The sequence below is a fragment of the Gopherus evgoodei genome, chromosome 9 (assembly GCF_007399415.2).
Source record: "Gopherus evgoodei ecotype Sinaloan lineage chromosome 9, rGopEvg1_v1.p, whole genome shotgun sequence".
NCBI classification, from domain to species: Eukaryota; Metazoa; Chordata; order Testudines; family Testudinidae; genus Gopherus; species Gopherus evgoodei.
In genome coordinates this window covers 87,136,607-87,424,964 of record NC_044330.1, presented here as the reverse complement: position 1 = coordinate 87,424,964, position 288,358 = coordinate 87,136,607, and the positions used below count along the sequence as shown (strand labels likewise).

The following is a 288,358-nucleotide window of genomic DNA, read 5'->3' as shown; positions in this document are numbered from 1 at the left end:
GTCTGTAAGGTAAAGCAAGCCCTTTCATCCACTCTCATTTATTCACTTTTGAAATGCTAATCTTTTTAAAGGAGCTATAGTATTGACTCTGTGCTAGAGGCATGATACTGCAGATCTTTTTTACTCCAGTGGGCCTACTTACCTGAGTAAGGACTGCAGGGCCGGAGGGAGCATTTCTATTATAATCCCTGTTTCTGACCCATTTCCAAATATATAGTTTTGGCCTGCATTTTCTAATGCTTACTGTGAGACCAGAAGAAAATTAATATGGAAAGTTACAAAAAAAATTCAATGCTTTAAAAACACATATGATCTTTAAGATTCTCACTGAAATCATATTCTTAACATGATCCAGTTACTCCATCTCACATTTTATCACAAATGGAGTAACTTCCCTGCATTGAGCAGTTTTTTATGGCCCAAAGAGGTTGCTTCCCGTATGCCCCAATACTAAAAATTAGGAATGGCAATGTAATAAATCAGCATATGATCAAAGACATCATTCAAAAACAGAATCAATATTTAATGGATAGTAAAAGAACCCATCAAAATGATCAGGATTCTTCGTCTCACTGCATACTTCCCAGCTTTTCTTATGAACTAGAAACTGGGCAAAAAAAGTGCAAGCTCTTCTCAGCATAAACCTCAGCACCCACATACCTGTGGAAGTGGATTGCACAGTTTTCCTCATCCATTCATAAGAGCTGTGCCTTTGACTGTTGGGAGAGATTTGCTCTGTGTTAATTGTACCTACAGGAGGTAAAACCCCAGATCCAGCAGGATTCAGGGAATTGTAATCAGCAGAGCTGTAGGAGATCTGCCCAGGAGATGAACCATTGATTTGTGCAGCAGTAACTGTACTGGAGGGTCCTGGGCCATAAGTATTCCAATCCTCCCTTTGCGTGCCATAGTGAGATCCCCAAGCTCCCGACGACTGTCCTTGGTTGTCCATACTTGGCACATGATGATATCCCATGTAATCTGAATAGGATGGAGTGGAGACAAAGTTTTGCACTGGCAGGTTGTTGTTGTTGTTGCTGCACCTTACGGATCCTGGATACATGCTGGTTTCTTTATCCAAAAGATAACTCACATACATGATGCTCATAGCCTGGCTTTGTCTTGCCAGGGCATCCTGCTCCTCACAGTGTTTGTTTGATCTCTTCCTGCCTTCCTCTTTCTTTCTCTCTCTTTTCTAGCCCCAACTGGCTCTATAAATGACTCATGCTAGCCCTGATGTCTCTTTACTACACATGATTAACAATGGTGTTACCAGGTGCTGGTAGTAACAGTTTACTAAGGTTCTGCCTGATGTCACAGATAACTGCCTGCCCCAAAATTACATTTGCATTCAAATGAAGGGCTGACCATCCAGGCAGCCCCACCTTGCTGCTAGTTCTGGTGCTTCCTTTCTCACAGATCTTTTATGTATCCATCCTGGTCCCATCCCCTTTAATACACTCTGACCTGCCTTACTCTTGGAGCCATGTTGCACACAAAATTAACCTAATACTTTCTTAGAAAGCTAAAGAAATAAGCTGGTTGAAACTGAGTGGTTTCTAAAGGAGTTTTTATGTGAATACACCGAAAAATACAGGAAAATCTGAGTAAGGAAATGCTCACCACTGTTGTTGTTGTTTGTTTCATGTCTGCAGTATAAACCGCACACAGAGCACCGGGGAAGACAGGTCCATACTGTAAGGAGCTCACTAACAGAATTAGAGTTGAGGCTCTAACGCAATGTCTACACCAGCGAGCTTACAGCGGCACAGCTGTACCGATGCAGTTGCACTGGTGTAAGATCTCTCGTGTAACCACCCCGAGTGAGGTGGCCACCGACATAGCGCTGTGCACACTGCCACTTATGCCAATGAAACTTATATCACTCAGGGGTCTGGGTGTTTTTTCACACCCCATAAGTGGTAGTGCTGACATAAGTGGTAGTGTAGAGATGGCCTAAGTTACACTTGTCTAAAACCAGATATCTGTCAGTTCAGTAGTTCCTTCTCTGGTGAAGCGCCAGAATGTTCAGTGCCAAAAATTCTCTTTTATATTGAAATCTAAGGGCTATACTATACAACTATACTCAGTTGGCTCACACAAGCTGTCTCATTGACTTCAATCCTTACTCAGGTTAGTGAGTACTCACAAACAGCAGTTCTATTCGTTCTAACCCATATCACATTGTTAAGGACATACACAAGAAGACATAGTGTTTACTCACATGACTAGTCCCCTTGATGTCAGTGAGTCTATTCCTAGGTATAAGTGCTTAGCTGTTGTGAATAAGGATTGTGTAATCACACCCAGAAAAAGCAGCAAAGAATCCTGTGGCACTTTATAGACTAACAGATGTATTGGAGCACAAGCTTTTGTGAGTGAATACCCACTTTGTCGGATGCATGTGACAAAGTGGGGTATTCACCCATGAAAGCTCATGCTCCAAAATGTCTGTTAGTCTATAAGGTGCCACAGGATTCTTTGCTGCTTTTACAGATCCAGACTAACACGGCTACCCCTCTGATACTTCACACCCAGAAGTTTAACAGAAAGACACTCCGTTAAGATTCAGAGGAGTCCCAAATTTACCATCACCTCCACATAAGTTGCGATTGCTTATCTGTAATTTCCCTAAATAAACCCTGTTTTAGTGCTCTTTGGGCCATATTCTGATACTATTACTCACAATGAGTAGCACCTTACCCCACAAGCATCAATAAGTGTAGCAGAATCTGGCCCTTTGTCTTTGAGGAAAAAAAACTGTATGAACAGCTCCACTTTCATGAGCAACCATACAATAACAAACCTATATGGTATTAATAGAGCAAAACAATGCAATTAAAAAAATTCCCACTTTTAAGCTTCTAAGGAACTGTTTATAGTCAACAGTGAGGGGAGAGGGGATAGATTTTTATAAATGAGGGAAACACCTCGGCACTGTCCCTTATGAAAATGCATTGTATTTTAGTTTTTGGGAAAGCAGTGTCCCCTTTAATGATGTGATACTTAATTGCACCGTTATTAATGAGCTGATATGTTAAAGGGATATGTCTGTTAAACAGGTGCGAAGTATAATGACTTCTTCCTTTGTTCAGAGGTGTATTTTTTCTTTAAGGGTCTTTTGCACTTTGACACTGTTTAAACTTACAGGTCCCTCCTTCTGGTTCCCAGAAGGAAAGAATCTCATCACACACCTGACAACACCTCTGCAGTTTCCTCTTACGAGAGATCAATAGCCTCAGGCCCTGGCCACATTAGGTGCTGGATGTGTGTTTGTGGGAATCTTTTTAGAAAATGTTAGTAGTGCTGGGTGAGTGGTGCAAACTATTTCCTATGAATATTTGTTAAAAATGTTAAATTCATTCACTTCGGCAGCCATGTGCCCCTTTTCAGTTTGCTTCCAGTTAGTATGCACATCACTGTTTGTTGAAAAGGAATTTATAAAATCTTGGGGTCAAATGTTTGCAGAAATTAAATTTTGCATTTGTTCACATGCATATTTATTTATTGTATTATCATCACACCTAGGAGCCCCAGTGATACACCAGATCCCATTGTGCTAGGTGCTGTACAGTCACAGAACAAAATGGCTCTTAAACTCATCCAATTAGCCCAGGTACCCATGTGACTTATTTGGCCAATCAAATTTAACCAATAGGTATCAAATAGTTGCACATAACTGTACTTGGTCAATCCACAGAGTTAAAGGAAAACAGAGAGAAATGAATAATGAATACATTTGAGGAAATGGACCTGGATAATCCACAAATACAAAAAGATGTCAAACTTGTTAAATAAATGATGGCTTATGGGTCAGTCATTCATCTGTACATGGCAGAGCCCTGAACATGTTGTTATATGACACTTGATCCATCCATGTGGGTGGCAGGCACGTCAGCGGGTCTCCGCGCACTGGTATAAAATCCATCTGTATGGATTAGGGCCATAGGGTTCCTTGTATAGATGGGTTCAAACTGTATTGTGGAACCATGTTACAGTCCTGGGGCATACTTCCCCGGTGTTGTAGACTGGCACAGCTCCATAAAGTCAGTGGAGCTATGCCAATTTATACCATAAGAGAAATCGGCTCCTGTTGGGAGAGAATATGTTTATAATATAATTTGGTTTTATCTTTAACAGCAAGATCAAGCCATATTAATTTATCTCTCTAATTACCTTTCTGGTGTTTGTAGGGTGCCAATCATTATAGTAGCAACATATTTTAAGCCCAAAATGTGATTAGGACCCTATTCTGTTAACTTCCTTCATGGATTTCTCTTGTGTGTTTGACTCCCCCTTCCAGCACCTTGGAAACAATTTTAGGACCTAGTCAATGAGAGTTGTTGGCACTTAATAGCTGTTCGGATAGGGCCCTTAGTGAAATGGCTCAACAGAAAGATTGCTTGCTCTTTGCCGGAACGTCATTTAAGTTTCCTTTCCTCTAAACCCCCCACCCCCACCTATTTTTGTATTCCTCCCCTTAAAAACACACACACAACATAACCCCCTCAAATGCAGGGGTAACAATAAATCAGCCAGAGGAAGGAGCAACAGCTGGAGTGGAGCTCATTTACTGTAGCATCAGTCCCAGCCCTCCAGTTGCTTTCATTATGTGTATTCAGCATTATAGCCCTGTAACCCTTAGGAATATAATAAAGTAATGGCCCAAAAACGCTGCAGGGCAGATTGGCCTCAGCAGCATACTTTGGGTTGTTGATCTCCTCTTCCCCAGTGTTCTGGAATATTTGGTTTCCTAGACTATAGCAATGTTAGAATTCTCTACACTACTGTCGTAATGTTGTAAGAGAGAGTTGTTTTGGATCATACTGGTGATAGGATGGCTGGCTTATTTGTTGCCCCATTTGTTATAATCTTTCTATATTTTTATGAGTAAGGAAATATACAATTCCTTAGCCAATGCCAATCTTTTAAAGCAAAAGAGTTAAGGAAAAATGAGGTTTCCCATCAGTCTGTTGCGGTCACTCTTAAATGTGGAGTTCCTACATGGTGTAGTATAAAGATCATTGACTTGTATATAATGTGTTTTTTTTAATCAATCACTTTATCTGTTATGATAATAACTCCCTGTTTTATAAATTGGGAATAATGAGGCTTTCCACTTTCTGTTCTGGTTTTGCAACATGACTCCCAGAATCAGGAGCAAAGAGCAGCCTGTGTCTAGACAAATACATTCCTATCGTTTATTCCTGCATTTTTCTGTGTCTTTGTTGTGTCACACGCCTATATTTTTATTTTTTGTTGGATTTTAGTTTATGTAGAGATATGTAGACATATCTGTGTATTTTTATCTTACCAAAAATTGCTCACACGTAGTGTACCCTTCTTGAAATCTGTCATGCTGAGAAAAATAGTTTTGGTTTAAGCAAAGAATTTTTAAAACTAAAAATACTTAACATCAAAGGGAAATCAGAAAGACAAAAGATAATGCAGGAAATAGTCAGCCTGAAGGAGTTCCCTGCCACTACATAGTTCTGTATGAAACAATATGTGAATCTATTTAATTATGTTGTAGTAATTCAATACATCTAAACATTGATAACAACAAGAATCACAATTCACTTCAGAGAGAGAATCAACAGATAATGTTTTTTTAGCCCATTTGAGTTAGCCAAAGTTTCTGAGGCCTAAGACTTGATGCTATTTAGAGAGAGCGGCACCTAACTGGGATCTGGAAATTGAACAGTTGAAAGTTTGGGGAATTTTGGATCCAGGGTTTTAGTTCAGGCCACTTGCAAATTTCAGATCCATGTGTGGTTTCTGAAGTCCTCCCCTCCAAATTTGAGACCATTTGGATGTGGGGCTTTGCTTCAAGTTTTCTTTGTTCCAGTGATTTTTATATTGTTTTGGGATGCTGAATGGCATTGATTCAGATATATTTGACTCTTGAGGCTTCTCCTGATGAGCATCTGTTCTGACACCATCTGGGAGTCCCTCTGTTGTGCTCTGTGTTGGTGGGTGATCATGCTTTCATTGCATCTGTTCCTAGGGCACTAGCTTCCTGCCCCGTACACATACCACTCAATCCAAAATAGACCGGTTAATCAAGCAGTAAGTCACCACGTTACTGTATGCAGTAACGAAGATTGCTTCAGTATCTCATTTTGAAAACAGAACACCTTTCCCCTATAGTTTCCAACCTGAAAACCACCAACCTTGATTAAACAAACAAAAAAAGGGATGAAAATCCCAACCTGATGCATTGTGCAATTTCTGTTATCTGTCCAGTTGTGGAGGGATCTTTAAGGGAAGCAGATATAGTGCAGCCTCTTTCCAACCAGATGATGATTTATCCACAATTCCTATCAGAGCTGGGTTTGGCTTCTGAGGAGCCTGCAGTGTAAGATATAAATGAGGTTTTTGCATTGAACCATGCTACTTCCACAGCTGATGGATCAGGAACTCAGGCTTAAACCTTTTAGGGACATATTTTATCCTTCATCATTGTGAAAAACTCCCATAGATGATACTAGGATTTCTGCACCAAGAATCAGGCAGTGATGTTTCACATATGTCTAGTAAAGTTGACTTGGGCCTTGTAAAATCTAGTAAAACATTGGTTGGTTTTTCCACTGAAGAAAAAGCATGTCTGTTGTTAAGTATAGTGACCCTTCCAGCTATTCATAGCCATATCTCATCACTGGTAGAACCTGCTGTTCTGCCTTAAAGCAGACATGGTTAGATTTAATGGGAATATATCATTAAAATCCCCCTTTTGCGTGGGCAGTATTTGTTCTGATACTTTGTATGGGGGAAGATACTGATCTGGGGTATTCGGGGGAAATGTGAGAGCAGAGGGGAACTGAGATGTGTGTTACTTGCTGGGGGATGGGTGTCTGGGAATCTTTCTTGGTATACTAGATGCGTTATTGGTATATTTTTCATTACCAGACCAAATAGATGCTCCTTACAAGAAACCTTCCAGGGGTTTGATCATTTGAGGTATGTGAGTGAGAGTTGCTGAGTGGAGAAAGTTCCTTCCTGAATGGAAGCTGAAGAAACTCAACCCTTTGTAAGATCAGGCCCTTCCTCCACTCCACTCCCCGTGAATATGTTTTGAGGGAAAATGTAACCCAAGTATTCCCTTGGTTTGTTGTCTTTGATTGGCTCTGCTAGCAAAGGGGCACACTCTGATCTAAATAATTTCATGCGCTTCAGTGACCCAGACAGGCAGCCTTTTGTATGTGTACTGTAGTGAGTAGTGGTTTCACTTTTTCCCTGCTCAGAGCCTCAAGTGACACAGTGGGAAAAAAACACGAGCCCTCTCTACAACACAGCTTTCACTATGCTGCCACCACATTGTAGCCGCTCTGGTTGTGAATTATGGGTCCTAATTTTACTATAGTAGACAAGGCTGTGTGTGTGAACAGCACAAGGGAAGAGAATTTGAATGTCTGATCTGAATGTCTTTGACATTTTAGTATTTGCAAAGCTTCCAGAATTATATTGTGTGATTGGATCAAATGCTCATCTTTCACTCAGAATGCATGTATCCTCCCCCTGAGTTATAATATTTGGGTGACTGGGTCTGACACCCAAAACCTTTGTGTTTGGCAGTGAAAGTTGTTGACTAATTTTGATCACCAGATAGATTAGCCAATAATAGGACTGGATTGTTATGATCCACAAAAGCATGGGAAAAAAATAAATCTCAAAATTAACCAGTTATTGCATTTAGTGAACAACGTTTGACCTTTTTTTGTGAGTTGTTAAGGCATTCTTAAGCATTATAGCATAAAAGGACGTATTTCCTCTTCCATCTGTGGATGTAATCCCCAAGTGTATCAAGGACAGTCTGTATTTCTCTGAGAAAACTGAAGCCTCATAGCTCTAGTAAAGTGGGTAACAGCCTTGGGTTTTGGAGTCATGCCAAGAAGAAGCCAAAGTGCAGGTGGAAATAACAGATAGTCATAGAAACTAGAAAGAAAGGAATATTAAGCATAGAGATGAATCCCAAACAACCCACAAATCCATACTCTTCCCAATATGGAAAGTCTTAACTCTGTATTTTGGCATTTGATCACCTCTCTCATTGTCATTCCTTCCCCTTCTCTGACCAAAGCAATGGCTTCTCTACAAAACATTCTCAACTGCTTAGTTCTAATAGTTTTAACAGTCTGGGGTTAGGAAGAAACTTTCCCCGGAAACATTTATTGAAAAAAATTTCCACTATTCAGGTTTTACATTTTCCTTGCAGCATCTGCTACTGACCTCTATCAGAGACAGGATACCAGACAAGATCATTGCATTGATCTGATCCAGGTCTGGCAGTTCCTCTGTTCCTAAATGATCGGGCTTCCACTGCTTTCTTTAGCTATTCCATAGTGTAATAGATCTGAAGAAGTGACTTTCTGAACCTCTGAAGTTGATCTCTTCCAAATCTCTAACCACACAAATGCCCCTGGAGAATGCAGACCCACACATGTTCTCCTGGGGATCCACTTGGTTAGCTAGAAACTGGCAGCATTCTGGGGTTTAAGGTGTAAATATTTATTTGTGTAACTTTTCCCTCTTTCTGGTAATATTTATGTTTAGATATTCCCCTGTCTCCTTGCCCTGTGTAAAAGAAGAAAGAGCTTTGATGCAGCTCCAATACAATAAGGCTAACATCAGATGGTGAGCTCGCTTCTGTTTCATTTTGGAAACATTGGGGCCAAATTTAACAGCAGCATAAATAAATGCAATTGGGATGTCTCTGTGAATTTGGCCTTTATGTTCCATAAAACATTTTATAGTAGTCCTGGAAAAGCAGCAGTGACTGTCATTTTATTTTTAAGACGAATAAGACGGAGAAAAATAGTTACAGGGTGTGCTGACAGGGGAAAATACAACCATGGCATCTCCTTTTATTTTCTTATGAGCTGTTCACTTTCCCTAGGAGCAGCAGCAAGATGGATTTTGAAGACAAATGTTGCACTGGAAAACAAGGTCAGGGTTTCTTTTAACTGCAAGACATTGGTCCTTTGACTTGTGTGAAGCAATGGGGACAGCTAGTGGTCAACTGGCTGAATCACAGGGAAATACTTCCCATGAAAGTCTCAGTGGACGCATCCCTTATTCTACATTTCAAAATTCTTGGTATGATCACTGCATTCTATTCTGTTCTAATCTGTTCCGTTCTGTTCAATAGGTTCTTATAATGAAATGCTCAGTATTGTAGTGTCTGAGTACCTCGAAGTAGAACATTAAGTAATGTGATTAACATCTGTCACTTGTTTGTTCTCTCATCCTCTCCCAATGGGGAGAACTATATGCAGTAATGTGTTGTTTTTTTTTTGATTGTGGTGATTTTTGCCATGCTACTTCAGCTAAGTGGAACACGTATGTGCTGAAAATCTGAAGTAGTGCATTCAGAGAACATGTAAAGCTTTTTCCAGTTTGTCTCTCTCCGTGCTTTTCTCTTCCACTAGGTATCATCAGGTGTGAAATGTACCGAGACAGATTCTCTGATCCATAATGTCAAGCTGTTTGAGCTCCAGACATCTGCCCTGTGTGATGCAGTAAGTACTGACTCTCTCTTATCCTGCACCTTATGCAGTCATTTACAACAGTAAAAAATGGATATAAAATGCTATCAGATGAGAATGCTAGTACAGCCACTGTGCTGCGCTGGAAATGGCTACACAAGGTGCAGAGTACTGGTGTGTGAGACCCACAATCCTGTTGCACCAGTGCTGTATTCTGTTAACAAGAAGTTTTGGGTTTTAAGCATTTTTCTTCTGTTAATAGATATTCATACAGTTCAAAAAGGCTCTACTGTTGCTGTGTAAATGATTGACACTTCAGGAGTCCATTGCCTCTCTCTGTTTTGTAAAGAGAGAGCTGAAATCTCTGAATGGATAGTCAGTGTGGTTTACTGGTTGTAAGACAAGAATGAGCATCAGGATTTCTGGGTTCTATTTCCCACCTTTGCCACTGACTTGTTTTGTGATATTGGGGCTGTCATTTAATTGTTGTTCTTCAAAGTATTCATCTGTAAAATGGCAGTAATACTTATCACTTCAGATGGGTGTTGGTCTAGTTTGATAAATGTTTATAAAGTGTTCTGATGAAAGCTGGCATATAAATTTTATTGTAAGCAATTCTCTTTTTCGATGCATGAGACAATGGGTAATAATTATATAACAAATGTTTACTGATGTAGCAGGTAGGATGCAAATGGGAAGAAATAACCACGTAACAATCCTCATAATGTTGCCATCTCTTTCCTTAACTGTTATTTTCAGGACATGCTGTGCTTTGAATTTTTAACACCTCACACTGGGCTGGATCTTCTCAGGCTGTGTGAGTCATGCCACTTACTTATGTGATTTGATTGAAAGTGATAGAACTCATGCATTTGAACATGATAAACCACTACCCAGTGTGACATGAAAACATTGGCTCTGCCTGATAAACTTTCCAGAACAAAGTACAGAAGGATTCGTGACCAGTGTCTGAGGCCTTGTCAGTTTGTGTCTCTGAAGTCATGCCAGCCCTCCCCCAATCAATCTGATGCCCAGAGGAAGGGGTGGAAAAATCCAGCCCACTGGCAAGAGTTCCATGCAGGTGACTTTGTATCTAAAATGACAACAAGCCTGAGGCATGAAGGAAGGCTTTTCCTCCCTGTGAAGAATCTACATTCACTGGGATGGGCTAATGGATGAATTCTGTGACCAGTGGAGCTAGGAAAAATGTGACCTAACATTGTGTTGGACTGACATATTTACATACCTGTGTATATGTGTGTAGCACTACTGTTGAGTAGAGGGAATGTCTCAGGTCTCCACCCATATTTATCCAATTGGGATAAAAGCCACATTATTTTTCACATATGGGAAAGTGACACCTTGACTTTTAAATCCCATCTGCTGGGTGAAGTACTTCATGCCCAAAGTAATGGGTTGGCGTTCTCCAGGAACAGGGGCATCCTTAGACCATGAATTATGTCATCTGAGGCACATGTACCGGTTTGCAGTTAGGTATTGGCCTTGAGGTCCAAATGTGGATCGCTAGAACCTAGTTCCCAATTGCAGTGGTCTGGCACATGGAGGGCAATCAGATAGTAAATTTTTTTTTTAAGGGAATAATGTTCCAGAACATGGTAGACTGCAGTTAGGTGACCCACTATGATAAACTACAGATACATTCCCTATCACGGCCACTACAGAGTTATAAGGTGGGTGAGGTAATGTCTATTATTAGACCAACTTCTGTTAGAGAGAGAGAGACAAGATTTTGAGCTTACACAGAGCTCTTCTTCAGGTCTGGGAAACTTCAGAGTATCATAGCTAAATACAAGGTGGAACAGATTGTTTAATGTAAGTAGTTAACACATACTTCAAGGGACCATTCAAGGTGAAATGGTCCATTAACATCTGTCCAGTAATAGGGAGGAAAGGAAAGGGGAGAGGGAAGCAGTGGAAAGGGGTGTTGTTAGTGGGTTATAGATTGTTGTAATAAGCCATAAAACCAGTGTTTCAATTCATTCTATGATTTTTAATGTTTAGCAAAGTGCTGAATTTAAGCTCCCAGGCTCGTCTTTTGAAAGTGCTGTGCAGGTTTCCTTTGAGGATGAGGGCAGATAGGTCAGATATAGAGTGATGGTTTTGTGAAAAGTGTTCACCCAGAAGTGATATGGTGTTTTGTCTTTTATCATTTTCCTGTGTGAGTTCATTGGAGAAGATAATGATTGTCTGTCTGGTTTACATACTTGCTAGTTGGGCATGCAATGCATTGGGTGAGATACATCACACATTGTGACAGGTTTCAGAGTGGTAGCCATGTTAGTCTGTATCAGCAAAAACAACAAAGAGTCCTTGTGGCATCTTAGAGACTAACAAATTTATTTGGGCATTAACTTTCATGGGCTAGAACCCACTTCATCAGATGCATGGAGTGAAAAATACAGAAAACAGTATAAATATTACCGCACATGAAAAGATGAGAGTTGCCTTACCAAGTAGGGGGTCAGTGCTAACGAGGCTAATTCAATTAAGGTGGAAGTGGTCTATTCTCAACAGTTGACAAGAAGGGCTGAATATCACATTGTGATATACATGTGTAGGACCCTTGGATCTTGAAAAGGTGTGTTGGGGTGGGGAGTGTTGATCATTGTAGTGTGGAGATATGTCTGCAGGTTTTGCACCTGTTATTCTGTCAGAGTCTGATGCCAGTTTGAATTAGTGTGTCCTGGTCTGTAGGGAGCTTGCTTCTGATGATTAATTTTGTGAGGTTGTGGGATTGTTTGAAGGCCAGAAGAGAGGATTCAGGAAAGATTTCTTTCAGGATGGGTTCCCCATTGAGTATGGGTTGTAGTAGTTTGATTATACCTCATATGAGTTCTAGTATGGGTTGGTAGGTGACAACTGGGGTGTATGGTTGGAGGGTTTTTTTATTTCTGTACTGAAGCAGGTTCTCTCAGGATATTTGAGTGGCCTGTTCCATGATGAGATCTATTTCTCTGATGAAGTGGCCTTGTTTGGTGAAAATGGTTTTGAGTCTGTTAAGGTGTGTATCCCAGCCACTTCACCTTGAATGGTCCCTTGAGATATGTGTTAACTGCTTATGCTAAACAATCTGTTCCACCTTGTATTTGCCTGTGACATTGAGGTCCAGTCTACAATACAGACCTATATCGGTATAACTATGTCACTCAGATGTGTGGAAGATCCACCCCCTCAAATGACCTAATCCCCCATGTAGACAGTGCTATGTCCACAGGAGAGCTTCTCCCACCAGCATACCTATCACATCTCAGAGATGTGGATTAACTAAACCAATGGGAGAGCTCTCTCCTGGTGGCATAGAGCGTCTTCATTAAAGCACTACAGCGATACAGCTGCACAGATGCAGCTGTGCTGATACAGTATTTTGAGTGTAGACTTGCCCTGGGTAAGTTTCCCAGACCTTAAGAAGAGCTCTGTGTAAACTTGAAAGCTTGGCTCTTCCACTAGCAGAAGTTGGTTCACTAAAATATTATCTTACTCCTTGTATCTCTAATATCCAGGGACCAATGGCAACAGCAGCACTGCATACTACAGAGTTATTCATTTAACTAAAGAACAGTCATAGAAATAACTTCTCCTTAACATAATGTTCTCCACTAGATGGCACTTTTAATACATAGCAGAGGCAAACACTGCACTTCCTATTAGGCCCCTAAATCACCTGCTATTAGAATTAAGTAGATTACAGCTGGTAAGTGACCAAAATAAAGAAGGTTCAATTTGCTGTGGCTCTGAAGCATCTTTCACAGCTGCTGGTATCTTTTACATGAATCACAGATTAAATACCCAACCCAATGTTGCAGAAAGCTGAACTAACCCAAACATTAAAAACAGGGGGGAAATCATCTTGCTATTGGAAAAATAAAATAAAAAAAAGGTTCCTTCCTTCTCCACAAATCAAAGTTTGTAATGTTGTTTAAACAGCAAATTCTCTGCTGTGTGTCCAAGCAGCAACCAAACCAGGGCACTGATATTCTTTACTGATGGAGGGTACATAAGCTGGCATGATATTTCACTGGCACACCCCATGTCTCCGCTTTCCCCCCCCCCAGCTCATTTCCCATGCTGTCTCGGCTCTACCTGCCCACTGAGAAGAGGAGGAAGGTAGAGCAGGTATAAATAAAATGTTGCCCTCTGCCAAAAACTGACAACAACAGAGTAGAGTGAAGAGGGAAATAAGGGAGAAAGGGAAGAAACAATATAAAGAGAAATGGGAGATTGAAAGGAGGAAAGTAAAAAGGAAACCCAATAATAATAGCCTATTTAGAAAGTAGTGTTTTGAACTTACCAGGTGTGTGTCATTCCAGTTTCAAAGCACTTTACAAACAAAATACTCCCATGAAATAGACATATATGATACCTGCACCAGTAGGAAATTTTACGAGAAAAATCAGTGAGGACAATGAATGATTCCTGCTTTGTCTACACTAGCCAGCCAAGCCGTGTTTGAAACCAGCTTGGTTGGAACAATGCTTAACCAGAGGACAAATAGTGTTTTCAAACGTGGGTAAAAGCAGAGTAGTGATAGTACCTAATAAGGCTATGTCTCCACCATAGCACAGGTGCTGATCAATCTGGGAGACAGATAAAGCATTACTCTTTCACCTCAGACCAGGAGTCAAGTTTCATTGAAGTGGATTTAGTGGTAATTTTAAATCACTTTCTTGTTCCAATAAATACACCACCTCACTTCTCTCACTTAGCACTTTACTGGTGATGTTCAGCCTCTTAAATTCTTTCTTTGCACAGGGACCTTAATAAGGTCAGGAAGGATGCTCTGGTGGCTAAGGCACTAAATAGCAACGTAGGAGAGCAGGGTTCAATTCCCAGTTCAACCCACAGACTTCCTGTATAATCTTGGGCTAGTCAGTTAATCTACCCTTTGCATCAGTTCCCCATCTGTCTCATAGGGATAGTACTCCCCTGCTTCACAGTGGTGGTGGGAGGATAAAATCCATTGTGAATTGCACAGAGATTACTGTAATGAGGTCCATCTAAGTACTCAGACGGATAACTCCACACACACTACTGTACAACAATCAAAGAAGAATTAGCTGAATTATATCTCTTTCAACAAGCTCTAGTTACAGGGGAAAATTTATTGTCATCTGTTTAAATTTCCAGGCCTTTTTCAGCGAAGAGTAGAGCCGTGCAAATCCGCAGATATCTGCGGACCATTTTTGTTTATTGTGGACTGGATGCAGATACAAATTTTGTATTCACATAGGGCTCTAGTCAAGAGACTTCTAACTGAGCAGCCTGTGTTAGGAGCCAAAACTGTTCAGTGAACCCACAAAAGCCTTTAAGCCATTTATTTTGACAATGTCTTTGCTGAAGGAAGCCATTCAGAGTTAGCAGGCTAGTAATTAACATGGTTAAAAATTCACTATGAATGGAATAGGATTATTAAAAATAAATCCAATACTTTTGCTTCACTCATTCTGATCTGTTCAATGGCTTTCTGCAAATCCCAATGTAAGCTGGAAGCATATGTGAGTTCAGTGTTGGAGTGAAACCTCCAGTGTCACCCTGAAAGAAGAAACTCTGAAGTGTCTTGTGTAGGTGGTTTGTAAATGTACAGCTGTTGCTTAAATTGCACAGCATCTGCAAAGTGAAGCAAAAGCCTGGTTTAAAAATAGAAATGTGTGGGCGGTGAAACAAAAATCTGCCTCTTGTGGAAGGTACCATACTTCTCTCTGTCACACGACTGCCTCTTTTTGTTGCAGCCTAAGTTTTCTAATTTTCTGGTAGCTGGGAGTCAGATGTTCAGTAACCTAGATCTAATCCTCAGAACATCAGGTGTCACACAAGCAAAAAAATACAGAGGCAAAACATATTGTTTTTTTGGAAAGACATGTCCCAGAGAGCTCTCTGCTTTGCTTCAGAGGAGCAGAGAGAAGGGGCTGCATCTTTTTTTTTTTTTGCATAAGTACAATTAGCACGTCACTGCCACATGATATTCTTCAGACCAAAGAGCTTAGAAGGATTCAGAAAAAGATTTGATAATTGTATGAATAATAATATTCACTGTTGTTAAACACAAGTGTAAGGGATCTAAATCCTCATGCTTCAGTCTTTAAGTTGCCTGGGATTAGGCAGAAATTTTCTCTCTGTCTTGTGTGATTTTATTGTACACGTCTCATTCCTCTGGAATATTCAGTTCTGTGTTCTCACTGACTAAGTAGCCCATTATTCTGATTGTGCAAGGGAATTCTTGTGTCCACAGTTACAGGCTATAAAATAATACCTCAGACTTTTATAGTACCTGACATTCCAGGATATCAAAGTACTTTACAAATGATTTTAATTTTAATTTAATCTTTATACTTCCATCACCTAAATGAGAATTTTGCTCAAACCTAATTGGTTACACCAGAATTGACATGGCTGATGAATTGAGCATGTGGTATTTTGGGAACAGATGATCACCTGCATAAACACCTCTATAAATAGCATTTATAAATAACTTGGTATAATAATATACAGCAAGAGTATTTTGGGAATAAAAAAATCATGGCTATTAAAGTGTTTTTGCACATTTTCTGTGCTTAACATCCCAAATCCACTTTTCCTGAATCTGTCTAGTTCCTTATATGGCCACCCTTGCTGTAATATATGAGCACTTCACAGACACTAATTAATTTATCATCACAACACCCATGTAAGGTATGAAACCATTATCCACTTTTTATGGAGGAGCAGTTGGGGCACAGAGAGATTAAGTGGCAGAGCAGGGAACTCAACCAAATCTCCAAAGCCTGGGTCCAATGCTGTCACCACAAGTCTCTCCTCCTCATTCATCTCCTCTCCCTCCCCCTTTCCTCCCATTGTACTTTCTTGTTATGTCACCAGTGGGTTACACACCTGCGAGGCAGAGAAGCTCGGGTGGGAGAAAATTCAGTAGCAGTTTCACATTGCAAGTAAAAAGAAAATGTCAGAATTGCTCTACTGTATTCCATTTTCATTTTGCTGCAAACCCTTTTGAGCCAGACACCACCATCCTGATGTACGCTTTTAAATTCCAGAATAGGGACTAGAGAATTCTACTTTGATTGGAAGTTTTTACTCCTGACATTGCATGAATGGAGATATGGAGACAGCGCACAGTCAACTTGTGGAACTCCTTACCTGGGGAGGTTGTGAAGGCTGGGACTATAATAATGTTTAAAAGGGAACTGGATAAATTCATGCTGGCTAAGTCCATAAATGGCCTTTAGCCAGGAAGGGTAAAGAATGGTGTCCCTAGCCTCTGTTCATCAGAGGATGGAGATGGATGGCAGGAGAGAGATCACTTGATCATTGCCTGTTGGCTTCACTCCCTCTGGGACACCTGGCATTGGCCACTGTCGGTAGACAGATACTGGGCTAGATGGACCTTTGGTCTGACCCGGTATGGCCGTTCTTATGTTCTTATGTTATGTTCTTATCCACTAAAGATGTAGGAATGAAATTCATGGGCGAGTCTAAATGGCGTGGCCTACACCTTCTGTTCCCCCTCAGTATGTAAAGTATGTCAACTTAGACTCCAGTTTGACTCAGTGGGCTGAATTTAAAGGTGATGTGGTTTCTGGTAGTCTGAGAAGTTCTACCTGAAGGCATGTCTATGCTACAGAGACTATATTGGCCTAGCTATGTCAGCATAGCTATGCTGGCATAACCGTATAGCGCAGGCACAGCCTACACCTACGGAAGGGGTTTTTCGGTCAGTATGGGAACACCACACCACCTCCCCAAATGATGGCAGTTATGTCGACGGAAGCCTTGTTCCATCAATGTAACTAATCCTAGGCTGTGGGTTAAGTAGGCATCTCTGTGTCGGTCAGGGGTGTGGTTTTTTCACATCCCTGACCAACATACCTATATTGACAAGTGTAGCTCAAGTCTTAGTGCAAGAGAGTCTAAACTAATATAGTTTACATGGAGAGGATGCTAGATGAAGGAGTAAATTCCATCAGTTTACATTCTCTTTAATTAATTTCCAAATGTCGCCCATAGTTCAGAATCTGAACGTAGGTTTAAGAAGGTGCTGTTTATAAATCATAGCAGTTAGACGGCACAAAGTGGCTTTTCAGTAAGTTCTTTCTCTCTTGGTGTGTGTGTCTGCTCTGATGCTTCCTTGCCACAGAAGGACTTCAAATTAAATGTTATAACCCCAAATCAGGCTCAGTCCCCTGCCAAGTAGCACAGAGATACATTTCAGCTCTGTAATCAGCACAATATGGCTCTTGCCAATGTGGCAGGATATCAAAGGCATTGTGTAATTAAACAGCACTTGATGTTGCTATGGCAGGCATTTCTCAATAGCCATCAGTTTCATGCAGGAAATCTCATGAATATTGCCAAGTAAACAGAATTATTGTACCAGTGCTGTTAGTTCCACACAGCCTCCAGGGTTGAAAGGGCCGTTTGCAGCACGTGGCTGTCGCAGTTCATGAGATGCCCTCAGTGACACCACTTAGCAGTGAGTCATAAATCTTAGAGAGAAAGTACAGTGCAGAGGGGGATTAAAAACTTCCATTCCGAGTTTGAGAGTGAGGAGTCATCACAACTCAAAATGGGTATAGTGTTAAAAGCTGGTTATCTGTAAACCAGCACAGCCCAAAAGAAGCTTGGAGGTCACAATGGAGACCTCTGGTGTCCTACTGCTAACTTTCCAGATATGCTCTTGACTGTTTAAGGGTTTTAGCCTTTGGTGGGAATTATAGAAACTAGAATATGTATGCAGTTAATTGCCCAGAGGGTGTTAAAACAACCATGTAATTCTTCTGCTATGATGCTTACATAGCATAAGAATGCTGGTGCTTTGTAGGTGGGCAGCTGCATGTCTGTGTGGAAGGATATGTGTGTGTGTCTGCAGTCTCCAAAGAGTTAACTATGTGAGTGACAATGCTAATACATTGCAGTCATATAGCACCTTAAATCCAAGCATCTCAAAGTACTTTGCGAACCTATGGAGAAGATCGTATGCATATATTTTCCGTCTCCAAAGAGTAAATACACAATAAACATTAATACTTTTACACCTCCATGTTGTCTTAGATCCAAAAATGTCCAAAGTGCTTTTCAGTCATGAGTAAAGTAAACCTCACAACACCCTTGTGACATAGAGCTTAGTGTCATTTTGCAGATGGGTCCACTGAGTTGGCCGAGGGCACAGAGTGAATCTGTTACAGAGCCAGGAATTGAACCCGTGAGTGCTGACTCCCTGCTTCTGCTAACCACTAGCCAATGATCCTTGCTATATGATTTATTATATGCTTTACACTAGATCAACAGATGTTTAGCAACTATTCAAGCTTTTCCCATTCCCAGCTGAGTGATGCCCTAGCTATTTCTCTGCAGGGCTTCTCAGGACCCAGCTGTGAACATCAGCTAATGGCCTTGTTATTTGGAATTTCTGGGAAATCTAGCACATTGCACTCCAGAATAGTTTAATTTTGAGGTGACATATCCTAATGTCATTCCTTCGCTAGTAATAGCAGTCCGAATCCGTACAGCAAACCAGCCTGGACTGGAGAGCTTCTTTGATGCCTGTTTGTGATTTAAACAGGCTGGATGGATTGACACTGTATGAAGGGTCATGTCTATAGAGTTTCATTCCTAATACATTACAAATGACTGGATTTTTTGACCTCTGTTGTTTCTCAGACTAGACTGTTTCAGTTAATGAGGAATTGCCGTCTAATGTCTCCTCTTATCCTCTCTTTTTAGGTAGTCTGTGCTTTCAGCTATCATGAGAAATTTCCTGAGCTAGTGTGGGGTCAGAAGAATGCTAACATCTCTCTCTCTCTCTCTCTCTCTCTCTGGAGGAGAGAGCTAGGTCCGATCCCACACGAGCCCCATCCATAATGATCTATCACTGACCATTATTAAAAATGGATTATGAATATCTTACATCAGTACAGTGCTGCAATTCAGATGCCCAAGTAAACAGGCCTGCTTTGATTTAGAACATATTCCCTTTGGGTGAGTAAATGAGCTCTTTTGTGACCCCCAAGGGCTCTTTCTTGTAGTCCAGTTTCCCATCATCTGACATACCGGGCTCTTTCTTGAACGCTGGGGACATGGGCCTTAGCAGATTCCCAACATTGCAGCCAGCTACTGTTCTCAGCAACTGGGCTGAATCCATAAAATGTAGTTCTTGGAGATTAATAATCACTTACTTTATTTATTAAATAAAAAGATTGGAAGCCCCCATACCATATAGGTCTCTAATATGTGCAGCCATGTGTTCCTGCCATCATACTCTGTTTCTCTTTCTCCCACTTGTCACACTCTCTTTTATTTTACGCGTGAACAACTCCCAGGAGGCCTGATTCTGAATGGGGCCTCAGGAAGCTACTGTAATACAAATGATACATAACGATTCCAATCTGAAAAATGAATCTCTACCAGATCTGCTCCTCAGGATCATACCTACTCATTTTAGTCACTCCAAAATAAAATAAAATAAAAATTACGGTTTGATGTTTTTTGCCAATTTAGCTGTGGGAGAGGGAGCCAGAATCTGTTCCTTCTTGGATATTACCATCCAAATTGTTTTTTAAATTCGTCAGTCACATCTGTGCAAATGTTCACAAAGCAGTGGGGCTTCTGAAGTGACAATGAGGACCTAATCTGAAGATGATGGGATTGCATAGGTGCAACTAAGGTCCTTATTTTTCCTGCAGAATCTCTATTGCTGGTGAAATTGGAGTGAACAGAAAAGGACTCAGCTTTACTCTATGGGCCTGAGCTGAATTTGCAGGACTCTTGGTCAGAAAAAAAACATTTTTTGGGGCGGAAACTGAGCACAATTAATACAGGAAAAATTCAGAGACAAAGTTAGCACCCCACAAAGCCATTTTTAACAAATCACTTTTGAGAGAACTGTACTTTTAACCTCTCTGTCCTGTTCTCAAGGTCAATTATAGCCCTTCATTCAGAAGCTGTTAGGTTTCAACTGTTATGGAGATTACTTTTGCTATTAACATCAAATGACATCTGACAAATCTACTAAAAAAAAATCCATTGATTCAATACTCAAAGTATACCACCAGCAAATAACTCAAACCAGCACACCCGCCCAACTTTTTTGAATATTAACATGTGATAGACATACCTGATTTATTAAATAAACCTCTACCTCGATATAACGTGACCCGATATATATGTGCATTCAGAGAGTACACACTATTTAATAAAATCACCAGAAACAGCATGTTATGGGTAGTGTAAAGAGGCACACACTGTAAGTTAGTACCACCCTGTTAAATAACCTGACTATCCTATCACTGAAATGTTCCTCTTAAAAAAAGCTCTCTGTTGAAATGGTTATTTGTGATAATGTGTGATAATGATTTGTAAACCTGTTAAAACTTCCAAAATAAATAAATAGTTTTTAAAAAGTTAATGTTTCTGATGATGAGAAAAAAGCCTATCCAAGAGGATCACCATTAGGGACAAGAACATTTTCAAAATTTATTTAAGTGGTCCTAAATTATATCAGCTGTTTGGATCTGGGACTGAGTTTTTGTTCTGTGTTTGTGCAGCACCTAGCATAATGAGGTCCCTGTCCATGACGGGGGCTCCTGGGTGCTACTGCAATAAAAATAATAATAGTAGTCCAGATCAGAAAAGAGGCTCTCATATATAATATTTATAACCTTCCCTTTAAAAGAATAGCCATAATCATCTATGTAATATTCATTCTTCAGGAACTTCATTGATCTTAACTGTCAAATGTTTTTCTCCTGCCACATTTCCTTCTTTGTTTAAAACAGTTTCTTTATTTCATTTAGGGCACAGGAAATAGTATTTGAGGCCCCAGTCTCTGTGTGTGTGTCTTTTTATAAAAGCCTTAAAACAGGATATCCCTTTTATCAAAATAAACATAACATTTTGTTTTTGGAAAACAGGAAGGGCAGGTCATGGACTGGATGGTAATAAAGATTGTTACTGAGATTTCCGAACCTGGATCTCAAATGTTAGCAAAAGCCGTAATAACAAAACCTTGTCTTTTGAAGGTTTGCAAGAAAAGGAAGCCCTAGCAGGAAGTGTTAAAAGGAACCTGTTTTCTTTCCTTTGTCTAAGGATTTATCTTATCATCCACTAACATTGGCACTTCAAATGCAGACTAAGTTCTAAGCATCAGGACAATTCTTTTTATAAACCACACTTTTAGATATTAACTCTGCTGACCGATGCACAAATACAAACAAAACAAAGTTTTCATTACGCAGTGACCAACCCGTGCATCCGTTCCTCCTTTGAAAGATAAATAAATCTTATGAAAAAAACCCAACCCAAACCAAAACTACTATAGTCTTGGTGCAAAAGTTTAATGAGCCATCTATAGCTTATAATATCAACTCTTGGTAGGTCTGTCAAGTTGCAGGCATATGCTAAAGTGTGGTTCTTCTCTGACAATTGACTAAAAATAGCAGCCTCTTCCTCAAGAAAGCTATCTGCTCATGTTAGTGACGTACGCCAGCAGTTGCTACTTTTTTTGTCCCTATTAGCTTTGCACTGTTATTGAAGAGGGATATAGATTCCATTCTGCCTCCAGTATCACCAATGCAATTATGACTGGATTCCGTACTACTTCATGAATCATCAGTGGAATTTGGAGCTGGCATTTGATACATCAAGTCTCTTGTCAGGAGGGGGCTTTTGCATGTAAAATATTTTTGAGACCACTTTCCAGACCCTTCCCCCTAGCTCCTCCTCCTCCTCCAAAAAAAAAAGGAGTCTTGTTCTGGATACTTTTTCCCTTTTAATTTCCTGTCCCATCCATAACTCCATCCATGTCTGCTGAGTTTTGAGTGTGGAGAGCACAGGGAGAGGCCACTGAGGATTCTCTGAAAAAGTGATGTTAGGAAGTATGATAAGGAAGTAGCAAGTGGATCCACCACTAAACAGATCTCTGGGCCTAAACCATCCCTTTACAGGCCTCTGATACTACTACAGCCACGAGCCAATGTAACAACAGTAGGGCACATACTCAATCATGTGCAAGACACCAGGTTAGGGCAGAAGATACTTTCCTCCCTAGCTCTGCTTAGATCCTCCGACACAAATTTACTTACTCAGATCTTACACAAGAATGGAGGGTGTGGAGCATTTGACCCTAAAGTTGGGGTATGGAGTAGGAAGATGCCTAAAGTATGTACATGTCATAGTGCCTGGAAACTAACGGCGGAGAAATTAAACACAGTAGTAAGTGCCACCCCTCTCTCTCTCTCTCTCTCTCTGTGCACATGCGTTGGCTGTTCCAACACACAAACCCCAATAACATCAGTGGACTTTGTAAGGCAGATTAAGAGTAGTACCACACATGTCCCTAGAAGAGATGAGATGGCCTGGTAAGGTTTCCATGCATGCAGATTATGCAGGAGTCCTTAGCAGAGAATTGGATTTGAGGGGAAAGGGGATCTTCCTTTGGGAAATATCAACTGTGACTCCAGCAGGCCATGTGCTAGCTCATGCCAAAGACCCCATGTCTCAGTGGAACTCTGACAAATACATAGATGGAATCAGTCTGGCTCATCTGTGCATTAGTATTGTTAAAATAGGTATTAGAATTATAAGAATGTGCTCAGTGTTTAGACTTTATTGCCATTACATGCATTAATCTCAATTATAACATCTATATCCCTTATTGTAAGGTAATGTATGAGCACTTGTACTGTGAGTCTCTATGACTGTGCAAATCACCAGATAGGAGAGAGACATTAACTAGTGTGAAATGGTGATCTCCAACCGAAAGTGTTATGTCTTGTCCAACAGGAAAAGTGGTGTGACATTAAAGAAGTCAGTAGACGGTTGTTCTGCCTTCCCCGTCACAAAGATGAGTTATGTAAATGATTCCTGTTCTCAGCTGAATTTGCAGCTCAGAGCAAAAGTGAAAAGGGGGGGGGGGGTAAAAACCCCTAACAAAAAGGGGTATCTCTATGCTGTTTGGACTCTGGGGGCAAGGTTTACTAGGGATAAGCAAGAGTTCTCCGGTAGCCTGGGTTAGCCCTAAAGGACATATAGATCTTGCTTATTATAGACGCTTCTATTACTTTTTGAAACTTAAGATTGTAACTCATTTGTGTATATGTTTACCTGCTTTAACCTTGTAAATAACTCTCTATTTAATAAATCTTTATGTAGTTTATTATAGGATTAGCTACAAATGCTTTTGGTTTGAAATCTCAAGTACAATTGACCTGGGGTAAGTGAGTCGGCTATTGGAACTGGGAGTAACCTGAATATTGCTGTAATTCTTGGGGTAAGGGACCAGCTATCACAAAGGTGTGCTAACCTGAGTGGTGAGATAGAGCGGAGTGCCTGAAGGAACTCTCTGTGACTCCATGTTAAAGCACCTAAGGAGTCTACACTTGATAATTGGTTGGTGAAATCTAAGCTCAGAACTCACAACCAATTTGGGGTTTATGCCTTAGATCATAGATTATTAGGGTTGGAAGGGACCTCAGTAGATGATCTAGTCCAACCCTCTGCTCAAAGCAGGACCAATCCCCAAATGGACCCCTCAAGGATTGAACTCACAACCCTGGGTGTAGCAGGCCAATGCTCAAACCACTGAGCTATCCCTTCCCTTGCTTCCTAACAGTCTGCCCTGAGGTAGGCACTCGTGTTCTCAAGTCACATCAGGCAGCTTTACATCAGCATCAGCTGGATGACTGCTTGGTGAGGAGACTCTAAAGAGAAAGGAGTGGGGAGCATTCGTACAAACATGGCATTCCTTATGATTCAATCCCTTTGTCGCTCTTAGGTTGCGGTAGCTCCCAAACTGGGTTTTAGGCAAAACTCACCACTTCTGTTTGTTGGGTATAACACAAAGTTCCATCATAGTGAGATATAACTTGGGTCAAGTAACTGATTGGAAGGATGCAGCAAAGATTCCTTGGAAGGCCTAGGTAGTCCTGGGGAATACAAGTGGAAAAGTTCACCTTCTTGTGGTTCTGGATCAGTGCAATGAATATACTGAGCCTAATATAAACAACCAACCGCTAACTAATTTGGAAACATATTGCTTGAAAGAGATGCAATGAGATTTCAGGGCATGCCAGAGTGCCTTTCTGGGACTGCTGAAAGCATTTGGATTTGCCTGACGAATAAGTGACACAAAAAGCGAAAAGTTCCAGCTGGCACCCACTGCCGCCTTTTCAACAGACAATCCTGTCACTGAGCGAGGCAACAGGGAATCCCAGCTATTCACGCTCACACAACTCAATCCAAATTCAGCAAAGTGGCTTTCTCATTGCCAGCTGGCATGCCCCAAGGTGATAGCAGGTCTCCGAGCACTGACAGCACCTGTTGAAAGACTTATTACTGTGATTTATTTTCCATTGCATTGCCCGTGGAAATGAGAAGAATTGGCTTTGTCTGTTGATGTGGGTCCATGAAAAACAATTATACTCCTGAGCAGCAGAATAAAGGAATCTCCTCCAGGGACTAAGTGGATTGTGCATGGCACAGAATTCCTGGAATTTGGACAGGTCATCATGCAGTACTCGTGGTGCTGAGAGAAAGGAACCTGTGTGCAAAGACCTGAAAGTCAGGAAACAAAGAGATGTTCCTCTGTTTATGACTGCTTCCATTGAAGTCCCCATATGTGATGTGCAAAAGCAAAGAGACCTCAGGCTGGCCTAGGGTCACAGGAATTGCTGTGTCACTAGAGATCAATAGTTCTTTGAGACTGGCATCCTGTCTCCAACTCTGGACAATATTAGATGCTTCAGAGGAAAATGTAAAGACTCCATATGCACTAATTTGTGTTGCCTTTATACCAGCTTGAGAGTTTGTTCCATAATGCTCCAAACACCAGCATATCATCTGCAATGGCTACAACTTCATGTATCCTGGCATATGTTTATGCTGTTCCATGTTGGGTATTAAATGTAGTAAGCACTGACATTTCTACCTATATTTATTTTCCAGTATTCAGATCCTTGTATACACTGGATGTTAGCCCATTTACTTGTTACTGTATCAGGGATGTACCTGGTAATATTCTTGCTTGATTCTCTTGTTCATGTCTCATAGATCTAGCCACAGTCACAACTCTCCTGTGCCATAGTTTCACCACTAGTATCATGGAGTTTGTCTGCTCTGTAGGAATATATACCTTAGTAATTATCATTAACTTTTCCATTCTCAAAATATTTTTCATCATTTGGTCTCACAGAGCAACTGGCACTGGCCGTGGAATGTGTACGATGATATCCACAGTTGTACTCACTTTGTTCTTGTACTCCTCAGGAAACTGCTCCAATCCATGAAATGTAGCTTCGTATTCTCTCATTAGGTCATCTGGTTTAGCAAATGTTAGTGTAATATTTCCTACTGTCATTACCAGTGTGATCATGTGAAGATCCTACCAAACTTTGAGACCAACTGCTGGTGGTGCCTCTGTGTTTATAATGTAGAATTTTAGACATGTTGCATCCTCATGGTCAGACATTACAGTGTGTCTGTTTCTACATCCAGTGGCTCACTTCTATAACAAAACCTGGGTAGTGGTTGTAAGGGCTTATGTGAGCTTTAACTCTTTATACAATTTAGTGGATATTACATTGACTAGTATGCCATTGACTCGTATGTTTTAGAATGTGCTTACGTCCTGGGACAAGTGTAGTAAACAAATTTGAATAAATAAATATCTTGCAGCAGAGAGTTCTGTGGATTAATTGTAAATTACAGAAAAACAACTGATGGCTTGGTGGCATCATGCAATGGAAAAGCTGTATCCCTTTTGTGTTTCCCCCATGTACACCAACTCCAGCTGAGCTAAGGAAAGGACCAATGGTACTTGACTTCTAGTCAAGATGAGGTTCAAACACTGAAGAAGGTTCCTGGTCTGGGTTTTTGAACAAATTCAGCTCTTATACCTAGGTTCTGTAATACAAATAGAAATAGTATCATGAAATTAATAATAATCAATACAAAGGAGAGTATTTTTTTAAATGCAAACCTCCTCCTGCATGCAAAGTTTGCAACCCAAACTCAACAGCATTGTATAAGTGTATGGAAACAGACTAGGAACAAAAATGAAACTAGACCATTAAAGTGCTCTAGAAAGTAAACAACAGCTGGCTAACAGTAATCAGATTTTTTTTAAATATTTATTTTTCAGTATCTGAAATTGTACAGTCTGTGCAAAGAATATTTTTAAACCATTTTTTAACTTGACAAGTTTCCTTAAAAAAATTAAATATAAATAAGTATGAGCTGCTTTAGGCTGCATGTTCCTTTTTTTTTTTTTTTTTTTAGGGCATACAGATGGTGTTTGGGATGTGAGAAGGAGAAAATAAAACCTCATCATGTGACTAAGCTATTTTTAACTGTAACACTTTTACCTTGTCTGTTTTTGTTTAGTAAACACATGTGATTATCAGCAAGGAAGAAGGATTCTCAGTATTCTCTGATGTCTCTGTGGTGAGAGGATTTTAATGGTGGGAATGGGATAGGGTAGAATTTATTTCTTTGTACATTCAATGTATCATGGAAGATATGGGTATTATTTTTACTCTCCTCTGGTGATCGTGTGCATAGCATGAGTAACCTGACTTTCTGGACATAAGAGGGTGATCTTGTAGATCACCTGTAACATACAGAAAGATTGGCTTCTAGCTGGAGACTAGCTTGGCATAGCTCCCCTATAGATGTTAGTACATAGCAACATACACTATATAAGTAGGACCATAGAGTAGGATTTCTGCTAAGTTCACTCTAATGTCTGGATACATCTTGGCAGGCAGCAAGAGTCTGAGATAGTCCTTTGGTGGCTTTGTAGGTCATAGAAAGGTTGGTATTTAGGATCAGAGGGATGAAACCAGGGTCCCTGTTGTTGGTTTTGTTTTCCCAAAGGGTTGGAATGGAATCATTTTCATTTTGTGTAGGAGGTAGGGACAAGAAATGGTGTCCAGATCTCCTGATCATTAGGGTGAGATTGGAAGTATTTTCTAGTTGAGATACAGTGGATTGATCAGTAGTGTGGTTAAGTAGTTAAAGCACAAGATTGGGAGCCAGGAGACCTCTCTTCTAGTCCTGACTCTGGCACTGGCTGATTCTGCAACCTTACACAAGACACTTTACCTCTCTGTGCCTTAATTTTTCCATCTATAAAATGGGGATAATGATCTTATATTCCTCCAAAAAGTTCTTTGAACTCTTTGGATGACAAGGGTTATGTGAGTGTGAACAGTCAGCATTATTGATGTATGTAATAAGGAGTAATACAAACTAGAGGAGGAATGGAGACTATTACTGGGACATGCATTTATTTCCAGGCACCTTGCTGATGAAGACAGAGGAGTTGCAAAAGAAATCCAGGTTCCTGAAGGTACTGGACAATAAGCACATTCCTTATAAGCTTCCAAAACAGGATTGCAAACATCTGTGTGGTCATGAGCTAGGTACAAACAAATTTCCCTGTCTCAGGCACAACGACTAATACATAGACCAATGTGTCTAAAAGGGCAAAGACAGACTCTGTTTTGCAAACACATTTCAGCTTTAACGTTTCCAAGGCAGCAGTTTTATAGGTTGTGATTTAAACCTCAGGGCTGCCCTTTTAAAAAAAAACAAACTCCCCCAAGCTCACCCTGTTGGGAGCTTCAGCCTGAGCTGCTCACTCTCCCTGTCAGTTTTGAGTCACCTCCACATCCACCCACTCCTATCTCCACAACAGGGTGGCAGCTGGTTGTTGCTGGAATTAGCAAGTCACTGGCAGTACCATCCTTGTTCTCATTAGCTTTGCAGTTGTCCTTTAACAAAGGAGGAGCAGGAGGATGGGCTTGCAATGTGTCATGGGACTTCCTTTAGGCTCCCTTTCTACTGTGTGACACATATAAGGAATAGTTCCCTTTGCCATGCTCATTGGGCACTGTGCTTCACCCAAAGCAACAATGCTGTAAGGTTTCAGCTATGAGGCAGTTCAATTAATGGCAGGGACAATGCAATTGTTCAGAGCAGAAAAGAAAATACAGGGGTTTGTACAGGAGTGCTGGAACAATTTGTATAATAGGGGTGCTGAGAGCCATTGAACAAAACTGTAAACCCTGTTTATGATGGAAACAACTTCAAGACAGGAGGTGTGGCAGCATCCCCAGCATCTATGTGCTTCTTTAGTCCTACTGGAGTATGCAGCCTCCTCTATAGGATGCAATAGTAGCAGTTGGACAGGGCAGATAAAGACAATCAATAGCTGGAGTCATACTGCAACATAGGGCTTCCTTGCAGTCTCACCCTGTGCCCACTTGGGGGGCAGTGGCATTAGAATCTCCCCTTCTGAACAGGGATTCCCTCTGCTCCCCAGAGAGGCAGGTGACCCCCCAATAGTTACCCTAGCAGCCAGGTATATCTGCTTGGGTAAGTGGGTGGAGTTTTTTCTCCTGCTGCCCCACACACAATCCTCTGCTGGGGAGGCACTCCCCAGAGCAGTAGGTCATGGAATTACCATCCCAGTGAGATGCTGGGAGCAGTTCTCCTCTGTCAGAGCTATTGTTTCAGGCTGTCTGCTGACGTGGGCAGACGTCAGTCTATCGTCATGCTTTGTTCATGTTTTCAAGGTTATTTTTGAAACCACAAGGGGTTAGAAACTTTTCTTTATTAATGAAAAGGGAGATTCTGATGTGCTTATCTGACTTGAAGAGGTTGGCATTAGGCACGCGCCTCTGTCTTAATCCAGCAAGATTTTATAGTAATTTACTATGTTAAACAATTTGCATTCTCCCTTGTGAGCTAAGTATTAATCCCATTTTACAGCTAAAGGAAACTGGGGCCCAGAGAGGTTTTGTGCATGTAACCACATAACGATACAGTTTCAGAACCAAGATTAGAACTCAGGAGTGGAACTAAGTGCAATATTTTTGGACAGTTTGTTTGCCAGAAAACACAATTCTGGTTGACTAGCAAACATTCACAGATTTGCATCGACTTCAGCAAATATTTTTGACCAAACTGAAAAATCAAATATTTAAAAAATGCCTAAACAAAACATTGTTCAACTCTGATTTGTTGAACACTTTTGTTTTTGGTTTGACCAAAAATGAAACTTTTTTGATTTTTTGGAATTGCCAGCAAATCAAAAATCCGTTATTTCCCAGGAATTCCTGGCTCCCAGCCCTTTGCCGAGATTACAAGATCCCAAATCCCCATTATGCAGCTAGGTTGCAATAGTGTTCATGCTTGTTCATCTTTCTTTGAAAAGACCCATTTAACACTGCAGTGAGATTGTGATAGTCTCTCCCTCATTTTTCCTGTTTGCACAGTGTTTGTCTTAACTGTAGAAGAATGTTTTTGTATCCAGGATGTGGACATATTTCTGAATAGCTGTTATAATTATTCTGAACACGTATTTGCTTTTTTTCAATTGCATATCATTAAGGAATAATCCATGTACCATGTGGCCTGAGCTTAGAAGAATAAGACAGTTAAAATCTCTATTATGACAGTCTTTATTCTGTTATAATAACTTGTTAGTTTGAGACACATCCAAAAATATGAAAGTGTTTGCCAGTCGTCTGAATCTGTGCAGAAATTTGTGTCCTACCTCAGCAGAGGGGGCTGGACTTGATTTGTTAAGGTCCCTTCCAGCCCTACATTCCCATGATTCTAAAGTGAAATGTCTTATTCTGTGGCCTGGTCTACACTACGCGTTTAAACCGAATTTAGCAGCCTTAAACCGATTTAACCCTGCACCCGTCCACACAACGAGGCCCTTTATATCGATATAAAGGGCTCTTTAAACTGGTTTCTGTACTCCTCCCTGACAAGAGGAGTAGCGCTGAAATTGGTATTGCCTTGTCGGATTAGGGTTAGTGTGGCCGCAAATCGACGGTATTGGCCTCCGGGCGGTATCCCACAGTGCACCATTGTAACCGCTCTGGAAAGCAATCTGAACTCAGATGCACTGGCCAGGTAGACAGGAAAAGCCCCACGAACTTTTGAATTTCATTTCCTGTTTGGCCAGTGTGGAGAGTTCACCAGCACAGGTGACCACGCAGAGCTCATCAGCACAGGTAACAATGCAGTCTCCTGAGAATCTAAAAAGAGCTCCAGCATGGACCGCATGGATCTGATCGCTATATGGGGAGAGGATTCCGTGCTAGCAGAACTCCGTTCCAAAAGATGAAATGAAAAAACATTTGAAAAAATTTCCAAGGCCATGATGGAGAGAGGCCACACCAGGGACTCAGTACAGTGCCGTGTGAAAGTTAAGGAGCTCAGACAAGCCTACCAGAAAACCAAAGAAGCAAATGGAAAGTCCGGGACAGGGCCAAAAACATGCCGCTTCTACGCTGAGCTGCATGGAATTCTAGGGGAGTCCGCCACCACTACCCCACCCCTGTCCGTGGATTCTGAGGTGAGGGTGGTAATCACAGCCATGGCTGAGGATTATGCGGATGGGGAAGATGAGGAGGAAGAGGAGGACGAGCTTGTAGAGAGCACACAGCACTCCATTCTCCTCAACAGCCAGGAGCTTTTTCTCACCCTGATGGAATTACCCTCCCAGCCCTCCCAAGCAACTGTCCCAGACAATGAAGCCATGGAAGGGACCTCTGGTGAGTGTACCTTGTAAATATAAGACATGATTTAAAAGCAAGCGTTTTTTAATGATTAATTTGCCCTGAGGACTTGGGATGCATTCGCGGCCAGTACAGTTACTGTAAAAGTCTGTTAACATCTCTGGGGATGGAGCGGAAATCCTCCAGGGACATCTCCATGAAGCTCTCCTGGAGGTACTCCAAAAGCCTTTGCAGAAGATTTCTGGGCAGTGCTGCTTTATTCCATCCTCCATGGTAGGACACTTGACCACGCCATGCATGTAGCAAGTAATCTGGTATCATTGCATGACAAAGCCTAGCTGCGTATGGTCACGGTGATTGCTGGCATTCAAGCAACATCCGTTCTTTATCTCGCTGTGTTATCCTCAGGAGCGTGATATCGTTCATGGTAACCTTGTTGAAATTCAGGAATTTAAGTAAGGGGACAGAGATGGCCATTCCTACTGGGCTGTTTGCCTGTGGCTTAAAAGATAGCCAAGCGGGGGTAAGGGGGAGCGGCGCGATTGGCGCTGAGCTTTTCCTCGTTTGGCTAGCAGGGATCTTCCCTGCTACCAGCTACGCGGTTGGGGAGGGGGGAGAAAGGGGGGGAGTTTAGCAGTGATCTTCCATGATACCAGCCACGAGGTGGTTTCTGCTGCTGCATGTTAACAGGAAAGAAGCAGCACTCAATGGACTTTGCTTGCTATTTGGGAAAGGAGGGTGCTGAATAGATGAAGGCTGCAGAAGACGAAAGACAATGGCTTACCATGGCCACATGCAAGCTGAATTCTGCTGCCTGGACCTGCGTCTGTGATCTGTAACACCAAAGCCACAGGCACTCAATATTAAGATGCAAAATGCTACCTTGTAGTGAAAACACATGTGCTATGTAAGGTGAATAATGTTGTTCACTGTGAAAGACTATGACCATTGTTCTCTAAAATGTATCTATGTGTGTATTAATGTTTCAGTTTAAATTCAGATTTCCAAACAGTCACTAAATTGGTATGTAACTAGCTCACAAAACTGGGGGCGGGGGAGTGTTGGGGAAATTCGGGGGTGTGTAGGGAAATCATTAACACTGAAGTCTCTGCAGGATGGAGAGTGTCTACTATATGTAACAGCTTTCAATATCTTTAATCAAGCCTCTTGTGTGCAAGTTGTTTTGTGTGTCTTCTCCTCCCTGGTTTTACCAGACATGACTTACCTTCACTTAGAGTGCTCTACACTTGTACATACCCTGCCTCTATATCGATTAAACCTCCCCCAGGAGGTATTTATTATTCATATTATAGCTGTGCCTGCGGTCAGGGCCCAGTGTGCTAGGTGCTGTGCACACACACACACACACACATTGCTCTACAGAGTTTACAGTCTAAGCAGACAAGGCAGGAAAAGGGAGGGAGAGAAGAAAGAGTCAGTGGCCGAGCTGGGAATAGGTTATCATCACTGATGTATGTAATTATTAATATTCTCATCCCCTTTTTAGAGTCTGTGCTAGGCCTCTTGGAAACAAAGCACAAAACTCTCAGCTTAGCTGGAGAGACGCCTAGGGTGGCTTTAGACCGTCTCTGTGCTCTCCTGCTTCTGGGCTGCTCTGGGGGTCATAGTGACCCTTGGCATGACTTTGACAGCCTCGGAGGTGGATGGGAGGGTGAAGTCTAAAACAGGCCTTTGCATGATGAGATGAATGTTAATGTAAGTGGGGAGCAGTGTGTATTTTGTTTTATTCCCACCTGGCAGCTGATCTGGAAGCTTTGTTGCAGTTGCAGTCACCCTCTCCATAGGGGGATGGATGTAGACATCTCTGGTGCAGATCATGCAAAACCTTCAGGTCAGAGGGCCCATAGGAGAGGAAAACTCAGAAAGGCTCCCCTCATGGTGTTTTCTCTAAATTCTTATAGCAGGGGTGGGTCTTGCCTCATACCTAACTCCCTCGTAGAAGCAACAGGTCCAGCCCCCAGGCTCTATAGATCCCCCAAGTTCAGCATTGATTTCAAGAGATCTGGCAAAGGACCCAGGCATCGAAGTGGTTGCCAGGCAAGAAGACAGGCTGTGAAAAATGAGCCTGGGGCTTGGTACCTTTTGAGTGGCATTACTGTGGGTGCTAAGGGAATGATGGCAAGTCCCTTACACCATCCCTCCCCATTCATCCATATGCCTACATGTGGACCTACTCCATCATGCAGAGCTCTCCACTGGCTGGGGGAGGGTGAAACAGGGAAATGTAGGCACCTGCCACACACACCTGACCCCAGCTCCATCCTATGTAGGAAAGGATGTATCCATGCAGAGGGCGGGGCATATCTTTGTCTGCAGACCTAGGGGAAATGGTCTGCTTCACAGTGACAGAAGGAAAAGACTGGGTAGGGATATGGTCAGGAAAGGGAGGAGGATCTTGCCACTCTCCCACTATCGTTGCTACTTTGGAGAAGGGTTTAGACTGTCACATGCCTGCTGGGTCCCCTCTCTGCACAGAATACCCCATACGTGTGACGCCTGGGGTCTTTTGTTGAAAGCATGGAACAAATGTTTACAAAAGCCTCATGGAAATGCTTGTAAAAATAAAGTCATGGTAGCACTCTGATTGTGTAATGGGTGTTTGGATGTCAGGGACTGTCACTTGGAGCTCTGCTGGTTAGAGATCAACTGTGTAATAGTAACATAACAGCACTCAGGAAAAAAAGCCAGTGCTAAGGGTGCTGTGTCTGGAGGGGCTGGAATTTATATATTTATATTTTTATGCAGTTTGACAAGCCCCAGCTCTTCTTTCGGAATTCCCCCAGTGAGGAGCCTTCCTTCCCTCTTCTATGGCATCCAAGCCCTGGAGCTGATCTCCCACAGCTGTTTGCCATGTTCACAAGAAATTTCATCACAACCACAAGAAATAGTTTTTAAAGGCGCAAGAGGGGAATTCATGGCTGTGCTGTGGGAGATAACATATCTGGGTGGGAAAGCAGCTGTAAGGCTCCTGCAAGGAATGCTCCTGGGGTGGGGTCACCTGCTGGGCACAGCCAGCTCTGTGTCTTCCTTCTGCAGGAGGTGGCAAACTTGAGTTCTCACACCCCACTTATTCCCGAGTAGTGCACTGGTCAGTGCAGTCAGGGAACAAATTAAAGTAGCTCTCAGGATTGTTCTAACCTGCATTAGAGAATGAAGCAGCCCCAGGCTAGGGAAAGAGGTAACAGCCACCTTCCTTAGGTGCCTGCATTGCTGGCAGCACCACTACAGGGATGATTTTGCTCAGGTCATGAGTTGTTTGTTCTCTAGTTCTGTGGATTTTTCCTCCAACTCCATTGCACCAGAGGTGGTGCAGCTCCAATGCTAGACCTAATGCAGACAGGCTGTCAGCATTTTAACCCCTGTATCATAGATTAACTATGAGCATGGCTAGACAATATGGTGGCTAAAAGGCCAGTTTACAGATTGTTTTGGCTCTCCTGATTTTGCTACCCCAGTGGAGCTGCACCAACACTAATGCAATGACATGAAATTTGAAGAAAACTGCTAGCATAGACAGTCTGGTGTGGGTAGGTGTGTTATGCAGAGATGCGTCTTCTTTCCCTTCTTAAGATTAACTCCAGCTTCCCCCTCCAGGTCTCATTTTGACCCCTCTTCTCTCTAATGTCACTAATATTAAATAGATCCACCTCATCTTTCACATGACACATTGTAGCCATGAGTAGATATTTTTGGGGGAAAATTAGGTACAGATAGCACAAGACAATTTAGAGATATGAATTGTTCAAATGTTTTTATATATGTGCATGCATGCATGTACGAAAAGCAAGATGTACATATATGGAAATACACACACATGCACACACTCATATACAGATGCACGCATACAGTATGACCTTCTAAATCCCTTTCCTCCATCCAGTGCTGCCCAGGGGTAATGCTTGCTGCTTCATCTCTCCCAGCATAGTGCATAATGGAAAAACTTGATTCAGACAGCGAGGTATAACTAGTTTTGATACCTGTGGAAGGAAAGGAGGACAGTGGATGCCTAGAGGATTGGTCCTTGCTGAGAAGTTATATACACACACACACACACTTTGTCAATTCTGCAGAAGTGTATGTCTTGCCCTCAGGAACACTCAGTGTGACAGTGACCTATAGCATTTCCAGCGCAGGGATAGGATGCTGCCTCATCCTTCCAAAGCAGAAGGCAAATGGTAGAGCCTCTGCCAAAGGAATAATTGACTCACAGTTCCTCCTCCACTTATCTTCCAAGTTCTGGGTTTAGGGTAAAGCAAGACCAGATGAAATCACCTAGGTCTACGCCAGACCCTTTTCAGGTACTGCTAATAGAAGGCTGGGTTGTCATCCACTCTGGCTAGGGAAGGAGCCTGAATTCAATGATTACCAAATCCCTCTTCAAGAGAGGTTCTTTTACTGAGCTCTTGATTAATGCGCCCTTTGAACGCTCCACATTTAGAGTCCACATGACACAGTATGTTACTGATCTTGAATGCCAAATGAGCTCTGTGACAGAGTCCCTATGGTTGTAAGGAAGCTCCAGGCCTGCAAGTAGCAGTCAGACAGCCAGACTTATCTTGGAGCTTCCTTGTTTTTATTAGTGAGTGGGACAACATTGAAGTTCATTCAAGATGTATTTTGGTTCGTGAACTTCCTCTGTTTTAGCTCATATTTAAGCAGGAGGAAGAAAATAAATTGTAGATTTCAGAATTACATAATCTTTTGTTTTTTCAATTTTTTTTATGGTTTGTCAGATGATTCAATATTTTGGGCACGACTGCACAAGCAGGCAGCATAACACACATCAGACATCCTGGCGGATGCAACTTGTAATCATAGAACACCCACCTTTGGCTGCTTCTCTCCTCCAAAGTACCTTGGCTATTTTACAGATTGAAACAAGCAAGTGAGAAGTATAATTGTCTAGCTCCTGTTTTGGTTTGCTCCTTTATTACTAAATACTGCAGCAGTGGTCTGCAGTACTGCAACAACATGATAGTTGTAGTATTTTTACATTTGCACTATTTTAAAATTTATTTTGGTACCTTCAGTGCCCCTCATGGTTGTGTGACACCATGGAGCTCAGATTTAGGTTCTTATGATGTTCCTCTTTACTCCAGTTATTCCATCAACTATCCAGCACATTTCTGTCTCCTACTCCTGCCTTCTTTTGTGCTGCTCATCTACATGAGCTTTGCATGCACATTCCTCCTACAGGCTCACTTCTTCCACATGCTCAATAAACACCTATCTAAGCCAATAAAAAACCATGGTCAGCTGTGGGACACGTGGCTAGGAACTGATGGCTGTGTTGGTTGTGGACTGCACCTCTAAAGAGACTTTTTCAAAGTGTTGAGGAGCCAGATTTTGAAAGACAAATGAAAATTTCATCTCTACCCTCTGCTGTGTGAGCACACTCAGGCTTATGCCACATATACCACCCCCCAGGTGCACTTTTGATGAGAGGACTACAATGGACATAAGTTTCTCAGAAAATGTTTCTTAGGGTAACTGGCAGGTTTTTGTTTTGTTTTTAATCAGGCAATTATCAATACACCTCTCTCCAGTCTGACTGCACTGAAGGTGTTAGCATTGATCATAATGTGGGTAATGGCAGGTCTACCATAGCTGGCTCCAGGAACCATGAATCAGCACATTTCAGATTGCTAGTTGTATCTGTGCAAAGTGGCCAAAAAACAGGACTGACTTGCTTTCCAAGGGTCCTCAGAGATCAGATTACGAGTAAATTGAAATGGATCTCCAGCTTGTCTTCAGGTAGTTCCAGTCAAACTCCAATTGCAAGTATTTTTAAAAAGCACCTATTTCCCTTCCAGGAGCTTCCACACATTGGGCCAGCTTGTTGCCTTAATGACACCAGTGGACATGTGGTCCTTTATATTTATCTGTATATCTACCACTGAAGTAATGTATAGATAGCTGTACGCATGCATGTTTAAAATTGTTACGTTTCCCTTTAAATGAGCAGCCTCGGTGGCAGATTGGTGGTTTAAAGCACTGACATTACTCATGTTACAGCTGAATGCTTCCCGTGGAACTGTACTCAGCTTGACAATGGAATGCAAACAGGAAGCATGAAATGGAACAAGGGCAATGAAAAGAGAGTCTATCCCCCTCTTCTAAAATGGAGACGTAGGCCTAACAGAAAATGGAGTCTGTTGGTTAAATGATTGCGGGCTAGAGGCAAACGCTGCGGCTCACCAATCCCACACTGTGGTTTCCCAGCCTCACCCTTTGGACTGCAGCTGGTAGCGACTGACATAAGCACCATTTACAATGAAATATTGCCATTTCTTCTGGAACAAAATATCTTCAAGTTCTCGAGCTGGAAATCCCCAGTAGCAGAGGGTGATGCCTTTGAAGAAACAGTCATTTAGTCTGATTACACTGTATTTGGTAATAGGCAGATATTTCACAGATAAGTCTCATTTGGCATCCACCTGCCATCCTGGCTAAAGCAGAGTCGTTTGTGTGAGGTACTCCTGCTGATTCAACGTTTCACTAAAGATCCACATACAAATGACCCTGTAACAAAGCCCTGGCTAACTAGGACCTACTCACAGTTGCCACATTGCTGCACAGAGTGGTCGCCACCTGAAACACCACAGAAAGAGCAGGCCTGGAACACAGACCCTTCTGCTCCAAAAGCACAGGCACATGACATTGAATTACAGGAGAATCTCCTTGAGCTGCTAGCAGTGTAGGGTTTATAACACTTTGGAGTGGTTCAGACTGTCATGTGGAAGTCCATGGCAACCATACACACTAGTCCAGGGGTAGGAACCCTATGGCACACATGCCAAAGGCGGCACACGAGCTGATTTTCAGTGGCACTCACACTGCCTGGGTCCTGGGGGGGCTCTGTATTTCAATTTAATTTTAAATTAAGCTTCTTAAACATTTTAAAAACCTTATTTACTTTACATACAACAATAGTTTAGTTATATATTACAGACTCAGAGAAAGAGACCTTCTAAAAAGGTTAAAATGTATTACTGGCACGCAAAACCTTAAATTAGAGTGAATAAATGAAGACTCGGCACAGCACTTCTGAAAGGTTGCCGACCCCTGCACTAGTCAGTACTTTACAATAGCAGAAGCAGTCTTAGAGGTGGGCAAACTGCTTAAGAAGCTTTTGAGACTTTTTTCTCTACAAAATTCAGGCCTGCCTCTCCATTCCTATTGCTAAATACTTAGTCCATACCCACACGTCTCACTTCAATTATTGCAACCTCCCACTGTTTCCTATCTCTGATTTGTACATTACAGCCTTCAACACGTTGCGGGTTTGGGACTGGAGACACTGTGGTTGTTTCAGTCGTTGGCAGGGGATCCAGGTCCACTACCTCTGTCTGGGTCTCTGGTAACACAGACGTGGTCCCTGTGGATGGCTCAGGAACAGGGATGGGTCTGGAAGCTTGCCTGGTCTGGCTGCATGTAACCATTCCCACTTTATTGGCCCACTTCACCTGGTTGGCCAAGTCTTCGCCCAGTAACATGGGGATGGAATAATTGTCATATACTGCAAAAGTCCACATTCCTGACCAGCCTTTGTACTGGACAGGTAGTTTAGCTGTAGGCAAGTCTACGGCTTGTGACATGAAGGGGTAAATGGTCACTTGGGCCTTTGAGTTGATGAATTTGGGGTCAACGAAGGATTGGTGGATAGCTGACACTTGTGCCCCCGTGTCTCTCCACGCAGTAACCTTCTTTCCACCCAGTCTCAAATTTTCCCTTTGCTCCAAGGATATTTGAGAGGTATCTGGGCCTGGGGATCTTTGGTGTGATGGTGGTGTAATGAACTGCACTCGGTTAGGGTTCTTTGGGCAGTTGGCCTTTATATGTCCCAGTTCATCACACTTAAAGCATCGCCCAGCTGACTGGTCACTGGGCCGAGGTGGGTTACTGGAGACTGGTGAGGTGGGAGAATAGGGCATCTGTGGCTTTCCTTGGGTTGTAGGTGGGGTCTTGGGCTGCCCTCGGTCGTAGAGTTTGTTGTTGGTGTGCCCCCTGAGGTATTCGCTCCTCTTGACAGTAGCTTTTTCTTTTCTGCCACTTCCATCCATTTGACTCCAATCTCCCCAGCCTTGGTTACCGTTTTGGGTTTCCCATCTAGGATGTACCTCTCTATTTCCTCAGGAACACCATCTAAGAACTGCTCCATTTGTATGCGGAGGTGCAGATCATCCATATTGTTAACCTTTGTTCCTGATATCCAGGCCTCATAATTCTTTGCAATGTGGTAGGCGTGTCGGGAGAATGACACATCTGGTTTCCACTTTAGGGCTCTGAACCGCCGACGGGCACGTTCAGGTGTTATCCCCATCCTGAATCTGGCCTTGGTTTGAAAAAGTTTGTAATCGTTCATGTTCTCCTTAGGCATTTCAGCCGCCACCTCTGCTAAAGGTCCACTGAGCTGTGGCCTCAGTTCTATCATGTACTGGTCTTCAGGGATGCTGTACCCAAGGCAGGCCCTTTCAAAATTTTCTATGAAGGCCTCAGTGTCATCACCTGCCTTGTAGGTGGGAAATTTCTTGTGATGTGGAACAATCATTGGCGAAGGGTTGTTAGGATTGGCTGGAGCATGCTGCCTGGCCTGCACCAAGTCCATTTCATGCTTTCTCTCTTTTTCCCTGTCTTCACTTTGTTTTTGTTGCTTTTCCATATCTCATTGGTGGGCCGCATCTTTTGCTTCTTGTTCTCTTTTGTGGGCTACCAGTTTGATTTTTTTCTTCTCTTTCTTTCAGGTCCACCTTTTTTTCTCCTTTTTCCATTTGTCGCTTGTGGTCCGCATCTTTGATTTGTTCTTGTTTCAGTGGTCCTTGGTAGTCATGGTTCCTGTTTTTTTTTGTATTGGGGCACCCTCTGCTGGTTTACTGCCTGAACTGCTGCTTCTTTGTTGCCTTCTAGGGGTTGCTTAGTAACAGAGTCTTTTTTTAACTCCTTCTACCTAATCTTTCACGTTTAAGTTAAAACAAAAGAAAACCCTTTGATATGCAAATGTGTTCTGCTGGTATAGCTGACTCACAGCTGGAGTCCTATTGTTTAACAAAAGACCCTTGTTAAACCTTAATGTGTGTGCCCTCAGGCGGTCTTTCTGCACAACCAGAAAGGAGCAAGGAAAAAAAAATTCTCTGGCTGTAGTTTTAAAACCTTCTCTTCTGCTTACAACCAGCTAGCAGAGAGAAAATAAGAGAGAGAAAAAAAATCCTATTGGCTTTTTGGGTCCTATACTTTATTCCACCATTGCCTACCATGTCATGGTATCTTTCCCCAATCTGAACCTTAGAGTCCAAAAAATTGGGGTACCATCATGAATTTCTCTAATCTTAATTACCAGCTTAGATTTGATAAGCTGCCACCAATCAGGACTTGGAGTGCCTGATAAACTCTGGTCCCCCCAAAACCTTGCCGGGGGACCCCCCCCCAAGACCCAGACCCCCTGGATCTTAACACAAGGAAAGTAAACTCTTTCCCTCTCCAGTGCCTCTCCTAGGCTTTCCCTCCCGGGGTTACCCTGGAAGATCACTGTGATTCAAACTCCTTGAATCACAACACAGAGAAATCAGGTTTGTTCCCGCCCCCTTCTCTTCCCCTCCAGGTGTTCCCTCCCTGGGCTCCTGGAGATATAGACAGATTCACGTTCCGTGAATCTAAAACACAGAGGAAATTCACCTTTCCTCCCCCACTCCTCCTTCTCCCTTCTCCCCATCAATTCCCTGGTGAGTACAGACTCAGTTCCTTTGAGCCTCAACAAGGGAAAAAATCAGACAGGTCTTAAAAGCAAAACTTTTAATAAAAAGAAAGAAAAAAAAGTGAAAGTTGTCTCTGTAATTTAGATGGTAAAAGTTACAGGGTCTTTCAGCTTATACACACTAGAAAGAAAAACCTCCTCCAGCAGAAATACAATTTAACATACTTCCAGCCAAATGCACGTTAGAACTCTACCAGCCAGATACACATTTGCAAATAAAGAAAACCAATTAAAAAGACTAAACCACCTTTCTATTTGCACTTTCTACTTGAATAGAAAATTAGAGCCTGTAGTACGTCCGGTCACTCTCAGATCCCAGAGAGAACACAGACAAAGAACAAAGAAGAACACACACACAAGCTTCCCTCCACCCAGAGTTGAAAGTATCTTGTCTTCTGATTGGTCCTCTGGTCAGGTGTTGTTTGTTAACCCTTTACAGGTGAAAGAGACATTAACCCTTAGCTATCTGTTTATGACACTCATATCAGTGCTCAGACCACATTCCCTCCTCCCCTGCACTGACTTCCAATCTCCTTCCTTCTGCAATACAAATTCATCCTCCCCTCCTCATTATCCTTGCCCTTCCTCCAAAGCTGATTGGAGGCCTGGTCCTTGCTACGTCTCATTTCCCGCCACTTACTTGCTTGTGCCATCTCCTTGCCCTGGTGTTATTTTCCCCTTGACTGAATCTGCCAAGAAGCATGGCTTCTGTGATGTGGAGACAGACTTAGACCCACCAGCTCATTTCACATAAGGCAAACAGCCTTCAGCTGTTAATGACTTTATGTCACTGCTAATTTGCAATTGAACGGTTATAGTGAAACTGACGGAGCCACAAAGATGCCTGGGCAAGGAAGGACATATACCTTAGAGAGCAAAAAACATTACATGCATTTTTTAGACCTGTTTTTAGTTGGACAACTTCAAATACAATTGTTCTTGGGACAGTAAATAAAGAGCAAAGCTGAAACAAAATCAGTTGTTCTAAAATATAAAGTAAAAGGAGAGGAAGAAGGGTTTTGTGGGCAAAATCCTTATGACTGACCTTCTCAAAACATACACTTTGCATGTAAGTACATCCACATGTGCGACCGAGAGATGTAAACATGTGCTAATTATAGGTTTTGAGAAATGCCACGCTGTACTAGTGATGCTGCATGAACACAGGAAGGGACTACAGTGCCTCCCAGGGATAGATCTAAATTGTTATGTCTAATTTTGGCCTCGCTTGGTTTCCTGAGGTTACTGTTAGCAAGAGGCAGCAGAGCTGTGGGTGGAGCAATTCATGGGAGCAGCACTGGCTTCCCTTCTTGGCGGGTCAGCCAGAGAACCCTGCTGTACTGCACGTCACCTAGCATCTCTAGGACTGCAGTACAGGTGATCAGGTGTGCCAGCTGGAAACTGTTCAAGAGAAAATCTTGTGAAATTTACCAGGAAATCTTTAAATAACTTTCCCTTATCCTGTTTGGCTTTCAGGGTTTAGATGATGCAGGGGCAAGCCATGATTTTCCTGCTAAGTCATCTTGTGCCCTTCAGAAGTGTCACAAAATCTCAGCCCTAAAAGACCTTTATCCTGTTCTGTAATGTGCAGGTGAGGGGACTGGAAAAAGGGACACGAAGCTTCAAACTCCTACATCGCTATTTCATATCTGGCCTAGGTAGGTAGTGGCCTAAGTGGTTACCACCTACTAGCTGTAGAATGAGTTGGATCTCGGTCCATTTGCTAGTGGTTATGAGCCCACCTAACAAGTTATTTAGCAACCATTTGTTGGTGGTTTTAGCAGATCTCTTAAGAACTGGAAGGGGGAAGAGAATTAACTCCCTCCTCTCTCTCAAGTAGTTAAGTCCCTATAGGTCAAGGTGGAGGCTCTTGGGGCAGCATTGTGTGTGAGAAGCTTGCATTGCTGTCAAGCCAGTTAAACAGATACAAAGAGAAAGTCAATCTCACCTTATAAGACGACTATATTCACTCATTAAAATACAAAATTCTGGGAAAGGAGGTCTCTGGTTGTCTGGATGAGCAAGTTACCTCCCTTTTCTGTAGGGGTATCAGGAATTTTTTTTCCTGATTATCAGTTCTAACATTTGTTTTTTATTAAAAGAAAAAAGAGACATTTTAAAGGACATTCTCTGATAGTTTTGATCCAAAATCTAGGATCTTAAAGTTCCATGAAATAATAGAATTAAAAAAAAAAAAGTTGTGTTTCAATGCAAACAATGCCAAGCATTGCAACAGTGGGCTAGGGCAGGACTGCCAGGAAATGAAACAGACTGGAAACTGAGTTGAAACAAGAATGAAGACAAGTTGTCTGCTTTCCTTTCTTTGCCTTTTGAATTATTCTTATCTTGCTGCAGCTGCATTCATTGGAAAGACTCAATCAGATTTAAAAATTGTTTTAATAATCTTACCTGTTAGTGTTTACCTGTGTTACTTTTTTGTTTGTTTGACAACGTGCTTCACACTGTGCGGTTAAAAAAATATACTTAAAAAACACAGTTGCCATTACCTGCATGACTAATAGCACCTGAGATTAGTGAAATAATGGTCCCTTTAAAGTGTTTTAGTTAATTGCATTGCAGTTTGTAAGTGAGCACAGCTGTAGTCACCTGTAGCCATTTGTACTGTATGTGTACGTGTAGCTACCTCTTCTGTGATAATCACCCAGAGCACCAGCACAGTCACAGCCTGAAAGAGTCTGTAAATTCAGAAAAGTGCATGTGTAAAAAATGACACCTTTGCAGCCAACAGATCTACTCCTTGCATGTACTCAGATTGGTATAGGTATCTACTTACTTAACAGACAGAATGTGCTTTAAATTATTTTTTTACTCCTGCTAGCCCTGCAATGCCAGCACAGCTAGGGCATGGGGAAGAGGATTCTTAGTCTAGCTCACACATCAGCAGAATTGTTAATTAAATTCCAATTGCAGGGCCAAATGCTGCCCTGAGACCTGTTTCTTCCCCTTGAAAACAATGGGGATGCCCAGCTGTACATGATGACTGAATTTGGCCAGCAGAATCTCTGTTACTTGGTCATGAGACTTCACTCAGATCCCAGGCTGAGTTTGAAAGGCTAGTAGTTAAGAATGTTATTTTACTTGTACATGGAGTGAATGGAATCTCAAGATAGAGAGAGTAAATAAACATGAAATCCCACTATGCAATTTTCAGACTAGAATTGCACTTTATATATGTTTTTAAAATAATCTGTATTCATGAATACATCCACATCTTATGGCAAAGACTATCAGACAACCCATGTCAGATGAGAGCTATCACCTCTTTACCTAGCTGGAGAGATCATGCAGGTAAATGGAATGTACAAACTACCCACAAAAGTACACTCTGAAGAACACTTACTGATTGCTTGCAAAACCAAAGGACTCAGTAATTCACTGAAGGTTGGTATGAAGAAGTAATATGCTCTTACAGTTCCTATGTTTAAGATTATACTTCTATGTACAGGTTTAAAGTCCCCACTTTGTCATTTTCCTGATTTAATAGTTTGAGTAATCTGTTTCTGCCAATGTTCATATAAACACAGACAAGATTACATTTCTGTTTACTAAGCTACAGAGTGAGCATGGAGCTGTCTAAATGGAGACTACAAGGTTCCTCACCCAGAGAGCTTCCAATCTAATTCAGAGACATGGAATGCACCAAATACCATTCAGCTTTAAGGGGATGTGGACATCAAGCCACATTCTGAATTCAGTTACGCTAATGTAAAAGCACTCAATTGACTTCAGTGAGGTAACTCCATATTTACATCTACGTAACTGAAATCAGTATATGACCAATGAACCCGTGAGAAGATCTCCATTGGCCTCAACAGGCTGAGATATTTATCTGGCAGTTTATAACTGAGACACCTGCATATTTCACAGGTTTTCTGATACAGAGCTGTCTTCTTGGATTGTTACAGATTTTTTTATTCTATTAATAATGTTTATGTTAAGTAGTGTCCTCAGCCAGGTCTGCTCAAGAACCAGGATGCTGAATATCTCTGTTTTGCTGCTAAAGGCTGCTCAGGCCTTCTCTGTTCTGACCTCTGCCAGTTCCTGCCTGGGAGTGTGCACTGAAAAAGAATTCTATCCTTCCACCCCACTTCACTTTGCACTGTCTTGGGTGATTTTTAGGGAAAAGAGTCCCCAAAGTAGAGAGAGAGTAAAGAACTATTTCCAGCTCAAGAACAGCAGGCACTGCCAAAGTGCCCAAGGATAATCAAACCCTGATGCAAGATAGTGGGCACATTTGCCATGTTCTTTGCTAAATCAGCTTTGGTAGCATTTGCTGCCATATAGGAAATCTGAGTACACCCCTCACTATGGGATCATTCTGCAATCTGGCAGGGCCTGGAAGCATCCCAGAATTGGTGCAGGCACGTGGGAATCCATTTACTTTGAGAAACCTGGCTACCAGCAGGTAGAGGGAAATTCAGTGACAGAAACAGGTTGTTTCTGAGAAATTACTATATATCTGGCTATCAGGAGGAGAAGGAGATCACCCAGAAAAATGTTTCATGGACAGATAAATGGTTAATATAAGAGATACATAAGAAAAACACATAACCCAGAAACAATGCACTTTCTCATGACAGTCCTGAAATAGCAAGTGACAAGGCAACAGAGCCACTCAGCCACAAGTGGTGAGACCCCTCTTTGCAGAAGAGCAGATATCTTCCTCCTTCTCACCGAGTAAGCCTGACCATCAGTGTAGTAACACTTCTTGTGCCTACCACAGGTTCAGAGACTGGCTCCTGCAATCCCAAACCCAAGCCCAATTAAGTAATGGGTAAGAATGGGTAACCTAGGGAGGTGGTGGAATCTCCTTCCTTAGAGGTTTTTAAGGTCAGGCTTTACAAAGCCCTGGCTGGGATGATTTAGTTGGGAATTGGTCCTGCTTTGAGCAGGGGGTTGGACTAGATGACCTCCTGAGGTCCCTTCCAACCCTGATATTCTATGATTCTATGTTCTGTGAGCATTCAGCAGCCACATGGGTGACCTATTTTGATTTTGCTGGAGTAGAGAACAGTTACATAGTTAGGCTAAGTTTACCTTTAAATAGTGGCCTATTCTCAACTGTTGACAAGAAGAGGTGAATACCAAGGGAGGGAAAATTAGTTTTGTAGTACTAACGAGGCCAATGCAATTAGGGTGGCCCATTTCCAACAGTTGACAAGAAGATGTGAGTATCAGCAGAAGGAAAATTAGTTTTTGTAATGACCCATCCACTACCAGACTTTATTCATGTCTAATTTGATGGTGTCCAGTATGCAAATTAATTCCAGTTCTGTAGTTTCTCATTGGAGTCTGTTTTTGAAGTTTGTTTTTGTTGAAGAATTGCTACTTTTAAGTCTGTTATTGAGTGTCCAGGGAAATTGAAGTGTTCTCCTACCAGTTTTTGAATGTTACAATTCTTGATGTCTGATTTGTGTTTATTTATTCTTTTGTGTAGAGACTGTGGTTTGGCTAATTTACATGGCGGAGGAGCATTGCTGGCATATATCACATTGGTAGATGTGTAGGTGAATGAGCCCTTGATGGTGTGGCTGATGTGGTTAAGTCCTATGATGGTGTCCCTTGAATAAAGATGCAGACAGAGCTGGCAATGGAGTTTGTTGCAAGGATTGGTTCCTGGGTTGGTGTTTTTGTTGTGTGGTGTGTAGTTGCTGGTGAGTATTTGCTTCAGATTGCTTCAGTATTTGTCTGTAAGCGAGGACTGGCCTGTCTCTCAAGGTCTGTGAAAGTGAGGGATCATCCTTCAGGATAGGTTGTAGAACCTTGATGATGGGCTGGAGAGGTTTTAGTTGGGGGATGTAGGTGATGGCTAATGGCGTTCTGCTACTTTCTCTGTTGGGCCTGTCCTGTAGTAGGTGACTTCTGGGTACCCTTCTGGCTCTGTCAATCTGTTTCTTTACTTCACCAGGTGGGTATTGTACTTTTAAGAACCTTGATAGAGATCCCATAGGTGTTTGTCTTTCTCTGAGGGATTGGAGCAAATGAGCTTGTATTTTAGAGCTTGGCTGTAGACAATGGAATTAATTTGCAAACTGGACACCATCAAATTGGGCCTCAATAAAGCCTGGGAGTGGATGGGTCACTACAAAAAATAATTTTCCCTCTGCTGATACTCACACCTTCTTGTCAACTGTTGGAAATGGGCCACCTTGATTGCATTGGCCTTGTTAGTACTACAAAAGTAATTTTCCCTCTCTTGATATTCACCCCTTGTCGACTGTTGAAAAAAGGCCACTTCCACCTTAATTGAACTGGCTCGTTAGCACTGACCCCTCCACTTGGTAAGGCAACTCTCATCTTTTCAATAAATTTGTTAGTCTCTAAGGTGCCACAAGGACTCCTAATTGTTTTTGCTGATATGGACTGACACAACTACCACTTTGAAACCTTTAAATAGTAGTTTTCTAGATTAACAATAACATACGTGGCAGTGGATAGAATCAGGAATATGCTAAACTTTCTGTGCCCATCACCAACTGAGGTTTGCTTTCTCTGTGGCAGGGCTTAATCTAACATCCTTGTGTTCCCAATTTAAAGTGTAGTTCACTAGTTTGAAATATGGAGACAATATACATCAAGGGGAGTTTAGAGCAATGGCCCATGGAGTTCTATAGCCAGGCACATGATTATTCATCTTTAATAGAGGCACTTCCCATGGGGGCACATGTCCCTGTGCACAATCTGCCATCTTGTAACATGAAATACAGTCCTGGATCTTTTCAATTCCACCTGTCCTACAAGGGAAATGTCACTGAGTTATACTGAGTTCCTGTACAACAGACATTTCCTTTTGGCAAGACAGACAGAATGATAAAGTACCAGGGCTGCCTTCCCCTGAGGCTAATTCCTGATGGAAAAGCATTGCCACCACAATACACCACCACTATCCGCACTCATTGGTAGTTGCGGCAGATGCACAAAGGACACAAGAAGCATGGACATCCAGCCTTCCTCTCATGCCTAGACTCACCCACTGAATGCCCAGGACAAAGGCCTGGTGGCAGGACAATGTGGGGTAGTGGCACTGCCTATTTTGCACCTATTCTTTGGCAAAAACAGCACGTTGACACTCCAGGACTGTTGGTCTGACACTGTCCACCAGCTGCAAATAAAAGAAACTGCCTGTATCTAAAGGAAACAGGCCCTCAGCCTGGCGGACATACTAAATGACCCAGTCTTTTCTGTGTGACGTACCAATAAATAAGATTTGAGAAATATTTTGTGTGTTAATGTTCACAGGCTAGTTACAGTTTTTCAGGACATAAGTCCTCAAAATATGGAAGAAAAAATACTGCAGTGAACTGTCTTGTGTGTGCATGTGCACACCACACTGCCCTCTACTGAATAGAATCCACATTGCTCAACTCTGTGTCATAGGCCCTGTGACTAGCAGACAAAGGAGATTCTCCTTTATCTTAATTGCTAGGCAGCAGGACCATGTGAAATTCTGGGAGGCCACAGGATGCAGCACAGTGACAATTTCCTGAGTGGGTCTTCCAAAGACAACAGCTTGAGCTAAAGAGCCAAGCTCTCTAGCTGAGATCTTTAAGAAACTCATCCTTTGTGGATTGGGCACAGAGGATGACACATAACACACTGACTGGAAGGTTACAGACTTCCCTCTGGAGGGAAGGAAGCTCATTCTGTGCAGCTGAGGCACACAACAGTTCAAAGTCCCTCCTGAGCCACATGTCAGGCAACTCAATTTCCCAGGAAAAAGGAGAGAAGGAATCTATTTTATGTAGTTCTGCCTTTAAAGAAGAGTCCTATCAAATTTTACAGGGATGAAACCAATAAAACTATTCTATTGAAATATTTCTTAATACCTATAGAGCTTCAAAGAAAGATCATTGCTGTAGATTTTGTTTAAACCATCCTAAAGATAACAGGTGTAGCTTTTCTTTGTTTTACACTTTACAAATTCAGGTGTTGTCTAGGCTGGAAAACTGATGACTGGAAAACTAGTGAAATAGTGACTTCACAAAAGACAAAGTAAATGTTGAACAATAAAGAGGGGAAATGAGTTTTAGTCACATTGTTTAAAGTTCTTTAACTCTTTGGGTTTAACACCTATTTAACATTAATGACGAATTAACATTGTAGATAAAGGAGGTCAGTTAAAATTCATCCCTCAGTTAAGGGATTAGAACTCAAAATATCCCTGAGACCTCCTCATGTCCTATGAAAGTGTGTTAGATTGTGTTAGTTAGCTCACTCCAGCCAACACCTGCTATATAACTGTACTCAGGTCAAAGCAAGTTAGACTTTGGGATGTGTAAAACTTAGATTTTAGCTCAACCACCTTAGCAGGAGACAAAGAATGACTAGACCTTCCCTTCCCTTCCCTTCCCTGGAGTTTTAGAAGGCTTTAGTCAGATCTAGCAACAGTCTGACATCAGATCTTTAAATCCTAGTTTAGACAAGGCCACAGAGCTCAAAGGCATTTGATATTTCTAAGGTTTAAAAAAAAAAGGCAGAAAAATAATTTTAAAAGTTTCCAGGCCTTCTTCATAAATAAGAAAATATGGTGAATGCTCAATATTTCAAAAATCATCCTTTCAAACAACTTTTCAGAACCCCCCACCTTGGACAAAGCAATTGTGCAGGTATTGAAGACCCCCATTAAACAAACGAAGCCACACTGGACCCAGCTTGCAAAATTATTTTTCTTTCAGGAGCTCCAAGAGTTATTTTACTCTGTGCCAAGATTTTCAAAAGTGATTATTGAGGGCAGATGTGTCCGTTCTTGGATGCTCAAATTGGGACAACTTAAGAGGGTTTAATTTTTAGAAAGGAATGACCACTCGCCCTCTGAAAATCAGGACCCTTTGAGGTGCCTTAATTTTAACCCCCAAAAACATAGGCACCCTCAATCACTGGTCACTGCTGAAGACCTTGGCCTAAGTACCTGGGGAACTAGGTATCAGTAGAAGCGCTAATGTTTTAAGAACTTAGGTGGGCATAAAAATTCATGGTTCCCTCCAGTCTTTTACAGGAGACTATTTCTCTTCCACAGTAAATGGCACAAGGAGCCTCAAACACCAGCAGGGGTTTTGTGATTTAACTTCTGAGATCTCCTATAAATTTATGTAGTAACATAAGCTGCTCAAAACTAGAAGAAGGGACCAGTCTTAGAAGTGAAAGAGATTATCAGAATTACCTACATGCTCAGTAAAGCACTAAGCATTCCTGAGGACTCATGGATAGAGTCAGAGACTCCATTTGCAGGTTCTGTTCCAAGGTAGTCCTAGGCAGCTTGCTCAGCTGATATGCCTTTTAAGGACATCCAGCTAAAGCACACTCACTCAGGGGCGTGCCCTGCTGCTGAGTCAGCAGAATATGGAAAAAGGAGTTTCCTCCCATACCTCTCCATTTGTATTTATTTGCCTGAGAGTTTTGAGGAGAATGGTCAAAATGGGGAACTTCTGAAAGAAGTAAATCCCCATCTTGAAATAGAATGATGTATTTAATCCATTCGCTTGCCTGTGCTGCAAAGCATTGTGGGAGCTGGAGGTTATAAAGCTTCTGCTCAAGGAAGGGGGTGGCAGCATTATGAGCTGGGGTATAGGGGGAGAAAGTGCTTAGAGGCTGGGTTGCTGAAAACAGAGACAAGAAAGTCTTATGTTTCCTTTGTGTTTGGTTTTGATGCGGAAATAACCCTGCTAATGATAGTCTAGGGCAAATTAGTACCAGCTGGGAGAAGGGGTCTTTTCTATGATGCCTTAGACATCTTTATTTTTTAGCTAAGGGGCTCCATTTTATCACTAAAGGCTTCAGCTCCCCGCTCTCACCTTTGAACTGTCAAACACTCAGCCCTGTTTCAAAACACACTGATTCATGAAGAAAGATTTGACACTCACCTTTGTATAGCTTGGCTAGCTAGTGACCAAGTGAGGTAAGGGAGCACTATTAAAGGGGTGTTAACGCATCATGAAAGGACAGTTATTTGGGGTAGTCTAAAGGGACTGATATAATGAAATTAAGCAAAGCAAATTTAGACCTAGTATCAGGGAAATGTTGGTGCTGGTGAGGTTGGCTCAGGAAGCTGTGGAAAACTCAAGGGAAGTGTTGGATTGTTTAGAACCAGACACAACATTTGAAAACTTGCCATGAGGAATGCTTCTGCACTGGCTGCATGGTGGAGTTGTGATCGAATAGGGTTTGTTTCATCTCTAATATCTATTATATATACATTCACTTTTGCCCTTCTCACAGTGTTCAAGGGTTTGTAAAACTCCACATGTTGTCTATGAACAGGGCGGTGAATTCTGCAGCAGGGGATCTCCTGTGGTTTGAACTGCAGACCTCTTTGGCTTTAAGCCCTAGTCCTACCAGGCGAACTGCAGAAGCCCTTGCACCTCACAAGCTTCACCATTAGATGTCTCTGTGACACACTGTTACTCATTATCACTTCACTCAGCCCTACACTTTACATTGGGAGCAGGGCTGGGACAGTTATTGCATTGGTTTGAGTTCCCTTTTTAGCAGCATACAAGCATACAACCCTGTGGTGACAGACACTTTAGAAATGCCGAGAGGTTAGAAGGAGACTTGTAGAGTGGATCTTTGAAATGTTCTGCTGCTCCATTGCTGTGGTTCAGGAGACTGTTTTCCAGTCCCAAATGTTCCTGAAATATGATCTTTGGAGATCAAATGCAATTTGCCTATGTTAATGAGTGAATCTCTTGGTGTACTGTTTTGAATGTGTAAAGTGCTGAAAATGAAGATTACTGTAGCCATTGTCCATCCACCTCTCAAATTTAATATATTTGAGCTAGATGTATTGCATCTAGTGACTGCCTTGAGTATAGGATGATGATGAGTCTCCCTGTTCTAATGGGAGTTCAGTGAGGAATTAGTCTCAAAGATATAGTCCCTCCTTGGTGGGAAGGAGAGGTGCTGGGTCTGCTATATAGCAGTGGCAGTATGGGAAGCAGGTATAGGACTTTCCCCATAATCACCACCAGGAAATTTGCAGCTTCTGTGCATGAGGGAGCAGTCTCTGTATTCTCATGAGTGCTGGACCCCTGGCTGTCCTGGGAAAATGCATAGAGTACATGAGTTGGGAAAGTCTAACTTGTGGTGGACCTAGATAGCTGTCAAGTTTACAAGAAGCTATTAACTTACTATAAATGCAGAAAGTCTTTTAGAAAATGTTTAGTATAATATCTGCTTTAGCCATGAAGTTGCATAAGAATCCATCTTCCATCCCCTAGATTGCTGCATTTCTATGACAGGTGATTAATCATTATAGTAATATTTATATACCTGCATCTCCTTTCTAACAATCTCAAAGCAATATAGATATACAAATTATTTAAGCTCCATGACAGCCCTATGAAGCAGATTTTATAATACCCATGTCAGAGTTGGGAACAGAACTCCAAACTCCTGAGTCTCAGTTCCTTATTCTAATCATGTATAACTACTAGACAACAACATATGACATGATTCTTGTGGATGTATTTTATATACATACCCCCCGACTTCCCCCCAGCAAATTAATCTGTGAGTGCTGTAGAATCTTTCAAAATGAAAAACACTCTACAATATATTATTAATTTATAGTAGTGCCATAGGGTGTACATAGAAATGAAAGGTGTAATTATTATGTTATCAATGAAACAAACATTTCCATAGCTAACACACAAATTATGGATCTATGTTTGTTTCAGTAGTGATCTATTAGCTATAGAACTTCATACCCTCAGGACCGGCGCCCTAGGCGCACGGCCATTTTGCCGCCCCCCCCCCGCGCTGATCCCGTGGCTCTGGTGGAGCTACTGCAGGCATTCCTGGGGAGGGTCCACCGGAGCCGCGGGAGCAGCCGACCATCCACAGGCATGACTGTGGCAGCTCCACCGAAGCCACGGACCAACGGACCCTCCGCAGGCATGCCTGCGGCAGGTCAACGGAGCCACCTGCCGCCCCCCCCCGGCAAAATGCCGCCTCCTCAATAATCTTGGCACCCTAGGCGATTGCCTAGGCTGCCTAAATGGTAGCACCAGCCCTGCATATCCTTCAATGACAACACATTAGCGAGGGATCTGCATTCATTTGCATGGTGAGACATTAGCTGTAGAATTTGTTCAGTGGCAATGAGCTAGCTAAAATATGAGTCAGCATGGCTTTTTACAGCAGCTTTTTATTCTATGAAAAATATAGAAAACAAATTCCCATTAAGCATTACATGTAAATAAAAGAAAATTTAGAGAAATAGTTATAAAAGTCACCAACATTATAGTTAACATAACTAGCCTGAGTAGATTTTGACCTTACAATAACCCTACTGTGCACCTCAGTAACTAGGAATATATTTCCATAACTCTGCAGTTTCTTGCTGTCATGTATTTTTATTAGAGCACTGCTATTTAAATAAGAGCATGTGTGTATATATATTCACATGCATATCCAACTTGTAAAATAATTTGTGAGTAAGATTTGCTGAGCATAAGATAAGAGCTCTGTTATTATTTATCTGCTGCAGTAACATGATAGCATAATTCAAAGAGAGTCACATTCATTGTATTCCTTATGACTTTGTGCCATTCACCTTGGAGAAAATAAGATAGAAGACTTTGGTGGTATAAAAATAGCACAAGCTATGGAGTAGATGGTTGGAATTTAAACTTAGGACACTGTATTTGATACCATTCTTTTTTTTTTTTTTTTACCCAGTCTTGCTCTATAAATTGCAGTCCAAGTAGGATCAGAATAGTTGAAATGGTTTGTCAGTGAAGTCACTGCCAGAATGGCCACTCCATGGAATTTGTTCCTAATGAGATTATTAAGCCTGTGTTTACTCTGTGGACTCCGAATCACAATGTAAACTAACACATTGTTATTTTGCTGCCAAGATTGCATCAGTTCATTTTCTTTTCTGACAGTTTAAATCTGATGCAGCACCCTCCCCCCCCAGGAATGTACAGCCAGGGTTTATGGTACAGGATGTTTAGAGCTGCAAGAGGCTGTCTTCTTGAGGAGGGGAAATGCCCTGGGGAAATGGCCTTTACCAAATTGCCAGCGAAGTGAGTGTTTCATAATAATCAGAGGTTGGATCTAACCAAAACCTTGGACTTTAGAATAACTGAATTTGGAATAACTGCAAACTTAGCAGGTTAGGCCTATGTCTGATAATTAAAATGGTAAATATGTTGCTATTCTTATCCCACAGAAATCTCATATAAGACCACACTGGGTTTGCTGTGTCAATGCCATTGGATTCTGCACGACCCAAACATCAAGTAGAAAACCCAGCTGTGGTTTAGTACATTTAATTTTTAAATAAAGCTTAAGGAGTTTTAGCTTCACAGCTTCTACCTTCAAGAATAATTTCATCCACTACTGAAGTGGTGGCATCTATAGATGAAAAGGCTGTGTAAGAGCTGTGTATTATTATTATGGGGAGGAATGAAAACTGCACAATGACACTACACAGCAGTTTAGACTTGGAAGTGAAGAAAGATGTTGTCTCCAATTAAAACCCACGGGGAAGGAAAATATAATTACTCAATCAGAAATTTGGCTAGGACACAGAGTTTAACATCCTTATTCTTCCCAAAGTGGCTATGGGATTTTAAATAATAATTGATCACTACTGGTTTTATGTCTTATCCCAAAGATGACACAGCACAGGGCTCCTTAACCCTATACTGGGACTTTGCTTTAGCATTAAGAACATAAGAATTATCATACCAGATCAGACCTGTGGTCCACCGTTCCAGTACCCTATGTCTGACAGTGACTGGAACAAGATTCTTCAGAAAAGCATGCAAAAAACCCCCATGATGAACCAGGATGTGGTCAACTACCCATAGAAGAAATTGTTTCATTATTCCCAGGCAGTTAGTGGCTGGTTTATGCCCTGAGAGGGTGAAAGGGTTTATATTCCATATATTTTTTTCTCTAACTTTTACTAATATAACTGTAGATATTCTCTTTATTCACATAAATATCCTTTTTCTGATCCTGCTAATGTTTGAGCCTCAAGAATATGATGGGACACTGAGTTCTGCAGGTTATTTATGCATTGTGTGAAAACCTATTTCCTTTTACCAGTGTTACATTTGTTGTGTGCAGTTTCATTGCAGTATGAGAAGAGTGAATAGGAGTGATGATGTTGGGAATTATTAAGAAAGGGATACATAATAAGACAAAAAATATCATATTACCTTTATATAAAACTATGGTAAGCCTACATCTTGAATACTGCGTGCAGATGTGGTCGCCCCATCTCTAAAAAGATATATTGGAATTGGAAAAGGTTTGGAAAAGGACGACAAAAATGATTAGCGGTATGGAACAACTTCCATATGAAGAGTGATTTATAAGACTGGGACTTTTCAGCCTGGAAAAGAGACAACTAAGAGGGGATATGATAGAGGTTTATAAAATCATGACTGGTGTGGAGAAAGTAAATAAGAAAGTGTTATTCACTCCTTCTCATAATCTAGGAACTAGGGGCCACAACATTAAATTAATAGGTAGCAGGTTTAAAACAAACAGAAGTATTTTTTCACACAACGCACAGTCAACCTGTGGAACTGCTTGCCAGAGGATGTTGTGAAGGTGAAGACTATAGCAGGGTTCAAAAAAGAACTAGATTAGTTCACAGAGGATAGGTCCATTTATAGCTATTAGCCAGGATGGGCAAGGATGGTGTCCCTAGCCTCTGTTTGCCAGAAGCTGGGAATGGGTGACAGGGGATGGATCACTTGATGATTAACTGTTGTGTTCATTCCTTCTGTGGCACCTGGCATTGGCCACTATCGGAAGACAGGATACTAAGCTAGATGGACCTTTGGTCTGACCCAGTATGGCTGTCCTTATGGTTTTATGAGTGCCAATTTTTGCACTATTCATTCCTTTATATATTTCTACCATGTACTCATCTTATTAATCTCCTCTCTAAGCTACTTAGTCCTGCCTTAATCTTTAAAGAATGCTATTTCTAAGGGAACAGTACTTCTTGCTGAATCACCCATACTACTTTTTGTAGGTTGGTGTTTTCCTTGAGAGGTTGGCTTTTATATATACACAAAATCCAAAGAATTAAAGAGCAATGTTAGTGTTTGTACAACATATCAGCATTATGTTCTGGGTCATGGCAGATTTATTCAGTCTTCTATACAACTGATTTATGCTTTAACCAGGATTGATTTGGTCCATTAGGTATTAATTTGTTTTGCATCCTTGGAGGATGTTTTACTGTCAGTGAAGGATGAATGGAGATTTTGCCTACTAGGAATTCATTCTTTAGGCCAGTTTATTCTTAACTCAATAAATGTTATCTCACAGGAGCTAACATTCCTGTAGCTTTATTAGAGAATCAAATTTACATCAAAACACAGCCACAGATGATTTCTCTTACCTAATATTTTGTGTACAGGCCTGGTTATGTGGACAAAGCAAAATAAAGGCACTTGGTGTGATGTGGTCGTCAAGTAATAACTCAAGATGGAATCAGCATCTCATCACAGGTAGCAACAATCAGTGCTAGTGTAACTCCAGGGATTTTAGCAGTTAACACCAGGGCTAAGTTTGGCAAATTGTGTTGTAAGGCAGATGATTTTCTCCACTTGTTATTTGACTGAAAATAATCTCTGTCTCATCAGTGTAATTGTTTTCTCTAAGACTGAAGTAGGAAACAATCATTGCTTTTTTGTACCATGGTCCCTAGTGGACATAATGTTTTTTATGTGCCTACAATTTAATTGTGGTGAGACTAATAGGCAGGAGAAGGAGATATAATAATGGATAACATGTTTTTATAAAACTCTTCAGGCAAGCATGATTGAATCTATTAACAACAGGGAAGCCATATGAAATGACTGCTCTGAAAATTAGAGGGAAAACAGAACTAGAAACAGAGAAATGTAGGACTGGATGAGACCTTGAGATGTCATCTACTCCAGCCCCCTGTGCTGAGACCATCCATAACAGGTGTTTGTCCAACTTGTCTTTAAAAATCTACAATCCACAGCCTCCTTTGGAAGCTTTTAACTGTCCTTATAGTTATAAAGGTTTCCTAATGTTTAGGAAAGAAATTAAACCATCTCTCCTTGCCCTGTCTTCAGTGGACATGGAGAACAATTGATCACAGTCCTCCTTATAACAGGCCTTAATATATTTGAAGTCTGTTATGAGGTGCCCCTTCAGTCTTCTTTTCTCAGACAGGCCCCTAGGTCAAGTTTTCCTTATAGGTCAAGTTTTCTAAACCTTTTATTATATTTGTTCCTCTCCATGTTCTGGGATTGAAGGCAGTTTATGCATGAGTATAAAAAATTTCAATGATGTGGCCTCTTAGAATGACTGTAAATAGGTGTCTCATCATTGGCCCATTGTGGTGCTCTGTACTGAATTGATCGACAGGATAACTGGGTTCAATGTATGATTCCTACTTTACCTGAAGAGACAGTGTGTTCAACCTCTGTGGGAAAATAGCCTCCTGTCACTTCCGCTGATCAAGGCACTTTGATGGACTCCAAACAGAGTTCTATTTCATCCTCCTTCACCAGAAGGAATGGGGTCTGCATTGAAAAGACATCTAGGATGGAGAAAGGGTTAAAGTCGGGAGGACAAGAAAGCCTGGAATTCTATCAGGAAGAAATCTCTCAGAAAAAAACCACCAAAACATTACAACATTACACCAAAACATCCTTCATCATCATCCGATGCTACATGCACAGCTCTTCTAGTTGTTATGAAGTGGGTGGCTGAAGATGTAGTAGTTACAGGGAGCAGATGGCTCAGTCTGCAGTGTTGCTGGAATATTATATATTTCCACTTTCTCTGCTCATGTTTAATCCCTGTTTTTCTGACCTGCCAAGAGTTGCATAGGATTGTGTCATTGGGTAATATTTTATATTTATGATCAATTTGGTACATCTCACTGGTCTTTAGAATCCCTTAGGACCAATCCATCTATTTTCTTTTCCCACCCAAACATAGATTGCTATCCTAAAATATCTGATGAAAGCCAAGACACTCTGAATTAAGTCTTGCACATCTAAGTTCTTTCATACACTCTTGTGCTTGTATGATTTTTCAGGAAACAATATCCAGCTCAGAAACACCCCCAATCTGAGGAACATGTAATAAAAATACGTGAGCACAGTGGGTGAGTTAAAGACTGAAGGCCATATTGTTTTCTCACTTACACCAGTAATTAATTTTCTCAGGTAAAACTGACTTAAGAAACTGGCTAAGTAAATAAAAACATAGGATGGGAATCTCCTCTCATTTACAGTTACTCCACTGACTTTAGATGAGCTACTCCTGATCCACATTGGTGTAAATCAGAGGAGAATTAGATCTTGACCTTTACTGGTTTCATCCAAATTCTTAACTCTGTTTTATCTGAGTAAATTTCTTCTCTTCGATGGTACTTTAAAGTTAGTTTTTAAAAGAAGGCGAAATAGACCAGGGAAGCAATCTTTGCTGGAGTGGAGATGAGAATTTATGAAAGATGAATTATTTATCTGACTCTGTATGATATACTAAGACAACTCTGTCTGAAAAGCAGCCACCTTCCCAAATGGAATGGTAAATAAAAATCCTTTTACAAGTCTAGTGCTTTCCAAACGTGAACATATTGAATCGCAATACATGCCAGTGAGGCAAGAAAGTAGTAATATCCCTTTATTAAAAATTGCAATTATATCCCTATTTTAATATGTGATACCTCACATCAATCCTTTCACATAAATAAGAATTATTACCTTATTTAAAGATTTTTATTTTATTTATTTTTAGAATATATTTGAGGCTGAAAAAGGTTAAGGCCAAACATTTTATATCATTTGCAAATCTTGTCATCTCACTGTTCATACCTTTTTCCATTTAATGTTTGAATACGTTGAATAACACAGGTCTCAGCATAGATCTGTGAGATCTGACCATTTAGTCCAACTCTTTGTTTCCTATCTTTCAGCTAGTTACTGATTCATGAGAGGACCTTCCTTCTATCCCATGATTGCTTAGTTTGCCCAAGAGCCTTTTGTGTGGGACCTTTTCAAGGGCTTTCCGAAATCCAGGTACACTGTATCTACTGTGGTGGGTTTTTTTGCACTTTTCCCTCATCAAAGATGCTGAATTTAATTACATTAGGGCTGCTATTACCAAATATTTCAGCTATATTCACCTTCTGGACCAGATCCTGTGCTTTACTTAGGACCACTTATAAAGGGTAGCATATAATCTTTACTTACCATGAGGTCCTTAGTTTTATAATTCTTTCAAATGAGTTGGAATGGTTAAGAAGATTTAAAAAAAAATCAGAGGATAGTGGAGATCTTTCCTGCATTACTCACTGTAAATGGAAAGAACGCAACATTGTACTTGTCTTATGTGGAAGAAAACCCTGTTTATGAAGTGCATTAGAATCAATTGCTGGAATATATCTTTTTCTTGTGAAAATATGTCCCTTACATAATTCCATCAGGCTGTTTTTGTTGTTGTTGTTGTTATATAAATATCATCAAAGTCATTGCTGCAATTGGGTGTTTGGCTGCATCAAAACCAATCAGAGGGAAAAAAATTAATTTTCATCTGAGATCCCCTAGTTTTTTCCAAATTGAGCTTCTCATTTGTAACAACGTTAGAATGGAAATATCGTATAATTTGCAGTGTGGAGTCTGCTTCAGCGATGCTTATGGGATTCAGAACTGGAAGGAGATAGGGATAATAAACAGGATATAAGTAGCATGGCCATTTCCCTAATTGTTCCTTGCCCACTGCAGGGGATTTTGATTTCAACATATCAAGATGATTAGGTTTAGAGCATTTCTGATGATTATCAAGTAATTAATGAAGTCGTGGCACAAACAGGTGCAGAAGTTTCTGCAGACAGTGCTCCTGGAACGCTACAAAAGTTTACATGACATCTCAGCAGAGGTAGCAAAATGGCCACTACCCACTTTGCCCAATAGACTTGCCCCATAATATATCTCTTATTACCTTCTTCATTGCCATCTTTGGACCGAACACTCATCACAAAGAAGCCCCACATGCTAGGTGGGAGGGGTACTCATGTTGAATGAACAAGACAGGCAGTCATGTTAGGCTACATATATATTTTGAAAGCAAATCTGAGCTATATAGCATGGAAGGAAGTTCAGCAAGAATGAAATGTTATAAATGCACAGTGAAGAAGATGGTGGTTAAATGAGTTGGTGGCCCTGAGTCCTTTCCACAGTGGAGAGATGACCTCATCAGTGTTTGTCACTAACTGCCCTTTCTCCTCTTTGTGGTCAGTCGGAAGAGAAAGTCCTGTCTGGAATGGCCCATAGAGACTCTGCTTTCCCTACAGGCGGCTCCTCCAGGACAGATTGGAGGCATGTTGCCAGGAAGGCATAGGGCTTTTGATATTGCTGCCAGTGCTATATTTTTTTCTGTGGGTAGAAAGATGGCTTCAGTTTCAAGGACTGTCAATCATGGAACTTCAAAGCAGCACTGAGTTCACATGTGTCATAAACAGATAGTCAAGGGGTAATAGAACAGAAGTACTTCATGTCTCTTTTGCCTGTAAAGGGTTAACAAGTTCAGTGAGCCTGGCTGTCACCTGACCAGAGGACCAATCAGAGGACAGGATACTTTCAAATCTTGAGGGAGGGAAGTTTTTGTGTGTGCTGTTAGTGTTTGGTGGTTGTTCACTCTGGGTTCTGAGAATGACCAGATGTGCAACCAGGTTTCTCTCCAATCTCCCTGATACAGGTTCTTATAGATTCAAAATAGTGAGTACTAGGTGATAAGGCGAGTTAGGCTTATGTTTGTTTTCTTTATTTGCAAATGTGTATTTGGCTGGAAGGAGTTCAAATTTGTATTTTGCTGAAAGGATTTTAATTTGTACTTGTATACTTAGGCTGGGAGGGTATTCCCAGTGTCTATAGCTGAAAGACCCTGTACCTATTTCATTTTAAATTTACAAAGATAATTTTTACTTTTTTTCTCTCTTTAATTAAAAGCTTTTCTTCTTTAAGAACCTGATTGTTTTTTTATTCTGGTGAGACCCCAGGGGACTGGGTCTGGATTCACCAGGGAATTGGTGGGGAGAAAGGAGGGAAGGGGGAGAGAAAGGTTAAATTTCTCTCTGTGTTAGGATTACTTTCTCTCTCAGGGAGAGTCTGGGAGGGGAAAGAGAAGGAGGGGGGAAGGTGAATTTTCCTCTCTGTTTTAAGATTCAAGGAGTTTGACTCACAGTGATCTTCCAGGGTAACCCAGGGAGGGGAAACCTGGGAGAGGCAATGGTGAGGGAACGGATTTACTTCCCTTGTGTTAAGATCCAGAGGGCTGGGTCTTGGGGGTCCCTGGGCAAGGTTTTGGGGGGACCAGAGTGTACCAGGCACTGGAATTCCTGGTTGGTGGCAGCGCTACAAGTACTAAGCTGGTAATTGAGCTTAGAGGAATTCATGCTCGTACCCCATCTTTGGACGCTAAGGTTCAGAGTGGGGAATTATACCATGACAACATGGAAAACAGGAAGGCAGGTATGTCTGTGTTCTCCACAGGGAAGGAGAAAAAAAAGACTATGCACAACGTGATGGAGTTTCCCCCAAGAGAAGAGAAAAAACTGTAATCAGAGACATGCTCCACCTGTGGGGTGATTGACTGATTGCTTTCCCGCTGCAGGGGGCAGATCTAGATAAACCTCCCTGAGGTCCCTGGGCCTTGAGAGGTGCTTGAGGGCGCTCTGTTGGAGCTGGCTATCTGGAGGAGAGTGGTTGTGTTGGGTTGTGGCTAGAAAGCTGAGGCACAAGAGTGGAGCAAACCTCTGTGGTGGGCTGCTGGCACAAGGGCCCAGGCTCCAGGCAGGCAGTCCAGGCACCAGTGTTCTGCAAGAGGAAAGTGGACTGAAGGAAGCCAGAAAGGGCAAGACCATTGTGGTTTATGTCGTGCTTGGACTCCAAGAGGGAAAAGCCCAGGGGGTGAGTGTCCTGATAAGCAAGAGAACTGTGAGTTGAGCCCACAGTTGGTTGAGCCTATGGTTGGTGGTGGAGTTTATTTTGGGCCTTGGAGTACCCTGGAACAGGATTGAACTTTTATATGACTTGGCCAAATCAAAGGGCCAAATCACAGAAGAGTCAGAAGAAGATGCAGGCTGGGAAAGACCATAGCAGGGCCAAAGGAATGGCTGCGAGGGGATGTGAGAAATTAGGACTCCTTGCAATGCCCCCTCTATATGCCAGGGGGGACTTTAGCTATAAAAGCAACCAATTATAATGACTTTTTAAAAAGAGGGGATATCTGCATTACCCACATTCTGTGGGAATAAAGAGATGTCCCAAGTACCTTGGCTTAATCTTCAGGAAGGGAGATTTAGGTTAGATATTAGGAAAAACATTCTAATTATAAGGATAATTAAGCAGTGGATTAGACTTCCCTATGCATGGAGGAGGTAATCTGTGGAACTGGAGTGTTTGTCACCAGATCACCCTACCAGCACTACACCTCCCAGGAGTACATGGTACATTGGGGACAGCCTCTGCAAGCACTTCTCTAATGGGCACAAATGGAAACTACACAATTGCATGTTTGTGGAGCATATTCTGACAATGGGAGTCTCACGGTTGGGACCTGTTTTCTTCTCAGGAGAACGGAAAACGCAAGATGTACTGCTTCATGGGGTTCAACATGAGAACTTCAGTGGAGATGCCTCCTAATCCCATGGTCGGGACACTTAAGGTACGTCTTCCTCCCCATTCTACTCTTACCTTGGGGTCTAAGGAAGATACAGCAGGTTGAAGTGGTGATAATCCTCATCACTTCCAGATGGGCCAAACAGTTTTTGTTTCCCACTCTTCTCCAGATGTCAGCTCATACAGCCATCAATATCTAATCCTTTCCATACCTCTTGACCCAGGAAACAGGCAAGGTCAGACATCCCAATCTAGATTCCCGCTGCCTCATGATGTGGTATTTGGATGGGCATCAAACCTAGAACAGACATGTCTGGAAGCCATTCATAGCCAGCCTCAACAATAGCAGAAAGGAATCCAACAGAAAGTGTTACTGGCTAAGAGAAAGGTTTTCCATTTGGTCTCAGTGTCCCCAGAGGAATCTGTCCATCTTCTTTCCTTTAAGACCTCAGATTTTTCCCTTAGATCTCTATGAGTGTGCTTGGTGGCTATTGGTGCTTTTCACTCTCCAACTGACAAACCACCCCATTTAAACACATCTATTGATCATATATTTGCTAAAAGTCCTCGTTAGAACCTTCCTTCCAGTAGCTAGACCTGCTCTGATATGGGATCTTATGCTGGTCCTCTTGCTGTTGACTGAGTTCATGTCTGAACCTCCAGTGACATGCTTTCTGACCAGTTTATCTATGAAGGTCTCCTTTCCAGTTGCCACCACTTCAGCTAGAAGGATAGGACAATTAGGGGCCCTTATGCCTGATCCCCCCATACACAATATTTCACAAGGATAAGATTTTGCTGAGTATGCATCCAAAATTTACCCTCAGAGTAATCTTAGACTTTCATAGATTTATAGATTCTAAAGCCAGAAGGGACCACGGTGATCATCTAGTCTGATTTCCTGTATAATTCAGACCACAGAACTGCCCCAAATGAAATTCCTAGAGCAGATCTTTTAGAAAAACATCTAAGCTTGATTTAAAAATTTGTTATTGATGGAGACTCCGCCACGACCCTTAGTAAGGTGGTTGTGACTCACAGCCTAGACACCAATAACCAGTATACAAACATGCAGGTTACACTCTGGCTTTCTCTGCTTAGTTACTGTTTGCAGTGTGACACCACCACTATTCTAATCCTGAATTTTCCTCAAAACATCTGCCTCTGTAGTGTCAAACTTTCTCCTGGAACACTCAAAGAAGTTATTAAGTTGATTGCTTCTTTAAAGAATCAACATACTGCAGCTTTTTAATTTAACTGCAGTTTGACAAACACTTTTATTTCAATCATAGCATTGAGTTTAGATAAAAAGTAAAAACAAGTTTATTTAATTAAAAAGAGAATGGTTTTAAGCGAGTTCAAGTATAAGGGCTAAAGATAGAAAGGGTTACAAACAAACAGAAGTAAAAATACGCTTTCTAATGGCTGCAGAGAGTCCTGTGGCACCTTATAGACTAACAGATGTTTTGGAGCATGAGCTTTCATGGGTGAATACCCACTTCGTCGGTCTAATGGCTAAGACCTAACTTAACACGCTACAGTCTTTTGTTCAAGGTAGTTTCCTCATCAATCTTCCCTTTCCAGAAATGGCTAACTGGCTTTTAGTCAGGATCCTCACAGAGTCCAAGGCACTGGTTTTGCTTGTCTCATCAAATGAAGGATACATTCCGCAAGAATGCTACTGATCAGTGAATCATTAGTTTTCCAGTGATATATTACATGACACATGGGCCAGCTGAAACTCATTGTTAGATACCAGGGAGCCATCGCCTTCTGACATAGGGATACTCTTAGGGTCACAGTCCAGTTTACCAAGCTATCTTGATCACTCTGTTCTTTTCATTTTTTACCACTCCCCCAATTTTTGTGTCATCTACAAAATTTATCAGGGACAATGCTGTGTTCTTCCAGGTCATTGATACAGATATTGAATAGTGTGGGACCAAGAACTGTGTCAACAGGCAGACACTTCTGTCAGTTACCTGTTAGACTATCTGTGAAGAGACTAGGAGACAATTCGAAATTTTAGAACCTATGCTGCAAGCAATCTACCCACCACCCCTTGTCAATACTATCCACCACCAATGTGCCTCAACACTGACCTGAACAGGACTTCATTGTAGTGAGAAGACTGTCCAGTCTCCATAGCTCATTCAGTCTTTGGCTTATCTACTGAGACTGTGCCAATTAGACTCCTGTCACATGGCCACTTGTCAACTGTGATCGTACTGTTTTGCTGAATCATTTTGCCACCTTAAAGCCAAATAAACCAATATACCAGAAAGCAAGCATATCCTTTTGCTACAGTGCTAAACTACTGTAAAGTTTTCTTCAAATGGATTCACTTAAGGGAGCTGAACAGCAACTGAAATGATTTTGATCCCATCCTCAAGCTGGGTACTGAAGGCATGTGTAGTGCACGTGACAGTAAATCAGTTATTTTCATTTAGGAGCAGTTTCAGTTTAATCTTTGATAACTGTACATTTGTCTAGAGCTTTTCATCCTACAGGACCATTCTTTATGAAATTATGTGTACCAGGACCACTTGCTCAACCTTGGAATGCAGCTACTTCTGCATTGAAATGTGGCTGCTAGCATCACATGGCAGATATTTAAAGAGATATGTTTCTAATTGAAAGGACAGAGGGAGTTTTGGACAGAATGTAATCCCTCATGCCTCCATCCTGCAATGGGCTCCATGAAGACCTTTGAAGTTAATGGGCTTCCATGCAAGGGTCTGCCCATGTAGAAATAATTGTAGAACTGGGACCTGAAACTGGAATTGTTCAGGACCCAACTGGATAGCTGTGATCCTCAGGCAAAGGAATGTGTAAGGCAATCATCACCTGGAGAACCTGTCAGAGAACAGCCACGAGGATGATTAAGGGATTAGAAAACAAGCCTTATAGTGATAGACTCAAAGAGCTCGATCTAGTTATCTTAACAACGAGAAGCTTAAGGGGTGACTTGATTATAATCTATAAGTGTCTACGTGAGGAACAAATATTTAATAGTGGGCTCCTCAATGTAGCAGAGACAGGTATAACACGATCCAGTGGGTTAAGATGAAGCTAGACAAATTCAGACTGGAAATAAGGTGTACATTTTTTACATTAATCACTGGAACAATTTGCCAATGTCAGTGATTCTCCATCACTGACAATTTTTAAAAAAAAGCTTGGATTTTTTCTACAAGATCTGGTCTAGGAATAATTTTGGGCAAGTTCTCTGGCCTGTGTTATACAGGAGGTCAGACTAGATCTCACAGTGGTCTCTTCTGGCTTTGGAATGTATGAATGTCACTCCTGACGTGTGGAGAGGAGTGGAGTGGCTATTGGGGGACAAGTTGTAAGTCCTTCCTTCCATTCAAGACCCAGCCAGTGCTAAGTTCACTGCGGTCATACTATCGTTCTGAAAATGGTGCAGATTTTGGTGGGAGCAAATGTCATGCAGCATGTTGTTTCCTGTCGTGACTCTGATGGGAGTGTAGCTGGGAGGGTTGTTTGGAATTCAATAGAGAACTCATTTTCCTTGGCATTTTATGAGCTAATAACCTCAGCACATCTGTAGGAGCTATTTACTGCCAGAGGGAGATAAAATTATAATTTGTAGATTTAATATTTTTTAAATGCTCTTTTTGTCCCCTCTGCTTTGCTGCCTTTTCATAGCATGTTAGGAATGATTTGGGTTCCCTTCCTTTTTCCATGGTAGTTTATGAACCTACAGCTAATAAAATTGCAGGAAAATCAAATTCTATTGCAATTCATTTCTAATTCAGTTTTTTTTTAATGGGAATTTTCTTTGCACATCCTTGGTGTAACTTAGTTGACAGTGATGTGAGCTGCTTGTAAGGCTTGCTGCAAAATACATTTCATTTCTCATTCAAAGAACGTGCTGGATTTTAATCTTTTCCAAAGGCAGAAGTTGATATTAAAATAACAGGCTGCTGTTGCTGCTCCTGTCGCTGGCCCAAAGGTTTCCAGGCATCCGGACATAAATACTAGAAATATGACTGCAGACAAACAGCAGGCTTTAGAACCTCCCGAGAGGGGAACTGGAGAAAAAAAGAGAAGTCCGCTACACCCATCCCTGCTGAATGTATAAGAGGCTCCTTCAAGTTTATGAATAATGGGGGTGTTTCTCCATTGCATGGGGGCCCAATATGGAAGGGGGGCAGAAGTGGTTCTTGGGGAATACCCCCAGCATAAGAAGTTCCGAAGTGGCACAGGGCTGCAGCATCAGCTCTTCCCAAGGCTGCCACCATAGAGGGTGTGCTGGGGAAGGAGACAGTGCGCATATGGCATGCTTTGGTCCAGCTAGTCTGGGGAACTGGATGGTGCCTAAGTGGCCACTGAAGTCAGAATGTAAGTTAGAGCAGCTTACCTGGGGAAGAAGGGGAGAAGACAGGTCACTAAGTCACCTGAGAATATGGAGAGTACAAAGGTGGCTCAGAGTTACTTTTGTCCTTCCTTCATTTCATGGCATGGTCTGAATCGATCAGGAACTGATGCTGAGTCTGGAGAATGTGTCCCACAGAGGTGAATGTTCTTTGTTCAGCTTTTCAGAGAATTCTGAGCCTGATAGTTGTTTGTGAAGGAGATGCTTTTGCTATTCAGTATTCAACATAAATGCTGTGTGGCTGGTTCCCTAAGACACACAAATGGATGACTGCATGTTTTAAGGCAGGGTAATAACAAATGATAAGTAACAAACTTTTGCTATGTGTTTTCATTGTCACCCTCCTCACCTAAGCATTGTTGTGAGATTAAATTAATGTTTGAAAAGTGCTTTGAGATACTTGGCTATAAGATGCTATAAAATGTGAAGTGTTCCATTTGGGGTTGTTTTTCATCCATTGTTACGTTTAAGAGATGCATCCAGCCACTTGTCAGTTTCCTCTTTGCACCCATCTCAGCTCTCCAGATCAGTCTCAATAGCTGGCCAGGCTGATTGCTGATTGCCCTTGTGGCTGAGCTTGAGCTCTGAATAAAACATTTCTTTGTTATTGCAGCTGATTGATGGCAGAACTTGGCTGAGGCTGGTGACTGAGAATGTTGATTTTTCCAACAAAAACTGTGTGCTGACATCATCAGTGATTTCTGCAGGGTTGAGCTAGAAAGTTCAGAGAGAATTTTCTTCTGTAACATTGGTGAACTGGTACATGCTGATTCCTTCATTGGAATAGAATGAGTCATTGCTGGTTTTGTCTCTGCCCTTGGAACGAGAAATCAGATCAAGGGCCCTTTCATGAATATCTTTGTAGGTTAGAGTTAAAAGATCCAATGACATTAAAATAAACCGTATAAAATATCCCAATTGTGACCAGGGTCCCAGGGGAGCCACATTGAGGTTACTTCATTAGGGCAAACTGCAAAGAATGTGGCAGACAATCCCCAAAGATTTTGGCCATTCCAGTACTTAGATCCACCAAGCTAGCCTCAAAACAGCTTCTATAATTTGGATTAAAACATAAAATAAGTTTATTATCTACAAAAGGATAGATTTTAAGTGATTATAAGTGATAGCAAACAGATCAAAGCACAGATTACCTAGTAAATAAACAAAATCGCAAACTGAGCTTAACATACTAGATAGGTAGGATATGAATTAGCAACTTCTCACCCTGAGTGATAAACAGGCTGGCAGATTCTTAAGGCACAAGTTGCCTTGGCTTTTCAGTTTGGATTTCTCAGGTTTTCATACACATGCTAGAAATCTCTCTAGCCTGGGACCATCACTTCTCCCCTGTTTGGTCTTTATTCCTCAGGTGTTTCCAGGTGTATTGTTGTAGGGAGAGTGACGTCTGGGTGTTAAACCCATACACTGGACAGATTTGACCAGGACAGACAGTACTGCTCTGGGGTCCTAGGCTGGGAGGCTGGTGGTTAGAGAGCCAGCATGTGACTGCAGCTAGGTGTGTCCCTACCTCTGTGAATGCTGGTGAAAGTACAAGCTTGGAGGTCTTTGCAGCTTGTCACAGCAACACGTGTGAGAGGATGCCCAGGCTGCTGGGTTAGAGGGCTCAGTGGTACCCCAGTTCCAGGTGGCACCCCGGGGGGGGGGGGTGGAACCCGTCATACCAGTAACTTGTTTCAGTAAATCAGTTTTCATGTCCACTCTTGTATGTGAGCTGTGACTGAGCTGGTAATGGCTGCTGTGCTTGTCTACCTGGCTGTTATATTATTATTTGTTTGTCTTATCTGTGTTGTCCCATGTGTTGTATTGTGGACATGATGCTTTACAAATTTGTACAGGTCTAGTGTCATACATTGCTTTGTAAACTGCTGTGAGGTACCTGGAGCAGGACTGGAATTCTCTTCTGTGTGTTTCTTTTCTGCATTCTGATCAGCCATCTTTCCACCCTCTAGATCACAGACACTCCGAGCAGTCATCCGGTGTATTGGTTTTTGGCATGGTGTCAGTGAGTTCTCGCACTGGTGGTACAGTTTTCTCATTGCCTCATCCTTGGCTGTTGTGCTTGGTGAACAGAGGTCAATTCACAGCAGCTCCTCTGAGAAAAGGATTGAAATGAGCCATAGCGTTTATGACCTCATATACCAGTGGGGATATTGCAGCAGGAGGTCAGACTAGATGATCAGATTGGTCCCTTCTGACCTATGAGTCTATGAGCATCCTGATGCAGAATCCTTTTCTCAACTATCTTTCTCTCTTTGCCTCCTCCCTCAACCTGAAGTGGTGAAGTTAGCAGCTGCTAGTGCACCATTGAATGTCAGAAGGCCTTGGTTGCCAGGATCTTTGCACTGTGCAATCTCATTGTTTGAGACTGTGGGCAGACTTTCTAGGGGCTAGTGTCCATTGTTGTCCTGCAGCCTCAAACTGCCCTTTTCTTGTTAGTGTGCCTTCTGGAGGGCTTGGTTTGGGTTGTTCTTTCTGATCTGTTGCACTCTGGGTTGTTACTGACTCTTCCATGTTGGCCTGGAGATCACAACTCACCGCCTGAAGGTTCTCATAGACTCATAGACTCATAGGTCAGAAGGGACCAATATGATCATCTAGTCTGACCTCCTGCACAAGGCAGGCCACAGAACCCCACCCATCCACTTTTATAACAACCCCTAACCCAGGACTGAGTTATTGAAATCCTCAAAATTGGTTTGAAGACCTCAAGCTGCAGAGAATCCACCAGCAAGCGACCCATGCCCCACGCTGCAGGGGAAGGCGAAAAACCTCCAGGGCCCCTGCCAATCCGCCCTGGAGGAAAATTCCTTCCCGACCCCAAATATGGCGATCAGCTAAACCCTGAGCATGTGGGCAAAACTCACCAGCCAGCATCCAAGAAGGAATTCTCTGCAGTAACTCAGTTCCTTTCCTGCAGCTGATGTGCCCCAGATTCCCGAGAGCTCTGTAAGCCCTAAGCAATGAGGCTTTTTAGGGTACATCTACACAGGGATAAAAGACCCATGGCATGGCTGTGGTTGGCCCAGGTCAGCTGACTCGGGTTCATGGGGCTCGGGCTCTGGGCTGAAAAATTTCTGTGTAGATGGTTGGGCTTGGGCTGGAGGGAGCCTGAGCTCTGCGACCCTCCACCCTCACAGAGTCCTAGAGCTCAGTCTCCAGTCAGATCCCAAATGTCTACACATCAGTTTTTCAGCCTGGAGCCCAAGCCCCATGAACCCGAGTCAGCTGACCTGGGCCAGCCATGTTTTTTTTATTGCTGTCTAGAGGTTCCCTCAGTCATGCCTATATTGCAGAGTTATGCACACAGCACTGTTCAAATGTCCAGAGTCCTGTCCAAGCATGCACTGGACCAATGTGAAATCTGGGAAGAATTCTCTGTGGAGAAAGTCTCCTCTTCGGCTTTTCCAAAGTCCTGAACAGGATGTTACAATTGGCAGGTATATTTCCATGCCTTAGGCAGTGAGAGCAGGGACAGCAGCTATTGCAAGTTCCTTTTATTTCCTATGTAATGTAGGTTGTTTTGTTTGTTTTTTTAAGACCCAGCCTGGGCCAGTATTATCACTCCCTGCCTTCTTGTTAATATGATGGCCAAGAGATGTGCCTGCATGGTGCATGACAATGTAGGAGATCCGAGGTTAGTCCTTCACTCACTGTTGACCTAAGAGTAAACAACATGTAGCCAGCTGTGTGTAAGCACATGGTGTGATGGAAGTTCCGTGCTCATAATATATTCATCCCATGGTGCACTTGCGGTTATGCATTTGAGTTGTTGTGATGGGTGGTTTTATTTCTTAGGTATGAGTTACTTATGCATTCAACTATCTTTACCCACAAGACAGTCTGTAAAAGTTAAGGAGTGTTGACTGGCAGGCCAGATTTGTACCAAGGCCTATTGATGAACCAAACTCCAAGATGCTTTGAGAATGCTGTTAAACTGTAGGATGTAGAAAATGCCAGATTCTTAAAACTTTTGGCTGGTACCTGTTGTTTGTTTTCCTAAGTGATTTTTGCAAGGAATGTACTAATCACAAACAAACAGAAATATATCTGTAATGTACTAACAAAATAAGTGTATGAATAACCTTCTACTCTACTCCATGCAGTGAGGATGAAGTTGCACTAATTCGTTTCTTTCTCTGCTGTCGTTGAGAACGGAGGGCTGCTCATTTCCTGCATTCTGGCAGCAGTGTGGTACCAGCCTGCATATTTGCATACATTCTTCTGTACCATCCTTTAAGTACATTTCAATACCATGCATACTAAAGCAAAAAACCCTCAGAGGAGGTGTCTCAGGACGCTTGCCTTTTGCCTTCGCTTGAAGTCAAAGGGCTTGTTATAGCAAATTGGGGGAGAAGGGCCCACACTGGGAAGGACACTTCTACTTGTTCATTTCAGGTGGCACAGTTTCCTTTAATCTGTGTCACTCCTGTTCCATGAGCTTTGGTTGGAGACACACTTGGAGCGTGAATTCACCTGAGGTCCAGTTTGAAACATACCTTGTAGAAATGCAAGTGGGCTAGCCGCACAGTAATGCCAGGCAGCAGTGCCATGAGGAAGAGTGGGTTGTAATCTGTCTGAAGGCAGCAGGATTTAACAGGGTACTTGACACAAGCAAACTAACAAAATGTAACAGCTCCACCATCTCTCTTCTCCTGGAACCCCTTCCTATGCTGCTGCAAGTGTTCTAAACTACATCTTTCATTTCAGCCCTGTTGCTCTGTTCAGTCAGCGTTAGGTAAAACACAATGTGATGACTTGAGGCACAGGAGAGAGTTTCTCTGGATTAAAACTGTGCCATGCCCTCACTCTCCTTTTGATCTTTCCCAGATGGTCTTTTCTCCAAGATACCTTCAGTGGGCTGCAGGGGAATTCCCATGGTTACAGATGCTAATAGAAAAAGGTGAACAGGGTTTTCCCGCCTCATCGGGTCAGGATGCATTTCCCTCTGGTTATCATGTGGCAGTAGTTTTTTTTAAAAGTTGAGAGCTGCTCCTTTGGTATGTCTCATCCATCATCGTCACACTCCACTGCTGAGCACAAAAGGCTTTCCACTCCAAATCGCACTGGCTCTGCCCGCCCCAGTCACTTAGGGGTCTCTGTATCCAGATTTAGTTTCACAAGTGTCTCTAATGGGACTTACTGTCACCAATTATTTCATCTTCTCCTATCGCTTCACAGTGAATATTAAATAAGACCCATGTATGTTGCTTGTTTGGCTTCAGCCTGTTTTAGCTTTGGTTAAAAAATCAGAACCCTGCATGCATCATATTGGGCTAACTCTCCCAAGACCTCTACTGGGTTCCCGCTCCCTTTTTCCCTGCCAGCTCTCTGCCCTCTTCCTTGCCCTCTGGCTCTTCTAGGCATTCTCACCCTTTCTCAACAGTTACCTAGCAATCTGTAATGCTCCCATAACCTAGCAGTTTGCTTCCTGACTCCTTCCATGTTGACCATCCCTATGATGTTTACCCAGACCTCTTCCATTCTTTCCCTGCTGATCTCATTTTGCTTCTTGGCTGCTGCTTCTCCATCTATAGCCTCTTTTAATGTACTGCTGGCCCTTTTCTGTGCTACAGAAGATCCGATGCCTCTTCACCACTATTCTATGCTACTTTAGATCTTCACTGCCCTCACAGCCTTCATATTCTCCACTGACTCTCAAGGCCCGTCCTAGATCTCTTTGGTGGTCCTTCAGGCATGTGTCCACAACCTCATTTCGCTAACCTAAGCCCACTGTTTTCACATTCTCTGCGCTCACATTTGGCAGGCGAAATCCATTTGAAGGTACCTAAAGGTATGTGACACTTCAAGATTAGACTGTGCACTCTGGGCGCGAGGGGAAGAAAACCATGGAAGGTATCAGGAATGCCCCAGTTCCCCAGTGTTGCATGCCCCACTCTGCAGTCTCAAACAATCAGTTGTGTGAGGTACAGTCACCTATTCCCTAATAGATGATCCCCCCTCCATCCTCTTGAGGAAGTCACTAATTAATCCACCCTGTGGGAAATCCCATCCCTGCCTCTGAAGCTCGCGATCAGTTTATTCCTATGCATGTGGGCAAGAATCGCTAGTGTTAAACAATCAAGCCTGTTCTTATTGCAAGGTACCATGGGAATCTATGTAACTATCCACATTTTTTCTTGAATTCTGCTGGGAGGGTGGTGGATGGGGTTATAATTTTCAGCCCCTGCAGGTGATGGCAAACGGTGACTGCCGTATAGGCCAAAGTGTAATTCTTCTAGCTTGTCTGGCCCCTTGAGTCCTTACCACTTTGTATGCGGAATATGCAACTCCTGCTACCAGGGCTGGCTCCAGGCACCAGCAAAGGAAGCAGGTGCTTGGGGCAGCCAATGGAAAGGGGCGGCACATCTGGGTCTTTGGCGGCAATTTGGCGGCGGGTCCCTCAGTCCCTCTCTTCCTCTTTGAGCTGCCGCCAAAGTGCCGCCGAAGAGGAAGAGGGAGCAAAGGACCCATTGCCGCCGAAGCATGAAGCGGCGCGATTGAGCTGCCGTCAAAGTGACGCCGATTGGCGGGTTTTTTTTTCTTCTCCACTTGGATTGGCAAAAAAGTTGGAGCTGGCCCTGCCTGCTACATTAAGCACCATCAGAAATCACCTGGTATTATTCATACTTTGCATCACTAGAGGAAGTGATCTTGAAACAGGAGACAGATGCAGATAAATGCTCTTAACTCCCTACCAAAATCATTGGCCTCTTGTAATTCCTCAAAGCAATTCTGCTATGTATTCTCTTAGTGGCAAATATGAAAACCTAATGCAAAAAATCACCCTGCAGGGAGGGTGCAGGCCTCTTGAAAAAGGGCTGGATTAGCCTTGATTGAAATAAAACTTTATGAACTTCAGAGCAAACGAGAATTTCTGAAATTCATTACTGTCCAACTGTGCCACCCTTGAAATCAGTGGGATGACGTAAGGAGAAAGGGACTGTTCAACATGAGTAAGGGTGGCACAATGTGGCCCTTAGTGAACAAAGAGTTTGACATACTTGGGCAGCTATATCTTGCATGAGTCCAGGGGAAACTACTAGGTGTTCTTTACATAGGGATGCTCTGTTCTTGAATGTCTTCTACACCAACAGGCTTTCACGGTAACATCAACCATAGATGTTCTTGTGTCTCCTGGTTGTGGTTTCAGAGAAAAACGGGCATATTGGGTTGGACAGTGCAAAGTCTATTCCTCTCCTGGTTTGTATTGGTGTTCCCCTGCAAGCTCCTGTTACTGTTATAGGGATCTGGTACAGCAGTGAAGGTGCAGGTATCAGAAAACAATAACTGCCTTACCCACAGTACAGCAGGGACTAGATGTACTGCATAGGCAATGTGTTCTGTAGAGGAAGGGGCAGTGCTTGTCAGATTGCCATTGTTCCTTGAAATCTTCAGGCCTGTCCTATTCATTACAGGCCAAGTAAATAATCCTGAACGAACAAAATCATGGCTCAGCATCATGGCACAACAGCATTGCAACTTCACTGACAACATTGTCACTCAGCAACACTCTGTTAGCCCAGGGTGATGCTGTGTCAATAGGTGGCAATATAATGGCCTGCTCCATCAGTGCAATAGCAACTGTCAACATGCACCATAGATTCCAACCCATGAGTTAGGGTTAGCTCATTGTAACAGCTGTAAGCCAATCATGACAATCAGAATCAGAGCCAAACTATCCCAGTGTTTGGAGTGATGGTTTGGGGTTAGCCCACTTTCCTCGCTGCCTGATGTGAGCACAGGTGCTAGAGCTAGAGGTGTGGGGGGAGCTGCCGCACCCCCTGGCTTGAAGTGGTTTCCATCATATCCAGGGTTTACAGTTTGATTCCATGGCTCTCAGCGCCCCCACTATAAACATTGTTCCGGCACCCTAGGATGGGAGGCTGCTAAGTCACATTACTCTTTCTCTCACCCTCACAACATGCCGGTGGCTTCCTGCCTGCCTCAGTAGCTCTAGGAGAAAGGGAGTGGGAGAAGTGATTGCAGATGTTCTGTGAGAGACAGGCAGAAAGACTGTTACCTCAGTGTAGCGCATCAATGTTTCCCATCTGCTCTCCTTGCCTTACCCCTGGTTGTCTTTGTTGGCTGTGCTCGCTGCTAAGACAACTTGTGACATTCTTGCTTGGGGCATAAACAGTGGAGGACAGGATTTGAAAAATATACATGAATAAAAGGTCAAGTCTCTCCCAGGAAAGAATGAAGTTCTCATTTCTTTTAATGCATAGTTATGAAAAGCAAATTAACCTTTGGATGCTTGAGGAATTCATTTTGACAATAGCATGGCTTAAAAATAAACAGGCACTACTCCAAGCAGTGTGTCCAAAGATGCCCCAATTTATTCTTCTGCTGATCCAGTCATTGTCTCGGCAGATCGGAATATATAGTTCTGGCTTATAAAGGTCATGCTGGCATTGCTCATCTGGTGCAGCCTAGAGGGGCAGAGGGCCCAGCACTGGGTCTGGGACCTGCAGAGGTAAAAATCTCCATTTATTTCAATGGGGAAATGGAGGCTGCTTTGTGTTATTGACTTTGTTCATCTTAAATCCGCTGCCAGATTTGAAAGTCTTCTCCTGCAACATTCTGGGGCGTAGGGGGAACCAAAAAAAGAGAAGAAAATATGTGTGTCAATTCAAAAAGGCAGAGGGTGTATCCATTCCTGGCCTAGCTCAGAGACTGTGCATAGTTAACAGCTGAGTTGTCCCCACTCTCCATCACTACTGACGTGATGCAGTAAGGACCCCAGAATCACCTGCAGGGACTGCTTCCATGTTTGACTTTAGGCTTGGCACAAAGATTATGGAGACTGACAACAAAGACTTGGCCTTTGAGGATATTGCAACAGGAAAAGCCATTATGACCAGGTGACACAGTTAGTAAATTTGGTAGCATGTAGGTGATGTAAATGGTGTAACTGAACACAAAATGATATAATTTACGTGCCAAGGGAAGGAAGAATGGGTAGTAGCAAGAAAAACACAGCCAAAAGAAGATATAAGATAAAGCAATTTCCAAGTCCACTTAGGGATGAATTTGACGCCTTGAGACTGTTATCATGATGGGAGCAGGATCAGCCCTTGTGTGCCTGCATTCCCTCCCTTTGTGCAAATGATTGATTCCTGTTTTCTAAAATATCCTCTCTTGCTGTAGGTCCAGTGCTTCCTGCTGCCTTGGCTCCTCTAATCAGATGCTGCCAGCAGATTTTATTCTTGTCTTAGCAGGGCTTCAGCATCGCTCTATATCCTTCCAGTCACCTTCCTTTGGTTTTGTTTCTCTCTGTTTTGTAACAACTCTGCATTTTTCTTTGGACTTTCAACTAAAATCAGTCTGGTGAAATCAATAAAAGTGCACACACAAAAAAGGAGGGGGGGGAGAATAAATAGAGCAGAGTTCCAGACTAAATTCCAGTGAATTCCTTGAAGAATTGGGTGCCCTGGCTCAACTTCCTCTAGGCCAGTGGTTCCCAAACTTGGTTCATGGCTTGTTCAGGGGAAGACACTTTGTTTACCTGAGTGCCCGCAGGTATGGCTGCTTGGAGCTCCCAGCGGCAGCGATTCACCATTCCTGGCCTATGGGAGCTGCAGAAAGTGGCATGGGCCGGGCCACCACTTCCCACAGCTCCCATTGACTGGAAGCGGCGAACTGCAGCCACTGGGAGCTGTGAGTGGCCGTTTCTGTGGATGCTTCAGGTAAACAAAGCGTCTCGTGGCTCGCCAGGGGCTTACCCGGAACAAGCCACAAACCAAGTTTGGGAACCACTACTCTAGGCTAAATAAAGCCAGATACTTCAAATGTGAGGAGTATTTTCTTTCAGTAACCTCTGAATGACATATTTATTATTAAGACAAGATAGGTGGGTAATATATTTCATATTTATTTATTAATGTTTATTATTATTTAAATTGACCCTACTTGGGCCTTGAAACTGAGACCCCTCTTTCTAAAACCATGAGATGCTAACACTTGAACTAAAGAAGTAAGTCTGCTAGCTGGATGGAGTAGCAGACTGATTTTCTCTTATGTGGGCCAGCCACTAAAGGAGGCCAAAGAGTCAGGTATTCCTAGTATGGGTTTTGTACATTTTTTTTTTTTTTTTACAGTGTGCTAGGTGCCTCTCATAACAGGTGATCTGATGTGATTCTACCTTGAGGCACTTACAAGCTAGTTAGGAACCGACAAAAATAAATGCATCCTTTTGAATCTATGTGGGGGCCACCTCCTTTGTGTCACTTTGTGAAGAAAGTTCTACATACCGAGGAGATGTACAGCCCAGTTCACAGGGACCAAGGACCAAGGACTTCTCTTTCATTGTATTCTGTTTCATGGAAGCAAAAGACAGTTTACTGGGAGAAGAGCTCAAATCCCTTTAGTCCTTGTCTTGTGCTTTACCCACAAGACTATTCTTCCTTAAGGCCAGTGCTGCCCCTTAGCATGTGCAGCCCCAGGCACGTGTTTCCTCTGTTGCTATCTGGAGCAGGCTCTGCCTAAGGCAAGGCAAAATCAGGCACCTTGCAAAAGTTTAGCTGCAGTCAATGCATAATACCAGGCAATCAATAAATTATGTTATGAGCTAAAAGTGAATCAAACCAAGTTAATTTTCTATATTTTCTTTCTGCTGTTTGATACATTAGCTTCATACAGGAGGAGGTTCTATATTGCCTAGCAAAATTACACATGAGTGATGCATTATATAAGCCACTAAAGCATTTCATAGTTTACAGTGGAAGAGTGTTCCTGCTCATTATATGAATGAGAAGAGACTGTTGCATTTCGCATGACATGTATAATTTAGACACATTTAGTTCCAGGACTATTTGGAACAAGGGATGGAGAGAAACTTTAAAAGGTTCCAAGTGACCGAGTGCTCTGGAGTTTTCCAAACCCAACCGTCTAGTGCAAGACCATGCCAGCTTTTAAAGTGCACAAATAGAGAAATATCTCTGGAACACAATGGATTTCTAATTAAATCCTTTGTGTGGAAAAAGAAACAGAAATGAATCTTGGCCAGTCTGTCTGAAACGGGCAGATGTTCCTTAGCTGAAAAGCTATCAAAGATAGTTCAGCCAACAATCGTTAACCATACCACTGAAAATGGACAGGAGACATTAGAAGCTGTGAATGGAGGAATCTTACCAAATGTCAAGGCAAACGACCTCATGTCATTTGAAGCTTTTTCTTGAATGTTTATATGTATATATAAAGAAAAAGCTTCAAATGACATGAGGTCGTTTGCCCTGACGTTTGGTAAGATTTGTCTATGTTTCACATCTTGTTTTTGTACATTTTAGAACCTGTCTGTAAGCGAGGTGTTCCAGATTCAGGAAAGAGCTCAGCATTTCAGTGGTCCAACTTCAGTTCAGCTGGGGAGTCAACTTTTGAGCGTCTTTGATGTTTGTTAGAAAATATGAATTGGAATTAGAGCTCTTTTGCAAAGCAGCTGTTTAAATAAAGGGAAAAACATCTTTGGGAAATGCTAAGCCATGTCTAAAGAAACCCCAAATGACACCATGTTCTGCAGTTGACATGAGCTCTTTGTCACACAGCCCAGTGTCACACATTTGAGTCTTGACGAGCAGACAGCCATGCAGCCATGTTCAGCAAAACTCGTAAGCCTGTGCTTAACTTTCAGTCCCACTGAAGTCAGTGAGGTTTAAACATGTGCTTAAGTGCTTTGGTGAATTAGGGGTCTTATTGAGGGGCATAGCTTCAATCCCACAAAGACTTAAGTTTAAGTATTTGAATAGTCCTATTGATTTGTTTGTAGGATCAGAGCCTTCGTATCTATCGAGCTGTAGTTATCAGCTGCCAGTGTCTCTACTACACTGTGGTGTGATCATGTCAGATCTGTGGATTTATACTAGTGTGACTAAGATCAGAATCTGGCCAAGCATTTTCCCAGCATCATGAGCCTTTTAAGCAAATATGGCCGTTAGACATCTTTGAGCTGTTACAATGTGGCAGGTTTATGTCCTAACCTTTGAAGGCCATGAAGCAATTAATGCAAATTCCACTCCCTGTAAAACCTCTGAAAACACTGTTGCTTTATTTATGTATATTATGCTTCAAGGACAACTTCACACAAGACAACAGATGACACAAAGGAGTCCCGGGCTATATAAATATAGAATCATTTTATTTTAATTTGGTTAATAGATACAATACAATTTTTGACTACGTAAGAAAGCGGAGTTTTCAGTGCATACATTCTTCAGCCAGACAGGGGCAGGGCACCCAGACATTTCATAGTGATTTGAGTAATATCATGGCACTTGCTTAGTTTATTTTCCTTAACTCCACAGTTATTGGGCTTTCCCAGCTTTCATTAACAGCTTTGACAACTCAAGGTCTAAGGAAAAATGAATTGAATAATAAGGCTGAGCTGGCTCTTGTGAAACAGGATTAACAGGCAGGCAAAGATACTCTTTGGTCCCTGCATTCCATTCTAGTCTGTGTGAGTAACCATATCTTTTAAGGCATCATATTTGGTTGGCATGCCAATGAGCTTTTGCAGTCCAGCTAGGAACTGGGACTTTTTGTTCTTCTACACAATATGGAAACAACACTTGGTACAAACAAACCAGAGCTGTGGTCAAACAAGGGAAATTCATACCTCCTCTCTTGTTCTCTCCTTCCAATTAATTTTAAGAAGGCCCTGTGGTTGAGTTCAGAATTGCATAATCTCCTACAGATCTAGTGCTTTGTAGCATCCTATCTTGTTATGGACATTTTGCTGATGATGTTTCATCAGAAGCGTTTTATTCCATGAGATTGCCCCATTGGGGCTTGGGAGCTAGAAACCATTAATCAAGACCTCACCCTTGTAATTGTATTAAAAGCTGATAACACTTCCCAGGTAAGATGGGATGTGACAAGACAGTGCCACTGCTGAAGATGAAATGTTACTGAGAAGATTTATGTCTTAAGCTTTTGACTACCTGGTTACAGAGTAAAGTGCCAGCGAACACTCTCCACAATACACAGGAAGCAGAGAAGAAGTGATAAAGTGCCAGGGCCATTTGACTGCCCAACAGAGTCACAAGAAAGAGCAGTGTTCACATTAGAGAGAGATCCAAACTGTGGTGTTTGGAGATATTTAGATTTGGTCCTCAGTATGGATCCAAATGTAACAGGGAGTCTAGATTTAATGTCCTCATTTGAGCCTACTACAGAGAAAGGCCTGAGCCATGAGATTTTCATTTTGATTGGAGGTGCCCTAGTACCCAGGGGAGGGGAGATGGGTCCAGTGTCTGAGTTTGGGCCCTCCAGCTGGTTAAGATAAAGTGAAAGAGGCAAAGAGTGATCAAAGCGTCTGAAGAAGACAGGAGAGACAAATAGATTTCAGCTATAAATCCACCAAATTTTAGCTTGCTGGAGAAGCTGGGTATTTAAATGCCCAGAAGAGAAGAAACATATTTTGTTCAGGGACATGCTACCGGGACAGTTTCTGATAGAGATAAAAAAGCCACAGTCCCCAAATCTAGCCAATGTAGGAAGTCTTAGGATGGGAAAAGGTTAAAGTTGAAGGTGAAAAAAAAGAGACCTGTTTAGCTATCTAGTCAATCCCCAGCAAGTACAGGATACCTGGGCAATATCAGACTGAAACCAGTTGTACACTTGATCTTAGCCAAAAGGCAGAGAAGAAGCTACTGGGAGAAACCAGGAGGGAGGCTATACATGATCTGAACTTTCCATGAAATTAAATATTAAGATATATGGATAGTAAGAAAAAGGAGGAACCAGGGAATATAGATGTCAAGAAACACCAGAATAATAAGATGGTTATGGACCCCAATGAGGTACTTATCCTCGGCCTCTTATCTGACCCCAGGGTTCATCAGGGGAGATTCTTGCCCCTGAATGGTCAGAGTCTCTTTCCCTGATACTTGGTGTTGCTAGGGAAAAACAGAAAGGGAAAGCACCATAAAAAGCCCAACAGGTTTACACTGATTAATAACAATTGTCATTAAACTGAATCAGATTAGAAAGGCAGGTGACCAACTGCCCTCTGGAGTCAAATAGGAATCCCTGAGAAGTCTGAAAAATCAAACATTACATCACTTAGCAATTTGGCCTCCTCTCTTCCTCCTGCCAGTAGATCAGCCTTGAGTTAGACTAGAACCTGTGAAAATCCCTCCCTTTTACCTTGAGCTGCACTGCTGATGCCTGCAGGAATGTCACAAGCCCACCAGATTCCTCTTGCTCCCTGTTTTCTAACTGAAGCTACGTAACAAAGGGAATAAAGGAGAGCCAAAGATGCTAACAGCCAAAAGGAGAGTCACTATAAACTCGAAATGGGAGGGGACTGTAAAGCAAGCCTGGCCCGCAAGCATTAGTGAAATGTTTAGTAAAGATACTTAACTCTCTTACGTCAGGGGATCTCCATCTCTCTCTTGACTAAAATGTTACAAACATAATCATATAGAGGAATTGCTATATTTGCCTCTACTGGGTAAACTATATACACCAATGTAAGGAAAGAACAATAATTAAATTAAGGGAGGAGAGGAAAGTACAAACAAAATATTAGTAAATAAAATACAAGACACATACATGAATAATACTTGTCAGGTAATAGTTCAGCTGGTTGGATTTACCATGAAGAAGAGAAGAAACTTCCACTCAAATAAAAGTTGAAAACACATTTGTCCAAACCTTGGTCATTTGCAGTTTTGTTCTGGACACTTCTTAAGTGCTTTGAGGCTGACATAAAGGAACCAAACCCTCCCACCCTCAGATAGGGGTTGTTGTCCTGGTTCTGATGAACTAGGCATCTGGCATGGCTAGCCCTAGATGTCTCCTGATCCTTGAATCACAGAGGGGTCCTCAATTTTTAGAGGCCCATCCATGGACCCAGTGATTAAGATGGGTAGAATTTTGCAGATCTCAAGGAGAGTGCCCCGGCCTGCATTTCTGTGTTCTCATATGACATAAAAACAACTGTGATGGATGTTGGCTAAAAGCCGTAATAAGACTCTAGATGCAGTGCCCCCTTAACTACAGGCACTCCCTTGGTTCCACTTGGAACACAACCCCTGCATCCCTTTGGTTTCACAAAAGCCTCTGCAAATTGTGTTCTGAATAAAGGGGAAGGGAAAAGATGCTGAGTTTTCTTGGAAGCAGCTAATTAGCACAGCAGTGTTTCCAATTTTATTTAAAAAATGGAGAGCACATTTATATACTTGACACTGTTATTTTTTCCCTAGGCCTCCTTATACTTAGGATTTGCAAGCAAAAGTTTTTTACACACTGTAATTTTCACAAGTTTGAGAGCAATGTAGAACAGCAAAAACTGTCTCACATTGACATGTTAATGCTAGACCAAGCAGAGTTATATATTAGAGACATTTTTTTCCATTTGTCTTGTGAATAAATGATCTGCAAACCAAGTGCTTTATTATTTGACCAGCTCTACAGATGCTCAATTTAATATTCACTGAACAACTGATGAAAAGAGCTTTTTGTCACTCTTTAGATAAATTATTCCCCAATAGGCTTCTCTCATTATTTGACCAGCTCTAGTTAACACATAGTTATTACAATACAAAGAAGTGCAAAAATGACAATAAAGCAATTACAGATTAAGACTTCCCAGCAGATCAACTAGGAACAAGGGGGACTCATCCTTGTGAATTACTGCAGATCCCCTTTTTTAAATGGGAGCTTGCATGCTTTTTTCCAGACGAATTCAGGAACTAAAGAGAACCATGATTACAATCTGAGGATCCCCCATTTCAAATGTTTTACCATTCACAGTGAAGAGGGTGCTGGGCTTGGGATTTTTGTTTTGTTTTTCTGTTTTCCCCTGTGATAATACCTGAGTCTTCTTTCATGCTTATTTCAATGTTATCAGGTCTACCTAGTAATTTGAAAATGATTCCAATGTTCTGAGAGCACTATGCTGGAGGAGTTAGGATCACATTGTTTGCCAGGTGCCTTTTCTTCTTTCGATTTGTGATCATTTAAAAAGATCTATCCTCTCAAGGAAAGAGGTGATTGCTAATGCCAGACCTAAGAAGGGAATGGAGGCGTTTCCTAGGCCTTGGAAAAGTCCCCAGAGAGAAAATTAATGTAAAGCTCCTTTTTCCAGGTTATAATTTAGGAGGTTACAGGCTTGACTGTCAATGAGCATCTTTCTCAGCCTTGCTTTAGACTTGAGACCCTAGATGCTTTACTCCTGCCTAAATTTTTAATGTCAGCTGAGATTACTTCACAGTGCATTAAATTACAAGGATTACTTGCTTACTTGTGAGGTTGCTGCAAGGAGGAGATGGGTGTGCATGCTGGCAAACCTACAATTCCCCTGCTGTACATAGCATGTGGGGGGTGAGGGGCAGGTCACTTTGAATTTCTCATCTGTGTAGATTCATGATCCAGCCAGGCCTGACTGCAAAAAGCTTTGATTTACTTGCTTAGGGTATTACATACCACAGTAGCAAGGTGGTCAGGCTGCATGGGCTCCAGAAGTACAAACCTAAATGTCAGATTGCTCCTAGTGTGGTATAGGTTGGTATTCCAAAAATCAAACTGTTTGGCATCAGTAGTGGAATCTAGGGGAAGTGCTTTCTATAAAGATATGTGTCCAGAAGTTAAACAGAAAAATTGTGTTAAACTGTTGGTGTCCCAGTGGCATATGGCCTGCATTGAGTGCACACACACGGGAAAATGTATTTATCTAAATTTATAAAGTCCTTATCCAAAAACCTGCTGAACAATCAGTATAAAATAATTCACTAAAATAAATTGTTGTTCCTACAAAGGAAAAACCTAGGGAAATAGATGAGCTATGTAGTGTGCCCAGAATGCAACCAAATCCAGGCTTTCTACAGGTACTCAGAGTACCCATGCTCTGTGTATGTTGTATAGTTTTAAGGACGGATCCCAGAAGATGTACAAACATCATTAGAATACCAACCCTAAGCAAAACAATTTGGATATTTCAAATACATTTTGGGAGGGATAATGAGATTCCCCATGTTTTTAAAATAACGTACGCTTTCAAAATCCATATATCAGTGTTTGGGGCTACAGTTCTTAACTGATCCCCATACAGCATCTGAGCATATAATCCTTGCAGGGTCTACGTATGGCCAGCAGAATCAATCCTGTGGCACCCATCTCCGTGACTCTTGTATGGAATCAGCAAAAAGGGATTGAAATACCTTGCACATCTGCAATTGCTACTGAGCAATCCAGTGTGGGGAGTAAGGAGTGGGGAGCAATTTTGGGCTGCAACTCCTATTTTTGATTCTGGTATGTTAACTTGATAAGCTGAAACATACCTTTTAAGGTAGCTGCTCTTTACGGGTTTCCATTCATAGCAGGGACACTCTCAGTTTCCTTCTCCTCTTTTTACCCTAGTCCTTTTAAACAGCCTGTATAAATGGTGGAGGCATGTGAGAATCCAGCATTGCTGAAAGAGGTGCAGAGATTGAACTGGTCTGATTACACTGGAGGGGCAGAATAGTGGATGACGGAGTTGTAGTCGGGAGGTGGGCTGTGGCATTCCAGGTTTGGATCCATGGGCAGGAGAACTGAGTCTTCCAGGGTGAAGTCCATGGTGTCCTCATCTATCTGTATTGCTGGCTGGTATTTCACAATCTCATGCTCTGATAACATGGATTCTTTGCTCTTACTGACAGCTCGCTGCCTGTTTAAAACAAAGACAAACAATCCAATATTCAGACCCTTTCCTTATAAAGCTTTGCTCTTATCTGTCATTGGCCTAGTATCTGTCTTTTCAGGATCTCAAAATGCATTACTGAACTGATCCTCACAGCACCCCAGTCAGACAGGTAACTATTATCCCCATTTTACAGATGGGGGGACTGAGTTTGTGACGTGCTCAAGGTCGCTCAGAGATTCAATAGCAGGGCTGGGAATAATACCTAGGGGTCCCTATACCCTATCTCTTTCACTCACCACGAACCACCCTCCAATGTACTGTATGTATCTTGGTTATAAATGCTCCTGTCATTGTTCAGGGAATGTGACATTTTGAAAGTAGAATCCTGATCTATGGTTTTTCTTTAAGTACAGTAAAAACTGGGATTAATGAATAATCTATGACACACTTCGATTTATAACAATGTGGAGAGCAAGAGTGCACTTTACGTTCACTGTAGAGCAAATCTCTCTCACACACATACCTTGTAACTTTTTAAAACTACAGAACAGTCTTTCAACTAAATTGCATGATGCCCAAACTAGTGTCCTGCAACTGGTGCTATTCAAGAGACCTCGGTTTGATTCCCAGCTGCCTTCTTTTACTCTAGAGCAGTGGTTCTCAACCTATTTACCATTGTGGGCCACATATGTGGCTCACAATGTGTTATGTGGTCTGTATCCAATACTACCTGTATGGCCCTGAGGATGTCACATGGGCCACAGTTCTGTGCTGACTGGGGCCACAGGTTGAGAACTACTGCTCTAGGTGATGATGTGGGGAAAGAAACAATTTAAGTTGCTAAATAGCAACACTTATTGGTAGAACTAGGAGAACTCCAAAGGGAGTGTGGACCAGTCTTCATCAGATGCCATCACATGGTGGCTTTGAAGAGAGGTTTACTTAAACCCAAGAAAGGTAATTATATGCAACCTCATAAATAATATTTTGCTCATCTATAACATCTTCTACCTGAGGAAGTCAAAGCATCTCTGTGGAGGAGATTTGGATAATTCAGAAATGGTGGTGATAAAGATCCAGATCTGGAGGTGGTTCTCTGAAATTGTCCACTGTTGTTAGAACTCTATAACTAACTGATCTGAATCTCTCTGCAATAATCCATAATCACAAACTGACTCTGATCACAGCATTGCTTGTGTCTCACTTCAAAATGATTCCTGAACATGCTAAGGAGAGTATAAAGTCAACCAGTTATATAGTGCTCAGACAGTAGGGAGAATACATATCATGCGTACATGTAAATACAATAACTCCTTACTTAATGTTGCAGTTATGTTCCTGAAAAATGTGACTTTAAGCAAAAAGATTTTAAACAAATCTAATTTCCCCATAAGGATTAACATAAACGGGGGTGTTAGGTTCCAGGGAATTTTTTTTCACCAGACAAAAGACTATATGATACACACACACACACACACACACACACACACACACACACACACACACACACACACACACACACACAGAGTGTATGTTTTAAACAAACAATTTAATACTGTTCGCAGCTATGATGATTGTGAAGCTTGGTTGAGGTGGTGAAGTTAGAGGGTGGAAGACAGTGGGATATTCCCCAGCGAATGCCTTACTGCTAAATGATGAACTAGCATTCGTCTGAGCCCTCAAGGGTTAACACGTTGTTGTTAATGTAGCCTCACACTCTACAAGGCAGCACAAATGGAGGGAGGGGAGACAGCATGGCAGATAGAGACAGAGACACACATCCTGTGTGTGTGTGAGAGAGATGCACATTGCCCTTTTAAGTATGCTGACCGCACTCTTAAGTACATTGCCTTTTTAAGTAGATCAGCAAGTTGAGACTGCAGCTGCTGGCAGCAAGCGCCCTCCATCCTGAGCCCTGTCGTGTGCCTCTCCCCCCCAACTCTATGGAGATGGGGTAAGCAGGGGCAGGAGCAGGGGGGGCAGGGGACATTCTGACATTAGCACCTCTCTTCCCCTCCCAGTCCTGCACAGCAAGCAGGAGGCTCCTGGGAGCAGTCCAAGGCACAGGGCAGGAGCAGCACATGGCAGTGGGGGGAGGGACAGCTGAACTGCCGGCAATTGATAGCCTGCTGGGCGACTGCCGCACAGGGAACTTAGGGGTGCGGGGAGCTGATGGGGGGGCCACCAGCCCACCCTGGTTCCAAGCCTCAACCAGCTAGCTCCAATGGGCTGCTCTTTCTGCAAGCGGTGGACAAAGCAGGCGGCTGCCAACCAATGTTATAAGGGAGCATTGCACAACTTTAAACGAGCATGTTCCCTAATTGATCAGCAACGTAACAATGAAACAACATTAACTGGGAAGACTTTAAGTGAGGAGTTACGGTAGTTACTTTCTAATGGCCTTGAAACAGAAACAGTCTTCCGAGAGGAGATTTGACTATTTATTATTATTTTATCTAGATTGCTGTAATGCATAGTGAGCCTGGTCATATTCCCGGGCCACGTAAGTGCTAGATACAGTACAAACACAGAACAGGAAGAAAGTCCCTGGCCCAAGAATCTTACAATCCAAGCATAAGAGACAGGGCAACAGATACACACAACAAACAGAGGGACTGCAAGGAAACAATGAGATAAAACTGGTCAGTATGAAAAGCTCTGCTCACTGCACACCAGCTGTTTAATCACTGGTGCATGTTTTTGTAGGTATCGTGGTAGAGGAAAATATTGACTGCAGCATAATGAGTCAGCCTACCTCAGACCTAGCACTCCTTCCCATTTGCTAAACAGGGTATGGCTGATTGAGGGTGGAGGTGTGACCCTGCTTTATAGAATCATAGAAATGTAGGGCTGAAAGGGATGTGAAGAGCTTGAGGCAGGATTAAGTCAATTTAGAACGTCCCTGACAGGTGTTTGTCCAGCCTGTTCTTAAAAACCTCCAATGATGAGGCTTCTACAAACTCCCTTGCAAGCCTACTCCAGAACTTAACTATTCTAGTTAGAAAGTTTTTCCTAATATCTAATCTAAATCTCCCTTGCTGCAAATTAAACCCATTACTTCTTGATCTACCTTCAGTGAACATGGAGAATAATCCTCTTTATAACAACCCTTAACATATTTGGAGACTGTTCTCAGGTCCTCTTCTGTCTTCTTTTCTCAAGTCTCAACATGCTGTCTTTTTTAAACTTTCCTCACAGGTCAGGTTTCCTGAGACTTTTATAATTTTTGTTTCTCTCCTCTGGACTCGTTCCAATTTGTCCACAGCTTTCTTAAAGTGTGGCACCTAGAACAGGACAGAGTACTCCTGCTGAGGCCTCACCAGTGCCAGGTAGAGTGGAACAGTTACTGCCTGTCTCAGATATGGTTTTCCTGCCAGTACACCCTTAGTATGACATTAGCCTTTTTCGCAACTGCATCACCTTGTTGGCTCACATTCAACCTTTTCCGCAGCTGAGCAGATTTCACCACTGTTTTCCCGCTTAAGTGTTTATGGTCTAGAACACTTGGTTGAAAACCAGATCAGCAGGAGATTCAGTTGGTGCAGTGATTAGGTCACTAGTGGAGGACTTGGGGGACCTGGGTTTAAGTCCCTATTGTGCCCAACATTTCCTGTGTAACAATGAGTTCAGTTCCCTATCTAGTAAAAATTGAGATAATTGTACTTCCATGCTTCACAGGCTGAATTCATTAAAACTTGTAAGGTCTCTTCTTGTACTATGGTAATGGAGACTATTTAAATATCTAAGATAGCTAGACATAGCCCAGATTTTAACAGAGAGATTGCTCCTGGGGACAACACTCATAATATTCCTATTTTTCATTCCTTGTTGTCCTCATTCTTCCTATGCATTTGTTGCCTTCCCTCACTGGTTTCAGGACAGAAAATGTCTTTTTTTTCCAGAAAGGGAGCTAATGTTGCTCAATACGTTCTGGTACGATAACCTTAGACTATCTGGTCTCTGGCCTTGGAATCCTGAGCCTGGAATTGAAGTTCACTGCGAGCTGCAGATGTCACCAGCCTGGCTAGTAGAATTAGTATTGGTGTTTTCATTGTAAATGTTAATTATTCTGGAGAGGTGGAGGCAGGCATGTCTGGTGTATTGTATTGGCTCAGGTAATGTATCGTTTTATGTGTATGTGCACCAGCCAGTTTTGAGTCATTCAGTCTTGTAATTCTCCATTGTTTGGGGAGTTTTGTGTGTGTGTTGGATGATACTTTGCATATGCCAATCTATAAAGTCATTCCAAGTCAGTAGCACTTGAGATGCTGAGCCAAATTCAGCCATCATATGAACTGGTGCAACTGCCTTCGACTTCAGTGGGAGATGCGCCATTTTACAGCAGGGCCTATTTTGATCCAATGTGGTTGTCCTCCCCAAAATGTAAGTACCTCCTGCTCAAACCCAAGACAGGAAAATGAAACCATGATTCCTGCATGTTGATGCAGAAATATAACCACTAGGATGCTTCTTGCATCTCTTCAATAAACTCCAGTTCTGAGACTTCCATGGTACAGAGAAGTAAACTGTGCAGGCAAACTCCACTGTGCTGGCCTCTTAGATCTGGACTAGAAGTTGAACCCAAATTCCTTGCATGGCAATGCAGATCACTACTCACTAGGTTGCCTCTCATGGCTGAAATAAACTATAACCCTGAGAGTACCAGCAATGTGACAGTCTGTTATTATCAAAATCTAAATTCTCTTCTTTCTCATTGTCCAGAGGAAAACACCAGTGGGAATTTCTTCAAAATGCCATACACTTGGTAGCTTTTCCGTCCCCTCTCGTTAGATAGATTCTCCCTCTGGAATAAGCGGCAAAACTGTCTCTCTGCTCTACTGTTTATTTATGTACTTTTCTTTTATTACCTAGCCCTGTTGACTCTTGTCAGCTGACTCCACAGACATTAAAGTCGTCAATGGAGACAAGGAGAAGCACGAAAGTATCTGTTTAACTTGGCCCAGGGCCTGTGTGCCTTGGATTGCTAGATAAAAGAAATTTTATCGGGGTTTAGTTTGGCCACACAATGAGAAACTTTCAGACCCTTGTTGGCTTCCACCAAGTGTTCTCCTTCTGTTTCTGTCCCCTCTAGGGCAGATGACTACTCTGGGAATGGCTCTGTCTGTCACCTAAATCACACTGATGTTTGAAGAGAGACTTGAACAGTGACATTTAATATTTGCTCCCAAGCCAGAGAGATGATGAGTTTGATCCAAAGTGACTTCTTTGATTAACCGTCTATGGCAAATTGAAATGCAATTAACTTTCAAAAATGTTCCTTTCATACAAAATGTATGTCCTAAATTAAAACAATCCAGGGGTCTTTACATTTTACCTTTTAATGCTCTAGAATGAAATGTCAGTAAATATAGTCTTTTCTTGCTCAGCAGCAGGGAAATGTACATATGCTTGGAATATATATCGTGGTGGTAAGCTGCAGCTTCCTTGTTCTAACTGTCCTTGAAATCTCATTTGCTACATAGAAACTGCCACATAGGATCAGACAGTTGGTCCATCTAGTCTGGCATTCTGCCTTCAGCAGTGGCCAGTACCCAATGCTTCAGAGGAAAGCAAAAGCCCTCTTATAATTACGCTCCTAGTCAATTGTGCAATGTTGCATAGGAGGGAAAAATCCTTCCTGAGTCACACAGGTGAATAGTTTAAGGCCCAGCACATGATGAGATTCAATTGCCCATAGTATTATGTAGGTACGAATGTTAATAATGGCTTATACAATGACCTAATCCTGTTAAAATCCAGCCACAGTATTTACCTCAGTGAATTCCACAGGTTGATCTTCTTCTGCCTAAAGAAGTATTTTCCTTTATTGATTCTGCCTTCACTAACCTTTACTTTTAAATTACCTCTCCTCATATGAAAGAAGAGAGTAGAAAGAAGGAACTGGTTCGTTTTCACTATGCCCTTCATAATACTGAATGTCTCAATCAAATCCAGGGGTTTATATGTGTGGGGAGGGTGAGTTTCACCTGAAATACATTTTGAAATTGGCCCAAGACAGTAACATCTTATACAGGGACCAATGCAAAAATCCTTGAATTTGTGTCTGCAGGAATTTGTAACATTTGGGGGGGAAGAAATCTGAACATTGCAATTTCCACACTCAGAACACACGAAAAATGCCACTTTTGTCAGGTGCAAGTTTGTATTCAGTGCTAGTTGGGGAAACTCCTGGTTCACACTCATGTGATACACTTGTGAGACTGTGCCTACCTCACATTACACTCTCAGTTCTGGGCTCCTCTGCTCCAGGAAGATGGCTACAAACTGGAGAGTTTCAGTGTAGAGCAACAAAAATGATTAAGGCACTGGAACAATTAACTTATGAAGGAAGATTAGAAGAAAGCAAATATAGAGCTTGGCTAACCAGTGACTCAGGGGGACATGCTAATCACCTACAAGTCTTTGCCTTCAGGCTTTCTTTCTACAGTGCCCATACCCTGGTGCCTAAGCCGTCTTTGTAAATTGTAAATACCAACAGAGGGAGTTTATAGGTTTGGACCAAGTATGTATAATTACAGGCCTGTCTACTCTATTAGTAGAAACTTGTCAGAGGACCATACTACAAAACACTTGTGTCTCATCCCAATTACAATACAGTTAAAATTTGTAGCGAGGATGGGAGCTTAACGAGATTAATACTAGGTCATATGACTTGACAAAAGACTTGAATAAGTCTAGTTTAGCTTGGTAATGTGACATGATTAAAATATGGTTAGGTCCCTCCACACTGCAGATTTTTACTATATTCTACCTGGGTTTCCTGTCATGGTGAAGATGGGCCTTGAAAGTAGTGGGATGAAATGAAGCAAAGGAAAATTTAAGTTGAATATCAGGAAATGTTTCCTAACAGTGAATGTATTAGGTTGGGCAGGGAGGTGGGGGAGGCTGTGCAGAATATACTATAAGAGACAGTCTTGCGTTAGCTACAAGGAAGTGGACTAGATGACTTAATAGGTCTCTTCCATCTCACTCTTCTGCGAACCATTGATTCTCGCTTGAAGGTAAATAACTATTAAAACATCTCAAGAACTGGAAGCTCATTACTGGGGCTGTTTATTTTTCTGTAAGAGGGAGTCGGTTTCTAATGGCCTAAAGCTCAGTTAGGAATGCATGAGTGAGACTGTAAGAGTATTTCTTAGGGGCAGGAGACAACAGAGCTCTAAATAAGTGAGGACTCCCCAGGCTTCAGGTAGAACACTCCTTCCCAGTGTTGTGGAGCTGCTCACCTTGCTCTACCCAAGCACCTAGTCTTAACCAGGTAGGTCTCTCTGGCCCTTAAAAATCCTGGATGTGATCAGAGGCCTTGTTCAAGGAAAGACAAGCAACTGAGCTATGCAGCGGCAAGTCTACCAATTTGTGCCTGATGCTTATCTCTTGTAATAATAATGAGAAGTCAACTGTGGAGCCATCTGATAGCTTTTATAGGGACGTATGGAGACACTTTTCCAGAGTAATAGTAGGTATTATGCTTGATCTTAGCTCTATTTCATTGAAAAAATACCAGAGGCTTTAATCACTAAGGTTGTTTTTTCTCTAATAGTTGTGAGTCTGATTCAGAATTTGCTTCGATGAATCTGCAGTGAGTACCATGCAGTAGAAATCCAATACTGCTTTCCTTCTGGCAGGATCAATATGTCACTGGTCAAGTGGCAGAGGAATTTGAAGCGTTACGGTTAAAAATTCATTCTTTTGAAACATTCACAAGGTACCTATATATAGGCTGGACAATAACCAAATGCAAAACAAAGCTAAAAGGGAGCCACAAAAGGACCAATTCACCACTGGAATAAGTGATTGCAGCTGTTTTGGCGTCAGTGGAGTTGTGCCTGATTATGCCAGTGATGAATTTGGCCCAATCATCTGAAATATACAATCAACCCAAATGAAAAACTCTGGCACAGGTTCCCCCACACCCAGGATGGTCAATTCCCACTGAACACAAGGAATAGAGGGTTGAGAGGCAGTGCAGCATACCATAATGAGAACAGGAACCAAGAATACATTAGTTCTAGGGACTCTTGCCACTGCATCACTGTGTGACCTTGGACAAATTACTTAAACCAAAATTTTCACTGATTCTGAGTGCTGCAAATTTTGGACAGACACAGTCTGGGTCCTTGTGCTAGGTGCTGTACAAACATAGAGATAGGTATAGTCACTACCCCCAAGAACGTATGTACTAGTAACAAAAAGAAAAGTCTTCAGCTGTAATCATATACATCAGCCTGGAGCAACCTTATCTCCAACCTCTATTCACTTGAAAACAGGATGTAGCAATAGGAATTCTGACTGACCCTTCTGAGCCACTTTCTCTGGGTGAGTAGTGACCGCAGAGCATGGAAGATCCCAGGGCTGTATATGAAAGCCTTAGTTGTGCAGCTGTGTCTCTAAGGCTACATCTACACTACAAGCTACGGGTGTGATTCCAAGGTCAACAAAAGCTATCCTGAGTATATATAGTAGTGTAGTCATGGTAGCATGGGCGACAGCAGTGCTGTCTTAGCCATGCCGACTGTGTACCCACAGGGTTTGGAAGAGTTTGTCCTCAGCTCAGCTAAGCTATGCTGCTGCTGCCTGTGCTACCAAGACTACACGACTATTCATACTCAAGCTAGTTCTCATTGAGCTAGTGTGACTGTGTTTACGCGAGCTGGGAATCACATCCCCAGCCTGGAGCGTAGATGTGGCCTAAGGGTCACCTTTTCCTACAGTCTTTCCCCAGACACATCATATCTGAACAGGAATGCTAGATGCTGCCAAGCGTGATTGTTTGGTTTGAATCCTGTGCACTGAGATTGCCTTAGACCCAATCCAGCTCGGGCAAAGGCACAGCCCTCAGCGACGTGAGCTGGAAGCTGCCTCTCGGTATCTGCAGCACATCAGCTGAGACCCAGTCAGTTGGTGTCAGGGTGCTCAGCCAAGATTAGCCTGAATAATTGTTTCAGAGCAACCGAGCATAATTAGATCAGACAAAAAAAAAAAACCCAAACAAACCCCACACTCAAGCAAAAGCCAGGCCTACTATAGATCTTCATAATAACTTGATTAAAGAGTCTCCAAGAGGATTTTAAGGCAGTGCTTGGTGCTGGCATGTTAATGTTACAAGATAAAACCTGACACACTATCCTCATGGTGATGTCCTACACTTCCTCAAATGCTGATTTAGATGCAGTCTCTCTTTTGCTCTCATAAAGCCAACGTAAAGTGCTTCTGACTTCAGAAATAGTTATTACTTGTCTAACAGGATTCCCAGGCCCAAGGTATCAGATTCAGCCTCAGTAAACTCTTGACACCAGCAAGGAGTGCAGCCAACTTTTCAACTTGACAGAGCAAGCGAATGCAAGACAAATAAACAGTGAGATTTAGGCAAAAAATAATAAATGCAGCCACCCTGGTTTAGAAAACATGCTAAGCCTTTGAAAGCTTTTGGGTAAGAAGAGGATGACTGTTTCAAATGGGTCCAGGGTAAATGTTTTTGATAGAGAGAGATACACAATTAACAAGGGTGACATTATCTCCCCAGCTAAACTAACACTCTTCTCTGACCTCTCCAAGCCATTTGGAGAATATTACAAGTGCTTCTCAGGGATGTTTTTCAAGTTACGGGAGTGTGAGATCAAGGCATGACATGTCCTGAAATGAAAGGACGCCAAGACCTTCCATAATTAATATCTAAATGAATGTATCACTTGGGCCACAGAGATTCTGCAAGATGGTTTCAAAAAAGAGTCTGGCAAAAGGGTCTTCTCAGCTGGGGTGAACTGAATGGAAAAACAGGCCAAGGACAAACACTCCTCTGTCTGCCATGAGATTGCTGTAGTCCTGAAAATGAGGTGGGGATGGATGCTGCTTGCTGCAGGCCTTGGCTCTAGATTAGATTTCTATTCAAATGCCCATGTGTGGACTGGCTGGCACAGGAAGTACCAGGTGTACAGTTATGAATAGAATACCCCAAAAGATATGGATTTAGAAGACCAGATTTCCAGCTTGGAATATTTAATAGGAGCATATATTAAATGAAGTCAATGGAATTAAACCAACTGACACTAACTCAGGATCTGGTCCCGTGTTCAAAGTTTTATTTGAGGCTTGAACCTCTACAGAGCTGAGCTGGAAATCTCACAAGAACAAACTCACTCCTGGGGTATCTAGTGTGTCTGCTTCGGAATGGCAATGCCATTATAGAGCAGCCTGGCATGTGGGAATTCAGTGCTTCTGCTGAAAACCTGAAGGGACAGTAAAGAAAAATCCACCAGCTGCTCATCTGAACAATTCTGAATCTCAGAAACAAAAAAGGTTCATTCAGACATGATTCTAAAAAATGAGCAAATATCATCAGGGGAGGGAGGGTGTTTTATTTGAATCAGTGTACCCACCCCTAATGTGCATGTAGGCAAAGAACTTTGTGAGGATGCCTGCTGTCCTTAATTCTCCCACCGTCCTGCAGAATGAATTCTGCTGAACACACTGAGTTCCTTTCCTGCAGGACAAGTGGAATTTGAAAGCTTACCTCAGTTCAGCAAGAATAACATGAGCCTGCTCTGTAACTTTTATCACATATCACAGACTGAGTCTACTCCCCCAAACGATAATGGGGAATTCATGGAGCGCAAGTGTGAAAAGCCAAGACAAGCTTCCATCACCCTTCCTCTCTGTCTGTCAGGAGCAAGTCAGTAGCCTCTCTCAATTACTGACTTGCACTCTGATTGTGCACACTCCGAAATGAGCCTGCTAATGCTATACAGAAGCAGTGCAAACTTCTCCCAATATACCACACCTCACAAAGAAGGTCAACTGTGTTCTGTGGGGAATTGTGGAAAATACCATTGTGGAAAAGCCATGTTGAATTTAACAAGAAGAAGCCAAGTCAACAGGGTTCTAAATGTCTTAGATACTACGGTGATAGGTCTTACAGAAAACTCCAAGCAGTTTGGTTGAAATTTATTGTAAATTCCTAACTAACTGAACAGAGAATGAGATCCTTCCCATAGATTCTTTTGAAAAACTCTGTAGCAGAAATACTATTCTCTATGTTTGCCACTTGCATCATATTTGTGGGTCTTAGGGATTAGACCCTGAAACAAGCCAACTTTATTTGAAAGTCTGACCCCTCTTTGAATATGATGATTCAAAAACATGAGGCAGCTTCTCCTTTGGAAAAAGAGTTAATTTGATTGGTGGTGCATCCTGTGTTGAGGTTGATGAAATTGGTTTTAGTGCTTTATCAGACTAATTAACGTTCACACTGTGTGCAGAGAAACACATGTATGAAACTCATCTAGAGGAACAGCCTTCCTTTCAGAAGTCTGGGATTGTGTTTTATATGCAAACTGGTACCTCTTTTTTCTATGCTGTGACCAAAACTGAACTGTGCCTCTTCATTCTGAAATGTATTAACCATCCTCTTTCTGTTGTAATCATGAAGCCCAGAGCTGCTGGTGCTGCAGACTAACTGTGTTCCATTTGGAATCAGAAACTTTTTTTTTTTGTACAATCTTTTCTGGGCAGGACACCGACTCCAAAGAAATGTTCCCAAAGTACTCACGCTAGAGCCATAATCCCATAAGGCCAGGAGCGGATTTCCAGCCTCTTCAGGCTTTTCATCTCATCAGATGTCAGCACCATCCCGCTATCTGACTCGCTTTCCTGTACAGCGAAAGGAACAGGACATCAGTAACATGGTAACTGAAAAGACAGCGCTGCAGCTCTCTCGGATTGACAGCAAGGGGGAAAACGCGTGATGGAGAATTTGTACTGGGCAGCAATTAAAGCCACTGGAGAAGGAAGAGCAAAGGGGCCAATTCAAACACCAAGTTCCAACTGGAGTCTATTCTTCTCTCATTTACTCTTCTGAAGCATTTTTTGTGATAGGGGCCAGACTTTCAGTCCTACAGGCTGAATTCCCTCATTTGTCCACAGAGCAGGTAAAGCCCAGGCAGGAGCAGTGCAAGGTTTCCTCATCCCTGGAGAGGCCGCCACTAGGTAGGGTGACCAGACAGCAAGTGTGAAAAATCAGGACAGGGAGTGGGGGGTAATAGGCACCTATATAAGACAAAGACCTAAATATCAGGATTGTCCCTATAAAATTGGGACATCTGGTCACCCTACCACGAGGTGGGGTTGAGGCTCCAAGGCCAGTTCAGTTACTGGCCTCTCAGGCACTGACTGCCAACAGGGAAGCCATTTGTAGTGGTGATTATTATTATTATTATTTTCAGGTACACAGTAGTGTACCAGGAGCTGGAGTGAGACCTGCCAACTCATTCCACACATAGCACCAAAGAGTCTTCAGATGGGCATTTGCCAAGGTGAGTTGGACTCAAATCAACAACCTACAGCGCTAACGCTCTGTATTATGGCCCCCATTCAGCAAAAGCACTGGCACACGTACTTTAAAAACTCACCTCTATGCAGAAAAGCACTTAAAAACACACACAACTTTCAGCTGTTCCATAACGCCCACTGATTTGGAAGTTAAACCCATGTTTGTGTGCTGTGTTAAATTGGGGCCTATGTTACCATTCCGCTTAGCCATCTGGGCCCCTTGGTACTTTTTGTTTAGTCTTTGAAAATTTGCCTTGTTTTTATAGCGTTAAAAATGTTATTGATCATTTTTCAAAAGGCCATAAAATGCAGTGATATGCACAGGGCTCAAATAATGTATACAGACGGAAAGACATTAATAGTGAGGGAAGACTGTGTCAAATAAAAGAAAGCAAACATAAATGATGATTCTTCTCTCTTATTTTGGCTTTCTGGTATTTTAAAGAGAAATTCTACATACACATATCACAACAAGAAGCTTTTTGCAATTTTAAACTTGAAATCTGTTATTAAACATGATGTAGGGGTACCTGCTAGATTGTGGAGCTGAAATCTGAATGAAGGTTTATAAAGTGCACATCCATTTATAGGTCTCCTGAGTTAAACACTATCTTAAATATCTTCTAGAATTGCTCTCCCTATTAGAAAGACTTCTTACTAAACTAAAGAAAACATAAGTGTGGTACCAGATTAGACCACACAAACTCCTTGCAAGGAATATGGCACAGTAAACATATCTTGCAGGGCTCCTTCTTTGTACTCAAGTGGACAAAAAAAAAATCTTTCATCTGTCCCGCAGAGTTGTGATGTTTAGGTCTAAAAGATAAAGTGGTGTTAAAATAAAAGGGAGAGGGCTCTGATTCAAAAGTTATGATTGTTAATTTTTATTAGTTTTTATTATCAACACTAAGCTTATGTCTGGAGGCCATGAATAGGGCCAATTTGCCATCACGCTAGGTGCAGCACAAATTGACAGGTAGACATGGTCCCTGTTCCAAATAACTACAAAAATTTTAAATGAAAACAGGTTTTTTTTGGAGGGGGGTGGGGATCCTTTACAACTTAAATACTCCCCTTCAGTGCTGGAAAGTGGCATCAACAGCAGCTGTGCTGTGCACCAGAACCAAAAAGGGAAACTAACTAGAAATAGGAATGAAACTGTGATCAGTCTTATTTCAGCATGCAATCTGAGTGAAGTGGAAAAGTGAACAAGTGGCATAAAGAGTGAACAGAAAATCAGATTGTTCTCGGGGTAGTAACACAAGTCAGAAAACGTGCTTTTTTTTTGTTTTTAACTATATGGGGTGAAATCCCAGCCCCACTGAAATCAGTGCAAGGATTTCACTCCAGGTTTATGTTTTAACAATAAGTGACCCCATAATTTATTTCTCAACCACATATTTATCTGAATTGCTGCTTTCATAGTATCTTTAAATGACTACAAGAAAACTAATAAAAAAACTACAAATAACAATTACTATTGCAGGACAGGTGTGGTTGTGTACTTTGAACTATTTGAAATACTGACCTAATCAGTATTAATTCCTTTGGCATTTAATATACTGGCACTAATCCTTGTGCACTCAGAAGTAAAGCGGATGACACAAGGGCTGTACTTATCTAAGATACCCATTGCAATACCACTTTAACTCTGCCATTATTTTAATGTCATCCTCTTTCCTGTATGTAGGAAAAATATTACCACTGAATATGTACTGATTTTAGAAATGCCCCTTATGAGAAGATCTTTTGGAAGAGGGATGCAGATGCAGGCAGTTGGTCACCTATTTGTGATAGCTGTCTGTCCAGTGAAAGTACTTGTGTTATACAGGGAAACAGATCTCTATCCCTGAAGAGGGAGCATACAGCGGTTAGCGGGAATTTGTTCCCTACAGATCCCTAAGATGGTGGAATAGGGATGGAGGTCTAGAAACTGAATATGGCAAAGGAATAGGAAATAACAGGCAACAGTTCTGCACTGGCAAGAGGATGGACTAGAGATCTGCTTTCTAGGCTAAACTGTAGTTGGACACCTCACTCTTCCTAGCAGAGAGATATTCATCAATTGGAGAAGAAACTCCCTGCACAGGGGACCATGCAGGCTGGGGAAAGCGAGCGAGCGTGAGAGCACTCCCCACCTGAGAGAGCATATGGGCCATAGGGAGAGACAAAAATGTGTGCATCCTCCCTGACATTTACTTGCTCCACAGCCTATGGGTGTTCACCCTCTCCCTCAGTCAGATGGTCTCCTGAGGGCTTCTTGCTGTGGAGTTTTTGAGCAGCCAGGGGCTGCCCCATGGTGCCAGTGGCTCTGGCTTTAAGGCAGGAAGCATGGCGAGAGATGATACTGAAGTTCTCAAGGAGCTGAACTACAAAAGAAGCTCCTGAGTTATTTTATACGGAAGGAGAAGAGAGACAACTAGATGCTTTATCATTGTGACCCCAGGAGAGGCCACATGAAGTTCCTGGCACTATGCAGAGCTGAAATAATCATGCTTTTAGCCTCCATTTGAATTGCTTCATGAAACAAAGTGCAGGATCCCATTTGCTCTCCTGGATCCAGGACTAAATCCCCCTTGGGGTTTCTGTCCCCTCTCCCAGAATGAAGCGCACACATGCTCTAGAAACTCTTTCTGGCCCTGATGACAGCAGGCCTGCAAACTTGCTTGAAGAGGTATGTTCACTTCGCTTACCTCATTCATCACTTTCTGCTTCTCCACTGGCACCTCATCAAATGTCTTCACACTCAGCGGTCTCTTCTTACTGTTATTACTGGAAAGGAGAAGGGTGAGAGATCAGTGCGCAACCATTCATGATAACCCTGTAACTTTCCTTTTTTCCCAAGTGACTGCTGACCGGGCTCTGTAGCTCAAACAATGTCCCTGACCCAAAGTGCATCAGATTTTCTTCTACATCTTGTAACTAGTTAATCGGGCCCTAACAAGCAGCATCCATATATGAGTTATAAAATGAGACCCCCACCCTGGAGCTGCTGACAAAATCCACACTACCAGGACTTCAGATAAAAAGGGACAGTTACATGGACAACCCATAGTGTTTTAAGTTACAGGATAAGGGCTAGGTTCTGGATTCTCTTGGCCTACCAGGGGAAAGTCATACGGCCAAACACCACCATCATTAGCAGCCATCACAAAGGACAGGACAGGGATGTATACATGTCCCCTGCCTTTCCTGATCCTTCCCTTTCTGTTCGGATAGCAGACCATGGTCAATGCTGGTGGGAGCGCAAGCTGCACCACCTTAAGTGCTGTAGCAGTTGCCACTCCTTTGTGCACTTCCACAGCACCCAGCAAGGCGTGCCAGCTGTCTGTCTCCTCCACACACAAATTGCAGCCAGTCCTAGCCATTCTGCATTCAACAGGACAGTGGCTTCTAAAGCCGCTATCCAATTCCTAGATTTTATTTTTATTTAACCTACCTAAATGCAAAACATCGAAAATCAATTAAAGAGCCAATCAGCCCTAATATTTATTAAAGCAGAATGAGAGCAGGGCCAGAACTGGAAGCTTTGCAAAGTGTTATTACAACTCCCCCAAACCTTGGTGGCGGGTCAGATAAAAGAGAGGCTGGATCCAACTATCCCAGGCTTTGTTTCTGCACAACCCAATGCACAGCTTCCTTGGCCCATCTCTAGAAGGGACCAAGCCGTAAGGCACAGAGGGAAACTCAGTGACACTGAAAGCAAACCCCTCTTCCCCAGAAAAGTGTTCAAACCCAACTGTTACAAGCATGTGGGGGACTGAAACTGAAATCACAGAAGTGGAAGCTTCTGGAGAGGATGGTCCATCTAAAATACATGGGATTGATAGACTGCCCTAAAGGCAGCCAATGTGGCAGATCACTTTGGGGAAGGGGAAGGGGTCAGCAATGTGTCCGTATACAGACACAAATGTCCCTGGTAAAAATTTTGAGGTCCACGAGGGGTGCTCACCTTGGGCGGCTCCCTGCAAGCGGCTCTCCATCCCTGCTGTTGCTGGTAGAGACGTGGCTCTGCATGCTGCCTCAGTCACCACCCCCCCACCTCCAAAGTGCTGACTCTGTGGCTTCCGGCCCATTGGCCGGGAACCATGGTCAATGGGAGCTGCGGGGGCAATGCCTGCGGACGGAGGAGTGCACAGAGCCACCTGGCCATGCCTCTGCATAGAAGCCGGAGCAGGGACATACCGCTGCTTCTAGAAGCTGCTTGAAGTAAGCACTGCCTGGAACCTGCACCCCTAAGCCCCCCTCCTGGGCCCCAACCCTCTGCCCCAACCCCAATTCCCCTCCCACCCTCTGAACCTGTTGATCCCAGCCCAGAGCACTCTCCTGCACCCCAAAACCCTCATCCCCAGCCCCACCCCAGAGCCTGCACCCCCAGCTGGAGCCCTCACATGCCCCCACACCCCAACCTCATGTCCCAGCCCGGAGCCCCCTCCCACACTCTGAACCCTTCAGCCCCAGCCCAGAGCCTCCTCCTGCACCCCCAAATCCTTCATCCCCAGCCCCACACCAGAGCCTGCACCCCCAGCCGGAGCCCTTACCCCCTTGCATCCCAATCCCCTGCTCCAACCCAGAGCCTTCTCCTGCACCCTGAACCCCTCATTTCTGGCCCCACCTCAGAACTCGCACCCTCGGCCCAGAGTCTGTACCTCCTCTCACACTCCAACCCCCTGCCTCAGCCCGGAGCCCCCTCCCACTCCCCACCAATATCCGTCACTAAGTCCAGTAATTTTGTCAAGTGTCTGTCATGCAACATGGTGGTGCTGACCCCTGGAAAAGGGTTTCATAGCCAAGAGTCCTCAACCAAGGAAAGCCCTGCCCCTAACCTAGTGCTGAATGAACCCAGGAACCATAAACAGATCTGTTCCGCTCCACCATAAATGCTGGTAGGCAGAGAAGACAACACGTATATGAAACTACTGTGATTCATGCCCTTACCTGCAGGCTTAAACTACTTCCCAGCTTTGACTGTCTTAATTGTCTAGATTCTTGACTTGAAACCAAAATAAGAAAGCATTTTCCTTACCCTATTCCCAATGCACTCCAGCGATTAATGCAATTGCTCAAGTTTTCTTCCACTGGGCAGGTCTTTGGGTTAGATTCTCCATCAAGGCATAATGTGATGTTCAGTGGAATATAATCTTTACCATCCTAAATAATTAACAGAAGAAAGAGAAGCCGGTAAGGATCAGTTCTTCCTCCTGATGGCCTGGACGTTAATGGCTATCAAGCTCTACTGGAACCATCTTCCAAGCAGGGCTGTGCACTATGAAAGCCATGTAGCTATTTGTTTTGTTTTTGATGATTTCTTTAAGCCAGTCATGAAGTTCTTTGCAACACACTAAATCCAGCGTTAAGGGCTTTGCGCAATATTCACTATCTTGTTGTCTTTCCACAAGGCAAATCTTTCATTTTGGGGAGATCCACTAAGAAGAATGGATGAAAATTCCAGTCCTGGTTGCTCTTTGTGTAGATCCTCCCTTGGAGGCATCTGAGCACTAGCACTCCATTGCTTCATCAATCATGATAGCAAAGTGCAAGACCTCCAAGTGCCCCTGCATTCTAGGCCATGTTTTTCAAGCTTCTTCTCTCATGGCAACAACATCTCTGCCTCTGGTGCTCATGCGTCAGCTAGGAAAACTAAACATTTTGAGCATGCAGCATCACGGAGTGATCTCTGGCTTGTTCATATCCATTTGAAAGCAGCTGGCTTTACAGGGCTCTCCTATTGCATCCTGGACAAACTTGCAGCCAATTATTTCCTACTAGTGTTATTTATTATCATGCCCCAATCAGCCTCAATTAAGGTGGGCACTCAAAAAAGAACTAGATAAATTCATGGAGGAGAGGTCCATCAATGGCTATGAGCCAGGATGGGCAGGAATGTGTCCCTAGCCTCTGTTTGCCAAAAGCTGGAAATGGGTGACAGGGGATGGATCACTTGATGATTACCTGTTCTGTTCATTCCCTCTGGGGCACTGGCATTGGCCACTGTCGGAAGACAGGATACTGGGCTAGATGGATTTTTGGTCTGACCCAGTATGGCCATTCTTATGTTCTTGTGCGCTGTCTCAGTTAGGCACTCAATGACATTTTCAATGTTTTGGCATCTTTGGTGATTTCCATTGGCTCAATGTAATGGGACTCAAAACACCCAAATCCATGTTAAAGCTCCATGTTTATGTGTGGGAAAGGAGAGATACAGAGCCAGCCAGCATGTGAGGCTATAGCAGAGCTGGGAATTTGAAATGAGTAATGCCTATTTATAGCCTATGAGCTTCCGTTCAAATTGAGCAGTTGCAGCTAATGACAGTCATTCCTTATTATTGCCGCCTTAAACCACTTTATTTCCTGTGCTTTCATTACAACAGTTGCCACTGCATCCTTAATATACTTCAGCACCTACCTAAGGAAGCTATGAAGTCTCAACAGCAAGTACTAATTATTACAATTATCTGTAGAAGTGGCTCTGTGTCTTCTTAAAACCATTTATCAAAATCCTCTTCCTTGATTTTAATTCTGAGGCGTAATTAACTGTCTGGTCCCTTATCACGATTCCTGAGTTCGCTTTAATTTCCTTTGCTTGCACCATAAAGCTCACAAACTCTTCCTGGCTTTTGCACATTGCAAAACAAGTGTCGTTCTATTTAGCTTCACTGATGTATTAGTTTCCAAAAGGGAAGGGGCCAGGGAGAGAGCTTGATTTCTTCTTATAATGGAATTGACAGTTACATAACTGAGGTACTGGTTTTTTTTTTTAAATGGAGAGAAAAAAGTTGATCTAACTATTATGAAATTGACAATTATGTAATTGACTCTTTGAGCCTTAAATGGCTTCATTTTGAAGTTCCTAAAAGTAACAATGAGCTTAAATACAGAGAAAAGGGGGTTGAGGGAGAGAGAGAGAGAGAGTTCAGACCAATTGTAGGAAGAGAACTATGCTACTGGCAGTTTGCAGTGTTGAAAACTAATTAAAATGTTTTGTGAGATAAAGAGCTATTGTTCCTCTAGGGGGCAACTGAACCTTTTTTAAATTAATGTACTGTAAGTGTTTGCTCATTGTGGATGGATAAACATCTTATTTTCTAACCAAAATCCCCTTTGAATATGTAGCATTTTCCACTCCTACGCTCACACCAATAGCCGTTTTCACTGTGTTCTTTGCGGTGATGTGAAGTCATATCTTATATTCAGGGCCGGCTCCAGGCATCAGCTCAGCAAGCAGATGCTTGGGGCGGCCAAAGGGAAGGGGCGGCACATTGGGCTCTTTGGCGGCAATTCGGCGGCTGGTCCCTTGGTCCCTATTGGAGGGAAGGACCTGCTGCTGAATTGCCGCCGAAGAAGAAAGTGGCGTGGTGGAGCTGCTGCCAGTTGCGATCACGACCTTTTTTTTTTTTTCCCCACAGCTTAGGGGGGCAATAACCCTGGAGCCGGCCCTGCTTATATTGGTGCTAAACCCCTGGGATATCATCTCTGCACACATGCGACAAACCAGCCACACAGCTGTACCTGTTGCACGTTTGCCTGGAGGAGGTCTCCTAAGCGCTCAACCAGCTCTGTGAAGGTCGGCCGCTCTGTGGCAACTCCATGCCAACAATCCAGCATAGTCTGGTAGCTATGGAAAAACACATGGACTTCTAAGAGAATGTCATTCTGCATTTCCAAACCATTTCTTTGTGCTGCTGCTTGTCTCCATCCTCATCTAGATGACTTCCCACCTGATATGTCCAATGGAGGTGACAAATCAAATCCCTGTGTTCAGAAGCACTGCATTACACCCCCAGTCATGTCTTTTCACTCCGTGCTTGTGTTTCAATCAATTCTCTAAGTTGTTTATGCTGAGCTAGTTTAACTTTGAGTCGCAGGCCCTGCTGATGTGGCTGAAAGCAGGTTACAATTACGGCTACATAGACACTCCCACAAAACTGGAAATCAAACAAACATGGTGGTTCCTTGAACTGAGATTTCATACACCACAACTAGCCTGAAATGATCTGTTAACTCCTTTGCCCATTGACAGATTGGCCCTGAAGTTGACTTGGTGGTTTGTTGTTACTGGTCTGTGGTATCAGGGAGCCTAGGGTAGACACAACCCCAAAATTTAATAAATGGGTTACAAGAAAGAAAATCTGACAAACCCTCCCCACATCTCAACACACAAATCAAAGTCCCTGTTATGATGGTTAAAATCTATTGTCCAGGGCTGGGAGTAGATCGCTTACATTTCTGGAGTGGAATATTCTGGCGATCTCATCCGTGTTCCTTCTTTGAGGCGGCGGCAAAAGTCCTCATCAATTTGCACACCCGGGTATGGTGAGGCACCTGCAGGTACAAACAGAGAGGGTGACCTCACCTGGCTTGATCACTGTCCATCTGAATGCAAAACAGCAATGGTGACTGCTGAGCATTCCAGCCTAGCTGGAAATTTGGGGCCTGATCCTAGAAGGTGCTGATGGAATGGGAGTTGCAGGTGCACAGCATCTCTTGGGATAAGGCCCTTTGACTGTAGAAATAACATTGTGGGCCAGATTTACAAAGATTTAAATTGCTTAAAAAGCTTATAGGTCTAAGTCCCACTGAAAGTTATCTTTAGGCTCATCACAAAAATACATGAATTCTAGGTCCAAAGCCAATTGCATCCACCTTCTAAATATCAGCCCTTCGTGATATACTAAAGCAGCACATTGCCTGGCACATTCTGTTGCTCCTAAAGGACCACGACGCACACACATTTTCAGTGATGAGTGATGAAACCCAAACGGGCGTGACGGTTCAGCTCAGTTCACAGTAGCACCCAAAAGGACTTTGTTCTAGAAATTTCATTAGAACAGGAACTCCCTCTAGATAGAGGTTTCTGGTCAAGTTGAGCAATACATTCATACTAAAACCAGGGTCAGAATCACCCAGAAATGAAACACAACAGAACAAAAAGCAAAATGCATGTCAGTTTCATGTCTTAAATAATCTCCTGGGTTAAGTAGGAAGGTTCCTTCTAGTTTACCTAGATATATTCTCGTTTCAAAGTAATGCCCCAGGCCAAATTTTCCACTACCTGAATATACGTAAAGTAATAATGAGTCTTGCAATCTTCACTAACTCATTCAGTCCCTGTGACTTCAATGGAACTCGCTGCTCAGGTGAATAAGGCTGGGGGGTGCTGTAGGCTTTTAGCCATATGTGACGAAAAGGCAACGGGAGCCATAGGTCAGCTAAATACTCCCCCAGACATGCAATTGAACTCTTATTCCTCTTGTTCAAGCCAGGTTAGTGTTGCATATGTTGGGCAAAATCCTGAAGTCCTTAGACGAAACTTCCACTGAGTAATGACCAAGAACCCTCAGAGTTTGGCCCATTATAAATACAGAAGGGGAAAAATTGAAGGTTAGGGTCCCCCTGGGAACTGGTGGAAAGAAAGTGGTTTACTCTTCCCCTTAGAACCTCAAGTATTTCAGTTTCCTCCTCTTGAGATCCCCCTACTGGACCTGAGTGGAGTAACCTTTCAAGAGCCAGAGGGCCGGGTATAAATCCCTATGGGGTCTATCAATGGCACTGCTGGTGAGCGGGAGGAATTGGTAGAGGTGCAAGGCTCTCACTCTCCACTTGATGATCTCATGCCGCTAGCTCAGGACTAAACGCCCAAGCAAAGTTGCTGGGCAAGGCCCAAACCCTTGTTACATTAAGTTCCGATTGGTTAGCAGATGAACCAAACACACTGCAGAGAAAATGCATGGAAGCATGTCTGTGTCAACTCACCACATTCCCCTTGTTCTCATTAGAAACTTGTGAGACTGTGCCTCCAATAATGACATCTGTACTAATGTGACCAGGAAACCAATGCACACAAATAAATCATGCTCCTTAATGCACCTATCAGGGCAAGGCGAGTATGTAAGTGAGCCGAGCTGCCCTGTAATAGCTCATATTTTCCCTATAGAAGTTAATTCTATGTCAGAACAGCAGGCACAACAGAGACACGCTCCTGCTTTGGGAAATATTCACTTTCTTCCAATAGTGCCTCAGTTTTCACCCCTGTTTTCTGTCTCAGTGTGAATGTAATACTAGTTCAATTTGCTGGTCTGACAGCCTGGAAATTGAAGGGCTTTGTTTATCCACAGAATAGGGAAATCACAGCCCACAACAAGGCAAACTCCCCTTTCCACCTCCTTGCCATTCCCTGTTTAATGTGCCTCAAACATAACCCTGAGGAACCACTTCTAGGAGAATTCTGCCCATCCAATCCTTAACCTCCAGCCAGGGGAGGAAGGCACTTAGTGCCAATTGTGACTGCATTTTTGGACGTAAATGCACTACCATCTTATTTCACATGGGTCGCCCAGCAGCCATCCGACAGAAAGATTAATCCTCATTTTGTCCTGTTTTACACAATACAAATCATCTTCAGTGCTGTTCTATTACATGCACAGACATAGGGATGGAGACTCCTTCTATATATGGTGGGATGCATCCTATTCCGTCACTGACTTGGAGAGTGGGAATCTTCAGCCAGCTGTAGCCTGTTGTGTGGCATTTGTGATTGAAATTACAGCTGAAGACCACATACACAGATTGCAAAGGGACTCAGAGACTTTTCTGGGCTGAAGAGGGCTATAAATTAGTGGATGTCCCTCCCATTGGAGTCAACCTGAGTTACGCCTGCTTACACCAGAGTTTAAATTGGGCCTAGAGCTCTTAAAAGGTCCCTAGTTCATTATTAAGGATCCAGGCCAGCTGGGTACATTCAGTGTTGGAACAAGGTCAAGGGAACTACGATAGTGGAATAGAAGCAAAGGTCCAGAAATCAGTGGGAGTTAGACACCTAAATATCTTTGAGAATCTGGGCCTATGAGCCTTTTTGGACATACAGATTCTACAACCAAGGCCTTGTAGGGTTCTGTAAGGTTTTCATCCATTTGGGGGAAAGGAAATGGGGTGGGAGAAAGAGGCTGAGTTTATCTTTAAAAAAACATTCCCACCCATTCCCTCAAAAAGAATATGAAATTCCTCTTCTCCTCCTAGCACCTCTGGGTTCCCTCCTCCCTAGCAGAGTTTGTAATCTGTAACACAGCCATTTCTTGTCATAGTCTGGCATTCCTGAGGCTGGCTGAAGAGTTTGGAAGAACATTTAATCTGTTTTGAACAGCAGGGATTTAAAGGAATCTGAATCTGGGTCCAGCTCTTGAGGAATCTGTATGTGGTTTACTTTCTATAACATTCCTGCCTGATCTCCTGTTTTCTTCAAGCTTGGGAATGCCATCATATACTTCACGCTTGTGGGCGGGAACAAGCCATGCAGAAATATTAGAAATGGAGAGAGTACCAAAAAGTGACTATTCCCCAAATAATTTAACTGCATGAGCCTCACCACTTGATCCCTGGTATCATGCACTGCAGGGCTGGGATTGTGTAAGTTGCAACGAGCTCACTGAATAGGTTCGGAAGGCAGTCTACGGTAGGGTGATCAGATGTCCCGATTTTATAGGGACAGTCCTGATTTTTGGGTCTTTTTCTTATCTAGGCTCCTATTACCCCCCACCCTCATCCCGATTTTTCACACTTGCTGTCTGGTCACCCTAGTCTATGGCAGTTTAGAGTCACCTGGCCACAGTTATCTGAAAACCTTTGGTCTATGAACTGGGGCAGAAATCCCATCAGCAGTGTCACAAAACAATCTGATCTTGTGTTTCCCCAGTTTTAGCTGTGTTGGAAATATATTGTGAGACTCATTTCTGTTGTGTATCTATAGTTCCCTTCCCAGTTTTGTCCAACGCCAGGAATAATAAGAGTCATAATCCGAATGATAAGATAATGTTTTGCTTGTATGGCAGTGTAATGCCAACAGATCCCAGTCGTCATTGAACCTGGGACCCCTGGAGCTTAGTTCATGAGCCTCTACCGCATGAGCTAAAAGCCAGCTGCATATTAGCTAAGGCTGTAGAGTAGACTCATTAGTTTCACTCTAAGTGGTCTTGGTGCCACTAGATGGGATAGAACACCACATCCAGGAGGTGTGTGGGTTACAGCAGCACCTTTCCTCCAAGGATCTCCGAATGCTTTTGAAGTCTTTAGTGTATGAATTAACTCGCTTACCTGAAATAGGTAAGAATGAATATACCTAAACTGAGATATGCATTGGTATGCACATTTTCTGGACTTTGACCCTCAGAGCTGTCATGCTAGCTGAACTGTCCATCTTCACACAGTCCATCTTATACTTCATACACGGCAATCTTGAGGACTGTTAATGCCAGGCTTCAGTATCTCTTAGACTGTGGAGTAGTTTCCCAAGAGAAGTGGGTAGAATCTCATTGCTTGGGACATTTAGCACTAGCGTGGACAATACAGCAGAGAGTGTGCTGCAGGGAACAATCCTGCATTTGTGAAAAGAGGGACTGCATGACCTAGAAGTCCTTTTCCAACTCAGATATCTGTGATTCGACACTCTCGTAAGCAGAGACCTGTCCAGCCAGCAGATTTCCACGTGGAGGAGCTGAGTATGGCTGAGACAGTGATGAGTCATCCCAGCTGTTTTACGCTGCAAGTTTAGTACATTCCGGCATGCAGAAGAGCAATCCAAACAGACCAAAAGTCAGCTCTGCTTTGCTAAACTGCACTGGCGACCTCATGTTAATTGTCTCTGCAGCAGAGCTTATCATAAAGAACTAGGCCTTGGTGAAGTGCTGGATCACAAAGGGCAAGATGAAAGCCATAGCCTGGTAAGTAAGCGCTGTGGACACTGTTAGCCTAAACAGTTTTGGAATATTTGGGGGTATTTCCCTGTTTTGATTTACATACATTGATTGGGGCTTGTGAGAGGTGGGGAGCTGGTTATAATGTGCAAAGTGAACCCTCAGTATGTGAAAGCTTGTCATTCTTAGGCATCCACTGTAGGACATTGGTGAGAAAGAGTGGCAGGAAGACAGGGAAGAGTGATTCTTGATATGCAACCTTTTGGCCAAGGTTGACCTCCTATCAAGTGGGTCCAGCTCACAGCTCAAATGCCTGGAGCAAAACACTCCTGCACCTCATTATGGTGCATCTGGACTCTGGAACTGGCATAATGATTTGGATTTTGACTGCTAGGAAAGGCTGGGAAAAATGTAGGTTCAGATGACAAGACATTTCCCAAAACATTTAAAGATGTGGCTTGCGCTGGATATTAAATAACCCTCTTTTTGATCTCACGTTTATTTTAGTGAGCTAATAAGATGCTGATGTTGCATTACCAAATGCTGGTTGTTTACATAAATACCTTTGACTACTTTTTGAAACCCCGCAAATTTAAATTCCAGGAGAGACTGACATTCTGTAATGTGCCAGGTAATTGATTTCAAAATGCATTATCTGCCACCAACTGTGCTGACTCCATTTAAATAATTAGTAGCAAAACCAGCTACAAAATCAAGATAAGCAATTCCTCCTATGTATGTTTACCTGTGCATCAACAGAACTAATGTACTCTGTCTAGCTCAGAGGAAGTTTGTAGTGCTTTATTTCCAGATTCAACTTTTGGCCCTGACAGGATCTATGTCCAAACCAAACTGCATTTTTTTTTCAGGTCAATATCTTTCTTTTTAAAAGGTACTGAATCTGTGGGACCCCGTAAAAGCAGTGATCATGGATGGGAGCCAAAACATTCCCTGTAGCAAAGACAAATAACTTTCTGTACTCTGGCTCTCAATGATCTGTAAAACTTCTATATAAGAGGGTTCAATCAGAAACCCTTAATTAAATATTTATCATGTGAGCTGCAGATGTGACTATGGACATGCCTGGATGATCCTTATGAAAACCCTTCTTAGGGAAAACGACTGGCTTTTGAATCGGTGCCATGGAAAGAGGAAAGTGGTTTGTGATCTGCATCATAACAGAAGGATAGGAAGTCCTAAGGATGGTCAAATTGTGCTGTAATTTAGTGGATTCCTCTGGCTTCAGAAAGGCCTGTCTAAATTTATGTTATTTTCAGACTGTTTGTTTTAAGTGGCCCCAATTAAGCAACTTCATTGAGAAAAGGGGCTACTTAAACCAAGCAGTCTGAAAGTAACTTACATTTATTTTTAAAAGCATTGTGAATAAAAACAGAAGAATAAAAATCTACTTACTGGATTTTGTTATTATTACTCTTGACTTTTATTTGGCACCTTCTGTATTAAAAGGCCAGTGAAGAGAATCTCACGCCTGTTTCAACACCACCTTTGGGAGTGGCTGGATATGTTTCCAGCTCAGCATCACTGGGGCTTCCTGAAGCATTTTTTGCCATTCACCAACAGCCAGTTCACTTGGGTATTTGCAGATACTCCCATAGTGTGGCTGTCCCCATTAATTGCATCTCTACATGCTAATATACTTCCCTTGGTCTGCTGTCTGGCTGCCACAGTTGGGTCATGTAGAGTTGAAGGATCTGAGTTCTAGCCTTCCTCTTAATGTGACGCTCCCAAGGGTGTGTAACAGAATGACCCCTGTGAAGCCCCTAGCCAGCCATGGATGTGTTACTCTATAGCACCATAATTCTAAATTGACACAAGGGCAGAGACATACCCAGACTCTGGAGAAAGCAATAACTCCCGGTCCCAGACTTTAAACAGTGAAGTGTCTCTTTTGCATGCTAATATAAACTACAGATGAAGCCAAACCAAAGCCGGAGTTCCAAAACACTTCTGAGCTTCAAGGAAGTTCAAATCAGGTTCTGAGCATTGCAACCAGCGCTCAATCTCCATAATGAGCTAAACCAAAACCCTGGATTTGAATAGTACCAAACTTTGGGGAATTCTGCAGCCAGTTCTGAACTTGGCATCATGGGCTCAACGTTAATCCCTGCCAATCTATAACTTGCAGGCATTGGAGGGTCACCCAGGACTGTTTAGAACTCGGGAGTTTAACTATATGGAGTTACTGTTTTCATTTGTTTGGAAATGGTTATTAGAAAGCCACTGGACAACTCTGAGGAAAGAGAAGATGCCACGCTGTATAAGGAGGATTTGGAAACAGAGGGATCCCACTGGCTGTAAGCGACATTGTGTGGTTCAGTTTCAGGAACCTTACCTGTTGTGTAATGACCAGATCCCAGACTGAGTTTTCTAAGAAGTCTCGTCTAATGGCAGGATAAAGGTCATAGAGCACCAATGTCCTCATTCCAAACATTCTGTGCCTTTGCAAGCGGTGTACACATACAGTGAAACCCCGCTATAACGCGATGTTTGGGGTCCAAAAAATTCCATCACAATGAATGCGGGGTCGTGGTATAGCGGGGTTTCAAGCTGGTCAGTGTAGGTCAGTGGTCCCCAATGCGGTGCATTGATGTGCGCCGCCTAGTGCCCAGCAGGGGAGAGGAGCCCTGGCCCAGCGCCTGCTGCGGACAGAGAACTCCAGGGCTGCGGGCACCGGTGCTCTCTGTCCCCGGCAGGTGCAGGGCCACGGCTTCTCTCCGGCTTGGAGAGAAGCTGCTGCCCTGCGCCTGCCAGGGATAGAGAGCACCAGCGCCCGCAGCCTCAGAGTTCTCTGTCCCTGGCAGGCGTGGGGCCGTGGCTTCTCTCCCCTGCTGGGCACTAAGCGGGGGCACATCAATGTCCTAGTGGGCACCATGGCGTTGGGGACCACTAGTATTAGGCCTTAAAGGGGAGCCAATTTATGATCGCATCATATGCAATTTCACGTTATAACGGGGCACGTTATTGCGAGGTTTGACTGTACAAATATGCATTCTATCTGTTTGCTTCCAAAATGACTAACGGAGGCTGGCACGGGTTCTCATGTCAAGATTATGATGGCTGCAGCCAACATGTAATTTTACTTATCAGCATTTTGAGGGGAAGCAGAATCAAGCCTGGGGCAAGAGCAGCCATTGTAGCTGTTAGCTCATACACAAAAATTCCCTTGTGGTTCACTGTCTACCACTAGCAATGTCAGACCATTATGTCAACAATAGCGTAATTCTCTTCAACCTATAGGCTGTGTGGTTTCTGATCCAAAGCCAGACTTATCATGGGAAAATATGGTTTGACAGGGAAACTTTCACCACTTTAAAAAAAAAAGTTTCAATCCAGAGCAGCCCTGCTTTGGGTTTGTCACACACTCTCCTGGTATTGATTATTACAAATTTAAAACTTGGGATTTTTTTTTTAACATGCATTAGGAGCCAAATGTTGTCAGTCTAGAGTAACTGCTGTTTTATATTGAATTACTGTTAATTTACACCAGACCAACTGAGATCAGAATGTGACCCTGTATCCTTTGCTCTTTTGTTAAAGCCCTTTGCACAATAACATCATATTAAAAAAAGTGTAAAATGATCTTACCCAGAGAAAATATTTCCCATAGTAACACGCCAAAAGACCACACATCACTCTGCGTAGTATAAATTTTATCAAAAATAGCCTCCGGAGCCATCCATTTAAGTGGAAGTCTTGCCTAAGAATAAAAAAGATGTGGCACATGGCCAGTTATTGTGGTTGTTAATCTGCCCAGTCCCTAGGGGGAGTAATATTCAAGATTGGCAGGTCAGGTCCTTTTCACTTACATCTCCTTTCCGTACATAGTCAGGATCTTTGTAAATATCCCTAGCCAGTCCAAAGTCACAGATCTTAACCACGTTGTTTTCCGACAGAAGGATGTTCCTTGCTGCCAAATCCCGATGAATACACTGTGAGGAAATGCGGACAAGTGAAATCAGAGGTTTTGCCTGAACATCAGACTGCTAATGGAGTAAAAAGCCTGGGGACTCTTTTGAAAAGTGAAAGAAAAATGAGCTTGTGTTGGAGCTGAGTGGAGTGGGAAAATGTGTGTGGGAGCCTGCCAAAAATATACTGTCATATAGTAGAAAGAAAATAACTCAGCACAAGGAGTAGATTGAGAAACATTGTGGCTGGTCATTTCTCAAACCCTTTACATGTTGAATAAATCCTACTTGAACAGCTAAGATCAGAATGGATTTGCAACCCCCCAGTTAAATATTAAACCCTATGGGCCAAATTTTGAAAGGAGAATGCCCATGGATCAAGACACAATATTTGCATATGCAATTACTATAGTGAGTGATTGTACATATGCAAAACTGTGCACACAATCTGATTCCTGGGTACTGTCATGGTAATCATCTGACAGATCCACAATTATGAACATATTTTTCCATATGGCTTAGACTCAAACGTCTTCAAAAACCTATAGACTACGGATTGAAATGACATTGAGGCATTCATTTGGCTACAGTTACCAACAATTACCGGCAAGCAAACTATTAGAGCTACATTCCTCCGAAGTTATCAGAGGGCTTTTCCTCCACTGTGGAAGGATATTTCCTTCCTGGAGGCTGGAGAGATTTCTTCTATATCTGTCATGGAATTCAGATGACGTTGCCCGATTTTTTTCCCCATGCCTTCCAGCTATGGTCCCATGGCATAGCTGCCGTGCTTCCAGCCAACAACAGGCGGAGGCCTATCAATGCCCTTTGGAGGTCTATCAATGCCACTCCTTATTTGACCAGAAGATTCAGTGGAGTTACAATAGTGTAAAATAAGTACAAGTCACAGGAGAATCAAGCCCAATAATATACTTAGTCTTTATCGCTAATGGCTATGGCTCTATGAAAGATGCTCATCTCTTGAGGTTTATTGAATGAAATACAAAGATATAAGACAGAGGAGTGGTGCAGAAATAGAACTCACTTTTCTGGAGGCCAGGAACTCCATGCCTTTTGCCACCTGGAAGCTATAGCAGATCAGATCCTCCAAGGTCAAGGGTCGCTTCTGCAGATCCTCACCATCTAGAAGAGACCACAGAAACATGAGAACCTAGAGGAGAAGGCTAGACAGCTGAAAGACCTCTAGCATTAATCATGCCTACCAGTCCTGGAGAGCATGTAAAGAGGGACATTTGGGGAGAAAAGACGGGACATTTCTTTTAACTCCATTAGGTGAAGAGAGTTTTCTGGAAGGGCAGATTGGCAACACAAACATTCTGCTAAAATTTTGCTATAGTCCCTCCTCTATAGAAGAAACAGATGGTGTGTGTGTATGTGTGTTATTGCAGATCTTCTGTTATGAGCATGAGGAAGAACTCATAAGGTTTACACTAGCAGTGCTTTGCCCGTATAGCTGTGAAAGTGTGCCTATTGTGGATGCAGCTTCTACTGGCCCCAGCCCCCACAAGCAAAACAAGTTATTCCAGCAAAAGCTTTGGTGGTATAACTGTGCCTACATTAGGGGCTATTGCTGGTCCAGTTATGTAGGTCACAAACCACCCCTCATCCTATCCCCACCTGATATAGCTATGACAGTAAACATTTGTAGTGTAGACCTGGCTGGAGTCTGCCATGACCTACAGGACTTGTCAACAAGCAAAGAGACTTTGTAAAGCAAGTGACCCTTAGGGCAGGGTTTAGTCAGAAACAAGGGAAACATTTAAGACAAAGGATTCAGGAATAGGTAAGTTTCTTTTACCTTCTTCTTCCTCTTCCGAGTCACTGTAACTCTTATCTTCAATGAATCCTGAACTGGCCGAGCTTCCTGTGCTGGCCACACTCTCAAGGCGCCTCTTGATCAGCTCTGTTAAATCACTGTTGGACTCATCCAGACTTTTCTCTGCTTGGTCAGAATTCTCCTGGGACTAAAAATCCCATAGAAATGATTTACCTTGATGAAGTGCGATGCCCAGGCAGTTCAGGGTATTTAAAGGAATGGCGTGGCAGAGGTTGGGAAAGGATCTTATGGTGACGTCCCCATAAATGTTTTGCAAAAGCACTTTTCAAGTAATACACAGAGAGCTGCACGGGGTAGGGAACCACAGCCGATCACTATAGCACACAAACAATAATGGGCAGAGGAGGAATTGTGGCATCAGGGAAATTTCCCTTCTCTCACATGAGGTCTGTAGCCATTTATTTTATTTAAAGTGAATTTAGTGATGTGGTATTACACTGCCACGGGTTTGCTGCAGTTTCAAGCTCAACAGAGTGAAATTGCCTCTGGTGTTTTTCTCAAGGATACACACAAAGTTCAAAGATAATGACCACATATACAATCACACATACAAAGTTTTATCTGTACTATAAGTTTTATTAAAGTCACAAGCAAGGTGATAATTACCCCTACATATAGAAATCCTACAAAAACCTATGCAATAATTATAACCATAGTCATCCCCAGGGATATTCTAGGGTCCGATGGATCTCTCAAAGGATCATCACTAGAGGGACAGTTCCTGCTGGGGTTACTGTGGGGTTCTCTCTTGGGTCTTCCCATTTTTATCCAACCACGGAATCCTCTTTTATATTGTAATTTTGACTATACCTAACACTCTATGCATGTGCACGAAGGTGTCAACCTTCTTTTTCCTTATATATATTTCGACATCCCATGAATATTGGGATGCCCTATTTTTCATAGATTGGCTGTAGTTCCTCTTATTCTCATTAGCATCTACACGCAACATGTACCCTGCGGTCAGGACACATGTTGTAAAAGATGTTGCAATAAGGTATCGTAATCTTGTGGTCAATTTTCCGCCACATTACCTGTTGGCACATCTTTCCAGTAGTCTTGTGATCTTACTGGCATAGAGTCATTCTCTGGTCACTTACATATGTCAAGCATTCTTAAGTCTATGGCCTAGTATGGCTAAGCTGAAATATTACAGGCCTTACCTGGAGGCCCTGTGTTTCAGCCCTGCTTTAGTTAGATACACAATAAATACTTATCACTCCTAAATACTTAATAATCTTATTCTTCTATGATCCTACAACCTAAACCTATTTAGCATACATAAATTATACATAACATAGCATATGAGTTAATCATAACATCACGCAGCACAACAATAAATGGATAATAAAATGAACTAATTGGCCCCAGTTACCATATGTGCTTTAGTGTCCATGAAGAGCAGATGTGGCCACAAGTATTAGAGACATCTGGAAAACCCCCACACAATAACCTGCGTCGTACCTGGGAAGGATCAAAGGCTGCACTGATCCTGCTAGGATTTGAATCAGTGGTCCCTGTTTTTAGACAGGCTGAGATTTGAAACAACCAGGCTCCCAAAGCTGCTGTCTGAGTGTTGTATTTAGTCTTCTACTGGAAAGAGGGGACTGACCTCACCTCTCCCATAACAGTTCTGGTGGCTAATCTGTGCAGCTTTCTGTGGGACAACAAGACCAGTGAGCTGCTGAGGAGGGAGATGGGATTGAGAAACCAGTGTTTTCATACCTAACGTACAGAGACCATCCACTGCTCTTTCAAGTAGCTAGGGGCTGGTGGTGAGGAAGTGGAATCAGAGCAGTTCTTTTCTCCTCCAAGTCACATAATGATGAATGTGCTGTTTTCATGAGCATTTGCAATTGATTATGCAGTATGGGCTGGAGGTGAGGGTGAGGAAGGGACTGAGATCCTACAGAGGAAGGAGTCCATTTTTCCTTCTCGTCTTACAAGTTGGAATTTGGTGGCCTGATGAAGCGCCAGCATTCCGATATAACTGTGGCCCCTCTATGGCAAATAGAGATCAAATCCTAATTATAAGCAGCTAGCCTTTGTGATCATGAATTGCCCATCTTGCAATTGCATAAAAAGTCAGTTGTATGTTTTACCTTATATGCAACAAAGTCCCCTCGTTTTCCTCTCAGATAATTAGACAGATTTCCATATTTGCAATATTCTACGATAACCATCAAAGGACCTGCAAAGAGAACAAAAGCAAAGTGACCTTCACAGATGTAAAAGTGGAACATATGCACAGTGCATTTCTGCATTCCTGCCATGGAAAGGGTCTAGAGAAGGACAGTGTCTTGAACGTTAATTCAGCCTCATGATTTCCCTTGTGAAGTAGGTAAATATTATCAGCCCCATTATACAGATGAGGAAACTGGGGAATAGAGAAGTGAAGTGGTTTTCCAGGCTCACACCATGAGGCAGTGGCTGAGGTGGGAAACTGAGAACAGAACCCAGGAGTCCTAGCTACTACCTCCCTCTTTACCTGTCAGACAACAATATTAGGGAATTGTTTCTCATTTCTAGAAACAGGAACATTAAAGAGGATAGACCAGAATGTACAATCCCCCATATTACTAAATTCTTTTTTTTTTTCTGTTGGGATCCATTTCGTGGAAGAGCCCTCTGGGTTTTCTGATCTCAGTGTAAATCTTTTTGTATTGTACAGGACTTCGTGCCAGTGGAGGCAATACAAACACATATTTAGATCTGTTTATGACACCAGATGAATCAAAAGTTTGCAAAGATATTAGATCTAAAGGCTTTGAAAGCACAAAGGGCATGTCAATTTCTTCCTTTTTTATTCCTGGGCAAAGTATTTTTTAGTTTGATGTATCTGTTGATTTTATACAACTATGGATATTTTTAGACATCTTTGCAAGTGCTTTTGTGTTTCAGCCCAAGCCATGAGAGAACGAAATCTGTATTTCTGTGCAATTAGCCTCCATTGTACGGGTGCTGGGTTTTAGAAACCAGCACACAAAATGCCTCTAATGTAAGGGAAGGTGAAGTCATGGGATTAGAATGCATGTAAACACCTATTATTATCCATCCTAAGTGGTCAGCCTTTCATCTCCGTAAACCTTGTTCCATCTGGAAACTTCAGATTCAGACTCTTGAGTTCAGACTTCAAAGGAAAAATGCCAAGAGCTTCATCAGGCCATTCAGTGAACATGCAAACCCTAAGCAATAAGCTCTTATCTGCATGTGTCAGAAATACACGCACCCAGACTTGTGCTGTGGTGTACCTGTTTGGCTCAGTTTGACATGAATAAGTCTGAGAACATGGGATTGAAAACAGAGCAGTGGGAAAGAGCTGATGGGGAGCAAAGAGGGAAGAAAGACATTTTATTTGAAAACGCAGCAAAGAATCCTGTGGCACCTTATAGACTAACAGACGTATTGGAGCATGAGCTTTCGTGGGTGAATACCCACTTCTACCGGCTCAAAATGAGGAAGCACCGGGGTTGCAGTCAGCACCTGGAAGTGAGTAACCCAGATAAAGGGGAGAAGACGAGGTTTTTTACTTAACTATAAATATCACTGTATATTTCAATAGGGCCTTTCAGTTGTAAGGATCCTAAAGTGCTAATATGTATGCACTATACGCCGTGGACCTGCTCAGAACCTCCCGCTCCCATTGACTTCAGTTGCAGCCGTGGGTGATCAGCACCTTTGAAAATCAAGCCCAAGGTTCATACAGTATTATATATACACAGCACCACTCTTTGCATATATGCAGTCAGCTCTCTGGTGGAGGTGCCAGCTGATGTAATGTGAATGTTAACGTCACCACCACAGCCTGTCTAAAGGGGGCGTGGGCTGGAGGCTATGACTGAGAAGCAGTCAGAACAGGAACTGACGCACTGCAGCAAGCACTCCGCTGCTCTGAAGTCTGCAACCTGGGAGAGATCCAGGTGACTATAGCTATGCAACTCAACTCTGATCCTGCCACTGGTCTTTACTGTCTCTTCTGTGTCACCATGCTGCCTCCACCACTGCACTCCATATCATTAGGTTACTTCCCCAAACCAGTGCCTGCTTCTTACAGGGCAAAGAAAAGATCAACTGGAACATTGTTTCAAGAAACTAAAGTCAGATCTGGCTGGTGAATACTCAGAGGAAATGCAGAGTCCAGCATGACTTTAAAGTGCCACTAAGTGTTTTATTTGTGCCTCTGAAATGTTTCCTAGACGTAGCATCCTCATATTTTAGTTCCTTATTATAAAGCATATTAGAGCATGCATTAGCACTAACTGCTTAACATCAGATGCTCTGACAAGGTGTTTCAAAGTGACGTTGCAAGAGGCAGATATTGTTAAAATAATGTATTGTGCATGTTTAATGGGTGCAATTATCAAGAGTACTATTACAAGCTATATAAAACTTAACAAGGAATGAGAAAGCCCTGTACTTAGAAATGATATTTTAATGGAAACTCTTATCCCAATGTCTATCTTGTGAGCTCTAGGCTATTTTTCTTCAGTCTCCACTGGCTTTGTTCAAAAGCAAACAAACTAGAGCTTGCTTGTAGCCTATGCAGTTAGCGCTCTGTAATGCCATATGGGAAACCTGGCTCCCACATCCAGTCTCTTGCTTCCCCAGGTTTTAGCAGTGACTTCTTTGGGCAGCTAGTAAAGTAGCACTAAAAGGGCCTATTCACCCAGAAGGATGCAGGGTAGGGAAAGAGGCTATTGGATGCTCTAAGGGGACCAGCTGGGGACAAGTACACTCAAGCAATGGATAATCACAATAGGCAAAGGATCATGTTCACCTACATGGACCTTGCTATGATGAGAACTCAATAAGGTGCAAACATTAGGGTCATATTAGTTTTCAGGTTAATGGCTAATGGCTACAGTTGCATGAGACTGTTCTGGGTGTCTGGTTATGACAAGCCACCACACTGACATTTTACTAAATATTGTTTATCAGTTTAATGGGCTTGATTTGGGAGGAGGCCCTACCACCATGGCTTACAACTTCCCTCCCCCATTAATCACAAGTCAGCAGCCCAGCGTCAGGGATTGCTTGCTGGTTCCTCTGAATCCTCGAAACATTTCAGATCAATATGGCTGTCCGGTCAGATGTGATTTGCAAAGCTACTGGTCTCTTGCCTCAGTGCTCCTGCAGATTTCAAATCTGTGGCTTCCAGATTAGGACAGGGTCTGCCACTTGCTGTCTCCTGCCTGTTCTACTGTGAACTGTAAACGTCTGGTTTGAGGGATAATTTACCTCCTGTCATCCTGTCAACTACCTTAGCAACATTGCTTTTTTTTCCCTTTGGCTTGGCGACTAGATGTCCCTTGGAAAAATGATATCTTTAATGTCTTAGACAGTTACCAATGTGGGCACTATCTCTCTGTCTCCATTTATTTAACCTTGGTTTCTTTGCCCTCAACTCTTGTCTCCCATCCTTTGGAGATTGTTTTCAAAGTTCATCATAAACACTGAAGAGGCATCCATGGTAGATGTTACCCTGTAATGGAAAGCATAAAGTAAAGAGAGCCAGCACTGTTTTAAAGGGCAGGCTAAGAAGGGGAAGGATGCTCCAGTGGTTAGGCAGTAGGCTAGGATCCTGGAGACCTGGGGTCAAGTCCCTGCTCTGTCACAGATGCTTTGTGTGACCTTGGGCAAGCCACTTAGACTTTCTGTGCCTCATATTTCTTTCTGTAAAATGGAGATATTAGTACTTCCCAACCTCACAGGGGTGTTGTGAGGCTAGATTCATAAAAGGTTGTAAGGTGCTCAGATATTGGGCCATATAAGTACCTTAGATAGTAGAAAAGTAGAGAAAATGAAGGGAAGGTTTATGTTAGGAAGAAATTCAAAAGCCATCATTGTCAAATTCTGCCCCCATACAACTTCTGTGGCAGCTGCCAGGTTACATTATATTGTACTGGGCACCAGCTTGTGTGTATGCTGCTGGCCCCGTCTTGACTGGAAAGTTAGACATGCATGTGTGTGCAGTAATAAAACCCAGTAATGGAGACCCTCCAACAGGACATGACCCCTAATAGCTAATGAAGATTCTCCTTTTCGCTTGAGGAGTAAGGGCCCATGTTTCTGAAGCAGAAGATCCTTTGTTCTGTCCCTGCTGATGACCATGAAGATGACATGGCTGCAGAATTTGCTATTGCAACTGAGCACAATCACTGAGCATGGACTTGCTGAATACTTTGTGGGAGGATGGTTTCTCACCTCCTGCTTTGGTGCAGGCTCCCAGCAGGTTGACCACGTTCAGATGGTGTCCTATGTGGATGAGGATCTTCAGCTCAGACATTAAAGCCTTGCACTCATTTGTAGTTGCACATTCTGCTTAAGATAAACAGGACAAATCATCTTTACACAACAGGATATTTGTAACAGGATGCAGAAAATCCTGTTTATACTTGAAACAAAACCCACCCAGGTTATTTGTGCTATCTCTGCCTCTCAGACTCCTAAACAGATAAGAACTCATCCGCCTGCTGTAACCCTTCTGCAATGGATTAACACTTTGCCCTTTCAGTGCCTCTTGCCTTCTCTGCAGTGGGTCACAGTGGGTTATTATCCTGCAGTAGAACCTCTCTAATGCCACCTAGATACTGGGAGAACCTTTGCAAAGAACTAAATATTGCAAATTTAGCAAGTGAACAAACATCCAAAAAGGCAAGGAGATAATGCAAGAGAAAATGTTTTTTTCCATGCTTGTTGGTGATTGTAGTTTAGTAGCAACTCTTTGCAATAATACTTCACAGGATCTACTTTTCAGAGGTGCTCGGCTCTCACCACTCCAAGTAATGGGAGCTCTAGTTGCTCACACATCTGAAAGTCAGGCCCGGTAGTGTGCTACTCAGTGTACTCCAGTACTTTTTATAAAATAACAAAGTCTCAGTCATTTGAGACCTCACTACAGTGCTGTCGCTGGTATTAAATCATCCCTAACAAATGGGAAGAGTGGCCATGTCTGTGTGTGATTGTAAAGTATACGGCTTTGTGAAACACAGACTAACAAGAGTCTGCTGTACTTCACAAAGTCAGGGTGGGACCATAGCTCCTGAGTACTAGGCCTTGTCTGAGTTACATGGACATTTCCTCAGTGTTGATCCCACCACTAACACCATATATGTTCCATATACTTGGGACTTTAACTAGTGATTTTCTATTATCATCTTTGTATCATTTTCATGATTAAAACAAAACAAAAAGGGGTGGATAAAGCCAGGTTGTTGCATGTTTTCTGCCACTGTGCATAGTCTGTTTGTGTTAAGGTTGGGGGTTAGCTTTAGAGCGGAGTGAATAACAAATCATTTATTCTGACAAACTTTGCCTCTTTTTCCGGTTGCAGAATTGTCCATGAACAGATTTCCCAGCATCTTGGCATTTCTTGGCCTCATAAAGAGATAAGTACTCCAAGCCTGAGTCTCCTTCAGCAGGCACCAGTTTTAACTCCATTGACTTCAGTGAGTTCAACCTGATTTACACGGCTTTGAGGTGGGAACCAGGCCCAGTAATATTTAAATTGAACATCATCTGAAATTCTTTATGACAATCTATTACATTTACATACCGCCTTCCATTTTGAAGGAGATACCAACAAGCTTCATGGAATTTACATGTATGGTGGAATCACTGTAATGCTGCCACCTCTAGGGCCGTCTCTTTTCTGAATGAACAGATTCTCATCAGAGGTTCTAGTTTACTGCTGGCTGCATTCATGGTGGGGATGGCATTTTGGGTGGCGATGGGGAGCCATGGTTGAAGCAAGAAGGATGCAGGTGTAAGGCACTGGTGGAAGACTTACTGGGCAGGGTTAGCTGGGAGGCAGCCTGGGGGAAATTGTGGGGGGTGGAGGAGCCAGGGGAGAGTTGGGTCAATCAAGGGCCTTTGGGAACTTCAGGTCAGGTTTTGGAGAGGGGTGTAGACTGGGAAAAACAACAGCGGGGGGGGGGGGGGGGAATCTGAAGACCCCATTGGCCCAATGCAGGTCTAGAGAAGGTAGAGAAAGGTGGTACTGGCAAGCAGAGGAGATCTGACACTGGGGGAAGGGTGGGCAGTAGAGGAGCAGGAGAGGCAGCTGGCAACAAAAGCCACATCGCTGTGATCTAAGCGAAGATCCTGCATTGTGGAGCTGAAGAGGTTAACGCTATCACACAGCAACATTATGTGGCAGTTTGGGCCAGCGAGTTGTAGCCCCACCCAAAGAAAATCACTTGTATATTTGAAAAGAACCCAAGTGACCAGTTAAAACCCACAAACCCATGCACCCAACATGCCAGATGATGTATTTATTCACAAACTGTCTGCAGAGGCTTTGTATGTAAATATCATTTGGAAACAACATACGCTCCAAATTCACCAGCCCTCTCCCCTCCTCCCCCCGGCTGGATGGTAAAAGCATTCCTTCATTTTAATAACTGCAAGAAAGTTGTCCCTAATTCACTCCCTTGGCAGCGCTCCTTTTCAACTCCTTGAACTGTTCCACATCTGGAAGGACTGGGATCAATGGTTTTGATACAATTTCAGACTAATGCAATTACATTCTGTAATCTGTTTCCCTCCTAACCCCACAGACATGGAGGCTGCCGTTTTCCTCCTCTAGGAATACAAGGCTACATCAGCGGCATAGTGTGGAGCCCACTTGTCATTTCCCATACGTTGACATCCCCTGTATGGCGACTAATTGTTCCCATGTGGCAAACCCACTCCCTTCCAAACACAAAGCCCTCGGGACTCGTTTGGAACTGAGCACTGGAAACCTCGTTACCCATGTACATCCAGAGGAACTGTCTGAGAAGCTCTCAGAGAAATGTACCTTTAAGCATTTTAACAGCAACTGTTTTGCAGGTTGAAGATTTATCGATACCAAAAGCAGATGCCTCCACGACTTTCCCAAAAGCACCATGACCCAGTGTTTTACCTAGAGAGGCAAGAGTCAAGAATGAGCCATAGGGGACTGAGGGCAGTGTGCATCAGCTAAGAGAGAAACATGCATTAATCTTAGCTGTGCAAAAAATATAGGACACCAGAGCCCAGACACAGCACAGATGAATTGTCAATAATAGATGTATATACATATGCTCTGCATGCGATACAGTATGTAATATACTTCCCAGCTAAAAATGGCTTTAAACTGGAGTTTAGGCTGACATAACAGAAAGGTAAAAACATTACGTGCAATTATCCCCAAATCAACCCTTCCCAACCCAGAGTTCAGGTTGAAGGAGAAATCCAAATATGTTAAGAATGGAAATGCACAGTGAAGGCACCTAAATAACTTCCACTCTTCTAGCCTGCAGTTATTGACATGTTCTCGACTTTAACTTCGCTGCCATGTAGCTTTTATCTGGACTATCTGGAAGTTATCTGGATTATCTGGAAGTGTCCTTGCTGCTTGTTTTGAATTATTGAAAATGTCAGACATGAACACTATACAAGAAACACAAAGAAAATGTTCCCATTTGGGTTTTCCCCCTAGTGACTAGAATAGGGGTTCTCAAACTCAGGATCAGGACCCCTCAGGGGGTCACAAGGTTATTACAAGGGGGGTCGTGAGCTGTCAGGCTTCACCCCAAACTCTGCTTTCCTTCCAGCATTTATAATGGTGTTTAATATATTTAAAAAGTGTTTTTCATTTATAAGGGGGGGATCGCACTCAGAGGCTTGCTATGTGAAAGGGGTTACCAGTACAAAAGTTTGAGACCCACTGGACTAGAAGATATATAGTGTGCACCTTTAAATCTTTATTTTATTTGAACACTGAGGGCCATTTTCACCATGACACTCTGGCTGCTTCCCCAACTCTGGAGCTGCACTAACCAGGCAGAGCAAACTGGCCAGTTTTCCCCAGCTCCTGCCACCCACATTCCTCTGAACTTCCTTGTCTGCTCCTACACTTCCTTGAACACACACCATTTCCCCCTCCCTCTGCCGCCACATATCCCCCCCAGCCCAGTTTTCCTATCCCTCCTAGTCTCTAAATTCCCCTGCTGGCCCCCAGGATTCTCCCCCCTACCCCCCGTGGAGTAGATTTTGTTCAAATGGTAGGTTCCAAAAATAATTTTAAACATCAGTCATCATTTTTTTGTCATCGTTTCTCTTAATTGAAAGTTGTTTTCCATCAACAAAGTGAATAACGTTCTTCTACCGAAGAACTTAATGAAGACCTGCCTTCTTTCAAAATGTCTGCCATCTTCCCTGGGGGAAGAGGGTGGCCCCAATACTGCTAAGGGACACTGCCTTCTCTGGGGATACCTTGGTTTCACTTCCGCTGAGAACAATGGCAGGTGATAGCCATTTTGCAAGATGGCATCTGTATTTTCTAAGGGCGCCTTTAGCATCACTCCCATGGAGAACAATCCTTGACTCTGGAACCACTGTCAGTTCTTCTCTAACGATGAAAGAACACTGGCCAGGGGGGACATGAGTAGCCTCTGTCATCTGCTGTGGTCCAACATTCAGGGCCATAGGATATCACCATCCTTGACATTAATAATGCCTCTGCATTGCTTACCAAGCCGCAGCCTGTCTCTTGGGAACTCCCATTTACTACTGTCATATGGCAGACGGTCACACTGCTCATCAAGGGGCATTTCCTCTGGATCCATTATGATTGACAGGTATCCCGTTTTAATATCTGTGGCATCAGGCTAAAAACAGGAAAATAACCAATGCACAGCCTGTAACTTGAGAGAACAGTGTGATCTAGTGGAATTTGCACGGGCTTGGGCGCTCGGCCTTTCTGAGTTCTAGTCCTAGTTCTGACACTCACTCCCACCTGTGGCTTTTGAACATGTCTCATCAACACCACGCCTCAATTTATTCATCAGTAAAATGGGGAAAATCATAGTTATCTATGTTGGCCTTATGTGGGTGTTGAGTGGATTAACTAATTAATGCTTCTAAAATCCCTTGAAGATGTAAAGTCCCTTAATGTTATTAGTCTCTACATACATTAGAGAAACCCAACACTGCTCCTATTTGTGGGAAATCCTTGAGATTAAAGCTACATTTCTGAGTGCCTTGTTGGACAGCTCTCCAATTCCTGGACAGCTCAAGGCATTTTGCTTTAGAACCAGGCGTACATGTCAACATGGAGTTTGATTCTCTGTAATGCTCCACCTTGTATTCCCATTTACACTGATTAAAATGGGTGCCAAGCTGATGAAAAATGGTTCCACTGAGGGGAAAAGTCTGATTTGGGCTCCCCTTATGCCAATTTATGCAGGTGTAAATGATGACACAAGATCTATTGGGTCTAGCACCTCTGCTGTCCTGGAGAGACACAGAGTAAACGTGAACAATTCTTCCCAGTTCTATTGTAAATGTGGTGAACACTCATACAAATTACAGAAGATCAACATTAAGACTGTGGTTTGGGCTACATCCAGACAAGAGATCTAGTATCTTGTACCATATTTTTTATTTGTATAAGCAAGAAAGAACAAACCTAAATATGATTTACTTTATCAAATGCTCCTTGGACCTAACTTAGGGCCCACTTCTTTGGAGCCCCAGGATAGAGGCCAAGGAGTAAATGAGCCATGAAAACATAATGAACCTTTGTGGTTTGGACCCAGTTCTAGAGCAAACAACAGATTTTAACATCCTACAACAATATTTAAACCAGAACTCCCTTCACTAACTACATTTTAGGGAAAACCTTATTCGAGATGGGCTGAAACCAGAACATCACTGTAGGGGGCTTAGGATTTGAATGCCTGTCTCCAAACATTCTTGGATGCTTCTGAATTCATGTCAGATCCACAAGAGAAAGAAGCCTGTTTCCCTGATCTGATTGGATGCTGACCCGGATGGCAGAAATCTCATAAGTACAGCTGATCTCATAAGATGTCAAGTAATTAATCAAGAGGAATGTTGACCTGAAATTTCACGAGAACAGCTCATACAGTTTTGTCACTATCTGTCCCAGGTCAACCTCAGTCCTGAACTCTGAAGCTTAGTCTTAACTGGATCCAAGCCCAGAGCTCAGTTCTAGCCCTTTTCAATTCCATGTATAATATGGAAGCTCTCTTACTTTTCTCAGTTTCCGAATGAAAAGGGTCAGAAGAAGCCAAAAAAGGGTAGCTGCTAGACCAGTGCAGACCAAAATGATAACTTCAATATTGGATTTTTCTTCAGAGCCTGTAAATTAAATGCATCAGATTTTAAATTAAGTGCAAAAATAAAATTATAAATAAAACTTGCTATTCCATCAACCATGCTTCATTTCAGAAAAATGGTAGGCGTGAAATGCCATGATATGTGGTGGGAACCTTTTCATTCACTTGCTGTAGGCAGTAAAGTAGCACACCATCTCTAACCAAGAGACACAGAGACAATGGTTTGGCAGAGGTGTGCAGGATATCCACTAAGTGCCATTACTTTATATTGTTAATGCCAAGTGATCAAAGTATTGCACTATGGTTCTCAACCTAGGGATCATGAACAAGTGTCAGAGGTTGCAGTCACTTTGTTCTTTTCCTATGGCTAATTGGAAGGTGGTCCCAGCTAACTCTTGGCTAAATAGGAGGAGAACTTCAGGAGATTCCAGTGTGAAAAGGCTGAGAACCTCTGTGTTATATGATTCCCCATGAAACATTCAAGTTATATTGACCATATCTCACTTTATGTAGCGTATGTTGTGTCTGTGATAGAGTTGTTATCAAGGTATTTCAGACATGAAGACATATTGATCTGCTTCAGGTCCTACGTCTTTATGTGACCATGTAAATTTCCTGGAACCTCAAAGGGGATTCAGTTTGAGTTTTGAGCAAGGGATTAAGTCAGTTCCCACTTTATCCAAACCTGCCCTGTGTTTGTGTGTGTGTGTGTGTATGGGAGGCTTGGGTTGAGTTAGGAGTGTGTGTGTGTGTGGGGGAGCTGTATAATGTCTTCCCTCAAAACTAAGCCCGTTTTACCAAGCTTGAGCATGAGCTTGTGAACTCACCTTGTATTTTAATAAATGCTGATGTGCTGTCATTGCCCATTTCATTGGAAGCCCTACATTCATAGAGGCCTTCATCATCTTTTTTCACTCGTTCAATGACCAGGGTGTTGTTTTCCATGGAAATTCCTGTGTTGGGGGATATAGTTTCATTTGATTGGAGAAGATATTTGCCAAGAAAAAATGTCCAAAAGGAGCTGTGTTGAAAACGGCTTCACTGGCCGCTGCAGCCCTGCTCTGGTACCTCCAGTAGCAGCCACAAGGGACCTTTTAGTGCTGTGAGTTATATTCACCTTTGTTTGCGGTGGTGTGCTGCAAACCCCTCCCTGGCCACCTGCTCGCAATGAACTTGTCATGTTAATTCCACAGTCACAACTTTGCAGCCTGGGCAGAACAGGTGTAATTTATTCATGCAGCCCGATACTGCTCCCATGGATACTGCTCTGTTACACCTGCAAAACCGCCGTCAGGATTTGCCTCTCCCCTTCCCAGCCCAAGAGTTGCACTGGATTTGGGGAGATGTCATTAGAACATATTAAATACGACTCTCTTATTAACCCAAAATGCTTTTTAGACCAGGCCAGAGGAGCACAGAGGGGCTGCGCTTCACTGGACAAGGAATTCAAGCTGAGTCCCTCCCACACACCCGGAGCTTGGGAAGGACCATATTGCCCACTAAGGCACAATGCCTCTCCAAGCAGTGACCCTTCTCCTCCTCTGTGCAGGGCTGTGTCTACCTGGCACAATGTAGAGCTCAGTAGGGAAAGGAATTACGTAGATTGATCCAGGGTGGCATGGCCAGGGCATAATGGGATACAATGAAGGAAGGGAAACTGAGGCCAAATGTCAGTGAGACAGTAATGTCTAAGACTGCAGCACTGCCGCCCAAGGGAAATGATGAGAACCCCATCTCTTGGGACATTTAAAATGGGGACAAAGCCCCGAAGAACCCACTGTTTGGCTCAATCTTGCATTCATGGGGGAGGAGAGGGCCTACACGTGGCCTAACTGAGCCTTCATTAGCTTCAATTTCTCTGATTCGGTGACACACGATTCCAAGCTCATTTGTTTTACTAAGCAAATGCCACTAACAGCAGGGGAAATACATTGGACCTTGAGTCCAAAGATTTTAAGTTTGCAGTGTGTTCTGCCCATGAATTCTGTTATTGTTAAGAAGAACTGTGCATATTAACTCACTGAACTATTTACCCTGAGGTGTTTTTTTCAGATATATTATGCATATGTCCATCGGTTGGATAAGTTACATGCTTGTCCCTCTAGAATTATTTATAAAACTTCACTAGCTGTTAAGAGCTTCTGCTCAGAATGGTCTGATCTGCATTATGGAGGATTCTAGATTTCCTAACCCAAGAAGCAAAATTAAAGTGAGAGGACTAGTTACTAACACTGGTTTCTCCATGACATAAAGGGTATCTCAGGATAGAGGGGCCTGGGAAGAATTCCAAGCTCAGGCAAACATTCCAAGCCTGTGGCAGCACTGCACATGTGTGTGTTGGCTGAGCTGACAGCTGTTTCTCATCATTGTTTTATGCTGAGGGAAATAAAGACACAGTGTATTATGCCCTGCAGCCAACTAAGTGATCCTTAGTGGAGACACTACCATTGACTTTAACAGGCTCCGGATCAGGCCTTAAGAACATCTAGCAGTTCAGGCTCAGATTTTTAGATACTGCTTAGCAAGCGGCGAAGCGCTCTGCTTTTTGTATGCATAAAGAACCATCTTGGACATGCCTAGTGGGCAGCTACGTGCTCAGCACCTTGATTTCCCTTGTCAGTGTCAGTTCTGCACGTGTATGGCAATTCTGCAGGCACAAGCAGTGGCATGTGCAAAACTGGGCATGTACAATCAAGCATTGGTTTGAAGCTAGTTGGCTATTTTGGCCTCTGTAATCCCGTTTGCAAACCACATCAGCAGTCAGGTATAGATAATGGAGTCTGAGTCATTTACAGCATCCTGGGTTGGTAGCATCTGGCACTCATCATGCACTGCTGTTAACAACTCCACCAAATGCCAGGCAGTGGAGAATCCGGGACCAACACAGCTTGCAAACCTGTAAACACATTACGATTGTTTCCCTTTCAGCACCTATTGTGCAGCATTTCTCCACACTCACCTGAAGCAGGTGAAATGGGATAGCCATTTTTCCGCCACGCAATCTGAGGTGTTGGGGTTCCATTTACTTTGCACTCCAGAATGATCTTGCCACTGATGTTAACCTCTCGGTCCGTGAGGTTCTGCATAATATATGGCACTGCCTTTGCTGCATTCACAAAGGAAAACAACACACAACCAGTCTGAGGGCAGGTCTATACTTAAAATGCGACAGTGGCACAAGTGCACTGGTGGTGCTTCAGCGAAGATGCTATGGGAGAACTTCTGCCATGGCCATAGTTAATCCACCTCCAGGAGAGGTGGTAGCTATGTTGATGGGAGAAGCCTTCCTGTCAACATAGCACTGTCTACACTGGGGGTTTGGTCAGTATAACTGCATCGCTCAGGGGTGTGGATTTTTCACACCCCTGAGCGATGTAGTTATTCCAGTGTAAAGCTATAGTGTAGACCGGGCCGTAAGGAGGCATCTTCTAAAGACTTACATTTTCATTGGCATATAAAGGCCTTGTCCTAATGCGTTGGCTGCAGCAAAGCTTTATTAATGGAAAAGGTGTGTGATGAGCAAAACCAGCCAACAGAGCATGTCTTTTACTAGCAATGAGTAAATTCATTTTGCTTAATTTCAAACTCAATAAGTTTCACTCAGAGTTGAATGTTACTTAGTCCCTGTTAACAAACAAAGGATCAGGTGAGGGGCAGAGCAAAGACACACAAAGGGAGCATAAAGAAAGGAGCAAAGAAAAGAGAGGAAAATGCTAGGCTTCTCTGTTGCCTAGTGCCTTGTGTGCAATCATTTACACCACTGCAAAGTTCAGAACGGAGGCGTTTTACCCACACTTTGTATTCATTTTACACTGGTGTCAATGACTACAAAAGGTGCAAGGCCCCAGAGAACAAAGCCCAGAGCACACTGTAAAAGACAGCCCGAAACATGGAGAATAGCCAGTGTGCATAGGATAAAGAGGAAGATCCAATACATGCAGAATCGGAAAGAGATACTGAAAGGCTTCATGGCTGGTTTTATGTGGTGGCAGGAGAAATGTTTTGGGGAACGTCTGTTCATGTAGCACGCTCTCAGGATAAATTGCCTCCCAGCCACTATAGGCAAAGAAGAAGAAACTGGTAACTCACAGAAGGGCATGTTCAAAATCCCAGCTCTTCTGTATGTGTACTAATAGCCAAGCTGTTGTTCCCCCCGCCCCCTCTGCCATTGTGTGTAGGTGTCTGTGTAGGTGGAAATCTGACTAAGTGAACAAAAATATCTGCAAGGGGAAAAGAAAGTGAATTGCTTGCATGCAATGTGAAGAAAAGGACTCGGTGCCTCCATGTCTGGTTGTTCTGAAAGGTGGTAAGGACATTAGTTATGGGTGCAAGGCCAGTACAGGGAATGACAGAAGGAGTCAGAGTCTCTTTCCTCCCTTGGGCCACTGGAAAGAGAAGAGCGATGCATTGATTTATTGTTTTAATAAGTCACCAAGGCACTGCCCACGCAGGCATCAGAACAGTGCTAGCTACAGCTATAGTGTGGGTGAGGAGTCTCTCTCTCTCTCTCTGTGCGTCCGTGTGTGTGAATCTCGTGATAATGTCTCTGTCTGCACTCATGAAAGACACTGCATTGAAACTGCTAGTAACAGTTTTATTTAAACATGACTATAGCTAGCACAGTATGGGCTGGTCCTAACCTGAGAGGCAGGGCCTTACTGCAGCATGTCTGTCTCTGTCTGTCTGTCTAGTGCCTACTCACCCAGTAATCTAAGTGCAGAACCCAACTTAGGGATCACAGTCAAACTTCCTGTAAGGGACTTTGCTCCCTGCTATATGGGTAGCTACTGTTTATTTAGGGTCTCCCCATCCTCCACTTCTGTGCTGTGCTTTTTGTTCTCCAGGAGAAGACAGCTGAGAATACCTGGGGCCTCACAACCCTTCTACTGGTACCTCCAACTTCTTAGAAGTCTTAGGCCTGATTGCCCGTACTCACACCAGTATAAATCAGGAGAAACTCCACTGAAATTAATGGGCTTACACTGGTATAAAACTGGGACAAGATTCCAGCCTGTTGTCTTTAGATAACCACAGGTAGCAAGGACACGGAGCTCTGTAATATTTATTGTTGACCCTAAATTTAAAGAGATGGTTTCTTGGAGTCCAGATACAGAAAAGAAAAACCTGCTATTGCTTTAAATGTAAAGAGTGAATACATTTTGGTTCCATGCTCCTGCTAATGTCCTTTGCAATTACGTTTGATGGGTCTAAAGCTTGTTAATGTTACATGTAACCATGGTAATCATCATGGTATGTAATCTCATTGGATGTTTTACCAAAGCATGACAGACATCGGATGGGCCACTCAAGGGACATGCTGCTGGGTTGGCAATATAGTAGGTGGTACTCGTTCCTCTGAGTCTGCACTAAACCAATGCCCCAGCATGGTGTTAGGAGGACATGATGCTACTGGAGTTGCTGCATGTGATGACTGAAGATTGCACAGCACTTTTCATAGGAACAGGGCTGGTGCTCTGGTTAAACGCCACTTTCAGTAGTACAGACGCCAGCCTTAACCAGTTCTCCCTTGTTATCTCAAGTGGCCAACCTATCCTAAGCTATTGTGCTTAGGCACTGCTGTGCACTGTCAAATAGCTGCAGCATGTCAGGAGGGTGGAGCAGATGGCCTAAATGATTCCTGTATGTACAGAGCCATGTCGCAATTGATGGAAATCAGGGTAGCTCGATCAAATTCAATGGAGCTATGATGATTTACACCAGCTCAGGATTTGGCCCACAGTTTGTAAATCAAGTTTTAGAGATTTGTAAAGCCATTTGGGATCCTTTCTGATAAAAGGTGCTACATGTATAGAGGTCATTGTAGTCAATGTTAACAGAACAGAAAAATACATACAGGCAATACCTACATATAGACACTGATCCTGAGCACCTGCCACTCCCAAGGACATCAGTAGGCATGGCAGATGCTCAGCACCCTGCTCATAGCACCTTGAGTTGTTGTTTTCAGACAACCAGGCCTACCTTTAACATTGAGTTGGGTATCCTCTTCTCGCACATCCGTGCTGTTGTGCCGATTCTGAGCGATGCACTTGTACTGCCCGGCATGTTCCTCTGTGACATTACTAATGGCCAGTGTCAAGGAAATGGAGTATCTGTCAATTTGCTCTTGCATCAAGCCGGTGGGCACCACCTGTGAGGAAGGGTAGTACCATGCCAGGTGATCGTAAATGTATCTGGAGGCTCTGCAGGTCAGCTGAACATCACTTCCCACGATGGTGGTGATCTGTGGGTCCGTTTGCAGACCCGATGGCACATCTAGGGGAAAAAGAAAACACACCTGGAATGAAAGCACCACTGAGAGGATTTTTGGCTGCTTATTTTCACCTTGAGGGCCAAATTTCAAAGACCAATACAATGGGATGAGCCAGAAAAATGCATCTCCAAAAGCCAGCAATTGCATATGCAAACAAGCATTTGTGCTTGCAAATTGGGTAACTGTGTGTCCACTGCCTGCCACTATATGAGCCTTTTGCAGTCTGGCCCTGAGTGTACTAAGAACTACACAATCCATAATTAACTAAAATGATGTGTAGAATTAGTTAATGCGTTGAGGCTAATGAAGTTAACTTGTAATCAAGTGAGACTGCTCTCCATGCATGCATGGGATGCTTTCCCCCATCTGCAATCAAAGCCACAAGGTAGTGTTTTATCAGAGTAAAGAAATCCATTCATATTATTATTCACAGGTAACATTGGCTTTCTCTACAATTCCACAATCTCTCCAATCCTAGAAGCCTCCTTTATTTCTACTATACCAATATTTGTCTTCATCACATCTGCCTCAATGGGATTTTATTTGGTCACTGAACAGATGATTTAAAAATCCTTGCAGCCTTAACTTTTAATAGACTCAAATAAAGAAATATCAGGAGGTATGAAGCCAGTTCATCTGTGACAGAATCCTTGGGTCCTTACTTTTTGTTTTGTTTTGTTTTTACTCCAGACAAAACTTCCACTGGTTAAGTGCCAATGTGAATCCCACTGAAGACAAAAATAAGTTGTTTCTGAGTCAGGACCCAATGATTTGACCCCAAGACATTATCTTGCCCTCTATGTGATCCACCAGAGAACTGGAGTGTGAGAAACGTGGTCTCCTCGTGTTCCTTTTCTTCTATTTCTAATTACTTGTCCATCCCATGGACCTGACTTTCACAATTGGGCCCATTAATAATAAACTCAGTGTGCTCTGGAATTATCTCCTTCTATCTAGCAGCTCAGGGTTTTGGAGCAGTTGAAATGGAGATCTCTGAAGACCTAAAGTCTTAAGACCCAGCATATGCTAGGAGAGGACAATCAGGGGGTGTCCATTCTATATAGTCCTCCAGCAAGGATGAATGCAATAAAGCTGCTTGTTCTTTGCTTTAATGCTGCTCTTTTACTATTCATTAAAGGCCTCCTAATAATTAGAATGTAACAGACAGCACTTTGGGACTGACAGAACTTAGTGTACGAGGAGCAGCTATGACAGTATGACAAGCTCCATAGTTGAGAAATACCTAATCTGCCACATATTGTATATATATTTCCAATGTTTTAATTAACATGGCTCACATTAAATGGATTAAAAACTGGCTGATTAGTCTCCAGATGTAATTGTCAAGGGGGAATCATTGTCACAAGTGGTCAGGATGTGAGCTTTACATCTCAGCACTTAGGTCTTTTGCACTGTGAAATGAAGCAAATGGCCATTCGCTGGGGAGAGACTTTACAGTATTAGTACCTTAAAGTTCTACTTTTTCCACAGGGTGAATTCCACTGAGTGACTGTGGGGAAAAATCTCTTTCCTGCCTGGTGGATGGGTATGTGCTGTCTAGGGCTGGGAGTGCCAGCTGGAAACCCACACTGAGATTTGAGACATTTCCTAGGTGAGCTTTAAGTTCATCTTAAGCTTTTCCAAGATAAAGTCATTTTCAGTTTTCTAGCCTCCCAAATGAACTTTTCACATGCATGTTTTTCATTCTGGGAGCACAGCATTGGGTTGTTTTACTTTCCGTTTCTTCTGCTGACATTTTTTTATTTAGCATTTTGAATATATTTCACTGGAGCTTCTGTTATTTTCTTCCATCTCATTAGCCTTTCAAGAAGCTCTGTCTGCTCTGATAGAATATTTGTTGATTTTTAGGTACAGTGGAAAGAAAAAAAACTCTCTTTTTCTCTCTCTCTCTCCCTCTCCCCCTTCTCCTTCTTTGTTTAGGGAGGAATTTAGGCTTTGAAAGAATGTTACAGTTTAGTCCATCTCTAGACTACTATGCTTTCACAGTCCTGAACCTAAGATGTGATTAATGTCCTCTCTCTGAACAGACACACTATTTTATGAGACACCTAATACGTCTCCTGTAAGAACCAACCATGTGGCCTTTAATCTTTTATCAGCAGTCTCTGCACATTTGTCTTCTGTATTGTATTACCGGCTAGTAGTAGCGATACTCACTCTAGTTGTGCGGGATTCCCTAACACAATAGGGAATGCACCATTGGGGGATGGTAAAATGTCAGCATAAATCAGAAGGGAAGTCTGGTTCCATTTGTATTTACAAGGAATTAATTGGTTTTAATTTCCTGTGCTTTGCACAATAATGTATATAATTTAAAACTTCTGCTGTTTCCCAAATTCCATGTCTGAGCCTGTCAGGATAGCGGAGACGCCTCCTGTCAGCCATAGAGAGTGTAGAAAGAGTAAGAGAGGGGGTGAGCCTGACAATCTGAAGCAACACAGACCTTTTCATGTGGCCTGTAAACATGTCAGGAATGAGCAAATTGATAGTGGCAAACGTTTGTAGAATTGTCCAATTCCTAAAGCATTACAGTGTTTGATAGCAGATTCTTATCTGATGTCTGAAATAGACTATTTTCTTTCTAGTAGAGATCGTTCACTCCATTTTTCTGCATTCTTGTTACAGCCAGATAAGGGTGGAGGAGGAGCTGTTGTTATTGTTTATTTATTGTTTATTATTATTATTGAATGCAGTAGCACCCAGAGATGTCAGCCAGGTTGAAGTCCCATTTTGCTGGGTGCTATACAAACACATAGGGCTAGATTGTAAGTTCTCAATGCTTATGGGCTGGTGGTGGCTGACCTGCCCAGGTTGCACACCAGAGACCAAAGGCAGGAGACTCCTCAGAACAGGAATTTCTGATATTTGCTCCTCTCTTGTCAGAACAGATTCCAAAGTAGTTACTTCTGATGGGTATCCTTGACCAGCGGTGAGAGAGGACATGAGGCAGTCCTAAAGGTTTGATGTATTGACCATATAGCCTCTTCCCATTGCAAAAATATTACTATGGGGTAACTAGATGTCAAAAGTGGGGTAGACAGTATAAACTGAAGACAAATCGGATATCTTATTGAAACTGTACAGGGGATTTAACTAAGTAGAATGTAAAAACTGGAGTAAGAGTTAGGACAGAACATTCCTAATTATCACAAAGTACTGTGAGTGCTTTACTTGGGCAAAGCAGTCAGGACACCTGCAGGAAGAGCCTAAAGAGGGTATAGCTCTGCCATCTATTTATATCGTTTTCCATTTAGATGGCCCCCTTATATGGTTTGGTTTTAGAGTAATGCCCAACCTCCCTGCAATGAAATGTGTTCTGCTGGCAATGAAACATATTAAAAGTAGCTTTCAGTGCTATTTCCAATGTCTCTGTGGGTTCTGTAGGCGCCTGCCCCATAGAAGGACAAATGGATTATGCTGATATTCCAGTAGGTCAAAGGGAGAGTTTTCTTTCCTTTCTGAAATTAATTTAGTGTTGGTGAAAGTGCCAGCTTGGCAGCCCTGGAGTCTGAAGCATTGTATTTTCGCTCAGAACAGGTGTGGTCTGGACAATGACCATGCAGGTTTCCCCATTATTCCCCATTACACTGCGTGGCCAAAACACTTCAACCCTGACCTGAAAGGAGTCTCTCTAGAGCAAGAGTGGAGTTTGGTCTCCATGACCCATTCTGTACTTGGTTCCTTGGCAAGGATTCTCAACAAGGAAACCAATTGACTCCTGCTTGGATGAGATTTTGGTGATTTGGTTACTTGTCCATTTGAAAGTGGCTTGAGACCTATCAAGTCATTTCACACAGGACAATAGGAGACAATGAAAGTTCAAGATTTTTGTGCTCTCTAGTGGTTGGATTAATCACCAAGCCCTACAAATGGAAGTTGAGCAGACTCTGGACTTTGGGTGGCTAGGATCAATTCTGCTAAATCTTCTGCTTTCTTCACAAAGGCCCTTCCATCATCTCTGCGTACTTTCAAACCCCGACTCCAGCCAAGTGTCCTCAAGTCTCAGATTCAGGCTGCATCACGCTCAGCAGCCTCACTGCTAAAAATTGGATGCTGTCTTTTGCCCTACATCTCGTTGTGCAGGCCCCAAACTGGCAGTGTTATAGCAGGTGCTGTAACATGTCAGAAAGCTAAAACCTTGCAGTATGAGGCAGGCCATGACTTGTTTTCATAGGATGTTATATTGATCTAGCATTTAGACATAGCTCTGCATGATGCACAAGATACTCTCTCTGTCTCCACTTGCAATCAAATTTCCATAACCAAGACCAGCCTTATATGCAAACAACTTCTGTGGTCCCTGTGATTATGGACGCCCTATGCACACCTCACAAATCATCTCAGTCTCTCCCTCCAGCAGTGGGACTTATGGCGAGGCAACTCTCCATGTGATTTCTCCAGTGTCTTAAGGCCCTGCAGGTCAAAAACCCAGACGTGTCTATTCCACAAAAGATGGGAAAAATTGTGCGTTTCCTTCTTTGTCAACCTTACACAGTGTGGAAGGTGGGAAGAGTTTTTCTATATGTGAATCAGGTCCAGAGTTGTTGCTCTTCTGACATCTGCAAGGGGACTGGCTTCTTTGATGGAGTCACACGCACCTCTCAGCAAAGGATCATCCCACCAAGAGACAAAGCAGCAGGTCAGACTTGGTAATATTTTACCAATGGAATCTAAACAATTCCACTTTAGGGACTGTGCTGTCTGCATTTAGCAAGATTCAGTTTACTTGCGATCCATAAATGTCGTCATTCTTCCTTAAACATCTGATTTATGTGAGTCGTCACTATCTTTTTATGTCTCTTGTTCTCCCAGGATGGCATGGAACACACACACTTCCCTTTAGGGGTGAGAATGTTTCCCCTAGCCCTGTTCATGATCTGGTATATTTCAGATGCAAAGAAGACAATTTTCTGATGGGAATAACCCTAAATGGTTTGATGTAAGCAGCACATGGATAACGAGGGCTCATGTCACATTGTCTCTGGAATGTTAATATAAAATGCCTTCTGGGCTGTTCTCCCTCTCTTTCCATTTTTCTCTAGAGAAACTTGTTACCAAGTAAAAACTCCTTTCAGTGTAGAAGTCAAAGTTCAGCTTTCTTAGGTTTTAAGGCTAGATGGGACCATTGTGATCATATAGTCTCACCTCCTGCATAACACAAGCCATCAGACTTCCTTGAATTAATTCCTGCTTCACATTCAATAGCAGTGGTTGAACTAGTGCATATCTTTTAGGAACGCCCCCCCATGCACTCTTCATTCAATTTGCAGTGATGGAGAATCCACCACAACCCTTGATAAGTTATTCCAATGGTTAATTACCCTTGCTGTTAAAAATGGGTGCCTTAAACATTTGCTCCCTGTCTGGAAAAATATTGGCCTTAAAGAAAACTAAAATATGGTTTGAAATATAAAACTTCCAACTGCTCCAGAGAAAAACAGCCTTTCTGCCAAGTTGTCTAACAAACGTCTCTATGGACAAAACAACTTCATTAGTGGGGTGAAAGGTTTTTACCACTAACAGGACCATAGGTGGCTGCCACCCTTTGAACCTCATCTTGTTCCACTTGTATTTCCCACAGTGAGCAGCCACAAAATTGGTTTTAGTAGAGGATGGAGGGTATTAAAAAGCATTGTGGGTGGAATAGCAATGGGAACAGACTGATTTGATCACTGAGAAACCCATCCAAACATAATATCTGGCACTGCTCAGGGCAGAATGAAGCCTAAATGAAGGTTCACATCTGGCAGTGGTAAAGTGTATAATTAATAACTGATCTCCAGCCTGCCAGGGCTGTTTCAGGGACTTCTGTTGTCTCTCTCAGAAGAGCATCCTAGGAGGAGGGAGAGTTTTTTTCCTAGACCAGAAATTATTGGAACACAGAGCACTCTCCAGTGTTCCCTTTAATTTTTCCCATCCATGTGCAGAATGGATTTTGTTATGTGCACCAATGTGGAGGTGATGTGTGACACATCACCTCCATATTGGTGCACATAAGAAAATTCGTGTGGCAGAGTGGGGTCAAAGGGTCCGGTGTATGGGAAGGGGGTCAGGGCTGGGGCAGGTGGCAGGGGTGGGGCAGGGGGGTGAGGGCTGTGGAGTATGGCTGGGGGGCTCAGGGCTGGGACAGAGGGTTGGGGTGAGGGGGTGAGGGCTCTGGCTGAGGGTGTGGGCTCTAGGGTGGGGCTGGGGATGAGGGGTTCAGGGTGCAGAGGGGCTCCCCTGGGCTATGGTTGGGAGAGAGGACTCCCCCCAGCCCTCTCTCACCGCAGCAGAACCTGGCCTGGGTGGAAGAGGTGCCTCTCCCCCAGCTGCGACAGGTCCAAGCCAGGATGGGTCAGGCCCTGGGGAGGGGGGCCTGTCCCCCAGCTGCGGCAGGTTAGGGGCTGGGCTGGGTCAGGGCATCTCTCTCCACTGCAGACCTGAGCACCTGCGTGGTGCTTAATAGGCAGCTGTACAGTTGCACAACTTAGAGGGAACTTAGACTCTGACCACCTCTCACCTATTCCCACCTCTGACAACCCGTAATGCTGGGGCCTGTGCAGGACAGTGTTGTAGGCAGAGCTGTCCCTAGCTATTCTGGGACCCTATGCAGCCTCCCTCGCAGGGGTGGGGTGGGGCCAGGTCTCCGCAGGGGATAGAACTGGCTTGGGGGGCAGGGGGAACACCCCCCAGCACGCACTGGCAGCACGGCTGGGGCCGGACCACTGCACTTCTCACCACCAGTGAGTGCAGGCCCAGACCTGCTTCAGTCCCCAGGGGAGTGGGGGCGCGGCTGGTGCAGAGCAGGGGCAGGGCCATGGGGAAGAGGTGGGGCAGGGGCTGGAGCAGCATGCAGCTGCGCAGGGCACCAGGAAATTTGGTGCCCCAAATATGCAGCTGCGTACTATGAGTATAGGTAAGGACGGTCCTGGTTGTAAGGCTGCATATATTGGCCTTATGTTGCTCCTGCATTGGTGAAATGCCCCTGGGGGAACATTGCCATCCTATTATGGCCCCTGCATGCCACCAGGCCAGCATCAATGAGCTGTACCAGAGGGTGGTATGTGACCTCAAACCTGCACCAACTTCATCATTGTTTGGTGACATTTTTCATCTCAGCACTTTTAGGTAACAGGAATGGCAGCAAGGTTTGATGCACACATTCTTTCTTACCCTTATTTCAAAATTTACTGACATACTTTACAGGCATGGTCCTAAATGACACAGTGTACAAGAGTCCCTGCAGTGTGTAGGGCTATTGCTGCAGTGTAGCTGGAGTTGGGTGAAGGATTCATGCTGGATAGTTTATTCAGTGAATTTTGCCTTTTCTTGTGTTCCTGGGCAGACTCTGATGCTTTCAGGGAGATCTGTTATTTGGAATTAGTCCTGGATGATTTCCATGAATGACTACTGTGCCTGTAGCTTTTTCCTGAGCAATATGCTGCATGTATTCAGCACTCAGCAACTGGATGGTTTTGAATGAGCAAGTCACACTGTGGGTCTGCGTTCCCTGACTGGAGAGCTTCACTCTTAGAATCCATTTCCCGGTGCAAATACTAATGGCTGAGAATTTGACATTTGCTTTATATGAGGTTTCTGGAATATTTGTTTAAAATTTGCCATTTCAGTGTAAATTCTTGCTGGTAGAGTGTGCCCAGAAAGGGAACTCAGAAGGGAGAGTGCACAATTAAGATTAATTTGTTTAAACATTTGGACAAATATGCCAGGCTGTATAACCTTCTGATTTCACTGCTAAGGGATTAAACAGAGACGGGTTTGGAGTTGTGTTATTTGGAGAAATAATATAGAATCACAGAAATCTAGTGCTGGAAGAGTCCTCAAGAAGTCATCCAGTTCTGCCCACTTAATTAGACATTAGACATTAAGAAAAAATTTCAAACTACAACTGTGGGATTGGGTCAGATCCAGATATTGCCCTTGCTTATCTTTGCAAACCTCATTGACTCCAGTGGGGTCGCACCATGGTGGGAAAGGGCTAATTTGACACCTAGTTTGAGAGAGGCGCCGGAGACCCCAGGAAGTCCACTAGGGACTTTGCTATTGCCATTGATACTACATGGAAATTGCTTGGATTCTGTGGTGATGGGCAACAGTATGAAACTCCGGAATAGATAAGAGTGCAACCAAGCTTTTATAAAGCAAGCACCCATCATCTGTGCAGCCTGTTATTTACCTGAGACATAGAACTTGATGCTTCTCTCCTCTTTGCCAATCTTGTTTGAAGCCACGCAGTAATAGATCCCTGATGCATTGCTATGTTCTGTAGTCAGCTTGCTTATGATCTGCCAAGCAAAGGGAGAAAAAGAAAGGGGTTTGTTTTTAGTGGATCCGTAGTGGGGCAGTGGAAAAGGGCCATAAATGTTGTAGATGAATGTGTTATATTTTATGGTAGAAAAAGCACAATGAATGAAACCCAACACTGGTCAAATGTTTCTCTTCCATCTCCCTTTATCTCAGCCCATCAGTTCACTTCCTTTTCTCACCCCCAGCAACTCCTTCCTCCCCTTACAAAGAGGGCTTCTCTTTGCAACACACCTGTGGGACATAGACCCAAATGGAGGGACACACTAGAAAAATTCATGCAAGAACCTGAAAATACAGGGCTCCTCTCTTATTCAGTGCCAATAACTTTCCCCACAACCTCACATTCATGATTCTTTATTTCTGCTGTAAATAATTTTCAACAAGGAGAGGATGCCAAATTTTGTGTGGACAGTAGGGTAATTCTGAACCTAAAAATGAGTGATGTCCCTTGAAATGAGGAACAGTTGAGAGGTAGAAGCAGCAAAGAGTCCTGTGGCACCATATAGATTAACAGATGTATTGGAGCATGAGCTTTCGTGGGTGAGTACCCACTTCGTCAGATGCATGTAGCGGAAATTTCCAGAGGTAGGTATATATATGCAAGCAAGAATCAGGCTGAAGATAACGAGGTTAGTTCAATCAGGGAGGAGGAGGCCCTCTTCTAGTAGTTGAGGTGCTAGAAGAGGGCCTCATCCTCCCTGATTGAACTAACCTCATTATCTCCAGCCTGATTCTTGCTTGTGTACGTATGTGTGTGTATATATATATATATATATATATACCCCAACTGCTAGAAGAGGGCCTCATCCTCCCTGGTTGAACTAACCTTGTTATCTCCAGCCTGATTCTTGCTTGCATATATATACCTGCCTCTGGAAATTTCCACTACATGCATCCAACGAAGTGGGTATTCACCCACGAAAGCTCATACTCAAATACGTCTGTTAGTCTATAAGGTGCCACAGGACTCTTCGCTGCTTTTACAGATCCAGACTAACATGGCTACCCCTCTGATAGTTGAGAGGTATGTTTCACTGGAGCAGGAAAGTACTTGGCCCTGTCTCTGATGAGGTTTAGTTTGTTCTTGTGGGTATTCCTTGGGTCAGAGGCTGCCTCAACAAAATAGGCCTCTCCTCTGACTTCAGAATATCAGAAATTGCGAAATGTAGTAGACAACAGCAGAAAACCCAGAACACATTGCTAAGACAATAAGATGGATTTCAAATGGAGGAGACTCTTTCAGCATCAGGGAAGGGGGAAAGAACTTCTTTCAATGGTTCAGTCGGAGATGGGGGCCAAGTTCAAGTCCATTCTTATTATCTTGTGTTTCTGGAGATCTCGCTATACTGCCCTGCTTTGATACATGCCCTTCTGAAGAAACTGATTGCCTTATGGCTCTGGGTCATCACGATGCAACATCACACTATCATTAGGAAAAGTCAGCTGGTCTCATCTTATTTCTGGATATTTCATTGGTACTGCTAGCAAGGTGCTGAACCCCTCACAACTGAGATGCTCCTGCAAGATTACTTGGCATTTCCCTGGAGTTTTTCACCTGAGGATCTCAAAACACACATTTGGAACAAATATCACTTTCCTTGAAGTCCCTTTTAACGAGTTTGAGAGCCAGAACTTATAGCGCTCCCCCTGGCCTTTTGTCCTTATCTCAGAGTGCTTTGATGTGTACAAAAGCATCTCAGGACTTTCTTTTTAATATCCTAAACTAAATGCACACAAGACATTCCTTTTCTCCTCATAAAGTTTCACCTTGCCTGTGGTTGGAGCAGGATGGGATGTATTTTCAGTGAGTTGCTTAAGATTTTCTGAGCTTTGGTGTTTTAAATCCTATAGGGAAATGAGATTCAAAGGTTTGATCCCATGTGAATTTTACATTTCACCTCTGCAGAAGAACAAGTAAATGAAAAAGTGTCTTTGTTTCTCATGGGGACATACTGTGCTGTAGTTAAGCAAAACCAGGGGAAAAGCCCAGTTCCCCGGGCCTCCAACACAGGAAGGGTAGTGAGCCCCTAAATGCGGCCACTGCACTTCATTTCTGATGTGTCAAAAATGAAATCACACCAAAGAGGGAACATTTTTGTACATTTTTTCCACCAGTCCTCCCCTTCCCCCCACTATAACACTTAATAATGATCCTGATTCTGCAAAGTACTTGAACACTTTGATTTAACATTAAATACTTGCTGAACTGGGACCAATATTATCTGCATTATTATCAGAGCTTATATTTGTATAAAGCGACAAAGAGTCCTGTGGCACCTTATAGACTAACAGATGTATTGGAGCATAAGCTTCGGTGGTGAATAGCCACTTCATCAGACGCATGTGGTGGAAAATCCATTCACCCACAAAAGCTCATGCTCCAATATGTCTATTAGACTAAAAGATGCCACCGGACTCTTTGTTGCTTTTTACAGATGCAGACTAACACGGCTACCCCTCTGATATATTTATATAGGTTTTTTTAATCTCCCAAATGATATATGCAGGAATTGCTGCAGTCAGGACTGCGAGTCAGCAGTCTCTGGGATGAAATTGGACAGCTGTTCGACAGCTCACAGCCTCACTGCATGTCAGTTCTGCACTGGAAGTCAAGGAGAATACTAGGTAACCAGTTAAAATGGCAAGGAGGAGGTTGCAGGTAGGCAGAACATAATTATCCATAGTGAAATTTGGCAAGAGCACCAAGAGAAACAACTCTGTGCTTCTGAAAGCTGCCAGGAGATCTTACTGTCCACTTGCTGGTCAATGGGGTTTATATCCCGAGGAAAAGCCCTATAGCAAGGAAAGGAGAAGAGAAGATGACTAGAAAGCTTGTTATGCAGATATCATTTATCAAGAAAGTGCTTAGATGTGAAGGTGATTGGAGAGGTGGGGAAACATTCCCCATTCTTCCAATTTGGGGGAATTTCTTGGGGAAATCTTACTGAAGAAAGCAGAGAAGGAGTAACAGATTTCCTTGTTTGCACATAATGTACTCAGGTACCATGGTGATAAGTGCAGTATACTCATCTAGAGATGACAGATAAGCCCTCAGTTTAGTGTCCTGTCTTACAAAGAGCACCTCAAGAAGCCCTCCAAAAAGTGGCTTTTACAACAGTAGCATTCAGCAGAGAAATGCATAGGATTGCAGTGGGGAAATGAAGGATTCAAAGTGATTTTATTTAATAAGATAAATCCTTTGAAACCATTATGCACCAGCTTTTCACTCTGGCTTTATGCTTCTGGGTAAATCCCTGAGATCAGGAGTCCAATTATCTTTGCAGCATCTTAAATAAAGTTCTCAGTTGCCAGACTGCCCTAATCTTGTTTCAGTTTCCAATAAAATGATGCTATGGAACACACAAATATTCCACCATGGGGGTTAACCAGTTTGCACAAATCCCTCAACCCCTCCCATAGTAAAATCAGACAGGTTTATCTTTCACTCAGCAAAATATATCAGGCCGAACCTGAACAGAGTGGTTAGGAAGCCCTGGGATCTGCTTTTGAAGTGGCCAGGGACAAACTCGGGAACCAGGTTCCATGGACAAGTAACCCCTATTAACCCAGAGGGTTAAAAAAAAATCATTTCATACACAGTGCAGATGTTTCCACAGATGTTCATCAGCTGTTACTCTAGATAGTTGAAAAAAAAACAGGTTGAACAAACATCACAACCATTAAATATGTCTGTGCTTGGCCATGAACCATAGGTGGAGATTAGGGGACTACCGCCATCTCTTTTGAATGAAAATAATTGTAATGCACAAGAAAAATGCGCAAAAGGTGGGTGAGTGTGGGGAGTGGGATGAAACTGAGCAAATGAAAACATAAGACTAATATAGGGGAACAGAGGCTCACAGTGAGGCCTATTGGAGTCATCCCTCAAGTGAGGTGGAGAAGACCTATCAGCTGGGACATTTAAAACAGACCTGGGGACAAAGCACTGAAGGATATTCTGATGGAATGATCCTACAATGCTTGCAGGGAAGAACTAAATGATCCAGTGAGTCCTCTCCATCTCTTAATTTCTATGCTTAATGTATTTGATAGGCATAGACAGACCTGGAAAATTGTACCAGGAGTAGAAGTATCCTGGCCAAAAGCTCATAGAATATCAGGGCTGGAAGGGACTTCAGGAGGTCATCTAGTCCAACCCCCTGCTCAAAGCAGGATCAACACCAACAAAATCATCCCAGTCAGGGCTTTGTCAAACCTGATCTTAAAAACCTCTAAGGAAGGAGATTCCACCACCTCGCTAGGTAACCCATCCCAGTGCTTCACCACCCTCCTAGCGAAAAAGTTTTTCCTAAGATCCAACCTAGACCTCCCCCACTGCAACTTGAGACTATTACTCCTTGTTCTGTCATCTGCCACCACTGAGAACAGCCTAGATCCATCCTCTTTGGAACCCCCTTTCAGGTAGTTGAAAGCAGCTATCAAATCCCCCATTTTTCTTCTCTTCTATAGACTAAATAATCCCAGTTCCCTCAGCCTTTCCTCATAAGTCATGTGCTGCAGCCCCCTAATCATTTTAGTTGCCCTTGGTTGGACTCTTTCAAATTTTTCCACATCCTTCTTGTAGTGTGGAGCCCCAAACTGGACACAGTACTGCAGATGAGGCCTCACCAATGCCGAATAGAAGGGAATGATCACGTCCCTTGATCTGCTGGTAATTCCCCTACTTATACGGCCCAAAATGCCATTAGCCTTCTTAGCAATAAGGTCACATTGTTATGTGCTGGATCCAATTTTTATCCTATTTTTCTCTGAACAGATCTTTTCAGATAGAATACAGTGTTCTCTGCTGAGTTATAAGAATTGCTCTGAAGTCAAATCTGCAATTACTTTGAAATGACATGTTTGTGGTGATGTTATTATTGATGAAAGGTGGCAAATTGAGAGACTGTTTTCCCTTTGTAGCAGCCCATACAAATGCAATTCAAGCTTCCACAACACATCGTCCCTTACCAGCGTGACTGGCAGTTCAGCTGTGTGTCCAATCAATCCTTTGCTCCTCTGCCGAGACTGTGCATAAGCTGATTAATGACAAGGTATTGCAATGGCAGTTGTACTTTGGATACTTTTCTAGAGGGAGTTGGATTGAAACCCCCATCAATCACTACAGAGAGGCCACCAAATACCCTCCAGAGACCAACAATTTCTGACCGCTTGGGCTGGCTTTGAACTCACAACATAGAAGACTTCATTGCCCCTTACATAATCCCTGGGCCACGCAGTCCCTCTGGTCTAAATGCCACATGATTAATAAATAGTTATAATAAAAGCAAGTTAACTAAGTTTAAACCGAACCACAAAAGAGATGAATGTGATCTCCAAGGCAAGTAATGAGAAGATACTGCTAGGAAAAAAAATGTACTGGAATAGTCCAATACATTCCATATGTTTAACTGCGTAATGTTCCTGCACTGATAAAAAAAAAAGAAGAAGCTATTTTGGAGGCAGCCAAGATGCATTCCACAGTCCCACAACATGAGTGTCCTAAGACGAGCACAGTGTAGTTTGGCTTTTTCTTTAAGCTACAGTAAGCTGGAGCCAGGAAAAAGAAATAATTTTTTGTATCCTTTGTTTTCAGTTCCTTGGTCTCATCCCTCCCTCTTCTGGCTCTAGTTAACAATTCTTCTCTCTCTCACTCCATTAGCTACGTGTGGGCGAGATGAGGAGGAGAGAAAGAGGGTAGAAAAGTGATCAGCTGTCTAACGCTGGCAGCGTGGGGAAGGAGATAGGGTGACCAGATGTCCCGATTGTATAGGGACAGTCCCGATTTTTGGGTCTTTTTCTTATATAGGCTCCTATTACTGCCCACCCCATCCCGATTTTTCACTCTTGCTGTCTGGTCACCCTAGAAGGAGATGGCTAGAGGAAGATGAAATTAACAGGAATTTCACTAGAAATCCTGCAAAGAATATATTCAATAGCTCCTTAATCAGCCACTCGGAGGGCAATGGTATCATACTTGTATTTCATTGTTAAAGCTTCTGTCTTAACTATTTCAGTCAGATCTTAGCATGTTCATTTAAAAGCTGATAAAGGAAGGTGCGAGGACTAACAATTTGATAAGGGGTCAGGGAATCGACTGAGGACTGCTGGGCTCTTTTCTATAAATGATTAGCTCGGTGTCCTTGGCAAGTCATTTAACCTTTCCATGACTCAGTTTCCCTGTAAAATGAAGACAATACTTACCTATCTCACAGGTGTGTTGGTTGGCTTACTGATTGTAAAGTGCTATGAGATCCTCAGGTGAAAGGTGATGAATAAGCACAAAGTATTATTATCATGTCTATAAACATGAAATTAAAAACCCCCTCTTGCTGGTGATTTATGCATCATGTGATTGTTTTGCTTACATCTGAGGGCACTTTCCTATAAAATACTCTGTGCCAAATTGTACTTCTGGCCACTCCCACCAGGGGCCGACAATCGTGCTTTGTTTGGAAAATGACTGAATGGTGCCTCATTGCTTGAAAGGGCTGGCAGGCTATTGGCTCGTGGTGGTTCAGGGAAACCCACCAGATTAATTAGCAGCTGCCATTTGGAGCAAGGGAGCCAGTGCTGCTTGCTCTAGACATGAACGATCACCACAGGCACTATCATTGCACCTTTAGACCCACCTCTGCTGTGAGTAACCTAGGGTGGGCCTGGCCCTAGTGCTGATGGGCAAGGGGCTGACTGTTCCTGGAACATTCCTGTACCCCTGGAGCACCTCAAGCAAACTAGCAGGCCCTGTGCTGTGCAGGAGTAGTGAGACTGCTTTTACCTCTCACACTGGGATTTGCAAACAAATGTGCCCAAAGTGTGCAGGGTGGTCCTTGGCATGGCTCCTTGGAGCTCACCAGGCACTCTGGGAAGAAGGTTAAGCCATTGAAAGGGATGGTGCAGCCCACATGTTGCCCTGTACACTGGAGAGCTCAGAGAGGGGTTGTACCACAGTGTCCTGCCCGCTGCATAAACCAGAGCCTACATGGCACAATCTGTTTTCTGGAATTTGGATTTGCCTTATCCAGAAATCAGGGGTATGACTGCTCACCTGGCCCTGCTAAACAGACACACCTGCTTCTGTTTTTGGAAGCTCCTTTGAAATGTGCACATATGTCGGGTGATACTTTTAAAATGTCTTGTTAGTTGTTCACGTATCTCTAGCTGACAAAATCCCCTGCAGCTCAATTCCTGTATCGTGCACCTCCAGGCACTGTACTTTGTTCGTCTATGGCAGTATAACACTGATGTTTTCAGCTGGAGCTGCTTAACCCCCCTAGGTCCTCCTGAAATTCACCAGCCAGATAAAATCATAAGGCTCCCCACAAAAAACATCTCCAATCAGCCGCATGAACAGGGCAAATTAACCTATCAGATTTTGAACCACATGTACATGTGTGGGAGAGAAAAGACCCACAGAATCAAGGATTGCATTATCTATGGACCCTGCTATTTTTTTTTTAACTATGACGTAGTCTCCCAACTTCACATCAATACAATCAGTATTATAATGGGAAAGAGAGTAAAGGAATATTTTCCCAGCATCTTTCAATCTGAAGGGAAAATCTCAAAGTAATTTCACATCGTGGGAGATGCTTCACCTGGCACTAAAATGAAGCCACCTCTGGAAACTGCTTAATAGTTTAAGACAGGAAGTGAAGTCTCCAGTATCCAATCAAAACTGCAGGGAGAAATTGGGTGGCAGAACATAAATTGGCCAAATAGGAATTTGGCCAGGAACTCTGAATTAATGCCCTGGTTCTTGTGACATATGCTGAGGTGTCCAGAATAACCACACATTATTCCTTAAGGCTGAAACTCACTCATGAGTCATCAGTCTTTGGGCAGGGAACTTCACAAAGGCAGAGCGATGAAATTCCCCTCGCCACCTGTGAAAAGGAATAATAACAACAGCACTACATCCCACAAGGCTAACATGAGACTTCACTGATTTTTGTGTGCAAGGCACTTAGAGATCCTGGCAAGGTATTATTATAAGATCTCAACCTCCAGCAGCACAGAATCCCCTAGCACCTTGCTGGGCCATTGGTTCGCTACTGACTCAGGGAAAACTCAGGATTAAAAAAAAAAATGCAGTAGTGCCTCAACCACAGTTCAAAACTCAGTATACTTGACAGAGAGCAAAATTCTGGTTTTAGGGTAGCAGCCCCAGGAATTTATGGGGGATGGTGTCTGCATTTTCAGCAGGCAGGGCCCTAAAATATTAGTGCCACTGTACAAACATGCATCTCTGCAGGTCTTTGAGAGCCTGAAATGGAAGGAGTCTGAGACAGAGTGTAGTGAAGAGCTGGAGATGGGGGAAAATTCACCCTCCCCTTTGCAGGACTTCAGCTATGGAAGGACAGGCTCAAGTAACACAGGAAAAATAACCAATTTCAGCTAATCCCAGCTTCATAACACAGTCAATAAAAGACAGGTTAACCCAGTCTCCATCATCTTTATTATTTCATCTGGCTAGTCAAATGCAGATGAATTACTTGCTAGGACATGGTGAGAATGGATTGGTCTATTTCCTGTCTGTTTCATTTCTGGTGGGAATAACCACTGATAAAAACAAGGAAAAGTCTGAAGGCTACAAGATTTCAACATGAGGCATGCATCTGAGGAAGTGGGTATTCACCCACGAAAGCTCATGCTCCAAAACGTCTGTTAGTCTATAAGGTGCCACAGGATTCTTTGCTGCTTTTACAAGATTTCAACAGTGTCTTTTTAAAATTACATTCTATTATCCAAAGGCTCCACTTAACTCCACACAGATAGCCTTGGTCTTCAGAAAGGGGGTGGGTAGGATTGTCCACAATGTAAGCTGGCAGACATAGTGCTGAAATCTGAGATTCACATAACCTAGCTTTATTAATAGGAATAAATCTTAATCAAGACACAGAGGTATTAGGAAAGACATCAGAATGCCTTTATAAGCAGAAGGCCAGGGGGAGATGAAAATGAATGAACAAATCAAAAATTGTAAAATTATATGATTTATAAATGTATCTTTTAATGAAGGTTTAATAATCAAATATTTAAATGTGTACGTACAAAGGGTGTGTGCTGCGGGGTACTGAGGATTTGGGAACACACAAAAACATGAATCTTTAGCAAGACTGCAATCTAGAAAAAGCAACAAAGGCCAGAAAAGGCTACTGCAAACTGGGATCAAACAACAGCTGCAAAGTTATTTTAATAATCCCAAAGGAACAAAACAGTTGTGCTGCAGAGAAATTGCTTACAGAGAAAACAACAAGAGTCATATTTAGAAAAACAAACTTGGGTGGAGGAGGCTGGATCTATGTATCCTTGTCTTCACTACTGTGCTAAATCGGTACTGCTGTGACTGATGCAGCGGTGTCGATTTAGTGTGTCAGGTGAAGATTTACTACATCAACAGGAGCATGGTCTCCCATGGACACTGCTTCAGTGTGTCATCATGTCACGTGGTGTCACCATGTAGATACCGCATTAACTCCATGTAAGTTACATCGCTCAGAGGGCTGTTTTTTTCACATCCCTGAGCAACGTAACTTACATTGACTTAAGCAGTAGTGTCGACAAGGCCTTATTAAGGTACTTATACAATAGTACCTGAGCACCACACAATCTATATGTATTTAGCTTTGCAGCAGGAGGAAACTGCTGTTATCCCAGTTTTACAGATGGGGAACTGACGCACAGAGACAATAAGGATATGTCTACATTACCCGCCAGATCAGCGGGTAGCAATCGATCTATCGGGGATCGATTTATCGCATGTAGTGTAGACGTGATAAATCAATCCCCGATCGCTCTCCCGTCGACTGCTGAACTCCAGCAGTGCGAGAGGTGGAAGTAAAGTCAACAGGGGAGCAGCGGCTGTCAATCCCGACCGCGAGGATGCGAAGTAAGTAATTTGAATTCGATCTAAGATACGTCGACTTCAGCTACACTATTCTCGTGGCTGATGTTGTGTATCTTAGATCGATCCCCCCCTAGTTTAGACCAGGCCTAATTGACTTGCCCAAGTTTAGTTCCTTAACCACTGGACATCCTGCTTCTGACTGTTTCAGGAGAAGGGATAGGGCCAAAGAGCCTTCTGCTTCTAGTTCACAGTTCTGAATTCTACTTAATGGTGAGCTATGGTTGATCAGAAGCTTATGTGAATTGAGGCAGTGGTCTCAGCCCATGGCTCCTGGACAGATGTAATCATTAAAGAAGGCACCTTTGTCAATGGACTCAGGAAGGCTAGGACTGAATGAGACACATGGTCTGTTCTGGTCCGGGTTGGGTGAAGAAATTTGCCCTGTGCTGCCCATGCTATTCCTGTTCTGAGGAAGGCTTTGATGCTGCCAGTCAAGCACTTTTCACTTTGGTGCCTTTCAGACCCAAACACTTCAAACTCTTGCCCTGCTCCTGCTATCCATTCCCTGTGGGGCAACACTTACACCTGGCTGGTGCCCCACTGAAGTCAAAGGGGCTCTGCACAGCTACAGTGGGAGATTCAACTGCATGGCTTGGAGCCTGCAGTACTGTGCCAGTACTAATGCAGTGCAGCCACCTCTAGAACAGAGAGCAACAGCCAAAGAGCACACACCAGAAGGCGGGAAGGGGAAATTTTGGCCAGGGAAATTGGGTCAAATCCCTGCTCTGACCAAAAGTTCCAAGGGACAGTTTACATTAGCGTGATATGCACCGTGTACATTCAATAACAATAACAGGGTCTACATGGTGCAGCCAGGCACAGTGAGTGGCTAGCATGGAACTCAATTTTTCAAGTGCAGAAGCCTGAAATGAGTCCATGGACAGAAAACCTGTGTGAGCTGCGTTGAGTTGGGCTTGTGATACTCTTCTCCCTTATCTGCTAGACTAATGTCCACTAAAGCTCTGCAAAACGATCAACTTTCGCTTCATCCATTGTCATCTGGAGGATTATTTTTTGTGATTTTGTTCAAGCCGTTGCAGTTTGGGGGAAGGGTAAACGTTGCAGGTTTGGGCACAGAAGGCAGCCTGAGGCTGAAATTCCAGAAACAATTGGTCAGATATTTGCCCTTGGCAAAAACTTGCCAGGTTTGCACCTGAAAATCTTTTTGGGGAGGGAAAATGGGAGATGGGGTGGGGTCAGGTGTTTGCCCTTTGTGTGGAAAACAAAACAAAACAAAACAGTGATGTTTATGTTTTGTTGCAGTGTTTCAGGAATCCCAGCCTGATGCACAAAGTAGCAGCAGTTGTTGAAAGACTGGTAGAGGGGGGATTTTACAACTGTTGCAGCAATTGCAAGGCACCTTTTTTGTGCCGTGGCTTTTTAAACTGATTTTCAAATATGTAAAAGCCCCTGGACACAGACGGGTCTGTTTCATGATCACACATGTGGGGAGTCTGATTCTCCTCTCACATTGGTTTCCCAGCGCCATTTGCTTCAATGGAGTTATTTCTGCATTACACTGGTGTGAAGAGAGATGGAGACTGGGGCCCTTGTCTACACTGCCGTTGACTTTGGTCTAAATTACGTCGCTCAGGTGTGCGAATAAGCCACCCTCCTGAGTGACGTATGGTACACTGACCTAAGTTCCAGGAGAGATTCTCCTGCCGATATAGCTACTGCCACTCACAGAGGTGGTTTTATTATGCTGAGGCGAGAGAGCTCTCTTGTCAGCATAGAGTGTCTTCAGCAACTAGCTACAGTAGTGCAACTGCAGCGCTTCTAGTGTAGACTAGCCCTGAGTTTATTAGCAAGAACTCAGCAGACCTAACATGAGTGGTGGCCTTGAGATCCAGAAAAGCCAGGGACTTGAATGCTTTTCAAAGGAAGAACCTTTGTGGGGACAAGCTGCTGTTATCTAAAGAGAAAGAGACTGTTGTCAGTTGCCAGAAGAGGATCTGAATTAAATACTGCAGCTCTTATTCCTCCCAAGAGGAGGTTTCCATAGTCTAATTTTCTATAAAATACAGCAGGCCAGGTTTGGAATGAGATCTCTGCCCTACTCATATGCCTTTTCCAGCAACTGTTGAGCTTCTTTACAAACAGCTGGATGGTTGCTTCTTCTCTACAATTCTGAGCCTAAAGGACAGCAAAAGACAGAGCCTGGAGCCTGTGTTATCTAGACACAGACAATCCTAAATGTGGGGAAGCCCCAGCAGAGAGACAGCTCTGGGAATGAAATTGGAATTGTGCTTTTCTTCCCCCCCACTCACATTTTCCGAGTTCCCTTTTAAATCACATTCAGCATTGAAAGTCTCCATGAGACAGACCAGATGGGAGAGGACTTGATTCTCCAGGGTGCTGATAAATCTAGACCCAGTCCAGGGAAGCACTGAAGCACATGCTTATCTGTAAGCATGTGAGTAGTCTCATAAAGTTAACCAAGTGTTTAAGTGCTCTGCTGAGTCAGCACCAGAAAACAAAGCCTCTTGCAGGATTGAGTCCCAACACACCTGATGCATCTCCACACTTACCCCTGAACAAACAGAACTGTGACACTGCCTGGAGACCCATACATATCCATATATACATAGTAACTAAGGGGTAAAACATATCAGAACCACCCCACAGCCTCTTCTCCAGTGCAGAGTCAGAAGTTTGCAACTGTGGTGCAGAACATTTGCAGCAATCACCCTGGATTGGAATGTTCATGCATAAAAGGTGCCACCTTGTTCTTTGAAATGTTCCAGTTTGTGGCATTTAAGCCCAGACCCAGGTGGAACTCTGGGAAGTATCACATTTCCTGGAGCTCCCAAGCACACACAGGGATCATGCCCACCGTGCTACCTCTGAAAGTGTGCATCAGGCAGTTCATGGGCAGCCAGCTTTGCTGGCCAGTGAAGACAGACAGGCGTTTATGGTCTTACCTCCTTCCACATGTTGTGGAGTCACTGATGCCCCAGGGGGTTAGCGAACAACCACAACTCCAGTGGAAGTCAGTGGGAGCTGCAGGTGCTCAGAATCTCTGAAAACCAGGCCCAAGTTATCTTGAAGTGGGCACCCCAAAAATGAGTGCATCCAAACTTAGGGGGCTCTCAGGAAAATGTAGATGCCGAGCTTATTATTACGGGGATAATAATGCTTCCATCCTTCACAGGTGTACTGTGAGCATGTTGGTGCAGTGCATTCCAGATCCAAAGTGCTTCGTAAGTGAGAGGTATTTTGATGAGTTTATAGCTGAGTGCTAGTCACAGGCCTCCTCTTGTGCAGAGCAGTTCTTACACTTTCTCAAGAGTGAGCGAGACTGAAAGGTTTTTGACCCACATGGCTTTGGAGAGTTTTAAACGGGACAAGTGACATCACTGCCAGAGTCTAACATTCCTACACAGCAGGGATTTGAAAATGATCTCAGGGCTGTGGAATTTAAAGCATGTTAGTTAGTGGGAAAGCAGCGCTTGAGAAACTCAAGGAGAGCTAATCTGTGTGAGTGCAGCAGCTCCCCCAAGAAACCCTGGATTATTCCAGGACATACCTTTTTTTTATCTTCATGCATTATGTATTTCTCCTCAATGCTCTCGATTTTGTTGCCTGTCCGTATGTCTGCCTCACTGATGTTTTTCTGAATGACAGTTCTTTTTCCATGGTGTCTGCAGCTGGAGGTGGAAAAGGGAGGATGAAATTGAAAACTGCACATGCATTTACATAGTCTATATAGGAAGCATTCGACAAGAGGTGGTCTCTATCTGTACAGTGCCCCCGGACTTCTTGAAAGCTACTGATGATAACAGACTGATGGTGATTTCTGTCTCCTTGTGGAAATGACCATCACTACATCTCATATGCATTTTGGGGGCATGTTTAAATTTGGTTTAAACTTTGATCCAGCTAAATCATTTTCTAATGTGGCTTAAACCAGCCAGAGAATGTTTGTAAACTGTGAATCCTAGATTAGAATACAATACGAACAATGTGTTTGCAATGAACGACATTCATAGGTTAGAACATGGGTTAGTCCCATTCACAATGGCTGGTCAAACTGTGTTAGAGACCAGGTTAGCTTCAACATGGTTTTCAAACTGCATCTAAAGATCAGGGCAGAAGGAATGCTTATAGTGAGATATTCCACAGTTAGGAGACACAGATATCAGCATTCTGCCACCAGTGAAAATCCACCAATTCTCTAAGAACTGCAAGTGATGTTCCTGCAAATGGAGGCCTTCAGACTACTGGACACTCCGGAACTTGTGTGTGACAATCTATCTAAGGTACTTATACAGCCCTACTTATTGCCGCAACAGTGCTGTGGGATAGGGTAATTCTATAATCTTCATTTTATAGATGGGGAACTGAGGCACCAAGAAGCTAAGTGACCAGCCTAAGGTCATACAAGAAGTCTGTGGTGAAGCAGGGAACCAAACCAACGTGTCCCCGGCTAGTTCAGCCTCCATAAGAAACTCCACTACACTCCCCATGAAACAGCTTAAGATACAGTATGGGGCAATTAAATCAAATCACTAAAGTGTGATTTGCAAAACAGGAGATACACCCGCAGATCATTATAGTCATAGCTCATTAAAGATATCAGACACTTCCTGTATATTCTGAAATTCAGAACCCCACTCATTCAAACAGTGGGAAGTGAGTGATGGCTTTTAATGTCCCTGCTTAGAAAAGCCAAGTAGGATTAGTAAGTGCAGGGAAAGGGATTGGAATGGGTGTATACTAAGACAACAGAGGACAAAGAAGTAGAGGTTCCATTCATCATCATAATAATGCATATTGAAAATTAATTCAGTATGTTTGCATATATTCCAAAAGGGCTAATGTCATTCTAGGGTGTATAAACAGGAGTGTTGTATATAACACATGGGAGGTAATTGTCCCTTGCTACTTGACACTGGTGAGGCCTCAGCTGGAGTGCTGTAGCCAATTCTGGGTGATATGCTTTAGGAAAGATGTGGTCAAATTGGAAAGAGTCCAGAAGAGGGCAACAAAAAGTGATAAAAGCTTTGGAAAATCTGATCTATGAGTAAAGGTTAAAAAAACTGGATATGTTTAGACTTGAGAAAAGCACATTAAGGGTGACCTGTTACAGACTTCAAGTATGATAAGGACTGTTATAAAGAGGACAATGAATTAATGTCTCCATGCCCACTGATGGTAGGAAAAGAAATAATGGGCTTAATCTGCAGTAAGGAAGATTGAGTTAGATATTAGGAAAATCTTTCTAACAAGGGTAGTTAAGCACTGGAATAGGCTTCCAAGGGAGGTTGTGGAAGCCTCATCTTTGCAGGTTTTTAAGAACAGGTTGAACAAACACCTGTCAGAGATAGCTTAGGTTTATTAGGTTCTGCCTCAGCGCAGAGGGCTGGACTAGATGACCTCTTGAGGTCTCTTCCAGCTCTATATTGCTATGATTGAATAATAGACAAATACAGAGTATGGCGTGCATCTTATTAGTTCTGAAGTTTCATCACAGATGGCACTCTTCAGAGGGCTTGCTGGCTCAGGGGACTGGTATAGGTGCTGGGTATGGATCTTTTCATTTCATGGTTGCCAGTTTAAATCCAGTTTAGGATGGAAGTGAATGGAAATTGTTACCATGTGATTGATGGCTGGGAGTGAATTCAATTCAGATCCTAAAAGACAGGTGTCTACATCACAAAGTCAACACACATGACAGAAATCCGCGTCCTCGTTAGCAGTTTCAACAGAGATGCCAAGGTTTGGATGACCAGGGAGTCTGAACTTCTGCCTTCAGTCTTAGAGGCCATTGCACCAGAATAGGGTTATAGAAGGTAAAACTTGTGCAAGATAAATGTGACCTGATCTTCAGAGATGCACCATACCCATAAACCCCATTGATTTGCTTAGGAGTTGTGAGTGCTGCACTTGTGACAATCAGGCTCCCCATACATAAGACCTCCTCTGTATGATGCACATTGGAGAAGTGTTTTTGCCAGGAGATCACAAGACACACTTTGGATCAATAAATCTGTACTAATATTGGTGTCTCCATCCAGCACGGTCTGATATGAAGGTGCTTTGTGTGGCTTCCTACAACTAACAATTCTCTCATAAGGCTGCGTAAGGCAGGAGCTCAAAGGAAACAAGTCAAATCACAGCTAGACTTGGAGTGAACAATGACCGCACATTGGGACTCCAGCTATAGCAGTGAGAGAGAGAAGGAGAGGAAATGAGACAACAGCAGGAAATGAGGGAGGGTGGGGTGTGTGTCATTTCCCACAGGAATCCTCCTATAACTTCTGCTGAGGAGAGATAAGACTGCCTCCGAGGCCAGCAGAGGTAGACGCCACTCTGCAATTGTATTTAAATTGATAACATCAGGGACTGAATAGCTCGGGGAGTTGGGACCGGGGTTATGCCCGGCCTTTTGCTTCCAGGTTACTGGTTCTAATTTGGACCAGGTTGGCAGTAATGCCCCAGAGTTACTCACACACAGTGCCTGCTGGTGGTGGTATGTCAACAGACTAAAATGCAGGGAAATGTTGTACTTTGAGTGTGAAGCCTCGCCATCCCAGCTTAGATGCAGGGCTCAGAGATTGCCGGTGAGCTAGTGTGACTTCCGTCAGGATGCATGATACATGACCCTGTAGTAGTCCCCCTCTCGTCTTACCTGAGATCTTGCTAAACACCTTCAGTGATGGTGCCTTGAATACCCTCCATGGAAGCCTAGTGCAATACCTATCTGCTCTGACAAAAGTCTGCAAATTCCCAGCTGTTGTTTTATTCCTGGAGGGACAATGTGTCTGCTGGCCAAATGCTAAACCAATTACCAGGCTACCCTTCACATTCTCATGTGGGTGAACACAGGACTGTTGCTGATGCTTGAATCTTGGGACCCAGATGACTGCTGTCCCATGTAATCCCACAGGTAATTTCCTTTTGGTAGAAGCTGCACTAAAATGGCCTTGTCTGGGAGATGCTCCTTGCAAACTATTCATGTCCGGTGGCCTGTCACCAGACATGTCCTTGAAAAAGAGCTGAAACTGCAGCCAGTGTTACAAACATTTTCCATTGCTGCTTTTCAAATGACAGCAGAAAAAAGGAGCCATGCAGCACATTTCTCTCCTTATTCCCACATCTGCCTTTATCTTTGAGGTGGAAAACCTGACTCCAGACTTCTCACTGCAGAAAAGGGTTAAAGTGCAACTGGAGTTGTTATGTTTGGCCCCTGTATTTCCCTTTGGTGCTCACCAGGGGAAGCACTCCCCATTCAGATCTGAGCCCAGGCGTCTCCCTGTGGACTACTTAGCTAATATCTCAACAGGAACAAAGGAAACGTCTATTTGTCTAAAGAATCCTCATGAAGTGTCTCGTGTTTAACTCGCTTAGTTTCTGTTTGCTGGATTCTGACCTGCCAGCTTTCTTCTGCTTCTGCTCCCCAAACTCTCATGTTGTCTCCAGTTCTTTATCAAACAAATGTTCACAGCAAGACACTCAACCTTTTGCTGCACCTTGCAGTATTGTGTAATATACAGGCTGATGTGGGCGGATGATGACTCAAAGTGCACCGAAGATGGCTCCTGAGATTCAGGTTGGATGCATGGAACTCCTATGTGAAACTGAACCTAAATCTTTGAAACATTTGTCCATCAATGATCCCTGAAGGAATAGAAAGGGGGTCTTTTCTCTGTGATTGCTGGATTTCTACACTTAAAAAGAATACACTTTTCCTTCAAATCTGCCCTTGTTGGTCACTCTCACAAATCTTCCATTCCCTTGTCAACCAACCACATATTTTGCATCCAAGGTTTCACAGGAAAAAAACTCCAGCTAAGTCAAAGGGGCATTGTCAGGTGAAAGAGAATCTGGTCCAAATCTGTTACACTAAGATGACCTATCACTGTTCTGACAGTAAAAGAGGCCATAAAATGGGTGTAATTTACAGCATGAGCAGTGTAAATTGCCTTACTGTAACTGAGACCAAAACATCTATTAAACAAGCACACGGCCTTAGCTCTGTTACTAATAACCCAGTAGACTACTGCAGCCGAATTCATTTTCAAAATCCAATTGATTTTTTTGCTCTTTGTGCTGTTATTTTTTGCACTTCTATTTCTCGGCTGAAACAATGCAAATCCACAGAATTAGTTTCACTTTTGTTGCAGCACAAAGAACCTGGTGGAGATCAGACCCAATGATCATGATGATCCCTTTTGGCCCTAAAATCTATGAATCTTGTGCTTTTGGGTTGCACACTCTGCAAGGGAATGGTTATTTGTTTTTAAGGCAGCTGTTTCCATTGGAATTTAAAGACTTGTGAACTTCGCCGTTGGTCATAGGTATTTGTAGAATTTTATTTGTTCAAAACCTAAATTTGGAGTAAAATGTGAATTGTGAGTGACCTTTCAAGGCAACTAGTCATGTCTGCCTTCATTAAAGAAACCAAGATGGAAGATTCTTGCTCCATATTGTAATATTCTCTCTCCTGGAAGTGGTAAGGGTGTTATATGGCCTTTCCCTTACAGATCATTAATCTGAAACCAGTTTGGTTTCATAGTAACCACCTGCTGTTCAGTGATCTGCATACAATGAGTTGTTTGGTCTCAGAACAGTTCCTACTGGACACAGAGCCCAGCACCACAGCTGGCACTAAAGGCTTGGCCCTGCTGCCATTTGAGTGAATGACTAAATTCCCATTTGCTTTAATAGTTGGCCAGCACTCTCAGCTGAGGGGCTAAGGATTGAATAGTGGATCTCTCCAGGTCAGGGTTCAGAAGATGAATGGGGCTATAGCGGGGAGCCTGCATTTTGGTTGTCCATGCTGTAGACAAATGACTTCAATCTCCAAGAGCTCTCTGTTGCCATGGACTTGCCCTTTGAAAAGTATAAAGAAAGGGCACAGGTGCTATACCCAGGCATTAAAGTCTTTTACAGATGCCCAAGCATATTGGCAAGAGGATTTCTCAGAAAAAGAAACAAATGATACGTAACCAGCTCACCCTGAGAAGAGAGCCCCAGGAGCGTGCACTTACCGCGTGTCTGCAGGGGCGCATCGCTCCCATTCCCACGTGATCTTGGGGTCCGGAGTCCCGCTCGCAGTGCACTGAAGGCTTTGTGTACTTCCCAGGTTCACTTGTGCGACCTTGTCAAAGTCTGTCTCCTTTTCATAGATTTTGGGCCTCTCTAAAAAAAACCAAAAACAACCCTCCATAAAGTGAGGTGACAAATACTGCCCATCCATAAAGCTGGAGCAGTGTTATCCGCTGGGCGGGCCTGGTTTCCTTAGGGGCGTATGTAGCTGTAACCAGTGCGGAATGGTAAAGAAACGAGCTGGGTGCATGGTGACCAATGATACCGAAGAGGCTCCCACATAAAAGATGTACAGTCACTAGCCTGAATGTTTCACGAGGTTTTACAAAACATGTAAACTCCACCACATTAATCCCAGCTGCCTTCAAACGCCATGAATGTTAGATGTCTCCTGGATAAAGCTACACAGTGAAATTCTCATTGACTTCACGGCATTAAGATGTTACAGGGTGGTTCCTTACCCTATAGGCAAAATCTGATCTCTTCTAGTTCTTATACCCTGCTGTTTCCGGTGTCAGTGGCTTAAGAGAATCTTATCAAACAGCTGGTGGTTTGGAACAGGGTTAGCATTGTTTGTGAACTCCCCAGAGTCTTTGTAACAAAGTCTTTTTGATTTGGACACCTTGCCTTCCTCCTTCATTACCTTGTACCATGTACAGGATGAAGGAGAGAGGGGAGAAGAGCAGGGATTGCAAAGTGCATAGTGCTCAGGGGGCAGAAGGCAGCTATAAAGGGGTGTGAAAAAATTCTCATCACTGGCAAAACCATTAATCAAAGCCATTTGGGTTTGCAAAAATAGAAAAATATCTCTTAGTTTCTCTATGAATTTTTTTAAAGAAAAAATGGATTCTTTTGTAGTCAGAAAATTGCCATTTTGCTACTGTGTTCCCTCAAAATATGATAAATTCCTATTTGGAACCAAGTTGAGAACAAATTCTGATTTTGAAATTTTGGTGTAGTGTTGAGACTCCTGGAATGCTCAGGAACATCTCTCAATCCACATGCAGAGACATGCAGGGTCTCGACAATATAAGCAGCAATAAGAGCAAAAAATTGCTCTTTCCAATATGCGAAACATTTTCACCAGAATCTTGGAAACAAGACTTTGGATCATACTTAGTGAGGTGTGAACACTAAAATATTTGGATAAGCATCCAAAAATTTGGCAGCTTATTTGAACTTAATAAAGACTCTTGCATCTGCAAAACTGAGATCCTCTTCTGCAAACGTGACCCATGTGAATAATCTATAGTCAAGTGAGCTGTCCCATTGAAATCAATGGAACACAGGTTCTTATACTGTGCTCATCACTGTAGTGTGTGAGGAATAAACAAGACATTGTCACATGAAATCAACAGGACTGCTTGCATGGCTAAGTATTATTTGTGTGTGTAAAGGGTGCAAAATCAGAACTTTAGACTGGAAATCTCATAAGATCAGGCTCAGTGTGACCCTTCCAATACCTATGATTGCCAATGGGGAAGGGATACTTTGTGTCTTCTATTTCTGGCTCCCGCAGAAACATGCCAAATGAAAAATGGTGGCATAACCCCCCCCTTTTCCTAACTTCAGAAGCTGACCTTTTCCTGACCTCAGAAAGGTTTGGGTGTGAAAACGTGGCTTCTTTCTTTATGCAGACTGCTCTGCCCATCCCTAGTCATATCTCTTTGTCCGCTTCTCATAACAGGAAATCATAAAGATTTATTGGTCTGGGCCCCTCTTTGGAACACCTCTGAGTAGCTGACTGTGGCTGCTTTAAGATGAGAGCTTTTGACAAGTCGGGAAGTGTACAGTAGATTAGATTTCTAGTTTTTTGGGTTGACTTCTTTTTTCTCCTACCAAGGAGGCCCCAGATATGCAAATATGAGCTATTGCCTAACTCATCAGTCTTGGACCCTTGCCCTCTGTTTTTGTCTCCCAGCCCTCTTCTCTGACTAGGGACTGACCAGCTTGGCTTTTCAGCTCTGATCCCATGTCTCTGTGGGATCCTCCTTTTCCATTTCTCATGGCTGCCAGGTCAGACTAGGAAAGGTCTTCTGACCCCATCCCTGCCTGAAAATCTATCAGCCTTCCCCCTTAACAAGTTTTGAGGAAGGGTTGTTGACTGGAGAGGGCTCAGGAACATCCTAGCTCCCATGCCATAATGAGACATTAGTTGGAATAAATAACCTTAATTAGTGTTTCACTTTAAAAACGACTGACCTTCTGGCATTAAGATATCTATTGCATAAGTTGCAGTCTGTTCCCTTTCTCCCTTAAGAGGCCCTAATACCAGTAGCACACACCATGCCTCAAATCCACTTTCCACCCCTTCTTTCTCCCAGTAGAAAGATGAAGTCGGGATTATCTTGTGGTTAAGGCACAGGACTGGGAGTCAGCAGGCCTTGGTCTCACTTCTGACTGAGCCACCAACCCACTGTGTGATGCTGGACAAGCTACTTCAGTTCTCCATGCCTCAGTTTCCTCATCTGTAAAATGGAGGGAATAAAACCTACTATTATAAAGATTGTCTTGTTAATGTTAGTAACCTGCTTTGAGATTCTTGGATGTAAAGTGTTATTCCTAAAGAAAGACTGTTACTGATTTGTGTTATGCAGAGAGAGGCTACTTTTAATTGGTGTCTCTTTTCCCACTGCTGAATCATTTCCAGCCATAAACACCATCAAAAACCCCTGATGGACAAGAGTTCATTTTCTATGCTTGCAGAACATTTTTCTGTTCATTCTCAAATTTTTCATTCTCCTCATCTGCAAAGAACGTGTACATGTGTTTTTCGCCAAAGAAAGAGTGTTAAGGTTAATATGGAAGGGTGCAAAAATATTGCTTTCTTGGGTGTGAGCACTGAGTTTTGCACACAGACTATATGTATATGAGACAGAGAGAGACTGTGCATGCGCATGCGTGTGAGAGGGACAGAGAGAAAGAGTGTGTATGCGTGTGTAGGGGGCTGGGTCATACCCTTGCATATTAACAGAATTCTCTGTACTCTTGGTGAAATGATGAACATATTGGATGTCATTTAAATTATCTTTCCTAACAAGAAATGGCAATTTTTGTACTTGATCTAATTAAAATAATGATTTACCGGAGCAGCAAATGAATTCCTAATCCCACAATTACTTTACTGCACGGTGCTATTAAATATTACTTGAAACCTAAAATGAGTTGAAATGATTCATCAAATACCATAATTATGAGATTTAAGCAATTATTTACTTAAAACTAAAGAGGTTTGCTGAAAAAACCTCTAGTCTTTTTTCCCCCCACAGTGCCACAGAACCCAATTACAGTGGAGATAGTGATTAATTATGGGAATGGCAATTTAAAAATGAAAACAAGTTTTCAAAAATGCCTGTTTTTTTGTTTTGTTTTGTTTTTCACAGTGAGCTGAACATTCTGTCTTCAAATGAGAGGTTGAGGTTTGTGGTTTTAGCAGGAGATTGGGAGTCAGAACTTATGGCTTCTAGTCCTTAGATGTGTCTGACCCCCATGGAAATTGGGGGAATCAAACACATTTGAATATTGCTAGACTGCCCGGTGGACTGCAGTGGTGCTTGGAATTTCCACAGCATTATGTGCTGCAGGCCTGACCTCAGCCCCAGCCCCAGCATGCTCCTGACATCAAGGCTTGGAGGGGTTCCTCAGAGGACAGTCTCCAGCTGTCTACGTGTGCTGGAGGAATTCTGCTCCGGCTGGATTTTGGAGTGCTTTTGGAGCATCTTTATGCTGCTCCAGCCCTTTTATCTGGTGTAAAGGGGCCAGAATGGGAGTGTGAATCTCACCCACTCTGTTCATGGACCTAATATAATGCCCACTGAAATCAACAGGAGCTTTTCCATTCACTTTAAAGGCCACCAGGTCAGATCTTCTTGCTAAAAATCTCCATCAGTGGCAGCAATCCTGGGAGGCCTAGTGTTGATAGGGCTTCTGCAGCCACTGGCATTTGGCATCTAGTCCTGCTTGGAACAGGGTTAGATAAATCAGCATTAAAAACATTGGTGGCTGCAGGAGCCTTAACTGCCCTAGGATTCCCAATGTTAGCAATGGTGGGGATTTTTTTAACCTACCCTCCTCGTGTAGAAACAGCCAATGTATCTCTCTGATAACTCCTGCCCCCCAGACACACTTCCAGACTGGGAGCTTCTTGTACCTTTGTTCATTTGTATGTGTGAAGCTTGGTGCGGGAAGGGAATCCATTTTTAACAACTGCTAGAATCCAAATATATATACTTTAAATTACACATCTCAAATACAGATTTAATAAGACCAGTCTGTGGGTGTTTAAAAAAAAATAAACAAAACCTGGTGTGAATTCAGAGCATATGAAAATGATGGACCAGCAACTCTGGAAAGCTCATCAAATCTGCAAACTTCCTCTGCGTGGAGTTCGGCAATGCACCTCGGCCTAGATCTGCAATAGCCCTCCGCTGTCGTGGATCTGAATCCCATCCATTCATCCCATGGCTGTGCCAAAAGAACCTTGTTCCTGACCCACTACAGCCTCTGCTATGCCAGTTCTGGGCTCTCCCAAACAGTTCAACCAATGCACCTCCCTCCTGATCCGCAGCAGCCTCTGCTGTAACAGTCCTGGGCACCCTCAAACAACTTTGCCAATGCACCTCAGTCTTGATGTGCAGCAGTTGCTCCTACACCAGTCCTGTACCCTTGCAGGGGGTGGGGTGTAATCTCCAAGTACACTTCATTCCTGACCAGCAGCACCTCCTGCTGTCCTACACCTTGACCCTATAGCTCCACAGAGATCTGTTACTGCACCTCAGCCCTCTCCATCTGCTCTGTTGGCCGCCTTTCCTCCTGAGCTGAGTTTTCTCAATTTAATCAGAAGTCAAACCTTAAACATTTTCTGTTTTGTGGCCACATTTCAAATGCACAATGTTCAAGTAGATTTAAAACTCATCAAGATGGGGTTTTCCTCTTTTCTAGTTTAAACTGTATTTCTAGCTCCTCTTTGCTAAGGGTGTAACTGGCGGGGTGGGAGCTGACCTGAATAACTAAAGACTTCCCTGCTGCTGTGCAGTGAAGAGCAATCAAAAGCAGCTGCACTTACTGTAAATTTCAAATTGATCCAATTGATGTAAATTTCACCTTCCTTTCCCATGCTGCATTTAGGCCTTAAGCATTAGAGAGGCAAATGATTTGTAGACAGGTTGGGCCACTGACCCCAACCATTCCCCACTCAGTGAAAGAGACTGTATCTTTATTTTATGCCAGGAGTTATTGTATGTACTAAGAGTGTTCCTATGGGGTCAGACGCTCCTCCTGCCTCCTGAGAAACCCACACCTGCCTGCCTGCTAAGTTTGAGGAGGTGGTAATGGAGTATTTCCCCCATAGCAGAATGCTCCAGTGATCTCTAGTTTCAAGAACCTGTGACTGAAATGATCCTCAAACACTTGCCCCCACTAGTTGCTGAACTGAGATCTAAACTCCTTACACACTAGGCACTGTTATTGATTGATTTTACTCATTAATCACAGGACTGATCCAGCAAAGCACTTAAACAGATGCTTGAGTCTGGGTTTGAACAGGTGATCTAGATACATATTCATTATATATTTATACTTATTTTCTTTCCGAAGAAGAAACTTGCACATGCGTACATAGAGAGAGAGAGAAAGAGGAAAAATCAAAAACATTTTGGGCCGCCTTCCATTCAAGGTTTTCAAAACACTTTACAAACACTGAGGCCTTGCAAGCCACCTCTGAAGTAGATAAATATTATTGTCCCCAGTCTACATCTGACAGGGCTAGAGAGACTTGCCCAAAGTCCCACAATGAATAGAACCCAGGAGTGCTGATTATCAGGCTCCCACCCTGATGTCTAGAGCACATTCCCTGTTGTTCCTTTGGAACACGTTGGTTTGGAACATGAGGGCAGGGCTGGGAGGGTGGACTAACTGGACAAGAAATTCATCCATTTTCTTATACTGCACAGCCAAAGATTTAAAAAGTTGTAGAGAGTTTTAACTCTCCAAGGAGAGTCCTGTGGTAAAACCACAGACAACTTTTTGGCTTTTTTTGCCTTTTAAGATGACTTTTAGATGAATTTTCTCTCTCTTAATTCTCTAATAAGGAGAATATCTCTCTCTTTCCCCAGCTCCACCCCAATAACACCCCTGTAACAGCTCTGCTTTCCGCCTTTGATTGACTTAGCCAACTTTCTGGAAATTGAGTTTTTTCTTGTTTCCTTTTTTTGCTAAGCAGAGTTCAAAAGCAAAGTGCTCAATGCTGATCCGCTTAATTGTTCCCAGAACATGCAATTTTAGCTCTCCAGATTTTCAAGGATTGGCACTGTCAGCCAGCCTGCTTTTCTAAAGGAAAAGGCACAAGTTAATCTACCTGCAGGGTTGCCTGGAGGGGTGAGGTGGGAGGGGGTCATTTAAACAACATGCTGCTGCCCCCACCTCCCTGCTGTTAGAACTGGAGAGACGCTGCTTCAATAAAAAGCCGGGAGGAATGCTTAGGATATTTTGGCAAAACTCAACCAGTCCCCAGTTCCCCCTTCCTAAAATTGCTTTGGCTACTTCCAACAAAATGTGCTCCCAGGAGAGCACAGAGGGCTAAGTGGAGGGTTAGAGTAGGAAGCTGGCAGCATGTGGGGATCACATTATATTAGTGAGAAAATTACTCATAATTTGCTGATAATTAGTGGAAGTTTGCCTAGCGACTTTTTTTTTCTCCTTTTTTGATTCACTTTCTCACAATGCAATAAATGTCAGTAGGTGTCATCTCCCACCACCACATCTGACAGTGGAAATTCCCCATTTGAGGGAAAAGATGGGCAGACATCTAACGTACCGATTCTTTTACTTACTTTTCTATTCTAAAGCAAGCATCCCCTCCACCATGGCCCACACCCAATTAAGCAATACAGACAATACGGAGGAGGAAAGGGATGCAATCCAATCCACACGCTGTGGGCTTGGACAGGATTTCATCAGAAACAATGGGGCCCCTCTATTTTTGTAGTTTGTGTTTCTAGTTTGCTTAGCTGGCCCAGAAGATGGAAAACAATCACTTCTGTTTCAGCTTTGCCTGGACGGCTGCTCCTCCAAAGTGATAGAAAAGCAATGGCTTTTTTGGAAATCCAGATGCTAAGGTGAGGGATGCATTAGTCACACAGATGAAGAGATGGATGGATGATAGCAAGATATTGTTTCATTTTAGAGGACCCTGCTTTCACATGTTTGTCTTGGTCCTCCTAATTCATTCTTCATTTGGGATGTAGTAATAATAGCAAGGAAGTGTGCGTTTTCCATGGGCCCCTTACAGCAGTACAACAACGTCAAATTTAGAGTGACTTCAATGGGAGTTCCACGCACCTATGACCTGATTTAGAGCTAACTAAAGTCAGAGGGAGTCTTTCCATTGACTAAATGGAGCATTGGATGAGACCTATCACACTGGACTTCTCTTCCCCTGTGGTCTGATACAAATTGAATTGGCTGATCTTCACGGCCTGATGAAGGCTCATTTCTTTCCCTAGGCTTTTGCCTATGGGGCTTGTGGTTAGGATGAAGTCCTGTCTATTTACCTTGAGGAATGTCATTTATTTTATGCAAATAGCTGGCCTGGGAGGAGATTATATACCGTGGTCCAACCCAGCCTGAGTTCATGAGCCTGTATGCAGATGCTTAAGTTTATAAGTATAAGGCATAAAAGTGATGAGTGGGACAGGGAACCAATTCATGCATGAATGAGAATGCTAGGCACCGTCGCCACGCAGCACCTGCCTAGTGCCAGGAGCAAAGTCTAACACAGCAGTGCATAGCTGAACACCTCATTAGCACAACAAGGATCATGCATAAGCCAGTGTCTGTGCACGCGTGCACTCTCCACCCCCCCCATCCCGTCCTCATTTCACTCTGAGGGTGTGGGTGTGTAAGGAGCCTGAGAATTACTACCACTCAGTGTTGAGGAGCTATTCCAAGGGCTTCATCTTGCACTCAGACACAACCTTCACTCAATCTGCCTTCCCTGCTAGGCATCACACCAGGGCTGGCAGGACCAAGGACTGTACAGTAAAGCTAATTCCGGTTGAAGGGAGCCACACTGAGCGAATGCAATATCTGCTAGGAAACACTAGAGGGAGTTTAGAAAAGGAGTCAGATGAGAGCAGGATAGGGGAGAGGCAAGATAATGGTGGGTTATTTCTCCCATTTTGTGAGTTAACCTAAAGTCTCCAGTACAATCTGCCCTCAAAATATGATGGCAAGAGGCTACTGCCTGTGGCAGAAAGGGCCCAGCAAGAAGCCTGATAAATCCAGATTATTTGTGCGAGCGTGAGAATGAAATGCAGCCTGCTTGACCATAAATAGATCTCTCCTCCCCCTTTGCATTGTAGTCTAGCCTAGAATACCGTTTTTCTCCCACATTTTTCATTCTTGGCTGGCTCAGAGGTGCAGCCGCCAGCTGTTTGCTAGGATCACCCTTTTCCCTTGCTCCCTCCCCTCCAAATTCTTCAGGACATTATTCTCTTGAAGTTTTGGCTCGCAATAAGAATTTAATCAAACAAAACAAAATCACAGCAACCCGCCGCTTCTTGGACAGTGTTTGATGTGTAAATATGTAAAGAAGGAACATTCTGGAAAGGAGATCAGCTACCTCCTGGAGACTCAAGAGTCCTACCCTGAGCCAATGAGACCCGGCAAGGGGTGTGTGTGTTCCTGGGAGATTAAATTCCATCTGCCTCCAGGGGTGGTGGGAAAATGGGTGGCCAGTGGCATAAACTAAGGAGGGACTCACTTCTTAAAGGGGGTTTTCTTGAATGGTAGTGGGAGCCTATTGGTCATTCATTAACAGGCCAGTCAACAATTGCTTGTTTTCGGTTGTGGCGTTTCTGCATGCTGTCAGCCTAGTTCTCATTGAAGTCTGTCATGGGAACTTAGATGTAGTGGGAGCTACGATGCACAATCTGCTTGTGCCAGCTTGTGGTGAGCTGACGCCTGGCCTGTAGCTCTGCTTCTCTCTTGCCAGTTGTGGATTCTATGGCCACCTCAGACTCGGGGGAAAATAGCTGGTGATGTTGTACTTGGTACTATTGTGCACCTCTCTGTGTGCACTTTATGCCCTAACTATTCTGATTGCTGCAGTATAAGTGTAAAGACCACACCTCCAAAGATAGACTGCAGGAAAAGATACGCACTCTTCCCACTGAAGTGGTACAAAAACAGTGTCCCAGCATGACACTGCATTGCTGAAGATGCCATCTTTCAGAGGGGATGTAAAACTGAGGCCCTGATCATTGTGTTCACTACAAATCCAGAGAGATTTCTGATGAAGTGTGTCAATCCCTGTGTTCAAATTCCAGCTCCAGTAATGACATTCCACCTGCAGTTCCAATTAGAGACATTAATAGGGGTGAGGAATAGCTTGCTAAACCCATGGTTGTGAGTTCAATCCTTCAGGGGGCCGTTTAGGGAGCTGAGATAAAAATCAAGGGGTTGGACTAGATGACCTCCTGAGATCCCTTCCAACCCTGATATTCTGTGATCTCTGTTCCCAAAACATTGCCATTTCCAGGTCAGAGGCAGCTGTGAGTCCATCCTGGGCCAGGGGATCCATTCCCTGTATAAAGTGCCATAGAGTTTTTTGGCATCCTACTGGATGGAAGACCCAACATATAACTATCTACTGAAACTCTCAGCAATTTATCCCTATTTAGAAGGTAGTGAACAATAAGCAATAAGGAGTCAGGTGATTTATTTAGGAGTTTCAAATACTGCTTAGTAAAGATTCAAGCTAACAAAAGCCCCACATTTAATTTCTTTGGCGAATGAGTTACAAATGTCCAGATCTGACAATGGAATGGACCCTACACTCTAACTGAAAATGAGATTCAGGTTCTAGTTCAAGATCAAAATGTTCTTTTTCGATCTACATGTGCCCAGATAAGGTTGGCCAAAATAATCTTCTCCTTTAATTCAATACTTGAGCTAAAGTGTGCTGTGTAAGTTCATGAGGCCACGAGTCCTAGGCAGTGGGGACTGGCGAAGGCAGGGCTGATTTGATGGGAGTTTTGTGTAAGTCATATCCATGGCAAGGCTCGTTTCCTCACTACTTGCAGCTGCCATATTCAAAACAATTGTGCTCTTTGCCAGATACTTTTCTGTGAACATTCTTCATCTCTGGGATGATCTTTTGTTACCAAAAAAGAAACACCTGCTGTTTTTTCCCCTTGCCTGTACATGAAACATCAGTCTGCACTTTACCAATCAGCAATATTTCTGGAGCTTTTGGACTTGCTGTATCATGATTAATGGCATTTTTTCACTGCAATAATTATTCCTGGTTAATGCCTTCTGTTGAGTTGATCTCTGACAAAGGCTAACAATGCACATAAGGCTGTGTGTGTGTGTGTGTACAGTGTACTTGTGCATAACATACAAAGATGAAAATATGCATAAAACAGCTAATAGCCATAGATGGCTGAATCCTGCAGAAACATCTTTTCCTTGGCTACCCATGAGCAGTTGTGCACACAGAGGTTTGTTTGTATAAATGTTGGGGGAATGACCATTCTTCATCTGAACACCCTTTTCCACATGCAAGCAAGGAGACAGGCATCGACAAGAGTATTGATTATTCATTGTTCTTTACGCAATCTTTTCCAGTTCAAAATGTATCATCCAGCCAGGAAGGAGAAACCATACCATGTGACCAAGATGACCAGTCATACATGAAGAGTAACCAATGTAGCACACACTCAGACTGAACACTGCAAGAATAACTGCTAAGCTGAAAACGATCCATTCATACTACTCTACTAACAAACAGAACGGCAGCAACTGGGATTAACTCACGAACAATGTGCTCCAAATAACCGTTCAATAGAGGAAGAATAAAAATCACAGAAACCAGACTGGAAAAGACCTACCAAGACATCTAGTTCATCTCTTTGCTAGTGTAGGATTGTTCTCTACATATATATTTAGTGAAGGGTTGGAATAGAGTAGACTACATATTTTTGGGGACCAAGACTTATGGTGAAATCCTGGCCCCACTGAATACAAAGGGAGTTTTGCCATTGACACCAATGGGGTCAGGATTTTATCCTTAGTGTCTCTTTATTCCTTTCCTTACTTATCAGGCAATGCTCCTTTGTGAAGGGTGAAATAAGAACTGCACAATGGCTGGAAGTTGTGGGGCATTGCAGTGCACATGCCACACAATAATGGAATATTTTTTGGCATAGAGAGAAAAAATAATAATAAAGAGAAGGGGGAAAAGCATTCACTATTGAAAAGAGAACAAAGCAGCATCAGTAACTTTTTCTTTGTTACAGCCTGACTGAAACTCAGGAAGCACAAAAGAAAGCCAAGCTAACTTTCACTAAATTCTTATTCTCCTTCGTGATTCAGTCTCTCTCTTCCACCAAGCTAAATGGCATAGAAGTGAGGTGGCAAGGCAGTGGATGCACAATGGGATAACAATGGCCCCTTTTTCCACCTCCCAAGAGATGGAGATTAATAAATGTCATTCATGTATCTATCTCTTCATCTGTCTCAAAACCCCCATCAAGGCACATAGCTTGCTTCTGCTTTCCCGGGACTCTCTTGAAAATGAATGTCTAGAGAAGGATGATTAATAGACACTTGAGACATAGGAGTGGGCCTTTTCCTCTTCTTTCAGGCTGTTCTTCACTGCTTTGTCTAGACTAGTTTGAAATATACCAAGGGATGGAACTTCTGGTACTTTTCTTGGGAAACTAGTTCCCAGGCTAATAGAGTTCACTTTTTTGGAATTTCTCTCCCCGCAATATTAAGCCAAAATTTTCCTTTGTTCACTTTCAAACTATTGCTTTTCTCCACACAGTGCCATGATAGTGATCATAGAGAGAGGGAAAATATCCTAAGCTCTCTGTGCCTTAGGTGTAATGGTTCATTGGCAACTTGACACATCTTGCTTGTCACGTTGCCATTCTGGCATGTATGTTAATTGCATTAAGCATAGATAGCCATGGAGTGACACTGAGCATGTCTTGAGTGTGTCCACTTCAGGGTGACCATCCATGGCCAGACAATCTGCAATGTGAATTCTCTGTAGGGTGAAGAACCACAGCCAAAGACTGTGGTATATGGTGACCATCCATTACCAGACACTCTGCGATATGTGTTACATAGCAGCCTATGATGCAGTTGCAAGATACATTTTAATACAAGATGACCAGACACTGTGGATTATTTGTTACATATACATTTTTCTACAGTGACCAGAGCAATCTGGAATGTCAGGCCCAGTTCTAAAAGTGCCCCCCACTATCTTAGGGCAATGTGGACTGGAACCGATCAGCATTCCCTTTTAGATTGAATTGGTTCTTGAATGAACTGCCACTGTCCATGCATGCACTGGGTCAGTACCTCATAACCCTACAAAGTTTATGCAGGATGTGTTCTCCACTCCCACATACTTCAAGGTAATCCCCAGGAAAACCCTTCAGGAGCACACAATCATCTTTAGAGGGGACCCACAGACCTGGAATTAAGTGTTGCTTTTGCAACAGGGCAGCCCTCACCTTCCCACCTCTGAGGAACTCTCGTCTGCCCTTATCCAGCAGTACTGCCTTGCCCTAGCCTGAATTCTGAAAAAACTGGGCAGCCTATGTTGGAGCTCTATGAGTCTGACATCATATCAGTTAAACAGAGAGAAATGTCAAAGACTGATCAATGTTCCCGCTTGGCCGGGTGAGCAAAATGGCATCGTAAGTGAAATGAGAGAGAGCAACAGAATTATTTGGAAACATCAGATGCTTACCTGTCACTACTAGCTGGATGGTGAGGTTCTCATACAGACCATGTTTAGTGTTGCTCAGGACTATGGTGTAGTTCCCAGCATGCTTTGGTCTCAAATCCCTTATGGCCAGCTTGTACTTCATTGGATCTGCTACATAACAAGTGTGGTTCTCCTTGATTGGCTTGCCATCTTTATACCTGTTTTGAAGAGCGAGGGAAGTTCAAACAAAGACGGTCAGCACTCCATGCAGGCAAGCCCTACACAGAAGAGGGGCTAGCCATTTTCCAAATTCAGATTTAACTAGGTGTTATTGCTGTCCTATGGGAATATCTGTAGGGAATCCCAATCTGCCATCAGTGCTTAAACTGAAAAAACTAACCTTACATGCATTCCCCTTACCCATCCTCACCAAACTGATGGGAATACATTGGCTTCTTCCCCCTCCCTCATATTTTAGCCAGCAGCAGTGAAAAGAGATGATCGGAAAGTTGCTCATTCTAGGACTCTCTGTGGTGTAAGTAACTGGCCTCTGTATTGAGAGCACCACTTGAACACACAAACCCTGGGTCACATACTCAACAGTGTGAGTCCACCATTGCACAAGTGAGTTTCTAGGTGCTTTAAACTGAGATGGACACATGCGAACAACAGCTGCATGTGCAAATTGGGTAGACAACTAACCCTCTGATGAGCATAACAAATATGCAGTGCAAGTGTAGCAATGTGCACAGCAAATTGTGGATTTCCAAAAACTTGGGCCAACAGTTTTGGAGTAAGTAAATTAAGGGAACAGATTATAATTAACTGTTATTATTGCAGTGGGTGTGCATGGCCCCTTACAGCACTGGAACAGCCAAAGTCTGTGCCTCAGGCGCTTACAATCAATTTAAAGGTGACTGACGCCACTTTGAAAATGTGGCTGTATACATGCAGGGGATGTTTTTTTATTCTATTTGGACAGATATTCTTAAAATCTGTTTCCTCCCAGGGAGCATTTGTGATCTTGAACCTTCACCAACAAAGAGTGGGGTTGAAGAATCTGAATCAGGTTCCTCTAGTTCATAGATAAAACCACCTGCAAGTAGAGGTGATGTTGTTTGGATGCTTTCGGACTTCAGATATTTGATGGGGCAAGACACTACAACCCACAGGTCAGGCTGATGAACTTCTCAGGGACTCCAGCTGGAGAAATGTGACTGTGTTCAGCCTGAGAGTTTTGAAAGTCTCCTGGACAGTAATTTAAACAACTGCACTAACGAGGACTCCAACATCAACATCTCACTGCTGCAGCATAGAACACACAGGGCAGACAATGTTGGTGGTCTTAGACTACTCCCAAATATGGGAATTTCCTTTCTCAACCTCTGCATGAAGTATGACTATTGCTGTAGAAAGAAAAGGGGAAAGTCTCCACTTCATCACATAAAATATCCCCAGCTCTTCAAAAAGCACCCCCAGCAACAGCTGGCTAATTTCTCTTATGATTTGAATTGAACCTCATGGAATTTCATACAATTTTACTATTTAAAAACAAAACAACCTCCCAAACTGTACCTACTCCTCCTGCAGTCTGCCAATCCTGCCACTGAGTCACTTGGACTCAGCACTTCTTGTTGGCCAACCAAAAGTGCATTGTGGAGGGGCCAACTCACCACAGCTTCATGGCAAGGTACGCTGAGCGTGGCAGAGGGCTTTCACAGATCTGAGCGTGCTTTTGAGCAGCTGTCTGGTTTCTAGGCAATGGAGTAGGGGATAGAATGCTGGTGGTCTTTGCCAACATTTCCCCCCACCATAAAAAGGACAGACAGGAAGGGGAGGGAGAGGGGAGAAAGAAGTCAAAGGGGAGATGATGGAAGTTAGTGCCTCCTATGGTTGTTGAAGTGCTGCATATTGTATTAAATAGTGGGGTGTTTTAGTCATACTGGAGTAGCCTTTGATTGTCCCACAGGATTTTGCCATGATTCCCCTTTGTTTGCTTTCTGTGTGTGTGTAGGGGTGTGATGGATGCCACATTCTTGGCATTGGTGGATTGAGGGGAGACATGGTGGAGTTCTGTGGAACCATCAGATGATATTGCTTGAGCCACTTAATTGAATACATAGGGGGAACAAAGGCCATAATAAAGTTCACCTGTTGCAGCACTGGCCATGAAGGACTTTCTTGCATTGACAGAGGAAGGTCTAATAGGTCTTTTGCCTTTCCCGCATCTATGATTTCATGAAGCATTCTAGAAACATTTGAGCTCTATTCTATTTTGGGATGATTCTGCGGATGTATCAGTATTTCCTGCATGCCCCTTGCTTCGTTTTATTTTATTTTTTTTATTACTGTCTAAAAAACAGGATCTTCAGAGATCATCTGGTCCTGACTCCCCACCTGCAACCAAAGTCCTAACCCTGTGCAGCTGGCAGCTGCAGAAAGTATTCCCAAATGGATTAGACTTCAGGTGGGGAAGCAGTGGCAGGAGCAGATAAACATTTCTGTAAAAAGATCCACTTTCAGGAGAATGTCCTTAGTCATAAATGAACAGAGAGAAAAAAACATGAGCTGAAGTGGCAGAAGTTCTCATGCAGAAAATGTTTCTCACAGCTTTCCGGGAGGCACTGGCTCCTTTTAAGCTCAGCTCTGCTAATGGTAACACTGACAATGCTCTCTTCTACTTTTCTGTCTGTGGTTCTCAGTGTGTTATGGGCACATGACTGAGCGGATCCTTGCATTTCTGCTATGGGGTAGGGATGTATCATTATTCCCAGGCTGTCAGTGCAGAAACTGAGGGGTGAAGTGACTTGCCCAAGATCATATCACACAATGAGTCTGTGGCAGTGCTGATAATAGAACCCAGATTTCATTGTTTCCTAGACCAGCAGTTTAGCCACCTCGCTATGTTGTCTGCCATGTCTGAAGCAAGTGGCCGTAATATCTTTTCTTATCCCTTTCAGAAGATCACATTTTCCTGATCCTGCACAAGAGGTTGATACTCACCAGGTAACACTGGGGCGGGGAAAGGCATCCACCTTCACAGCTAGTTTCAGTAACTTATGTCCTGCTACCCCCTCGTAGTAGGGTCCTTTCTTATAGGAAACTCTCAGGAAAGCTTTGTCTTAAACAAATATTTAAAAAAAAAAGTCATACCATGGAAAATTCTTGTCAGGCTATAAATACTTGCAGCCCTAAATACAATGTGCTCTGGCATGGGTTGCAGCATGGTAGATCAGGAGAAGCTACAGACAATTGAATGGAATGACAAGCTGCCAGTAAGCGTCAGCCATAGCTGTATCTGTTCTGTACACATGTACCAGAACTAGAGGCAGGCTCTCGCCGCACATTTCGGTTCTAGTGGCAGTGGTGGCCATTTAAAAAATTAACCACCCCCAACAGCTACTACACAATGGTATCTGACGATAACCCACGTTATCCATGGAATGGGAAATATTTGCAATAACTGGGGCCTCTCTTGACAAAGGTTGATTTTTTTCACCTCAAAGAGCCAGATTTTCGAGGGCAGAGCCCCCACTATGGGGGGCCAGACTTTCAGAGGTGCTCAGCACCCAATTTGCTTAGCTCTTTTGAAAATCTGGTCCCAGCTGGGGACGCTGACGCTTTTGAAAATGCTGGCCTACCCATACACAAAGCCAGTGTGACCCCCTGTGATATAAGTGACTCATGACTAAATAGATGAATTCCAGTACATCCCATTTTCAGAAGTTTACTCTTTTCAAAAACATATGAGGATAAAAACAGCTAAACCAGAACAAATTAATGTCTCTACTGTCCCATATCCTGTTGCTAACAAAGACCAGTACTGCGTGGTTAAGCAGAAGACATAACCTTCCCATAACATTATAATACATTTTGTTGAAAACATTTCTTCCTGACCCCATATCAGTGATGGGCAACCTGCAGTCCCTCAGGTTAATCCGCTGGTGGGCCACCAGACAGTTTGCTTTTATTTGCACAGCCACTTCCCGCAGCTACCATTGGCCGGGAACAGTTAACCGCAGCCACTGGGAGCTGCGGGAGGCCCTGCAAATGGAAACAAACTGTCTGGCGGCCTGCCAGTGGATTACTCCGATGGGCCGCTTGCAGCCCGCGGGCCTCAGGTGGCCACCACTGGTTTATGTCCTAAAGCTTGAGGACTGATAGGCCATTCTTGTGACTGTATACTAGCTGGTGTCAGTGCTAATGGACACCTACATATTAAATGTGTCCATCTCCTTAACAGTCCTGCTTCCCAGACACTATTCTGATTTAGATACAGAACTTACTGTATACTGTGACTGTTACATTGGCCTTCAGTATCATTACATTGGTCTCCAGTCCTGTTACGTTGACTGCTCTGCATATATACAAGCCAGTGTCTTCCATGGTAACATTCTGGATGGTCAGGTTACTGAAGGCTTTATATACCACCTGACTTTTGTTCAAAGTTCGTGTAGGCTTATGATCCTGGGTGACAGAAGAAAGAGAAAAAGAAAAGGGTCAACTTTTTGCTTATTCTGTTTCAAATACCCTTCAATTAAGAGATATAAACTCCAAAGACTTCGGCTGAAACATTTACACTTTCCCCACAGAGAGTAGGCAGGGGTAGCTCCATGTTTTTTGCAGCCCCAAGCATGGCAGTCACGCAGATTCGGCAGCATTTCTGTGGGTGATCTGCCGGTCCTGCGAGCCGAATTGCTGCTGAAGCCGTGGGACAGTCAGACTTCCTGCAGGCATGCCGCTGAAGGCTGCCTGACTGCTGCCCCGAGAGCTTTTAATATCCATAGACCTATAAACTAATGAAATCAAGTAGCTCTTCACTAGTACCAAGCAAGTGGGTAAATCCGTGGACAGAACCAATCAGGAGCTAAAATCTTGACCCTGTTGAAATCAATGGCAAAGCTCCCATTGACTTCTGTAGGGCCAGGATTTCACCCATGTTATTTTGGGACTCCCAGCTGTAGTGTACATTTAATTCTTGGTCAGTATCAGTCTGTCTGGGGAAGAAAAATTAATATGTTAAATAGTAAAAGATCTATTTAGTAACCACATCCCAATGGAAAAGCCCTATAGAACCTAATACAGAATTGTAAATTTCAATAGAAATTTTGACTCTATAAAATTTAATAGGGATGTGTACACGTCCTACATAGAATTCTAGCGGATGGTTCAAGGAAAGACAATAGAAAGATCAACTTCTATTTCATTCTATAGATTTCAAAAAGAAAATTCTGTAGAATCACAGTGGTATCATCCTGATAAAATTCAATAGGTATTTCCAACCCAGGCTGTAGTTTTTGTTATTTTTCTTTTCTTTTCTTTTTAAAAAATTTTCTTTCACTAGTTTTGCCAAGAAACCTTTTGAGGTGTCCCAAGTCATTAGATAACATGGAACATTCTTGTTTTCTGTGCAAGGCTGCAGAAACCCAGAAATCATCGAATGTAGGGGTTTGTACAGGACAGAAATGGAATATTTTTTAAATTGTATTGAATTGGGACACCGATCTTTGGGCTCTTTCTCGGCAAGGAGAACTTTTAGAATTGCTGCTTCTTAGAAATACTTATTAACCCTATTGTTAAGAGCTGTTAGTTTTAGGGCTCAATCCACATGCCGCTGCCAGTGACTTAAATGAGAATGCAGGGCACTCAGCAGCTAGCAAGAGCAGAGATTTAATTAGGGATGAATGAACCAACCCTGAACAAGACTTGATACTACACAGGCTTCACCCCTGTGATTCCCAAGAGGGTGCTGAAGGGGCTTAGCACCTCGCAGGAAGTCTCAGCACTCTTACGGGTCAAACCCCAAATGTCCCCCCTGCCCTACACTCCACTAGCAGAGCCTGAATCCTCACTTAGAACCTGAATCAAATTTTTAGTGAGTCTTGAGAAAAGCCATTTAGTTTTTGATTCATTTTTATACAGTGCACAGATGCCTAGATTTATGGATAGTTGAATGATCAGACAGTCTGCTACATCTGCGGCTGCTCGATTCCCTGTTGTCAGCTAGGATCATACGGGGGGCTGAAGTATGTGGGAAAGGCTATTCTTTCCCCGCAGAAGCAAAAATTCCTGGTGATGTTGCAAAAATCCAGTGAGGAGATTTGCAGCCCAATTTTGCCAAACCAAGAGGCTCAGAGAGTTCACACAAGCATCCTGGGTTTTCAGCTCATCTGAACTGAAAAGACAGTCATTTGTGGCTCTCTCATTGCTTGTTTTAAGAATGACAAATAAAAGCAAAATTAGGACTTACTAAACCATAAGAACAGAACTTTCATTTCCATACAGTTGACTACTGTAATCCAACCAGAGGCAGCCTTAAATTGTCAGCTACTCACTCTCCCACTAGGATACTGCCATTCAAATTCAATCCGTCCATTGGGAAAGGTCTCTGCGCTGCATTCCACGTTGAGGGTATCTCCGACCAACAGCTTTCTGGGGTTTGCTTTCAGAGCCAGGTTCTGTATTCTGCTCTCTGAAAATGAAAAGAACAAAGGTAAAACTTCACGCTAATCTGCTTCAACTGAATTTAAGAGGAGACCCAAATTCCAAATCCTTCTCAAGATCTTGCACCTCCTGTGAGGACTGTAGGAAATTAGCCTGCTACTGACCTCGGTGGGAGCTGCTGGGCACTCAGGCACTTTTGAAAATAAGATCACTTATGTAGGAACCTTAATCTCATTGGTCTATTGTCTGGGTTATGCAGGAGGCCAGACAGGATGATTGTAGTATGTTCCCTTCTGGACTTAAACTCTTCTTTACTCCTTCATTTGGGACTCCAGCTCTCGATCACTGGCCACATAATCACACTGATATCGTCCTTGTTCGTACTCTCTTCATCCCTGCCTAGGCTGCAATTTTCAAAAGTGACTAGTGCCGCTGGGTGCTTCGGTTTGGGGATAATAGAAAAGGGCCTGATTTCCACAAAGTGCTGAGTGCCCGCCCTCTGAAAACCAGCTTCTCTTCACACCGGGCACTCCTAAGCCCCTACTCAAGTTTGAAAATCTTGGCCCTACTGTCTTATTACCCCCTCAATGCATCATGTCTGACGTTAGCTCGTTAAACTCCTTGGGGTAGGGATAACGTCCTTTTATCTACGGTGTGAAGTATCTAGCACACTCCTGAGCACAGTAAGATAGTAAGACTACTACCTCGTTCTTACATGGCACATTGCAAAGGAGGTCAGTACCATTATCACCCCCATTTTATAGCTGGGGAAGCAGAGGTACAGAGATGGCAAGTGACTTGCACATGGTCACACAGCTGGCCACTGGCAGAGCAGGGAATAGAACTCCTCAGTCCAGTCTAGTGCACTATCTACTAAGTCAGGGTGCTTCCCTATTAAAGAGAATAGTGGTGGAACCTACATTGGCCCTTAAGCGGGGGTCCGATGACCTAACAGGCCTTCCTATCTTTGATTCTGTGACATATGTAGCAAATAATTACTTAAAGCACTAAAAAAAGAGCTATCCAGAACCTCCATTTGGCTGCCATACACATTTCCTTGCCTGTTGTTTTAAGCTAAAGCTAATTGTTGAGAAGGGTGCCATGACCTAGTGGAAATGAAGTCACAGTGAACCTTGCCTAGTAAAATTTAAAATTTATGAGGAGGTGAAGAAAATAGACACAAAACAAGGAGCACATTATTAGAAATGGACTCAAATAAAGCCTCAGTCCCAAACCACCTCAGTGTTCAAAATCCAGAGATGACTTCAACAACTGGAGCCCATCTCGAAACACAATGGAGAGCATGTGGTAAAGTGCCAAGAGAAACCAAACAAAAACCATGAGGTTTGCAAATGAGCATTTACATGAGATTTTATATCATGATCTTGTAAGTTCCACAAATACCAGAAATGGGCAGACAAGGCCACTGCTTGGATTTGCATATCCCAAAGCAGTGGTTACTAGAATGTAGGTTCCACTTTATCCAAACCAACAAAGCTTTGGTGGGATTTGAGGAAAATATTCCAGTTCTGTCCCATCTCTACAATGGGCAATTTTTCAAAACCAGGGGTGGATCAGATCCAAGTACTATTTGATCTGAACCACCAAAGCTCAAAGGGGAAGGTGGGTGTACAGAAAATGTTCCAGTTTTGACTCATCTTTAATACATACCAGCTATAAACCCCAAGAGTTAGCTTGGAACTAGGCTAACCAAGGAATAATAACCACAAGCTTAGCACAGCACTAGAATTATTTCTGTTTCACTGAGTAGCAGTTACTGCTCAGCACACAGGGGTCACTCACCCACTTTCTGTGGCATGTAGTAGGATGACGACTCAATTCCGTTTACTTTGGTTGTACACATGAGTATGCCTTTGAAGAAGTGGAAAGGAGGAGAGGGGATGACAAATCCTCTCCTGGGGTCCCACACCATCCTCCAGTAGCTGAACTCTGAAGAAGAAGGAAGCTGAAAAGGAAGAGGTAGATGCAGACTGCTGAGATTTCTCCCTTGCTCACACAGCAGAGAGAAAGGTAGCCATATCTCTTCTTCTTTGGAGACAAGATACATACGTAGCCCATTCAGAATCAATGGTGCAATCTCAAGAGGTACAAACAAGCAAGCCCCTAAGGCAGGAATGATAGCCTTGTGTTTAAGGAGCAGAGCTGGGTTCTATTCTGGACTCCTACAGACTTTGTGTGACGTTAGGCAAATAACAGGTTAATCTGTCAGAGCCTCACTTTCCCCATCTGTGTAATGAGGATAATAATACCAACCTTGTAGGGAGACTTGGGGTTACGTTTTCTGAAGTGACTCAGGCACTTTGGAGCTAACCATAAAAACCTGATGGGAAGTAGGCAGTTTTAGAGAAGAGTATACTGGAGTCTAACTGGACCTATACCAACCATTGGAGGTCGAATGTTATCAAGATTTTGTTCCACTTAAATGACACTGTGAAAAGCACTAACGGGATGAGATTGCCTACAATGGCATGTGGGCCATCTATGACTGCTAATAGCAACAGCTGGAGATGGGGCACTAGATGGGGATGGCTCTGAGTTACCACAGAGAATTTGTTTCCAGGTGTCTGACTGGTGGGTCTTGCCCACATGCTCAGCGTTCAACTGATCACCGTATTTAGGATTGGGAAGGATTTTTCCCCAGGTCAGATTGGCAGAGACCTGAACGTTTTCACCTTTCTCTGCAGCATGGGACACAGGGCACTTCCTGGTTTAAACTAGAATAAATGGTGGATTCTCTGTAAGTTGAAGTCTTCAGATCATGATTTGAGGACTTCAGTAACTCAGCCAGAGGTTAGGGGTCTGTGCCAGGAGTGGGTGAATGAGGTTCTGTGGCCTGCAAAGTGCAGGAGGTCAGACGAAATTATCATGATGGTCTCTTCTGGCCTTAGAATGTAAGAAAATATTAATCAAAAATAAAGGAAATCTAATGAATACTGTACATGAATACAGTATATATACTATGTATATAGATTTTGTATGCCGTACAGCATCCATTTAAGACAGATTAGCCATTTTTAGGTGGGGGATGATGGTATTTTATTGCTAACATGCAATACAGACTCCCCATTAACTAAAAAAACCTCCTGATTTTTAAAAAATCAACCTTGAAAAATTCTGGATTTAAATCGTAGAAAAAAAATTAGGTATGGGAAATCAAACGCTAATGGTGAAGGGGGGTGAGGGTGTGTGGAATGACTGCCACTCACTGAGGTTCACCCATCCATGCCCATTTTACAGCTGGGCTAATGGAGGCACAGGATGGCTAAAGGAGTTGTTCAATATCACACTGTGAGTCTCTGACAGAACCAGGAATAGACACTGGGAGTCTAGACCCCCAATCTCCAGCTCTAACTGCTGGATTAAATGCTAAATTCCATCTCCACCTTTGAGAGCAGAGACTGTTCAGAAGCGGTGGCTGGAAAGGAAGTAACTCTAGATGACAGTATAACAAAGGCTTGGGATGACCACAGAGCACCTGCAGTTGCCTCGTAATAACTAACAGTGTGCCTACTCCCCAGAGAAAAGAAAGGTGCTAGTGTTTATAATGTGTCTTTCAAAACTAAATCAAGAGGAGAGTTTCACCAAGGAAGTTTTGGATTTTCATGAGCCAGCACAACAAGTGGGAACATCGCTCATGACATAACTAGTCCTGCTATTGTTCTTATGACTGGGCTGCACTTGATTTAATTTTCTGTACCTAACAAGGAATGATTTGGGGTGGTGTGAATGACAGGTGCAATTTAAGCAGCAAAGAATCCTGTGGCACCTTATAGACTAACAGACGTTTTGGAGCATGAGCTTTCGTGGGTGAATACCCACTTCGTCAGATGCACCCATGAAAGCTCATGCTCCAAAATGTCTGTTAGTCTATAAGGTGCCACAGGATTCTTTGCTGCTTTTACAGATCCAGACTAACACGGCTACCCCTCTGATACTTGACAGGTGCAATTTAAATAGTGTTTGGGAGAAATGATCCTGCTTGGAATGAATTCCAGCTCTGAACGTTGGGAGCTGTTACTCATAATATTGGAGGTGAAATTATGACACTGATTGGCCTGACATCACGTTAGTTCACTTACTTTTCATATTCACCACGGAGCGGAACAAAGTCAAATGAGTCGTTACTGCACGGTAGCAGTTAGGAGGTGGAGGTGAGATAAGACAGGTTGTCCTTTGTAGAACAAGAGCACTAGGAATTATGGATTTCAGATCTGGATCTGAATTTCCTTAAAGTGGTTTAAGATTTGCTGTCTGGATTCAGGATTTTTATAGGGCTAGAAATAAGACTTGAAGTTTGGATTAGATCTTGACTTCCACAGAGGTCAGGGGGTTCAGATCTTGTTCAAATCCAGTCTAGATATATAGAGATGATTCATTGCACAGTGGCCTTCTCAGTATGCAGGTGCCCATCTGACAAATAGCACTCTCAAAACTAGCACTTAATTGATACCTTTCTTGGCAGTTTCAACAAAGAGGGCAATGACTGAGATGGGCTATAGAGGCTGGAATTGCCCTCGGAGGGTTTCCTCCACATCAGTAACAAGGCACATGGGCAGAGCAGTATGTGGCAAAAAAAAAAAAAAAAAAAAAAAAAAGCCATTGCTGGTGCAATCCCCGTTCAGTGGCTAAATAGATCTTTCAGAGCTGTCAACTCTTTCACCCAGCATTAAATACACGTTAGAAGCTTAAATGGCAAGTCCAGCCCTGGGATTCTTGTGACTCAGATGATATGCGGTTAGCTGGGATCTGTTTAGTATTAGCAAACTGCACCCTTTCTCATAAATATTTAAAGGAGAGGGAGTGCAATCATTTTAAAGTATAATGGTAATCTAAGGAACTTAATTTATGATGGAAAAAGTACATTTGCTACAAGAATAATAAAGTGTAAGAAAGCTGAATTTCATGGTTTGAGGGCTATGTATCCCTGATGGTTAGAAGAAGAGAAGAAAAAAATAACGCCATTGAAGAGGCGCCTTACAGCAGTGCACACATATTACATTTCTTCATCAAATATATATTTGTACAAAAAAGAAAAGGAAAAAAGGAGCTGACCCCACATGAAGGTTCCATTCAGTATTTTTCCTCTGTATTGCATATCGGAGATTAATTCTGGGAAAGGATGTTCTAAATTTGTCTGGTCACTTTATTCCCCCTGCCCTCCAAGCTTCCTCTTTGCACAGGAAGCAGCCACTGTGGCTCCACACAGCAGCAGGAATTTCCCAGGCAAGGGAAAACAAGGAGCGGGGTTTCCATATAAGGAAGTTTGGGATGGCATGAGAGACTCCCTAGTACACACACACCTATACAAGTGGGTGCATCCTCTCTGACTGCGACGTCTCCCTCACCCACAATCACCTTCCCTTTGGGCTATAAATTCCAATCCCACGCCCATCCGCCTGTTAAAGCCGAAAAATTCTTGGGTTGGATTACTTTGCAGTTCACAAGGGAAATGTGCTGAGATTTCATTTGTCTCAGTCACCAAACGGGCATCATCAGCTTGTAGCAAAATGAAGGACATTTGCATCTGTACTGAGAAATTGCTGGTGGAGAGACTGATTCAACACCAGGTGGAGAAAGGATAATACCTTGTAAAAGAGGGATAAACCTTAAAACCCAAGGACTTCAGGGCTTGGTCCAAGCTTTTAGGGCCATGTTCATCCCTGGGGTAAGTCCAGTGAAGTCAGCAGAGATACTCCAGGGACAAATTTGGGCCTCTAATGGGATAAGAGGGAACTTTCTCAGTGCCCCCACTAAGGATGAGAGGAAGATGAGGGCGAGCACTGATTATTACAGCCAGGGGAAGGAGTGGGGTTCTGAAAGTGGAGAAGGAGGAGATGCACTCAGTCCTGCTCCCCTCACTTTATCTCCATAAAAAGAGAGATAGGATAATGTAATAAGGCCCAGCGCTGTTCCCAGTGATGTCAGTTGGAGTTTGGCCACTGGCTTCAATGGAAGCAGGGGCGGCATCTCAGGCAATCATTTCAGGTACTGGTTGCTTCCTGGGACGGGGAGACATACTGCAGTGAAGAGGAGGGGAGGATGTTCAGCACCTCCCAGGAGGGCTCACGACATCACAGGATTAGGCCCTACATTTATATATTTGGCTTGTAAAAAAAATGCAGTTAATGCAGCAAAAAGATTTTAGCTGCACTTTTCTTGGAGATCAGGCATTTGCACCACCAAACCCACCAGCCTAGTTGGTAGCTACTGGCCCCCTTGTCAGCACTTCCAGTAGAAAGGTAGAAGATTGCATTGGCAGGCTCCTTTCCTATGGCAAGAGGAGAACTCTCCAGAACAGGCTGAGGCAGACTAACAAGGACAGAATGAAGGAAATGGCACTGCCACTTCTCATTCTGTGTCTCTTCAGGGGATGGCAGGACAGTTTTCATCTTCAGTCCAACATGCAAATAGAAGGTAGCATGATCTAGTATTTAGAGCACAAGGTTGGGAGCCAGGAGACCGGTGCTCTATTCCTGGCTCTGCCTCTCCATGGGCTTCAGCTAACACTTACTGAAGTCTATGAAGACACCCTGATGGAGTTCAGTGGGCGAGAATCAGGCTCTATGGCTTTCATCCTTTCATTACCCTCTCTGATAGGCAAAAACTGGCTCTGGGATCTTTGGAACAAATGCAGTCCTGGCACAAGCAGGTACAAGTCTAGTGAGGGCAGTGGAAGCTGCACCAATTTATACCTGAGTCTGGCACTTTGCTGCAAAATGTGAAATAGAACAGACAGGTGTAAGAGTGCTGAGCAGGTACCAGGCTACAGGTACCTGGCTAGCTTTCCATCTGAAAGACAGAGCAAAATTCGTCACAGAATACTTTATTTTCCAAAAGAATGAGCATCTTGTCCTCTGTTTTTGCCAACATATTCAGAAACATCAAGAAATAAGTTGGGGGAAATAATTTGCATGAACTCAGTCTAACGCTAACAAAGGCCACATGTGGCGGTCAGTGATAAAGCACCGTGAAGAATTTAGAAGGATTAAGGTGGATTTTGGAGGCCTTTGCCATTCTTCTAGTCCCACCAGCTTTGCTCTAAAGTTCACCCATCTTCAAAAGCTCCTTTTATAGTTTTTACTTGGCTTTGACTCTCCAGATCTCTAAGAGTTTGGGGTAATCTGAAATTTCCACTTACCTGTCGAAGCTTGGGTTTGATATCTGGTGAGGTGACCCGGCAGGGTATGACAACCACTTCGGTAGTATTCAATACAAATATCACTTCGGGATATTGAGGGTGAATCTGAACAAATGGATTCTGGTGGTCTGCAGGAGACAGAACAAAATGGTATTGGTTTGCAAAATTGTTCGTTGGTATGATTGGCATTGCAACATTGTCATAGTAATCTTCTGTTTAGGTAGGATCTTCTAATGAGCCCACACTGTTGCATTCCCTCCTTAGGTACAAGAGGAGTTACACCTGTTACGGTACTACTTATTCATGGAGAGCAGTGTAGTCTAGAGGTTACAGCCAATATGTAAAAATCAGAACTCCAAGTTTCTAATTCTGTCTCTTACAGACTCGCTATGTGATCTTCAGCATGTCACTGTACCTCCGTTTTCTGGATCTGCAAAATGAGGGCAAAAATACTGACCTACCTCACAGGAATACTGTGACACTTCATGTTTGAAAAGTGCTTTGTTGGATGGAAGGTGTTATCTTAGTCCAAAGTTCAAAGCTGTTTATATTATCATCATCATAAACAGAAAGCTATGCTGAGGATTGCACTCCTGTATTGACCTAACCATTTATTTGTATCATACTGCTCTTCAGGTTCTCTGTGAATGGAAAAGCCCTACCAGTTACAACTCTGGAAGACTGTGGAATACTCACCATAGGGAAGTGGTGGAAACCCTGATGCCAGAGACATCTAAAACCAAACTAGAAGAATCTGTTTTGCACTAGGAAGAGGATGGGTTAGTCGACCTTGCAGATCTGTAGGGCTTCCTTTATGTTTGCCATAATGGATCAGACTAGAGCTGATTGAATAGTAAAAATAAAAATGAAATGTGTGACTGTTTTAGCAAAAAAAATTGCTGTTTGGTTTGCTGTGATTCATGGGGATTTACTATTCATTATTTGTGAGTATTGCGATGAGCATCAGGGAGTCATGAAATTTTATTACAAATGGTGATTCATCCAAAAATTTGTGTTGAAATTAGGATATTGCTTATCCACTGTATTATTGTCCTGTTAAAAAGTTTCAGGAACCAATCAGATAGTAGAAACTAAATCATCTGACTTATTTGCCAACCACACTTTACATGAATTGTAAACTGTTTGGGGCCGAGGACTTTTTGTTAAGTGTATGTACGCTGTATAGCAACATGAGGTCCCCTATCCTTGGTTGGCGCCTCCAAGGACTACTTCAGCACAAAATAATAACTACCACGTACAATGAATAGTGACTAACTCAAGTGAAGGGTTTGAACATCCCACAGCCTGAAAGTTATTCTGCCAAAGCATTCTGTGAACATTTATGGATAATGAATTTGCCCAGAGGAAATTAGGATCAGTCTTCAAATGAATTCTTAACTACTCTAAAATGGGGCTAAATTTAGGATGAATATTATCTGTAAGGACTATCTCATGGGTCACTTTAGCCTGGTGTCCTGCCTTTAGCAGTGGCCAAATATCTGATGACAATAAAAATACCCACTGTGCTCAGTTGGTCAATGAACTATACAAAGGGAAAATGTTCCTTCCTGAGCTGCTCAGGTGATTGGTTTCTGTCCTGAACCACAGAATTTGTTTACCTTTATACCTTAGGGTTCTGTTTTCTTTTCTTTATGCACATAAGACTTGAAATGCTTTTATGGAGAGGCAAAAGAGATCACTAATTAGTTTGAAGAGATACAACTGCTGTTTGTCTACAACTTGTCCCTGTGCCCCATAGTCCTATGCAAATACATTAAATAGCCTTGGGCATAGTTACCAAATCAAGATGGCAACATTATTTATAGAAGTTTGGTGCCTTTTCCCACTCTCCAGCAGAAAGAGGTTTTCCATAGAACAGGAAAGAAAGCAGGATCCTTGGTGTGGTTGTTATTTGACTTTGTATCCACCTGCCACATTCAGTGCTGAGGCTGTGGAATTTCTTCAGGAGGTGTTTTGCTGGACAGTTCCCCGATGTGGACATCACAGCCCGGTTAACCTATCCATGTTGGCTTTGGTTGATATTAAGGAATTCCAGCAAGTCTCCTGGACCAGAATTCTCCAAAGTGGCATTAACCATTATTCCTGCCTTTGATTCTGTGCTTTCCCTCTTTTTTACTATGTACTGATCTCAAACTACAGAATGTTGTTGCAGTATCCAAATCAAAGACAAGTACTCTCTCTCTTCTTCCCGGGACTGGTCTCAGTAACAAGCAACATAAATATGGTCTACTTTTTTAAAGGTAATCAACTGTGTGATGTTCCAGGGTTCATCAGGAACATGTCTAGTTGCTGCCACGTCAACACCCTAAGATACTTCCTGATTCAATTGCCTAGAATCCAGGAACCTGGTGGCTGTTTTGTGATTGAGACACCTAGCCAGTAGGTAAGGGACCAAAGTCATCAACTCGTTTCATAGGTCACTGCAGTAGTCATTGATGGTGATGGCAACTTGTGATGGCTGCTGGAGGTGGCTGGAAAATTGTGAAAAAATTTAGTTTTCAGTTTAAAATGGGCGAAATTGTTCCCTCAATTTTTTAGCTAACTAGTGGGAAAAGTTAGGGGGAAAGGATGAAAAAAATTGAATAAAAATTTCCACATTTTGTCCTCCATTTCTTGGGACCAGATCTAGCTACTATGGAGCAGGGTTTGAACAGCTGATGCCAGGGTAAAAGGCTGCATAGCCCATTACTAATTCCCTGAGACAAGCAAGTATAATTGTGTTTCTTCTTGGGGATTTATTTTCCTGGCACAGAAAGAAAAGTGAAATAATTCTATGAACTTAAAACAAATCTCCAACTTCTGAGCAAAGTTGCTGTGCACTGTTAAACAGTGGTCATGTTCCACCCCAGAAGTGGCTGCAATTAAATAGTGGGTGAAGTATTTCTCATATATATAAAATGTGTATATGTGTTGAATTTTTCTGGCTGATAGATGTTATATAAATATATTTATTATTGTGCTTGCACCAAATTCGGTCTTCAATTTCCAATATGCCACCTGATCACATGGATGGTTCCAATGTTGGATAATTTTTAGGTGTGGAAGAGGTATCTCTACACAGCAATTAAACACCCACGTCTGGCCCAGGTCAGCTGATTAGGGCTTATAGATCTCAGGCTGCAGGGCTGTAAAATTGCTGTGTAGACCAGTGCTTCTCAAAGCGGTCCGTCGCTTGTTCAGGGAAAGCCCCTGGCGGTCTTGGCCAGTTTGTGTACCTGCCACATCCACAGGTTCAGCCGATCGCAGCTCCCACTGGCTGCGGTTCCCTGCTCCGGGCCAATGGAGACTGCAGGAAGAGCGGCCAGCATGTCCCTCAGCCTGCAACGCTTCCTGCAGCCCCCATTGGCCTGGAGCGGCGAACCGCAGCCAGTGGGAGCCACGACTGGCCAAACCTGCGGATGCCGCAGGTAAACAAACTGGCCTGGACTGCCAGGGGCTTTCCCTGAACAAGCAGTGGTCTGACTTTGAGAAGCACCGGTGTAGACATTTGGCTCAGGTTGGATCTCAAGTTCCGGGATCCCACGAGGGGGCAGAGTCCCAGACTCTGGCTCCAGCTGGAACCCGAACATCTACACAACAATTTTTAGCCCCACAGCCCAAGCCCTGCAAGCCCAAGTCAGCTGACCTGAGCCAGCTGCGGCCAGGCTGTGGGTCTTTTATTCTTGTGTAGATGTTCCCTGAATGTCTATCATTTCACTGCTGGGAACCTGGTCATCATATTAGTCATATTTATCAGAGCCAGAAGCTCAGTTCTGCTGGTGCTTGGTGATGGTCATTAATGACCCTCAGAGTGTACAGGGAATGAGATTTGGGCTTTCCCTTTTCTTCCAAAAACACAATTCAAGTGACAAAAGAAAACACAGAACTTCCTTGTATTTTCTCACCTGGTTTGGGTTTTCTACCCCATGATTGTGAATTCATTTGGGAATATCACTGTTCAGTCCTTGGTTTATGTGATTGCTCTTTGTTTAAAGAATGTCACTGAAAAACATAAATGCTACCACTGAGCTATGGAACTAATCTTCAGATAATAACCAGCTCTCCTCTGCAGCCAGGATTCCTTTAATCTGTCAGAGAAAATTCAGCTCTTAAAAATACAAGTGTGTGTGCGTGTGAGAGAGGAGGGGTGAGGGTTCTGTAGAAAAGTGGATTCTGTTTTTGTTTTTGGTAGCTTACTTAGTTCAAATTTTTTACTTGCTGGACTGGCAGTAGCAAGCCTAGTGATCCAGGAGTACTGTCCAACTTGGTTGCCTAGACGCAGAACCAGAGAATGTGCCGATGTGGCTACTTTTGTGTGTACCCCAAAAGGTCAGATGTATATGGACAATGCTTTACAAAAGGCACTTGGGTCACTGTGCAAAGACCAATAATGCAGGATTAACGTCCAGGGAGCTACTACAAACAGCTGATCACAAGCTCTTCAAAGCCCTGTCCGCACACTTTCTGAGCAACAGTGAATTTAATGTGTGAGATCAAAATAGGAGGCAAAGAATTCAAGCCAGAAGGACATCCCTCATTTGAAATGATGCCCTTTCGTTTCAGCTTCTGTTCTATGTCAATGATGGAAGTGATTGCTCCTTCCTTTGTGTTGGTGTGTAAGGAAATACATGCTATGGAGCAGGGGAGAGCCGGAGAAAATATTATGGACGGGCTGTTAATTAGAACCAAAATCCTGGATTTTGGAAATTTTAAGCACACATCTGAATTTTCTGTCTGGCCCTTATCTCTACACTGGGTTGAACCAAACCACTAGCCTGAACCCTGGAAATCTGAAGCCAGATCAGAACTCTGTGGCTAGAGCCTAAGTCTAGTATTCATATTAATGAGAGTTTCATCTCCCATGCTTTGGCACAGCAATAGGTTCCAGCAATGAGTTTTAAAGGCACACGTCCCATTTTGTCCAGTGCGGTTTTCAAAGTGGATCTGTTCCATTCTGTTATATTTAGTCATGTTATGGAGCATGTGTCTATGCTTAATATCTGCAGTGAGTTTTAATCCTACTTTGTACCTCTGCATTGTCGCTGTCTGGCTAAACAGTACAAGCGAACATCCTGCTTTAAAAGCAGGGACACCCTGAGCAAGTTGTGAAAGTCTTTCCCACTTGTAGGCATGACCTGTCCTTGTATTTAGTTATGGTAAAAACAAAAGTCAGTGAGTTCATATATATGTGCATCAACAGTAAAACTACATCTGATTTCTAATTGCTTTTTAATGGCAGCCTGTACCTGAATTGCCATTTTATGTACATGTCTAGCCAGTGGCTAGGATTAAACTATCCCAGAGCATGAGCTGCAGCCTCACTTGGAAGCCAAAATATATTAATCCATTCCCCTGCAATGACAATTTGAAATCTAGATGGTGTTTTAAAATGTCTATGCGGTTGAGCAATAGATACGTTGGCAAAAGCGATTTCTGGGTTATTAGTGACTTGGCTGGGAGAGGAGTTGATGACCTGAGATGGGATAGGCTGTTAATCCCAGTGTGCACTTAATCAGGATCATTATTCTTACTATATTTAGAAATGGGAAAAAAAATCAGGGTGTTGATTTTTTTATGGGTGATTGTTTTTCATAGGGGACATAGAGTTTTTCTGGAGAATTACTGCCCTGTGCATTAGCCAGATTACTGGAATTCCTATCACAGCACTTCATTCAATTTATGAAGTCTAAGCAGGAGCCGCTCTTCATCACAGCGCGCCTCATCTCACGCTGCAATACAGTCATAAGGCCCAATCCTGGAATCTTTACTCATGCTGAAGTCACTGGACTGCTCCTGGGTAGAAGATGCTAGTATGGATTATGTTGGCAGGATCTGGCCCAGAATACTGAATTTATGGCATAAGATTTATGGCAAGAGACTATAAACACAGAGTCATGATCTAAGTCTGGCTTTCAGTGGCAAGTGCAGCTGGGATTGAAGAGGAAAGGCATTACAGCCATAAATTCAGGTACTGATAGTAGGAGGTAGGATGAGTGAGGCTAGGGAGACAATGCTTTGTGCATAAAAGGTCCTCATTGTACATCTCTCTTTAGTATGGGGTGGGTGGGAAATCAGATCCCCAAGCCCTGAAGAGTAATTGCATGGTGAGCAACAGAGTAAATCTTCATTCTGTTTGGTGCCCATTTGTTGTCTTCTATGCTGAGTTCTGAGCACAGGTGCCGACTTTCCAGTGTGCCATGAGGTGCTTGACCAACAGCTCTGACCCAGGCCCCGCCCCCACACTACCTCTTCCCCAAGGCCCCGCTCTGCCTCTTCCCACCCTGTTCCACTCCCTCTCCTGAGCGCACCGCACCCTCGCTTCTCCCGCCAGTGCCTCCTGCACGCCGTGAAACAGCTGATTGCAGTGGGCGGAAGGTACGGGGAGAAAGTGGGAGGCGCTGGGGGAGGCAAGGTGAGGAGCTGATAGGGAGGCTTCTGAGGGTGCTCAGCACCCACCATTTTTTCCCCAGGGGTGCTCCAGCGCTGGAGCACCTACAGAGTCGGCGCCTATGGTTCTGATCCTTTACTACTGTTCCTCTGGGGAAAATCTCTGACTATGAAGAAACGCAACCCCACAGCAAGCAGACTGCATCTGTACTGGAGGGGAGAGACCTCTCCCCTTGCATAGAGCTGGAAGCTGGACACGTCACTTTACAGATAAACTAAGCTGGGGCAGTTTAGATTTGTCTACATTAGACCCTTTTACCCAGAGCTAACTGATTGCCAATTACCCTAAGGTGGTTAACATGTTTGTAAAGACTGGTGTGGACACTCCCTTTACAAGCATGTTAACCACCTAAGGGTATGTCTTCACTAGCCATGTTTAACATGGCTGTGTATTCGTGGCACCAGCGCTGGGTGAGAGCTGGTGCACTGTCTACGTTGCCACTTTACAGAGCTGAAACTTGCAGTGCTTGGAGGGGAGGGAGGTTTCACATCCGTGAGCAAGAAAGTTGCCGTGCTGTAAAGTGGCAGTGTAGACAAGGCCTCAGTTAACTGGCAATCAGTTAACTCCAAGTAAAAAACAAACAAGTTGAATGTAGACATGCCTTTCCTTAAGTAAAGGATGAGTGGCTACTTGCCTTCACTCTGTCCTCAAAGAGGGTCTATATTCCAAGGCAATCGGCCAGCTGGTGTAAATCAGTGTAGCTCCACTGATACCATTTGAGGATTTGGGGCATGTGTACTGTGGGTACCTTCACAGAACAATAACAGAGACACCCACATCTTGCGAGCAGCTGCACGCACAGAAATCGATGGGAGTGGAATGAACTCAGCACCTTCCAAGACTGAGCTGATACAGAAAAACTATTGTAGAATAAATGCACCGTCTTTTATGTCAAAGGGGTGACATTTTCCCCTACAGCCAGGCATGGCAATTTCTCCATGGATTCTATCCTACAAAAACACCCTTCCATCCTAGAGGATCTTAAAACAACAAGAATTTACTGTGGGCTGTAAAACTCATTACACATGAAGAAAGACAAGAGCTGCAAAATATTAGTGACTTATCAGCTGTCGCTGTAGCCCCAAGGCGAGGGAAAGGCCCCTTCTCATGGTCCCGCAGACTGGCTGTCTAGCTCTACAGGTCAGTGGAAGTTTGCAGGAAGCTGCCGTCAGGGAAGGGTGTTACTGTTTACCCAACACAGCGTAAGCTCCAAGCAGGAACATACACAAATAGAAGAGCTGGGGAAGCAGTAATTGCAGGATAGCTCAGGGGAAGAGGGCCTGGTGTCCAGCTGCAGTTACAGAGCCAGGCATAGGTGTCAAGTATGTTGCAGACAAAAGAAATTCAAAGATCAGGTGCCTGCTAGCCCCTAATGTTTAAACTCTTATTATGTCCAGTAAAAGATTAATTGTTATTTTAGATGATCTTAGGGAGGGTCCCTTTTGACTCAGCTGTAGAATAGTAACTGCTAAGCCAGGGACCACAATGTTCCCATCCCAGTTCAAGCCTCTACTCTGACAGCATGCAGGGTGCAAACACAGCAGGGCCACGCACCAGATATGGGGCTTTTCTGCCCATTGGTTACATCTGTTCTATTGTCTGGTTCAGTGTTGTTGTAGCCGTTTTGGTCCCAGGATATGAGGGACCAGGGAGTGAGGTAATATCTGTTATGGGACCAACTTCTGTTGGTGGAAGGGACAAGATTTTGAGCTTCATGGAGTTCTTCCTCAGGTCTGGGGAAGGTAACCCAGGAGCTCAACCTAATACAAGATGGGACAGACTTAAGCATAAGGGGTTCACATGTTGTAGGAGAGGACTTAAAATGAAGTGGGTAGTAGGCAGCAGGGTGTGTTACAAATTGTTGTAATGATCCATAAAACTAGTGTCTCTGTTAAGTCCTAGCTTTTAGTGTCCAGCAGAGTTATCAGTTTAAGTTCCCAGGCTTGTCTTTTGAAGGTGTTATGCTGGCTTCCTTTAAGGACTGAGAGATCGGATATGGAGGGATCACTTTGGGGAAAGTGTTCACTCGTGGGTGAGAGGGTGTTTTTATCTTTTAACATATTTCTGTGTGAGCTCATTTGAGAGCGTGCTGATTGTCTGGTTTCATCCACATAGTTGATGTTGGAGCAGTTGAAGCACTGTTGAGGTGTGCCAGATGTTGTGATAGGCAGGTGTAGGACCCATGGATCTTGAAGGTGTATTACAGGGGGTGTTGATCATCATAGCAGTGAAGACATGTCTGCAGGTTTTGCATCTGTTGTTCTGGCAGGGTCTGGTGCCACTTTGAGTTGGTGTGTCCTGGTCTGTGGGGAGCTTGCTTCTGATGATCAGCTTGGTGAGGCTGGGGCATTGAAGGCCAGAAGAGGGATTCAGGAAAGATTTCTTTCAGGAGGTGATCTTCATCAAGTATGAGTTGTAATTGTTTAATGATGCCCCAGGTGGGTTCCAGCGTGGGATGATAGATGACAGCTAGGGGTATGTGGTCAGTGGGATTTTTTTTCGATGTTGAAGTAGGTTCTCTCTGTGTCTTATGACTCACTGCAACAATATGTAACACATTCTGCAGCCTCAGACCCTCTTTTATCCTATGACTGCCGAGGTGTTAATTGCCCACTTCAGTTTAAGTGGTTTCCTACAACATGTGTCAACTCCTTATATTTAACAATCTGTCCTACCTTCTATTTAGCTTGGACACTCTGGTTACCTTTCCCAGACCTGAGGAAGAGTTCTGTGAAACCTGAAAGCTTTTCCTTTCCAATACAAAATATTATCTCCTCACCCACCTTGTCTCTAGTGTTGGGTGGTATTTGCAACATGGGTTAATGTCTTCTGGGGACTAGGTCAGTGGTTCCCAAACTTGGGATGCCGCATGTTCAGGGAAAGCCCCTGTCTGTCTGGTCTGGTTTGCTTACTTGCTGCATCCGCAGGTCTGGCCGATTGTGGCTCCCACTGGCCGCGGTTCATTGCTCCAGGCCAATGGGAGCTGCTGGAAGTGGCAGCCAGTATGTCCCTCGGCCCACGCCACTTCCAGCAGTTTCCATTGGCCTGGAGCAGCGAACTGCGGCCAGTGGGAGCCACGATCAGCTGGACCTGCGGACGCGGCAGGTAAACAAACCAGCCTGGCCCGCCAGGGGCTTTCCCTCCACAAGTGACGTCCCAAGTTTGGGAAACACTGGAGTAGGCTATAGTAAACTTATTTTCACTGGACACCTAAACCAGAATTTGAAACCCTTTTTCCCAGAAGGCTCAGAGCCCATTCCTGGCAAGTTGCTGAAGCCAGTGAGACTTGAAAGCAGGCAGCATCACACAGCAAGAGCTCAGTATCTGGCAGAATCAGGTCCCTTGCGAACCAGTGTCTCACACGGTCCCCACGAGTCAAGAACTGAATGCCCTATGGTTTCAGAACTTCCTCGGAGAGGCACACACAGGGTTTCTTGTAAGATTTTCAGTATTTTTTTTTCTGGTCCATGTGTATCATGTGTGTACCATAAGAATGGTTTGTTTTGTGAGATCTGTATCATATTTAAAGGCATGGGGAATAACACCACCTCCATGAGGTAGGTCGATGTAGTTAGGTTGACACAGTGTCAGTGTTGACACTGTTTGCTTACATCGACTGTTTCTGCCTTTCAGAAGCTGTCCCACAATGCCTCACACTGGCAGTTCAGTTGGTGAAAGTGCTTCTGGTGAGGATGCACACCGCCGACACAAGGAGTGTAGTGTGGACATGCAAAAATGATTTAATTACTGTGGTGCTGTAACTTGGGTCGACATCATTTGTAGTGTAGACTGACCCTGAAATGTGTAGTCCCTATGGAAATCTGTGAAAGCTCCCTCTAATATAGAAGGGTGTGTTTTTACAGTACCACTTGGCCTGGAATATCATCAGTCAGAATTTGTCTCTCACGTTGACAGCAACCAACTACTTTTGGCCTGAGTCATTGCTAATTATGACACAGTTAGATAAGGAAATGGAGGGATGTGTCTGGTTTTGGGTGTCACTTAGATAACATCCTCCTGCAGTTCAATCAACTGCAGCAGTAACTCATGCTGTGCTGGCTTGTCAGAGCTTACACACCAACTCAACCTGAAAGTGCCTCTTAGGATCTGGGAGACTGTTCAGAAATGAAGGTGCTCTCCTCCTTCCTGGATCAGGACCGTAATGATTCCTTGCCTGGGAAGATCATTTTGGCAGCCTGCAGCCCAATCTAAGCTACATCCCCATTCTGTGCTGGTCAAATTCTCACTAGAACATGCCTGCCAAACCTTTCCGTCACTGTGAGAACCAGCTACTTATCTGCTTGGCTCAGCACTGAGTGAACAGGGAGCGCTAGCCTATCTTGGCCGGCTGAGTGTCTGGCAGAAAAGTGCAGCTGTCTCCACAAAAACAACAAAACCAAAAAAACCCAACCCGCTGGCCGCTGTTCTCATTGGTAGTCTCCTTCACAAAGCAAGCCAAAGTCAGTCCTGTCACCGTCGCCCTGCGTGTCTGCATCTCACATTCAGTTTATCGCTGCAAGCTGTCAAGAGAATTAGGGAGGCAGAAACTGGCTTCAAAGAATGTCAGAACCAAAGATCAGCTAATGTGAGCAGTGCTTTCAAGCTCTCCCATCCTCTCCAGCCACCTTTTTGTGAGGAAGAAGTGGGGGCGGGGCAGGGGCGCATCCTGTACCAGAACTGAAAGCATGTTACATTTGGCATATAAAGAAGAGACAAAGGTGGATTTGACCTGTTGCTGGGTCCAGTGTTTCTAAACCCACTCACTCCTCCCAGTGTTTGCCTCAGCGGGGAATTGCTCTTGTGACTGACTGGGCATTTCTTGCTGTTCCAGCTCATGAGCAGCAGCAGCAGTGAGATGTGTGCTTTGGCAGTCGGCAGTCCTGGCTGGGTGTTTCCCTTCTCCCTTCTGGCTGGCTCAGGGGGAAGGAGAGGAAAAGGGAAACTTTAGATGTTCTCTAGGAGGCTTTTTGCAAAAAGGACTGAGCTGCATCACAGGGGTGGTGTTGTGATGGGTCCAGTGAGGTTGGAGTTATGAGGTCATCTGGACAGCTGGGACACTGGGCTTTTGAAATACCTGACTGAGGGAGGAAGAAGAAAGCCACTTAGAACTCTAGTGGTGCCTCGTGAAATGATCTGGATGAGTACTAGAGGCACTTGTGCTAAAAGGGGAGTGCAAACAGAAAAGGGAGATGGTAAAAATGGCATGACAGGGCCACATACAGATTCTCTCCATCACTTCCCCATCATTTTTGATCAGTTTAAAAAATCAAAAGCTGATTGTTCTACCTGCCAGCCCTGCAAAGCTTGTGCTGACATCTGGAAGCCTTGCCGGGCTCATTCTGGCCCATGGGTTATCAATGCAGCTGATCAAATGACATTTTGTGAATTATATTTGTTGTGCCTTTCGTCCCCATCCTCTGTCCTGCTCCCAAGTCCTTCCCTTTCCCTGGAAGTGTCTTAATTATTCATATGAATTCACTGAGTAGTTGGAATGAACAATTTTCTGTCAGTGGGTTGTTTGCAAATGGGTTTGCGGCAGTGAGTTGCTCTTTACAATGAGTCACTGGTTTCCTAGACACATGATATTGATTTTGCCCCCTGATTGGATGCTTGAAACTTTTATTAGGAAAATAATGAATAATGAAAGCTGTTGCTCAGCACAATTGCCCTAGTTCCCACAAGAAAACTGGTGTAGTCACATGTAGAGCTGTCGTTGTCTAAAACCCCATGCACCTGAATGGTCGCAAAGAACAAAGAGCCATGAAGAGACGCTATTCTATTCTATTCTATTTTTTCTGTTCTACCTAGTTCTCTATATGGCACCCATCCCTGTTGTGTCTAAGGTCTGATCTACACACAGTTTTTGTCCTGATTTAACTATTTCAGTTAGGGGTGTGATTCCCCACCCGGCCAAAAATAGTTAAATCAGTACTGTGCATATCTAGAATAGCATTTATTGGAAGACGCTATACTGGTATAAACAGCAGTATATTATATCCACACTAGATGGGTTGTACGGCTTTAACCACTGTATTAGCCTAGTTAAAAGCAGTGTGATTTCTGTATGTAGACAAGACTCAAATGGCAATTTAGAGTTTGAATGAACGTTCCCAAATGGATGGGCAACAGACTCTATTTTCAGGCTGATTTCCAAGGGTGTCCTTAAGTTTGGGATAAATGTATGCATTTCTCATTGGGGGCAGCATAACTTAGTCCAGGGGTCGGCAACCTTTCAGAAGTGGTGTGCTGAGTCTTCATTTTTTCACTCTAATTTAAGCTTTTGCGTACCAGTAATAAATGTTAATGATTTTAGAAGGTCTCTTTCTATAAGTCTATAATATATAACTAAACTATTGTTGTATGTAAAATAAATAGGTTTTTTAAATGTTTAAGACGCGTCATTTAAAATTAAATTAAAATGCAGAGCTCCCCGAACTGGTGGCCAGGAGCCGGGCAGTGTGAGTGCCACTGAAAATCAGCTCACGTGCTGCCTTTGGCACGCGTGCCAGAGGTTGCCTACCCTGATTTAGTGGAATAAGGATGGGACTCCTGGATTCTATTCTAGGTTCTGATAGTGTGACTTTGGTTAACTTCCCTGACCTCTCTGCATCCTCAGAGCCTCTCTGCATCTGCAGTGCCGCTGAATCATGTTAAAAAACAGCTGCTATAGTCCACGCCAGAAGTTGCCCCTTTGCCTCTAGGTTGTGTAACATTTGTAAAGTGCTTAGAGACCCCATCAGGACACAAGACCCAATATTCTTACTGTCATAATGATGTCACAAAGCACAGAATATTTACTTTCTAACCATTCACTGACTTTTAGTTCCAGCAGAAGTTGTGGCATCTGACAGTTTTCTTTTGTTATTATTATTCCTGCTAATTTGCAGCTGCAGCTTGAAGCACAAAAGGTGTCAAGAAACAATTGTCCACCCCATCCAGCTTACAGTTAGTGCCTGGTCTCTCAAAGTGGCATCAATTTTGATCCCACTGTCACCAGGTTCTGTACAATCTGACTGATGTTCAGAGGTCAAGGCTCAATTGCAGCGGGAGGGGGAGGGCTGCTAAATGCCAGATTCTCACAGCAATGTGAAACTCCATCAGGGCGGCTGTAAAAACAGATGCAAGCACAGGAAATAATAGCCAATGAGCAGGACTTCCGAGACAATCATGTTCTCATTTTGGTGTCAAGCAGCAGGCCAGGAATGAGGGGAAAATCCCATTCCCCTTCTTCTTTGGTAATAATGGCTTTGTAATCTCAGCGGAACCTTCAGCTTCTAAGGGCTTGTCTACATCAGAAAGTTGCAGCGCTGGTGAGGGAGTTACAGCGCTGCAACTTTGAGAGTGTCCACATCTGCAGGGCATCACCAGCGCTGCAACTCCCTGTTTGCAGCGCTGGCCGTACTCCCGTTTTGTCTCGGGTGTAGAGGATCCAGCGCTGGTGATCCAGCGCTGGTAATGCAATGTAGACACTCACCAGCGCTTTTCTTGACCTCCGTGGAAGGAGGAAGCCTCTGGTAATCAAGCTGGTTTCCTTTCCCGGTTTGCTCTCTCGGTCCCGGAGCCAGCCAGCAAACCGCGGGGAAGGAGACCTGCTTGCTCGGGGTTCCGGGACCGAGAGAGCAAACCGGGAACGCCGCGGTTTGCTCTCTCGGTCCCGGAGCCAGCCAGCAAACCGCGGGGAAGGAGACCTGCTTGCTCGGGGTTCCGGGACCGAGAGAGCAAACCGGGAACGCCGCGGTTTGCTCTCTCGGTCCCGGAGCCAGCCAGCAAACCGCGGGGAAAGAGACCTGCTTGCTCGGGGTTCCGGACCGAGAGAGCAAACCGGGAAAGGAAACCAGCTTCGCCGCGGTTTGCTCTCTCGGTCCCGGAACCCCGAGCAAGCAGGTCTCCTTCCCCGCGGTTTGCTGGCTGGCTCCGGGACCGAGAGAGCAAACCGCGGCGTTCCCGGTTTGCTCTCTCGGTCCCGGAACCCCGAGCAAGCAGGTCTCCTTCCCCGCGGTTTGCTGGCTGGCTCCGGGACCGAGAGAGCAAACCGCGGCGTTCCCGGTTTGCTCTCTCGGTCCCGGAACCCCGAGCAAGCAGGTCTCCTTCCCCGCGGTTTGCTGGCTGGCTCCGGGACCGAGAGAGCAAACCGCGGCGTTCCCGGTTTGCTCTCTCGGTCCCGGAACCCCGAGCAAGCAGGTCTCCTTCCCCGCGGTTTGCTGGCTGGCTCCGGGACCGAGAGAGCAAACCGCGGCGTTCCCGGTTTGCTCTCTCGGTCCCGGAACCCCGAGCAAGCAGGTCTCCTTCCCCGCGGTTTGCTGGCTGGCTCCGGGACCGAGAGAGCAAACCGCGGCGTTCCCGGTTTGCTCTCTCGGTCCCGGAACCCCGAGCAAGCAGGTCTCCTTCCCCGCGGTTTGCTGGCTGGCTCCGGGACCGAGAGAGCAAACCGCGGCGTTCCCGGTTTGCTCTCTCGGTCCCGGAACCCCGAGCAAGCAGGTCTCCTTCCCCGCGGTTTGCTGGCTGGCTCCGGGACCGAGAGAGCAAACCGCGGCGTTCCCGGTTTGCTCTCTCGGTCCCGGAACCCCGAGCAAGCAGGTCTCCTTCCCTGCGGTTTGCTGGCTGGCTCCGGGACCGAGAGAGCAAACCGCGGCGAAGCTGGTTTCCTTTCCCGGTTTGCTCTCTCGGTCCCGGAACCCCCCTTGAAGCCGCCCAACAGCGCTGCAGTGTGGCCACATCTAACACCACTTGCAGCGCTGGTTGCTGTAAGTGTGGCCACTCTGCAGCGCTGGCCCTATACAGCTGTACTAATACAGCTGTAACAACCAGCGCTGCAAAATTTTAGATGTAGACATGGCCTGAGATTTGTCTGAAAGTTTTCTCATCCTACCTGGCTCAGCCCCACAAACGTCCATGCTGCACACTGTAAACTACCCAGAGCCGATCCTTCTGAATTCAGTGTGCCCCTGTTTGTGTGGCAGTAACAGGAAGCCTCATTCCTTTACTTTGAGGTAAGTGACGTTCTTCTAAATGAACATAACGGTGCTCAGATACCCTAGGGATGAGGGCCTAAGAAATATACATTCTACTAAAGATGAGAATGATAATAATCCACGTGATGGGTGTCTGCACTATACAACATAGAAGGCCTCACTGACAATCAGCTTTCTTGGCCCAAAAGCTATCCTGCTAGTGCAGGGCAAGACAGATAGATATTGCAGGAAGAAACAAAGTGTGTGTCACATATGCAGAGGTATGTAAAACCAGCTAGCTTGCTGGGGAATTGACCCCGCCCCCAGCCTGTCAGGCCACGCCCTAGAGAGCACCAGTGGATATGTTAGCTGAGCTACTTTTCTAGAGTTCTCTTCTGCACTAGATGGGCATCCCGCTGCACACTGATACCGTAGGGCCTGGAGAAGAGACTCTCAATACCATTTCCTTGCATCACTAGTGCATCTATGTAACATAGGGCATGAAGTGTCCCATACTCTCTATACTTTACTACTTTGTTTACTGGATTTACTTTTCATAGCACAGGTGGATTTCAGATGAGAATGGAGAGGAGCCATGACCCACCCAGGTGAATCACATCTGAGACCGAGATGTTTTTCAGTGATTTGGGTATAACAGTCAACTAGCATTGATTTCATAGGGGTGCCAGGACAGCCAGTTTCAGGAGAGCGAGAGCCATCTCGTAGTGTTTACAAATTAGCTGTGTGCTGATTGCTTCCATTGTAGGCACGGTTTTATAGCTTTAAATATTTTCTTAAGGAAAGAGCTCAGGCAGTTCCAGGAGATCCCACAAGATTTTCTGCTTGTGCTTCTGTCAAAGCATTTTGCATTAAATGTGGTCCCTGTAAGCCAGTGAGGGCACTGAGACAGGACAGGGCATTGACCTTCCAATACAGTATTTCCTGCAGTTCAGCTATTGGGTTGGGTCAATACAGTCTCAGGCATATGAGGAACGTGTAATCAGAAAAGGAAACAGGTCAGCACATGAATCAGCGCAGATAAAGTCCAGGGCATAGGCTAGTGAGGAAATAGAATTCCTGACTGAGCTGGAAGGGAAATACAAGGGGAAAAAGAAAATGGACACGGGAACTAACAAGTAACACTAAGAAGCAAAATTCCAAGAAAAGGAGGGACTTACTGAGAAGGAAGAATAAAGGTGGAAGATATCTATTTCCAGTACAGAGAAGAGAGGAAAGAATTATCCAATGAATCAAGCAGTTATATACCGAATGGTTGAGCAATTGGGTTTTGATGTCTATGCATATAGTAACCTCTTTGGACTGGAAATCATGCATTTTGGGACTTCTGGGTTTCATCAGAAACAATGTGAGAATAATAGAGGCAGGCAGCTAATGCAAAATATTTTCTGTGAATTTTCACTTGAATTTTTAATTCAACTTGCTTCAGCCATGTTCATGCCCTTTTACCTTCATTTTCCATGAACATTCGGGCAACCAAGTTTTACTGGCACAAATGTTCTTGGAGAATGAATCACAGTCTTCTGCATGAATCTTTGTGGGAACTAAATGATAAATTACTCTGTGCAAGTATCTGCATCAGTTCTCACACAAGTAAGGTACAAAAACAATACCATATAACTTATCTGACTAATCACAGCTAAGCAACTCAATTTGAATTTGGAATATCTGAGATATGTAGACTAAAAAGTGAAGAATGGAATACGTTTGAGGAACTCGTGATCTTCTTGTGGATATTCCACAAGCAGAAAAAGGCTAAATTAAATGAGCATGCTATTCATTCTGAATTATTCACTTTGCCGTAGAGAAGAACATTGTTATCTTCTGTTGCAGAGTCTGCATGCAGTTGCACCTGAATCCACAAAGATACTGACCAACTGGAGGGAGTTCAGAGAAGACCAAAAATGAGCAGTAAGCTGAAAGGATTGGCTTTTGAGAATGGGGTGGGAGACTCAACCTCTGTAAGAAACACACTGGAGTTTACAGCCAACTGGAACACCTTGCTGCACCCTTGGGGCTGTACTAGATAAATAGGAGAAAGAAGCTGAAAGCGACAGGGAATGGGCGGGGATCAGAGGCTTTGCTACGGGTTGTAGGCTCAAGCACACTCGCCTGACCTTGGACCTAGAGACTTTTGATTTTTCTGACTGTAAGTTTGCTTTCTGTGAGACCTTATGATCCTTCCTGGATGCCTAAGGGGAAAGGGAGAAAGCCTGCCTGCCTCCTAGAATAATAAGAGAACTAGGAACCCTGCTAGGTTCAGTTTGGAGGCCCTCTTAAATGGGACACTTTTGGTTGGTTGTTTTTAGCCTTCCCCTTCTTAAATTCCATACTGAGAAAAAGATTTTCATAGCTACACTGGTATAGCCTTGCTTAGCATATGTCTACACTGGCGGTAGGAGTCAGATTCCCAGCATGGGTAGATAGACTTGTACTAGTGGGGCTTGAGCTAGCACGCTAAAAATAGCAATGCAGATGCTGCTGTACTGGTGGAGACTCAGGCTAGCCACCTAAACTCGGACCCAGGCATCAGGTGTGTCTGTCTATTGGGTCATGGAGGATCACCCCCAGCTGCAGTGTAAACATACCCAAGTGATGCCTAACTGGGGTGGAGGGCAAAGTGGTCTACAAATATCTCCTGAGGGTAAATACCTAGGAGGGAAAAGAAGTATTTAGAGTGGCATAAGGGGGTTTCAGTGGGATGAAATTAAGAAAGGAAACATTTAGGTTAAGTCTTAAGAAAAACTTCCTGCCAGTGAGCTCACCAGGGTGTGAAATAGTATCTCAAAGGGAGTAGTGAAATGAGGAGTGTACATCAGTTGGGACACATAAAACTAGCCTGGATAATGTACTAATCCAGTCTAGGGATTGGACTAGATAGGTCTCTTCCATCTCTAACATCTGATCCTATGAAACCAGGAGGCATGAAAGTAAAAACGAAAAGTCAATAAAACCTCTTTAGAATATTCTGTTTCTGTTTGCTGTGACGGTGGGTGGAAGGGTCAGGAGAGCTGTTAATGCATCTGAATTGGTTTGCCTGTCTGTTATTAGCATGGGCGTGTCCAACAATTAAATGTTAGCTGATACTGCTAACGTGGTAACGTGGAGAGAAGATCTAGAAGGATAAAGCTCTTACCTGTAACGTACACATATGTCTTGGCCACGAGGTCTTTGTTAGAAAGGTGGCGATTATAAACACAGGTGAAGTAACCGGTGTCGTTGGCTATAGCTTTGTTGATTGTGAGCCTGCTGCAGGTCTGCTGTACATTGTCTGAACACTTGTGCTCAGATACAGTCCACCTGTGGGGAATGTCTTTGTGTGGCTCATTTCCCCATAGCCAGGTCAAGGCGGCTGCTCCCCTGTCAACACAACACAAATACAGATTCTGTCACGGCCTCAGGCATAATGAGTGGAATAATCTACATTTCTTGGGCCAGGTTCTCCGTGGCCAATTTATGTGATTCCAATTTTCATAAACATGCCACCTGGTGAGGAATGATAAAACTCTTTGTGATGTATTTTATGAGCTGTTAGCTTTTCCAGCACCTTGAGGGAGCTAAGGCTTACGATGGAGTTACCCTGCCCTGCTCCCCGTGGCATGGGACATTTCCTGAGAGAAGCAATAGCAAATGCATTTCCTGCGGGCTGGAGGGACAATGTACTTTTCATTTTGAAGGAACAATGCGAACATGAGCTCATTTAAAGTGTCTACATTTATTGCTATAAAAACTTTAGAAGGGATCAGATACATTTGTAAACGTCTCCTGAGTTGGGATCTCTGCATATTTTACCAATTAAGTTAAAATCTCTTTGTTCCTAACACCAGGGGAAAGGAAGGGAGAGAAAAGGCCATTTACTTAAATCCACATCCCTCTTTTTCTTTAATTAGCGGTGACTGCATCTAGATTTTGTGGCGTGTCTGGAAGTAGCTGGAGTTCAGACGTTATGATATATGCTTGCATAAGGCACAGTATTTCTATTAGGCTCATCACTGATCTCAGAACACAGGAGTTACCACAGCCTGGCAGATATACTGTCTCATCCATCTAATGCAGTGTCCTGTCTCTGATGCCTGATACATCCCACATAAATCACAAACCTAAATACCTAGGGCTATTAGGGCTTGTTTCAGTGGGAGTGTTTCCACTGACTTTAATTAGCTTTGGATCAGGTCCGTAATACACATGGGATGTGTAGAAGCGCACGGCTTCAGGAAGAGATCCTGGAGGCATTGTGTCTCAGGGAGGCACGCCAGGAGCTGTGGAGGAGCAAAGACCAGAGTGGCCCCTGCTACAGGAGGCATGGGACTAGTTCTCTTTGACCGTCATGAGGAGTCATGGACCAAACCTTTTCTAGACTCCTGTGGAGAAGCTAGGGCCAGTGTTAGTGCTAGTTTGAAGCAGTTCTCTTTCTCTGTGGGTGCAAGGATGGGAAGCTCCTTGTGCCTTTCCCCTCTCCTTGATGACTGCACCAGAGTCTGGCCTTTAATTTTAAAAAGCACTGTGTTCACACTGTCCTTACTCCGTGGACTTCCATTGACTTCAGAGGGATTTACCTAAGAGAGGACTGAGTAGTGACCTCTGGATTTCCTTACTGTGAGCAGCAATAGAGGGAAAACTCTACTCAGGGCATATCTGTTCAGTGCAAAGGCATATGAGCTCCACTGGTATTGTTACTACATCCTGCTGGGAGTTGGTGTTAGCGAGTTGCTCTACAATCTTCCTCTGCAGGTCTGGGTCAGTCGCCTTGTACATGTGTAGTGGGTACCACAAGTGAGTGTGTCTGCCAGCAAGGTCCTGCTGCTCCTTAATACAAATATTCTCTTGGCTTTCAACTCTGTCCTTTGTTGCTTTCATAGAATCATAGAATATCAGGGTTAGGAGGGACCTCAGGAGGTCATCTAGTCCAAACTCCTGTTCAAAGCAGGACCAATCCTAGGGTGACCAGATAGCAAATGTGAAAAATCAGGATGGGGGTGGGGGTAATAGGATCCTATATAAGAAAAAGACCCAAAAATCAGGACTGTCCCTATACAATCAGGACATCTGGTCACCCTAACTAATCCCCAGGGCCGGCGCTTCCATTTAGGCGGCCTAGGTAATCGCTAGGGCGCCAGGATTATTGGTGGGCAGTGTTTTGCCAGAAGGGGCGGCAGGCGGCTCCGGTGGAGCTGCCGCAGTCGTGGCTGCGGAAGGTCGGCTGCACGCGCGGCTCCGGTGGACCTCCCGCAGGCACGACTGCGGCAGCTCCACCAGAGCCGTGGAACAGCCGACCGTCCGCAGCCACAACTGCGGCAGCTCCACCGGAGCCGCGGGACCAGCACGCAGGGCGGCGAAACTGCCGTGCGCCTAGGGCGCTAAAACCCCTAGTGCCGGTCCTGCCAATCCCCAGCTAAATCATCCCAGCCAGGGCTTTGTCAAGCCTGACCTTAAAAAACCTCTAAGGAAGGAGATTTCCTGAAGATGATGATGGAGCTGGGCCAAAATCTGGAGGGTATTCCCAGCATGTGAGTAAATGAGAGTGCTGGGTAAACGTGTAGCTATCCTCTCTGAGGGGCAGCCTCAACCCCATCACTGGATCTGCTGCACTGCACCACAGAGACTCTGAAACCCCAGCCTCATCCATCACACCAGCTTTCTGTATTTAAATGCACAGAGGACAGAAGCCTTTTAGGGGGCAGTTCAAACCAAGGGCTCTTTTTCTGCAGAGAAATTCTCCATCCCCACCCCTTCTTCCCAGGTTCATGTCAGAATGACCACTCTTAGCAAAGGAGGGCCTCACAGCAATGCCTGTTACGCTCTGCCTCCAGGGGAACTGCAGAGCAACATGTTGTGCTCTGTCCCCTCATCATCTGCATTCACTACCTTACACTGTCACTGAGGCACGTTTTCAGCCCAATGTCAGAAGAGTGGAGTGGTGTCTCCAAGGCTTAGAGGCAGCCTGGTTTAATGGTTGGAGCATGGGCCTGGGAGTCAGGAGTCTTGTGTTCTGGTTTTGGTTTAGTGCTGCTGATGGAGGCAGTGTAAGGACCCACATACAACAGAGGGAATTTCACTGTACTCTCAGTTCTGACAGTTACTGTGCAAACCATGCTTCTCTATTTTGCTGCAATCCAAACCGTCTCAGCTTCCTTTAAAAATAGGAATGAGTTCAGATGACATGTTTTAGGCCAGTTCTTTAAACAGGGCTTTTTTTGTGTGTGTGCAAGACATGGCACTAGGCTAATTTACACCTGCTGAGGACCTGATGAAAGTGTTCCAATGTTTAAGGCACATGAATCATGGGCAGACGTTCCAGCTTTTGTACCTAGCTGTGGCACAGACTGGATGCTTTACCTTAGACAAGTAACAACTTCTCTGTGCCTTGGTTTTCCCCATGTGGATATGGAGAATTACGCTTTTCTACACACGGGGGTGCTACGAGGACTTATGGCTTAGTGTCTCTAAGGCAGTTTGCGCTTGTGGAGGCACTACAGAATTGCAAAGCACATTATTTATTTATTTATTCATTCTTTCATCTGACAATACATGGATGAGGTGATACTCAAATAAATTAAAGAGCAATCAATTAAAAAAAACAAAACTGAGAACCAACCTCTTTAATTAGCACACGGGCACTTTGTAGAATTCACACCCCCTAACATCATGAAAAGAAATAAAGGACAATTTAAACTTTACTGTCATCACCAGTGTCCGCAGCTTGCCAAGCTATAAATATTATCATAAGGTTGTTTTGACCTCATGAGCCAGAGCCAGCTGCAGGTAGCAGGAAAGAATCTCTTTGAGCTGTATAACAACTGCACAAATTAGTGAGTTTGATGGGGGACTAGTGAATTTGCCGGCAGAAAGGGCAATACTGATTTAAATGGACTGACTGGGACAAAATCAGAGGTGACATAAATATCAGTGTAAACTACAAGCTAGTAAATCAATGAAGTGGTAGAATGAATCTAAGCTGATGTCATTTGCATGCTGAAGGAGTGAGTGTGGCTGGCAAAACAACCAGCAGGATGTGTAAGGTGTAAAATAACGTGTGTGTGTGTGACTGTGAATGACTGTTTGGAAGCAGGATTGTCTTTTTGTTCTGTGTTTGTACAGCACTTAGCACAATGGAGTACTGGTCTCTGACTGGGCTCCTAAGTACTACAGCAATACAAATACTAAAGACTGTGCGTGACTTACTTTAACAGCAACCTTCTCACATGCTTGTGCAAGGCTTTTAAATCTTCTCACACCCTTCTGGTGGTTATTTATTTTTGCTACAAGCCTGTCCTCCTGTTGTGTAAATCACATTCACAATTACTTACCCTGATTTATATCACCCTCTCCGGGGCCTCTCGTCTGATCCAGCAGGGCTAACCTTATATTTTCACAAAGCTGAAAATTCCCCAACTCCCTGTGCATTTACTACTCCGGTCATCTGTCAATCGACTGCAAGTGAACAGATTTGTCAAGGCTTATCTTCCCATGAATGCAAGTCTTGATCCCAAATTTGGCACTTTTCCTGCAGGTTTTGCACACTGTGTCAATGGGTGAAAAGTCTCCATAATTTAAAACCAACAGTCTGCGTTTTATGAGGCCTGGCTATCTTTGATTTAAAGGATATGATATATTCAAACAGGATGGGTTTTTAAATGTACATATGCTGGCTGCTGTTTATTTAATGGTCATCTTTTAGGCTAGGCAGCATTTGAGGTCAGCCTGTATGCACAGAGAGGGCTGATTACCGACTGTGGTCAACAAGTCTGTCGCTTATTTCCACACATGGAGTGAAAGAGAGAATTTGTTCACTGCAGAACTGAACCTTAGCTAGACAGATTCTTATCCGAAAATCCTCAGCATCCCAAAATGAGCTTTGTCTCTTGATATGATCCATCACTCACTGAGACCATGGAAGTCTTTCCATGGACTTCAGTGGGAGTTGGACTGCACCCATTTGCAACGTAGAGGGTCCCATTGATCTGAAGAAGTTCTCTCCCCTCCATTCTACTACACTAAATCAGATCCTACTCCACATGAAAAGGCAGGTCAGGGAAAAATACAGTGAAAGCTCCCCAGCTGTGGCTGAGGAGTACCCTTTTGATCCTGGGGTTATTTTGTGCCAGGGCAGCCAATAAATACCAGGGAAATCTGACACTGCTGGGGCAAACCTCACCTGCATGTTATGGCAAAGAAATCTCCTGCATTGATTACAATTTGATCTTCTGTAATGTTCAACTTTGGTTTCAGTAGCACTTCTTCCAGAGCAAGACCTGAGCCAAAATAAAGGAGAAAATACACAATTAGGAATGTTTTCCAGGGGATACATTTATGAGAACAGACACAATTGCATGTGAGGGAGGCTTTCTGTAGTTCATATCTTTGGGGCCACATTCTTCTTTCACTAAACTCATGTTACTCCGCTGTAGCCAGGGGCTACATGAGGTTAAGTGAGAATGGAATTTGGCCCTTTTACTTTCCAGTGTTTACAATATCTTTTCTAATGTCTGGAAATAACATGTGTTTCCCCACTCCTGTTTCATCTAGAGGTGGACCCACCCATGTTACTCCCGTTTTAGGCTAGACTAAGTCTATTCATGTCCATTACACTGACATAAAAGTGGAGTGCATGAGACCCTTAGTGAATAATTCAAGTTGTCACACAAGACAATACATTTTAAGTTTCAGAGTAGCAGTCGTGTTAGTCTGTATCCGCAAAAAGAACAAGAGTACTCGTGGCACCTTAGAGACTAACAAATTTATTTCAGCATGAGCTTTCGTGGGCTACAGCTCACTTCTTCAGATGCACAGAATGGAACACACAGACAGGAGATATTTATACATACAGAGAACATGAAAAGATGCAAGTATGCATACCAACAGGAAGAGTCTAATCAATTGAGATAGAAGACGATAGCTCATCTCAATTGATTAGACTCTTCCTGTTGGTATGCATACTTCCATCTTTTCATGTCCTCTGTATGTATAAATATCTCCTGTCTGTGTGTTCCATTCTGTGCATCTGAAGAAGTGAGCTGTAGCTCACGAAAGCTCATGCTGAAATAAATTTGTTAGTCTCTAAGGTGCCACGAGTACTCTTGTTCTTTTTGCGGATACATTTTAAGTGTATGTTTTCCTTTAATGAACTACATACATGGGGAAAATTTCTGGGCAGCAACTGCTTTCCCTTTATAAGTCTGCAATATCCAGTATATTAAAAAACAACAGTAACAACATGACGACAAAACCTGCAGTATTCTGGAGTAACAGGCACAAATACAGCAGTGACACTTGCTTTGTTTGGGGGCATTATTGTTGCAGAGTATAGCACAGTTTCATAAGGCAACTTTGCAGCTGTGTTTGTGGTCCTGTCACATGGCTAATGTGCAAAGCTCTCTCCATAGGGCAGACATCAGCTTTTACTGGATGCTCTCCTGACCATCAAATTCCCTAGGGCTCTCTAATAACTGGCAGTGAGGATGCTAAGAATATGTTTTATTTTGACCCCTCAGTATTAGTAAATCACACTTAACATTTTTCAAAGGTAGATCTCAAAGCAGTTTACATAGATTGGTTAACATTATTATCCCGGTTTTACAGATGGGGAAATGGAGGCACTGAAAGGCGAAGTGACTTTGCCATGATCACACAGTGAGTCACTGGCAGAGCACAGAGAAGAACCCATGTTTGCTGATGCCTACTATGGTGCCTTCTGTTCATTGTGCACTGCTGCTCCTCTCTTTGGCAGAATTTGCCATTCGATTGAACTCTTAAAGTGATCCTGCCAACTGATTTCAAGGTCCAAAGATTAGGTTTTGTTTTAAAAGGGTTTTTATGAGACCTAGCCTAGACTGAAATGTTTGTATTCATTGTAGATTTCAATACATGTAAACATCACCCTCCTATGCTATGAAACCAAACACAGCTGCAGAAAGTGAAACTGACAAGAAACAAAAGTGAAACTGAAATCAGTTGCCTTGCCCACACTGAGGGGAGAGTAATCAGCACAACCACAAATATGCTTAGATTTGTTTCTCATTTTCCAGAGCTATGACATTAAAATCTTATGTTTTCTTTCCCTGCATGCACTTCAGTTCTTCATCTTCTCCCTCACATTGAACTTGTTAAGCCAGAAATCCTTAGCTTGGCTTATAACAGAGGCATTTTACTCAGCAGTGTAGTGATGTTAACATATCGAACAAAGAGAAAAAGAGCTTTCAGCTGGATGAAAAAGTGATTTTCCTCCTGCCACTCCCAAATTTCTCTTTTAAAAAATTCATGTGAAATGCAATGCTCCTTTGTGAAGAGTGACTCACTCCCACTTACAGCGATCTGGCTTCTTTCATGAGCTATTCAAATTCCCATCAGAAACTCAGCAGAGACTAGCTAATACCCCAGAGCTCCAGCCTTCTAAAAATGTTGCTTTCTAAAGACAGCTCCACTCAAAAACATTTTGCTAGAAACCCTCAGTAGGTGAGACCAACTGTCTTCCTGAACTGCAACCTCTCTCTTAGATGAGACATTAAACCAAGGTCTTGACTACTTGTCGTCATTAGAGAGCCCAGGGCACTTTTTGTATGACTACAGATATTATATAAGCTCCAGTGTCCTGGCCAAATTCCAAATTTTGCATTCTACCCTGTAGCTTCAATTTCACTTATACCTCACTTCTTTGTCTGAAAATTGTTACAGCAGGTAATGTCATGGGTGTACAGTAACTGCTGTGTGCCACTCCAGAGGGGGCTGAATTGCAGTAAGGGCGAAAGTTATTCCTAAGCAATAACAGGCTGTGCAGTGTCATGTTCAGTAGGGGCTCAGGAGAAACAGTTTGTGAAGCAACGGGTCCCAGCACTCTTTACTAACTGCCCCAGCATTCAGTTTGGAGTTTGCTCTGTATTCTGGAAATATCTCATTCAAACTCCACATGCTCAGAGTATTAACCCAGTTATTAGCATAGCCACCCGCTTTCTAACTTGTCCTTTGCATAACCACACGCACCTATGTAACTTGACACCTGTTGTTACAGATCCACTTTTCAGCTACTTCAATTCCTCTAAGGCAACACATTTATCTTTTCAATAACAGCCGTCCAGTAACAACCTGTCAGTGCCAGTAGGTTTGGAAATATTTTTCAGTTTGTCATTTAATTAGCCAACCGAGCTTTATTTGAGTGTTGTGTGTATCTAGCTGGTTTTCTCAGGATATAGTCACTCATGTGATTCGGGCTAGTTACATGGTGGCTTCAGCCAATTGCTACTTGGCTTTGACAAGTTGGCAATACTGGGTCTGTAACCAGCCGACTGCGACCTGAATCATCATGACTGATTCGGTGGACGTCAGGATGCCATTCGAAAACAGGTCACCGGCCTTCCACGAGACCCGAGCTCATAAGGTGTTGAAATACTCCCCACTGGCTGACACCCTGAGAGCCAGGGCTACGAGGTCCAGATCCACGCCCTGATTGTTGGAGCCCTGGGAGCGTGGGACCCTCACAACGAGCCGGTGCTGAGAGTGTGCAGGGTCGGTCGACGCTATGCCCAGCTCATGAGACAGCTCATGGTGTCTGACACCATCAGGTGGTCAAGAGACATATATATGGAACGCATCATAGGACACCATAAGTACCAGGTCGAGTAATTGAGACCGCCGGTCAGGGAAATAACTCACTTCCTTCCTTCCCTGATGAACCAAAGGACGCACCCCATCTATCTCCTTATTCACTCCACCAATACTGACTTGGACTCTAAATACATTCTATGGGTGGCATACCAGAGACCACTTATTCACTGACATTTTAAAAACCGCACACTAATCTGGGTCTATGCTGGTTATGTGCTATGTATGTATCTTGTGAACCTTGTAACTGATACCTGTGATCCCTCATAACCCAAGCCTGACCCCAGATGTACAGTACCTTCCCTCTTAACTTGTGTAAATTTGACTTTAAACATTAACTTTAATAAAAATTTTAATTCTTCACCTGGTCCCTCTGGTGAAGTGATTCTGAGGTCTAACATGGGGCTTAAGTGGTGCATTATGCTGGCTTTATGCACAGAACTGAATTTCACCTTTAATGAGTGAATGCAGCATTGTTGCTCTGGCTCTGTAGTGCAATACAATCAGCACGTTCTTGGCTGGCACTTGCTGATTAGATCTGACCTGCTGTTACTGGTGAGCAAGGCAGTTGTGAGGTTTTCATAATACTTGAAAATGATTTTGCAAAAGACAAAAGTGTTTTTCAATTACAGTGTTTATGTGGCTGAGCTACCTCTTTCACAGAGTTTGTTTTGGCTTCAGGAAGCTGAAGAACAGAATAAACAAAGTGTAATTTCAATGCTTTTCTCCCCCATGCAGAGGGGGAAAATCCTTACCACACACACACTTCATGACTGCAGCCAGGGAACAGGAGGGGTATTATAAACACAGCGTGTGCCCTCTCCTACTTGCCAAAGCCATATTAGAGAGTGGACAGAAAAAAAAGTCAAAGATGAAATGAAGAGGGTGGACCAGTGGGAAAACTGAAGCCGCATTGAATTAGAATCACCAGATGCTGAATCTGGCAAGGTGACCCCACATGACATTTACATCCCTTCTGCGGTCCCATCAGGACCTGACTTTGCTTCCATTCTCCAGATCATTGCCCTGCTAGCCAAGAGATCATTTTTCTTGGAGGCCAGGCTGGGGGCTGCCACAGGACGTGTTGGGAAACAAGAATGGGAGTTGCCCTATTTTAATATTTGATTTATTTATTTGGAGAGGCTCAGGGGGTTGAGAAGCCAGTGGAATTATGAAAGCAACTTCCAGCAGAGAGTAGCAGGGCAAATAAGCTAAGTCATACTTAACAAAACATACCTGAATCCCCTTTCCCCAAATACTGCATCCTAATATTTATTTAGTTAGGGCTGGATTCTGGCACCCGTATTCACACTGAACAATACCGTCAATAAGAGAGCTTGTGGCAATAAAGTACTGCTCAGCTCGAGGACAGGTGGCAGAACTTAGGGGTGAGATATGCAGCTCTGACTCTCCCTGATAAGCATTTACTCACAGGAGCAGGGCCACTGATGTCAGGGTTGAGCAATCTAGCCTTGAAAGTCCTGTCAGGCCAAAGTTAATTCAGTGTTCGCTTTCATATGAAGAAGCTTTTAGAAGTCCTAGGAAGGTTGTCCAGCGCACTGCATATTTATTTATTGAAACATGGTGAATTCTAATGTTGCCCTGCTCATTGTATTCAGGTGAGCTATTTATATTTTATGGCTTTATCAATAAATCTCTCAGCATTTACCAAAAAGCTTTTTTTAATCTCACGCACATTCAATCAAAAATGTCAACCAGACACTTATAGAATCTCCCTTAAAAGGCTCCATTATGACTCCCACAGGCCTCAATTCTACAACCCAATCTGATTGGGCAGACAGACTCTTTCTGAAGTCAATGGGCTCTGCCCGCCCAGCTCAGATTGCAGAATCTGGGCCTAGAATAACATTCTCCTTTCCCCCAGTAAATAATTCTTGTCCTTCTCCTAGGAGTACAAGGGTCATGATATTAACAACAAGTGTTCATGCCAACCACCTCATTACCAGAGCAAACCTACAATGAAGAGGAGGCAGGAAACCTGTTTCCACTTTGCAATACAATACATAAAAGCAACAGGAAACTCATATCAGCACCGGTGACTGCTCCTGCCATCTTCTCCTCCCTGAGTTAATGGTGGGTACACAGTGCAGAGGGGGAACTGCAGTGAAGTTAATACAGCCTGTATTCATTGCTTTGTAGGGTTTGGGTGGGGAAGTGGGTGGCTGGCCTGGTCCCCTCCCACTCAACCTCTGCACAGATTCCTGGGGTCTGGGATGGGAGGGAGGAGCCAATACTGCCGAATTGGCTGCCCCCATCCTTTTTGCACAGCGAGGGCCACATCTGTGTACAGCATTCCCTCTGCATACAGATGTGAGGGGAGGTGATTGGGGTCCTGCGTAATTTAGTCCAGGCTCAGCACTTAAAAGCATTTTAGCGTGATAATGATTTATTTGTATTACAAGTAGCACATGGGTGTGGTCAGGTCCCATTACGTTAGGTGTTGTACAGGCATAGAGTAAGAGACAGTCCCAGCCCTGAACAGCTTACAGTCCAAGGCATTGTCACCAACTCTCATGATTTATCACAAGTCTCAGAATATCTGGTAGTTTTTCCTAAAGCCCCACTCCCAGGAGTCAGGTGATTCAGTAAACATCTCATTAAAAAAGTGAACTTCTTGATCTCATGGTTGAAAAGAGCTTGAAAATGTGAACCCTAAAGGCTCCAACACTGGATGATGAATAAAAAGAACTCCACATTTATAATTATTTTTTAAAATCTAATGGTTTTTGATCACTTGGGATTGGCAAAAGAGACACATGGTGGGGAGGGGATACACAGGCACAAATAGGGGATGTGACTGTGCCTAAAGTCAATGGTAGAGCCGGGAACAGAACCCAGCTTTCTTCTGGCTCCCAGCCAGTATCCTCGTCACTGCATTATGCTGTTTCCAGGCACTTTTTAAATACATTTCTCTGTGATGTTGAAAGCACAACCACAACCATGTTATGCAAATGCCTGGAAATGAAGCTGAGTCAAATGCAAAAGGTAATCCAGTAACGGTAAAGGGAAGAAAATTATGTCCAAAATTCTTTCACTTGTAATAATCTTTCACTTGTAAACAAAGGTATCATTTGTTGTACTGGTCAAGTCAATTTTTAATTTATGATTTTAAGCATCATCTATGCAGATGAGATTGGAGAGACTGAATATGTGCATCTATAGTGACAGATAATGTCAATATGAAATCTGATAAAAGGATCCATATGTCTATTCTGGTGGTGAGGTATAGTAGGTGTGTAGGCTGCCATTCAATTTCCAGTCCAAGCTGTTGTACTATTGGTTGAAACTATAGTAAAGAACAAAATTGTCAGATACATAGAACATAATTCGTTGGGGAAAAGTCAACATGGTTTTTGTAAAGGGAAATCATGCCTCACCAATATCCTAGAATTCTTTGAGGGGATCGACAAGCATGTGGACAAGGGGGATCCAAAGGATATAGTGTACTTAGATTTTTCAGAAAGCTTTTGATAAGATCCCTCACCAAAGGCTTGTAAGCAAAGTAAGCTGTCATAGGATAAGACGGATGACCCTCTCATGGATTGGTAATTGGTTTAAACAGTTCTCAAACTTTTGTACTGGTGACCCCTAGGTAGCCTCTGTTTGCGACCCCCCACCAATAAATTAAAAACCACTTGTTTATATATTTAACACCATTATAAATGCTGGAGGCAAAGTGGGGTTTGGGGTGGAGGCTGACAGCTCGCAACCCCCCAGGTAATAAGGTCCCGACTCCCGATTTGAGAACCCCTGGGTTAAAAGATAGGAAACAAAGGGTAGGAATAAATGGGACACAGTGGAGTGGGAGGGCCTGCGTCTCCCCTGCCACCCAACGTGCAGGCGGCAGTCTCCCCCTCTCCTCCGCTGCTCAGAGCCAGGGCCTGGGCATCCTGAACTTATTTGTTCACTCAGCCCTGCCTGCGGGCCGGGCCACGGACTCTTTGCCACCCGCCCAAACCCAGAGCCTGGGCTTACTGCTTAACGGTTTGCTCCGGCCCTGTCCAAGGACCAGAGGTAGGACTCACTACTGCCTGCCAACTGGGCGTGAGTAACCACTGTTTCATCTCTACCGTTGCGGCGGTGTGAGACTCCACAGCCAGACTAGTTCCCTGAAGTAACCAGACAGACGTAGCGAGGCGGTGTGGTTCCCCGCTGCCTTGGAGAGGGACAAGCTCCAGCCAAACCCTTCTGCAGTCTGCCTGGTCTATTTAGATTTTAAGCTGTCTTTTTCTATGTGTTTGCAAAGTGTTTAGTGCAATGGGACTCTTTAGGTGCTGCTATAATACAGATAACAGAAGCGATATTAGTTTGTGTGCACGTTGCCCTGCTGAACAACACTATCTGTTAAAGATTTTGCAGCACAGCATTCAAAGCTTATGATAAAGACAATATTATAGTGGGAATGTTATAGGAGTTAGAGGAGGTATGGTTTAGCCAGTGACTTAGCTCAGGTCTTCACCAGTGTAATAAATTCCCTGCACCCTGGTGCTGGCACCCACACCCTTCTGCACGCTGCCTAAACCGTGCTTATCATCAATCACCTGATTCTTCAATACTGGGAAAAACACTCAAAGGTGATGTGAAAATAAAATACTGGCCCGGAAAAACAAAACTCCTTAAAGAAGTGAGAGACAGTCAGTAGCAACCTGCCAAACCATCAGAGCAGGCCTGAGAAATTTCAAATGCACGTGTTTCTCAGGCACGCGGAACAGTCACATTTTTAAACAGAAGCCCAGTACCAAGCATATAGAGGCACAGCAGCTACTTAATGGCCTCCAAATATAGGGCTTGACTGTAAAAGAAAACTCCTAAGGAAGATCACTGATGAGCCTTTCTCTGTAAATGCCATAAAGGCCCTGGAGATGGGCCTCTGAACCAAAGCAACGGATGTCACCCGTGTCAACCTGTATGCCCTCACTGCCGTCTGCCTCGTCAGCACCACTAACACTGTTGGTAGAGCTCTGCTCTCATTATCATCTGACCATTGATCCACCTGCCCTCTTTCTTGCTCCCTGGGAAAATCAGGGCTGATGCAATATCCTGAAGCTGGGTGCTGACAAGTAGGTAAGATTCTGTGCCTCTTTCTGGGAGAACCCCCTGGTGAACTCAGTTTGACAGTGGAAGGGAATGTCATTGTGGCCACATTGGAAAAGTCCTGTGATTAAAGCTTTCTACACACCACAGATTAAATGACAGGCTGCTGCTGAATGTTTCAGGTATGAAGAGAGACAGCAGGCTGGCAGATGAATTTAATGTTTCAGGTACCCAATATCCTGCTGATTTCAGGGGTATGTTACATGGACGAGGGCTGCTCACCAAGTTCAGCTGGAGACTAGCTGCAAAGAGGTAAAGTACCTGATGGATTGTGTAGGGTGTGACAAGCAGGCAGACCACCAGCGGTGGGTAGTTTCTGTTTGTCACATAAAATATGAAGCCACATTTCCAGTGAGTTCACACTACAATCACTAGAAAGAAGATTTTGCAAACACAGGTCTATTGTGGACTTTAAAGACACATCTGGTCTATGCGGTGAATTTTCACAGGTGCTGAATACCCACAACTCAATGGGATTCAATTGGAGCTGGCAGGGCTCAATGGGAAATCAACTGAATGCTACTCAGTTTATAGAGCACTTTGAAACTTTTTTGAGTTGGAAGGCATTAAATGAATAGAAGCAATGTGCCTGTCCTGAAGAAGCCATGTTGATACGATTATTTATACAACAGGAATGCCCACAGACCCCATCCAACATCTGTGTCCCATTGAGCTAGATTCTGTATGTACACAAAACAAACAGCCCTTTGCTCTGGACAGCTTACAATTTAAATAGACAAGAGGTGGGAAAGAGGAGTACAACATACATGCTGCAGATTAGCAATTGAGGCATTAATTGATTGAATTGTTCAAGGTCAAGCTGGGAGTCTCTGGCAGAGCCAGGACTCAAACCCAGGTTTCCTGAGTCCAATTACTTGTCTATGAGACCATTCTTCCTTGCGCTGAAGCTAAACAACTTGGCAGGAAAATTGGTCAACGTTTACAATTTAAAAACCTTTAGGTTTTGTGGGTTTTTTTAGGGGAAATGTATAAGACAGAACACAGAGAGCCACATATCTATGGATACTTCTGTGAGTGTAAAAGAGGGGGTGTGGGTAGAGCCTTGGCAATATGTCGCCCAAAGTTATGGATCCAGTTCTTAGAAAAGGTTAACTAATTCATTCAAAGCAGAGGAAAACAATCTATAGAGCTGCTTTACAGACCATTGAAAAGCTGTCAATAAAGACCCTGATCCCAGAGCTGTGTCAATGGGCCAAGCACTATTTTTGCCAACTTTCCGAGCCAGGGGAGTTAGTATTAGGTTAGCTTACTCGTGAGCAGTGTAGTCACACCTGTTCTCGTTTTCTGTGCTGCACAAACAGACGCCTGGCACGGCTCAGCTAAAGACAGTAGCTTGGGTGTGAATGTTTCCAGCATCAACAAAAATAACATCATCCATCCCAAGTGGAGGGGAGATCTACTGTATCACAGTAAAAACAACTGCTTAGCAGAGCCAGTGTTTAAAGATAAGATACATTCTCATGGGCTTTGCTGAGTTCCTGCAACGCTGTCTTACCCAGAGACACATTAGCATTTCCTGACCAACTGCCACAGGGTCACTCACACTGGTTTCCTCCTCTAATCAACAGCAGCCCTTTGGAGGGGTCCCTCAATTGCCTTGCATGCTGACTTTTGGAAGCCCTGTGTTAATTATCAGGGCCTTTCACCCTTTGTTTCTCTGCTTTAGAAATGCAGTTGTCACATTCTGACCACACCTGCTTGGAGGAAACTCCTCCAGCAGCCGACGCCATACGCTTTCCTGACTCATACCAATCACTGTATCAATTACAGATTTATGGAAAGGGGCCACAGAAAGTGGTGTCAGGTCAAGACTGCTTGGTCTTGAACTGCATCAACTCATTAATCAGAGCCATTGTCTCCTCCCTGACACCGTGGTGCATAGAGAGCTTAATAAAGACAGAGGCTTCATCACTCTGTGTCCAGTTTGAGTTATGGAGGGGCCATGGGCGTGTCCTTTGTTTGTAGTTTTATGACAGATCCACAGTTTAGAACTTCAGGCACAAGATAAACATGAGAGCTGGGAAAGGGGTAGAAGCATCTGCAATCAGCTGCAAAGTGATATGCACTCAAGAGTGGTTTGGAGTACTTGGGAAATGCAGTAATCTCGTAGTTATGGAAAAAAGGCTGGGAATGTTATTTCATGGTCAAAATGATGGCAATTCCTTTGGGAAAGAGAAGACCTGGCACAGCTCCAGGATTTAGAAATATGCAGAGCCAGTGGGAGTGAGAGAGGAATCCATGCTGATTTGATGCACTAGGGACTCTTTAGAAAAACCAAAAAAGGCAAGGGGCTGCATTGGCCTTCCCCACCTAGTCCTCCCAAAAGAAGCTGTTAGGGTTACAGATGCAAGTGTTTCACATCTTGTTTCCCAGACACTATTACTAAATGTGAAATGCAGACAGGCCCTTCAGTTCTTCATCCCACGGGACTGACTGTAAGGAAAAGAAGTGTCTCTTCTCAGGACAGGACTTCAGTGCTGGTGAAGTTACTTATTGACAGGCCTGGAGAATGAGGGCCACTGTTCAACTTAGAATGGGCTTAGCATGGGCAGCAGCAATGAATGATCTCACTGCCCTACCAATGGGCTTGACCCAATTAATGCTCACTGACATCAATGGGAAACTTTCCCTTAATTTCAATGGGGTTGAGATCAAGCCTAATATGGCTTACTAATAGTATGGAAGAAATACCACTAAGGGTGAGACAGCAGATCAGACTCATCCGCTCAGCCACGACCTCTCTCCAGTTACCATTTGGACAGCAGGAGGCATTTAGCAAACCTCCTCAATGATTTTATTGCCACCTCAGCCTCACCTTACTGGAAATGCTACAACTGAAAGTCTCTTCTAGAGTCTTGTGTAGAGACAAGAGTGGATCTCTGCCAGGTGTTTTCCCTCCTTCCCTCGAAGCATCAGTATTAGCCACTAAGAAAGGCAGGATAGAGGACCGGATAGCTCCATCTCTAGTCTGATCTCATCTAGGCCAATCCTATGTCCCTGTGTTAGCTCAGAATTCTCAAAAGGGATGAGTTTTGGAGGGCGTGTTTGTGCACTGATTTATCATCATTCTATTGTGTGTCAGCCTGACACCTCTTCATAGATGCAGACATATTCAAAATGGGCTGCATGTTAGGGTTTTCTGTTTTCCAAAAATGCTTTGTTCACTTCCCATTAATCTAATCAGGATTGCTCTATGTGGGATCATTTGTATGTTGCGCATAGTGACTTAGACAATTTTGGATGCTAAAGAAGGAATGTTTTAAAACCCCTTTAATTAAATTACTTTATTATTTTGAGCACTTATCAGCAGATTAGCTCATTTATCAAAGGTGACATGTGAGGCAGGAAAGTCAACAGCAGTAACTCGTGAACTTCATGTATGTCATTACTGCGGCACTAAACACTGTGTTCGCTCACACATCACTGGGATTACATTTGGCATCTCTCTATATTTCTTTCAAACTTATTTGTTTTGTACAGCTGCAAATAATGAAAGCAATTGTTGTGCTGACTCCATTCCAAGAATTATTCCCCAACCTCTGAGTACGTACAGAAAGAATCACTCCTTATTGAAATCTATTCTGACGTGAGCCAGGACCTCTGGTAAAAAAAACAAGTAGTAAATCTGTATCTGCCCAAGCAATAATTTCTCTCCTGTTCCTACTTTGCTTTAACATTTATATTTAGGCTTGGCAGAATTTGATTTTTTTTTATAGTTTCAGTTGATAATATCAATGTTTATTTTTAAGAGTTTTTACAGAATTTTTTTCTATTTAAGTTTTCACACTTGCATAAAAATATGTTTTTAAAGCTTTTTTTTTTTCTATATTTATTGATTTAAATTTTCCCAGTTGTGGGTGATTATGTGGAGTGTCAGAGAAGAGTTATTTACTGCCACTAGTTAGTCACTGAGATTCAAAAACACTGACGTTTTATGACCATTAAAACACCACATGTCAAAATATAGAAACTCGAATAAGTTCTCAAGCAGCACTTTTCTTATTTTGCCTATATGTAAATTTCAATTATTATTGAGGGAAATATTTTTCTAGTCAGTTTGGATGCGTACGGTGAAATCGATGTAGATCAACATTTACCAATAAAAATCTAATCCTCCCATGCCTATTTATGTTTAATTTTTAGCCTGAAATTCAGAAGGAGCTGCAGAACTAGTTCATCAAAGAGAATGGCCATTATTATAAAGAGGAGCTTTCTGATATCAGTGTTCTGCTCCAATTGCCCATAGGAGAGGTTACATTTTTCCAATTCTAAAGTAACAAAAATCACCACTTTCCAGAATACACCAACCATTTCCTCCTTTGCGTAGATACAGTACCATTATTATTGCAGACATTTTAAAAAAGCTATAGAATTGTTAATTTTTATGTTTCAATCTTAATACCTATTACACACTTGTCAACAGGCTTAGAAATATACAAACGGGTCACCATTACATACAATTAATCCATTGTTTCCAGAAGGTGATGGGCAACCCATAGTGGGCGCTAAGGGGGTACAGCACAAGTTACCTCCAGGCTGCCCTGCTAACAAGGCACGATGAAAATGGGTATGTGATTGATTTAATTTTTCTGAACAGGGAATCAGCTTTTAAAGATTTGAGATGGTACAATAGCCCTTAAAGGGACCAATTAATAATTCATGTCTACTGTCAGTAGAGGTCAGGCTTTATACTGTCAACATAAATACTAGGGAAAGTTTTCTCCTAGCTACCCGGAAAGGATGTTAACAGGATAGCTGGTGTAAACTGATACAACTGTATTAAAGTGATGTTGATTTACACCAGATGAGAATCTGGACTTCTATTTTCAAATACCATAGACACACACAAAAAAAAAAAGAGAGAGAGAAGTATGTTATATACGTAAATCTATCATTATTAACTAACATCTTTGAACCATAAATACAATTATGGAACCATTTTCAATTATACAATAACAAGAAAACATGATCTATTTGTCTTTAAAGAGAGCTGGGATTTCATTTGGTTCAGACTGAAAAAAATCAAGGGAATTACACATGCAAAAATTGTTAAGATTGAAAATGTAAATGCACAAAACTCCAACAGCTGGTAAATGTGGGTATGTCTACCTTGAAGCAAGGGGCGTGATTCCCGGCTCACACAGACATATTGGCACTAGTTCTCATTGAGCGAGCACACTGAAAGTAATAGTGTAGCCATGGTAGCATGGGCAGTGGCATGGGCTAGCCGCTCTGAGTACAACCAGCCTGATCTCTGTGAGTATATAATCAGGACGGCTGGCCCATGCTGCGCCTTGCTGCAGCTACACTACTATTTTTAGTGCGCCAGCTTAATGAGTGCTAGCACCAGGATGTCTAAATCGCTGGGATCATGCCCCCCAGTTCTAAGTGTAGACGTAGCCTTCGGTAAGTTTCGTTGGCCGTACTGCATTGATTAAAGGGCTGGTAAATATTTAATTCAAAAGCTATATGTTTAATGGGGTCAGGTTATCACTGTTGAGGGACATATAACTCTGTGAGTTTAAATTCTCAGCAATCCTGCTGCATTCGCACAGATACTTTGCAAGTAACAGTCATACACAATACAGTATTTCAGCATACTGAAGAAACCGAAATACTGAACTGTATGTTAACGTACCCATTTCACAATAAAATACGACAATATTCGGTACTCTCTAGAGGTGAAAGGGTTTGGAAATACCCAGGATTGAGACCCTAGAGTGAATTTAAAATGAGTGGGGGGGAAAATTAAGAGCCCAGTCCTGCTGTCTTTACTCCGGCAAATGTACAATGTGTTCATGGCAGTGAAAGGACTTCTGTTGCGTTCAGCCCCTGTATGGATTCACAAAAGGGGAGGGGGACTCCTGGCTCACAGTCAGCCCCCAAAGACCTATAAACTAGACAAAACTGAGCCCTCAGTGGGAATTTCTTATAATGGCCATTTTAAGACTTGAAAGAGACATCACCAGCCTGGTCCTTGGACAATGGACTGACCAAAACCATGCAACGTGGATCCCTTCTAGGTCATATCTTTCCTTCCTGGAAATCTTCATAAGCTGCAATGATTTGTTTGCCATGGAGATGAGTCAGGGGAGTTGGATGAGGAATAAGAAGGACTCTGGCTTACACAGCCCTTCTTTTTTTAAGCATTTGTTGAAAACTGCATCTTGACAAGGCCACCAAGGTCTTAAACTTGATAGCACCAGATTTCAGAGAGTGGAGATTTCAGTTCAAGTGATTTGTGAGCCAGGGAGTAAGACAACCAGACCCACATCACTATTTATGGTTCAAACCTGCCAAAGGATTAAAGGCTTCCAGTGCTATTACATTTTCTTCAAAACGGAAACTCCAAGTTTACTTGCGTGTTGCCAACTATTATTTCAAAGTATCTCTATTCCTCTGTATGCTAGGATCTTCGGACAAGTATCGAGAGCCTGAAGCTAAGGAAGGAAAATTTTTAGGATAAATAGTAAAGATAGACTCTGGATGCAAAATCTAAAACCACATTTCTAACACCTCAAGCTTCAGGGATGTTTGCATGTAAGGTTTTTGATTCAACCCATTATGATTGTTTTGTCAGTTTCCCAAGTATTAAGCAAATCTAACAATGGTTTTGTCCCCCATCCCCTCTTCTGCTTTGCTGTTTATTCTGCTGTCGCTGCGATTTTCTCTAAATTTTAAACCTTGAGCACTCCAGACTGTCTTTGAGTTATTTGTACAACACCTAGGATGATGGGATCCTTACATGCTACCATAACTACCATGATAATGTTCTGAATGTGGATTTTGTCATCTTTATGCCTGTAGAACAGAATCAGAATTCTGGAGATCTGATCATGAAAGCGATCGTCCATCTGCTTCCACTGTTGCAAGATGTATGATTCTGCAGAGCTGAAAGTAAATCTTCTTCAGGCTGAACTATAGCAGACCATGGCATTTGTCTCCTAAATGAAGTGGGGTCAGACCTTTCGTCTGGGGTATTTAAAATAAGACTGGCCAAAGCACTAAAAGGTATCCTGTAAGGAACATTCCTCCACCGAAACTAGAGGAACTATAGCTCATGATCCAGACCCTCAAGTGCATCAGACGCCCCATTTAGTGCAGCTTTACAGCCTTTTTGTGCTGCTCTGGTGGCCCAACAGGACCACAGTGCTGGACTTGCCCTACTAGGTCCCCTATTGACAACTTCTCTGAGGCTAGGTGGTTAAGGCATCATCATCACCAAGATTCAAAAACAGATTAGATAAGCCAGTTTGTTTGGCATGATGTAGGGTGAAATCCTGCAAGAATGCAGGGGATCAGACTGAATGAGTGACAGCAGATGGTGTTTCCTTCCTTTAACTACTGCGATCTTCTTAAAGATCACATGGGATGAAACTGACTCCTGTGCAGAAGACCAATACAAAGATTTCAGCACTATACTGAAGGCTTAAGTGGGACTTAAGCAATACATAGTTCTTGTGCTGCCCTCTCTACATGGAATGATTTCCTTACTCTCTGATCTTCCCAGCAGTGAAAGGTATTGTGACCCTAGGAGCCCTTCAGTGCCAATTGGCAAAGCGTTCTCTGTTCTGTAAGAGCAACTCCTACCAGGCCTGGCAAACTCCCTGTACCTAGTACTCTGCTTTCACAGAATTTTCCAGCAAGGGCCGTGTGAGGTGTCTGTAAAAAGCTTATGTCATGCTGATCTGCATACATGTTGCAAGATATATGTAGGGATAATATTTAAGGAGTTGTGTGTATGTTCTGAAAAGGTATTTTAGAATCTGTGGCCCAGGCAGGGTTGACAAACAGGTTTGACTGGACAAAGGGATGGATATTCACCTGCCTGCCTAGGTTCAGATGGAGATCAGACATTGTAAGCCAACACAATTGAAACTCGTTTGGCATATGGAGTTAACATAGGAACATGAAGAGAACCTGGAGCCAGCACGGCAGGGAAGGAACCATGGTGAGGTCATCTTGACTCTGTGGCCAAAACAATGAGTTTGGGGAAACGCAAAGCAAAGCAAAAGGACATTTTGGTATCCAACACGAAGGAAGCAAAAGGATGGCACTTTTCGCATTCATGACAAGTGGATCCCAGCCATGTTGATTGATGGTTTTAGATGCGAAACACCTTTAGACTAGGATTTGAGTCTGTTAAAGTTAAGTACAGACTCTTAGAAACATGTTACACTTCTTGTTTTATATGTAACCATTTCTGTTTCCATTATCCTTACTCAGTATCTCTTAAACCTTATCTTTGATAAGTAACTTGGGATTGTTTTCACTATCACTATATCTTGGAGGTGGGAAGCCGCCAAAGTTATTAGTCGATATGGCCTCAGTAGAGAACTTCTTGAAAAGAACCTCCCTGATCCCTCATTTTATTCGTTGGCCCGGAAAAGTAGCAGACAGGGGGAGTGAATTAAACGGATGTGGCAATGAAATTCTGAAGAGGGACGTGCAGGCACTGCTGAAGTAGAATGCAAATACACCCACAATTAGCTTTCGGCCACTGTTGCTGTTATCATTCCACAAGTTATAAAAACAGAAGCAAATGAGCCAAGCCCTCCTGACATCAGCACTATTAATTCTCCATACTAAACTTTGATGTACTTGATCAAAATGCCTGGCTCATTTCTGCTGGGAATGAGAAAATGCTAAGTGATGGGTAAAACATGACCTCGTGGGTAATTCTTTTCTTTCTTTAACTATCCCCATTAAGAAGAAAAGGCTTAAAAAATATCCCTTTTGACTTGACACCCAAATCTATTTTCAATCAAAACTCTTCCCTTTGTGTTTGTCCCATCTACATTACTCTTTCAAGGGAAGTTTTTTGGTGGGTTTGCTATTTTGGAAAGACAAAAGAAGTTGTTTGTCTGAAATGGGGAGAGAGGGAAAGAACCCAACGATATTCTTCAACACCAAAAGCAGTTTCAGTTGTAGTTCCTGAGCTGCTGCAGGCTGGGTGTATTATTCACTGTTTGAAACCTCCTTGTGTAGGTTGGGCTCACGAGATCTGGAAAGTGGTTTCTTTGCTGGTTTACATTAAACTGGAAAACACCAATCAGATACTGGAGATGGGTGCAAATCATTTCTGATGTCCTTAGTGACACACTCCGTCATGCTTCAACCATTTCTGTGCTGCCTTAGCCACACTGTTACCCTTACATGACCCAGCTGTCTCCCTTGTTGGTTAGGCTTTGCGGCAGCTGTGACATAATGTTTTTGATGGAAGGGTCTGGAGGAATTCTGCTTGTGGCAAGGCATAAATCTGCATTCCATTAGCACTCCACATATTTATCAAGTCTTTATGCAATATGGCTGCCTGTTGACAAACTCCCCCACTTCTCTGAACTGGCTGAAGACCAGGGAAATACTCAGAGGAGAGGCAGGTTAGTGTCTGAACAAAGCCTAGAAAAGGGGCTTCAGGTGGATAACAGCATGAGTCTGATGGCTAAATCCAAGTCTACTTCCTTAGTGCTAAATCCTGACCCATGTGTGTTATCCTAAAGGGTTTGTGGGAGGCCAGTCAGTGAAGAAATTAATGTTCTCATTATACATCCTCAGACCTGCACTAGCTCCCACAGCACTGTGGGAGCTAGAGCAGGTCTGAGGTTATGCCCTGCTGTAAGAGATGGCCTAGCTGTGGAGTCCATCCAGTTGGCCATCTCCTCCTCTGAAACACCCCAGGCAGAGAGGAGGAAGTTCCCAGGGAGTATAAATACACAATTGATAGGGAAGGAGTGCTGGCCCCATCTAGGCTCTCCACATTTCATTTGCACCAGTTCTGCCATAGTCAGTGACTTTCATAGTCCCAAAGAGTGGGGAGAATTGGCCCAGTAGGATCCTGCTTTTAAAATGTATTTTATTGTAATAACTTTCTTGAAACAGAAAATGTTTCCAGGTGCCCTTAGCCCGCCACTGCTCCTGTTGATGTCACTGAGTCCTTTTTACCATTAAACAGGACTTTTGCAATGTGGCTTTCCCAATAGTTTCCTGTCCTCAGCCCTGGAGTTCACTGTAATTCCCATAAATAGACAGAGCCTGTGTCTCAGTAAGGGTCAACCAGCTACACCGTGGATTCAAGACCCACACTACAAGCCAGATTCATTCCCACCTTGGTTTGCTAAAAGAGTCAGCAAATTCAGTGTTAAGAACAATTAAGGAGGAAACAGCTTCTATTTTTCAGAGTCCTTTTCTGTTTATAGCCACGCTTTGAGGTATGACCGAAGAATTAGGGAGAGGTACGATGTACGTTACACGGCTAAAAGAAAAGGAATCACAAACATCAAATGAGAAAAAGAGCGATACCAAGACAAGGTACCAAAAGAGAAGTACCAAGATCATGTACCAAAACAAGGGCCAGAATGGCAGATCAAAGAATGATGCAAATATACAGAGATAATTAATAAGGATCCCGACCCTCCAAAATCACATACATCCATGATTTGCATCACTAAGAATTCTGAAGAACTAACCATTATAACAGAAAACAGATCTGAAACATACTGTGGAGTAAACAAAAAAACTCGGCAAGCCAGAACAAGCATTAGTTGGGGTCCTTTATCTGATCCTCTCAAAGGTTTGTTTACTCTTAGTCTTGATTAGTCAATACAATTCTTAATTCAGCAAATGAGTTTTGGCCTGGCACAAGTTGCCTGTGTTATTCAAGGATTTCTGCATATGCTGAGGAAAAACAAACAGGGTCCTTGTTGTCTCCTACTGAATATGGTTATATATGCCTGGGATATATAAAATGAGAGGGGGAAAAGCTGTGCCTATGGGAAAGAAAAATATACATTGGAGGAGCAAGTATACCACACTCCAAGCAAGACTGTTTTTTTCTCTGCTCTGGATTTACTAGGTGTCCAAGCAGAAGATTAGATTCTCATGACCACGCTTAACTGTGGTTGGCCACTATTCCATGCTTCTGACCAATGATTTGAAACATTTTGATTCAAAGAGGCATGCTTGTTTTCCAAATGGAGGAGGAGTTTGATGATTTTCTTGCACTCTTTGGAGAAAGTTATATCAACTTAAAGCAGATTATTGGTTAGGGTGGGCGGAGAGTTTGGTTTTCCGGCTGAGGCCTTGAATGCCAAGTTGTAACCCCCAACAAAAGGATCATACAGTAGAAAAAACTACACAGCATTAACTACATAGCAGTGGCTCATATCAGAGCAACAATAATAAAGGAAGGATTTATGGAGCTGTTGAGGCATTTCATTTTGGTTTTACTAGGAGGCAACAGGATGAGAGAATCCTCCAGGAGACCCCAAAATCTCCCTCTGAAATGGAAGTGAGTTGTAAGTCAAGGATCTGACCCTGCAAAAGTAGTAGTGGTGACCTGAACAGGAGTTCAGTGAGAATACTTGTGGGAGAAAGGCACACAGGGTCAGGCCCCAGAGAACTGAAAACAAAGCATCAACTCAGCTGGAGTGAGTTGTGTTTAGTATAATTGGTCCTGCCAAAGAGCCAATGGTCCAAGATAAAGGAGATGATGCTGTTAGGGCTATGTCAATGACTCAATGATTAAAGACCAGATTTTGCCACCGACTCTATGTGTGAGTAGAATCTTAAACTCACATGAAGCCCCACTGGTCAGAATGAGGCTCAGAATAGATGCAGGGCCCACTCATTTAGATCCAATTACAGGATCTGGCCCTAAAATGATAAAGCACTTTCTATTTTAAGCCCAATTTTGACTCCTGTTCCAGACATACATGCGCTCACATAATGCAAGAGAAATGGGGGGCATGGTATTTTTTTTTCCTTTTTTTTTAGAGTTTGTGGTTAATCAGAGTTGCTATTTTCAAATTATGGGTCTTGAAAAAAATACTGGGTTTAGGGGGTTTAAATCATTATAAGTTGTTGTTCTTCTGGCTACTCAAATGCATCTCATCTTAAAGCCTTCAAAAGTGTTTTACAAGAATCTATCTATCTATCTAAAATACCTCTAGCAAAAGCTAGCTGTTGAGCTAAAGAAAATGGTATCAGATTCATGTGTGTGTGCAGCAGGAGCAGCTCTAGACATTTTGCTGCACCAAGCACAGAGGGTCCGCTGGTCCCGCGGCTTTGGCAGACCCTCTGCAGGCAAGCTGCCGAAGGCACCTTGCCTGCCGCTCTAGCGGCGACCAGCAGAGCACCCCCCGCAGCTTGCCGCCCCAGGCACGTGCTTGGAGCGCTGGTGCCTGGAGCCGGCCCTGGTGTGCAGTGGCATTTTATTGATGCTATAGCTGCCATAAAAAGCTAAACAAGCAAACATGCTGATGGTTAACTCCAGCTTATGGGCCTGATTCTGGCCTCATGTCTGTTTCATTGCTATTAGTGGACTTCCTCCTGATTTACATTGGTGTAAGCAAGAGGCAAATCAAGCTTTCCATGTCTAGCTTGTCTACAAAATCACAACAGCAATCCTGACCTGCATATAATTTCAAATTTTGTATGTATTAGTAATTCTCTGTATGACTCATTTAAACTGTCTCTTTGCCACTCCTCAGGGCTCAACATGCTGTGTACCTTGAACGTGTAATATTTCTAGCCTTTCTTCATTACTGTCATGTACAAAATGGCCTTATTTTTCTCTGCTTTACTGAAAAATAACTGAAAATGAATGCTGGAGGTGGAGGAGAAGAGGAAGAAAAAGCTTATGTTTTTCTTTTTTGGAGTCCCTAATTCTGGAGATAGTTTGCAGTTTTCTCACAGACCTTAATCATTTAAAATACCCTCTGGCAGGGCCTACAAAGGCTGCAGCTCCAACACGGCATTTACAATTCAGGTACTAGTGCTACCTCTCTGGCCTTTTCTGAGCATCTCACCCCAATGGTTGAGGCATGATCCCCCAAAGCAGTTCCAACCTGGTTGTAGTAGCAGTAACCCACAACTACTACAGCAGTACCTACACCAGATCAGAGTGTGGTGTGTCACTCTGTACCACCCAACACCATGTACATCTCATCTTTTTCACCTGGCATCTCTGGGTATTTGATGCAGAAGGGTAGTAGTCTGTGTGTGTGTGTGTGTGGGGGGGGTGTTATATTAACATACAGTACAAGACCAGAATGTTGTAATTCATATATCCAATAGCAAAGCAGGGAAAGGCAGAGTTAAAGCTGATGTCGGCATCATAAGTATAAATTTTCCCATTAACCTGTACCAAATGAATATATCATTTCTGAAAACCTGGATTCTGGAGCTTGGGGGAAGATTAGTGATGTGCAAGCCTCTTTTTCCCTCCTCCCTGACCCCTACTCTAGCAGCAAGGTTTGGGATCTGAAGTGTTTTCAGAATGGCAGCAGGAACGGAGGATTGGAAACTGCTCTGTACATGGACACAAATATAAATGAGGCTTTATATTTGTATCTCCCTACATTCAGGATCATTCCCAGTCCCTCCATCCCAAAACTGAGGAAGGGGCACTTTTGTGCGTTTGTAACACATCAGTTACCTCTTCAAAATATAATCAAAGGGATGTGGTTAATTAATTGGTTTTTTTCCTAGTAAAAATGCTGACTTTTTATGGCTCATTTTGAAGATTCAATTGGCTTCTCTTACTTCCATCATGTGCTTTCACATCTTCTCTTCCCTTTTTTCAGAAACTAGCTACCACCCTGCCCTGCTGTTGCACAACAACCTTCAGTCTATTTACCGGTTCGAAAGGAAATCCCATGTCACAACCCTTAGGAGCACAAGGAATAATGTCCGGAATTCCTTTATCTGTGACTAGGGTTGGCTCACAAGCCTTTTCCCGTCTCTTAAGTGTACATAAATGTATTCTTTTCCTTTTGTTAAAGCAACAGTCCCTGCTTTTAATGATGGTTCTTTTTTAAAACAGTCCTGCCTTGGCAGGATTCAAGAACAAATGTTTTCTGCTCTTCAGGCCCTTTTGTTATTCAAGGTGAAGAGTAACAATGAAGAATAAGGAAAAATGATTCACTGGTCTTTGCCCTTCATAGTAAATTTGACCTCCACTGTTTTAAAAAGTACCTAAAATTGGTTTTCTAAACTAATCAAGGAAACACGCTGAAGACTCGTGCGCGCTGATTGCTCTTCATAGTGATTTGGGTTGAAGTGATCAACCTCAGAAATATGTATTTGGGCATTGATTTATTTTGTTTTACTCTAGACCTTTAGGCTTCTGCAGATGCTTTCACTCCAATTTTTTGCCTCTTGAAGAGCCATACTTGTCCCTTGCCAGGGACTGCACATAATTTGCACCATGATTGCATGTGAGCTGGTTGCAATGGCTCTTGTTTTCAACAGAGGTGTACCGCTCTACAAGGACTAGTGCTCCATTCTGAGACAAGTGTTTATGATAAGAGTCAGATGCTACATATAGTGTAAGTGGGCACTGTCCAATTGTATCCCACCACACAAGGAGCATGCTGTCAGTGCCCTACAGTCCTGACCTGCAAGAACCTGGCTATCTAAGTCCTAACATTTTCCTGAAGTGACACTGTTGTTCTTTCCCAATTAGGGGGTCTTCTGGTCAGCATTGTCCTTTAGGACACCTAACTCCCTAGGTTGGCTGCAGCTTCTTGTTTCTTAAGCTAGCTGAGTTGTAGGGTGCTGGAACGTGTTCTGGCCCTGAGGGGGAAGAGAAAGCAGGAGGACAATCATCACACAACATCAGCCTGTCCTGAGATTAGGGAGAGAAAAATGGCCATCTCTCCTTCCAGGCTAGAAGGACCATCCCTTTGATTATATTTATATTATATTTTATATTATATAATCCCTTTGATTATATTTTGAGGCGGTAACTGATATGTTACAAACGCACCGAAGTGCCCCTTCCCCCCCAGTTTTGGCTGCAATCTGGGATATAAAATGGGGGAATCTAAATTAGGAAACTATTGGGAGCAAGCAAGTTGCAACAGAAGTGCTGGTGTTAAAACCTGTGAGTGGGGGGGTGGGAGAAAGAATCCTTTTAATAAAAGAAACAACTTACCACATACTTCCAAAAATAAATGATCAGAATGTCTTAGAAATGTTCTGAACATTGGCAGTGCTGGCAGACGCTGTGGCAGACCTGTTGCCGTGTTCACTAAGAATAGCACTTTTTTGCAGTTCATTTTAAAGAAAGTATTTAAGATCCTTCACTCTTCAAGTATTTATGTGCAAAAACACAAGTTTGCCAGCACACACGTCCTAGAGGAATTGCCTTTTCTTGCCATATGATGTAGTGGCACCCTGGGCTCTTCTCCTTGATTAGTGATGACACGAGTATAAGAGCCTTGCTGCAGTAGGACTAGCTCAGCAGCTGGAATTTACTGGCCTCTTTATTTATTCTCTGGCTGCTCACAGGCAGAGCCAGATATGCTGCCCCGGATTCATGCACATCACCACTGATGTCTCTCAGCAGGCTCAGCCCTGTGCTGAATCCAGAAATCAAGCAGAAACACAGAACTAAATATTTAGGCAAGTCTGAGTTGGACAAGGGCTCTACCCCCACCCCCCGCTCCCTTCAAACCAAAATACAGGTAACAGCTCGGGATGCACTCATGTCAAAGTCTTGCTTACGCACCGGACATTGCGTGTGCTCACTGTCCATGGAGCCCAGACACAGCCATTGAAAAAGCCTCCAACTCAGAGAATTCTATTGCAAGAAATTACATATTAGTCCCTGGGGCCAAAGCAGTGACGAGGTGTTGCATGGATCAGTCCTGGTGCTGGACTGTGGCACCAAATTCTCTCACTGGTCCATTTTTCATTCTGTCCGTTTAATGCATGAAAGAGGCTTAGGCCTGTCTGGATAGCAAAGGGGTGCACTGCTACCACAGACCCTGAGAGTTGAGGGATTAGTTACATGGCTTACCTCACTTTCTGTTGGACAGTCTAGCAGAGGCACCAATTCACCTTAGCTGTCGTTTTCCCCCAGTCCTCAGTTGTCGTGCCCATGAATCATGTATAAAGAAAATGTTTGAGTCTTGCCATCAGTGGTGTAGGGGCTGGGGATGGGGAGGGAGGGAGGGAGAGAAGCATGTGTGTGTTTCTTTCCACCTCCAGATAAGCTCGAGACTCAATGAGACTCTCCATCCACAGGGCTAGTTCTCCTATGTCAGCCATGTGAATAATTCTAGCATCTCCTCAAGGGTCTGGAAAATGGCATTTCTCTGTCCTGCTGGGCCCCTCCACACACACATATCGGCCACACTCTGGTATGCCTGCACCAAGGAACCTTTGTTAGTCATGTTCCCATGGCCACCACAATTGCAGCCCCCTGTCAGAGCAGGACAACAATTAAAACATCCTTCTGAAAGAAGGAACTGGAATTGCTCAAACCGCAAAGGAAGTTCAGGGTGAGTTAGGCTCAAGTGATAGGGAAGGGCTGGGTGGTTCTTATTTCATCTAAGCCATTTCTCTCACCTTGGGGCAATATATTTAATACAGCTCATCTGCCATTTATGGTACATGGACTGTACCACTTACAACTGGCAAATCCAACAGCTTCACTGAAAGCTTTTCACACTATCAAGTGGGTTGCAGAGAGATGGGTCAGAGCTGCAATATTTGGACCCTGATTTCAGACTCTGCTGCCCTCCTCCAAGTGCAGAGATTTTCAGGTTTGGGAATTTGGTTTGGCCCTAAGCAGCCCATTCACAAAGTTAAAATCCAGACCAGAATTCCCTCAGAGTGCTGGCGTGTTCTTCTTGAGATTTTGCCTTTTACATTATGGAAAGGTCACAAGTCATGACATTCAAACACTGTTCAGCTTCTTAACACCTGAAGTGTGTAGGTGTGAAGGGCTGGGGTCTTGTTTAGGGTTGAAACTTTACTCCCAAAAGTTGTTTATTTGTAGAAGCATGCCTGGGCTCAGACACATCTGTGCGCAATGTGGACACCTAATTAGCGTTTGCAGTTACAGTGAATGCATTTGTACATGACCAGTTAGACATTTAACTGGTCATGTACATCCATAATTACCAAGACTGTACACACAGCCATGGAAATTGTGTATATATATTTTGCAGGTACAATTCTGAAAACTTGGGGGTCACAGTGCACATGAAGAATTGGCTCTTACCTGGCCTGCTAGTAAAGCTCCCTCTACCACTACTTGTTTGCTGACATCCCGGATCACCACCGTTCCCAAACACAGGAAACCCAACACCACCAAAAGTCTAATCCACCTCTCCCTCACACAAATGTAGCATCATTGATTTCAGTGGAGTTATTCCTAATTGACACCAGTGTGAGATCAGAATTAGGGCCCAATGTAGATTCAATCCAGATTTATAATAGAAAGATACAGGCTCCCATTAGCTGTAAGGAATCTCATATGCTTCTGCCCACTAAGCAAGGTATACCCAACTCTTTGTACTGTATGAAAGTTGCAACAGTTTTGGAAGCCTGGTTCTGAGAGGAGAAAGGCCCATTATAAAATTGGACCCCCAAGGGGTACTTTTACAGATGCTGTAAAGAAATACATGTCTGAGAATATTGCAAAGTGATGACTCTGCTGTGCTACTAAACCTAGAAGAGAGTTCTTCCAGGAAAAGCATCACAATTTGAACAGGTCAACATTTCTGGTGTGCAAGATCATTACAGGAAATGCTGATTTCTGAGGCTGCTACTAAAGAGAGTTTTAAACCTGGCAATGCTCATATTATTTCAAAAGATTGGCAAGTACCAGAAATACCTATCACAAAGTAACCAAAGCCCTGGCCAGCGGAGGTTCAGAAATACCTTCCATTTTTTTGTTATCCTGCCATTCTCCGATGCTGAAAGGGGTCACAGCAGGCTGTTATTCCCAGCAGAAGTGTCGCTGTGTTGAAAAGTGGAATTTTTCAGGAATTTTTCATTAACGTTGGCTCCGGCAGATAAAATAGTTAATGTGCCAAAGACAACAAGCTTGGGAATATGGCACTCCTGAGCACAAAGATACTGAACCCACAGCGTGGTCCAAATGGATCGCTGTGCCTGAGGAGAAGAATGACAGCCCTGGAAAATGATAATGCCCAGCTAATTTTTAAATATGTAGCTGCTGTCCTCTTAATTAAATGCCAGGCGAGACTGTTCCAGGGAAAACTCATTTATGTTAGCTCCCTTTCAAGTGAGTGAAGCTGCTCAGTAAGGGATTAAGTACATGAAATTCTTAGTCTGGCTGCAAAGATCAACTTTTTACACCTCCAAATAATTTGATTGTTTTTTTTAGTCTGTAAAAGGTGCCAGATTATCAGCCCTGGAAAGCAAAGCCACATTTGTCCAAAAACCTGGCATAGTACAGAGTTCACTGGGCCAAACTTGCTCCACCAACGTACCTCTGAACTGCTCTAAGGGTGAGAGAGGAATTTGTCATCCATAATCCAGTCAGTCCTCAGCCTCTCAGATGAGACTTTTTTGAGCGGGCCATAAAGGGTAGTAAATCTGTGAGGTGGACCCCTGCCAGCTGGGGATGAGGCACACCAACATACCTGCTATGTTACGTAACCCTCTGGAGACTAACATCCTCATCAACATGTGTCTGACTGGCCCCAGCATTTCAAGCACGAATAATCCTTCACATAGACAGAAGCGTCACAAATTGGCTAGTCCTATGTCTACACAAGAGACCTTACAACGGCACAGCTCGAGCAATGCAGCTGTCCCTCGGTAAGATCTCCAGTGTAGCCGCTCTGTGCTGAAGGGAGAGAGCTCTCTGCACAGCATTATTAAGCCACCTCCAACAAGTGGCGATAGGTATGATGGTGGGAGAGCATCTCTCACCAACATAGCATGGTCCACACCAGTGCATCTGTTGGTGCAACTTATGTGAGTCGTGGGGGTGAGGGGGTGTTATTTCACACCCCTGAGCAACATATGTTTTACTGACAAAAGTGCTAGTGTAGACATAGTAAAAGCCAGAGATGTTTGACTCCCAGTACATGCATGGGTTTATTTATTTATTTATTTGGTTTGTAGATCTATGTGTGCTATGTATTTATTTCTGTGTTTCATAGATTCATAGATTCTAGGACTGGAAGGGACCTCGAGAGGTCATTGAGTCCAGTCCCCTGCCCTCATGGCAGGACCAAATACTATCTAGACCATCCCAGATAGACGTTGTTGAAGTATCTATGTACATAAGCTGAGGTCACTATGTGAATGGTGCTCTACTATCCCGCGTTCTCAAAGTCAAAGGGTCTTTTGTGGAAACTGACACCTAAACTTATATGCCAGCTCTCAATTTATTTTTGGGCAGGTGCTGCTGTCAGATGAGAATGCATGAAATTGAGAAAACATAACTCTAATAGGACATCAATAATAATACTTGTCACTTCTTCCATCTGAGGATCTGCTGCAAAGTGCCTTACAGACATCCAAGGGATTTAACCTCATAACATGTTTGTGATGTTGCTAAGTAATCTCTGTTATACACAGTAGGAAACTGAGGCACAGATAAGGAAGTTTCTTATCCAAGGTCATACAGGAAGTCTGCAGCAGAGCCAGGAATTAGGACCCAGGTAACTTAGCTCCCAATCTTATATCTTAATCACAAGATCCTCCTTGGAAAGACTGCCTTCAACTGCAGTGCGAGTCGGACGGAGCTCACTCTATGCCCCTACACAAGGTAAGGCATGTTCCTAGTTTGTAGCCTTAAACTGCGCAATTGCACAGAGCAAGGGGGAGGTTAACAAATGAAGACAATGGAGATCAATGTTTCTCAGCTCTCATACAGAGTGATGTTCCAATTGCAATTCATCCCTTCCAAAAATGCAGGAGGTCGCAGAGAGCGTTCCTCAATAAACAAGCTCCAGATGAGCTGGATTTCTCTTTTTGCTTCCTCAGCTGTGGTAAATAAAATATTTCTTTATAAACTTGTTGCACAGGCTGACAGCAGTAAGGTTATTTGTGCTGGGACTAATGGGTAAGAAAGCATGCAGGCTGCGGAGGTGTGAGAGACTAGGCCATCATCTGAGTTCAGCGTAGGAACTTGATTTTAGTGATAGCAAGAACAAGTCGATCGCACTTCAGCACCGTATGATAGCTCTTTAAGAAGCATCTCAGATGCTGGCATACCTGAGGGATGATTAGAACAGCTATTGAGCTGGAATCCTTTAGCTGCAGCAGATACTAAAGAAACCCATTAGAGGGAGCAGGAAATTAACTCTGAGAATTTCCCTGTGCTTGCAGACACACTTGACATAAAACTAAGAGGCTTTTTGGAGCAAATTCACAATCAAAGTGACACCCTTTATTTATTTATTTATTATTATTTTGGGGGCCCGTTGAATATACAATGATCATCCCCCCCCCCAGGGAAATTAGCAAATTGCATTGGAGAACCAGGGATGGGATTATGTGTAAAAAATCGATGTAAGTAAATCTTCTGGGAATGTGACCAAGGGTGTTGATAGTGTGAACTGTGAGTATATACACAGCAGGCGATGCACAGGGCGTGCCCCGCGGTTTACCAGCCAATGGGTCATGGGAGTGGTGGATGGACTATGTGGTGTTTTATCAGCTGGTGTCATGCGTTTTATAATCTGCAGAGAGCTGTTTACAGAAAATAGGATAACAATGACAGATCCGTTCTTTCCTAAATCGTTTTCATCTGCTTGGCTTCATTTCTATTCAAAGTCGCCTGTGGCACAACATACTAGGTGCAAAAAAGCAATGGTCAAAACCAAGACATGTTCCATCCTATTCAGAGTACTGGAGAGATGGTGATTTCTTACATATCAGGATAAACTTAATGACTTTTTTTTTTAACTGCTGATAGAAGTGAGGAACTAGTCAAGGTCCTATGATTTCCCCAGTCCCCGTAAGATCAGAGCACTTCACAGTCTTTAATGTATATCCTCTCAATACCCTACTGAGGTGCCATCATCCCTGTTTTATAGAGGGAGAAATCTGGCACAGAGAGGCTGGGACTTGCTCAAGATCACACAAGGAGTCTTCAGCAGAGCAGGGAATGGAAGCCAGGTTTCCAAAGATCTTGGCTAATGCCCTAACCATGGGACTGTCCTTCCTCTCTACTGGCGCTAGCTCTGGCCAGGCACTGTGCTAACTTCCCTCATATAGTTTCACCTGTGCACTTCAGTCTTGACATGCAGCAGCCTCTGCTCTTCTGCCCCTGACCCTCCCACTCACACCATGATGTTCTGCAATGCACCTCCAACCTGGTGGGCCTCTCTTGAACAGAGCCTCCTTGTCAAGCAATATGTCCATCAAGGGGCTAGTCTGAGCACATCAAACTCGCTTCAGCTGTGAAGGACCAAGCCCGATTTTGACCCATGTTCCCAAAGATGTAAAGCGAATGCCTCAAGCAACTGTGCCATCCAGTTCCAGAAGGTCAGTGACTAATTAGTTTGTATATAATAAAATTAGTTGAAGGAGTGCTCAGTTTCCGCTCGGGATGATTAACAGTGAGTAGGCTCACAAGAGAATGCTGTGGTTTTAGCATTACCTCTTCCTACTATTTAAATTAGAACAATACTGACCAAAAGAAAAAGGCAGCCTTTCAAAAGCTAGCATTACCACCTACTCTCAAGGACATCAGTTCAACCCTGGTTACCTGACCTCAGCTCAGACACCAAGAACTCTGCACTAAATTGCCTATCAATTCTCTTGTCATATACTTTGCAGATAGAAGCGCTCCACTTAATAACCTCTACCGCACTCCAGCACAACACAATCAAGGTGACTCCTGGTCCCCAGCAGAACCTGAGGTTAATGCTAAGATAGGAAGGAAGGTCTTTAGGGAGGCAAGATGATAGTCCTTAGGGAGGCAAGAATTTCTGCATTCTACTCCTACCTCTTCTGTGACTTCCCCTCTAGCCATGGGCAAGTCTGTTGCTTAGGACAATGTTTTTGAAAGTGGCTAGTGATTTAGGATGTCTCAAACAGGGCACCCAAGACTTGAGTCACCAAACAAACAAACAAAAAAGAAACCACAGGCCACTTTTGGACCTTCATTTCTGTGCCTCCATTTCCTCATCTGTAAAATGGACCTAGTGCTGTAAACCCAGCAGCTCTTTCGTGGCTTCTCAGTTCATGCCCAAATTTAAGGACTCCCTGTGTAGTGACACTTGGCAGCATTGACTATGTTAAAGAACCAGAGAGAACCACAAAGTTTGCCTGTGTCCAGAAACCTCAATAAAGATCCCTCTTTATATTCATTGCAGCCTAGTCCTGTCTCTCCTCTGCCATGAGAGATACTGAACCTATCCCACAGGAAAATTGTGAGGTTTAATCCACAACATGCAAAGCAGAATTGTTATGCTTTGGACTGGGCAGGCATGCAGCATCATAGCACACATAAGGGACCAGTTACATTCAGCACATTCTTTTCTGAGAATGCTATTCCCCCATGGATTGCAATCCAGCAGTCAAGATCGTCTTGTTTTCAAAACTCCTTCAGACTATGCAGGTTTTTTTTTAAATCACAAAATCTATTTTTGTCACTTTAAAAAATAGTCTGTGACACTGAACCTACACTTTACATCTGTTAACCTAGCTGTTCAGTGTCGATAAATGCAAAGTAACGCTCACTGGAAAACATAATCCCAACTACACATACAAAATGATGGGGTCTCAATTAGCTGTTACCACTCAAGAAAGAGATCTTGGAGCTGTTGTGGACAGTTCTCTGAAAACATCCGCTCAATGTGCAGCAGCAGTCAAAAAAGCAAACAGAATGTTAGGAACCATTTTAGGAAAGGGATAGATAAAAAGACAGAAAATATCATAATGCCATGGTATAAAGCTACAGTACGCCCACACCTTGAATACTGCATGCAGTTCTGGTCACCCCATTGCAAAAAGATATATTAGTCTTGGAAAAGGTACAGAGAAGGGCAACAAAAATGATTAGGGGTATGGAACAGCTTCTGCATGAGAAGAGATTAAAAAGAATGGGACTGTTAAGCTAAGGGAATAGACAGCTAAGGGAAAATATGACAGAGGTCTATAAAATCATGAATGGTGTGAAGAAAGTTAATAAAGAAGTGTTATTTACCCCATTCAAATAATACACAAACCAGGGGTCACTCCATGAAATTAATAGGCAGCAGGTTTAAAACAAACAGAAGGAGGTACTTCTTCACACAATGCACAGTCAACATGTGGAACTTGTTGCCAGGGAATTTTTTTGAAGGTCAAAACTATAACTGGGTTCAAAAAAGAATTAGATAAGTTCATGGAGGATAGGTCCATCAGTGGCTACCAGTCAAGATGGTCAGGGCTGCAACCCCATGATTTGGGTTTTACTAAGCCTCTGCATGCCAGATGCTTGGACTGGATGACAGGGGATGTATCCCTCAATAATTACCCTGTTCTGTTCATTCCCTTTGAAGCACTTGGCATTGGCCACTGTCAGAAGACAGGATACTGGGATAGATGGGCCATTGGTCTGATCCAGTATGGCCATTCTTAACCTATCTGATCTCTTTTGAAAGTTGTATTTTATGTTAACATTAATACTTGTATTAATATTTGAACTTGCCTTTCCCATTTTATTGTGAAGTACAAATAATTTCCATTTGCACTCAAGGAATTATGTATAACCAGTGTAAACAAGGGACATTTTAGAATGTACTGATGTTCACTGTTTGTTGGTTCTTGTAAATGTATATATTTATAGTAAATCTAGAAAGCACAGTGTTTGTGCACAGGGATTATTCTGGATTTACTCACAATGATCAGCAGTCTGATACTTCTTTCTGGAAAAATACTACCTGGTGTTGCAAAATCTAAGCTTACATTTAAAAAAAAAAGGCTCCAGGGTTTATTATCACACAGAAAACTTCAGAAGTGTGAGCCAGCTATAAACTGGTGCCTACCCAAGCTTGCAGGTGTTACACGGTGCCCCTTGTTGGGTCATCAGCTTCTGAGACTGAACCTTGGCCCTCTGGATCTAAACACCTAAAAGGCAAAGCTGTAAACCATGTTGTACCAGGCTCACCAACCTCTACCTGTGGCCCAGCCACCATTGGTTGGGAACAAAGCCTTGCTGTGTGGGTGTGGCTTACACAGGAAGCCTGAAACAACAGCTCTGCAAAACAATAACTGCTTTATTCATCACAATGAAGTGTTAACTCTGAACCTTAATGCTGATGCTTTTAACGGTGGCATTGTCAACTATTTCACTGCAGATCATAGCATGCAAGAAAGGAGAGGGACAATCATATTATGAAGATCTGCACACGCCAGATCTCATTTTGGCATTTCAGGTGGGTGGGCTTAGCTTGTGAGCAAGGCTTGCTTTATAGGTGGGAATGGGAGATTACCAGTATTTCCCTCCCCTTCTCCCTCTCTGATTCTTTCCCTATTTCTATATCACAGACATAGAGATCATTACTAGCACATTTGGTACAGCACAGCCAGGAGTGGATTGGCCCGTTCGACCACATGGGTGTGCATGTGTCATATCTCGAGTATTTGGGGAGGAGTATGCCCACTAATCTCCTTTCACCAAGAGAGTGTGGAAGTGGCAGCTCCGGAGACTCCCTCAGCCTGTAGTACAAACTACAATCCCCTACCTTTGACCCCACTGGATTTCCCTAGTGCAGAGCATCACTCACTGGACTATGGACTAAGGATCATATCTGGCTCTTCACTCGGGACAAAGGCTGGCACTCTGTTCTGATAGGGTCCGTGCTGTGCACTTCCTCGGACTGGCTCCACGGCTCATGACACTTGGTGGAGAGAGGGGTCGACCAATGCTTTGTCCCCTATCAGCTAGCCTAGGAGCTGCAGAGATGACAGCGACCTTTCCATCGGTATATATATTCCGCTCTCCACTCTCCCTCGGAGTTGTGTATCTGGGCAGCAAAAATACTTCTCTACAGAGCAGAACAGCACCTGGTGGACATGTTGCAGAATTGCATTGGCAGTGTTACTGGTTACTGCAGCACATCTCTGTGATGCGTCTTATTGAACTTCTCCTAGACAGTTCTATGAATGGATGGATTTGATCTACATTGATAAGAGGTTGATGCTGTTAACTGTATCCCTCATTTTTCTGACTTGTTTAGGTAATTCTAGTCAATCATTTCTCCAACAATGATCGGTCCTCATTGTACATCATTTCCCAAGCAGTATGCTGCCTGCTGCTGAAAGACACCTTTATTTTATGAATGTAAACTGTCTTGAGATGAACATCTTTGGACCAGAATTCCCAATTCAAGTGCACAGCTCAGACACCAACATGATAGATAGGTATAATCTCTCCCATCAGTGTCAAACCTGTATGGCTTAACTACAGACAGCAAATCAATGTATAATGTCAAAAAGAAGGGGATTTTTTAAAGCATGTTGTGATGCAGTGGTGAGGAATGTGCTGAAAACGCACATGGATTTCGGCCCGGCACTACACAACCATTTCACATGCAAATCCAAACCAGCTCATTTCGAGTTTTTCCTCCAGACCCAATCAGAGCATGACATTTCCAGCCTTTTGCCCCAAGTTTTCTCAGTAGCATAGAACCATTTTTGAAAACTCTGGATTATAGCCAGGCCCACTGACGGGGAGGGAGGTGGGGGATGGGGCAATTACCCAGGCAGGCTGCAGGGCTCCTAGACAAGTGTGGGGTGGTACCCATGGTGGCAAAGGCAGCCAGGCAGGCATGAGGAATCTCTGGCCATGCTGGAAAAGCATCCATTGACTGTTCTGCCCTGGGGCCCAGAATTGCTGTCGGCAGGCCTGATTATAACCAGACAAAAGACCCCCTTTTGTCTTGCTGCATCCACCCAGCAGAAACTCTCCAGAAACTCTCCAGAACGAGCCTTCTGGACTCAGGCATGAGAGATGTTTAAAGCAACAACAACAAAAAGACGGCACACTTTCTTGGGACTATAAAGGGAGATTCTCTCTCCAAAGGGTGTTACCCTGCACTGAAAGGCTAGTTGGGATGTCCCAGCCCCTCTTTCTATGGTTAGCCTGCTGGGTGGGATTGGTGACCTGTGATATACAGGAGGCCAGACTAGTTGATCTAGTGGTCATTTCTTGCCTAAACCTCTATGACTATAAGTCTAGGTGGGGTAATAGCTTCTTCTGACTTGTTGGATAGTACAACCAGTAAGAGAGAGGCCAGTACTTATGGGTAATAGTAATATTAAATACTTTGCACAAACAACTCCAATAAGAATTAACTACAGCCCCCCGCAGGAGACAAGTACGATCCACCCTCTTCCTCTTATCTATTAAACACAGATAACTGACCGTGGAGTAAAAAAAGTGGCTACATTTCAAGCAAATAAAGAACAATAATATGAAAGATTAAGTGTAAAGGTTATTTTTAAGGCAGATCAACCCAGCATGTTTTATCTAGGGTAGTAAAATCACACTTTATTATTGCAGCTTGAAAACACACTGTTTTGTTTGATCAAAGGCTTCCTAACAGAATCTTACTGGTTTCAGGTCAAAGGACATGAGTCATTAAGTACGCCATCTTATTCCTATAGGTCACCCTAACTAAATGACTGGTGATGAGAATGTTGGTTTACAACACTGTCTGAATCCAAAAAAGGTGCAAAAAAAAAAAAAAGACTGGATAGATTCGTGTGAGTTCCCTCTTCTCTCCACACTTTGGTTCCTGCAAGCTTCTTGCTGGGGACTCCGCAGTTCCTGAGTGTGAGTCCATCCCTCTGATCTCTACTTCTCTTTTATTACACACAAAGTTGTTTTGGAGGAGTAAACTACATTTTATGTGTGTGTGAAACTTACAAAACCACAATGGGCTAGAGCGTGATGCTGACTGTGTTAATTTGCCTTGGTGTGAAAACAGTGAGGAAACGACCCGCATATCAGTGCAGTCCAGAATGCCAGGAGGAATTCCAAAAACATAAACAAATAAAACCTAAGGTCTAGTTTGTCTCTTCAGTGGACAAAATCAGAGCCTGAAATACCAGTGGATCAAGCAATTAAACTGTAAATGTAGTCATTAGCAACTTCTTGGTAATTAGCCTCTCAGTTCCCAGAGAAATGTGGTATCATTACACGTTGGAAAGTTGTCTTTAGGCTGCAATGATGGAATGTGATGAAAATGTGGCACTCTTTCCAAGCAGAATAGGCTAATCAATTTGAGATAGCCAAAGGAGACACTGCCCCTAGGAATTTCTATACCAAGCCCCAGTTCATGCTGAAGTAGGACTCTGGGAATTTAGTGAATCTTTGTGGACATTCTTACAGGGCCAAATCCCAAAGACCTGGACTCAGTGGGAAGTTTGCCTGAGTAAGGACTGCATAAAACCTGAGTGTGGGCTCTTCAGCACCAAAACAGATGTGAACTAAAGAAGCAACTCCCTTAGCTAGTAACAGTAGCAGTGAGTGGACTAGTCACATGAGGGGGACAAGACACACTTTACAAGTATGTTACATAAGACAGGATTTGCAGACATGATCAATGAAACCCATAGTTTAGAGCCCTACTAAGAAATGTCAGTGCTTTGACTAAAGAAGTTCTCAGTGACCTCCTATCTGACCTATATTATGCCAGGAAACTTAAAATAAATTGTAATTTTTAAAAACCCAACAACCTTGCTTTTGTTAATTAGAGTAAATCCAGAGTCTCTCCATGGTGTTCAGTCAAGCTACTGTGGTTTTACACCACTGTATATCTGAGAGCAGAATTTAGCCCAATGTATGACAATGAAATAAAAACTACATCGATGGCATCCATTTGTAAAGGAAAAATGTGCAGAGGTGGAAAGGTTAGCTGGTTCTCTCTGTCTCTCACTGTGTAATAGCTTAAACTGTGTTTAAAAGGGTCTCCAGGTGACATCATTGTTTACTTGAATCATCTTTTCATTGTAATTGCAGAAGAATCTTCTAAACTGGCCAAATTTGCTGTTTTGTTCTCTCCTGCGGCCTTGTGCAGCTGAAACCATTGTTAACTTCCTTGCTTCGTGTTTGTCTATAGCTAGATCTAGATAAAGTGTACCCCCACACGTTATACTATTATTTCATCTGACTATTCATGACAGGCATTGGAAAAAAGTGCTACCTATACACTTTCCAAGATAGAGCAATGGGGCTGAAAAATGAACTAATCTTGTCTCCACCTGCACAAAAGCGCAATTGCAAGATGGAGTGAGTTGCTTCTTTGGCAATCCCAGTCCTTCAACACAGACAATCCAGGAAACTGAATCAAATGAAAACCTCAGTCTTTGGAAAGCGCAGGGAGCAATTTTTCAAATCATGTTCCTTCCCCATATGTTAGACTTAGCAGCTGAGCACAAGGTTCAGAAGTTCGGCATGGAGGCTTTATTCTCCTTGTTCTAGCTGGCAGGCCAGATCAGGCTGTCTCTCAGGGAAACTTCAGGTACTGGCTTCAGCAGGCCCAGAAGGACCCTGATGAAATCGCTTGTGCTACTTTGGATCTTCCACTTATGGCTGAAAAAAGGCATTTCAGGCAGTTCATGATGTTTTAAAGTAGTTAACTGACTTCAGTGCTTCATTGCACTACAGTAATGCAAATAATAACTAAGAATCAGTTCATTAGAATTTGGAGTGAACACTCATCTCAGCTTTTATTTAACCCAAACTAAATTTGCCCATCCTGAGTTAGGAAGGTCTGTTCAAACTGTAAGACTCCTCCTACAACCTTTACTTAGGTGATTCATCTTTGCTCATCCAAGCAGTCCCATTGGCTTCAGAGGGAGAACTCGTGTCAAGATAGGTAGACTAGGCCAGTGGTTTTCAGTTTACACATCCAACAGTATTTATTACTAGCTTCTTTTATTTGTATCTAATGCTTCGGTGGAGAGAGATACTATTGTCAATAGCATTTGTTAGGCATTTCAGAAAACAACCAGAAAGATACGAGGCCAAATTCAGTGGTGCTGCACTTATGTCAGTGATGAATTTGGCCAACTGTCCCTGCTGCAAGAATATTGTAATTGAAACAGACACATAGTACAATGCAGCAATGCAGAGCTCCCTTCTCCTCTCACCTGAAGTACTGTCACTGAAAGCAAAGGTCTGGATTTATGTCTTGGTGCTGGAGAGCAGAATCTGTCCCACTGGAATTCCATCAGTGCAAGGGAGAAGGGATTCTGGCCAACAGCATTTGGGGTGATCTGAAAACTTTTGTATCACAAAGTGGTGCAGGATTTTTCGTTCAGATGACCACATGCCCTCTGCACTCTTCTTTGTAAAGTGGATTCATGGAGCAAGAGCCTTCATGAGTGAAGTGCAATGAGAGCTGTGGCAGTGGAGAGAGTGGGTTACTGCCACACAAGGCAGGGTGGGCTAGTGACATAGGGCTGGAGACTGCAGAATATTGTGCACATGGGAGATTAATTTTTCTGTAAGGAAAGACAGAGACCTTGTGATTTGCTGGTTACCATCCACAAGGCTTTATTTTCCTCTCTGCAAACACAGGCACACACTACTGTCTTGCAACAAGCATTTCTTCTATGAAGAAGCACTGTAATTAGGACTGCAGTTAGAAAGCATTCCAAATACTACAGCATGGGCACGTATTACTAGCCCACCAGGAGGCAGTTTCAAGCAGGCAGTGCACCATGCGATGAAGCATGGAAAAAATATCTTTTTATAATCACTGGAGAATAAACACAGTACTTTTACGCAAACTGGAGTTGGGCCTGGATCCCAGTCCCAGATCCCACCACTTCCAAACGTCTGGGAAGTTCAGATTCAGATGTATCACCATCGATGACCCCTCTGTCTATAAAGGACCAAAACTAAATCTCAGCTTTTAAAGACTGAGGGAATTTGGGCTCTGGATCAGAACTTTGTCAGGACAAGCCTATTTCTGCTGTGTATCCCCAATTACTGATTGCATCCTTCTGTGGATGGAGGAGAAATCTGTTTGTTGCATCACCAGTTTTGATAAGTTAGGCTAGGGTCCTGCAAGGTGGGAAAAGTTAGAAAATCTGTTTTCCGTTTATTGTTAACATTTTCCAGTTGTGTACCCAGCATTAATTTGCCATCAATGGTAACTGAGGGTGTTAAAGCACCATATAGGGTTGGCCCCTTAAACAGCAACTGTCTTCTTTTGGGAGACCTCTGTGAGAAATACGTGCTGCCAAATTCTGCTTACAATTATACTGGTGTAAATACAAAGTAAGTCCATGGGAGTCAGGGTTCCTATGCAAAATTTACACTAGCGTAATCATGAGGCAGAATTTGAACCATGGCATGAAATTTCCTAAACTGCAACCCCAAGGAAGCAAACGTTTTGATTGAGGTGTTTTGGATTCATGAAGCTTAAAAAAATGAACAGATAATAACAGGATCAAGCTTCCTTGACCCCCAAATGAAGAACAATTCCAGAAAGCCTGCAAGCTCCCTTCTGCACTTCCTTGGCAATCTCTTTCCCACAGTTAAGAAAAACACAGGAAGATCTAAGGAAACCTATGTGGAAATGCAAAAGACGAAGGCATGTGATCTGAAAATAGAAGGAAAGTCCATACATTTCCTTTACATACTGGTCTGAGTCCAGTTTTTGGCTGAATTTTGAAATCTTTGGGACCATATGCTTTTGCCATTCCCTCTAGGGCATAATGGGAAACTGATTTGTTTGGTTCTTTATCACTTCACAGATTAGACAATGTGGTTTTCTTCTTGCCTGGTAACTTCAAGAATTCTTTCATAGTGCTAAAAACTACTGCTTTAGAACCACAACATGGGCCTGCTGCATTGGCTCAGAGCACACCGTCGGCCAGTTGTGAATCCCTTTGTGATTACATGTATTAGGGAAGCTTGCAGAAGTCATATCTCATAAAGTTCAGCACGGTATGAAAACTTACTGCATCTGACTGAAGAAAGCTAAAGAGATTAAACTGTAAACCACAGGCAATCCCACATTGGCTTGCCAAACCTCTGCACTAGTCCCAACTTAAAAGGGAAGAAGCAAATTTAATTTGGGTACAAGGAAGAGAAACTGTGCAGACCTCCACTCGCAGCAGGGCTCAGAAATTCCTCTAGGTCTTTCAAACTGTAACAATTTTAGGAATCCTGAGACCTGAGGGTAGATTGGCTGATGCTTTGGCAGAGGGAAGGGAGAACAGGATTAGTGAGAGCAACAAAGTAGGTACTTAAAGGGCAGACGAATCAAAGGACTTGAAGGTGCGGGCACTGCAGTGCCTCTCAAAACCATTTCTATTCACTCCCTCCTAAACAATCAGAGTGTGTAGCTTTGAGTTATCCTGTTAAAAAGATGGCAACTTTCTCATGGAGCAACAGGTCAACCTGCTTAGATCAGTGGATTAGTTAGTAAAATTTTGCACAGTGCTTTGAAAACACAGGGCTTGACTCAGATCTCACTCATGGTGGCTTCATATCAGTTTAACTCTACTGACATCACCAGCCCACTAAATTTACTAATTCCTTCACAGTGCTGGAAGCTTTCATGGTATAGAACCAGAACAAGGGCTTTGGTGTCTGTTTGGAGAAGCAGACCCATGAAGAGTCCATATGAATGCAAAGCATCATCACTATCAAATAGAAGTTTGTTTCAATGCTGATAAAGCAGAGTGGATCAGGTCATATGATGAGCCCAATGATAATCATGTGCACAATTCAGTTCTGCTTTTATTTTCTTTGATGGTTCTAAGTGAGCTGTGTCACAGAACAGAGATGCTGGATCAGCCTCACCAGTGAGAGGGAATCAGGTGTGCTCTTCGCGCTACCATGGGGTCAAGCTGAAAACATAATTAAAAAGCTCCATAAGATTAAAAGAAGATGCCACCCGCTATCTACCCATGTGCAAAGCCTGTGGGCTGGCATGTGCCAAGCTGGGTAGTAACAACCTCCTTCCCCCCCAGCTACCTGGAACTTGGATCTGGTCTGGTGCAGAGGGTAGCCCTAGATTAAACCCCCCCCCACCACAGAGAAGTTGGAGAGGGGTCGGTTGAGGACGAAGACTGACTTTGGTCCCCCTCACACTTCACTGGCCAGTTGCAAGAGGAAAATTAAATGGTGCTCTTTGAAGAAGCCAGAGCAAGACAGCAACAGGGGCAGAACTGTGACACCCTAAGGGGCTTCCCAGATTGCTCCTGGCATGGTGCAGCTATGCACTGCCTCTTATTCAGGGCTGAGCCTGAAAGTTAAGTCTAGCCCTATATACCTAGCCACATTTTGGATCACTTCTACTGTGAGCCCAACACTAATTATTCCCAGTACAATTAATGGGCTCAGTCCTGGCCCTAGCTGTGTCTGTGGCATGGAGCCCCCAGAAGCTCCATGACATGGCCAGTTTCTGCAGCTGTGGGTGCTTTGGCAGATGTAGAAGGGGAAGTTCCTCTCCAATGTGATCATGGGCCACTCAACCCCCTTTGCTGCCTTGGGACAGAATCTGTGACTCCATCCATCTTGAGTGTCCTTCCAGCTCAGTCCAAACTCCCATGGCACCTTTTTTCTGAAGGTCATTGGCTCCTTATCTGCCATATCAATCTACTGAAAGATGGGATGTTATTTTTGCATATACTCCACCACAGTTGGGCAATGACCATTTTGTACCTTAAACATACATTTCACCTCAGATGGTCTCCTCCTAGCCTCCATCCCACCAGCCTTCCTCCTTCTCCTCATTTGAGGAACAATGGGCCTGGATGCATTTTTAAGATTCCATCTGTCATACAGAAAACATCTCCATATGGTTTGCTTGTGATTCCAAGCTTTCTCCTGGTGCAGCATTGCTCCCATGGTAAACTTCAACCATCTATTTATATTAAATGGCATTTCCAGATAATAATCTGCACTGGTTGATTCTGGCAGGTTCTTCTGTTTTCTGTGTGCCTTACAAAAAATAAATAAAAAATAAATGTCTAGCCCAGTGAGGTGAGAGACCATTTATTCCAGTGAACTGTAGATACTTTTACACCAGGATCTCCACTTATTTAAACAACCTATCTTGCTGGCCAGAGTGGTTGAATACAGAGCTAGGCTCTCTGCCCTATTTCTCTCCTGTGTTATGAGGTACCCAGGAGCAAGAATGCCGTATCAATGTTAGGAAAGCTTAATATCCTGCCAGTCATCTGAGACGAGCTGTGAAGGAAAATGTTAGGGGCTGCCATCTATTTTGCTCTCAGGCTGTTGGGATAGCCAAAATGTCTTTTAATTACTGCCATTTGCAATTCCCATTTCAGTCTCAAAAACAGGGAAGTCTAGCCAGTGCAGAGGAGGAATAAAAGGTAGAGCACTCTAGGAAAATGTAGAAAATATCAAGTTAATTATGCAACTACACGGGGCTTAGCCTCAATGTCCTGCCCAAACTCTCATCTGGACAGTTAGAATCTACTTGTTTGAAATTTGTCCGGCAGTTTTAAAAACTGTTACAAGGTGATCTGACAACAGTTTCCCCATTCCATCTGCATTTCAGTGGTGGAGAAAGTGATCCCTGTTGTGTACAATTTGTGAAGTATTTTGGATGAAAATGCAACAGAAGCATAAGATATTCTAGCTCAATTTAATGTGTGCATATGGCACATTACAGATTCTCCATCTGCCATTCAAACACTGCACTGGCTGCTTGGAAAACCAACTATCAGTCTCCTATTCCTGACTGCACTGGTGAAATTCTGTATTGTAGTTGGAAACCTTTTATAATGGTGGATGAATATATTTAGATGTGTTAATATGGGGTAGGGGGGAAGAAGAGGGAAATTATGTATATGCATATTCTTGTAATATTTTCAATGAAAAAAGTATTTGAAAAAAATAAAAAGGAGATTCCTACAGAAACCTTGAACAAGTGAATTTGACCTGCTCAGTATACTGTTTTATATGATTTTACTCTCTGGAAATTATAGGACTTTAAAAATACTTTTTATCTTCCTTTAATACATTAATTATGGTAAAATTATTTCCGCTTAGTTTTGAATGTGGCAGTTTTAGACAGGAAATTTAGTATAACACTAGCTTTTAAAAAGAGTTCTGTACTGTTTATAACATTTTTCCACAGTGCAGCAGATATTTAGAAAATCACATTAGCAGTGGGACATAAGACTTGCTTTTATAAAAAGTGAGCAATGGTCTATTTAGTCCAGTATCCCAGCCCCAAGAGAGACCAGTGATGGATTCTTCATAGAAAGGCAAAAACATGCACAATATATTTTCCCATGGAGCTAACTTTCTTCCTGACCGCAATCAGTGATCATTTTATGCTCTGAAGCACGATGATTGGGATGGTTTTCATAGTAGTAATATATGTAGGTCCGGTTGAAAAATGAAAACCTATTTTCAAAATGTTTTTTGAAATATCTAAGTTGTTTTTATGTCAAAAAGTTCAAAATAGATCCACTTTTCATTTTTTTGAAAGTTGTTATGATTTTATTTTAAAATGGTTCTCAAAACCACTGAAAGATGCTATTGAAAAAAGTTACTGGAATTTTTGACTTACTGAAAACCATTTTTGATAAAAAAAATGTCAGGATTAAAAAACAAAAAAAAAGCATTAACTTTTTCATGCAAAATGACAAATTTATCCATGTCAGCTATTTATGAAAAAAAAAATTTTTTTTTTAAAACAAACAAACCAAAACCCCCTTTTGACCAGGAATAACAACAACAAACACCACACACCCAAACAAATCACTTTTCAACCAGGAAAAACAACAACACTTTTTTTGCCAAAAATTTCCACCAGTCCTCGTATTTAGAGAATAAAGACTATAAATGCAATAAGAGTCAAACAGAACCATTTCAACCTTGTGCTAAGAGAAATCAGAACTAAAATATGCAACAACATCAAAGAAGAAATGCCATGACAAGCATGGAACTATTCTAGATGATTTCAGTACATCTACATATTTTGGAGCTAAGCTTTTTGGAATGGGGCTGGAGATTGCTGGAATGAGCAATGGTCTGCCTGTTACCTCTTCTGATCTGAAATCAAATCTCAGCTTTGCTATGGTCAGGGTGCAGGACCCGTTGCTGATCCATGGGCATGATTAGGTTTCAGGGAAAATAAAACCTATCAACGGTCTAGTAAGATATAACTTTTGTCCTCAACCATCAATACAGTGACTCCTAAATGTTCTTAGATTCCCTATGTGCCATCTATACAGGTCACGGTGGTAGTATCCTGACCTGTAACATGAGGCTGATGGCAGAGTGATGGTGGTAGTCATCTCAAACCAATACTAATTAGCTGCAACAGAGCAAGTACTTGAAGTCCTCTATTGTGGCTGGGGTTTTAGCTAAGAAAATATCCTTTCCCTTGGTATCTGTCCCAAACAGGATAACTGGTTTGGCAGCAGCACTGCTGAGAAGGATCTGGGAGTTATGGTGGATCACAACCTCAACAATGCAGTACTGCTGCAAAAAAAGCAAATTCAATTCAGGGTTGCATTAACAGAGGCATAGCATGCAAATCATCAGAGGTGTTAGTACCATTGTTACGCCTCAGCTGGAGTACTGTGTCCAATTTTGGTCACCGTTGTATAGAAAGGATGTAGACAAACTGGAAAGGATCAAGGGGCGAGCAACAAAGATGGTCACAGGGATGGAGTGCAAGCCATATGAGCAAAGGCTGAAGGAACTGGGTATGTTTAGTTTGGAAAAGAGATTAAGGGGGAACATGATAGCAGTCTTCAAATACTTGAATGCTGCTATAAAAAAGATGGAACGAAGTTGTTCTGTCTTGCCACAAAGGGCAGGACAAGAGAACTTCCTAACTGTAATAGTAGGACAATGGAACAAACTGCCGTGGGAAGTCATGGAAGCTCCTTCACTGGAGGTTTTCAAAAGGAGGCTGGATAGCCATTTGTCCTGGATGGTTTAGACACAACAAATCCTGCATCTTGGCAAGGGATTAGACTAGATGACCCTTATGGTTCCTTCTAACCCTATGGTTTTATGATTCTATGACACAAAGTTCTACCCCTCTTTATTGTCAGACATGGATAGGGCATTCTTTCTCTCTCCCTTCTCAGTGCCTGGCTCCAAAGGGGAATGGATGAAAGTGAGCTGGATGAAGCTCTTGCTAAATACAGTAGGGGGAAGACTGCCAGGTAAGGAGTATATTTAGACGGTGCAGTGGGTGATATCTGTACCTGGCCCATTTCTGTAGGAGTAAACCCACCCTTTTCAGTAACAGTTGCAATGTGAGTGTGCTCCTGAGTTCCCAGCAAGAACTGGTGGCCAGAAATGCCTTTTCCTGCCTGTGCTTGGCTAGGTACTTGTTACTAATTCTCTCTGATAGAGAAATTGCCATGGTAATACATGCCTTTGTAACCTTCAGGCTGGACTGCTGTCTTATGCCCTATATGGACAAGATCTGAAGACCATTCAAAAGTTACTGTTAGTAGAGAATACAGCTGGCCGTGCACTTGCAGTGTCAGCCAGAGAGAGTGCATTATAACAATTCTCTGAGGACTGCACAAACTTCCTATTTGCTTCCAGGTGCAATTCAAAATGTTGCTACTGATGTACAAAGGCCAATCAATTATGGAATCACCTATTTCCCCACATGCTCTAACAATAACTGAGGTCAGCTAGGGCACTTCTACTAAGGGTCGCAGGGTATTCATGACTCTTGCCTATGGAATCCACTTCCTCTGTTGATCCTGCAGAGCTCAAACTGGCCCTTTAAGGCATGATGTAACGCTCATGTTTACTTCAGGCATGTTTGTGAGGAATATATGGAGCTTGTTTCTGAGTTTATCTGGGCTGACCCTTGCTAGCAAGTGTTTAAAATGTTGGTACGTACACCAAGAGGCACTGTGAGGGAGCGTTTTATAAGTCTCTGAATAAACCAAACCAAATATGTGGATTCTAGTAATGAAGTTCTGGCAGTTTACGGTTCTACCAGAGTCCCTCAGCAGATCTGTCTTCCTGATATAATTGGTTATTGATTATTATTGGTGGAAATTAACCGTACCCCTAGAGCCTAGAGACACACTTCATACTGACCATAAAGAACCAATAGTCTGGTGTTTTGAAATATACCCAGGGCTCAAAGAAGACTATGGAACACTACTAGCAGGAGAAATTTCACAATAAATAACAGACCATTTCCTATATACAATCTGATGTATGCCCCTGAATTATTCTATTCCCCATGAAGGAAGTGATTTCATAGATTCAGCTTGCTCCATGTACAACAGAGGGTTCAAATATATGCTATAGCCTTGGCTTTTGAAGCCTCATCTTCTTCACAGTGTTTCAGATGATCAAACACAACTTGAAATGTTCCCATATAGGAAAAAGATACTAAGTCCCACAAACTGCTATTTTTAACTAATTGTTGAAGCCTCAAGGCCGGGGATCAGAAGTGTTAGCTAGAGGAGTGTGTGTGTGTTGGGGGGGAATCCTTCAAATGCATCTCATGTCAAGATACATCTTTCTCTATTTCCAAATATTTTAATGAAGCACTGACCCCTTTGAAGTATTCAAACCTGAGCTCCCATTGCTGTTGGTAAGAGAACGGATATCTAGTGAGAGAGCCCTTGTAAACTTATGACAGGAAATTCCAGAGCCAATTCCTCATTGGTCCATTGGCCGCCTATTTAATTAGGCATTACTGTGTGGCATTTCACTGGCAGTATCACATCTGCAATGGGGTGGGGATCTTCCAGAAGAAAGCCCAGGGCAAGGACAGGGGAGTGATTTGTGGGAGCAACCCACAAAGCTTGTTACTTGCTCAAAGTAAAGTGTTATGAATTCAGGGGCCTCTCTGAGAAAGTTTAGCTAGGGCTGAAAAGAAAAGAACCCCAAAGGTTCTTCTGATGGGCGCCTGGGAGCAGTTTAGTGCTAAGTAGGGTGACCGGACTGCAAGTGTTAAAAATCGGGACAGGGGGTGGGGCGTAATAGGAACCTTTATAGGAAAAAGACCCCCAAATCAGGACTGTCCCTATGAAATTGGGACAGCTGGTCACCCTAGTGCTAAGTAAGTGTGAGACTGGAGAAAAATGTGAGTCATGGACTGAGAATGGAGCCTTCACTTCAGCACATGAACCTGAGGGTCAAAGCCCTGGGGTGGGTGGATGAGAGCACAGGGACAGGTAGGCTTTAGAGCAGTGCTCTCTTTCCAAGCTTGCTTTCCTTTTCTAAAATGCAAAGGAAGAGCTTGTCTGCACTCCAGGTGAGCTCTCCCATAGCACTCACACAGCTCTCCTGAAAACCCACCCCAAAGCCACCTTTTCTCTCAACTTCAGCAAGGGAAGTCCCCACCGGGTCCGGGGATGCCTATTTGCAGTTGCAAGCGCCATCTAGCGGCAGCTGCCTAGATCTGCTACCTCAAGGCACTTGACTCTTTACGATGCCCAAACCTGGAGAAAGTAATTGAAACCATATCCAGGAGAGAACATCCCATGCAATTAAAACAACAACATAGTTGAAATAGTTGCATCCATAAAGGAAACCAGTTTTAACTCTGTGACAATACAGGCTCACCCCCCCACCCCGGAAAATGACCGAGCCGGACTGCAAATTCCTTCTCTAACAAGTCCTCAGCCCTTAAACAAAGTCCTTGCTTTGCGGCTTAGTGTAGCGTTATTACAACGCGCAGTGTCCCATGGCGCTAGGAGGTTAGTGTACTCAGGTGCACTGTTGCGTTCAGCGGGAGAAAAAATAAACACACGGAAAGTTCAGCTAGCCCTAGTGTTGCTCTTGGCCCCCTCTGGGCAAGGTGCTGGGCCAGGCTAGAAATCCAGGAGCTAGAGCCATATGGGACAGGGGCACCAACCAAGACCCTCCCCCCACGGCGGAACTCGTTCCTCTCCATCCCACCCTGGGATTTATCATTCTTCTTTATTGAAATCCGCCAGCCAGCATCCAGGAGTGGCTTGCTTTGAACTGGTCCCTCTGATACGACCGCTTGGGCAGACAAGGTGGCTTGCTGTGAAGTGGCCTTAAGCCGATGGCGGGGGTGGGGGGGGGGCGGAGGAGAACCATTTCCAACCTGGATACCGCACCGAAGTGAGCCAACACAGAAGAGAAAGTTGTCGGAGCAAAAATACACTGTGAAATCAAAGGAGAGTGAGTGTGTGAGAGAGACTGAAAAAACCACGTGTAAACTGCTCTTACCTTGTAGCCAAAGCAGTCCATGAAGCACCCCAACAGCCAGGGCGGGGCAGTGCTTTGGGATCATGGCTGGTGCAGATGTGACTTATGAGTATATCCTTGATAAACGTGTAAGAAGGGAGAGCTGTCAATAGGGGCAATTTCTTTCCAGCAACACGTTTCAAAGCCTTCAGGCTGGGTAAGCGCGGGGAGGGGTGAAAGACCGAGGCGTCCAGAAGTTCTCACTTGTTGATTCCAGTGAAACTGCGCTTTCCATTCACTGCGTCCCCGCTTTGCTACAGGTTTTTGTTTGCCTCCCTCTCTTCTCGACGGCCAAATGTGTTTTTTTTTTCAGAATAACTTTATTCCTTGTTTCCCCCTTCCTAACTCATGGGATGATCTGGGGGGGGGGGTGTTTGTTTGGGTTGGTTTTTCTTTCTTTTCTTTTTCTTTGGCTAATTCTGATTAAAGTAGAGAGAGCAGTGAGAAGAGCAGCTGTCACACAACTGACCAAAGGGGTTAACAAAGCAAAGTAGCCGCAACAAAAAAAGTTTTAGTGCAAAGTTTTTTCGAGTCGCTCTCCTCCCTTGGGCTGGGCTCTAGTTAAAGTGTCTGTAACTAAAAGCCTCTGCTGAGGTCTGTTTATCCAGGGAGGTGCAGGTGCTGCAGGGATCTGGAGGAAGAAGCCTTTAAACTCTTCTCAGGCTTGCGAGACTGGAGTGGGGAAAAAAACAAAACAAAACTCTTGCGTCCCAGTAGCTGTTGCAGCTGACACGAGCCCACGGGATCTCTGCTACATGCTGCTGGTGGAGTCACAAGCCCAGGAGCAGGCGACCGTTTCGGCTTCTTGCAAGGAATGGGGCTTGTGCCTGGGCAGATCACAGTTTAGGTATCTCTCTCTCTCTCCCCCACCCCTCCCAGTTTGATCTGCTTTTGCTGGGATGTTTGGTGTGAGCCTGGGATTCTTTATAGGGAAAGAACAAGAGGAAGGAGAGACGTCAGCAGCACAGCCAGGGGGGAGCTTCGCTCTCTCGCTCGCTCGCTGTCACTTTTCCAGTGCTAAGGCTGCCAGGGCTACGGCAGGGATTTCACATCCTCACACACATGCCAGCCTCGCGCTGGTTCTTGCCTATCTCGCTAACAGGTGGGCAGGGCTGCTCGGGGCAGGCAGGTGGCAGCAAGCTCAGGCTGCAGTAGCGCGAGCGGCGTGGGAGGCAGAGGCAGAGGCTGGTCGAGGTAGCTCCTCAGGTGGCAATGTGCCCCTGGACTCCTTTCCACGGAATGGTGCTGGGCCTGGGGTTGGGGGCGCTGGGCCCCAAGAGGTGCGTTGGTGCTGAGCTCTCTCATGTGCACCAGAGACACCGACAAGCAAAAGGAAACACACAGGAGAGTGGGCAAGGAACTAAAACTTGCCCCAGTTTTCTGTCTGTAAAGGTGCTGGAATAACCTGGGAAGTAAGGCAGCTGCTCAAGATACAGGAGTTTTGCTTTGCCTTGGTGCTTCTTTCCCTCCTATAAACCAACAGTTACATGAGCAGAATATAGAGATTTAACAGAAGTTGGTTTCCTGACCTGATGTCAGTCTGATCCAGTCCCTTTGGAATGTAACTGGTATTTTACCATAGTGCAGCTTTAAAAGCACTTTAAAATTCGTATTTTTGATATTGAGGGATGCAGGTCATTTGCTGATGTGTGTGTCACACACACACAAGCCTGTGGGATGGCTTGAGCAAAGAGTGGCAAGAATAAAGAGTTGATGCAAACAGAGCATTGGAAAAAGAGCAAGGTTTGCTTTAACTTATAAGTTTTGGCACTCCAACCACATCAGAAATCTTTGGGATGCTGCTGCAAGCAAAGCAGATTGCCCTTCACGTTGTAGAGACATTTAGAAATGTTTTCATCCGAAATGCAATAAAGCAAACTCACTTTAAAAAAAAAAGTCTATTAGGTGGATATCTCGCTGTGACCTGTCTTGGGTTTTGAGATAGCACCGACAACTGCCTGGTATCTAAGCACTATTTCCAGGTATTTGGGTGTAGACAATGCCACCCACGCAGCTGAGCTTCCTGGCGTGGCCTCATGCCTTTGCTCTGACTATGCCAAGCCCTTAGCGTGGGAGAGCAGCACTCCCAGATCAGAAGCTGTGGGGGCCCTGTGAAGTGCATACAGTTACTGAACCCTTCCATTCCTGCCCAGAGTTGGACATTCCTCTTCCAGATGCTGCTGATCTTCCAAGGAAGAGGATGTGGGCAGTTCAGCCTAAGTCCAGACTTTTCACAAGAATGAATAACTGCCAGTGGTTTGCCCAGCTGTTGTCAGTATAAGTTAATAACTTACCTATATCTAGCAGCTTGGATCCTAAAAGGATTTTATAATCTGTATGCAGGGGGATCACTCACTCAGCATGGAAATGCACCCCTGGCTCAGATCTCAATGGGGAGCCATTCTGTGCTATCAACACTACCCCATACAACAATATACCTAAGTTATACACCACTTTACATCTCCAAAGCGCTACGATAACATCAATCCTGCCAGCTCCCTTGTCAGGCAGATCAGTATTATGGAGCTCAGATCCTACGTTGATGGGGGACAGATAGAGTAGACTATTATTCATGTTTTACTTATGGAGAAAAAAGACACAGGTTAAATGATTTGTCATAGGCCACACAGCAGATCACTGGCAAAGCTGGGATTCAGTCTCATGCTCATTCAATTAGTCTTCAGAAGAGGAAGTGAAAAATAGTCTGTGCATTGGAATCTACAAGGGAATCTGATAACCTGGATTTTAGTGAAGATGAACTTTGGTCAGCTGAACTTTTGATATATAAAAATCTTGTTTTTATCTTTTGAAGCATGTGACAAATATATACACACAATACTGAAATACAGTCAGATGAGAGCAGGAGATTAATACAGTTGAACATACAATTACATATTTTAATTTGCAACAGAGGTGACCAAACATCAGTTGATCAGAAACATGATCCAGGAACGCCATAAACATGAACTCCACAATAAAGTGTTATAATTCTGAATGTATGAGTTCAATGAATCGTTTCCTACAATAACGCACGATGTACAATTAGGATACAGTGTTCTCAATATCACAAGAAGTTATCAGGTTGATACGAATATTAATACCCCAGTCACTTCTAATACAATACAAGAAATGTACCTCTCCCTTTTGTATTTTATAAATTAATACATCAGAGTATACATCCTCATCCAAATCACTGTACCAATTCTGAACTGATGGTCTGGGATAGAAATTCCTTCTGCAGCTCAGGCAGCTGTGGAGAGTTACTTTTAAATTTCGTAATAGTGGATAATAGTAAAGAACAGTTATGTAGGATTAATTGTGCATTTAAGGGAAAATAAAATTTCCAGTTAAAATTTGCAGTATCTGATATTTTGGCTTCATAATCACAAATTTTGGGGCATGTCTATAATATGCTAAATTTTATCAAATTCCTTCTAGATTGGTTGCACCTCCAACAATATTTACAAGCTATATCTTTCCAACAGAGTCCAATAGATTTTATGAACTATCTTGTTATGCAGTCACTGTACTTTTGCTACCCTGGTGCTAATTTTAAATTCATAATCCAGAACCTCTTTCCCATTGTTTAGGAGTAGACTGTAGTTCAAAATCAGTTTCCCACATGGATTTTGATTTTCAGAAAGCTCTGTATGACTATACCAAACCAAATAGCAATAGATAAGAACTGGATAGTGAATGTGCCATTCCTGAAATGTTCAGTCAAACAATTAGCAATAAGAGGGTTTGAGGGTGTGCACACAATTTGGAGATTGAATGACATTATTAACCAGCTGCAGTAAACTAAAATTCTTCTTCTTCAGATGCTTCAAATGTATCTTTTAATGGTTGAAGGGTGAGTAGATGTTCATTTTTATCTATATTTCCAAAAGCTGAATGCCAACATTTGTTCAAATTAGGCTGGGGATGATTTTATTTTGAATTCTTTATTTTTCTCAAAATTGATATAAATTAGTACCAAAAGACTATCTTGTTCTTAAACATATCAGTACACATGTGGCAAAGGTAAGCCTTCACAAAGTATAACAGACTTACAGAACAAAATGGTAAGATCCATTCCCAGAAACATAAAAAAGCAACTTATTAAGTATAATATAACTTAATAATAAAACAATTATTCATGCTAGTAAAGAAGTTTGAGAGCCTTTTACAAATTTTAACTAATTCAGTCTCACAACACACCCGTGATTTAAATAAAGACTACAGAAAGATCGTTTCACCAGCTAATGATATGCAGCCATCTCTGGGGTGGAACCTGGAGATTATTCAAATGTACCAATCAAATCAATTACATAAAAAGAAGGAAATGAAGAATGCTGTGTCTAACTAAATTGCTGGTGGATTTAAATGGGGAGAATTAGAATTTGGTCAGAATTCCAGGGCTACCGCCTCTACTCTTACCTAATGTGCATGCGTTCTTTAGAGCCAGGTCCCACAGGGCAGGGCAGCCTCGTGTGACAAACTGGATGCGTAATCTGGCGGCAAAACTGGCTTAACAAACTCATGAAAGATCTTCCCAGCGTCAGGGTGATCCTCTGGTAATACAGAGCCAACAGAGGGGCCTTCCTGATGTTGACGTAGCAGGGGAAAGGGCAGCAAAAAAGAAGGTGTGGTTGGCCCCAAGTAATCTTCAATTGTATTTTCTGCCCCCTGTGGCCATTGCAGCCCTGTCCAAGTGAAAGTGCCTCTCAAGCTGCTCTAACACAGCACAGGGGGGATGGCCATTCAGACAGCCACAGCAGAATCAGAGTTTTAAGCCAGATTTGCATGGCACCCTGCCTTGTGCTCTGAGTAGTTTAGTCTTAGCCAAAGGATCTAGCACTTTATGTCAACAGTTAGTCAGCATGTCAGCCAACAGATGGCATCTCCTAAGGCAGTGCTGTTGGGTCACTGCTGACTCAGATGGAAGGGTACTGTCTAGCGAATCACCAATCCCACTTCCTCCAACCCACGGGTGTTCTCCAAACAAAAAGCCCTTGTGCTTTTAGCTTGTGAGATTGGATAGACAACAAAGTGGCATAGCTGCAGGCTAGTGAATGTTTGGCTTGTATTAGGTGTTCAGAACTGATCTTTACCACAGATAAACAGGAAAGCTGATGAGCAAATGATGCTCCGTACTGGAAGAATATGGCCATTAAATGAAAGACACCTTTGTCTGCTCACAATCTTTGCTGGTTGCACTTTACTCTGCTACATCAGGCATAAAACAATATCCCACAAAGTCAAATCCTATTTATTTGAGATGAGCTGTTTGATGGGCTGATATCTGGTAGGGGATCTAATAGTGCCCAACAAAGGCGTGTGCTACCCCACCTGACTGGCAAAGATCTGGCACTTTGCCTCTGATCTGACTCATGAAGTAGGACAGTGAATGAAAACAACACCAGGATTGCATGTCGCTAAGCCACGTGAGTGAAGATACTCTCCACTTCCTTGTGTACTTTCTCTGTCTAGAGACACCATCATCGATCCCATCCCATCCCCTTCGCGTACATGCAGTCCTAGAAGAGGCAGAAATTGACCAATAGCAGCCCCCCTGGCACGAGAGAGCTGCCATTGGCTGACAAGTGCTGCAGCACCATCCAGTGTGTGGCTCCACCCTTCTGGCACTAGCTGCCATGGTAGGCCTCCATTCATCAAAGCCATTGTGTAGTCTCTTTGGGAAGAGAAGACAAATTAACAGCTACAGTCGGTTCATATGCACAGTACACAGGAAAATAAATATCTAATGGCAAAAGTTCTTGATTATACATAATAATCCTGCCATAGGGCAGAAGCTGGTGAAAGGTCTGGTTGGGAAGTGACTGTCAGTACAGTCTCCAAGCACTTTAACCCTTTATACAAATGGGAAAAATGAAGCACAGACAGAGTTTCAGTGATTTGCTCAAGGTCACATAGAAATGTCAGAAGCAAAGTTGGGAATAGGACCCAGGTCTCCTGACTTCCCTCCTACAGTCATTAAATTACACTGGCTATCACATTTACAACAGCACCGGGTTATTTAGCAGAGATTTAAAAATAAAATATAAGAAAAGTAATATAATATTCACACCTATTTTGTTTTAAAAAATAAATATTAGACATTAGAAGAAATCCTCATCCAGTGTCACCTGGCACCCATTCCTACCTGGCACCCAGCCCTGCCTGGCATTCCTCCCAGGCACTCACCATTCTCACATCTTCCATGCCATCCTATACCCCAACCCAACCTACCCCAATGGTCCCAGCCCAACCTATCTCCAGTCCTTCAGCTAACTATCCTTACTCGTGTTCTTACATTACTACTCCCTGGTGGTTATGGGCCAAGGGCCCTGACAGACAATGCCTCTTGCACTGATGTGCTCAAACACTGGAAGGAAGAAACACATTTTATTTCTGCTGGCAACAAGGAAGATTAAAGCACAAAGACAATCTCCTCCCATTATTTGACTTGCACTTATGAGCACTGGTTTGCTTTTTAAACTACTGTATTTGGCAGGGAGGGGGGTGTCTGAGATCACCACTCTTTGTATTTCCTCTTCAAGGTTATTTTTGAGCACCTCATTGTAGCTGTTTGACTGTAATCCTTCAGAGCTCAGAGAGCCCAGGGATGCTCTTTGCAGCTGATAAATATAACCAAGGCCCCCCAGGGCCCATAAGGCTCTGAGAAAGGATTGACTGGTTTAGAACTCTAAAGAGACTTTGGAGCCAAGTGAGTAAAACAAGAGAAACATTAAGGAAAATCATCAGCAGCAGAAGCAGCACAGGCTTGGGGTTTGATCTCAAGTACATGTTTTTGGTTCTGTCGCAAGACAACAAGGCTAAGACATCAACATGGCAAGGGCAGGGAAGTTCAAGCGCCTGGTTTGTCTATATGCGGCGTTGAAAAAAAACTAAAAAATATCCTGTCCCCTTGAGGCCACTTTGTCCAAGTCATCAAACTGAAATGGCTTGCCTCGGCCAGAGGCCTGTTTTCAAATGAAAGGGTTTTCTTCGGACACACTCTGAACTTCAGAGTGTGAATGACACGGGCTTCCCCCAGCCATAGGCCTCAGACTGAGCAACCAAGAATGCCTGTTTATTTAACTTGGGATTCTGATTCTTACCCCCCACCAGGACCGGCGCTAGGGTTTCTCGCGCCCTAGGCGCACAGCCATTTCGCCGCCCCCCGCGCTGATCCCGCGGCTCCAGTGGAGCTGCCACAGTCATTCCTGCGGCGGGTCCGTTGGTCCGTGGATCTGGTGGAGCTGCCGCAGTCATGTCTGTGGGAGGTCCACCAGAGCCGCGCAAGCAGCCGACCGTCCTCAGGCATGCCTGCGGCAGCTCCACCCTAGCCGCCTGCCGCCCCCCCGGCAAAATGCTGCCCCCCGAATAATCCTGGAGTCCTAGGCGATTGGCTAGGCTGCCTAAACGGTAGCGCCAGCCCTGCCCCCCACCTCTCTCTCTCTCAGTCTGGGGTAAGTGGGGATTTCCTTGACATGCCAAATGAAAATGGCAAATACTATCCACTTCATCAGCAGGATCCCTCAGATATTCCTCTTGGAGTTAGAGGTGCTTGTTCACATTTCCCCAAGCACATATGAAAAACAGAAATACCTGATCCAAAATAGCTGAGATGAGTGGCAGAGACCTAGGCTAGGGAAAAAAAAAAGAGAGAGAGGAAAACTTGAGCCCCTAAAGCTGCAGAAATGGCAAGATAGAAAGAGCCTAGTGGGCCTTTAAAAGGTCACATGAATCAAGAAACTGTTAGGATTGTCTCATTCCCTAATCCCAAATTAGAATTCCCCTCTACTGGTTTACAAACGAGGTACCCCAGCTTTCCTCATCAATCTTTACATGGCACTTCACCCAAAGCTTTCTTAAAATCCAAGTCTGCTATGTTCACTGCTTCATCTCTTGCTGTCTCCCTGCCATGTCCCTGAGGAACTGAAGTGTAATTTGCCCTAGTGTGTGTTTCTAACTAGTCTGCACCTGCCCATTTGTGCACACATTGTTTCCTTCTTTTATGCCAATATAGCATTTTTGAAAGGTGCAAAATTGACAGCCCCCGAGGCAAAAGTGCTGTGTTTATCCACAGAACAGGCAGAGCAGTGGCAGGATCAGTGTACTCACTTGCCAGCTCTGGAGCTGAAAGGCTAAGTCAGACTCAACCAGCTCATCAATGAAGCATTCTGAGAACTGCACATGACAGTCTAGTGAAACCAAAGCAACCCCTGGGGATTGTATTCGCCTTCATGTGACTGGCTGGCCCATGGTGCGTAGTAATCTTCCAGTAATGTGCGAGCCATGTGTCCTAGCGTTATTTTTTTTCTGATTAGTGCACAGGCTCAAATAATATGTTCAATTCTCCTTTATCACACTTCCATCTTTCTGTTAAATTTCACATGTAAATGCTTCGTGTCTCCACAGGGCGAACATTGATATCATCGTCATTTACACTGGCTCCAAAGTAAACCAAAGCCACATGACTCAATTTTACTGAGCCTCTGTGGTGAAAATAGCAATGCACCATATAGAGATGGTGGAAAGAATTAAAGGGACACTGTCAATCAAAATAAGGGTTGTGTAAAAACAAACTCTCAGTCAAACTGAGGGCCAAAAGAAATGTTCCCACTCTTTTTCTTTCAATTCAAATGGAAACAGTTGCTTTGACATGAACAAAATTTGGTCTGTATTGCACCAGCCACTGCAATGCTAAGACTTTCATAGTGAAGCTGACTTCACTGATCTTTATTGTCCAAACTGGGGAATATTCAATAAAGACATGACCTAAAGTCTGATGAAGCCAATGGAAAGTTTCCCACAGACTTCAATGGGCTTTGAATCTGTAAAGAATCATAAACAGTAATGAGTAAATTGATTTTAAAAATCCTTTCACTGTTAATAATCCAAGGGGCTCTGAGTAAAGCAGCCAAGGGAATTGATTTAGAACGAGAATTTTAAAGTGGCAGTATTCCACATGGTGCACAAAATATATATGTAACATCGCACACTGTGTGGGTCACTGACAACAGGGATTGAAACTCAGATCACTGGCATGAACCTCTACTGCATGAGCTAAAAGACCCACCTCTGTTGGCAGTTCATCCACTTCTATGTGTGGCTTAACCACCACTAGAGGAGGACAGAGCACTACGCCGAGTGGGTGTGGATTACAAATGCAAGGTTCTTCAAGGCAATCAGTAATCTCCTCAAGGCATGGGCTGTGTCTTTTCAGTGCCTGTAATGCACAGTGAAATTCTGTGGCACTATTTAAATAATAACACATTATTAAAGGCAATTGTGAAATGAAGGCAGGGCAGAATAAACAGAGACTGTGGGAAAACAGTGGGACAGCTTCATTTTATCTGGCCAGTCTCCACTAGGCCATATGTGGGCAAGTTGCTGGAATATGGAGTGCATAGTACTTTGCATTTATATTATACAGCATTACTCGGAAATCTTAATGGAATTTTATACATGGACAGACTGGCAATCAAAGATTGTCAGGTCACATGGTGAGTCAGTGACGAAGCCAGGCCTAGCACCCGCAAACACTGGTTTGGAGGGCCCTTTTGTAAACCACAGACAACAGTCCCTCCCTTGTTCCTCATGAATCACTGTTTGTCACTATATGTCTCTATAAATATATTTCAGCCTATTCTGTGCTCTGAATGCTAGAGCTTAGCTGTGGATAAATAGCAGTTGTTATATCTACCTTGGCTGGCTGCTAGAGGGCGGCATGGACGTATGCACTAAAACCAGTGTGTTACACTTTGAACATGAAAAGCTCTGTGTATGTGCCAGTTGATTATTATTAATTTTTCTTCTTTATTTATTTCACTTAAATGGCAGTAAACAGATTTTGCACTGATAAGACATATCAGGACCAAATGAGAGGGGACTGATACTTACATTTTACAGAAAAGTAATATATGACCTGGAAAATAAACAGAAGCATTTAGTGAAATGAAGGGACCATGTCTGAGTTAGAGCACTGGACTGGGGCTCAGGACACCTGCGTTCTACTTATGGCTCTGCACCTAGCCTGCTGGGTGACCTCACTGTGCCTCAATTTTCCTATCTGTGAAATGGGGATAATGATACTGACCTACTTTGTAAAGTCCTTTGAGTAGTACCTTGCAACTGAACCGGAACCCAACAGGACCTCACTATAATAGTCAGGTTCAGGTTGGGTCATCTCTAATCACCTCCTCCTGCCCAGAGGTTCTGCACAGCAGCAGCTATGTGCCCCACATGTGCCAGCCATCACCACCTCGCTCATCTGTGTGTGCTGTGGAGTGAGTGCGCTGACGAGTCACAGAGCCTTGAGGCCAGGCAGTGGCGGATGGCAGGAGTGGGGCACCTGCTCATCACTGCCCCGACACCACAGGCAGGCAGTGGCCAGACACTGATCATGGGCACAGGGCATAAGGAACAGGAAGCCCCCACCAGGCCAAGCCCCAGGGATGCAGCGGCTGTGGCACTGACACAAATTAGTGGGGAAGTGTTACATTGGGATCAGATTGGTTCTGAAAATGGCTCGACACTCTCATGTTGGGTTCAGGTCGGTTGTGCTCAGCTCAGGTTCAGGTCTGGATCAGGCTTTAAAATTAGGACCAAGGAAACCTCTATCTTTGAGATCTACTGATGAAAAGCACTGTCTAAGAGCTAGGTATTATTATATATAATAATAAACAAAAAGAGTAAGTGCATTGCAAAAGCAGAATATAAATGTTTCCAGCACAAAAGCAAACCAAAATCACCAGAGTCACAGAAATCACCCAGCTCTGAAACAATTTTTTTCTTCATTGTGTGTTTGTAGAGGCTAAACGCCTGTCTTGTTATAGGCTATTTGATAAACATTTCAATAATAATTCAATCATTAATACCCCCTAAATAGTCTCAACAGTGGAAAGTGACATACCTGGTTATTTTGCATCTGGGTTTATTAAAAGCACAGAGGAAAATTTCATAAAGGGACAGAACTGAGGGAAACAAAGGACACTTTTGGCTACATTGAACTAGCAACACAGGAATGGAAAATCTCTGCTGCGTGGGCTGAGTGATGTTGTGCTGGAAGCCTTGGCTTCTGAATTTCCTCACTTTGGTGTGTTCTGTTCAAAACCTTGACAGGAGTTGTTTTTTTTTTTATTTCATGTCTCTGCTTTTCTTTTTTGTAATTTTCCTTTTATTAGTTTCTTGCTAGTTGCAATTAGGATGCCAGTCTCTGCTCAAAGCAGCTTTCTTCCATGAGGTGCACAAACTCTCGTCCTCCCTTCAGACAAGGGTTACTCTAACGGATGTTAAAAAAAATCAGACAAAACCATGGCACTATAAGATATATACTGAGCATGATCTTCTGTCACTCACTTTTGTTGCATCCCATTTCCCTTCCCCAGTTGATAAATTGTTGGTTTATTTGGAAGCTCTCTGGGGCAGGGAACATCTCTTCATCTATTTCTCTTGAGCACTAGCCCACTAAGAATGCTATATACATCATAATCTCCAGGTAACTGGTTTCAGAAAAGTACAAAGTAATTAAATCTGCAGGGTTTGAAATGATACTGTAGATGGCAAATCTGGGAAATGAGCAAGTATCTTCTATTGTCAACGTCAATTATCTCCAACTGATATTATCACCTGCCCTTGCTGGTCATTTTGGGGCTAAACCATCCCAGAATTTTTTGATCACACAAGGACTCTTTTCAATGACTTTGAACATTTCTTGCATAGGCTAAACAACAGTGGATCTGACCACTGGTCCACCAAGTCCTGTGTCCTCCCTCTCTCAGTGACCAATAACTTAGGCTACACCTAAAACTAGTGTCTCCTCCATAATGCAGCTGGCCAGTGTTGCAATGTTCTATGGGGGAAAGATGGACGAATTCCAGTAAAGTTTATAGAATATACTGTACAGCTTAAGATGTGATCAATGCTCTCTTCTCTAAAATGACCAAAGTTAGTATAGGTGACAATATTATCCAGCCATTCTGTTTGATAGGCCTTTACTGTTACTTTGGAGACCCCTGCCTTGCCAACCAGAGTTCTGTATATTCACTGTAACACTGCAGCATGTTGCTAAGGAATTCATGACTCCATTTGGCAGGTCAAACAAGGTCTTTCATCTCCAGAGCGAGTGTGATCTTTTCAGAATTATTCTTTCTACTGATCAGATGATAATGGTGACTTGTAGCTGTTCCTGGAAGGAAGTGTTTTAAATTGGCATGAAGACATTGCAAGATAAATCACATGAAAACATTTGGTGTGAAAGCAGGCTGTGCCCCTGACACACTAGAAATGCTGTAGGTAAAAGTCTACGCACAATGATTCAGCCACTTCAAAGGAGGGACCTGTAAGCAAACTCCACTGAAAATGCTTTGTCCTTAGCTTGTCAGACAACACAAAAGGACATGACTCAATCAACAATTTCAAAAAAGGACTAAACATCTCAAAGGGAGTTGGGAAACAGGGTGAAAAAAATTGTACTTCTCTCTATCCACAGTGTTTCACCCTTACTACACTCCACTGCACAGTTGGACACCTTTCCTATGGGACCAAAATATCACTCTTTTAAAGGAGCAAACTTTACAGATCTGTTTGTAATTCCCATACTAGCACTACGGAGGCAGGGCAGGGATTTTAGTAAATGTACCTTTAGCACATAAGGGACTTGACTATTGGCTTCTTTAAAAAAATCATTCTCAAGAACCAGCTTTGGGGAATGATGCATGTGGAAGTTTCAGGCATAGAATATCTGTTGGGCTGGTGTGATGTCCATCTCAAAGCTGCCCCCTCTCCTCTGAGGATTATGCCAATACACAAAGGGATTGGTTTGTCCCTGAGGATTTTAATGCAGAACTCATGAGTAAACCCAGTAGATGAGGCTTCCAGTTCCTACCAGCTGTTAACAGGAGAGGCTATTTGCTAATCATTTTGGTACTTTCACGAGTGAACAAACATTTTTTTTAATCTTAATTTTCCCCACATTCTACATTTTTTCCATTTGTTGTGAACATTTCTCCATTCCATCCCATCATACACCTTGATCACACGGTGCCATACTGTTTAACTGAACTCCAGCAGTGCCATTTTGGGTCATATTGCACCATGCTATTCCACTGCTGTCCTATCGTTCCATTGCACCAGGTAGTCCCATCACCAAACTGCCATGCCATTCTGTTGGATTCTTGGCATTACACTGCACCAGGCTAGTCCATTGCTTTTACAATTTTGCGTGGCACTAAGCCTCCCCATCTCACTCTACCATGCTATTGCCATTCTGATATTGCAGCATGCTACACCATCCTGTTACCTTCCTCACCATACAGAGTGCCATGTTATCCCATTACATTCCCTTCTGGCTACTGTTCTGTCCCATGCCATCGAGTATGCTGCTGGCATCCCACAGGGCTATGCTAGTCCATTACCCTCCCAGAGCCCTGTTATGATTCATCACGTCCAATTGTATCAGTTATGTTGTGGTACTACAAAGTGATGTAACGGTAGATGTCTGACACATCCTCTGCAAGCACATTCCACCTGGGGACAAAACAGAAGGAACATGCAGTTGTTTGAAGAACTTGCTTTCTATAATAACCTCATGTTTACTTTGCTCATCTCAGCAGTTCTCATAGATCATGTGGTGAGAAGCCAGAATCTGGACTTCAGGCTCGGGTGCAGTCTCTTCCTCTCTACAGTTAGATTGATTTGGTTACACCCCTGTGATTTTATCACTGCTACCGGCATAGATCTGTAGAAAACACATCAATGGAAATTGATTTTACTGGGACTGCTCAAGGTAAAAGTGTCAGAATCTGGCTATGGGAGCAGATACAGGGAGTAACAAAGATAATTTTCTGACAATTTTCTAAGTACTTTTTGAATATTAAAGGAACAAAACCAATAGAGTTCTATGAAATCTAATTGTGTTTCATAGCAATTATGTAAAATCATATATGCTACATCTTCATCAGGTGTAAACTGGCAGTCAGAAGTGCTGTACCCACTTACACTAGCTGAGGATCTGGCCCATTGACATTAGTAAAGAATGAGAGCTCTCTGCTCTAGATTTCAATAGACTGGTCCAAAAATTCTACACCAAAGTCAGCATTCTGATGGGCAGGATCCCCTGGGAGAATAACATGAAGGGGAAAGCAGTCCAGGAGAACTGGCTGTATTTTAAAGAATCCTTATTGAGGCTGCAGGAACAAACCACCCCGATGAGTAGAAAGAATAGTAAATATAGCAGGCGACCAGCTTGGCTAAACAGTGAAATCCTTGCTGATCTTAAACACAAAAAAGAAGCTTACAAGAAGTGGAAGACTGGGCAAATGACCAGGGAGGAGTATAAAAACATTGCCCAGACATCACACTTGGAGTTGCAGCTAGCAAGGGATGTTAAGAGTAACAAGAAGGGTTTCTTCAGGTATGTCAGCGACAAGAAGAAAGTCAAGGAAAGTGTGGGCCTCTTACTGAATGAGGGAAGCAACCTAGTGACAGAGGATGTGGAAAAAGCTAATGTACTCAATGATTTTTTTGTCTCTGTCTTCACAAACAAGGTCAGCTCCCAGACTGCTGCACTCGGCAGCACAGTACGGGGAGGAGGTGACCAGCCCTCTATGGCGAAAAAAGTGGTTCAGGACTATTTAGAAAAGCTGGACGAGCACAAGTCCATGGGGCCAGATGCACTGCATCCGAGGGTGCTAAAGGAGTTGGTGGATGTGATTGCAGAGCCATTAGCCATTATCTTTGAAAACTACTGGTTATTGAGGGAGGGCCCAGGTGACTGGAAAAAGGCTAATGTAGTGCCCAGCTTTAAAAAAGGGAAGGAGAAGGATCTGGGGAACTATAGGCCAGTCAGCCTCATCTCAGTCCCTGGAAAAACAATGGACCAGGTCCTCAAGGAATAAATTCTGAGGCACTTAGAGGAAAGGAAAGTGATCAGGAACAGTCAGCATGGATTCATCAAGGGCAAGTCATGCCTGACTAACCTAATGGCCTTCTGTGACGAGATAACTGGCTCTGTGGATGAGGGGAAAGCAGTGGACCTGTTGTTCCTTGACTTTAGCAAAGCTTTTGATACTGTATCCCACAGCATTCTTACCAGCAAGTTAAAGAAGTATGGGCTGGATGAATGGACTATAAGGTGGATAGAAAGCTGGCTAGATCGTTGAGCTCAAAGGGTAATGATCAATGGCTCCATGTCTAGTTGGCAGCTAGTATCAAGCAAAGTGCCCCAAGGGTTGGTTCTGAGGCTGGTTTTGTTCCATATCTTCATTAAGGATCTGGAGAATGGCGTGGATTGCACCCTCAGCAAGTTTGAAGATGACACTAAACTGGGAGGAGTCATAGATACACTGGAGGGTAGGAATAGGATGTAGAGGGACCTAGACAAATTAGAGGATTGGGCCAAAAGAAATCTGAGGAGTTTCAGCAAGGACAAGTGCAGAGTCCTGCACTTAGGATGGAGGAATCCCATGCATTGCTACAGACTAGGGACCGAGTGGCTAGGCAGCAGTTTTGCAGAAAAGGACCTAGGGGTTACAGTGGACAAGAAGTTGGATATGAGTCAACAGTGTGCCCTTGTTGCCAAGAAGGCTAACAGCATTCTGGGCTGTATAAGTAGGAGCATTGCCATCATATCGAGAGATGTGATCATTCCCCTCTGTTCAGCATTGGTGAGGCTTCATTTGGAGTACTGTGTTCAGTTTTGGGACCCACACTACAAGGATGTGGAAAAATTGGAACGAGTCCAGTGGAGGGCAACAAAAACGATTAGGAGGCTGGAGCACATGACTTATGAGGAAAGGCTGAAGGAACTGGGATTATTTATTCTGCAGAAGAGAAGAATGAGGGGGGATTTGATAGTTGCTTTCAACTACCTGAAAGGGGGTTCCAAAGAGGATGGCTCTAGACTGTTCTCAGTGGTAACAGATGACAGAACAAGGAGTAATGCTCTCAAGTTGCAGTGGAGGAGGTTTAGGTTGGATATTAGTAAAAACTTTTTCACTAGGAGGGTGGTGAAGCACTGGAATGGGTTACCTAGGGAGGTGGTGGAATCTCCTTCCTTAGAGGTTTTTAAAGTCAGGCTTGACAAAGCCCTGGCTGGGATGATTTAGTTGGGGATTGGTCCTGCTTTGAGCAGGGGGTTGGATTAGATGACCTCCTGAGGTCCCTTCCATCCCTGATATTCTATGATTCTGGGTTAAATTCTGTTGGATTTCTCCAGAAGAGTTTTCCTTTAATAAAATAATCAGAAAATACCATCACTTTCACCACATGGTAGTTAAATTGTGATATTCTCCAACCCCCTGAATTCAACTCGAGCCTGCATTTCAGACATGTCTCTCTCATAACCCTCTGACAGGGGGTGTGGAGAGATGTAATGCTATTCATGTACCACTAAGATAAACTCTAGGCTATGTGATCTGATCAATATCTCAGCTCTGACCTGTTTGCTTTCTTCCTTGATTACAGAAAACATTGTATCTAATTGACTAGGAAAACAGCCACTCTGCAGGTAGTTATATCAGTTTTTGCCATCCTGTTGGCTCTTTACCCACTGAAAAGTTCTTTATTTGGACAGCAATGGGTGTTTTATATGAGTAAAGAAATACTTGGTGAGGGGGGAATTATTTACTGCTTTATTAATATGTGCCTGTCACACTTGAGATTCACACAAAAGCCTGATGGGGAAAAAGAACCAGAGATTATGGGTTCTCACATTTGTTTCACAGTGTGGACCACATTTTAACAAAAAGTGCATCCAGTGGCCCCCCTCTCTTTCCATTGGTGTGTGCCTGGCCTACCTCTCTGTCCTATGGGTTGTGTGCTTGTGGCAAATGCAGCAATTGCTACTGTGCCCAAGTCACATCAAAAAAGTATTTAATGTCTTTTTGGCTTCTTTTAATGTGATTTAGCCACTGGAAAGTAGAGGAGCCAGCGGCATGTGAGTAGCCAGCTCTCAGTGTGCCTCCTGCAAACAGACCACAGGTCACAGCTGGGGAGTAAATGAAAGAACAGAGTCTGAGCAGACTGTAAAGACTCAGGGCTTCTCTACGCTACAAAATTAAGTTGACCTTATCTAATTCGACCTCGAGCCCCAAAATTAATGAAGTTGATTGTGTGTGGCCACACCATAATCATTTTTTTGACGGAGTGAGTCCTCACTAGCAGTGCCTGCATTGATGCACAAAGCAGTGCATCGTGGGTAGCTATCTCAAAGTGCAACTTGATGCAGTGTGTTTTGGGAAGTTTGTGCAATGCCTCATGGGACCAAAACGTTATCGCAGGGGAGAATGGGAACATTGCTTCAGCATCCCATATCAACGGCATATAACCTAGTGGTTTTTGCACCTTAAAACCCAGTGGTTTTCGCACCTTAAAACTGCCATCCGTATGCCAAAACCCCAGAAGCATGTAGCCTTCTCAGTTGTGCCCTCTTGCTGTGAGCACCTCAAACATCTCCTGTAGTATTTCCAGAGCTGAAGTAGGATCTGCCACACAGAACATAGCAAGGTTCTGCAAGCAGCCCTGCTGCAAGCCATTGAAAAAAATAATTCACAGTTGCTGCTGGCAGTCACAAAGCAGCTGAACTCTGTTGAGCGTCATTTCTGGTCCCATGGAACAAGCACTGATTGGTGGGACTGCATCATTTTGCAGGTATGGGATGATGAGCAGTGGGTGCAGAACTTTTGAATGCAGAAGGCCACCTTCCAGGAATTTTGGGCAGAGCTTTCCCCTGCCCTGCAGTTCAGCAACACAAAAAAGAGAGCAGCTCTGACAGTGGAGAAGCGAGTGGCAATCGCTATTTGGAAGCTTACAACACCAGACAATTACTGGTCAGTGGGGAAACAATTTGGAGTAGGTAAATCAACTGTGGGAGCTGCTGTGCTCCAAGTGTGCAGGGCCATTAATCGACTTCTGCTATGAAGGGTAGCGAGTCTGGGAAATGTGCAGGACATAGTGGATGGTTTTGCCACAATGGGATTCCCTAATTGTGGTGGGGTGATAGATGCCACACATATCCTAATCTTGGCACCAGACCATCTTGCCACAGAGTACATAGACCAAAAGGGATACTTTTCAATGGTGTTGCAAGCACTGGTGGATCACAGGGAGCGTTTCACCGACATCAGTGTAGAATGGTTGGGACAGGTTCATGACGTGCACATCTTCAGGAATTCAGATCTGTTCAAAAAGATGCAATCCGGGACTTTCTTTCCAGACCACAAAATTAACATTGACAATGTTGAGATGCCTATAGTTATCCTGGCGGACCCAGCCTATCCCTTTCTCCTATGGCTCATAAAGCCATACACCGGCCGTTTGGACAGCAGTAAGAAACAGTTCAACTATAGCCTCAGCAAGTGCAGAATGGTGGTTGAATGTGCCTTTGGTCATTTGAAAGGGCACTGGAGAAGTTTACTAAGAAGTTGGACCCTAGTGAGGAGAACATCCCCGTGATTATAGCTGCCTGTGTGGTCCATAATATCTGTGAAAAAAAGGGAGAAAATTTTCCGCAGGGGTGGGCAGTTGAGACAGATCTCATGGCAGCCATTTTGAGGTGCCAGACACCAGGGCAATAAGAAGAGCACAGTAAGTGGTGCTGCGTATTCATGAGGCTTTGAAAAGCCATTTCAATAATGAGTCACAGTAATGTGAGCTGCTTGTCTGCATTGTGATTCCCCAAACCTTCACCTGCCTTGTATCACTGTCGTTGTAAAGCCAACCCCCTGCCCAAGCCCACTGCTTCTACTCAATAAAGAACATTAATTTATTGAATTCATTTAACAAACATAAATAAAGAGGGAGAACAGAAAAAAAGGTAACCTTAGGGAAAAGGGGTTGTAAAGTTGGAATGGGAGAAACATTTTCAGCTGTGTAACATAACATGTCATTCCAGACCATCAAAGGTCTGTAAATTGGCACCTTCTGTTCCTTGCCTCCCCGCTCCCAAGTTAAGTGAAAGGGATAATAGACTTTCTGCCCATGCCTCATGTAATGCTTGGGGGAGGGTGATTCTGCATCAGGTGATGATGGCTAGCTGTCCACCAGGGTCTGCAGAGGGACTCTAACCTCCTATTTCTGTTCCTGCAGTTCAACCAGACACCTCAACATTTTTGCTTGGTTCCTCATAATCCAAAACATCTCATCCTATGTCACAAGCTCTCGTTCACTGGAAGCTTTCCTGCTCTCCATGTTCATGTCTAACTTCTTGGACCATGAAATCCTCCATGCTCTCAGCTCTGTGTCAGCTTTCCTGGAGGCGTTCATTATCCCGGTGACCATGTCCTCCCGCGTTCTCTTTCTTTTCCATCTAATCACCGAAAGTCTGCTTTCAGGTGTTGATGACATGTTGAACAACACATTTCCAGCTGTCAGTCAGGGGAAAAAATAAAGGAACCATTGTACATGAATAAAGTGCTTCCACAGCAAGGTCATTTTCATAAAAAAAACCCCACTAGGTGCAAACCATGACATAATCAGAATCCATAACCGTTCACTGTGCTGTTTTGCTGCTCCAGCTATGGTGAGTAGGGCCCCCTCTGGGTCATGGGTGACCACACTTTTAATGAAGTTTATGGCAGGCTCATGTCAGGAGCAGACGTAGCTAGTTAAACAATGGGCCTTCTGCATAGCACCACAGGTAGCTGTTTACAAATGGGGTGGGGGGGAATGTTTTCACTCTCAAATTGTGGAATCTCTCATGTGGGGCCCCAGTCCCCTATCAGCCACGTTAACCTACTTGCCGACCCATGCCGAGCACAGTAAAGTCACATTAGTGGCCACGTGGTTCGTCGATCTGGAATGTGGGCGGGGTGGGATGGATGTATATGCCTTTTTTTTTCTTGTAAGAGCACTTTTAATGAGAACTTCCCCCATTTTCCCTAGGCGATCCTATGTGATATCAGTCTCCTGAGGGTCAGAGGCGGAAAGGAAGGAGATGCTGCAAGCGTCTGGGAATAGAGCCGGTCCTTATGCTACTGTGCTTCGTACCGCAATGATGCCAGCAGAATTAATTGAGGAGTTGTGTGGGAAAGTGTCCTACCATGGTGGAAGAAATAAGACTGCCCTGCCCAGAAACCTTCTGCAAAGGATTGCGGAGTACCTCCATGAAAGTTTCCTAGAGATATCCATGGAGGATTCCCGGGCTCTCCCAGTCCACATAAACAGTCTTTTCCAGGGGTCACCGTCTGCGTAGCTGGAGCGGCCTCTTATAAGCAGAGAACCACAGCACCTCACTTTTTCTTCACAGTAAACATGCAATACCACTGAATGTGTGTGCCTGCTAAAGTTTAACTGGACTTTCATTGTAATTACGTACTCACCAGAGGTGCCTTCTCCAGCATCACAGTTGGCCACCATGATGTCCTGTGACCCACAGAGCTCCAGGGTTAAAAATAGTTCCTAGTTTTTGGGGAGAATGGATCCACCATTTGCCTGTCTCCTATTCTCCTCCTCCACCTCTTCCTCATCCACTATATCATCTTCCTTGTTGTTCCTAGACTCTCACACCTGTGAGATGTCCACGTTGCTTGTGGAGGTGCTGGTAGGGTCACCCCAGAGAATCTCATGCAGCTTGTTGTAGACCCAGCATATGTGGGGTTCAGCAGCAGAATGACTGTTCACCTCCCTTGTCTTCTGGTACGCTTGGCCATAGGCGCTGACTCCATGGGTGCTTTGGGGCTGGAGCACCCTTGGGGAAAAATTAGTGGGTGCTCCACACCTACCGGCAGCCAAGCTCACCCCACCTCCACTCCCTCCTCGCCTCCTTCTCCCCCAAGTGTGCCCCATCCCCACTCCTCCTCCTCCCAGCGCTTCCCGCCCTCCGCCTAACAGCTGTTTGGTGGCACTTAGGACTTTCCAGGAGGGAGGGGGAGGAGTGGGGACGCGGTGCACTCCAGGGAGGAGGTAGTAAAGAGGCGGGGCAGGGGCAGGGACAGGGGGAAAGGGGTTGGAATTGGGGCAGGGTGAGGGTGGGGCAGGGGCAGGGCCAGGGATAGGGTGGGGTTGAGCACCCACAGGGCAGAGGGGAGGTTGGCACCTATGGGCTTCGCAAAGTTCTTTTATTTTCACACAGCACTGCTGTGTGTCCCTTGTGTAGACCTTCTCCCCCACTCCACGAGCAATCTTTGCATAGATGTTAGCGTTTCTTCCGCTGGATCGGAACTCTGCCTGCACAGATTCTTCTTCCCACACATTGATGAGATCCTCCACCTCTTGTGCAAACCAGGCTGGAGCGCCTTTTGGGCATATAGTCTCCATGATCAGCTGTGCTCAAGCTGGCATGCTCCCAGTGCTGATCAAACAGGAAATGGGAAATCAAAAATTCCCAGGGCTTTAGCAAGGGAGGGGCTGTTTCCTGTGTACCTGGCTGCAGTGCAGCAGAGTGGAGACTGATCTCCAGAACAGCCATAGATTAACATTGTGGGACACCACCTGTAGGCCAGTTAAGTCAAATTACACAAGTGTGTTTGCAGTACCTCGCAGTCAGGCCAGCACGTCCCTGTGGCCCACACTGCTTCCTGCAGCTCCCATTGGCTGGGAACGTGAACCACAGCCACTGGGAGCTGTGGGCAGCCATGCTTGCGGACAATCAATGTAAACAGTCTTGTGGCCTGCCAGCGGATTACCCTGACGGGTTGCATGCAGCCCGCAGGTTGCCCACCACTGCTTTAGAGGAAGGTGCAACAGTCCCAATAAGGAAAAATTCTGTCACTTGTTTGCATGTGGGGAAACTGCCTTTCCGATACCTAGAAGTTAGTGATTAGTTTATGCCCTGGAGTATGATACTTTATATGTACAAAGACAGCACAATTATATGAGACAGAATAAAAACATTTAAGGACCATAAACATCAACACTAAACTCTTGATTTCAGTGATACCTTGTGGCAATGAGTTCCGAGGTTAATTGGACATAAAATATTCCTTTATTTGCATTGGTGATGAGCGGTAGCTATAGGTAAAGCCTCCTCATTATAGTTCCTGATCTGCAGTATTATAACAAGTTGGGAGAAAACATATTACTGCATGCTACAGAAGTAGCCACAAGACTTCTCTCTACAGCTGAAGAAAGTGAAAAGGGTGGATCCATTTGAAGTGTACAGACACAGCTCTCATTCTCTCTGCAGGTCAAGCTCTAGGACCCCTTGAGGTGGGAGGGTCCCAGAGCTTGTGCTGCAGCCTGGGCCCAAACCTCTACACCACAATGAAACAGCCCCTTAGCCCAAATCAGCTGGCACAGGGCAGCTCCAGGTTTCTAACTGCAGTGTAGAAGTACCCTAAGCAAGCTTTGGGCCAGGGTAGCAGCCAGAGCCCACTTGGTGCTCCCTTCATGGAGATTTTGATGTAGTTTGTTGACCTACTGTCCATGATCCTCTCTCAGCCCATTCCCAGCATCTCCCTGCATGTTTCAGCAGAGACAGCTGCAAAACTTGGCATTTCTGTGGTCTTCTCCCCATTAATAAGAGCTGATACAAGGAGCAGCCAGAAGAAGCCATTTGCGGTGCTCAGCAATTTTTACTGGTCCTACAAAACCCCCAGGAGTGTATTTAGTGCCATCAACTGGCACCTTATCTAATAACTAACTATGCACATTCATAGAGAGCACTGCTGTAACACTCACCACATGCTCTGGAACCACAGTGCCCTCCCTCCTCCCTTGTGCATCAAGACAAAAGCAGGCAGGTGTCATCCCTACCTTAGTAGTGTCAGATCTCCCAACACTCCTCAGAAGGGGCCCACTCATGTGTCTTCTGAAATCACACTAGCGGGGGCATTGCTTGTGCACTGTCAAGCCCCAAGCTTCAGCTCCCCTGCGTGGCAAGAGGGATAATTCCCCACTCTTTCATTGGTGAGGCTCAGCCCTGACTTGGTCTTCATCCTTAGCCCTGCTCCAGCAATGCAGCCTCTCAGCCTCTCCCAGTATCTGGTATATAAACTGGCTGATGTGTTCCTGATTAGGTTCCTCTGAAGCAGGCTGTGTATGACAAATCAATAATGTGGGAGGCATGTTTGGCTAAGCCGAGCTGGCATCTTCCCCAAAATGGGGGTGGTGGTGGTGGTGAAATATTTCAAATAAAATAAAAAAAAATCCAGCTTTAAACAAACATTAGGTTTAGACATTAACTTGCAGAAGCCGGACAGCTCCAGCTGGGATTCTGAAAACTGACTATGGACTGTCCAGTTCCCATTAATCCAATCTGAGCTCCCGCTTCAGCTGGGGCTGCCTCAGAACTACAATCATCATTTGGCCCCAGAGGGCCCCAAACTGTTGACATGAGAAGTGACCCTGGCGGCTGCTCTATCTTACTGCAGCCTGACACAGCAACCTAGAAGCTGCTCCAGAGCCTACAACCAACAGAGTGCAGAGGGCTCCCCAACCTGCCCCCAACATGACCCCTGCCCTGTCCCTAACAGTCCAATACCAGGGCCCTCAAGGAGGGGGAGGGAATGGGCCAAGGACGCCAACACTGTGCTGCTCCTGAGCTGGTGGAATTCCCACAGCTCCATTCCACCCCTAGGACACCCCTGGAACAGCAGAAAAGGTCTGTAGTTGGGGGTCAGACATTGGTTCTAAGAGTCAAGAGACCTGGATTCTATTTCCTCCTCTACCACTGACTCAATGGCCAGGACAAAACAAGCCCAGCCATCAGCCAGGATTGTAATTTATGTCAGTTCCAGTGTGTGGCTCAAACAAAGGCACATTTGGAAGTTACGCATTGGTGCTATTTTTTGGCACATACACCAAGGTCCTCAGTAGTAAATCTGCATTGGTCCCATGGCTATTGGTGGGAACAGAGTCAGAATGGCTATCCCAGTGAGCAAGTATAAATATGTGCCATATCCTTTCTGCAAAAGATGAAGCAACTCCCCAGTTCTGAGACAAGCAGCTCCAGTGTAACTTTCCCGAGTACCCAGACAGGGTGATCCACAGTCCACAAGATCAGAACAGACTGGAAAAGCCAGCTAAATAAACACAGAAACGCACAGGAAGGTCTTTTGCTCTTGGATAGACAGTCAGGATTCTTTTGTCTTCCTTCCTCCTAAGAAAGATTAAAAAAAGAACCCATGAAATGATAATTTTACTGTAAAGACACTGCATGATAAATGGGATTAGTGTGGTGGTGGTGGGGGTGGGGTGGGGTGGAGAAATCTCTCTCAGGGAATGGAATCCTAGTCTATCGTCTTGATGAAAAATAAACACGCACAATATGGTCATAGAAGAAGTAGACCTGATTTCTACTGAGAAGTTGTAGTGGAGCAGCATCAGCACAACATTTTACAGTGTCTTTCCTTGTTTCTGGGCAATAGCTTTTGTGGGGAACATTGAACCTTTTGTGACTCCTAGGACTCACACCCCTACCAACTTTGTGATGAACAGCATGAAACTCAAAATCCAGAGTAATTAAAGCCACCTTGTAGCAAGGTCTCAGTTGGTCTGCTGAGCCGCTGGGAGGAGGTGAGTGGCTACTGCCTCACTGAAAGGCTTTGGTCAGACCTCTCTGTCGATGGGGAACTAGTGGAGGGAGGTATATGCCTTCGCAGTCCGTGTGACCACAGGACTACTGTCCAGAGTCCAGGGCATGCTCCTCAGGCCAGGGAGCGCCGGTAAGAATCAGTGACTCGTCCCTCAGGCAGGGGAGTGCCGGCAAGAGGCAGTGCCGCGCCCCGCAGGCAGGGGAGCGCCAGCAAGAGGCAGTGCTGTGCCCCTCAGGCAGGGGAGTGCCGGTAAGAGTCAGTGCTATGCCCCTCAGGCAGGGGAGCACCGTCAAGAGTATGTGACATGCCCCTTCAGGCAGGGGAGTGCCAGCAAGAGTCTGTGACACGTCCCTCAGGCAGGGGAGCACCGGCGAGAGGCAGTTCTGTGCCCCTCTGGCTGGGGAGCACTGGCAAGAGTCCTGAGCACTTTATCAAAGAATCCTGTGGCACCTTATAGACTAACAGACGTTTTTGGAGCATGAGCTTTTGTGGGTGAATGCCCACTTCCTCAGATGCATGTAGTGGAAATTTCCAGGGGCAGGTATATATATGCTAGCAAGCAAGATAGAGATAACGAGGTCAGTTCAATCAGGGAGGATGAGGCCCTGTTCTAGCAGTTGAGGTGTGAAAACCAAGAGAGGAGAAGCTGGTTCTGTAGTTGGCAAGCCATTCACAGTCTTTGTTCAATCCTGAGCTAATGGTGTCAAATTTGCAGATGAACTGAAGCTCAGCAGTTTCTCTTTGAAGTTTAGTCCTGAAGTTTTTTTGCTGCAGGATGGCCACCTTAAGGTCTGCTATAGTGTGGCCAGAGAGGTTGAATATGGCCAGGATTTTGTATATGGCCAGACTAACACGGCTACCCCTCTGATACTTAGCACTTTATTGGGGTTCTGCCACGCTGAGGCGGGGTGGCAGGGGTAGGGGAACATAGGCCCACCTGACTCCACTGCGTTCCAGCCCAGGGCCCTGGCAGTGGCGGGAGGAGAGGGTCCCACCACTGGGTCAACGGGGATACGTCTGCAACACGCTGAGCAAACACTAACTCACTGCACTGCCCAATTCTGCCTCTGGGCTACTTCCTACCTGGTCTCTCCAGTGAGTCCCTCTGTTCTTCCAACTCATTGGGATACTAAGCGGCCGGTAGCCCTGGTAGCTACAGCTCACTCTTAGCATTAGGCTCGAGTCTCTGCCCAGCTCCTCCAATTCCTTGGGGTACTCGTGGCCAGCAGTCCTGGTAGCCTGAGTCTTTCCTCTGGGTCAGATTTTCCCTGGTCCATGGGGTCCCCTAGTTCAGCAGCGGGACCTACCTAGACCATTGGGTCATACCCTGGGCCTTCACGACCTTGCCATCTGCCTAGGCCAGTGGCTCATAGGCAAACCACAGTGTAGGGCAGGGCTCGGCAACCTATGGCACGCGAGCCAATTTTTAATGGCACGCTGGAGCCTGCCGGGACTCACTTCAGCATGCCAATAAAAACCCTGTCCAGCCCGACCCGCTCTCCTCTGCCCTCCACTTCCCCCGCGAGGGCAGGGAGCAGCATAGCCATGCGCACGGGGTGGGCAAATGGATCCACTCTCCCGGCACTGCAAGCTGCGGGCGCTGCTCTCCCGGACCGGAACGCGGGGCCAAACGCAGCAAGCTGCCGGCCCCTCTCCCACCTTCTCCCCTCCCTTGGAGCCCTGCCGCCGCGCGCAGCGCTCTGGGGGTTGGGGCTGCGCACTCCGGCGGGGCAGCATGTCTGGCTCTGCGTGGAGCCTCATGGTAAGGGGCCCCGGGCTGGGGGGGTTGGATAAGGGCTGGGGGCAGTCACGGGACAGGGAGCAGGGTGGGTTGGATGGGGGGGTGGCTAGGGGCGGGGGTCTCTGGAGGGGGCAGTCAGGGAGCAGGGGGTTGGATGGGGCATGGGAGTCCCGGGGTTTGTGAGGGGGCAGGGGGTGGTTGGCTGGGGCATGGGAGTCCTGGTGGTCTGTCTGGGGACGGGAGTGTGGATAAGGGTCAGGGCAGTCAGAGGACAGGTAGGGGGTAGGGTCCAGTCCGGGGACAAGGAACAGGGAGGCTTAGATAGAGGGTGGGGTCCTGGGGGACAGGGGTCCCAGGAGGGGGTAGTCAGGGGACAAGGAGCAGCAGGGTTGGGAGTTCTTAGGGGGGCAGTCACCTAACCCTCTCCCCTGAGCCCAGACCCCTGCCCCCCCCATACAGACCATGCCCTCTGCCCTGAGCCCCGCACACCCCCAGACCCCTGCCCTGAGCCCTGTACCTCCTTCATACACACCCAGCCCTCTGCTTGACTCCTTCATCCCCCCCTCTCACAACCCTAGCCTTGACTCTGGCACCCCCACCCATACTTAGCCCCCCCCTCTGCCCTGACACCTCCAGCCCTCTGCCCCCAGCCCTCTGGGTCCTGGCCGCTGGCCCTGCTCAGCCCGCTGGTGGTCTGGGGTTCCTGCTGACAGACCCTTGCCAGCCAGAGTCCCAGCCGCAGGCCTCGCTCAGCCCACTGCCAGCCTAGGTGAACAGAACCCCAGACCAGCAGCGGGCTGAGCGGGCCGGCAGCGTAAGATCAACATTTTAATTTCATTTTAAATGAAGCTTCTTAAACATTTGGAAAACCTTGTTTATTTTACAATACAACACTAGTTTAGTTATATAATATATAGACTTATAGAGAGAGACCATCTAAAAAACATTAAACTGTATTACTGGCACACGAAACCTTAAATTAGAGTGAATAAATGAAGACTCGGCACACCACTTCTGAAAGGTTGCCGACCCCTGAACTAGACCAATAATGTGGGTCCCCACGACTTCCATGGGGCCGTCAGTTTTTCAGTGGACAGGGGACGGGCCCACAACTCCTCGGTGTACACCTGGCCAAAGTCGCTATCCATCAGAGTGCAGTCTCGCTGCAGATGTCCGTACTCGCCACCCCAAAAGCAAGGTCCTGCCTCCGGGCCCTGGTTGCGCAGGTGCATTGGTTGTACTGCAGGATTGGCTAGGGCCCAGTAGCCAGGTGAAGAGCCCAGACGTGGTGCCAGGTGTGGGCTGTGGGCATTGGGGATGGTCGGTCCCACTGCTGTCCGGTCGTTGGGTACGGGGTGGCTCATCAGGTTTGGATGTGGGCCCCCTTTCAGGTTTCTGTGTGCCGGCCCAGGAGGGTGTGGGATGGGATGCTGGCTTTATTGGGCCTCCACTTCTAGAAAGTCCTCCATAAGTGTGATGGCCATTGTCATGGTTCTGGGCTGGTGCCGCAAAACCCATGCCCTTCCCTGTGTCAGGAGGATGTGTACAAATTGTTTGAAGATGACCTCAGCCACTATCCAACACTCGGGCTGTAGCCATTTGCAACAGGCATCCTTTAATTCCTGGGCCACAGCCTGGGGTCGGGTGCCCGACGGGTAGACCTTCCCTGAAACCATCACCAAAATGTTTCCGGGGTGATGTCCAATGTGTCCAGGATCACCGTTTTCACCTGGGCATAGATGCAGGCCTCATTATCCGGAAATCCGCAGTAAGCCCTCTGAGCAGGCCCCGTCAGATAGGGCGTGAGGAGGGTCACACATTGGCCAGGTGCCCAATCAGCCACTGAGACAACCCACTTGAAAGTCACCAGATAGGTCTCTGGGTCGTTCTCAGGCCCCATCTTGGCCAGACAGATCAGTCTGGTGGTGGTGGTGGGGGGATTGGCTGCCCCCTCAGGTTGAGCCCCTGCTGGGCCTGGCCACAGGGCTGCAAGTTGTTGGAAGCATTGGTAGTAGTGTTCGTGGCGCTGGGCCCCCATGGTCTGAAGCAACTGCTGCTGTTGGGTGTCCGGCTGTTGCTAGTTGTTGCTGCTGCTGTTGCTGGTTCTCAGCCAGGAACTTGAGAAGATTCTCCATCTCCATACTTCGATTAGGGGAGCTTCAGAGGCCTCCTCGTTCTAATCCCTTACCGCAGGGATAGGGTCAGATGCCCACATTCTCCACCACATGTAGCAAGGTCTCAGTTGGTCCACGGAGCCGCTGGGGGACAGTGGGGACCACTGCCTCGCCAAAAGGCCTCGGTCACACCTCTCTATTGATGGGGAACTAGCGGAGGGAGGTATGCCATTGCAGTTGGAGCGACACAGGAGTATCGGCCAGAGTCTGGGGCATGCCCCTCAGGCCGAGGAGTTCTGGTAGGAATCATCCCTCAGGCAGGGGAGCACTGGTAAGAGTCAGTGCCATGCCCTAAGGCAGGGGAGTGCTAGCAAGTGTCTGTGACACACCACTCAGTCGGGGGAGCGTCAGCAAGAGTCTGTGATGCGTCCCTCAGGCAGGGGCACGCTGGCAAGGGTCCTTAGCACTTTATTGGGGTTCTGCCATCCTGAGGCAGAGTGGGAGGGATAGGGGAATGCAGGACCACCTGACTCCACTGTGTTCCATCCCAGAGCCCTGTAAGTGGCGGGAGGAGAGGGTCCCACCACTGGATCAGCAAGGATCCATCTGCAACACACTGACCAAACACTAACTGACCATACTGTCCAGTTCTTCCCCTGGGCTACTTCCTACTCGGTCTCTCCAGTGGGTCCCTCTGGTTCTTCCAACTTGTTGGGGTATACAACTGCCGGTAGCCCCAGCTCACCCTCAGTGTCAGCCTCATTCAAGCTCAGGTCACTGCCTGGCTTCTCCAGTTCCTCGGGGTACTCGCCGCCGGCAGTCCTGGCAGCGTGAGTCCTTCCTTTGGGTCAGGTTTTCCCTGGTCCATGGCATCTCCCGGTTCGGCAGCAGTGTACAGCAGTGGTTCTCAAACTTTTGTACTGGTGACCCCTTTCACACAGCAAGCCTCTGAGTGCGACTCCACTTATAAATTAAAAACACTTTAAAATATATTTGACACCATTATAAATGCAAGAGGCAAAGCGGGGTTTGGAGTGGAGGCTGATAGCTTGCAACCCCCTGTGTAATAACCTTGTGACACCCTAAGGGGTCCCAGCCCCCAGTTTGAGAACCCCTGGTCTACAGGGACCAGCCAGCAGTCTGTGTTTGTCTCTCACCCTAGTGCTGCCTGGACTGGGCTAAGGGCCCCACCTTTTGTAATCATGTTCCACTCCTCCCCTTCTTGCATCTGCTGCTCACACTCACTGCCATTCTTCCCTGGGGGTCTGCTGGAAAACGCATTTAATTTCTGATCCACACCAGATGATAAGATTTTATTATGTTTCCAGCCAAGATTTTATTATGTTTCCAGATGAAAAGACAGCTATTAAGGTTATTTGCCATAGCATCATCAAGTTGCAAAGTCCCCCCAACAGCACTTCTGTGCATGCATGTGTGTTAGTCAAAGGGAATGCAGGGGCATGGGAATGATCAGGGCTTCAAGCCCAGAACTCTGCCACTATCAATTGTGACTGCATCAGGCCAGATGGCTGCAGGAGAGTGTTTGAAGGCAGATATATTAGTCCCAGATTAAGTCGATCCCTTTTCCCTGGGTAAGGTAAGGGGAGCAGTTCCAGAACAAGCAGGCACTTGCTGGAACCAATTAAGGCAGGCAGGCT

The 288,358-nt window shown here is 43.7% G+C and overlaps 2 protein-coding genes across 4 annotated transcripts in view; both read right to left on the bottom strand.

Annotated features, from left to right (window-relative positions):
• Window positions 1-1,108, bottom strand: part of LOC115657970 (homeobox protein CDX-1-like) — a 15,314-nt gene extending 14,206 nt beyond the window's left edge. Inside the window, exon 1 of the mRNA XM_030576375.1 lies at window positions 661-1,108. Within this exon, the coding sequence (XP_030432235.1) occupies window positions 661-1,108 (448 nt within the window). The remainder of the gene's footprint in view (window positions 1-660) is intronic.
• Window positions 1,109-82,660: 81,552 nt separating this feature from the next.
• Window positions 82,661-259,288, bottom strand: LOC115657414 (vascular endothelial growth factor receptor kdr-like). 3 transcript variants are annotated; one of them, XR_004001972.1, is made up of 31 exons: window positions 258,364-259,288; window positions 210,883-210,979; window positions 205,864-206,087; window positions 187,311-187,438; window positions 181,955-182,117; window positions 180,043-180,179; window positions 177,994-178,174; window positions 176,711-176,828; window positions 173,750-173,925; window positions 160,923-161,073; window positions 155,456-155,576; window positions 141,886-141,994; window positions 133,397-133,690; window positions 130,374-130,520; window positions 128,242-128,367; window positions 127,330-127,436; window positions 125,806-125,941; window positions 124,108-124,212; window positions 121,512-121,628; window positions 117,410-117,498; window positions 115,269-115,434; window positions 114,495-114,592; window positions 113,351-113,473; window positions 113,130-113,241; window positions 105,060-105,159; window positions 104,347-104,452; window positions 101,864-101,988; window positions 99,531-99,609; window positions 96,059-96,159; window positions 82,764-84,516; window positions 82,661-82,671 (listed from the first exon to the last, which is right to left on the bottom strand). XR_004001972.1 is itself a non-coding variant. In XM_030575231.1 (30 exons), exons 1-30 carry the CDS (start codon window positions 258,425-258,427, stop codon window positions 84,312-84,314), a joined length of 4,005 nt encoding a protein of 1,334 aa, XP_030431091.1. In that variant the 5' UTR covers window positions 258,428-259,288; the 3' UTR covers window positions 82,761-84,311. The 3 variants fall into 3 exon arrangements, 2 of the variants coding, with proteins under 2 accessions (XP_030431091.1, XP_030431092.1); XM_030575231.1 differs by lacking the exon at window positions 82,661-82,671 and having other exon boundaries at window positions 82,761-84,516; XM_030575232.1 differs by lacking the exon at window positions 82,661-82,671 and having other exon boundaries at window positions 82,761-84,516; window positions 121,512-121,625.
• Between the last annotated feature and the right edge of the window lie 29,070 nt (window positions 259,289-288,358).

What these genes read in the sequence shown, in the direction of transcription:
- LOC115657414 (XM_030575231.1), bottom strand. Translation starts at nt 258,427, where the DNA reads ATGATCCCAAAGCACTGCCCCGCCCTGGCTGTTGGGGTGCTTCATGGA. An exon ending in ATGGGAAATATTTTCTCTGG is followed by an intron (nt 105,160 to 113,129) that starts GTAAGATCATTT and finishes TTGTACCTGCAG; the next exon opens with GTGCCTCACCATACCCGGGT. An exon ending in GAATATTCCACTCCAGAAAT is followed by an intron (nt 104,453 to 105,059) that starts GTAAGCGATCTA and finishes GTTTTTCCATAG; the next exon opens with CTACCAGACTATGCTGGATT.